General features: G+C 53.3%; 4 protein-coding genes across 14 annotated transcripts in view; 1 reads left to right on the top strand and 3 right to left on the bottom strand.

The window, feature by feature from the left end:
- KCNK3 (potassium two pore domain channel subfamily K member 3) overlaps positions 1-9,297 on the bottom strand; it is a 19,597-nt gene extending 10,300 nt beyond the window's left edge. The window contains exon 1 of the mRNA XM_064146572.1: positions 8,953-9,297. Coding sequence (XP_064002642.1) covers positions 8,953-9,235 — 283 coding nt within the window. The 5' untranslated portion in view covers positions 9,236-9,297. The remainder of the gene's footprint in view (positions 1-8,952) is intronic.
- A 74,223-nt stretch (positions 9,298-83,520) lies between these two features.
- On the top strand, positions 83,521-212,890 carry OTOF (otoferlin). 9 transcript variants are annotated; one of them, XM_064146564.1, is made up of 51 exons: positions 83,521-83,975; positions 91,924-91,982; positions 106,621-106,709; positions 122,224-122,323; positions 129,790-130,001; positions 138,804-138,839; positions 142,391-142,426; positions 143,325-143,345; positions 145,065-145,106; positions 149,705-149,740; positions 157,439-157,512; positions 159,021-159,147; positions 160,689-160,743; positions 162,774-162,905; positions 163,348-163,410; positions 164,315-164,399; positions 165,756-165,915; positions 167,215-167,401; positions 167,843-168,029; positions 170,123-170,346; positions 170,945-171,053; positions 171,540-171,723; positions 173,728-173,848; positions 175,062-175,162; positions 175,673-175,763; positions 176,618-176,734; positions 178,031-178,183; positions 178,799-178,988; positions 179,354-179,478; positions 180,978-181,112; positions 182,023-182,184; positions 184,883-185,002; positions 186,022-186,183; positions 188,324-188,486; positions 189,758-189,828; positions 191,241-191,270; positions 191,908-192,048; positions 192,888-192,954; positions 195,280-195,404; positions 196,044-196,178; positions 197,217-197,354; positions 198,985-199,112; positions 201,260-201,430; positions 202,827-202,987; positions 204,562-204,704; positions 205,491-205,579; positions 207,459-207,557; positions 209,568-209,809; positions 210,659-210,837; positions 210,972-211,072; positions 211,832-212,890. In XM_064146564.1, exons 1-51 carry the CDS (start codon positions 83,897-83,899, stop codon positions 212,010-212,012), a joined length of 6,138 nt encoding a protein of 2,045 aa, XP_064002634.1. In that variant the 5' UTR covers positions 83,521-83,896; the 3' UTR covers positions 212,013-212,890. The 9 variants fall into 9 exon arrangements, with proteins under 9 accessions (XP_064002634.1, XP_064002632.1, XP_064002633.1 ...); XM_064146562.1 differs by having other exon boundaries at positions 189,698-189,828; XM_064146563.1 differs by lacking the exon at positions 138,804-138,839 and having other exon boundaries at positions 189,698-189,828.
- A 4,856-nt stretch (positions 212,891-217,746) lies between these two features.
- Positions 217,747-264,942, bottom strand: SELENOI (selenoprotein I). 3 transcript variants are annotated; one of them, XM_064146559.1, is made up of 10 exons: positions 264,810-264,942; positions 242,909-242,977; positions 242,515-242,623; positions 240,257-240,331; positions 239,577-239,839; positions 236,145-236,253; positions 233,314-233,362; positions 229,446-229,626; positions 228,810-228,992; positions 217,747-224,580 (listed from the first exon to the last, which is right to left on the bottom strand). In XM_064146559.1, exons 1-10 carry the CDS (start codon positions 264,855-264,857, stop codon positions 224,464-224,466), a joined length of 1,203 nt encoding a protein of 400 aa, XP_064002629.1. In that variant the 5' UTR covers positions 264,858-264,942; the 3' UTR covers positions 217,747-224,463. The 3 variants fall into 3 exon arrangements, with proteins under 3 accessions (XP_064002629.1, XP_064002631.1, XP_064002630.1); XM_064146561.1 differs by lacking the exon at positions 264,810-264,942 and adding an exon at positions 247,472-247,550; XM_064146560.1 differs by having other exon boundaries at positions 224,515-224,580.
- A 3,008-nt stretch (positions 264,943-267,950) lies between these two features.
- On the bottom strand, positions 267,951-280,401 carry LOC135176993 (interferon-induced very large GTPase 1-like). Its single transcript, XM_064146558.1, has 2 exons — positions 280,300-280,401; positions 267,951-275,445 (listed from the first exon to the last, which is right to left on the bottom strand). Exon 2 carries the CDS (start codon positions 275,441-275,443, stop codon positions 268,091-268,093), a length of 7,353 nt encoding a protein of 2,450 aa, XP_064002628.1. The 5' UTR covers positions 275,444-275,445; positions 280,300-280,401; the 3' UTR covers positions 267,951-268,090.
- Between the last annotated feature and the right edge of the window lie 1,660 nt (positions 280,402-282,061).

Here is a 282,061-nt window from a genome sequence, read left to right as displayed (position 1 = left end):
GTGGCACAAGCTCCAGCATCAGTCCCTGGGGAATCATGGCCTGATCTGGTCACTTCGTCACCTCCTCGTTGCTGAGCTAAAGCTCCTGAGCCCTTGATGGCCCTGCCTGCAAAGCTCCTTATGCCAGCAATGCTTCCTGCCCTGCTGCCCTTTCCCTGGGCAATCCTGCTGGTGTCTGGGTGCCAGGTACTGCTCCTTATGCACAGAAAGCAGGGTGGCTTGCCACTATTTTGGGGCTTAGGGCAGAGCAAAAGGCTGACAGAGGGGAAGGAACCTGCACCCGGCAGCATGCACTAGTGCTCAGCAGCACGTACCAGCACCCAGCACCAAGCACCAGTGCTCAGCAGCATGCACCAGCACCCAGCACCATGCACCAGTGCTCAGCAGCATGTACCAGCACCATGCACCAGTGCTCAGCAGCACGTACCAGCACCCAGCACCAAGCACCAGTGCTCAGCAGCACGTACCAGCACCATGCACCAGTGCTCAGCAGCATGTACCAGCACCCAGCAGCATGTACCAGCACCCAGCACCATGCACCAGTGCTCAGCAGCATGTACCAGCACCCAGCAGCACGTACCAGCACCCAGCACCATGCACCAGTGCTCAGCAGCATGTACCAGCACCCAGCAGCATGTACCAGCACCCAGCACCATGCACCAGTGCTCAGCAGCATGTACCAGCACCCAGCAGCACGTACCAGCACCCAGCACCATGCACCAGTGCTCAGCAGCATGTACCAGCACCATGCACCAGTGCTCAGCAGCACATACCAGCACCCAGCACCATGCACCAGTGCTGAGCAGCATGTACCAGCACCATGTACCAGTGCTCAGCAGCACGTACCAGCACCCAGCACCATGCACCAGTGCTCAGCAGCATGTACCAGCACCATGCACGGGTGCTCAGCAGCACATACCAACACCCAGCACCACGCACCAGTGCCCAGCACTGCACACCAATGCCCAGAACTGCATATCAGCATTGTACTCCAGTGCTCAGCACCATGGACTAACAGCACACACCAGGGCCCACCACTGGGCACCAGCACCCAGCACTGTATGCCAGTGCCTAGCACCATGCAGTAGCAACTTAGTGCCATGCACAAGAAACTATGGAGCAGTGCCCAGCACCACCATGCACCCTGCAGCAATGCCAAACGTTGTGTATGTGCACCATGCACCAGTGCTAAGCACTTTGGAGCAGTGCCCAGCACCACCATGCACCCTGCAGCAATGCCAAGTGTTGTGTATGTGCACCATGCACCAGTGCTAAGCACCTTGGAGCGGTGCCCAGCGCCATGTATCTGTGCCCAGCACCACCATGCACCCTGAAGCAACACCTAGGGCTGTGTACATGCACCATGCACCAGTGCTCAGCACCATGTAGCAGTGCCCAGCACCACCATGCACCCTGAAGCAACACCTAGGACTGCCTACATGCACCATGCACCAGTGCTCAGCACCATGTAGCAGTGCCCAGCACCACCATGCACCCTGAAGCAACACCTAGGGCTGCCTACATGCACCATGCACCAGTGCTCAGCACCATGTAGCAGTGCCCAGCACCACCATGCACCCTGAAGCAACACCTAGGGCTGCCTACATGCACCATGCACCAGTGCTCAGCACCATGTAGCAGTGCCAAGCACCACCATGCACCCTGAAGCAACATCTAGGGCTGCCTACATGCAACATGCACCAGTGCTCAGCACCATGTAGCAGTGCCCAGCACCACCATGCACCCTGAAGCAACATCTAGGGCTGTGTACATGCACTGTGCCAGCGCTCAGCACCATGTAGCAGTGCCCAGCACCACCATGCACCCTGAAGCAACACCTAGGGCTGCCTACATGCACCATGCACCAGTGCTCAGCACCATGTAGCAGTGCCCAGCACCACCATGCACCCTGAAGCAACACCTAGGGCTGCCTACATGCACCATGCACCAGTGCTCAGCACCATGGAGCAGTGCCAAGCACCACCATGCACCCTGAAGCAACACCTAGGGCTGCCTACATGCACCATGCACCAGTGCTCAGCACCATGGAGCAGTGCCCAGCACCACCATGCACCCTGAAGCAACATCTAGGGCTGTGTACATGCACTGTGCCAGCGCTCAGCACCATGTAGCAGTGCCCAGCACCACCATGCACCCTGAAGCAACATCTAGGGCTGTGTACATGCACTGTGCCAGCGCTCAGCACCATGTAGCAGTGCCCAGCACCACCACGCACCCTGCAGCAACGCCTAGAGCTGTGCACACGCACCAGTGCTCAGCACCACACAGCAGGGCTCAGCACTGTGCACCAGCACCCAGAGCCACTCGCAGTCCCAGCGAGCCCTTCCTGCCCCACGGATGCTCTCCTTCTCCCCGCCTCTGCAGGCAGGCAGGGTCAGTCCCTTGCCCTGTCTCAACACGTTCCCCTCTTACTCCTTCCCCTAACCACCACCCCCCCCGAGCCGTGATTTATCCAAGGTGGCAGTGCCGCCCGTAAATCCTGCACCAGGCTCACTTCAGCCCGAGAGTTGCCTGATAAATATTTAAGCCGGCTCATAAATCACAGAGCCAGCAGAGCAGGGGCTCTCCCACGGCTCCAGCCTCCTGCCACTAGACCTGGCAGCATCAGGTCTGAGCAACCAGCTCTGGGGCTTGAAAATCAGGGCGGGGAAAATCCAAACACAAAGCAAACCTTTTCTTTTTCAGCCTTATCCAGGGTGATGAACTCTCTGCCTCTCCTCAGAGCATCTCTGCCCCGGCACATTCTGTTTATGCCTTGCTCTGAGTCAGGCTTTGCTGGGGAGTTTAATGAGGCATCAGCTGGGAGAGGGCAGGCTGGGGAGGGGAGGAGGGGAGAAGCTGGGGCAGGAGGGAGCAGGTATTAATTGCTGTAATTGCTCCAGGATGGAGAGGAGCAGGGAATTTGTAGCTTGGGGAGGATAGAATTTATAGCTTGGAGGAAGGGGAGGATGAGGTAGGAGCAGAATGAGGAGAGGGAAGTTTGTGGAGGGGCAATGCTCCTGCAGGTGGGGCCAAGCTTCTGGTTTGGAGGGTTCTCTGTGGAGTGGGCTGCAATTGGAGCCCTAAATAGCTGCTGGGAAGGGACTGAAGCTAGCCCTGGCCCACATATATCATCACCCCATTCACCCTCTTCATGCTAATTCCATGCTATTAGGACAAGTGGTGGAGGTGTGTGTGCCCTCATTAGGTTTCAGAGTGAGCCACAGGCAGAAGGTGGCCTGATGTCAACGTCTGGACTGAGAAAGAGGGAAGAAGAAGAGGAATGAGAGGGGAGAAGCCCTGGACAGAGTGGTACAAGTTTTCCCTCTGGCATGTTAACTCTGAAACCTAATACAGGCACATTCATAGGTGCCAGCACTAATTTCCACTGCTATCCTTTGTAGCAGGCATGGTGACTGCAGGGTGGGAACAAAAATGTCCAGAGGGGCTGGAGGGAGCAGATGCCTCATTCCTTGGTCTTCCATTTCCCATGGCCAGCCCCACTAAAGCCCCAAAACTGCTTCAATATCCTCCTGGTCCCAGCAGGACTCCTGATTCCTGTTCCTTCCCTGAGACATTTCTCCTCCAAGGAGACCTGAGAGTCCTTCCCCTCTCACCAGTGCCAGTGCTGGTACTGGGAGGATTGTGCTAGAAACACTGGCAGCCAAAATAACTGGGAGTGTATGTGCTGGGGTAACCCCAGGCCCTTCTTAGAATCATAAAATCATGGAGTCAACTAGGTTGGAAGAGAGCTCCAAGCTCAGTCACTCCAACCTAGCACCCAGCCCTGGCCAAGCAACCAGACCATGGCACTAAGTGCCTCAGCCAGGCTTGGCTTCAACACCTCCAGGCACAGAGACTCCACCACCTCCCTGGGCAGCCCATTCCAATGCCAATCACTCTCTCTGACAACAACTTCCTAACAACATCCAGCCTAGACCTCCCCTGACACAACTTGAGACTGAGTCCCCTTCTTCTGTTGCTGCTTGCCTGGCAGAAGGAAGAATTTATTCCCAGGCCAAGTCCACAGGTATGAGCAGGGAATCTCAGAATCCCAGCATGATGGAGGTTGGAAGTGACCTCAGGAGGTCATCTAGTCCACCCCACCCTCTTTAAGCACAGTGACAGGAGGCTGCCCAGGATTGTCTTTATTCAGGTTTGCAATTTCTCCAGAGAAGGAGACTCACTCCACAAGTTCTCTGGGCATCATGGTCCAGGGTTCCAGCATGGCCCAGGGTTCCAGCATGGCCCAGGGTTCCAGCATGGTCCAAGGTTCCAGCATGGCCCAGGGTTCCAGCATGGCCCAGGGTTCCAGCATGGTCCAAGGTTCCAGCATGGTCCAAGGTTCCAGCATGGCCCAGGGTTCCAGCATGGCCCAGGGTTCCAGCATGGTCCAAGGTTCCAGCATGGCCCAGGGTTCCAGCATGGCCCAGGGTTCCAGCACTCTCACAGGGAAAAAAAAGTTTTTCCTCATCTTCAGCTAGAACTTCCTGAGTTCCAGTTTGTGCCCACTGCCCCTTGCTGTGTTGCTGGGCACCACTGAAAAGAGTCTGCCCCCACCCTCTTGCTGCCTGCCTTTTAGCTGTTGGCCTGCATTGATTAGATTCCCCTCTCAGGCTGCTCTTCTCCAGGCTAAACAGCCCCAGGTCTCTCAGCTTTCATAGAATCATGAATCACAGAATCAAGCAGGTTGGAAGAGACCTCTGAGCTCAGCCACTCCAACCTAGCACCCAGCCCTGCCCAAGCAACCAGACCATGGCACTAAGTGCCTCAGCCAGGCTTGGCTTCAACACCTCCAGGCACAGCAACTCCACCACCTCCCTGGGCAGCCCATTCCAATGCCAATCACTCTCTCTGCCAACAACTTCCCTTCTTGCAGAGGTGCTGCAGTCCTCTCAGCATCTTCATTGACTCTGCTGTACTCTCTCCAGTAGTCTTTGTCTCTCTTAAACAGGGCAGACCAGAACTGGATGTAGCACTCCAGATGTGACCTCGCTAGGGCAGAGTAGAGGGCAAGGAGAACCACACACCCTATCCCTCTCTCCTTGTCCTGCTGGTCACACTCTTCTCCATGCACTTCAAGAGACAGTTGGCTTTTTTGGCTGCAAAGGAACACTGCTCCCTCACGGGAAACTTGTCCCCCAGCACTCCCAGGTCCTTCTCTGCAGAGCTGCTTTCCAGCAGGTCAGCCTCTAACCTGTCCTGGTGCAGGAGGTTATCCCTCCCTAGGGGCAGAACCTTACACTTGCCTTTGTTGAACTTCATGAGGTTCCCCTCCACACAACTCCCCAGCCTGTCCAGGTCTCACTGAAAGCTTGGTGGGGACCTGGTCTTCTAGCCCAGGCAGGAAGCCTGCTCCCTCGATAAACAAGTGGGAAGGGAGGAGGGCTGTGACAGATGGTGGCATTTGTCACCTGCCTCAGCCCACATGGCCACTTGCCTCTCACAGTGAGGTGATGGGAGAGGGCGGGGGGGGGGAGGATGTGTTTTTTGGGAGCGATCCAGAGAGCCATCACAGTCGGCCCTGGATGCTTCTGGTGCAGGGCCAGGAAGAAATAAAGTAACTTGGAATGGAAGAAAAACTTTCCAAGTGGGAATCCATCACTCTCCCAGCTTTTCCTTCTACCCACTTTGCACTGGAATCTCGACTGGCACAGGAGCCTTGGCATAGGGATTGCATCCTGAGCCCAGCGTGGAGCTTGGCATCCAAAGCTCCATCGACAAGAGGCCAGTTCAAACTCCAGCCTTCAAAACCATCCCACTTGGATAAAAAGGATAATTCTGTGCATGTTTGTGTTCCTGCTTCTTCCCATTACACTTCTCTTGAGCACCACAGAGAGGCTGAAGCTGCTGGAAGAGAAGTGCTTGGTGCCTGCAGACCACTAAAGCCTAATAATCTGGAGACATCCTTTCTGCATGTCTCTGCTATGGCTGGACACATAATTTTTTTGGGTGTTATCACCCCAGTCCCTCCCTGAGGTCCAACATCAAACCCCAGAAGGAAGATTTAAAGGTTTCAGCACTGGGTGCAGCTGATAAAGTGGTTTACCAGGGTGTCACACCTGGCTCAGGGGTCAACAATACTACCTCCATCCCCTCCATCTCTGGCTCCATGCAGAGCAGGGGACATGAGTGTCATAAAGGTGTCAAGACAGGGGACCTGGGTGTTTCAGATCAGGCAAGACAGGGGGGCTGGATGTCCTGGGAGTGGCAGGATAAAGGATCTGTGTATCCAAGAGGTGGCAGGACAGAGGATCTGGGGTGGCAGGGGAAGCAGGACATGGACCCTGATGCCTGCCTGCAGCCCACTGCTGAGCTGTGGTGCCTTGGACAGTGTCCACACTGGTCTGGCTTTGTTTTCCTGCTCCATCACTGCAGCATCCTTTGTGTGGGCTGGTGAGACACTGCTCACTCCTGCTTGCTCCTGCTCGCTTCCCGCTAGCCTCCCGTTTGCTCCTCTCCCCAGCCCCCCACGCACCCACTTGCCCGCTCCTCCTCCCTTTCACGTCAAACATAAGCTGCTTGTCTTCACTTTCAAAGCTTTTCCCAGCTGCTCCTGCCAGCAGGGAGAGGCCTGACCTTGCCTCTGCTCAGCTCGTGGCTGCTCTGGCACCCGTTTCTCAGTCCTGAAAGCCAACAGCCACTCTAACATCAACATCTCAGCCCTGAGAGCAAACAGCCACCCCAACATCAACATCATAGTCCTGACAGCCAACAGCCACCCCAACATCATCATCTCAATCCTGACAGCCAACAGCCACCCCAACATCATCATCTCAGTCCTGACAGCCAACAGCCACCCCAACATCATCATCTCAGTCCTGACAGCCAACAGCTACCCCAACATCATCATCTCAGTCCTGACAGTCAACAGCCACCCCAACACCAACACCTCAGTCCTGACAGCCAACAGCCACCCCAACATCATCATCTCAGTCCTGACAGTCAACAGCCACCCCAACACCAACACCTCAGTCCTGACAGCCAACAGCCACCCCAACATCATCATCTCAGTCCTGACAGCCAACAGCCACCCCAACATCATCATCTCAGTCCTGACAGCCAACAGCCACCCCAACATCAACATCATAGTCCTGACAGCCAACAGCCACCCCAACATCATCATCTCAGCCCTGACAGCCAACAGCCACCCCAACACCAACATCTCAGCCCTGACAGCCAACAGCCACCCCAACAACAACATCTCAGCCCTGAGAGCAAACAGCCACCCCAACATCAACATCTCAGTCCTGACAGCCAACAGCCACCCCAACACCAATATCTCATCCCTGAGAGCCAGTAGCCACATCAACACCTCAGCCCTGACAGCAAACAGCCACCCCAACACCAACAGCTCATCCCCAGGAATTAACAGTCACCCTAAAACTTGCATCTGGGCCATGTGAACCAAGAGCCATCTCCATCACCTGTGTCTCAGCTCCAGGAAACAAGAAACACCCCAACAACTGTGTCTTGGCCCCAAAAATCAATGACAATGCCAGTACTCACATCTTAGTTCCTGGTACCAATAGCTGCCCCAACACCCACATCTCAAACCTGGTGCTGCACCAGCCCTTCTATATCTTCTGCATCTCCCCAGGACCATGGTACCCACGGGGAAGCTGGGCACGACCAGGCCAGCCATGTGCCACCCCAGCCCAGCCATTTGCAGTCCCCTGGCCATCCAGGCCCTCATGGTATGCTGAAGATGGGACAGTCTGGGGACATGGGTCACCCCAGGCAAGCTCCATCAAGGGGATCTGAAGGATGGACAGCAAACATGTACCCAGGGGAACAGAAACCAGCAGTCTGGAACCTGGGGGAAACAATGCTGCAGCTACCATCACCCCCAGACCTCCCTGCTCCTGCAGCCCCTCTCCCACAGTGGGTGGCAGCAGGGCAAGGTGGCGATACCACCCTGTGTACCAGGGCGCAGCGCTGAGATCCATCCCTGTGTTCCCTCGCTCTGGACTAGGAGTCCCCCCGGGTTCTCACCAGGAGATCTATCTTGAGGCAACCTTGTCCCCAGGGGACCTTCTTTCTCCTTCTCCTCCAGGCAAGGGTTCATCTGAGGAAAACTGCCTGTCCCACAGTCCCACCACGACCCCTCCAGAACATCCACTGCCCCTCTCGTGCTGCCGCGCCCTGCATCCCCCGGGAGACTCCTTGTAGGGTTGGAAAGGAGGTCCCAGCTCAGACGCCCCCCACTCCGGCGAGGAGCCCCGGGGTCCGTGCCGGGGGGAAGGGTGTGTGTGTGTCTCAGTGCTGGTGGATGTGCTAACGGGGAGCCCAGAGGCTGAAAGAATGGGAGCGGGGGGAGGGGGGTCTACCTCGAGAGGAGGGAGACTAGAGGCCACGGGGATGGGCAGGTCGCTGTCCCCGGGGAGCCCGGGGGATCCACGATTTGGTGGTGGTCAGGCGAAGGCTCTGGGTCCGGGGAGCGGGACAAGCCCTGACGCCACGGGGATGGGAGGGAGATTCCCGGTGGTGGGGCAGCCGAACAGGAGGGTCACCCCTATACCCAGGGGACGGGCGACGGATTCCCGACAGCGAAGGGGACGGGTCACCCCAACAGCACAGAGATGGGAGGGTGGTTCCCGGTGGCGGAGGAGCCGCACGGTTTGGGGGATTCCCTGTAGCGGAGAAGCAGGGCAGGAGCATCGCCCCGCTACCGGGCTGGCCGGCGGGGGGCTGCAGCAGGCAGAGGAGTCGGGCAGGCGGCTCACCCCGACGCCACGGTGACGAGCGGGGAGTTCCCGGTGGCGGAGGAGCTGGGTCACCCCGATAGGACGCGGACGGGTGGCGGAGGAGCCGTGCGGAGGAGTCGCCCCTGTACCACGGCAATGGGCGCACGGGAAAGGTCCGTACGGGGCGTCCCCGGGGCCGGTAAGCCGCGGTCGGGAAGAGCCTCGGGATGACACCGCGAAGCGCAGGGGCAGGGGGAAGCGGTACCTATGGTAGTGATGACGGTGATGGCGAAGTAAAAAGAACCGGCGAATTTCCACTGGACGCCGGCCTTGTGCGGCTTGAGCTTGAGGACGACCCACTCGAGCTCCCGGTAGCTCTCGGCGCTGAGGTTGTATTTGCTCTTCAGCTCCTGGCTCTTCGCTTCCAGCCGCCGCCGTTCCGCCGTCTCCTCCTCCGACTCCAGCGCGTCGAAGACGGCGGCTCCCACCAGCAGGTAGGTGAAGGTGCACATGATCAGCGCCAGCGTTCGCACGTTCTGCCGCTTCATGGTGCGGCGGCGGCGGCGGCAGGCGGAGGCGGCGGTGGCGGCGGCGGCGGGGCCGTCTGGGGCATGGCGGCGGCGGCGGGCCCGGCCCGGCTCGGCACGGCTCGGCGCGGCTCGGCTCGGCGGCGGAGGGAGCGGGGAGGGCGGTGGGAGGGGACGGGGTGTGTGTGGGGGGGGGTGTGAGGGGGGGGCGGAGCTGTCCTTCAGCACCACCGCCCCGCACCGGCACCGCCCGCACCCGCACCCGCACCGCCGCGGCACCCGCACCGCGCCCGCACCCCTGCCCCTGCCGCGCCCACACCGCAGCCACGCTGGGACCAACATCGGGACCCGCCTTGGCACCCGGGCTGGGACCCGCACTTGCCGGCACCTGCACCGGGACCGGAACTCCTGCCTACCGGCACCCACGCTGGGACCGGACCCAGGACCCGCACCCGCAGTGGCACTGGAACCCGCATCCACACGGGTAGCAGTACCGGCACCCACAGCAGCCGCGGGAGTCAGATCCACACCTTCACTGGAACTGGCACTTGGCATCCGCACGTACAATCACTCACACTTCTGCTTCACTGGCACCGGGACTGGCATCCACACGGGTAGCAGTACCGGGACCCACAGCAGCCTCGGGAGTCAGACCCACGCCTTCACTGGAACTGGCACTTGCACCCACACGTCTGCTTTGCTGGCACCGGGACTGGGATCCACCTTGGCACCTGCACTCAAACTTACCGTGCCCCACAATAGCCTGGCACCAGAAGCTGTATTCACACCCTCACCCGTACTAGCACACACAGTGGTACAGGGACTGGTACCTGCACTGGTACCACGACCCACAGCTGTACCTGTACCAGGATGTGAACTCTGGTGCAGGGAGCTGCACTGGTACCACGACCCACAGCTGTACCCATACCAGGATGTGAACTCTGGTGCAGGGAGCTGCAATGGTACCACGACCCACAGCTGTACCTGTACCAGGATGTGAACTCTGGTGCAGGGAGCTGCACTGGTACCACGACCCACAGCTGTACCCGTACCAGGATGTGAACACTGTGCAGGGAGCTGCACTGGTACCACGACCCACAGCTGTACCTGTACCAGGATGTGAACTCTGGTGCAGGGAGCTGCACTGGTCCCACGACCCACAGCTGTACCTGTACCAGGATGTGAACTCTGGTGCAGGGAGCTGCACTGGTACCACGACCCACAGCTGTACCCATACCAGGATGTGAACTCTGGTGCAGGGAGCTGCAATGGTACCACGACCCACAGCTGTACCTGTACCAGGATGTGAACTCTGGTGCAGGGAGCTGCACTGGTGCCACGACCCACAGCTGTACCCATACCAGGATGTGAACTCTGGTGCAGGGAGCTGCAATGGTACCACGACCCACAGCTGTACCCGTACCAGGATGTGAACTCTGGTGCAGGGAGCTGCACTGGTGCCACGACCCACAGCTGTACCTGTACCAGGATATGAACACTGTGCAGGGAGCTGCACCCACACTGGTGCTGCCACACAGATGTGTCCATGCTCAGGCACACATGAACACACCCATGTGAATTGCCTGGGCCATCCTTATGCACACACTCATCTGTAAATCTCAGATTCTCACCGTGGTGGGGGTTGGAAGAGATCTCTAGAGACCATCCAGTCCAGCCCCCCTGGAAAAGCAGGGTCACCCAGAGCAGGTCACCCAGGATCACAATGTCTGGGAGAGTTTGGAATCTCTTCAGGGAAGGAGACTCCACAACCTCTCTGGGCAGCCTGGTCCAGGCCTCTGGCACCCTCACAGGAAAGATTTTCCTCCTGTTCAGATGGAACCTCCTGGGTTCCAGTTTGTGCCCATTGCCTCTTGTCCTGTTGCTGGGTGCCACTGAAAAGAGTCTGGTCCCATTCTTCTGCCACCCACCCTTTAGCTATCGGTCAGCATCGAGAAGATTCCCATTGGTGATCCCATGCCCATGTCACTCTCACCCAAACCCATCCCTGTTTGCAAAAGCATCTGTGTACAGGGAAAGACCTCATCCTGACATGCCCTGAGCAAGAGGTGGAGGCTGCACAGTCCAAACCAGTGAGATTAGGGCTGCTCCTGCTGCCAAGGATACACCTGGCAGGCCAGGGTTACCTGGCATTGCAGTGTGCTTGTGGGGCAGCATTTCCTGCTGTGTCTCATGTACCTACTGAGCAAAGCATGTGAGAGAGTGCTTGAAGATGACACCAAGGTGAGTGATGTGATTGACACACCTTAGGGACAGGGCATGCTCAGAGGGACCTGGGACAAGATGGAGAAATGGGACTCTGTGAACCTCCTGAGGCTCAACAAAGCCCAGTGCAGAATGCCCTGCACCTGAGTCAGGACAACAGCCAGGTGGGGTTGGCCTCTTCTGCCAGGCAAGCAGCAACAGCAGAAGGGGACAGAGTGTCAAGTTGTGCCAGGGGAGGTCTAGGCTGGATGTTAGGAGGAAGTTGTTGTCAGAGAGAGTGATTGGCATTGGAATGGGCTGCCCAGGGAGGTGGTGGAGTCACCATCCCTGGAGGTGTTGAAGCCAAGCCTGGCTGAGGCACTTAGTGCCATGGTCTGGTTGCTTGGGCAGGGCTGGGTGCTAGATTGGACTGGCTGAGCTTGGAGGTCTCTTCCAACCTGCTTGATTCTGTGATTGTAATAGAAGCAGGAATAGATCTTGCCCTCTGGAAACAGGAATGATCTTGGCCTGCCCATGTGGCCTTGGGACACATTTTGTCAGCTGTTGGCACTTGAAATGAAGAATGATTGCTGTTTGCACTTGTGCTGGCACCTCAAGCGAGATGCCAGCCAGCAGTGACGTGTGCCCCCGCAGCGGGACACCCAGGTCCCTCCGGTCCCCAGGGATTCACCTACAGCAGCATCACTGCAGGGAACCTTGCCTCATGCCCCTGGCTCTGCCCTGATGTCCAGATGCAGGAGCCAGGGGATAAATCCTGCCCAGCAGCGTTTGAAGATGCCAAAAGTACTCACAGGAAAGTGACTTATTTAATGTCACAGTCTCTGACGCACAGGGCACGGGGAGGGAGGATTCTCCATGGTCACACTGCATTAATTCTCAGTGGCAGCTTCCCAGGGGACAGGAGGTGACAGTTGGCCTCCTGGGCTCCCAGCTGTGCTCTCCTGCCCTCCCTGGGGGAACACTTCTCTTTGGTTTTCAAGGTGTGGAGGTGAGAAAGGGTCAGGAGGGCTGGGCTGCAGCAGGCAGGACATGCTTGCCTGTGGTTTAGCTCATCCAGAAGATGAATTGAAGCTGTTTTGCACCCACTGAAAGATAGAGGACGACAGAAAGATTTTGCCAGGAGGTGGAGTGTCTGAAAGACTGAGACAATGCTCACCCAGGAGGCAGAGCTGTGATTTCTTTGCCCCTAGCAGCGCATTGTCCAGCTCCCTGCTTAACCAACAGCCTGTGCCAAAGGCAAAGGTGGGTCCTCATCTGGAGAAAGCAAAATGACACTGGGGAGGGTTGGCTTTGAGGAGGGTTTGGGAGGGTTTCTTCAGGAAGGAGGATTTCCCAGTGCACAGGAACAGCTCTGCCTCGTGGGGCACGTGGTGGCAACCTGCCATTGCCACCTTGGCTAGGCTCTGGCCACTCACTTCACCCTTGTGCTAGAGAGTGATGGCTGTACCTGGGTATCCAGAGGGGACCACATTACCCTCTGATTTCTCTTCTGGAAATCAGTGTTGACTGGCAGGGTGCTGCAGCTCACAGGGTGCTGCAGCTCCTGGGATGTGGGAGCTCATGGGCTGCTGCAGGTCACAGGGTGCTGCAGCTCACAGGGTGCTGCAGTTTGTAGGGTGTGGGAGCTCATGTGCTGCTGCAACTCATGGGCTGCTGCAGCTCACAGGGTGCTGCAGCTCACAGGGTGCTGCAGTTTGTAGGGTGTGGGAGCTCTTGGGATGCTGCAACTCATGGGCTGCTGCAGCTCACAGGGTGCTGCAGCTCACAGGGTGCTGCAGTTTGTGGGGTGTGGGAGCTCTTGGGATGCTGCAACTCATGGGCTGCTGCAGCTCACAGGGTGCTGCAGGTCACTGGGTGCTGCAGCTCGTGAGGTGTGGGAGTTCATGGGATGCTGCAGCTTATGGGGTGCTGCAGGTCATGAGGTACTGCAGGTCAAGGGGTGCTGCAGCTCACAGAGTTGCTGCAGCTCACAGGGGTGCTGCAGCTCACAGGGGTGCTGCAGTTCATGGGCTGCTGCAGGTCACAGGTTGCTGCAGCTCACAGAGTTGCTGCAGCTCACAGGGGTGCTGCAGCTCATGGGCTGCTGCAGGTCACAGGTTGCTGCAGGTCACAGGTTGCTGCAGCTCACGGGGTGCTGCAGCTCATGGTCTTCTGCAGGTCACAGGGGTGCTGCAGCTCATGGGCTGCTGCAGGTCACAGGTTGCTGCAGGTCACAGGTTGCTGCAGCTCATGGTCTTCTGCAGGTCACAGGTTGCTGCAGCTCACGGGGTGCTGCAGCTCACGAAACAATGCAGCTCACGGGATGTGGGAGCTCATGAGCTGCTGTGGCTCACAGGATGCTGTGGCTCACAGGGCGCTGCTGCTTCCCCAGCACAAGCTCTGCTCCTTGCCAGCCGGAGCCCTAGGCGTGAGCAAACAGAATGCAACACAAGCTGTCACCAGCAGCTGCCGCCTCGCCCACCACCGCAGCCTCGGCAGGGCTGCTGAGGAGGCAGAGGCCACCTCTCCTTCTGGGGAGCATCTGCTGGCTCTTCACTACCCAAAATGCTTGCTTCGTCCTGCCGAGCCCCTGACATGAGCTCCAGGAGCAGCCTTGGTCATTGCTCTCAGCTGCCAGCAGCTTCTTTCATAGAATCATAGAATCATAGAATCATAGAATCAACCAGGTTGGAAGAGACCTCCAAGCTCAGCCAGTCCAACCTAGCACCCAGCCCTGGCCAAGCAACCAGACCATGGCACTAAGTGCCTCATCCAGGCTTTTCTTGAAGACCCCCAGGGACAGTGACTCCACCACCTCCCTGGGCAGCCCATTCCAATGCCAATCACTCTCTCTGTGAAGAACTTCTTCCTAACATCCAGCCTATACCTACCCTGACACAACTTGAGACTGTGTCCCCTTGTTCTATTGCTGGTTGCCTGGGAGAAGAGGCCACCCCCCACCTGGCTACAGCCTCCCTTCAGGTAGTTGTAGACAGTAATAAGATCACCCCTGAGCCTCCTCTTCTGCAGGCTGCACACCCCCAGCTCTCTCAGCCTCTCCTCATAGGGTTTGTGCTCCAGGCCCCTCACCAGCTTTGTTGCCCTTCTCTGGACATGTTCCAGCACCTCAACATCTCTCTTGAATTGAGGAGCCCAGAACTGGACACAGTACTCAAGGTGTGGTCTGAGCAGTGCTGAGTCCAGGGGAAGAATAACCTCCCTTGTACTACTGGCCACACTGTTCTCTCCTAGCCTGGGACCTCTTTGGAAGTGGGAAAGAGTGGTGTTGAGCTCTGATGCCTTATTTGAGCCCACACTGGGGCCTCTGCTAGCTGGACTCTTCCAAAGGATGCAGGAGGTGTGTGTATCACTGGAGCCCACCCTCAGCCACTCCAGCTGTCACTGAGAGGAAGAGAATAGTGTTCAAAGGCGCCTGAGCAAGGGAAGCATTGATGAGCCCTGCCTGAATCCCTTTTCTTCCAGTGAGGACAAGCAGGGTGTGAGCAGCATCTTCTGCCACCGCACTGGTGAGAGCTCATGCACTCTGCCCTTGGACTTCCCTGACAGTTTCTCCTCCATCCCAGCTCCCTCCTCCTCTACATCTTCATCCTGCTCTTCAAACCCTTCTCCTCCATCCCAGCACACTTTCCCCTCCAGCTCCCTGCTCTTCAAACTCTATTCCTCCATCTCAGTGTCTTGCCATGTCAACTCTGCATCCACTCTGCTCCATCCCCACATCCTGGTCCTCCATCCCAGCACCCCACACCTCCATCTCAGCATTATTTCTATCTCATCCCTACTTCCCCAATCCAGATCCTCCATCCCAGCACTCAGCTCCTCCATCCCAGAACTCAACTCCTCCATCCCAGCATTCTGCTATTCTATCCCAGTACCCTGCTCCTCCATTCCAGTCCTCTGCTACTTCATCTCAGTTCCTTGTTCTTCACGTCAGGACCCAGCTGCTCTATCTCATCTCCCTGGCCTTCCATCTCATCACCTTGCTCCTCCATCTCATCACCCCACTCCTCCATTCCAGCACCCTGGGGGAACAAACCCTATGAGGAGAGGCTGAGGGAGCTGGGGGTGTGCAGCCTGCAAAAGAGGAGGCTCAGGGCAGAGCTCATTGCTGTCTACAACTCCCTGCAGGGAGGCTGTAGCCAAGTGGGGTTGGGCTCTTCTGCCAGGCAAGCAGCAAGAGAAGAAGGGGACAGAGTGTCAAGTTGTGTCAGGGGAGGTTTAGGCTGGATATTGTTAGGAAGTTGTTGTCAGAGAGAGTGATTGGCATTGGAATGGGCTGCCCAGGGAGGTGATGGAGTCTCTGTGCCTGGAGGTGTTCAAGAAGAGGCTGGCTGAGGCACTTAGTGCCATGGTCTGGTTGACTGGATAGGGCTGGGTGCTAGACTGGACTGGATGATCTTGGAGGTCTCTTCCAACCTGGTTGATTCTATCTCATCACCCCACTCCTCCATCCCATCACCCCACTCCTCCATCACCCCGCTCCTCCATCTCATCACCCCACTCCTTCACCCTAACATCCTGCTCTGCCAGCAGCTCCTTCATCCCAGCTCCCTGCTGCCTTTGCAGCACCTCCCTCTCCCCATCCCTCCCTCTCCTTTTCCCCGCTGCTCTGACTCATGTCCTCTGCAGCTCAGAGACTCTCAAACTCCAGCCACTTCTGCCTCTTGAAAGCCACAAATGCATCCAGGCTCGAGCAAGGCCATTTGCTCCTTCCCTGCTGCCATTGTGGCTGCCAAAAATAACATAAAATAAAATAAAAGCCAAAAAAAAACCAACCACCAAAGCAACCCCAAAGACCTCCTAAAAAGCAAACTCTGCTCTTTCTCTCTCTCTCTCTCTTCCGGCTGCGCTGCAGAGTCACTCCCCAAAGGCTTTTTATTTTGTCTTCACAGGATCCTGGTGCATTTCAGCTCTGACAGCCAGACATCCACTCCCACGGGGAAGGAGGAGAGCTGTGAGGCTCCTGCAGGCAGCAGTGTCCTCCTTGCCTGTAGCTGTGGCCTCTGTCCTTGTCCAGCTGCCTCTGCCAGCACCCACATAGAAATCTGCTTCATGCCACTGCGTGGATAGAGGTTGTTGTGTGGGGCTGGGATGGGGTAGAGTCATTGCATGGGGTGGTTTCAGTTGGAAAAGACCTCTCAGCTCATCAAGTCCAGCCACTGACCTAATGGCACCAACAGGCATCAAACAAGGAGCTGCGTCCACAGGCTTCTCGAACACCCCCGGGGATGGAGACTCCACCAACCTCCCAGGGCAGCCTGTTCCAAAGCCTGACCACTCTGTCATAGACTCATAGAATCAAGCAGGTTGGAGGAGAGCTCCAAGCTCAGCCAGCCCAACCTAGCACCCAGCCCTGACAAGCAACCAGACCATGGCACTAAGTGCCTCAGCCAGGCTTGGCTTCAACACCTCCAGGCACAGAGACTCCACCACCTCCCTGGGCAGCCCATTCCAATGCCAATCACTCTCTCTGCCAACAACTTCCTCCTGACATCCAGCCTAGACCTCCCCTGACACAACTTGACACTCTGTCCCCTTCTTCTCTTGCTGCTTGCCTCTACACCTCAGCCAGTGGATGCTGCTTTATTCCTCAACACTGGTACAGGCTGTAGAGCTTCAGCCTATTATCTGCAAAGCTTCTGCTTTGCCTGTCTCTGCTGTGGTTTAGTCTATACCTGCTGCTGAGGTCCACACAGAGGTGTCAGGAGCTGTGGCAACAGTGTGCTCCTTATTGTATGCCCAGGTGTGTTTGCTAACCAAACACAGGGCTCAGATATCTTTATGGAGCCACCCAGCCAGGACGTCTGGCTCTGCTGTTCATGCAGAAAGCAATTGCACAGCAGAAGCAGGATGCAGACTCCTCTTGGTGCTTCCTGTCCTGCTGGGAGTTGGGGCTTTTGCCATGCCAGTGGTCCCAGGCTTTCTGTGTGCACCCAGAAGGGGCTTGGAGATCAGCAACTCAGTTAGATCTTGGTTCTGGGGCTTGCAGCTTCTGGGACATGCTCAACCACTCCCTCCTGTCCTGGTCACTCAGCCCAGGTCTGATGGAAGTTGCAGGTGCAACAAGGAGAATATCCAGAGCAAGGACTCGAGTTTGGTCTTCTCCTCCCATCATAGTCCTGTCTGCTCTGTGTGTTCCCAGCTTAGTCCTTCCTACAGCCTGGCAGCACCAGCCTCCTGGAATGGGAACTTCTGCACCAGCCTCCTGAGGTGGGAACTTCTGCACCAGCCTCCTGGAATGGGAACTTCTGCACCAGCCTCCTGAGGTGGGAACTTCTGCACCAGCCTCCTGGAATGGGAACTTCTGCATCAGCCTTCTGAGGTGGGAACTTCTGCATCAGCCTCCTGGAATGGGAACTTCTGCACCAGCCTCCTGAGGTGGAAACTTCTGCACCAGCCTCCTGGAATGGGAACTTCTGCATCAGCCTCCTGAGGTGGGAACTTCTGCACCAGCCTCCTGAGGTGGGAACTTCTGCACCAGCCTCCTGAAGTGGGAACTTCTGCACCAGCCTCCTGAAATGGGAACTTCTGCACCAGCCTCCTGAAATGGGAACTTCTGCACCAGCCTCCTGAGGTGGAAACTTCTGCACCAGCCTCCTGAGGTGGGAACTTCTGCACCAGCCTCCTGGAATGGGAACTTCTGCACCAGCTTGATGTTTTGGCAGGTTATTTCCCAGAGAAGTCCTTGAGCAATCCCATTATCCTCATGTTTTGGAGAGGGGCTTGATAGAGCCCAGGAGGCTGCTCCAAGCTCCTTGGGATTATAGAATCACAGAATTATTTTCACTGGAAGAATCACAGAATCAGGCAGGGTTGGAAGTGATACAAGGAGCAGCCAGTTCCAACCCCCCTGCCATGGCCAGGGACACCCTACCCTAGAGCAGGCTGCACACAGCCTCACACAGCCTGGCCTCAAACACCTCCAGCCATGGGGCCTCAACCACCTCCCTGGGCAACCCAGTCCAGCCTCTCACCACTCTCCTGCTCAACAACTTCCTCCTCCCCTCCACTCTCACTCTCCCCACCTCCAGCTTTGCTCCATTCCCTCTGTCACTCCCCGAGAGCCTAAAAAGTCCCTCTCATGCTGAACAACTTCCTCTTCACATCCAGTCTGACCTTTGAGACCATCAGGTCTGACCATTAACCCAGCACTGCCAGGTCACCACTGAACCATGCCAGCAACACACCTACATGGCTCTTCAGTTCCTCCAGGAATGAGAACTCCACTCTTGCCCTGGGCAGCTTGTAGCAGAACCTGACAACCCATTCCATGAGGAAATTGGTCTCCATGTCCAACCTAAACCTTGCCTGTCACAACCTGAAGTAATTTCCTCCTGTCCTATTCACTTGTTCCTTGGGAGAAGAGACCAACCTCATGTTGCTCCAACCCCCTTTCAAGGAGTTGTAGATCCTTCACCAGCTTTCTTGCCCTTCTTTGGACACACTCCAGCACCTCAGTGTCCTTCTTGGAGTGTGGAGCCTAAAACTGAACCAGTAATTGAGGTGTAGCCTCCCCAGTGCCCAAAGCTGAACCAAGGATTTGAGATGTGGCTTCCTTCATCAGTGGGACACAGGGTGGGACAATCCCTGCCCCAGTCTTACTGGCCACATTATCACTGATCCATGCCAGAACACTGTTGGCCCTCTTGGCCACACTGGTACACACCAACTCATCTGGAGCTGCTGACCAGCTCCTCTGAGTCCTTATCCATTGGGCACTTTGTGGCAATTCTCCAAGCCTGATGTGATCAATTTACAGACCTGGGGACTGAGTGGCTGAGAGCAGCCAGGAGGAAAGGGACCTGGGGTTGCTGGTAGAGAGTAGCTGAAGATGAGGCAGCAGTGTGCCCAGGTGGCCAAGAGAGCCAATGGCATCCTGGCCTGGCTCAGGAGCAGTGTGGGCAGCAGGACAAGGGAGGTTATTCTGCCCCTGGACTCAGCACTGCTCAGGCCACACCTTGAGTGCTGTGTCCAGTTCTGGGCTCCTCAGTTCAAGAGAGATGTTGAGGTGCTGGAAGGTGTCCAGAGAAGGGCAAGGAAGGTGGCGAGGGTCCTGGAGCACAGCCCTGTGAGGAGAGGCTGAGGGAGCTGGGGGTGTGCAGCCTGCAGAAGAGGAGGCTCAGGGCTGACCTCATTGCTGTCTGCAGCTCCCTGCAGGGAGGCTGTAGCCAGGTGGGGTTGGGCTCTGCTGCCAGGCAAGCAGCAAGAGAAGAAGGGGACAGAGTGTGAAGTTGTGGCAGGGGAGGTCTAGGCTGGATGTTGTTAGGAAGTTGTTGTCAGAGAGAGTGATTGGCATTGGAATGGGCTGCCCAGGGAGGTGGTGGAGTTGCTGTGGCTGGAGGTGTTGAAGCCAAGCCTGGCTGAGGCACTTAGTGCCATGGTCTGGTTGCTTGGCCAGGGCTGGGTGCTAGGTTGGAGTGGCTGAGCTTGGAGGTCTCTTCCAACCTGCTTGATTCTATGATTCTTTTCCTTAGCCTTTACTCCCCAACCCTCCTCCTCCTGCTTGATTCTATGAATCTATGATTCTATGAACCCAGCATTTGGACCTGTTGACCCTTATTGCCCTTAGCCCACTGATCCAGCCTGGCCAGAGCTCTGACTACATCCCTGTTGGGCACCTCAGTTGGTCTGGTGGAGCACCCTGCACCCCAAGGCAGCAGTGTGGGAGGCAGCACAGAGCCCCCCTGATCTCGTTGGCACTGTGGCTGCCTAATGCATCCTCAGCCTCTCCAGGCAGCTCGATTTAGCTCTGGTAAATGCTTTGATTTCCTGATCTGATTTTTTCTGACGTGAAGCCAGCCCTGCTCTCTGAGCTGCTCTCCTTGTCACCAGGGCTGGGATTGGATGTGCTCTCCCAGGACCTGACACTTGTCTGCAGAGGTGAAGGGGAAGGGGGGGAGGGGAGCAAACCACCTTCTCCACCACCCCCAGCCAATCCATAAAGGCAGCCAGTGTGCCATGTAAGACAGAAGCACCTTCCCTGCACACACCATCCCCACCCTCCCTCCCCCCCGAAAAACAAACCCCAGCCTGGCAAGGGCCTCGTGATCCCTTGAAAACCCAATGAAAACACCAAAACGGTTTGTTCATGCCATCTGGAGCAAAAGAAAATGGAATTTTAATTAAAAACTCATGAGCCTGATGCTATAAATACATCATCTTGCTGTAAGTTATTCACCCGTCAGGAACACCAAGGTCTGATCCCGGACTCAGCCAGAGCAGCAAAGTTGTTTTGTCAGTTCTGGGAATATAGGCTTGTTTGATTTGGGTTTTTTTTTCCCCCCACACTTTCTTCCCAGACCCTGTGTCAGCAGCAGCACCCAAAGCTTAGTTTTGGGGTGCCTCAGCCCAGCTCAGAGCTCTCTGCTCAAGGGCAGAGCTTGCAGCCCTTTAGGAGCACCAAGTTCTGACCCCAGACTCAGCAATAAGAGCAAAGTTGTTCATCAGTTCTGGGAATCTAGGCTTGTTGGTTTGGATTTCCCCCACACACACACTTTCTTCCCAGTCCCTGTGTCAGCAGCAGCACCCAAAGCTTAGTTTTGGGGTGCCTCAGCCCAGCTCAGAGCTCTCTGCTCAAGGGCAGAGCTTGCAGCTCTTTAGGAACACCAAGGTCTGATCCTGGACTCAGCCAGAACAGCAAAGTTGTTCTGTCAGTTCTGGAATATAGGCTTGTTTGGTTTGGGGTTTTATTTTCCCACTTCAGCAGCACCCAAAGCTTAGTTTTGGGGTGTCTCAGCCCAGCTCAGAGCTCTCTGCTCAAAGGCAGATCATGCAGCCCCTTAGGAACAGCAAGTTCTGATCCCAGACTCAGCAATAAGAGCAAAGTTTTGTTCATCAGTTCAGGGAAACTAGGCTTGTTGGTTTGGGTTCTTTTCTCCCCCACTTTCTTCCCAGTCCCTGTGTCAGCAGCAGCACCCAAAGCTTAGTTTTGGGGTGCCTCAGCCCAGCTCAGAGCTCTCTGCTCAAGGGCAGAGCTTGCAGCCCTTTAGGAGCACCAAGGTCTGATCCCAGACTCAGCCAGAACAGCAAAGTTGTTCTGTCAGTTCTGGAATATAGGCTTGTTGGTTTGGGGTTTTATTTTCCCACTTCAGCAGCACCCAAAGCTTAGTTTTGGGGTGCCTCAGCCCAGCTCAGAGCTCTCTGCTCAAGGGCAGAGCTTGCAGTCCTTTAGGAACACCAAGATCTGATTCCAGACTCAGCAATAAGAGCAAAGTAGTTCTGTCAGTTCTGGGAATCTAGGCTTGTTGGTTTGGATTTTCCCACACACACACTTTCTTCCCAGACCCTGTGTCAGCAGCAGCACCCAAAGCTTAGTTTTGGGGTGCCTCAGCTCAGCTCAGAGCTCTCTACTCAAGGGCAGAGCTTGCAGCCCTTTAGGAACACCAAGATCTGATTCCAGACTCAGCAATAAGAGCAAAGTTGTTCTGTCAGTTCTGGGAATCTAGGCTTGTTGGTTTGGGTTTTTTTCCCCCCTACTTTCTTCCCAGTCCCTGTGTCATCAGCAGCACCCAAAGCTTAGTTTTGGGGTGCCTCAGCCCAGCTCAGAGCTCTCTGCTCAAGGGCAGAGCTTGCAGCCCTTTAGGAGCACCAAGGTCTGATCCTGGACTCAGCCAGAACAGCAAAGTTGTTCTGTCAGTTCTGGAATATAGGCTTGTTTGGGTTGGGGTTTTATTTTCCCACTTCAGCAGCACCCAAAGCTTAGTTTTGGGGTGCCTCAGCCCAGCTCAGAGCTCTCTGTTCAAAGGCAGATCTTGCAGCCCTTTAGGAACACCAAGGTCTGATCCCAGACTCAGCAATAAGAGCAAAGTTGTTCTGTCAGCACTGGAATATAGGATTGTTGGTTTGGGGTTTTTTCCCCCCACTTTCTTCCCAGTCCCTGTGTCAGCAGCAGCAGCACCCAAAGCTTAGTTTTGGGGTGTCTCAGCCCAGCTCAGAGCTCTCTGCTCAAAGGCAGAGCTTGCCAGCCCTTGGGTCGTGGCCAGCAGACCTCAGTGGCAGTGGAGGGAAGCATCACCCTGAGTAGATTTCAGGCAGAATCACAGAACATTAAAGCTTGGAAGGGACCTCTAAAGATCATCCAGGTCAAGTCCCCTGACAGAGTAGCAGCACCTAGAGCAGGTCACACAGCAACACACCTGGGTGGGTTCTAAATGTCTTCACTAAAGGAGACTCCACAACCTCTCTGGGTAGCCAGGTCCAGGGCTCTGCCACCCTCACAGCCAAAGGGTTCACATGGAACCTGCTCTTTGAGCCTGGATTTCTTCTATCCAAACACTGGGAATAACACACAGATCAAACCTTGAAGAAGCAGCAAAGTTGTGGTAACAGGCAGCAAACTGCCAGAGATGCTGCTCTCCAGATCATCCACCTCCATCTGCCTAGAGGAGTCTCACAGCAAGCTAAAAAGGGTTAGCTCTGATCACAGGCTCACAGGATGTTAGGGGTAGGAGAGGACCCAAGGAGATCATCCAGTCCAACCCCCCTGCCTCAGCAGAACCACACAATCTAGCACAGATCACAGAGGAACACATCCAGACAGGCCTGGAAAGGCTCCAGAGAAGGAGACTCCACAACCTCTCTGGGCAGCCTGTGCCAGTGCTCTGGGACCCTTCCAGGCAAGAAGTTCCCCCTTGTGTTGAGCTGGAACCTCCTGTGCTGCAGCTTACACCCATTGCTGCTTGTCCTATCCCAGGGGGGTGTGCAGCCTGGAAAAGAGGAGGCTCAGGGCAGAGCTCATTGCTGTCTACTGCTACCTGAAGGGAGGCTGTAGCCAGGTGGGGTTGGTCTCTTCTGCCAGGCAAGCAGCACCAGAACAAGGGGACACAGTCTCAAGTTGTGGCAGGGGAGGTCTAGGCTGGATGTTGTTAGGAAGTTGTTGTCAGAGAGAGTGATTGGCATTGGAATGGGCTGCCCAGGGAGGTGGTGGAGTCTCTGTGGCTGGAGGTGTTGAAGCAAAGCCTGAATGAGGCACTTAGTATCATAGAATGATAGAATCAAGCAGGTTGGAAGAGACCTCCAAGCTCAGCCAGTCCAACCTAGCACCCAGCCCTATCCAGTCATCCAGACCTTGGCACTAAGTGCCTCAGCCAGGCTTTGCTTGGTCTGGTTGCTTGGGCAGGGCTGGGTGCTAGGTTGGACTGGCTGAGCTTGGAGGTCACTTCCAACCTGCTTGATTCTATGAATCTATGATTCTATGAACCCAGCACTTGGCCCTGTTGAACCTTATTGCCCTTAGCCCACTGATCCTGAAGCTTTCCCACACCCTGTGCCCAGGCAGGGCTGGTGAGCAGGAGGACTTCTCATTTCATGAGTGCTTCTTCAGGAGCACCAGTTCTGAGGCGCCAGGACAGGAGACCAAGCTGAAGGAGAACTGGAAGCCATCAGAAAGCTATCCCAAAAGCTGCTTTCTGCTTTGTTTGAAGCACACAACTTTGTGCTGTCACAGAGACAGGCCCAGGAATGCTAATAAAAGGATAGCAATGTAAATAGGGAGCAATGCAGTCAAAACAAGGACGGCCCAGCAGTTGCTCTGGGCACATAAAGACAACGACCCTGATCCCAGCAACATGCCATGGGAGGATGTTTAGCCAGTGGCTGATAAGGCCAGCCTAGGAGTGGCTGGTTTTGTCTTTGCAGCCTTATGGAGTTCATAGAAGTAGGTTTCCCAGCTCAAAGCAATGTGGTTTGCATGTCCAAAACACCCTCTTTGGGTTCCTCAGTCTGAGAGCCCAAGCTTGGTATCACAGAATCCCCAAATGCCAGCATGGTGAGGGGTTGGAAGAGATCTCCAGGGATCATTTGGTTCAACTCCCCTGCTAAAGCAGGGTCAGACAGAGCAGGCTGCTCATAGAATCATAGAGTCAGTCAGGGTTGGAAGGGAGCACAAGGAGCAGCCAGTTCCAACCCCCCTGCCATGCCCAGGGACACCCTACCCTAGAGCAGGCTGCACACAGCCTCACACAGCCTGGCCTCAAACACCTCCAGCCATGGGGCCTCAACCACCTCCCTGGGCAACCCAGTCCAGCCTCTCACCACTCTCATGCTCAACAGCTTCCTCCTCACCTCCACTCTCAAGCTCCCCACCTCCAGCTTTGCTCCATTCCCCCCAGTCCCTCACAGCCTCAGAATTCCCTCCCCAGCTTTTTTGTAGCCCCCTTCAGATCCTGGCAGGCCACAAGAAGGTCACCTGGGAGCCTCCTCTGCTCCAGACTGCACAGCCCCAACTCTTTCAGTCTGTGCTCACAGCAGAACTGCTGCAGCCTCTGAGCATCCTCCTGGCCCTGCTCTGGACACTCTCCAGCATCTCCACAGCCCTCTTGGAACAGAGGCTCCAGCGCTGGATGCAGTACTCCAGGTGGGGTCTCAGCAGAGCACAGCAGAGGGGGAGAATCCCCTCCCTGGCCCTGCTGGCCACACTTCTGCTGCTGCAGCCCAGGCTCTGCTTGGCTTTCTGGGCTGCAAGTGCACACTGCTGGCTCCTGTTGAGCTTCTCCTCCAGCAGCACCCCCAAGTGCCTCTCCTCAGGGCTGCTCTCCAGCCACTCAGTGCCCAGCCTGCATTTCTGCTTGGCATTGCCTCCACCCAGCTGCAGGACCTTGCACTTGCTCTTGCTGAACCTCCTGAGCTTGGCTTGTGCCCACCTCTGCAGCCTGTGCAGCTCCCTCTGGATGGATCCCTGCCCTCCAGCCTGGCTGCTGCACCACACAGCTTGGTGTGGGCAGCAAACTTGCTGAGGCTGCACTCAGTGCCTCTGCCCATGGCACCCACAGAGATGCTGAACAAGACTGGTGCCAGGACTGACCCCTGGGGGACTCTGCTTGTCCCTGGCCTCCACTTGGCCATGGAGCCATTGGCAGCCACTCTTTGGGTACAGCCACCAAGCCAGTTCTGTGTCCATCTCATGCAGCACCCATCAAACCCATGTGCCACCAGCCTGGAGCCCAGGATGTGGTGTGGGACAGTGTCAGAGGCCTTGCTCAGGCCCAGGTCAATGCCATCAGTTGCTTATAATCACACCCAGGCAGGTTTGGCATCTCTCCAGAGAAGGTGACTCCACAACCTCCTAGGGCAGCCTGACCCAGGACTCCAACACCCTCATGAGAAAGAACTTTTTCCTCTTGTTCAGATGGTACCTGCTGGGTTCCAGTTTGTGACCATTGCCCCTTGTTGGGTTGCTGTACACCACTGAAATGAGTCTGGCCCCATCATGGCATCCTACCACGCTACATGCACAGCCAGAGGGGATACAGGAAGATTGGCACAGATTGAGTTATCTCCTGCACTTAGTGCCATGGTCTGGCTGCTTGGCCAGGGCTGGGTGCTAGGTTGGACTGGCTGAGCTTGGAGCTCTCTTCCAACCTGCTTGAATCTATGAGACTATGATTCATCCACTGTGTCCTCTCAGCCCTGGGCTCTCAACATCATAGAACTGTGGAATTGCTTGGGTTGGAAGAGACCTTCAAGTTCATAATGTCCAACCTTTAACCTGGCACTGCCAGGTCACCACAGAACCATGTCCCCCAGTGCCACATCCCCATACCTTTTCAATCCCTCCAGGGATTGAAACTCCACTGCTGCCCTGGGCAGCCTATTGCAGGCTTTGACAACCCTTTTGGGGAAGAAATTTCTCCTCATGCCCAACTTAAACCTCCCCTGGTGTAAACTTGAGGCTGCTTCCTTGTCCTGTCACTTGTTCCTCAGGAGCAGAGACTGATCTCATTTCACATCCCAACCTTCTCTCAGGGACCTGCAGAGCATCTCCCCTCAGCCTCATTTTCCCCATCCAAAACAACTCCTATTCCCTCAGCTGCTTCTCACAAGGCTTGTGCTCTAGACCCTTCATCAGCTTTAGTGTCCTTCTTTGGACATATTCACAGGCTCACAGGATGTCAGGGGTTGGAAAGGACCCAAGGAGATCATCCAGTCCAACCCCCCTGCCACAGCAGGACCACACAATCTAGCACAGATCACACAGGAACACATCCAGACAGGCCTGGAAAGGCTCCAGAGAAGGAGACTCCACAACCTCTCTGGGCAGCCTGTGCCAGTGCTCTGGGACCCTTCCAGTCAAGAAGTTCCCCCTTTTGTTGAGCTGGAACCTCCTGTGCTGCAGCTTACACCCACTCCATCACCTCAGTGTCCCCGTGGGTGTGAGGGGTCCTGATCTGAGCCCAGCATCAAGTCCTGGCCTCAGCAGTGCCCAGTACAGGGAGACCCTCAGTGCCTTAGTCCTGCTGGCCACCCTGCTGCTGACACAGGTAACCCAGAGCAGGAGCCTCTCCCTCACCAGAACCTCTGCTAGAGTGGTGTTGCCCCAACATGGCAATGACACAGCAATCTTGGCCTGCTCTGGGGTTTCTTCTTGTGCCTGCAAACCTTGGAGACCTTTAAAGTTCCCTTCCAGCCCAAACCCTTCCACGATTCCCTGTCCCTCTGCCTCCCCACACCAGGGAGGTTCCTGCAGGACTGTGCCAGGCTTACGTAAAGCCCAGCGAGCTGCAATAACAGCAAGGATGTTTGGCTGGCTGAGCTTGAGCTGAGCTGTGAGCTGCTGCCAACCTCCTCTTCTCCTGCCAAGTGCACAGAGCACAGACTCTCAGGACTTGCTGCAAGCTCAGCTCAGCCAAAGGGTCGCTGCTTGCATCTGCCTGGGGTGTTGGGAAGAGTCCTGGTTTAGAATCCACAGAATCCACATAGAATCAAGCAGGTTGGAAGAGACCTCCAAGCTCAGCCAGTCCAACCTAGCACCCAGCCCTAACCAATCAACCAGACAATGGCACTAAGTGCCCCATCCAGGCTTTTCTTGAAGACCCCCAGGGACGGTGCCTCCACCACCTCCCTGGGCAGCCCATTCCAATGCCAATCACTCTCTCTGTGAAGAACTTCTTCCTAACATCCAGCCTAGACCTACCCTGGCACAACTTGAGACTGTGTCCCCTTGTTCTATTGCTGGTTGCCTGGCAGAAGAGGCCACCCCCCACCTGGCTACAGCCTCCCTTCAGGTAGTTGTAGACAGTAATAAGATCAGCCCTGAGCCTCCTCTTCTCCAGGCTAAACAGGCCCAGCTCCCTCAGCCTCTCCTCACAGGGCTGTGCTCCAGGCCCCTCACCACCTTCCTTGCCCTTCTCTGGACACCTTCCAGCACCTCAACATCTCTCTTGAATTGAGGAGCCCAGAACTGGACACAGTACTCAAGGTGTGGCCTGAGCAGTGCTGAGAAGGACAAGAAGTGGTGAACAGTCACATCCTGCCAGATTCCAGCAGTGCCCGTGGTGCTGGCTCTGACCAGAGGTGCTGTGGGATGTCCAGGGATGGACTAAGAGTAATGGGAGTGGGAGGAATGATGAGGAAGAAAGCTGGCTGGGATGGGGCTGGAGATGCTCTTTTGCTAAGGGAAGGCAAATCATGGAATCATGGAATTATTTTGGTTGAAAAAGGCCTTTCAGATCATCAAATCCAAGAGATCATAGAATCATAGCATCAAGCAGGTTGGAAGAGAGCTCCAAGCTCAGCCAGGCCAACCTAGCACCCAGCCCTGGCCAAGCAACCAGACCATGGCACTAAGTGCCTCAGCCAGGCTTGGCTTCAACACCTCCAGGCACAGAGACTCCACCACCTCCCTGGGCAGCCCATTCCAATGCCAATCACTCTCTCTGACAACAACTTCCTAACAACATCCAGCCTAGACCTCCCCTGACACAACTTCACACTCTGTCCCCTTGTTCTCTTGCTGCTTGCCTGGCAGAAGAGCCCAACCCCAGCTGGCTACAGCCTCCCTTCAGGGAGTTGCAGACAGCAATGAGGTCTGCCCTGAGCCTCCTCTTCTGCAGGCTGCACACCCCCAGCTCCCTCAGCCTCTCCTCACAGGGCTGTGCTCCAGGCCCCTCACCAGCTTTGCTGCCCTTTTCTGCAGAGAGGAAAGCTCAGGAGGTGTTTTCAAGTAGCAGAAATCCTTTTCTCCTTCCACACAGGTGAGTAAGGAGGTCAGGTGAGGAGGCAGCTGGCTCAGGGTTTGAGCTGAAATCATCCCTTCCCTGTGCTGAAGTGGGGGGCACTGCTCTGGCACCATTGAGAAGGAATTTCTTACACCTCCTGTCAGAGAGCTGTGCATGCCTGGGCTGCCAGAGGATCTATAGGCCTGTGGAACTGCACATGGTTGCAGCTGCTGGGGACAGGACCGTGGAGTAAAGGAGGAGAGAAGCTACAGGAGGTACCCTCTAGATATTAGCATCTCCAAACCTGGGCCAGCAAGCATCTCCTCTTCTGTGATCAGCCAGCCTCTGGGCCATGGTTTGGCCTTTGCAACCATGTCCCCACAGCTGCTGGGAAGGCTGAGAGGCTGGAGTGGCTCTAACAGAATGCACATTTTCCTCTGCCCTGTGCTTGTCTCAACCTACACCAGCCAGGCCTTGAGGTGATGTCACAGGTCCCCAGCCAGAAGCAGGGCAGCCCTTTGCCATGTCCAGATGGCTCATCTGCAGGATGCTGTGACCTAGATCACGTCCCTTCCCTCACCCTGGCTACGTGAGAGCCCTCGCTGGGAGCACAGCAGCTTCTGGCCACGCTGATGTGTGCCATCCGGTGCTGGCATCAGCTGGCACCAGGTACTTAGCTGCTCGTAGCTACGGAGGGCAAAACCCCTTTTCATCTCGTTCCCAGCACGCCTGAAACTTGGCACTGGTCCACGAGGCTGGCAGCAGCTCCTCCATGCTCAAGCAGCCAAGGATTGCACTGAGGAGCCTGGGAAAGAGGGGACAGAAGGGAGAGATTGTTGGGCTGTGAAGAGAGGGATTCCTCAGCTCTTGCAAGTGAGGGAGGGTCATGCCCCAGCTGGGTAACTCCAGCCAAAAACCAGACACATCCTCCTGTGGCACCCAGGGCACTTCTGGCATCTGTATTTTGAGCAGCAGAAGGGTAAGAGGTGACAGCCAGGAGTTACAGACTTAGGCACCCAGCAAGCTAGGCAGGCAGAGCCTGGGGGCAGGTTTGTCCAAGGAGGACACTGAGATGCTGGAACACATCCAAAGAAGGGTAATGGAGCTCTAGCACAAGGCTTGTGAGAAGCAGCTGTGGCAATGGGGATGGTTTAGACTGGAGAAAAGGATGCTCAGGGGAGACCTTCTCACTCTCTATGCCACTGCTTGACAGAAGGCTGCAGTGAGGTGAGGTTTGGTTATCTGCCAGTCACTAGTGCTGTGCCCCAGGGATCAGTGCTGGGCCCAGACCTGTTCAGTATCTTTAATGATGATCTGGACCAGGGGATTGAGTCCAGCATCAGGAAGTTTGAAGATGACACCAAGCTAGGAGCAGTGTGGAGCTGTTGAAGGGTAGAAGAGCCCTGCAGAGGGACCTGGCCAGGCTGCATAGGTGGGCAGAGGCCAATGGGATGAGACTGAACAAGGCCAAGGGCAGGGTTCTGCACTTTGGCCACAACAACCCCAAGCAGTGCTACAGGCTGGGGACTGAGTGGCTGAGAGCAGCCAGGCAGAGAGGACTCTGGGGGTGCTGGTAGAGAGGAGCAGAAGATGAGGCAGCAGTGTGCCCAGGTGGGCAGGAGAGCCAATGCCATCCTGGCCTGCATCAGGAGCAGTGTGGGCAGCAGGACAAGGGAGGTTATTCTGCCCCTGGACTCAGCACTGCTCAGGCCACAGCTTGAGTGCTGTGTCCGGTTCTGGGCTCCTCAATTCAAGAGAGATGTTGAGGTACTGAAAGGTGTCCAGAGAAGGGCAATGAAGCTGTTGAGGGGCCTGGAGCACAGCCCTGTGAGGAGAGGCTGAGGGAGCTGGGGGTGTGCAGCCTGCAGAAGAGGAGGCTCAGGGCTGACCTCATTGCTGTCTGCAACTGACTGAAGGGAGGCTGTAGCCAGGTGGGGTTGGGCTCTTCTGCCAGGCAAGCAGCAATAGAAGCAGGGGACAGAGTGTCAAGTTGTGTCAGGGGAGGTCTAGGCTGGATGTTGTTAGGAAGTTGTTGTCAGAGAGAGTGATTGGCATTGGAATGGGCTGCCCAGGGAGGTGGTGGAGTCTCTGTGCCTGGAGGTGTTGAAGCCAAGCCTGGCTGAGGCACTTAGTGCCATGGTCTGGTTGGTTGGGCAGGGCTGGGTGCTAGGTTGGAGTGGATGAGCTTGGAGGTCTCTTCCAACCTGCTTGATTCTATGACTCTATTCCAAGAGGGCTGTGGAGATGCTGGAGAGTGCCCAGAGCAGGGCCAGGAGGATGCTGAGAGGGCTGCAGCAGCTCTGCTGTGAGCACAGACTGAAAGAGTTGGGGCTGTGCAGGCTGCAGAAGAGGAGGCTCCCAGGTGACCTTCTTGTGGCCTGCCAGGGTCTGAAGGGGCCTCCAAAAAAGCTGGGGAGGGACTTTTGAGGCTGTCAGAGAGTGGCAGGAGTAGGGGGAATGGAGCAAAGCTGGAGGTGGGGAGAGTCAGAGTGGAGGTGAGGAGGAAGTTGTTGAGCAGGAGAGTGGTGAGAGGCTGGACTGGGTTGCCCAGGGAGGTGGTTGAGGCCCCATGGCTGGAGGTGTTTGAGGCCAGGCTGTGTGAGGCTGTGTGCAGCCTGCTCTAGGGTAGGGTGTCCCTGGGCATGGCAGGGGGGTTGGAACTGGCTGCTCCTTGTGGTCCCTTCCAACCCTGACTGATTCTGTAATTCCTTTCCTCAGCTTTCCCCCCCTCCTTTGCTGTATGTTGAACTGAGGCTTTTCTGCTGGCCACCAGGGAAGCAGGACAGGTGGCAGCATAGTCCCTTCCTCTTTGCAGACCTACATTTTGGCAGTATCAGACGTGCCTGGCACGGCCTTTTCTTGGACTGAAGCAAATCCCATTGCTCCTGAGTGTTGTTGCAGGACCACTGGAAGAGCAGAAGGCACTGGTGAACTGGTGGTGAGACTTCAGAGCATCTGTGCTGACTCCAGCAGAGAATGTAGAGGGGGAAAAAGGAACTGAAGACATCTGTGTCCTCAGCTGTCACTGAATCTCATCCTGCTTGGGGGTTGGAAAGGTCACAGAATCACAGAACCTCAGAGGTTGGAAGGGACCTCCAGGGACCATCAAGTCCACCCCCTTTGCCAAGCAGAATCATACAGGAATGCATCCAGGTGGGTCTTGACTGTCTCCAAAGGAGACTCCACAACCACTCTGGGCAGCCTGCTCCAGGGCTCTGTCACCCTCACTGTGAAGAAGTTTCTGCTCATGTGGAGGTGAAACCTTCTCTGTCCCAGTTTGTAGCTGTTGCTCCTTGTCTTATTGCTGCTGACAAAGAATTTGGCCCCAGCCACTTGACCCCCACCCCTCAGATATTTGTACACTTGGATCAGATCTCCTCTCAGTCTTCTCTTCTCCAGACTAAACACCCCCAGGACTCTCTGCTTCACAGGGGAGATGCTCAAGTCCCCCAATCACCTTCGTGTCTCTCTGCTGGACTCTTCCCAGCCAGGTCCTCTGGAGACCATCTTAGTCCAAGCCTCTTGCTGAAGCAGGGTCCCCCACATCAGGTAGCCCAGGTGGGTTTGGAATCTCTGCATAGAAGGAGGCTCCACAGCCTCTCTTGTCAGCCTGCTGCAGGGCTCCAGCACCCTCCAAGAGTTGTCTGAAGGCAGAAGAGAAGAGTGCCAGGGAGCAGCAAGAGGCAGGAAAGCCACAAGCACCTGATGTGACAGCAGAGGAATGAAATCAGAGAAAATCCAATTTCCACCAGAAAGCAAAAAATCAACCCTGACAGGCAAGAGGAAGAAGGGAACAGCCTGTCCCCAAAGCCACCACTGCCAGGCAATGCCCAGAACCCAACTTGACAGCCAGCAGCATCCTGCAGCTCTGGGCTCGTAGTCCTCGGAGGTGATTTGGATCCTGAGCTGTGTCCCAGCTGTGTCCCAACGCTCTGCTCTACCCAGGGCTCTGGTTCCAGACCAGCTCATTACTGGGCCCATGGTGCCCATAGTTACAAACCCCTCTGAGATCAGCACTGAGGAGCCCAGGGGAGCTGGGGATGGGCTGTGCTGATGCTAACGAGACCTGAAGGGCTCAGGTTTCACACCAGCCTTGTGACAGCAGTAAGGAGCTCAGGAGGATGAGGGCAGCTTTTGCACATCACAGTATCCCAGTGTCACAGTATCACCAAGGTTGGAAGAGACCTCACAGATCATCAAGTCCAACCCTTTACCACAGAGCTCAAGGCCAGACCATGGCACCAAGTGCCACGTCCAGTCCTGCCTTGAACAGCTCCAGGGACGGCGACTCCACCACCTCCCCGGGCAGCCCATTCCAGTGTCCAATGACTCTCTCAGGGAAGAACTTTCTCCTCACCTCCAGCCTAAATCTCCCCTGGTGCAGCCTGAGGCTATGTCCTCTCGTTCTGGTGCTGGCCACCTGAGAGAAGAGAGCAACCTCCTCCTGGCCACAACCACCCCTCAGGTAGTTGTAGACAACAATAAGGTCACCCCTGAGCCTCCTCTTCTCCAGGCTGAACAATCCCAGCCAAAATCAGGCCACAGGGATGGAGTAGGATATTGATTGCTCAGGTGGGATCTTCCCAGTCACCTGGCCAAGCCCCTTCCAGTTGATCTTCATGAGTCCTAGACTGATATCTAGGTTTAGGCAGGACATGAGGAACAGTTTCTTCCCCAGATGTGTGGTTAAGGTCTGGGAGAGGCTGCCCAGGGCAGTGGTGGAGTCCTCATCCCTGGAGGGATTAAAAACTCACATTGATAAGGTACTGAGGGATCCCTGAAGGGATTGAAAAGTCCTGTTGCTAAGGTACTGAGGGACATGGTTTAGTGCTAATCTGGCCTGGAACCACTTACTGTAAGAGGACCTGTCTCTCTCTGCTTTGAGTTTTGATGTCTGGGGACCAGGAAAACAGCTTTCTTGAAAGCAAGCCTTTTCCTTTCAGAGCCTGGAGGTTTCATCTTCCTTTGTGCTCAGCCTTAAGGATAAAAATAGCTATTCTGGCAGATGATGCATCTCATGGATCCCAGTGAGCATCTGAGCTCAGTCCTGGGCAGAAAGAGGGCTTAGGAGTGAGCTTGGGGCTGCAGATGAGGAAAGGAGCAGGCAATGACAGTGTCTGTGAGAGCTTGGTGCTCCTTTAAGTTTGCTTTGGCATCCTGCAGACAGATGATGCTTTGAAGGTCTCTGCCTGACCTCTTTTCTCCAGCCTAAACAACCCCAGTTGCTCAGCTGCTCCTCACAAGGCTTGTGCTCCACACCCTTAGCCAGCTTCCTCGCCCTTCACTGGACCTGCTCCAGCACCTCAACGTCCTTCCTGGGGTGAGGCCCCCAAAACTGAACCCAGGATATGAGGTGTGGCTTCCTCAGTGCTGAGTACAGGTGGACAATCCCTGCCCTAGTCCTGCTGGCCACACTATTGTTGATCCAAGGCAGGATGCTCTTGGCCTTCTTGGGCACACTGCAGGCTCATCTTCAGCTGGCTGTCAACCAGCACCCCCTGGTCCTGTTCTGCCAGGCAGTTTCCAGCCACTCTGCCCCAAGCTTGGGACATTTGTGTGTCTGTTGTGAGCCAAGGGCAGTACCCAGAACTTGGCTTTGTTAAGCCTCATCCTGTTTGCTTCAGCCCATCAATCCAGCCTGGCCAGATCTCTCTGCAGAGCTTCCTGACCCTGCAGTGAATCATAGAATCAAGCAGGTTGGAAGAGACCTCCAAGCTCAGCCAGTCCAACCTAGAACCCAGCCCTGCCCAAGCAACCAGACCATGGCACTAAGTGCCTCAGCCAGGCTTGGCTTCAACAGCTCCAGGCACAGAGACTCCACCACCTCCCTGGGCAGCCCATTCCAATGCCAATCACTCTCTCTGGCAAGAACATTCTCCTAACATCCAACCTAGACCTCCCCTGCCACAACTTGAGACTGTGTCCCCTTGTTCTGTTGCTGCTTGCCTGGCAGCAGAGCCCAACCCCATCTGGCTACAGCCTCCCTTCAGGTAGTTGCAGACAGCAATGAGCTCTGCCCTGAGCCTCCTCTTCTGCAGGCTGCACACCCCCAGCTCCCTCAGCCTCTCCTCACAGGGCTGTGCTCCAGGCCCCTCACCAGCTTCATTGCCCTTCTCAGCACCTCAACATCTCTCTTGAACTGAGTCTAAAGAAACAACCTCAGGATCCCATCTTCAATAGCAGCCTCCAGAAGGTGCTTGTAAAGATCAAAGAGCCCAGGTCAAGGGAAAGGCAACCCAAACCTTGGGCAAACGTTCTCCATCCCCCCAAAATAGCCAAGCCTGCCCATGGCCCTCAGTCTTAATGAACCCCTCTGCCAGGAGAGTCCTGCCCACCTCTGTGCAATTCCTCAGGCACAAATGTCCCTCCAGGTATCTCCTGCTGAGCCTGTGCTCCTGATCATAGAATCATAGAATCAACCAGGTTGGAAGAGACCTCCAAGATCATCCAGTCCAACCTAGCACCCAGCTGATGCCCTTCACAACCTCCTTCATCCCAGATGGAAACTGCTCTGCAGAGACAGCCTGCAGCAGAGGGAGAGCAGGTCTCTGCAGCTTGGGGCTGCAGGTTTGGCTTCACCCCAGCTTCCTGGAAAGCTTGGTGGGAAGCTGGGACATGCCAAGGAAGGTGCAGAGAACCACTGCTTTCACCAGGTGAAGTGGCTGGCCACCTGCAAGGCCAAGGACTGCTCTGGTTTCCAGCTCACAGCCGATGAGATGGGGACAAGGGCACCAGGGTGTTGCCTGTTCCTGTTCCCTGTGGTGTCATTGATCATCTGAACAGCTCTGGAAGAGACACAGAGCATCAACCTCCCCCTCCACTGACCACAACCTACCTCTGAGGGCCTCATAAACAGAAGGCATCAATATTTGATGGCTCCTGTCAGCTGTTTTGTTCTCAAGGTGAAGGAGAGCAGACCCTGTGTCTGCCCAGCTTGTGTCTGTGCACTGGTGGGGCACCACAGAGGGGCCAGCATCATGTCACAGAGTCACAAGCTCTTGTATTTAGGTAGGAAAAGGCCTTGGAGATCATCAAGTCCAGCAATGACAGGCCACCACTAAACCATAGTCCTCAGCATCACATCTCCACAGCTTTCCAGTCCCTTCAGGGGTTGAACACTGCCTGGGTAGACTCCACCAGGTCTTGACAACACTTTCCATGGATAAATAGCTCCTCATGTCCAACCTCAGCCTCCCCTGGGGCAACTAGACACTCTTTCCTGTTGTCCTGTTACCATTCCTTGGAGAAGAGGTAGCCTCCCACTTCACACCAAGCTCCTTTCAAGGAGTTGTAGAGAGCAAAAAGGTCTCCCTTTAAGCCTCCTTTTCTCCAGGCTGCATGCCAGGAGCTGTTCCTTCACAGAAAGCATCACCTCAACTCATACAGAGCTGCAACTGACTCCATCCACCCAGGAGGGATGGAGCAAGGGGGCTGTGAGACCAAAAGTCCTGGCAGTGTGGTGCAGTCCCCACTGACTGGAAAAGGGCAAACATAACTCCCATTCTCAAACAGGGTAGGAAGGAGGAGCCAGGGAGCTGCAAGCCACTCAGTCTCACCTCTGTGCCCAGTAAGATCATGGAGCAGCTCCTCCTGAAGGCACTACAGAGACAGGAGAAGAGTGAAGAGGTGATTGGGTGCAACCAGCATGGCTTCACCAAGGGCAAATCCTGCCTGACAGACCTGGTGGCCTTCTAGGGACAGGTCACAACATGAACAGGTGAGGGGAGAGCAACTGATGGCATTGACCTGGGTCTGAGCAAGGCCTCTGACACTGTCCCACACCACATCCTGGGCTCCAGGCTGGTGGCACATGGGTTTGATGGGTGCTGCATGAGATGGACACAGAACTGGCTTGGTGGCTGCACCCAAAGAGTGGCTGCCAATGGCTCCATGGCCAAGGGGAGGCCAGGGACAAGCAGAGTCCCTCAGGGGTCAGTCCTGGCACCAGTCTTGTTCAGCATCTCTGTGGGTGCCATGGGCAGAGGCACTGAGTGCAGCCTCAGCAAGTTTGCTGCCCACACCAAGCTGTGTGGTGCAGCAGCCAGGCTGGAGGGCAGGGATCCATCCAGAGGGAGCTGCACAGGCTGCAGAGGTGGGCACAAGCCAAGCTCAGGAGGTTCAGCAGGACCAAGGGCAAGGTCCTGCAGCTGGGTGGAGGCAATGCCAAGCAGAAATGCAGGCTGGGCAGTGAGTGGCTGGAGAGCAGCCCTGAGGAGAGGGCCTTGGGGGTGCTGCTGGAGGAGAAGCTCAGCAGGAGCCAGCAGTGTGCACTTGCAGCCCAGAAAGCCAAGCAGAGCCTGGGCTGCAGCAGCAGAAGTGTGGCCAGCAGGGCCAGGGAGGGGATTCTCCCCCTCTGCTGTGCTCTGCTGAGACTCCACCTGGAGTACTGCATCCAGCTCTGGAGCCTCTATTCCAAGAGGGCTGTGGAGATGCTGGAGTGTGTCCAGAGCAGGGCCAGGAGGATGCTGAGAGGGCTGCAGCAGCTCTGCTGTGAGCACAGACTGAAAGAGTTGGGGCTGTGCAGTCTGCAGAAGAGGAGGCTCCCAGGGGACCTTCTTGTGGCCTTCCAGCATCTGAAGGGGGCTACAAAAAAGCTGGGGAGGGACTTTTGAGGCTGTGAGGGAGTGGCAGGACTGGGGGGAATGGAGCAAAGCTGGAGGTGGGGAGCTTGAGAGTGGAGGTGAGGAGGAAGTTGTTGAGCAGGAGAGTGGTGAGAGGCTGGAATGAGTTGCCCAGGGAGGTGGTTGAGGCCCCATGGCTGGAGGTGTTTGAGGCCAGGCTGTGTGAGGCTGTGTGCAGCCTGCTCTAGGGTAGGGTGTCCCTGGGCATGGCAGGGGGCTTGGAACTGGCTGCTCCTTGTGGTCCCTTCCAACCCTGACTGATTCTATGATCCTATTCTAAGAGCCTGGCCACAAACCTCTCCTCCTCACCCCATGGGCACAGGGCACAAGGCAAGAGGCATCACATCCTGCCACAGTGGCCTTCTGAGCAGATGGATCTGGGAAAACTCTGTGGTAGATCTGCTTCTGCTGGCAAATAGTTTCACCTAAATTGGGCATGGGGCTCAGCCTGAGGAGAAGCCATGCCTGCTGCCTCGTTGCCATGCCACGTTGGCAGAACCATGGGCTTTTTGCTGCATTAGGTTGTTCCCCTTAAAATAGCTGCTTGGAGTTTGCTCTCCAAATCCTTTTTCATCACAACAATCAAGAAAAGGAGGCCAACCAAGCTCAGAGCTGAAGGCTGCCAACGTTGCCAACCTGCATCAGAGGAGGGAGGTGGGGATGCTCAGGGCTCTAAGCGGCATCTGACTAAGGTGATGTTGGGCATCATCCTGCTAGAGTGGGTCTCAAGTTGTGGCAGGGGAGGTCTAGGCTGGATGTGAGGAGGAAGTTGTTGTCAGAGAGAGTGATTGGCATTGGAATGGGCTGCCCAGGGAGGTGGTGGAGTCTCTGTGCCTGGAGGTGTTGAAGCCAAGCCTGGCTGAGGCACTTAGTGCCATGGTCTGGTTGCTTGGGCAGGGCTGGGTGCTAGGTTGGACTGTCTGAGCTTGGAGCTCTCTTCCAGCCTGGTTGATTCTATGATTGTATGACTAAGCAGACTGGAAGATCCCCAGACCTGCAGATGTTTGTCAGAGGGCCTGGCTGTGTGGGAAGTGACATTGTCACCCCCAGCCCATGCAGTCCCAAGTGACAGCATCAGAAATCACCAGTAATGCAAAACCAGAAAGGGGTGTGGGGCAAGGAAGCACTAAGATCCTGGTTGCCTGGACAACTAATTTGGATGTCCTTGTCCTCCTGATGACTCAATCCTTAATAACATGACTGAGGATGGTTTCTGTCCTCAGGGGCCTCAGCTTATCCCAGGAGCATCAGCAGTCACAGCCGAGGCTGGTGCAGGCACAGCCTATCTTGCCTCCTGCAGGCCAGAGACGTGTCCTCATCTAAGGCCAGCCATAGGTATTTTGTTGATAACCAAAAAGGTTCTAGAATCATAGAATCATAGAATCAATCATGTTGGAAGAGACCTCCAAGCTCAGCCAGTCCAACCTAGCACCCAGTCCTGGCCAAGCAACCAGACCATGGCACTAAGTGCCTCAGCCAGGCTTGGCTTCAACACCTCCAGGCACAGCAACTCCACCACCTCCCTGGGCAGCCCATTCCAATGCCAATCACTCTCTCTGACAACAACTTCCTAACAACATCCAGCCTAGACCTCCCCTGACACAACTCGAGACTGTGTCCCCTTGTTCTGTAGCTGCTTGCCTGGCAGAAGAGCCCAACCCCACCTGGCTACAGCCTCCCTTCAGGGAGTTGCAGACAGCAATGAGCTCTGCCCTGAGCCTCCTCTTCTGCAGGCTGCACACCCCCAGCTCCCTCAGCCTCTCCTCACAGGGCTGTGCTCCAGGCCCCTCACCAGCTTCCTTGCCCTTTTCTGGACACCTTCCAGCACCTCAACATCTCTCTTGAATTGAGGGGCCCAGAACTGGACACAGCACTCAAGGTGTGGCCTGAGCAGTGCTGAGTCCAGGGGCAGAATAACCTCCCTTGTCCTGCTGCCCACACTGCTCCTGAGCCAGCCCAGGATGCCATTGGCTCTGCTGCCCACCTGGGGCCAAGTTTGATCTTTCCCTCTGGTTTTCAGCACTGCAAGAAAGCCACCAGCAAGGTGCAGCTTGTGACTTTCATTTTAAATCTGATCATCTCAAGCTCCCTTTGCGCTCGCCATCTGCCAGCATCCCTTCTCCTCACAGCCTGCACCCTCCAGGAAATGAAAAGTCTGGGCAGGGCATAAATAATTCATTGGGCTCAGCTACAAAACACAGGTCGTGTCGTGGTGGGTGTTAAATAGGCCCCCTGAGGCACAGAGACCAAATAAAATCACTGGGCACCTCTTTGTCCTGCTGCTGGCATCTGCCAGGGCTGGGAGCACAGTGTACCTGGTGCCTCTGTTGATGCATCACAGCATGCCTGACTTGAAGATTAGGAGCTCTGGCATGGAAAAGAGAGAGAGAGAGGCTTGAGCTTTAAAGAAGAGAAGCTGGCAGAGTTGGGATGGTGATGGATGTGAGGTTTCAAGGGGGTTGGGAAAGAGACAGAGATGATGGCACAGAGGATGAAGCCCTCCAGGGACTGTGATGACTCAGCCAAAGTATCCTCAGCTAAACTGCTCCACTCCAGCTATGGCTGAGTCCTTCATATCCTTGAGAACGCCCCAGAGATGGTGCTGGAGGCTCAGGAGGGGTGTGGAGGAGAAGAAGAGGGTGGGTGGGTAGAGCAAGGCAGGATAGGTTCAGAGATGGCAACCCTGCCAGGCTGTCCCAGTATTAGCTCCAACAGCAGGTCAGAGCTCAGCAGAGGCTGGCAGGGATGCAGGGCAGGGACAGTGCCACAGCCCTGCTTGTCCCTACTGAGACCATCACTCCTGTGCTCCTTCCCCATTCTAGCCAGAGGCTTGTTCCATGGATAACCATCCCAGGAAGGACCTGAGAAGCAGGACCAGCCAGGAAGCAAGGGGCTGGGGAGAGGTGCTGGTGAAGTGGGCACCTGCCCTGAGAGGCAAACCCACTCACTGTTGTCTCCCACCATAGAATCATAGAATCAACCAGGCTGGAAGAGACCTCCAAGCTCATCCAGTCCAACCTAGCACATCCTCACCACTGGCTCAGTGACAGGTGATAACTCACCCAGGTGAAGACCACATCAAAGAACTGTGCTTGTGATGCTCCCCCAGCTCCAGCCTCTTGCATGGGCAGATCCAGGCTTCATCCTGCAGCCCTCACACTTTCCTCTGCCTCCTCTCTGTCTGCACTGGGAGCAGACTGGGATAAAAACTGCATTCCTGTCACAGGATGAAAACAGGAGCTGGGGGCAAGACCAGCAGGTTGCCTTCTGCAGCTGAAGGGGCTGAGGTCAGAGGCATCTCTCACCCATGACAGGGAGATACTGCCTGGAGTTTGGAGCCAGGCACAATTCAAGCACAGGTTGGTGTGTTAGGAGGAGTGTGTCCAGCAGACAGAGGGAGGTTCTCCTGCCCCTCTACTCTGCCCTGCTCAAACCTCATCTTGAATACTGCCTTCAGTGTTGGGCTCTCCATTTTCAAAGGGACAGGGATCTGCTGGAGAGGGTCCAGCAGAGAGCTATAAGGATGATGAGGGGACTGCAGCACTGCCTGAGGAGGAGAGGCTGAAGGACCTGGGGCTGTTCAGTCTGGAGCAGAGAAGACTGAGAGGGGATTTCATCAATGTTTATAAACATCTGAGGGCTGGGGGTCAGGAGGCAGGGGACAGGCTCTGCTCACTGCTCCTTGGGATAGGACAAGGAGCAATGGGTGTAAGCTGCAGCACAGGAGGTTCCAGCTCAGCACAAGGGGGAACTTCTTGACTGGAAGGGTCCCAGAGCACTGGCACAGGCTGCCCAGAGAGGTTGTAGAGTCTCCTTCTCTGGAGCCTTTCAAGGCCTGTCTGGATGTGTTCCTGTGTGATCTGTGCCAGATTGTGTGGTCCTACTCTGGCAGGGAGGTTGGACTGGATGATCTCTTTGAGTCCCTTCCAACCCCTAACATCCTGTGAGCCTGTGACATGTAGGAACAAAGCAGCTGGTGCATCCCAGGGCATTCCCCATCCTGCCCCACCGGTGCCTTGAGCCTCACAGCTCACCCATGCTGCAGACTCTTAAACCAAAGGTGTTCTGGCTGGACCAGGGACTTTCAGGCAGATGAATTTCTCCTCCAGCCTTTCAGTTTCCCTTGGCAAGGAAAGAGTGGGTCCTTGCCAAGGACTGCTCAGAGACACCCCCTTAGATGATGCCCTCCTGACCATTCCCTCTCCTCTTGCAGGAGATGTGCAGCCCATGGGCAGCCATTTGACTCACAGGCTGGTTTTAGCTTGGCTTGGGTGCCAGAGCTTTGCACAGGAAGGACTAAGGGATATTCTGGGGGGAAACCATCCTGGGCATGACTGGCTGCTGCTGGGTGTCAGTGACTCACTTTGGAGGAATCTGGCCCGTGCAGAGGGACAGTCCTGTCCCAGTTACTTGACCACAACAGAAGTGGCTGTGGAGCTTGCCACATTGATTAAACATTGATTAAATCCCCTCTCAGTCTTCTCTTCTCCAGACTAAACAGCCCCAGGTCCCTCAGCCTCACCTCATCAGGGCTGGACAAACAGGGTTTAGGCTGTGTGAGAAAAGGAAGCAATGAATGCATCACCCCATGGAATGGGTGAGATGATGCCAGATCCAGGTGGGCAAAGCCATGGGCATGAGGGATTGGGGCAGAGATGCCCCTGGTTTACAGTAAGGATGATCACCAAGACAAAAAGTGTTAATGCTGGGAAAAACTCCTTCTCCAAAAGGGTTGTCAAGGCCTGGGATAGGCTGCCCAGAGCAGCAGTGGAGTGCTCATCCCTGGAGGGACTGAAAAGCTGTGGTGCTGAGTGACATAGTTGAGTGATGACCTGTCAGAGATGGGTTCATGCTTGGCCTTCGATGACCTCAAAGGTCTTTTCCACTGACTCAACATCAGGGATGCTGCAGCTCTCTGGCAGCTGTGTGGCTGATGAAAAAAACCTCTCTTTCCTCGCAGCCTCTGATTGAGTTCTCCCTCTGTGGCTCCCCAAGGGAAGAGCTGCAGCAGCAGGGTGTGCTGAAAGCTTCCCACAGTATCACAGTGTCACAGCATCACAGTACCACAGTATCATCAGGGTGGGAAGAGACCTCACAGATCATCCAGTCCAACCCTTTACCACAGAGCTCAAGGCCAGACCATGGCACCAAGTGCCACGTCCAATCCTGCCTTGAACAGCTCCAGGGACGGCGACTCCACCACCTCCCCGGGCAGCCCATTCCAGTGTCCAATGACTCTCTCAGTGAAGAACTTTCTCCTCACCTCCAGCCTAAATCTCCCCTGGCACAGCCTGAGGCTGTGTCCTCTTGTTCTGGTGCTGGCCACCTGAGAGAAGACAGCAACCTCCTCCTGGCCACAACCACCCCTCAGGTAGTTGTAGACAGCAATAAGGTCACCCCTGAGCCTCCTCTTCTCCAGGCTAACCAATCCCAGCTCCCTCAGCCTCTCCTCGTAGGGCTGTGCTCAAGGCCTCTCCCCAGCCTCGTCGCCCTTCTCTGGACACGCTCAAGCATCTCAATGTCCCTCCTAAACTGGGGGGCCCAGAACTGAACACAGTACTCAAGGTGTGGTCTAACCAGTGCAGAGTACAGGGGCAGAATGACCTCCCTGCTCCTGCTGACCACACCATTCCTTTTGCTGTGCTCAGCTCTGCTGCCCTGCGGCGTGCCCCAGGCGCGGGGACTCCTCCAGCTGCTGCCGCTCATCTCGCTGCCGGGGGCAGACAAAGAGGGTCAGGGCCACCGAAACACGACACTTGCCTCTGCCCTGGCCAGGGATGAGCTGGCAGCTTGCCACCCTGCAAGTAAACATCTCTGCGGGCAGCCCTGGCATGGTGTCTTATTGCTGTCTACAACTACCTGAGGGGTGGTTGTGGCCAGGAGGAGGTTGCTCTCTTCTCTCAGGTGGCCAGCACCAGAACAAGAGGACACAGCCTCAGGCTGTGCCAGGGGAGATTTAGGCTGGAGGTGAGGAGAAAGTTCTTCCCTGAGAGAGTCATTGGGCACTGGAATGGGCTGCCCGGGGAGGTGGTGGAGTCGCCGTCCCTGGAGCTGTTCAAGGCAGGACTGGACGTGGCACTTGGTGCCATGGTCTGGCCTTGAGCTCTGTGGTAAAGGGTTGGACTTGATGATCTGTGAGGTCTCTTCCAACCCTGATGATACTGTGATACTTTGAGTTGCTGCCACTGGCCTCAGGACTCTTCTACCTGATCAGCATTTGCCAGCTGATGGAGCTGGGCTATGCAGGATTCTGTCTCTAGCCCTCAAGAGCACCTCAGATAAAATATTTCATCTTTATTAATGCAAGGAAATGGCTGAAGCATTTGATCCTCAGTCAAACAGCTCCTTGCATGGCTTTGGAGAGGTGAGCTTCCCAGACCTGCCATCATCACCCCTAGGTACACCACCCCACCCCCAAGCCTTTTCAGCTCCCTTTCACTCCTGCTGCAACTCTTTCTCAACCAGCCTGGGAGAGAAAAACGATCTGTCTTCCCAAACAAGACTGTGGCAAGCACTGGCATTTATCCTTGTAATGCCTCAATTTGTCTGTCTGTGTCTGCACACAGCCAGTCCCTCTGGCTGCTCATCACCTTATTGACCCTGGTTAGCAGGATCGTGCCTCTCCATTTCTTAGCAAGAGCTCTTTGCTGGAGCCATGGGCTGCAGGAGCAACTGAGCAGAGCATTAAGCCTGCTTCTGCCTTTTCAAGGTGGTTCAGCCACCCTGGGAGAATGGGCAATGGCATCCATTGGCCACAGCAGCCCAGCCTCTCTCCTAATTACCCCACCCCCCCCCACCCCCCCCCCCAAATCCCAGCAGAGTTGGCTTCTGAGGATCCTTTAGTCCACCACCCTGCTGCTAAAGCAGGGTCACCCACAGCAAGCTGCCCAGGAGCAGGTTCAGCAGTTACAAAATCTCAGCAGAGGGTAAGACTCCAGAATCTCTCTGGGCAGCCTGCTCCAGGGCTCTCAGAGCTCTGAAGAGTACTGGAGAGACCTGCTCTGGGCTCACATTACAGAGGCCTGGAGCAGGACTACACAGTCACACATCTCAGTTGATACCCAGAACACAAAACCCTCCCTGAAACACTGCCCTCACACCCCCATCTTCTGTCCACCCATACAGATGGTGATAGAGCTCTGCTCCCATTTAGAATCAGAGAATCAACCAGGCTGGAAGAGACCTCCAAGCTCAGCCAGTCCAATCTAGCACCCAGCCCTGGCCAAGCAACCAGACCATGGCACTAAGTGCCTCAGCCAGGCTTGGCTTCAACACCTCCAGGCACAGAGACTCCACCACCTCCCTGGGCAGCCCATTCCAATGCCAATCACTCTCTCTGCCAACAACTTCCTCCTCACATCCAGCCTATACTTCCCTGTCTCTCTTAACCTGGCAAGTCCAGAACTGGACCCAGTACTCCAGATGTGGCCCCTATTGAGCAGAGTAGAAGGAAGGAGAACCTCACTCACTCCACCAGACACAGGTCTTAATGCTCCCCAGGAGATCATTGCCCTTCATGGCCATGAGGACACACTGCAGGGTGATTCCTCCAGCTCTCAAACCTAAGTCCTTCCTAGAAGAAACTGAGATAGGCATTAAAAAAGCAAACACAAACCAAACCAAAGCCAAAGACCCTGACAGCCACCTCCCTTCTCATCATCTCAGTGCTTACAAGTGGATAATGTGCAAAGAAAGCCCTCCAAAATAGGAAGCTAATAACAATTTTTGTCCTCCTTAAGTGATTTTTGCTGCAGGAGAACTTTGCTTTGAACTTTGCCATTGCAGGGTGATTCCTCCAGCTCTCAAACCTAAGTCCTTCCTAGAAGAAACTGAGATAGGCATTAAAAAAAGCAAACACAAACCAAACCAAAGCCAAAGACCCTGACAGCCACCTCCCTTCTCATCATCTCAGTGGTTACAAGTGGATAGTGTGCAAAGAAAGCCCTCCAAAATAGGAAGCTAATAACAATTTTTGTCCTCCTAAAGTGATTTTTGCTGCAGGAGAACTTTGCTTTGAAGCTCAAGATGAAGCTTGAGCTCCCTGTCTCTCTTAACCTGGACCCAGTACTCCAGATGTGGCCCCTATTGGGCAGAGTAGAAGGAAGGAGAACCTCCCTTGCTCTGCCAGGCACAGGTCTTAATGCTCCCCAGGAGATCATTGCCCTTCATGGCCATGAGGACACATTGCAGGGTGATTCCTCCAGCTCTCAAGACTAAGTCCTTCCTAGAGGAAACTGAGATAGGCATTAAAAAAAGCAAACACAAACCAAACCAAAGCCAAAGACCCTGACAGCCACCTCCCTTCTCATCATCTCAGTGCTTACAAGTGGATAATGTGCAAAGAAAGCCCTCCAAAATAGGAAGCTAATAACAATTTTTGTCCTCCTTAAGTGGTTTTTGCTGCAGGAGAACTTTGCTTTGAAGCTCAAGATGAAGGTCTGGACTATCTTTGACTCTCTTCGCTGCTTCCTCAAGCTCCCTGTGCAGTGGGGAGGACAAGGAGAGGTGGCAAGGAAGATCCATGGAGAAAGCATCTTCCAGAGGCCAAAAAAGACCAGGCACAGAGGTTCAGCCTGTTCCTGTCTGGAGGAGAGCAGAGGAAGAAGATGGAGTGCCCAGGAAGATGGAATACTAAATTGCCAGTGTTTTATGTGGCCCAAGACTCCTGCATCCCTCCTCTGGTCACTCTTGTTCATTCCCTTCCTCCCTGTGGATAGATCTTAGGATGACAAACACCTCTCTTGTGAGCTCAGGCTGAGAGAATTGAGGGATTGTTCATCCTGCAGCAAAGAAGACTGCAGGGAGATTTTGTGTGGTCTTTCAGTGCTTAAAGAGGTCTATCAGAAAGCTGGGGACAGAGTTTTTAACAGGGCTTGTTGTGACTGGACAAAAGGTGATGGCTTTAAGTCTACATAGTAAGAAGAAACTGCTCACTCTGAGGGTGGTGAGAAAGGGAAGAAGGAGGAGATGTAGCTCTTTTTCCCCTGGTTGCCAGGGCAGAGAAAATGAGCTGCTGGAGAAAGGAGACAACTGAGGGCAGAAATCGATGGCAAACTACTTAGCACATCTCCTGGTCAATGTGACCCTGGGGCCTGATGAGCCCTGTCACTGTGCTCCCCTCCCTAGGGATGCTACAGCAGTTGGGTTTCAAAGTCACTGGGTCACAGGATAGTAGAAGTTGGAAGGGACCCAAAGAGCTCATCCAGTCCAGCCCCCCTGCCAGAGCAGGACCACACAACCTCACCCAGGGCACACAGGAACACATCCAGACAGATCTTGGTAGTCTCCAGAGCAGGAGACTCCACAACTGTCCATGTGGATGAAATCCCTGTTCTGGTGCCTGCCCCCATGGAGACTGACCTTGGTGGCCCCAGCATCCTCCCTGTGCTGGACTCACTCCTGGCCACCAGCAGGCACTGCAGGTTCAAGCTGAAGTTCATTTGGGGGCCTTCTGAGCCCTGTCACTGTGCCCCTCCCCTTAGGGATGCTACAGCAGTTGGGTTTCAAGTCTCTGGATCACAGGATCACAGGATGTTAAGGGTTGGAAGGCACCCAAAGGGCTCATCCAGTCCAAGCCCCCTGCCAGAGCAGGACCACACAATCTAGCTCAGGGCACACAGGAACACATCCAGACAGGCCTTAAAAGTCTCCAGAGCAGGAGACTCCACAATTGTTTGTGTAGATGAAATCCCTATCCTGGTGCCTGCCCCCATGGAGACTGACTTTGGTGGCACCAGCATCCTCCCTGTGCTGGACTCACTCCTGGCCACCAGCAGACACTCCAGATTGGAGCAGAAGCTCATTTGGTTGCTTGCAAGCAAGATCCCAATTCTCCTATGAGGATGGTGATACTCTGGCCCATGTTGCCCAGAGAGGTGGTGAAGGTTCCATCCTTAGAACCATTCCAGCTGAGGTTGGACAGGGCTCTGAGCAACCTGATCTGGTTGAAGATGTGGTGGAGACTCCTTCCCTGAAGACTTCCAAGGCCTGTCTGGATGTGTTCCTGTGTGATCTGTGCTAGATTGTGTGGTCCTGCTCTGGCAGGGGGGTTGGACTGGATGATCTCCTTGGGTCCTTTCCAACCCCTAACATCCTGTGAGCCTGTGATGTCTCTGCTGGCTTCAGGGGGGTTGAAGTAGACCATAGAATCATAGAATCAATCAGGGTTGGAAGGGACCACAAGGATCACATAGTTTTAACCCCTCTGCCATGGACAGGGACACTTAGATGACCTGTAAAGGTTCCTTCTCAAACAAACCATTATGTCCTCTCTGTCCAGGCACAGAGACTCCACCACCTCCCTGGGCAGCCCATTCCAATGCCAATCACTCTCTCTGTGAAGAACTTCCTCCTAACATCCAGCCTAGACCTACCCTGGCACAACTTGAGACTGTGTCCCCTTGTTCTATTGCTGCTTGCCTGGGAGAAGAGGCCAACCCCACCTGGCTACAATGTCCCTTCAGGTAGCTGTAGACAGTAATAAGATCAGCCCTGAGCCTCCTCTTCTCCAGGCTAAACAGGCCCAGCTCCCTCAGCCTCTCCTTATAGGATTTGTGCTCCAGGCCCCTCACCAGCTTTGTTGCCCTTCTCTGGACATGTTCCAGGTTTGAATGAAAGAAAATGAGGACCTAAACCATTCTTTGGCTGTTTTCCCCTCAACTGTCCACACCAGCTAAAGGACTCTCCAGTCCATGCTGTGCCTCATGGAAAGCCCTTTCTCTGTGGCTCTTAATTGGCATCTCTGCTCTGTGTCAGGTCCTTGTCTGCTCTCAAGAATGATGAAGCACTGATTTATTTTTTGCCTTTGAAGCAATCAAAGGACTTATTTTTAAACTCTGCTTTCCTCTGAAGATTCCCATTTGGTTTTTTTCTTCTTGCTGAAGCTAAATCCTGGGATAAATGAGATCCTTGCAAAGATGGTATTTCTGACCTTCTCTGCTCTCTTTGTTTCTTTGGAGTCAATTTATAGCGTGGCTGCTCCCTGTTTGGCTGCACAAGGAGGGTGATTAATGTCTGTGCTGAAGAAAGCAGTACAGGAAGGTAGAAAGAGCTGTGAGAGCCAAAAGTCATTAAAATGAGAGATATAAACATCCAAAGGCCAGGGCCAGTTGCTGCTACAACCTTAGATCAACCCTTTGGGTCCTCACATCACTCCATGGGCTGCTTTTATGGGGGCCAGTTGGACTTCAGGTTGCTGCTACAACCTTAGATCAACCCTTTGGGTCCTCACATCACTCCATGGGCTGCTTTTTTGGGGGCCAGTTGGACTTCAGGTTGCTGCTACAACCTTAGGTCAACCCTTTGGGTCCTCACATCACTCCATGGGCTGCTTTTTTGGGGGCGAGTTGGACTTCAGGTTGCTGCTACAACCTTAGATCAACCCTTTGGGTCCTCACATCACTCCATGGGCTGCTTTTTTGGGGGCCAGTTGGACTTCAGGTTGCTGCTATAACCTTAGACCAACCCTTTGGGTCCTCTGATCACTCCATGGGCTGCTTTTGGGGGCCAGTTGGACTTCAGGTTGCTGCTATAACCTTAGACCAACCCTTTGGGTCCTCTGATCACTCCATGGGCTGCTTTTTTGGGGGCCAGTTGGACTTCAGGTTGCTGCTATAACCTTAGACCAACCCTTTGGGTCCTCTGATCACTCCATGGGCTGCTTTTTTGGGGGCCAGTTGGACTTCATGTTGCTGCTACCTTAGATCAACCCTTTGGGTCCTCACATCACTACGTGGGCTGCTTTTGTGGGGGACTAGAGAAGGGGATTAAGGTTCACTCAGCCTACTGCTGCAGGTAGTACCTTAGGATCACACCTTCAACCTCACCTGGAATGACTCCTGGGATGAGGCATCTACCACCACTCTGAGCAACCCAGGCCAGTGTCTCACCATCCCCAACATAAACAATTTCATAGAATCATAGAACCAAGCAGGTCGGAAGAGACCTCCAAGCTCAGCCAGTCCAACCTAGCACCCAGCCCTGGCCAACCAACCAGACCATGGCACTAAGTGCCTCAGCCAGGCTTGGCTTCAACACCTCCAGGCACAGAGACTCCACCACCTCCCTGGGCAGCCCATTCCAATGCCAATCACTCTCTCTGACAACAACTTCCTAACATCCAGCCTAGACCTCCCCCAGCAAAACTCCAGACTGTGTCCCCTTGTTGTACTGCTGCTTGCCTGGCAGAAGAGCCCAACCCCACCTGGCTACAGCCTCCCGTCAGGGAGTTGTAGTTTCTTTCTTATCTCTAGTCTAAGATATAAGGCACAGAGATGGAGTTCAACCCAGGCTGACCATGCACCTTTCCATAACCAAGCTGAGCAGCAGAAGAACCTGGCTTGCAGGAGATGCTCCAGGTTATGCTTTATAAACCACCTGGACACCTTGGTTGGGGGCCCAACCATTTCTGTGGCCTCTTCTGGACCAATTTCAACAGGTCCATGACTTTCCTGTGCTGAAGACTCAGCCATTGCCTCTGCCTGCTGTTACCTTTGGCTTTAACCTCAGCTGCCTCCTTGCCTTCTGTCACGCAAGGCAGCATTGTCCACCTCTGTTAGATTTGGTCTCCCAAGTGTCCATTGCCATTGCAAAAGGCAACTTTGCTCTGCAGCCCAATCGATGCTAAGCTGTTTAAATGGTGTTGTGTGGAGGTAATAGCATTAGAAGACCCATAGGGAATTAAGGAAATAACAACTAGCTTTATTAAGGAGCTTAATTGAATTACATAGGCAGGAGAGTTTAAGCTCGTGAGCTCCATACTCTCAACTCCTGGAGCAGGATGCTCAGCAGCAGCAAGATGAAATAATCTCCAGCCTGTCTGGAGGACTGGAGAGTGGTAGAGCTCAGAGGAGACAGGGTAGCAGCTCTTCACTCAGAGAATGGATGCTTGAGACTGGAGTGGTGGGAGAGACACCAGGGAAGAGGCTGGTGGGGCTGAGAGAGGGCAGCTCTGGCCTAGGTGGGGATGAGCTCTTCACATGTCATCCTGGATGGATGTGTGCTAAATGTTCTCAGCCCACACTGGGCTGGAGCCTCCACCACCTCCCAGTCTACCACATAGCTTCACTTGGCTGAGAGCATCCCTCCAGTGCTTAGCCTCACTGGCCCATGTCACATCACACAACCTCCCCATCCTGTGCATGCCATCTAACATCAACCTCCTGGCACCAGCTCACCTAGCATCACCTCCCTGTGCTACTTCACCTAGCCCCACCTTCCCAAGGCATAGAATCAGAGAATCAACCAGGTTGGAACAGACCTCCAAGCTCAGCCAGTCCAACCTATCCATCCAGTCCAACCTATCCAACCTAGCACCCAGCACTGGCCAAGCAACCAGACCATGGCACTAAGTGCCTCAGCCAGGCTTGGCTTCAACACCTCCAGACACAGTGACTCCACCACCTCCCTGGGCAGCCCATTCCAATGCCAATCACTCTCTCTGCCAACAACTTCCTCCTAACATCCAGCCTAGACCTCCCCTGACACAGCTTGAGACTCTGTCCCCTTGTTCTGTTGCTGCTTACCTGGAGAAGAGGTAACAGCCTCTCTTCAGGTGGTTGTAGATAGCAATGAGATGAGCCCTGAGCCTTCTCTTCTCTTCATGTCATCTAATCTCACCCTCCCATACCACCCTGGCAAGCACAGAGGGGAGAGCAGACTCTTTCCCTTTGCAGAGACTTCTCCCTGGTGCAGTGGTGCCCACACTGTTACCACTTCTGCATGCACACCCTTCCTGTAGACTGCAGCATGCTCAAAGCATCTGGGCTGCTGGGTGGCAAAGGTTTTTTCCAGGCTCAGAGAGGTGCTGTGCCTAGCTTGAGTGCAGAAGGTGTTTGCTGCTGGTGGTGGTTACTGCTCTGAATGAGAAGAGCACTAAGACTCATTGCACCTTGCCTCTCCCATTCAGAGCTCCTAAACACAGAGGACAGGTTGGCACAGTCCAGAGATGGATGTAATGGAGGTGTCCTTTAGCCTGGAGAAGAGGAGGCTCAGGGCTGATCTCATTGCTGTATACAGATACCTGAAGGGAGGCTGTAGCCAGGTGGGGTTGGGCTCTTCTGCCAGGCAAGCAGCAACAGAAGAAAGGGACAGAGTGTCAAGTTGTGTCAGGGGAGGTCTAGGCTGAATGTGAGGAGGAAGTTGTCAGAGAGAGTGATTGGCATTGGAATGGGCTGCCCAGGGAGGTGGTGGAGTTGCCATCCCTGGAGGTGTTGAAGCCAAGCCAGTGCCATGGTCTGGTTGCTTGGCCAGGGCTGGGTGCTAGGTTGGAGTGGCTGAGCTTGGAGCTCTCTTCCAGCCTGCTTGATTCTATGATTCACTCTGAGAACCACACCACAGCTGCTGCCCCAAGCACTGACAGCCACAACACGTCCTGGTGGGACTGAGAAAAGAAGGAAGGAAGTGTCCTGGGGAAGTGTCAGCTCTTCCCAGCCACCATGGTGAGACAACAGCTCTACAGAGCAGAACTGCCTCCTGCAAAGAAAGAAAAAGGAAGAAAAAGCTTCCTGCATTGCTACTTCAGGTCCTCTGACAGCCCTTGAGAACCTTGGTGAGGATGTCCTCAGCACAGCAGCCTTTGTGTGAGTTCTGGCTTGCATTAGCAATCATAACAGCTGCGGGAGCAGGTCAGTGATCATCCACCAGTGGAGCAGCCACACCTCAAATACAGGCTGCAGTTTTGAGTCCCTCATGCTAAGAAAGGAATTGAGATCTTAGAGTGGGTCCAAAGCAGGGCAACAAAGCTGGTGAAGGCTCCAGAGTAGAAGTCTCGTGAGGAGCAGCTGAAGGAGATGGGGTTGTCTAGAAAAGGAGGCTCAGGGGAGACCTTCTTGCTCTCTACAGCTCCCTGAAAGGAGGCTGAAGCGAGGTGGGAGTTGATCACTTCACCCAAGGAATGAACACGAGTAAATGGCCTTAGGTTGTGTTTAAGTTGGACATGAGGAAGAATTTCTTCCCCCAAAGTCCTGCCCACCACAGCTGTGGAGATCCCATCCCTGGAGGGGCTGCCCACCAAGCTGGGGGCAGATGTGGCTGGGTTGGAGGGCAGAAGGGCTCTGCAGCGGGACCTTGACTGCCTGCACAGATGGGCAGAGTCCAAGGGGATGGGGTTCAATAGCTCCAAGTGCTGGTGCTGCACTTTGGCCACAACAACCCCATGCAGAGATACAGGCTGGGGTCGGAGTGGCTGAGAGCAGCCAGACAGAGAGGGATCTGGGGGTACTGATTGATACCTGCCTGAACATGAGCCAGCAGTGTGCCCAGGTGGCCAAGAGAGCCAGTGGCATCCTGGCCTGCATCAGGAATGGTGTGGTCAGCAGGAGCAGGGAGGTCATTCTGCCCCTGTACTCTGCACTGGTTAGACCACACCTTGAGTGCTGTGTTCAGTTCTGGGCCCCCCAGTTTAGGAGGGACATTGAGATGCTTGAGCATGTCCAGAGAAGGGCGACGAGGCTGGGGAGAGGCCTTGAGCACAGCCCTACGAGGAGAGGCTGAGGGAGCTGGGATTGGTTAGCCTGGAGAAGAGGAGGCTCAGGGGTGACCTTATTGCTGTCTACAACTACCTGAGGGGTGGTTGTGGCCAGGAGGAGGTTGCTCTCTTCTCTCAGGTGGCCAGCACCAGAACAAGAGGACACAGCCTCAGGCTGTGCCAGGGGAGATTTAGGCTGGAGGTGAGGAGAAAGTTCTTCCCTGAGAGAGTCATTGGACACTGGAATGGGCTGCCCGGGGAGGTGGTGGAGTCGCCGTCCCTGGAGCTGTTCAAGGCAGGATTGGACGTGGCACTTGGTGCCATGGTCTGGCCTTGAGCTCTGTGGTAAAGGGTTGGACTGGATGATCTGTGAGGTCTCTTCCAACCTTGGTGATGCTGTGATCACCAGCAGCAGCTGTGTAACCAACACCACAGCAGGGGCAGTGAGGAACGCTGGCCCGAGCCACGTAATCGAATTCTGCACCAGCAAAGTGGATTAAGGGATCTGAAAGGGAGAAGTTTGGAAGCCATCACAACGCCGAGCAGGAGGCATTGCACAACCTGCTGCTGCTGCTGCAGACAGGGGAAACAAACAGATTAATCCCTGCGAGGACAGGAGCTGAAGGATCTGTCAGGCAGTCAGAGGAAGGGTCATGTTTGTACACCTCCAGCCACGCTGCCTGTCTCTGTGCAGCTCTTGGTAAAGCCATTTTGGGTCATCTGAGCCATTCTCCTCCTCAGTCAGTGAGGGAGGCAGCTCCAGAGGTTTTGCAGCACCCTTTGAGAGCCAGGGTCTGCTTGGGTTGTTGATGTGACTTGAGACATTTAGGGCAGGCTGACAGAATCAGAGAATTATAGAACCATAAAATCATAGAACCATAGAAACACAGAATCAGAGAATTATAGAAACATAAAATCATAGACTTATAGAATCACAGAATCACAGAATTATAGAGTTATAGAGTCATAGAATCAGAGAATTATAGAATCACAGATTTACAGCATCATAGAATCAGTCAGAGTTGGAAAGCACCACAAGGAGCAGCCAGTTCCAACCCCCCTGCCATGCCCAGGCACACCCTACCCTAGAGCAGCCTGCACACAGCCTCACACAGCCTGGCCTCAAACACCTCCAGCCATGGGGCCTCAACCACCTCCCTGGGCAACCCAGTCCAGCCTCTCACCACTCTCATGCTCAACAACTTCCTCCTCACCTCCACTCTCAAGCTCCCCACCTCCAGCTTTGCTCCATTCCCCACACTCCTGACACTCCCTCACAGCCTCAAAAGTCCCTCCCCAGCTGTTTTGTAGCCCCCTTCAGATCCTGGAAGGCCACAAGAAGGTCACCTGGGAGCCTCCTCTTCTGCAGCCTGCACAGCCCCAACTCTTTCAGTCTGTGCTCACAGCAGAGCTGCTGCAGCACTCACAGCATCCTCCTGGCCCTGCTCTGGACACTCTCCAGCATCTCCACATCCCTCTTGGAATAGAGGCTCCAGAGCTGGATGCAGTACTCCAGGTGGGGTCTCAGCAGAGCACAGCAGAGGGGGAGAATCCCCTCCCTGGCCCTGCTGGCCACACTTCTGCTGCTGCAGCCCAGGCTCTGCTTGGCTTTCTGGGCTGCAAGTGCACACTGCTGGCTCCTGCTCAGCTTCTCCTCCAGCAGCACCCCCAAGTGCCTCTCCTCAGGGCTGCTCTCCAGCCACTCAGTGCCCAGCCTGCATTTGTGCTTGGCATTGCCTCCACCCAGGCACAGGACCTCGATACTTTACCATGTGTTCAAGGGTAGGTTCAGTGGCATTCTGCTCTCCTACAAGGACAGGCTATGAGAGTTGGGCTTCTTCAGCCTGGGGAAGGGATGGCTACAAGGAGTGGCCTTCCAGTATCTGAAGGGGCCTACAGTAGGGATGGGGAGAGACTATTGACAAGGTCTTGTAATGAGAGGACGAGGGGCAATGGGTTTAAACTGGCAGAGGGCAGATTTAGACTAGATGTTAGGAAAGGGTTCTTTACAGTGAGTGTGGTGAGACACTGGCACAGGTCGCCCAGGAAGGCTGTGAATGCTCCCTCCCTGGAGGTGTTCAAGGTTGGGTTGCATGAGTGGGAGGTGTCCCTGCCTATGGTGGAGGTTTGGAACTGGATGATCTTGGAGTTCCCTTCCAACCTACTCCATTCTATGATTCTATGATCCCTCCAAGCATAATCAGCAGCAGAAGCCTATCACTTCTTCCTTGGGAGAGTCACAGAATCATAGAATCAAGCAGGTTGGAAGATAGCTCCAAGCTCAGCCACTCCAACCTAGCACCCAGCCCTGCCCAAACAACCAGACCATGGCACTAAGTGCCTCACCCAGGCTTGGCTTCAACACGTCCAGGCACAGAGCCTCCACCACCTCCCTGGGCAGCCCATTCCAATGCCAATCACTCTCTCTGACAACAACTTCCTCCTGACATCCAGACTAGACCTCCCCTGGCACAGCTTGACACTCTGTCCCTTTGTTCTGTTGCTGCTTGCCTGGCAGAAGAGCCCAACCCCACCTGGCTACAGCCTCCCTTCAGGGAGCTGCAGACAGCAATGAGGTCAGCCCTGAGCCTCCTCTTCTCCAGGACAAACACTCCCAGCTCCCAAAGTAGGGCAGAGCCCTGGGTAAGGCAGAGTGCTGGAACAATCACTGCCCTGGTCCTGTTTGCCACACTCTTGTTGATCTAGGTGGTAGAGTCACTGTCCCTGGAGGTGTTGAAGCCAAGCCTGGCTGAGGCACTTAGTGCCATGGTCTGGTTGCTTGGCCAGGGCTGGGTGCTAGGTTGGACTGGATGAGCTTGGAGGTCTCTTCTAACCTGGTTGATTCTATGCAATTCATGAAATCCAAGCCAGGATGCTGTTGGCCTTCTCGGCCACCTATGCACACATTGGCTCATCTTCAGGCAGCTGTCAATCAACACACTCAGCTTATTTCCTGCCAGGCAGTTTCCAACCACTCTTCCCAAGCCTGCAGGTCTCCTGCGGTTGTTGTGATGCACCTGGAGTACTGCATCCAGCTCTGGAGCCTCTATTCCAAGGGGGATGTGGAGATGCTGGAGAGTGTCCAGAGCAGGGCCAGGAGGATGCTGAGAGGGCTGCAGCAGCTCTGCTGTGAGCACAGACTGAAAGAGTTGGGGCTGTGCAGGCTGCAGAAGAGGAGGCTCCCAGGTGACCTTCTTGTGGCCTTCCAGGATCTGAAGGGGGCTACAAAAAAGCTGGGGAGGGACTTTTGAGGCTGTGAGGGAGTGGCAGGAGTGGGGGGAATGGAGCAAAGCTGGAGGTGGGGAGCTTGAGAGTGGAGGTGAGGAGGAAGTTGTTGAGCAGGAGAGTGGTGAGAGGCTGGACTGGGTTGCCCAGGGAGGTGGTTGAGGCCCCATGGCTGGAGGTGTTTGAGGCCAGGCTGTGTGAGGCTGTGTGAGGCTGCTCTAGGGTAGGGTGTCCCTGGGCATGGCAGGGGGGTTGGAACTGGCTGCTCCTTGTGGTGCCTTCCAACCCTGACTGATTCTGTGATTCTAATTGCAGGACCCAACACTTGGCCTTGTTGAACCTCATCCCACTGGCATTGCCCTATCATTCCAGCCTCTCCATCCTCTCCTGCAGAGCCTAAATCTCTCCGTAGAGCCTGGAGACATCCCCACTAACTGGCAGCCAGGAAAAATACTCCCTGAGCCGGGCATTGTTTGCAGAAGCACCTGCCACAAAGGACCTGTCCTCCGCGGATCAGTCTGCCTTTGTTTTGAGCACAGAGGTGGTTTGGATGCCTTCAAGCCCATTCACAGCAGGCAGGATGTGCAATGCTTCCTTGTTTGCATCTGAAGCCTGTTATCTCCTGCTCAGGTTGAAAGTCCAAGCGCTTTGGATAACACAGGGACATGCATCTGTCAGCTGATTTATCAGGAGCAAAGTACTGCGTTCAGGGAAAGGCAGGCAAGAGATAAGAGGGCTGAGATAGGAGTGCTCACAATAGAGGTGGGCTGCTGAGCATCAGGGCTAGGGGAGAGGGGGGAGAAGTTCTCCAGGCTGCAGCACAGGAGTCAAGAGGGACACGCTGCAAAAGGAGTTGTGATGGGTTGGGTGTTCCCTGCCCTCCCCACGCTTAAGAAAATCACCCAGAGTAGGCTCAGCTGAGCTGGGAATTGAATGATTGGAGCTTTATGCTTGCAGCTTAGCACAGAGCAGGTGTTGACAATATCTACAGCTAGAGGCAGAATTGTGCCAGGTGAAAAAGTGACACAGAAACACAGCAGCCCTCCCAGAAAATGGAGTGCCCAGGAGGGGCTCCCAACCACCCTTCCACCTCTTTCCCACCCCTCTACCTTACTCCAGGCTTTGACCTACATTCAAGGTGAGTGTGGAGGGTCAGCCAGGGGGGGTTAGGGAGCAGAAGGATTAGTTACACAGACAGCAGGTTAGAGAGAGAAGTGCAGCCCCAAAGACAGAGACTCTGTTATCTATGTTTGTGTTCTTGTTCTCATACATCTCAGCAAGCCTATGAGTGCAGCAGACATCACCACTGCTTCCTTTTCACAGCCTAGCATCTAATGCTTCCCACCAAAATATTCTTCCCACCAAAATATTCCAGCTGGGCTCAGACTAGCACAGGAGTGAAACAAGTTTGTGAATGAGGAGAGGTTGGTGACTTAAGGATGGTCACTTTCAGTGCACAGTGAGGCTCACCTTGGCCAAATGAGTCCTCTCTAATTTCAGTAGTGATTGCTCAGGGAGTGGCAGGAGTGGGGGGAATGGAGCAAAGCTGGAGGTGGAGAGATTGAGAGTGGAGGTGAGGAGGAAGTTGTTGAGCATGAGAGTGGTGAGAGGCTGGACTGGGTTGCCCAGGGAGGTGGTTGAGGCCCCATGGCTGGAGGTGTTTGAGGCCAGGCTGTGTGAGGCTGTGTGCAGCCTGCTCTAGGGTAGGGTGTCCCTGGGCATGGCAGGGGGGTTGGAACTGGCTGCTCCTTGTGGTCCCTTCCAACCCTGACTGATTCTATGATTCTATGCTTCTGTGTCTCAGCTTCCAGCCACTGCCCCTTGTCCTGCCATTGGGCACCACCAAGGAGAGCCTAGTTCCATCTTTGTGGCACAGCCAAGCCCAGTGAACCAACAATTAGCAGGGTGTCCAACCTCTCAATAATCACAGAATTATAGAATCCTAGAATCAAGCAGGTTGGAAGAGACCTCCAAGCTCAGCCAGTCCAACCTAGCACCCAGCCCTGGCCAAGCAACCAGACCATGGCACTAAGTGCCTCAGCCAGGCTTGGCTTCAACACCTCCAGGCACAGCAACTCCACCACCTCCCTGATCTCACCCCAGCTGGCTGGGTAAACTGAATCTGAAGCAAAAGGGTTTTTTCTCTTCTGATGAAGGAAAGTGCATCCCATTTCTATCCTTTCCCCTCTCTTTTCATGTCTCCTTCCCATGAGAGGTAGCAGCAGCTTCTGCACTCAGCATTCAACAAGCAGAAGGCATCTCTCCACACTGCTGGCTTCTTCAAGTCCTGCTTCCCCAGGGAGCTTAATTGTTTCTTCACTCAAAGAGGATGGCAAAATAACATCCCTGGAACAGTTTCATCCTCCTGGAAGAAATAACAACTCTGGGAAGCTGTAAACTGGTTTAGCATATTCTACACTCCTCAGCAGCTCATACATCTGCCCAATGACAATTAATTAGGGGAGCCCTCACTTCCTTTCACACATGGGGGAACAGCAAACCAATGATTGCATGAAAAGATCTCTTTCCAGTCTCTTTGGAGGTGGAGGAAAGCAAGAGAGTGTTGTCTTTACTGGAGAAGTTGAGAACCAGAGTTTTTTAAGGATAAAAAAGACCTTTAACATTGTCAAGTTCCCCCTCAGGCTGCTCTTCTCCAGGTTAAACAGCCCCAGGTCTCTCAGCCTGTTCTCCTCAGAGAGATGCTCCAGTCCCAGCATGGAATCATAGAATCAGTCAGGGTTAGAAGGCATCACAAGGAGCAGCCAGTTCCAACCCCCCTGCCATGCCCAGGGACACCCTACCCTAGAGCAGGCTGCACACAGCCTCACACAGCCTGGCCTCAAACACCTCCAGCCATGGGGCCTCAACCACCTCCCTGGGCAACCCAGTCCAGCCTCTCACCACTCTCATGCTCAGCAATTTCCTCCTCACCTCCACTCTCAAGCTCCCCACCTCCAGCTTTGCTCCATTCCCCCCACTCCTGACACTCCCTGACAGCCTCAAAAGTCCCTCCCCAGGTTTTTTGGAGCCCCCTTCAGATCCTGGAAGGCCACAAGAAGGTCACCTGGGAGCCTCCTCTGCTCCAGCCTGCACAGCCCCAACTCTTTCAGTCTGTGCTCACAGCAGAGCTGCTGCAGCCCTCTCAGCATCCTCCTGGCCCTGCTCTGGACACACTCCAGCATCTCCACAGCCCTCCTGGATTAGAGGCTCCAGAGCTGGATGCAGGACTCCAGGTGGGGTCTCAGCAGAGCACAGCAGAGGGGGAGAATCTCCTCCCTGGCCCTGCTGGCCACACTTCTGCTGCTGCAGCCCAGGCTCTGCTTGGCTTTCTGGGCTGCAAGTGCACACTGCTGGCTCCTGTTGAGCTTCTCCTCCAGCAGCACCCCCAAGTCCCTCTGCTCAGGGCTGCTCTCCAGACACCCACTGCCCGGCCTGCATTTGTGCATCTTTGTAGTCTCTGCTGCACTCCCTCCAGTAGTTCCCTGTATTTGTTGAAATGAGTAGCCCAGAACTGGAGACAGGACTGCAGATGAGGCCTCAGTATGGCAAAATAGAGAGACAGGAGATCCTCCCTTGACCTACTGGCCACACTCTTCTGAATACACCCCCAGGATGCCATTCTTGGCCACGAGGGCCCATTCCAGAGTGGTCCAGCTGGCGTGGGTGCATTTCTGGACTCCCACATTTGCATGGGAAGGTCTGATGAGACTCTTCTCATCATCCACCTCTGCCTGGCACCATCCTTTGCCGAGGACAGGAGGCTGAGTCATGTTCCAAGTGGAGAGAGAGGCTGTAAGTGCAGGTTGTTCTTGTATGACCCATCTCTCCTCTTAGCTTTCATCTCTGACACAACAAGAGAGGGAGTCTCTGAGGAGCCTTTTATTACATTTTCTTGGAAATTTCACTTCCCAAATGTGTTTGATGGTTGAGAGAATGCAGACAAGCTAAGCCAGGACCAGTGAAGCCAGGAAGCAGGAGAGTGTTCAAGTAACACACTAAAAGGGCAATAATTATCTCTCCAGTCCCCCAGAGAAATTAATTCCTCCAAGTACATCACTCCTAATGTATTAGTCAAACTCCTGGTGCTTTTCACTCAGCCTTTCAGGGGAGTGCTTGAGACAAAGCTGGCAGGAGCAGCTCTCCATCCCTTCAGCCATGCTGGAGCTGTTTCACAGAATCAGAATCACTCAGGTTGGGAAAAAACCCTTTGAGATCATCGAGCCCAACCTAAACTCAGCAGCTGCTTCATTGAATCATAGAATCAAGCAGGTTGGAAGAGACCTCCAAGCTCAGCCAGTCCAACCTAGCATCCAGCCCTGGCCAAGCAACCAGACCATGGCACTAAGTGCCTCAGCCAGGCTTGGCTTCAACACCTCCAGGCACAGCAACTCCACCACCTCCCTGGGCAGCCCATTCCAATGCCAATCACTCTCTCTGACAACAACTTCCTAACAACATCCAGCCTATACTTTCCCCAGCCCAACTTGACCTTGTTCTATTGCTGCTTGCCTGGCAGAAGAGACTAACCCCACCTGGCTACAGCCTCCCTTCAGGGAGCTGCAGACAGCAATGAGGTCAGCCCTGAGCCTCCTCTTCTGCAGGCTGCACACCCCCAGCTCCCTCAGCCTCTCCTCACAGGGCTGTGCTCCAGGCCCCTCACCACCTTCCTTGCCCTTCTCTGGTCACCTTCCAGCACCTCAACATCTCTCTTGAATGGAGGAGACCAGAACTGGACACAGCACTCAAGGTGTGGCCTGAGCAGTGCTGAGCACAGGGGCAGAATAACCTCCCTTGTCCTGCTGGCCACACTGCTCCTGATGCAGGCCAGGATGCCATTGGCTCTGCTGCCCACCTGGGCACACTGCTGCCTCATCTTCAGCTACTCTCTACCAGCACCCCCAGAGTCCTCTCTGCCTGGCTGCTCTCAGCCACTCAGTACCCAGCCTGTAGTGCTGCTTGGGGTTGTTGTGGCCAAAGTGCAGAACCCTGCACTTGGCCTTGTTCAATCTCATCCCATTGGCCTCTGCCCACCCATCCAGCCTGGCCAGGTCCATCTGCAGGGCTCTCCTGCCCTCCAACAGCTCCACAGCTGCTCCTAGCTTGGTGTCATCTGCAAACTTGCTGATGCTGGACTCAATACCCTTGTCCAGATCATCAATAAAGATATTGAACAGGACTGTGCCCAGCACTGATCCCTGGGGAACACCACTAGTGCCAGCTGCCAACTGGATGTGGCACCATTCACCACCACTCTCTGAGCTCTGCCATCCAGCCAGTTCTTGATCCAGCACAGAGTGAATCTGTCCAAACCATGAGCTGCCAGCTTGGCTTGGAGCTTCTTGTGGCAGACTGTGTCAAAGGCTTTGCTGAAGTCCAGGTAGACTACATCCACAGCATTCCCCACATTCACCAGGCAGGGAACCTGATCATAAAAGGAGATCAGGATGGTGACACAACAGCATTCATTTGGACCAGGATGGGTTGTCAGGGATCATAACTAGAAGAGGTGGCTGTGGGTATCAAAGGCATCAGTGCAGGGCTAGAAGGCTTTAAAAGTGACCTCTGCCTTTGGATGTTATGGCTGAGCCCAAAACCATTCAGCATTCCAAGCCCAGGGCAATCTGCATGGCTCTTTGGGTCAGGTCTTCCTGGACTGCAACTGGAGCCAGGCACCAAGAGGATGTGGAGATGCCAAGATAGAGTTTGGGACCTACATCTGAAGGGTTCTCCTGCCCCAGACAAGGCAGATCACAGCAATAAGCATAAGATCCCATCAAAGGATCACAGGATAAATCAGAATGGAAGACATTTAAGGAGATCTCTAATTCTTCCTGATGCTGAAATCTGGGTCAGCTTGACCTCATAGTAGGTGGCTCTCAGCTTTTTCCCATTGGGTCTTGAATTCAACAGTCTCAATGATCTTAATGCTCCTTTCCAACCTAAATGCTTCTATGACTGGATAGGGCTGGGTGCTAGGTTGGACTGGATGATCTTGGAGGTCTCTTCCAACCTGGTTGATTCTATGAAAGCCTCCTGGATGCAGACAGACAAACTTTCCTGGATCTCTGCTGTGTTGTTTGAACAGCTTCTGGAGAAGAGGAGGCTCAGGGCTGACCTCATTGCTGTCTACAACTCCCTGAAGGGAGGCTGTAGCCAGGTGGGGTTGGGCTCTTCTGCCAGGCAAGCAGCAAGAGAACAAGGGGACAGAGTGTGAAGTTGTGTCAGGGGAGGTCTAGGTTGGATTTGAGGAGGAAGTTGTTGTCAGAGAGAGTGATTGGCATTGGAATGGGCTGCCCAGGGAGGTGGTGGAGTCTCTGTGCCTGGAGGTGTTGAAGCCAAGGCTGGCTGAGGCACTTAGTGCCATGGTCTGCTTGATTGGATACGGTTGGACTGGATGATCTTGGTTGGATAGGTTGGACTGGATGGATGGGTTGGATAGGTTGGACTGGATGGATAGGTTGGACTGGATGATCTTGGTTGGATAGGTTGGACTGGATGGATAGGTTGGATAGGTTTGACTGGATGATCTTGGTTGGATAGGTTGGACTGGATGGATGGGTTGGACTGGATGGATAGGTTTGACTGGATGGATGGTTTGGACTGGATGGATAGGTTGGATAGGTTGGACTGGATGGTTTTGGTTGGATAGGTTGGACTGGATGGAGAGGTTGGACTGGATGGATAGTTTGGATAGGTTTGACTGGATGATCTTGGTTGGATAGATTGGACTGGATGGATGGGTTGGACTGGATGGATAGGTTGGATAGGTTTGACTGGATGGATAGGTTGGATAGGTTGGACTGGATGATTTTGGTTGGACAATTTGGACTGGTGTATAGGTTGGATAGGTTGGACTGGATGGATAGGTTGGATAGGTTGGACTGGTGTATAGGTTGGACTGGTGTATAGGTTGGACTGGTGTATAGGTTGGACTGAATGATTTTGATTGGACAATTTGTACTGGTGGATAGGTTGGATAGGTTGGACTGGATTATCTTAGAGGTCTCTTCCAACATGGTCAATTCTATGATTCTATAGGAAAGCTGAGGAGACACTTATCAGGGCCTGTTGTGACAGGACAAGGAATGATGGTTTTAAACTAAGACAGAGAAGGTTTAGGCTAGATAGAAGGAAGAAATGCTTGATGCTGAGAGTGGTAAGACCCTTGCCCAGTTTGTCACCAGAGAGGTGGCTGATGTCCCATGCCTGGAAACATTCCAGGTCAGGTTGGAGAAGGCTCTGAAGAGCCTGCTCACTGCATGGGGGGCAGGACTAAAAAACCTTGACAGATCCCTTCTTACCCAAATCATTATGTGACTCTATGACTCTTGCACTGCTCCATGGATAACACCTGAAAAGCTTTTCTTCATTGTTTTCCTCATCTCTGACAGCTTAACCCACTTAGGAGAGAAAAGAAGATGCAGACCAGGGGATGATACACACACACACACACTCTGGCTTGATGCACACCCCAGTTAACAGAATAACTTGGTGTTTTGACTCCTCAGCTGAGTTACTAAACCAAATTATCCCTTATTTACCCTGCTCTGCTCATCATCACTGATGGCAGGACCCTCTAAAGGCTCCAGAGATCAGTGGGTTTCCAAGGGCAATGAGCATGAGTGAAATGATCCATTTTCTTCCCCACCCCCCCCACCCCACCCCATGCCTGCTTCTGGTGGGAGGTATCTAACGAGCAGGGGCTGCAGATCACACATGCTTAATGCAAGCAGGTTGCAGACACTGCAGTTAAAAGGAGTGGCTGTCCCAGTTGTCACTGGGCCAGAGCCACTGATCAGACAACACCATTTAAAGGGCATCTCTGGGCTTTTGCTGGATTTAGGGAAGATTAATAGGCAGGCAGGTGGCTTTGTCTTGAAATAATCAGCTCTGCTCCAGGGAAATGGAGAAGCCAGAGCATTTATCCACTTAAGGAGCTGGAGTGTCACAACACTTATGAGTGAAGGTGGACACAAAATGCCTCTGCAGCCTTCCCTGGAGGGGGCTAGCACTGAGGGGGGTGAAGGAAAAGTGGTGCTTGGTTCCTGGCCTGCAGTTTGGGATCAGCAGGATTAGGAAGGTGTTGGCAGCAGCAAGGTCACACTGCTGCAGCCTTTGAGCCTGTGCAGCTCTGAACAGCCACCAAAACGCCACCTCCAGGAGGGCTCTGTGCAGTGAGGCATTTCACCCCGTAGGGATGGTGGCACCAGACTGGTAGCACCTTTGGGTGCATGCTTCATGGTCTTGCCCTGTGTCCTCTGGCTCTATTGGCTCACCAAGCCCAGCACCAAGTCCTGGGGTGAGACCAGGGAGGTGGTGGAGTTGCTGTGCCTGGAGGTGTTGAAGCCAAGCCTGGCTGAGGCACTTAGTGCCATGGTCTGGTTGCTTGGGCAGGGCTGGGTGCTAGGTTGGACTGGCTGAGCTTGGAGGTCTCTTCCAGCCTGCTTGGTTCTATGAATCTATGATTCTATGATCATTGAGAGGTTGGGCTAGATCATAGAACCATAGACCAGCCTGGATTGGAAGGCACCTCCAAAGGTCATCTAGTCTAACACTACCTGCAGTCAGCAGGGGCATCTTCAACTAGATCAGGTAGCCCCAAGTCCTGCTGAGCCTCACCTTGAATATCTCCAGTGGTGGGTCACAACCACCTCCCTGGGTAACCTGTTCCAATGTTCCACTGCCCTCATAGTAAAAACTTGTTCCTAGCATCCAATCTAAATCTGCTCTTCTCTAGTTTGAAGCCATTGCCCCTGGGCCTATCACTGCAGGCCTTTGAGTGCAGCCTCAGCAAATTTGCTGCCCACACCAAGCTGTGTGGTGCAGCAGCCAGGCTGGAGGGCAGGGATCCATCCAGAGGGAGCTGCACAGGCTGCAGAGGTGGGCACAAGCCAAGCTCAGGAGGCTCAACGAGAGCAAGGGCAAGGTCCTGCAGCTGGGTGGAGGCAATGCCAAGCAGAAATGCAGGCTGGGCAGTGAGTGGCTGGAGAGCAGCCCTGAGGAGAGGGACTTGGGGGTGCTGCTGGAGGAGAAGCTCAGCAGGAGCCAGCAGTGTGCACTTGCAGCCCAGAAAGCCAAGCAGAGCCTGGGCTGCAGCAGCAGAAGTGTGGCCAGCAGGGCCAGGGAGGGGATTCTCCCCCTCTGCTGTGCTCTGCTGAGACCCCACCTGGAGTGCTGCATCCAGCTCTGGAGCCTCTATTCCAAGAGGGATGTGGAGATGCTGGAGAGTGTCCAGAGCAGGGCCAGGAGGATGCTGAGAGGGCTGCAGCAGCTCTGCTGTGAGCACAGACTGAAAGAGTTGGGGCTGTGCAGGCTGCAGGAGAGGAGGCTCCCAGGTGACCTTCTTGTGGCCTGCCAGCATCTGGAGGGGGCTACAAAAAAGCTGGGGAGGGACTTTTGAGGCTGTCAGGGAGTGACAGGACTGGGGGGAATGGAGCACAGCTGGAGGTGGGGAGCTTGAGAGTGGAGGTGAGGAGGAAGTTGTTGAGCAGGAGAGTGGTGAGAGGCTGGACTGGGTTGCCCAGGGAGGTGGTTGAGGCCCCATGGCTGGAGGTGTTTGAGGCCAGGCTGTGTGAGGCTGTGTGCAGCCTGCTCTAGGGTAGGGTGTCCCTGGGCATGGCAGGGGGGTTGGACCTGGCTGCTCCTTGTGGTGCCTTCCAACCCTGCCTGATTCTATGAGTCTATAAACAGTCTCTCTCCATCCTCCTTAGAGGCCCCCTTCAGGTACCAGAAGGTTGCTGTTAGATGACCTTTGGAAGTCCCTTCCAACCCAGGCTGATTCTGTGATCATCCTCCTTGCCCCTGCCCCTGTCCCACTGTCTTCACACTGATGTCCTGAGGTCTCTGCTTGCTTTGAGATACAAACATTTCCACAGACATCCCAGTGTCAGATCCCTGGAGCTGGCCTGTGCCTGGGATCCTATCCCCTTTAGGTTTGGTGTGCACGAAGCTGTGAAGCAGTGAAATAGGCTCTCGAAGCTGCTTCTTACAGACAAAACTGAGAAGATTATTCACTTGTTTTAAAACTTCTCCTGGATTTTGCTTTCTTTTCCCTCTGTCAGCTCCAATTGTCCTGCTTAGATCTTGACTTTGCATTTTCCAGCTGTAGCTTTGCCTTTTAAGGCTCCCCACCCCAGGGCAACACTGTTCTTTGCAGCAAAGCTTCCTCTAGGCACTCCCAGGCTAATGGCTGTGCTAGGAGCTTGCTTGCCCAAATAAACCTTCTCATATGGGGGGGTCACCAAATTGCTCATCACTGTGTGGCCTTGTGGCTTACACCTTTATTACTTGCAGGCCCCTAAAAACTGATGCAATAAAGGGAGGGGAAAGGTCAAAGGATGGCAAGAAGAGGTAGGAGAGGATGGTGATAAAGTGGTCACAAAGTTTCTTTCACAGAATCACAGAGTTAACCAGGTTGGAAAAGTCCTTCAAGATCACTGAGCCCAACCTAACACCCAACACCTTCTAATTAACTAACCCATGGCACTAAGTGCCTCAGCCAGGCTTTTCTTGAACACCTCCAGGCACAGAGACTCCACCACCTCCCTGGGCAGCCCATTCCAAGGCCAATCACTCTCTCTGACAACAACTTCCTAACAACATCCAGCCTAGACCTCCCCTGGCACAACTTGACACTCTGTCCCCTTCTTCTCTTGCTGCTTGCCTGGCAGCAGAGCCCAACCCCACCTGGCTACAGCCTCCCTTCAGGTAGTTACAGAGAGCAATGAGCTCTGCCCTGAGTCTCCTCTGCTGCAGGCTGCACACCCCCAGCTCCCTCAGCCTCTCCTCACAGGGCTGTGCTCCAGGCCCCTCACCAGCTTCCTTGCCCTTTTCTGGACACCTTCCAGCACCTCAACATCTCTCTTGAATGGAGGAGCCCAGAACTGGACACAGCACTCAAGGTGTGGCCTGAGCAGTGCTGAGTCCAGGGGCAGAATAACCTCCATTGTCCTGCTGCCCACACTGCTCCTGATCCAGCCCAGGATGCCATTGGCTCTCCTGCCCACCTGGGCACACTGCTGCCTCATGTTCATCTCCTCTCTCCCAGCACCTCCAGGTCCCTCTCTGCCTGGCTGCTCTCAGCCACTCTTTCCCCAGCCTGTAGCACTGCTTGGGGTTGTTGTTCACCTCACCTAGCTTCACAGAGCCACAACCCCCAAGCTGTGCCCCTCTCACTGTTGCTCTGTAATGCCAAGTCCCTGTGAGAGAAAGGACTTCTCCTCTGCCAGGGCACTGCTGCAGCAAGGCTGTATTAATGAATGGTCTCATTTAATTACTTCACCTCCACAGGCCAGATGGCATGGAGGGGGGTGGGAGACAGATGTCCACCGGCAGCCCACAGCCCAACCTGCTGCTCCTAAAGCAAACCCCAGCCCCAGGAACCAGCTGGGGGATACTGGACAAGTGGATGCCTCTTCTCTGTGCCCTGCCAGAGCCAGGTACAAGCCCATCCTGGAGCTCAGGAAGTGCTGACAAGAGTCCAGCAGTTTCCCATCACTGATCTCTAGTGCCCTAAGTGCGTAATTCCAGGGATTACACTGATTAGGGGAAAGCAGGGCACATGCAAGGCAGAAGAAATGTGTTCCATGCAATGCTGCTGTTTCACTTAATACCACACATTTGCTATCAGAGGGAAAAGTGGAGCATCTGGGCACAGCTTCCTTCAAGGGTTGGAGACCCTCTCTGGGGGTGTTTATCCCTTACCTTCCCGCTCCTGCTATTGACCAAAGCAGACTGCACTGAGACATCAATCTCAGGGTTGTCTTGGAAGAATCTGAGTGCTTTGTGGAGCTCATTCAGGGGGTTTCAGGGGTGAAGGTTCATGAAATGGTTGTGGCAATTAAGGAGGCAGGAGTTATAGAATCATAGAATGGTTTAGGTTGGAAGGGACCTCAAGGATCATCCAGCTCCAACTCCCCCTGCCATAGGCAGGGACACCTCCCACCAGAGCAGGTTGCTCACAGCCTCATCCAACCTGGCCTTAAACACCTCCAGGGAAGGAGCAGCCACAACCTCCCTGGGCAACCTGTGCCAGTGTCTCACCACCCTCACTGTTTTGTTTCCAGTAAGCCCTGCCCACAACTGTAAACCAATTAATTACTTTTGGGCTCTAATTCAGTCAGGAGAATCTTCCCAAGGATGCTTTTGGGCAATTCATTCATTTAGGAGACTCAGAAGAATTGGAAAAGGTTTGGCCACAAAATGCCTTTGCCTCACTTACAAATAATAGGCAGCCTGGAGCCCTAGGGAACATCTGTGCTGCTCACTGCCATGGAGTAGAAACTTCCAGATAGTCCCTGGCTCCTCTGTGGCAGTGTTGGAACTGCTCAGTCCTTAAGAAGCTTCCAGATCTTCCCAGGGTGCTGGGAAAGAGGCAGAGGATCTCTGACCTGATCCTGGTTCCTCTTGGCACGAAGGTTTGCAGAGGTGCAGGCAGCATCTCTTGCAGCTGTGCAGAGAGCACCACGGCAGTGGCACTGCTTGCCATGGTGTGAGGCACTTCAATGCCTTCTCCTGGGAAACTTGAGGCAAACTTTAAGTTTCCAGGTAGTTCAAGCCCAAAAGATCAGGGCTAAGCTGATCTGAAGCATGAGGCAGAGCAGAACAGGTTGCTCAAGAGCAGCCAGGCAGAGACAGCAAGGCAGGAGCAGCAAGGCAGAGGCAGCCAGGCAGAGGTAGCCAGACAGGGGCAGCAAGACAGAGACAGCCAGGCAGAGGCAGCCAGGCAGAGGTAGCCAGACAGGGGCAGCAAGGCAGAGGCAGCAAGGCAGAGGCAGGAGCAGACAGGCAGAGGCAGCAAGGCAGGGGCAGCCAGGCAGAGGTAGCCAGACAGGGGCAGGAGCAGACAGGCAGAGGCAGCTCTGTGAGGCAGAGGCAGCCAGGCAGAAGCAGCAGCAGAAGCAGCTCAGCTGCTTGCAGCTTAGCTCTGTTTCTATGACTTGCCCCAGTGCAGAGGCTCCTTTGGCCACAGAGATTCACCAACCAAACTGGCATCTGCACAACTGACCATGTTAGGTGAGCCCAGGGCTTGCTCACCCTTGTTTGGGCAAGACACCAACAAGTACCTACCCACCTGTGGGTATCTGTTTATCACTTTGGGAGGGGACATAATGGCCCAAGCCTCTGTTGTCCCTCAATCTTTGCTTCCCCCAAGCAGGCTTGCAGGACTTAAATATGAGGAATCACACAAACACCCATGCAAGAAATGTGCTCTTCTGTCTCAAGGAACAGCAATGAAATGAAAGAAGGAGAAATCCTGAGTTGTGCTTAAGGAATCAGAAAATTGCTCTGAAGGACTTCACTAAAACCCAGAAGCTAAATGTGTTTGGATTCACTGCCAGGCTGAATTACACACAGGGTGTCTGACTTTCACATGTTTAATTAAAGTCCTGTGCATGACAGGCTGCACAAATCTCTCCACTCAACCTCACAAGCTTTGGGAAGAAAGATTTGAAGAGTGGAGAGCTTTGAGAAGTATGAAAACTTAAAAGATAACTGTGAAACCACAACCCCAAGCAGTGCTACAGGCTGGGGACAGAGTGGCTGAGAGCAGCCAGGAGGAAAGGGACCTGGGGCTGCTGGTAGATGGTAGCTGAAAATGAGCCAGCAGTGTGCCCAGGTGGGCAGGAGAGCCAATGGCATCCTGGGCTGGCTCAGGAGCAGTGTGGGCAGCAGGACAAGGGAGGTTATTCTGCCCCTGGACTCAGCACTGCTCAGGCCACACCTTGAGTGCTGTGCCCAGTTCTGGGCTCCTCCATTCCAGAGAGATGTTGAGGTGCTGGAAGGTGTCCAGAGAAGGGCAAGGAAGGTGGTGAGGGTCCTGGAGCACAGCCCTGTGAGGAGAGGCTGAGGGAGCTGGGGGTGTGCAGCCTGCAGAAGAGGAGGCTCAGGGCAGACCTCATTGCTGTCTGCAACTCCCTGAAGGGAGGCTGTAGCCAGGTGGGGTTGAGCTCTTCTGCCAGGCAAGCAGCAAGAGAAGCAGGGGACAGAGTCTCAAGTTGTGTCAGAGGAGGTCTAGGCTGGATGTTGTTAGGAAGTTGTTGTCAGAGAGAGTGATTGGCATTGGAATGGGCTGCCCAGGGAGGTGGTGGAGTCTCTGTGCCTGGAGGTGTTGAAGCCAAGCCTGGCTGGGGCACTTAGTGCCATGGTCTGGTTGCTTGGCCAGGGCTGGGTGCTAGGTTGGAGTGGCTGAGCTTGGAGCTCTCTTCCAACCTGCTTGATTCTGTGATTCTGAATGGGAGCAGAGCTCTATCACCATCTGTATGGGTGGACAGAAGATGGGGGTGTGAGGGCAGTGTTTCAGGGAGGTTTTTGCTTTCTGGGTATCAGTTGAGATGTGAGACTGTGTAGTCCTGCTGCAGGCAGAGACGCTGTGATGTGCGCTCGGAGCAGGTCTCCCCAGTACTCTGCAGAGCTCTGGGGGATGATATCTCACTCCTGCATCCCCAATGGGTGCTGCACTTTGTAGGAGACTGCACTTTCAGACCACTGTGCCCAAATCCCCAGCAGGCTCTTATCTTGCTAGGTCCCTCCCATGCCAGCCACCCCAGGCAGTTGCCATGGCTGTCACCCTGCGCTGCCTGAGAGCCTGTGCTAATCACCCTGTGTTCTAACATCCATCTCTGCTGTTTGCACCTTTGCCACTTGACATTTCAAGTTGTGCAAACACAGTAAAACGTGACACTTCTTGTCCCTGTTTCCACCCGGTGGCACTGCTGAGATCAACACCTCAGTGACCTGGGTGGCCAGAGGAGCAACAGTGAGAAGCATCAGGAGTGTGCTGTCACCCTTCTACCCCTGCAGGGGTACTACCAGCAACCCCCTCCATGGCTGCGAGCATCATCAGCCCCCAGTCCTGCTGTTTCAAGGGATTCTTGTCCTCAAATTGACCTGGGGGTACTGGTGGATAATAGGCTGAAGATGAGCCAGCAGTGTGCCCAGGTGGGCAGGAGAGCCAATGACATCCTGGGCTGGCTCAGGAGCAGTGTGGTCAGCAGGACAAGGGAGGTTATTCTGCCCCTGTGCTCAGCACTGGTCAGGCCACACCTTGAGTGCTGTGTCCAGTTCTGGGCTCCTCAGTTCAAGAGAGATGTTGAGGTGCTGGAAGGTGTCCAGAGAAGGGCAAGGAAGGTGGTGAGGGGCCTGGAGCACAGCCCTGTGAGGAGAGGCTGAGGGAGCTGGGGGTGTGCAGCCTGCAGCAGAGGAGGCTCAGGGCTGACCTCATTGCTGTCTGCAACTACCAGAAGGGAGGCTGTAGCCAGGTGGGGTTGGGCTCTTCTGCCAGGCAAGCAGCAACAGAAGAAGGGGACAGAGTGTGAAGCTGTGTCAGGGGAGGTGGAGGGTGGATGTTAGGAGGAAGTTGTTGTCAGAGAGAGTGATTGGCATTGGAATGGGCTGCCCAGGGAGGTGGTGGAGTCTCTGTGCCTGGAGGTGTTGAAGCCAAGCCTGGCTGAGGCACTTAGTGCCATGGTCTGGTTGCTTGGCCAGGGCTGGGTGCTAGGTTGGACTGGCTGAGCTTGGAGCTCTCTTCTAACCTCCTTGATTCTATGATTCTATGATTCTCTGATTTCCTCTGAAACAGATTCACTTGGAGCACTCCAGTGCTACATGTTTTAGGCTGAAGGGATAGAGGATGAGAACCATCAGCACAAATGTTTCCAAGCCAGGTCATTCATCCTCTTGCTTTGCTGTACCCTCAGCAAAGGTCTGAAACCAACTGTCCATGGGATGGTGTGGGTGAGAAAGGACATTTAAGGGTCATTCTGTCCACCCTCCTGCAGTGAGCAGATGAATAGACTCAGCATCTTCTCACACAATCTCTTTAGAAGGTGCCTAGAGTAGATTTCAAGACTCTTTTGAGTACATCCTCCTGGTGCATATACTTTTCCAAACCAAGAGGTGAAATGGAATGGGCTGCAGAATGGAGTGGGATGGGATGGGATGGAATGAGATAGAATAGAATAGAATAGAATAGAATAGAATAGAATAGAATAGAATAGAATAGAATAGAATAGAATAGAATAGAATAGAATAGAATGATCAGAGTGCTGGAGCACTTCTGCTATGAGGACCGACTGAAAGAGTTGGGGCTGTGCAGGCTGCAGAAGAGGAGGCTCCCAGGTGACCTTCTTGTGGCCTGCCAGGATCTGAAGGGGGCTACAAAAAAGCTGGGGAGGGACTTTTGAGGCTGTGAGGGAGTGGCAGGAGTGGGGGAATGGAGCAAAGCTGGAGGTGGGGAGCTTAAGAGTGGAGGTGAGGAGGAAGTTGTTGAGCAGGAGAGTGGTGAGAGGCTGGACTGGGTTGCCCAGGGAGGTGGCTGAGGCCCCATGGCTGGAGGTGTTTGAGGCCAGGCTGTGTGAGGCTGTGTGCAGCCTGCTCTAGGGTAGGGTGTGCCTGGGCATGGCAGGGGGGTTGGAACTGGCTGCTCCTTGTGGTCCCTTCCAACCCTGACTGATTCCATGATCCTATGATCCAAAAGTGTCTATTTTCTGACTCTCAGTGTGAACAAACCCCCTCTCTGCTCCATGCCCACAGCTCCCAATACCCAGCTGTAGAAAGGCACACCCGAGCTGCTGCTGTGCTCTGTGCCAGGTTATCTGCACAAGCCATCAAACCAGGCGAGCATGAGCTGCCTGCTGGAACCCTCTGTCCTACCACTCCGGGAACAGGCAGGGTTGTGTCTTCTTTATTGTCTGTTGGGCGGGTGATGACTGCAGAGGCAGCCTGGGGAAGGGCTCCTTTGAGTGTTTTACTGCCTTCCTGAAAGGCAAAGCCTTCATCTGAAATGATCCATGGCAGACATGCAGCGAGACTCTGCCTTGTCTCCCACTCGCTCCCCACTAAGGGATGCTGCAGGAATAAAGAACAGGCAAGGCTCAGTGCTGCTCTTAGAATCACAGAACAGTAGAATCATTTAGGCTGGAAAAGATCTTTAGCATCATAGAATTAGTCAGGGTTGGAAGGGACCACAAGGAGCAGCCAGCTCCAACCCCCCTGCCATGCCCAGGGACACCCTACCCTAGAGCAGGCTGCACACAGCCTCACACAGCCTGGCCTCAAACACCTCCAGCCATGGGGCCTCAACCATCTCCCTGGGCAACCCAGTCCAGCCTCTCACCACTCTCCTGCTCAACAACTTCCTCCTCACCTCCACTCTCAAGCTCCCCACCTCCAGCTTTGCTCCATTCCCCCCACTCCTGCCACTCCCTGACAGCCTCAGAAGTCCCTCCCCAGCTTTTTTGTAGCCCCCTTCAGATCCTGGCAGGCCACAAGAAGGTCACCTGGGAGCCTCCTCTGCTCCAGACTGCACAGCCCCAACTCTTTCAGTCTGTGCTCACAGCAGAGCTGCTGCAGCCCTCTGAGCATCCTCCTGGCCCTGCTCTGGACACACTCCAGCATCTCCACATCCCTCTTGGAATAGAGGCTCCAGAGCTGGATGCAGTACTCCAGGTGAGGACTGCACCTGCAGTTCTGGCCACCCAGTCACCGTGGCACCAGCATGGGATGAAACACAAGTGGAGATTTAGCAAGGTAAGCTCCGTGTCCTTGCAAGCAGCCAGCTTGGAACACAGCCCAAAGGTTTGGTTTCATCTGCTTGAACAAGTTGCCAGTGCCCACAGAGCACAGTTTGCAAGCTGCTGGTGCCCTCTAAAGGGAGACGCAGAGGAATAAACTACAGCAGGTCCCAGCCACAGCAGGACAGACATCCTGCAGCACGAAAGATGTCTTCTGCTTTGAAAACAAAGCACACCTTTGGTGAGAGAGGCTCCTTCTGCCAACAGCACCATCCCAGCAGCTTGGTCTCACCTAGAATCATAGAATCAGTCAGGGCTGGAAGGGACCACAAGGATCACCTACTTCCAACCCCCCTGCTATGGGCAGGGACACCCTACCCTAGAGCAAGCTGCACACAGCCTCTGCTTCATCTCTGCCTAAGAGATGCACTGCAGAGCACAGAGACCTGATCATCAAAGCCCTGAGGAGCTCAGGATAGCTGCAGAAACTCTGAGAAAGGCTTTTAAGGGTATATGAAATGATGAAATATATGAGAGTGGTGAGAGGCTGGACTGGGTTGCCCAGGGAGGTGGTTGAGGCCCCATGGCTGGAGGTGTTTGAGGCCAGGCTGTGTGAGGCTGTGTGCAGCCTGCTCTAGGGTAGGGTGTCCCTGGGCATGGCAGGGGGGTTGGAACTGGCTGCTCCTTGTGCTCCCTTCCAGTCCTGACTGATTCTCTGAGTCTATGATTCTATATATAAGCTTGGGGTGGTTCTTTAATGCACCTCAGAAGACCATTGGCCTTGGTGGTCACAAGGGCACGTTGCTGCCTCATGATGAACTTGTTGTCCACCAGGTCCTCCTCTGCAGAGCTGCTTTCCAGCAGGTTAATCCCTAACCTGTCCTGGTGCAGTTCCCAAGGGAAAGGGCATGATGGGCCAACACCTCTGCTCAAAACATCTCTTATCAGTGCAGGGCATGACCTTGGCCTTTGCAAGCTACACTCCTGCAAGGGGATGCTCTCATGGCTCAACAGCATCTGTTTTACTCTCTCCACTTCCATCTAGTCCTCCTCATCCCACAATTATCCCTGCACTGCCATGAGACCTGGCTGAAGGACAGCCTCCCCCCAACCCCTTCTTTTTTTTTGGGTTGATAGTGGATCTTGGAGGTCTCTTCCAACCTGGTTGATTCTGTGATTCTATGATTAGCCTTCCTGGATGCTCTCAAGCTGTGGCCTGAGCAATGCTGAGTCCAGGGGCAGAAGAACCTCCCTTGTCCTGCTGGCCACACTGCTCCTGAGCCAGGCCAGGATACCATTGGCTCTCCTGCCCACCTGGGCACACTGCTGCCTCATCTTCAGCTCCTATATACCAGCACCCCCAGGTCCCTCTCTGCCTGGCTGCTCTTCAGGCATTCAGCTGCTCTCCAGGCACTCTCTTCCCATGTTGTTCAGCCTGAGGAGGAGAAGGCAAATTGGAGGTTGCTAAGAGCAAATAGGAGGTAGCTAAGAGGAGGAAGAGAGCATATGGAGGATGTAGAGATGTAGGAGGCTGGAGGATACTCTTCGAGTTTTCAGGTGCATGGTGGTGGGAGCAGTGATGGCCACAAGCCACAGTATAGGCAGATACAGACAGATACAAGGCAAATAGATGAAGCTGTTTCACCTGAAGCCCTCTGGAGGTGTCGGGAGGGTTTTTTTTCCCTGGGTACCACACTCCTTTGAGCCTCAGGAATACAGCACTAGAGGGCACTCACGTCCTGCTGCTGGAGTCCGGCTCCCACTTGTCCTGCTTGTGTGCTAAGCTGTAAATAGAATGGTTTAGGTTGGAAGGGACCTCAAGGATCATCCAGCTCCCACCCCCGTTGGCAGGGACACCTCCAACTAGAGCAGGTTGCTCAAAGCCTCATCCAACCTGGCCTTAAACACCTCCAGGAGGGGAGCAGCCACAACCTCCCTGGGCAACCTGTGCCAGTGTCCAAAGCTCCACTCTAATTGTCAGCTCAGCTGGGTCTAGGAGCAGCCACAACCTCCCTGGGCAACCTGTGCCAGTGTCCAAAGCTCCACTCTAACTGCCAGCTCAGCTGAGTCTAGGAGCAGCCACAACCTCCCTGGGCAACCTGTGCCAGTGTCCAAAGCTCCACTCTAACTGCCAGCTCAGCTGAGGCTAGGAGCAGCCACAACCTCCCTGGGCAACCTGTGCCAGTGTCCAAAGCTCCACTCTAACTGCCAGCTCAGCTGAGGCTAGGAGCAGCCACAACCTCCCTGGGCAACCTGTGCCAGTGTCCAAAGCTCCACTCTAACTGCCAGCTCAGCTGAGGCTAGGAGCAGCCACAACCTCCCTGGCCAACCTGTGCTAGTGTCCAAAGCTCCACTCTAACTGCCAGCTCAGCTGAGTCTAGTCTGGGTGATTTCTTAAGTGTGGTTTGGGTAACACCCATCACAATGGCACTAGCAAGGGCACACCTCATTTACTGGTTCTCTTTTAGGCTCCACTCTCCAAAGACATTGAGATGTGGGAGAGTGTCCAGAGAAGGGCAACAAAGCTGGTGAAGGGTCTAGGGCACAAGACATGTGAGGAGCAGCTGAGGGAACTGGGAGTGTTCAGCCTGGAGAACAGGAGGCTGAACAGGAGGCCTGGCTCTCCACGAGTCTCTGAGTGCATGCTGGAGTGAGGTGGGAGTCAGACTCATCTACCAAGGGACAGATGATAAGGCAAGAGGAAATAGCCTCAAGTTGTGCCAGGTGACTTTTAGATTGGATATGTGGAACAATTTCTTCCCCAAAAAAGGGTTGTAAAGGCTTGGAACAGGTTGTCCAGGGCAGTGGTGGAATCATAGAATCAAACAGGTTAGAAGAGAGCTCCAAGCTCAGCCACTCCAACCTAGCACCCAGCCCTGGCCAAGCAACCAGACCATGGCACTAAGTGCCTCAGCCAGGCTTGGCTTCAACACCTCCAGGCACAGAGACTCCACCACCTCCCTGGGCAGCCCATTCCAATGCCAATCACTCTCTCTGACAACAACTTCCTAACAACATCCAGACTAGACCTACCCTGACACAGCTTGAGACTCTGTCCCCTGCTTCTCTTGCTGCTTGCCTGGCAGCAGAGCCCAACCCCACCTGGCTACAGCCTCCCTTCAGGCAGTTGTAGACAGCAATGAGGTCTGCCCTGAGCCTCCTCTTCTGCAGGCTGCACACCCCCAGCTCCCTCAGCCTCTCCTCACACGGCTGTGCTCCAGGCCCCTCACCACCTTTCTTGCCCTTCTCTGGACACCTTCCAGCACCTCAACATCTCTCTTGAATTGAGGAGCCCAGAACTCATCCCTGGAGGAGTTTAAAAGCCCTGTAGATGTGGTGCTCAGGAACATGGTTTAGTGGTGGAGTGGCAGTGTTATGTAAACAGTTGAACTTAAAGATCTTAAAGATCTCTTCCAGCTGGAATGATCCTATGGTTTTTCTCCCTCCAGCTTCTCACAATGGCCATGAGCAATCAGCTCTCCTGCAAAGCCAGGTTTGCTGAGACACTGCCAATTTCCCCAGGGGGTGCTGGAAACTGCTTGTTTTCTCCCAGCAAATTCACCCAAGTGGTATTTGGGTTAATTCTGCTGCAGTCTGAGATGTTCTGCCCATGATCAGTGTTTCAGCTGGTGCAGGAGAGCTCTGCTCTGAGCACAGAGCTGTATCATTCTCCAAAAGCCAGGAGGAAAAAAAGGAATATCTGAGGGGGGGAAACAAGCAAAGAAAAAGGAGGAGATGTAGCTCTTTCCCCTGGTTGCCAGGGCAGAGAAAATGAGCTGCTGAAGAAAGGAGACAACTGAGGGCAGAAATCCATGGCAAACTACCTGGGACACCCCCTGGTCAATGCAACCCTGGGCTTGCAGAGTCCTGTCCTTGTGCCCTCTTTCTCAGGGATGCTACAGCAGTTGGATTTCAAGGTGATGGGGACAAAACTCCTCTCCTAGTGCTTCAGCCCATGGAGACTGACCTTGGTGGCCCCAGCATCCCCCCTCAGGCTGGACTCACTCCTTGCCACCAGCAGACACTCCAGGTTCAAGTAGAAGTTCATTCAGTGCTGAGTCCAATCCTGTTCAACATGTTCACCAATGACACTGATGAGGGCACAGACAGACAGAGTCTGCTCAGCAAGTTTGCTGATGACACCAAACTGGGAGGCTTGGCTGATCCAGCTGAAGGCTGTGTGGCCATCCAGAGAGACCTGGGCAGGCTGAGAGCTGGGCACAGAGGAGCCAAATGAGGTTCAACAAGGACAAGTGCAGAGTCCTGCACCTGGGGAGGAAGAATAAACTGCAGCAGTACAGGCTGGGAGGTGACTGCTGGAGAGCAGCCCTGTGCAGAGGGACCTGGGAGTGCTGGGGGAGAACATCCATGGCACAGCAATGTGCCCGTGTGGCCAAGAAGGCCAATGGGATCCTGGGGTGCATTAAGCAGAGTGTGTCCAACAGATCAAGGGAGGTTCTCCTGCCCCTCTACTCTGCCCTGCTGAGACCTCTTCTTGAATACTGCCTTCAGTTTTGGGCTGCCCAGTTTCAGAGGGACAGGGATCTGCTGGAGAGGGTCCAGCAGACAGCTATGAGGATGATGAGGGGACTGGAGGTCACTGCCTGGTGAGGAGAGGCTGAAGGACCTGGGGCTGTTTAGTCTGGAGCAGAGAAGACTGAGAGGGGATTTAATCAATGTTTATAAACATCTGAGGGCTGGGGGTCAGGAGGCAGGGGACAGGCTCTGCTCACTGCTCCCTGGGATAGGACAAGGAGCAATGGGTGTAAGCTGCAGCACAGGAGGTTCCAGCTCAACACAAGGGGGAACTTCTTGACTGGAAGGGTCTCAGAGCACTGGCACAGGCTGCCCAGAGAGGTTGTGGAGTCTCCTTCTCTGGAGCCTTTCCAGGCCTGTCTGGATGTGTTCCTGTGTGATCTGTGCTAGATTGTGTGGTCCTGCTCTGGGAGAGGAGTTGGATTCAATAATCTCCTCTTCCAACCCCCTAACATCCTGTGAGCCTGTGATTTGGTTGCTTGCAAGCCAGATCCCAATTCGTCTGGATGCAGTACTCCAGGTGGGGTCTCAGCAGAGCACATCAGAGGGGGAGAATCACCTCCCTGGCCCTGCTGGCCACACTTCTGCTGCTGCAGCCCAGGCTCTGCTTGGCTTTCTGGGCTGCAAGTGCACACTGCTGGCTCCTGCTGAGCTTCTCCTCCAGCAGCACCCCCAGGTCCCTCTCCTCAGGGCTGCTCTCCAGCCACTCACTGCCCAGCCTGCATTTCTGCTTGGCATTGCCTCCACCCAGCTGCAGGACCTTGCCCTTGCTCTTGCTGAACCTCCTGAGCTTGGCTTGTGCCCACCTCTGCAGCCTGTGCAGCTCCCTCTGGATGGATCCCTGCCCTCCAGTTTATCACCACTGTCACTGCTTAAAATCTTTGGCTTTGATCTTCCTCTGGAATTTCTCATGATTTTGTTTTTTTTTTTCAAAGATACATTTAACAGACCTAGCCAAGGAAATGCTGAATTTCACCATGGAAACATTAACAATGTTCAAAAATATTTATTCACAGCAAGTGCTTTGTAAAAAAAAAATATATATATATTATTTTGCTGCAGTGCTAAACTTAAGAAGTTTTATTTTGTCTCTAAAAAAATGTCACTTAAAGAGGTATCATCAAGCAAGGGCAAATAACATAACAGTCAAACTCTAGAATCATAGAATCAAGCTGGTTGGAAGAGACCTCCAAGCTCATCCAGCCCAACCTAGCACCCAGCCCTGGCCAATCAACCAGACCATGGCACTCAGTGCCTCAGCCAGGCTTGGCTTCAACACCTCCAGCTAGGGAGGTTTCAGCTTTGTTTCAGCAAGGCCTTCTGTGACAGAACAAAAGGTGATGGCTTTTGGGATAGGTTTCTGGTGGCTTCCAGTTGTTCTTCACCTCGATCTTGTGTCCTGGCCCATCAGAGCTGGTGCTCCTAAAAAAGCTCTCATGAAAAGAGAACTCCTCTTGCTCATCAGCCCTGTCAGAGCACAGGGTGTGGGAAAGTTTCAGGTCATAGAATCATAGAATCAACCAGGTTGGAAGAGACCTCCAAGCTCAGCCACTCCAACCTAGCACCCAGCCCTGGCCAAGCAACCAGACCATGGCACTAAGTGCCTCAGCCAGGCTTGGCTTCAACACCTCCAGGCACAGCAACTCCACCACCTCCCTGGGCAGCCCATTCCAATGCCAATCACTCTCTCTGACAACAACTTTAACTTATACATTTCTGAAAATCATGGGGTGCCAATTTGTTATCTTAGTCTGGTTTTCAGAGTAAGCAGGGCAGATGTGCTTTAGGAAGATCTAAGCAGATCATTTCCTACCTGGGCAGATGGAGGTTAGAGTGATGGATGGGCTGGTGTGCTTATTGATTCATTTCCAGAGAACACTTGGAGAAAGGAGAGGAGGAATTCTGTCAGTTATCAGCATCTGCCTAAACAGACCTTTTCCCTGGATGGAACCAAGGGGAAGATGAAGGGTACCATAAGTAAATTGGCAGATGACATCAATTTAGGTGGGAGTCTTGATGCTGTCAGCCTCTACAGGGGGATCAATGGGCCAAAGTCAGTGGGAGGAGGTTCACAGGATCACAGGCTCACAGGATATTAGGGGTTGGAAGGGACCCAAGAAGATCATCCAGTCCAACCCCCTGCCACAGCAGGACCACACAATCTAGCACAGATCACACAGGAACACATCCAGACTGGCCTGGAAAGGCTCCAGAGAAGGAGACTCCACAACCTCTCTGGGGAGCCTCTTCCAGTGCTCTGGGACCCTTCCAGTAAAGAAGTTCCCCCTTGTGTTGAGCTGGAACCTCCTGTGCTGCAGCTTACACCCATTGCTGCTTGTCCTATCGCAGGGAGCAGTGAGCAGAGCCTGTCCCCTGCCTCCTGACCCCCAGCCCTCAGATGTTTATAAACATTGATTAAATCCCCTCTCAGTCTTCTCTGCTCCAGACTAAACAGCCCCAGGTCCCTCAGCCTCTCCTCCTCAGGCAGTGCTGCAGTCCCCTCATCATCCTCATAGCTCTCTGCTGGACCCTCTCCAGCAGATCCCTGTCCCTCTGAAACTGGGCAGCCCAAAACTGAAGGCAGTATTCAAGATGAGGTCTGAGCAGGGCAGAGTAGAGGGGGAGGAGAACCTCCCTTGATCTGCTGGACACACTCTACTTAATGCACCCCAGGGAGTGTAACTGGTGAGCCCAAAAACTCTCTCACACTGTGTGCTGGTGAAGGAAGGTGTCCTCAGTCAAGGGCAGGGTATTTCAATGTGCTGAGCACCACCTGAACCACACTGTGACCTGCTGGTGCTGGATCTGGCCACTGATGTCCTGATGTCCTTCATGCACCAGTGACCATGGCAAGCACAATCCATTTAACAGAGAGATTCAGGTTAGCAAACCTCTTGTGAGAAGTCACCTGGGTCCTCTGAATGAGCAAAGCTCTGCTACCAAACCTGCCTCAAATATAAGCCAAGTTTCTCAAGTGCAAATTGTCATTCCCAGTGGAGTTACACCATGGGAACTGGGCAGGATCAGGCAGAAAAACAGACATGTGCTGGACTTCCCTAGGAAAGTTTGTGCTTAGTCCTGGAGTCATCCAGTCTCAGAATGGTTTCAGTGGGAAGGAACCACTCAATGTCACCCTGCAGTCAGCAGGGATGTCTGAGCCCTGTCTGGATCCAAAATGTTTCCAGGGATGGGACTTGCATAACCTCTCTGGACAACCTGGGTCAGATCACATAATCATAGAATCAAGCAGGTTGGAAAGAGACCTCCAAGATCATCCAACCTAGCACCCAGCCCTGTCCAAGCAACTAGACCATGGCACTAAGTGCCTCATCCAGGCTTTGCTTCAACACCTCCAGGGTGTCTGAAGGGAGGCTATAGCCAGGTGGGGTTGGTCTCTTCTGCCAGGCAAGCAGCAACAGAAGAAGGGGACACAGTCTCAAGTTGTGCCAGGGGAGGTATAGGCAGTGTCACAGACACACTGGACCCACCTCTGGCTCATTCGTGGTGCCACCAGGAGATGCTGATAGCAGAGAGAGATCTCTTTGGCTGCCCCAGAGGGTGTTAGGATAGTAAGCTCAATGTAAGGGAAAGGCAAGGCAAAAGGAGAAGGAAAAGGAAGAGAGAACCTCTGTGGCCTCTGCTCGTGGAGGAGTCCTGGTGGGGAGGGGTTTCCAGCACTGGCTGAGACTGGCAAAGAGCTGTTTGCATGGTGGGAAAGGGAAAAGGGAAAGGGAATGGGGCACTTAGTGCCATGGTCTGGTTGACTGGGCAGGGCTGGGTGCTAGGTTGGACTGGCTGAGCTTGGAGGTCTCTTCAAGCCTGACTGATTCAGGGGAAAGGAAAGGGGCACTTAGTGCCGTGGTGTAGTTGGTTGGATAGGGCTGGGTGCTAGCTTGGACTGGATGAACTTGGAGGTCTCTTCCAACCTGATTGATTCTATGAAAGGGAAAGGAGCACTTAGTGCCATGGTCTGGTTGGTTGGATAGGGCTGGATGCTAGGTTGGACTGGATGAACTTGGAGGTCTCTTCCAACCTGGTTGATTCTGGAGAAAGGGAAAGAGGCACTTAGTGATGTGGTGTAGTTGACTGGATAGGGCTGGGTGCTAGGTTGGACTGGATGAACTTGGAAGTCTCTTCCAACCTGCTTGATTCTATGATTTTAAGTCTCAGGTAACACTGAAACAAACAACAAACAACAACAACCCCAAAGAAAACAAACAAGAAAAGGGAAAAGAAAACCACTGCAACTTTCTGTGCTTAATAAAAAGGGTTTTAGGAGTTTGACAAACAGGGAGGCTGATGAGAATTTTCCACACGTGGGAAGAGAAGAACTGGAAGAACAAAACAAAACACAAACACACAAAACAAAAACAGCCCAGAGAAAAATAGTTAAGAAGTTGACTGGGTAGGGCTGGGTGCTAGGTTGGACTGGGTGATCTTGGAGGTCTCTTCCTACCTGGTTGATTCTATGATTCTGAGTGACAATTTCATTCATTTTGGACTTAGCTTTCAGCAGCAGCATCAGAAGCTGATGAGTTCAACATGTGCAATGTGGTTTCTTTTACCAGGAGGGTGGTGCTGTGGGAGGTGCACATGAAGGGATTAGTTAAGGCCTGATTCTGTTGTGGCAGGTGGTCTTTACTCCTTCTCCCTTGGTGCAAACCTGTAGTCAATAAGAGCAATTAGCAGTGATTCAGAGGTGGGGGTGTGATTGTGTTCACATGCAGCGGTGTGGAAACTGAACCATAGAATTAGTCAGGGTAGGAAGGGACCACAAGGAGCAGCCAGTTCCAACCCCCCTGCCATGCCCAGGGACACCCTACCCTAGAGCAGGCTGCACACAGCCTCACACAGCCTGGCCTCAAACACCTCCAGCCATGGGGCCTCAACCACCTCCCTGGGCAACCCAGTCCAGCCTCTCACCACTCTCCTGCTCAACAACTTCCTCCTCACCTCCATTCTCAAGCTCCCCACCTCCAGCTTTGCTCCATTCCCCCCACTCCTGCCACTCTCTGACAGCCTCAGAAGTCCCTCCCCAGAGGACAGAGGCTGCAAAACCCCTGAAATTCATTGTTTATGAAGAGCATTTTCTCCTCATGCTCTGTTAATGAGGGGCAGGACTCTCCAGATCTCCAGCTCTGGAGAAGGAAAAGGAAGAGAGAACCTCTGTGGCCTCTGCTCGTGGAGGAGTCCTGGTGGGGAGGGGTTTCCAGCACTGGCTGAGACTGGCAAAGGGTTGTTTGCATGGTGGGAAAGGGAAAAGGGAAAGGGAGTGAGGCACTTAGTGCCATGGTCTGCTTGATTGGACAGGGCTGGGTGCTAGGTTGGACTGCCTGAGCTTGGAAGTCTCTTCCCACCTGGTTGGTTTTATGATTCTATGAAAGGGAAAGGGAGTGAGAATGAGGCACTTAGTGCCATGGTCTGGTTGATTGGGCAGGGCTGGGTGCTAGGTTGGACTGGCTGAGCTTGGAGGTCTCTTCCAACCTGGTTGATTCTATGAAAGGGAAAGGAGAAGGGGAAAGGGAAGTGGAACTCCTGTGCCCCCTACTCTGGAGGAGTCCTAGCGGGGGGTGAGGACTTCCAACGCTGGCTGAGACTGGAAAAAAGCTTATTACAAGGAAAGGAGAGGAGAGGGAGAGGAGAGGGAGAGGAGAGGGAGAGGAGAGGGAGAGGAGAGGGAGAGGAGAGGGAGAGGAGAGGGAGAGGAGAGGGAGAGGAGAGGGAGAGGAGAGGAAAGGAAAGGAAAGGGGAAAGGAGAAGAAGAGGAAAGGAGAAGAAGAGGAAAGGAGAAGAAGAGGAAAGGAGAAGAAGAGGAAAGGAGAAGAAGAGGAAAGGAGAAGAAGAGGAAAGGAGAAGAAGAGGAAAGGAGAAGAAGAGGAAAGGAGAAGAAGAGGAAAGGAAAGGAAGGGAAAGGAGAAGAAGAGGAAAGGAAAGGAGAGGAAAGGAAAGGAGAGGAGAAGGAAAGGAAAGGAGAAGGGAAAGGAGAAGGAAAGGAGGAAGGTGAGGGCGGGCCGTGCCGCTACTGAATAATTCAGCCGTGGGGACGGGGCGGGGGGAGGCACCGCACGGAGCTCCGGATCGCGGCTGGCCGCCGGGCACCGCACCGCGCACTTGGCCGCGCAGCGTAGGGAGAGCAGCCGGCAGCGCTCCGCACCCAGCTCCGCACCATGGCTTTGATGCTGCAGCTCCGCACCGTCTCCGGCCTCCGCGGCAGAGCCGATCGCATCGCCAAAGCGGCTTTCAGAGGTACGGGGCAGGAAGGGAGGGGGGTGCCGGAGTGGGTCCTTCCCTGCCGCCCTCCATCCCCGCCTCAGTTTGCCCAGCGCGGCCGTGCAGAGGCTGGGGAGGGGGATTCGAGCCTGGCGGCTTTAAGGGCTGCACACCTCTCTGACCAGGGCATGAGACCATCCTTCCAAACTGCTCTCTCGGTGTACCGCTGCCCGTCTGTGCTCGGCCTGGGACACTGCAGCCACCCTCCCTACCCCCCCCATTCCTCCTGGGGAGGGGGATTCGTCCAGCCGAAAGGAGGTAAAGCCTTAAGGGCAACCAAACCCTCCCCGGAGAGGGACCGTGCCTCGATGGGGTGGAGCGGGGCTCTTGCAGTAGGGTCGAGGGCTTGCTCGCATAGCTGGGCACCAGGTGCCCCTGGAAGGAGCAGGAGGAGGACTTAGGTTATGATTGCTGGGACCTGGATCTCTTCTAAGCACGCTGCAGCTTTGGGTTTTCCACTCGGGTCAGCACAAGCTCTAAAGCTTTGCATGGGAGGATGCAAAAGAAGCAAGAACTCTCCGGGCATGCATACCCCCGGCAGCAGCCAAACCTTTCCCAAACACCTTTGGGGAGAAGGCTCAATATGAGCTCACTGCCTGGTGCCAGATCTGGCCTCTGGCTTGTGGGAGCCCACAGGCAGGCAGAGGAAGGTGTGGGATGGTTTGGCAGCATCAGGTGTGGGGAAGAGCAAGCCCTTCTCTTGGTAAATGCAAAGGAGCAGGTTTGTCAATCACCTGCACACCAGGCTAGCCAGCAGAGCCTGAAATGGCCACCCCTGCACAGCTTTAACACAGCAGAGCAATTAAAAAGTGTAATTACCCACTCATTTCCCCATCCCTGCTCCCCTCCTCCCCCCGCCCCAGCATTGGTGCAGTGGAACAGATCCTATACCTGGCCAACAGCAAAACCTGGAGCGGTCCCAGCCCTAAGCACCCCTTGGTGATATCCCACTGCCTGCCCTAGGAACAGGACCAAAGGCCACCATTAGTTTTCTTCATCCTCCTTCACAGGAGGACCCACATCTCCCATCCTGAGCCAAGCACAGTCCCTGTTGCATGAGCAGGATCCAATATCCATCCTTGTTTTGACATCTTTGCATAAGAGCCACCACAAAACTCGATGGTTCAACTGGTGGGCAATGGGAATGATCCCCTCTCTGGGGTACTTTGAGATCAGCACTTCACTCACAGCCCTTCCCCAGCACAAGTCAGGGATTGACCTGTTGCAAAGCAGCTCCAAAGAGAAAGACCTGGGAGTGCTGCTGAACAACAAGTCACCCATGAGGCAGAAATGGCCAAGAAAGCAAATGGTCTCCTGGGGAACAGTCAGAAGAGTGTGGCCAGCAGGTGAAGGCAGGTTTTACTTTCCCTGTACTCTGTCCTAGGGAGGCTACATCTGGAGTATTGGATCCAGCTCTGGGTCTTCCAGGTCAGAAGAGGCAAGGAACTACAGGAGAGAGGCCAGTGGAGGCTATGGAGAGGATGAGGGGACTGGAACATCTCTCCTATGAGGGAAGGCTGTGAGCACTGGGGCTGTTTAGCCTGGAGAAAAGCAGCCTAATGGGGGATCTTCTCAATGTTGATCAATAGCTGAGGGGCAGGGGGGCAAGAGAATGTGGCCAGACTCTTTTCAGTGGTGCCTAGAGACAGGACAAGGAGCAAAGGGGCACAAACTGGAACCCAGGAGGTTCCACCAGAACGTGAAGCAAAAATCCTTTCCTGTGAGTGTGCCAGAGCCCCAGACCAGGCTACCCAGAGAGGCTGTGAAATCTCCTCTCTGGAAAGATTCCAAACCTTCCTGGAAGTGATCCTGGGCAACCTGCTGGGAGTGCACCTGCACTGTCAGAGGGATTGCACTAGGTGATCTCCAGAGGTCCCTTCCAAGCAATACCATTCCATGATTCTGTGTGGTCTTGCTTTACCCACCCCCCTGAGCTTCCACTAATTCCCTTGCAGAGCCTTTATCAGGTACCAGGACACTTCTCCAGGCTCACTTCCATCATCCTCCCAGGCATGAGCTGGCTACTGCATGGTGCAGGACTCCCATCACTGTCATGTCACCCAGAGAGGATGGCATTGAACTTTACAGCTATGTCTTCTACCCTGGTGCTTAGCCATAATGAGTTTGCCTCTTCTCATAAACATTTCTTTGCCAAGGGAGAATTTTGGTGTAGTATTTGAGGACAGTTGGGTATGAGCTGGATATCTTTTTTCCCCCCAAGAGTTTGATGCAACTGATTTTTTTGTGGAAAGAGGTTTAAATTCACTCTATGAATGCAGCAGATATTGCCCACACCTGCACCTGGGGATGCCTCATTCCATGTTCATCCTGGAAGCTGATGTCCACATCTTCTGTAAGCTTGGTCTTGCAGGAGAGGTAACCAGACCCAGCTGGATCCTGAGTTCATGGCTCATAAAATCCTACTGCTATAAGGGCGATAGAAACAGGTTAGGAGGCAGTCCCTTGTGTGGCTGGGTCAGTGAAGGCAGCAGGCAGGTGGATTAGGTCTGACCCAGCCTTTGGATGGGGTAGTGTGTGCAGAGAAGTTTGGATTCATGCCACTTGGTGTGTGTCCAAAGCTGCAGCAAGCCCTGTCTGTGCAGCTAGCAGCAGTTCAGCATCCTCTCACAACACTGAGCTCTCCACAGCCTACCTGCATCTCACCCAAATTACTTGTCCCAAGGGGGTAAAATGTGGGGACAGCTCTGTGCCTGTCCTAGAGACATGGGAAGTTTGTAGGACAAGGAGCAATGGGAGCAGTGGGTGTAAGCTGCAGCACAGGAGGATCCACCTCAACACAAGGGGGAACTTCTTGACTGTAAGGGTCCCAGAGCACTGGCACAGGCTGCCCAGAGAGGTTGTGGAGTCTCCTTCTCTGGAGCCTTTCCAGGCCTCTCTGGATGTGTTCCTGTGTGATCTGTGCTAGATTGTGTGGTCCTGCTCTGGCAGGGGGCTTGGACTGGATGATCTCCTTGGGTCCTTTCCAACCCCTAACATGCTGTGAGCCAGTGGAAGTCCAGGGATGGATCCTCTGGGTACCTTCTTGGCACATAGCAGCATTGAGGCACTCAGTGCCGTGGTCTAGTTGATTGGCCAGGGCTGGGTGCTAGGTTGGAGTGGCTGAGCTTGGAGGTCTCTTCCAACCTGGATGATTCTGTGATTGTCCTGAGTTGTGAGAGAGCACTGAGTCAAAACATGAGATGTGAATCTGTGTTAGGGCCACGTTCTGAATGGGGGGAGGACCAGAATGTGGATGTGTTCCTGTGTGGTCTGTGCTAGATTGTGTGGCCCTGCTCTGGCAGGGCGATTGGACTCAGTGATCTCCTTTGGTCCCTTCTAACCCCTAACATGCTGTGAGCCTGTGGAAGTCCAGGGACAGATCCTCTGGGTACCTTCTTGACACATAGCAGCATTGAGGCACTCAGTGCCATGGTCTAGTTGCTTGGCCAGGGCTGGGTGCTAGGTTGGAGTGGATGAGCTTGGAGGTCTCTTCCAACCTGGATGATTCTATGATTGTCCTGAGTTGTGAGAGAGCATTGATCCAAAACATGAGATGTGAATCTCTGCCAGGACCTTGTTCTGAATGGGGGGGACCAGAATTCTCACACCTTGATGTGGTGTTCATGGGAGGATGGCCTCTCTGACGCACTGTGTATCTCAACAGCTGCAGTGAGATAGAGTTCTGACATACTCTCAGCCTTTGCTTGATGCACTTGATGGAACTTCATAGAATTCTCTCCTCACAGGGCTGTGCTCCAGGCCCCTCACCAGCTTTGTTACCCTTCTCTGGACACATTCCAGTATCTCACCATCTCTCTTGAACTGAGTTCTGTTGAATTTCAGTTCTGTTCAAACACCCCCCAGCTCCCTCAGGCTCTCCTGGCAGGATTAGTGTTACTGCAGTCCTTCTGGAGTTGCTAAGCACTGCAGGGAGGGATGCTCTTTGCCCAGTCAAGGCACCACTTTGCTGCTGCCTTCTCCTCACTTGCTGACAGCACAGCCTGGAGGTTCAGGCAGAGCTTCCAGAGTGGGTGTTTGCTCATTCAGCTGAAAGGATCTACTATGGCACAAAAAGAAGCCAAAGGAGGAGTTTGGTGTGACAGGCTGCTGTGTGCAGGTGGGCAGCACTCTGTAATGCTGCTCGACTTCAGCTCAGGTGGGAGCTGAATACATCACAACCTTGTTAAAAGCCTTCCTTCAGAAAGGGCTGACAGCTGTGTGGGATGGTGATGGAACAGAGCTGCTCCTTTTCTCTCAGGGATCCCAGATTCCCAACACCCCCTACAAGCTGCACTAGCTGCACTTTGCCAAGAGGAGAAACTGAGGGGTGAGGAGAAGCTCCCAGTTCTGAGCCCGTGGGAGCAAGCAGAGAGTGGTGGCAGCCCCTGGCCAGGAAGTGTAGAGGAGAGGTGAGCCGAAATCCACTCCCACACCTGAGCATCAAGGACTTATCTCCCACCATGGTGTTGGATTTGACTCACCAAACTCCCAGGGGATGCTCATCTGCTGGGAATTTGGGAGTGTTAACCAGCAAGATCCATTGCATTTATGACCCTCTCAATTTGTTCATGGATTTGGGGATGGGTTTGAACTTCAATGACTTGTAAGCCTCTTGTCATCCCACTGCATCTGCTCTAGGCTGGTTTGAAGATAGGGAGGCTCTCCAGAGGGATCTGGGCAGGCTGGACCTCTTCTCCCACAAACCAAGCCAGAAGAGACATCCTCAATTGTACCAGGAGAGATTCAGATTGGACATGAGGAACGATTTTTATTCTCCCCCCCAAAAGGGTTGTCAAAGCCTGAAACAGGCTGCCCAGGGAAGTGGTGGAGTCCCCATCCCTGGAAGGATTCATAAAATCAAGCAGGTTGGAAGAGAGCTCCAAGCTCAGCCAGTCCAACCTAGCACCCAGCCCTGCCCAACCAACCAGACCATGGCACTAAGTGCCTCAGCCAGGCTTGGCTTCAACACCTCCAGGCACAGAGACTCCACCACCTCCCTGGGCAGCCCATTCCAATGCCAATCACTCTCTCTGACAACAACTTCCTAACAACATCCAGCCTAGACCTCCTCTGACACTACTTGAGACTCTGTCCCCTTGCTCTGTCCTCTTGTCTGCTTGCCTGGCAGAAGATCCCAACCCCACCTGGCTACAGCCTCCCTTCAGGGAGTTGCAGACAGCAATGAGCTCTGCCCTGAGCCTCCTCTTCTGCAGGCTGCACACCCCCAGCTCCCTCAGCCTCTCCTCACAGGGCTGTGCTCCAGGCCCCTCACCACCTTCCTTGCCCTTCTCTGGGCACCTTCCAGCACCTCAACATCTCTCTTGAATTGAGGAGCCCAGAACTGGACACAGCACTCAAGGTGTGGCCTGAGCAGTGCTGAGTCCAGGGGCAGAAGAACCTCCCTTGTCCTGCTGCCCACACTGCTCCTGATCCAGCCCAGGATGCCATTGGCTCTCCTGCCCACCTGGGCACACTGCTGCCTCATCTTCAGCTACTCTCTACCAGCACCCCCAGGTCCCTTTCTGCCTGGCTGCTCTCAGCCACTCTGTCCCCAGCCTGTAGCACTGCTTGGGGTTGTTGGGGCCAAAGCAGATTGAAAAGCTGTGTAGATGTGGTGCTGAGGGGCACAGTGATGTGGCAGTGCTGGGTTAATAGTTGGATCTGCTGATCTTAAAGGTCTCTTTCAGTGTAAATGATTCTATGAAAGTGTCTCCAGAGGCCCAAATCCATTGTCACTGCAGTTCTGCACCTCTTTTCTCTGCAGCCAAAATTCAGCTAGGGATGAAATCAAGGTCTTCTACAAATGCTTTCTCTTCAGGCTAGTTGCTGAGGAACAGCAGGAAAATGGTGAATTGCCTTCACCTTGCCCATTTTGGAGGTGCCTGGTCCTGCCCCTCAGTGAAGTCTGAGCTTTTACAAGGTAGGGTCACATATCCCTAGCAGGGTTATCGCTCCAAAGGCAACCTGATTGCAGCTGTGAAGGGGAACACTTGTGTCCAGGTGCAGTTAGAGCTCTTGCCAACTAATTGCTCACAGTATCACAGTATCATCAGGGTTGGAAGAGACCTCACAGATCATCAAGTCCAACCCTTTACCACAGAGCTCAAGGCCAGACCATGGCACCAAGTGCCACGTCCAATCCTGAACAGCTCCAGGGACGGCGACTCCACCACCTCCCCGGGCAGCCCATTCCAGTGTCCAATGACTCTCTCAGTGAAGAACTTTCTCCTCACCTCCAGCCTAAATCTCCCCTGGTGCAGCCTGAGGCTGTGTCCTCTTGTTCTGGTGCTGGCCACCTGAGAGAAGAGAGCAACCTCCTCCTGGCCACAACCACCCCTCAGGTAGTTGTAGACAGCAATAAGGTCTCCCCTGAGCCTCCTCTTCTCCAGGCTAACCAATCCCAGCTCCCTCAGCCTCTCCTCGTAGGGCTGTGCTCAAGGCCTCTCCCCAGCCTCGTTGCCCTTCTCTGGACACGCTCAAGCATCTCAATGTCCCTCCTAAACTGGGGGGCCCAGAACTGAACACAGCACTCAAGGTGTGGTCTAACCAGGGCAGAGTACAGGGGCAGAATGACCTCCCTGCTCCTGCTGACCACACCATTCCTGATGCAGGCCAGGATGCCACTGGCTCTCTTGGCCACCTGGGCACACTGCTGGCTCATGTTCAGGTGGGTATCAATCAGCACCCCCAGATCCCTCTCTGTCTGGCTGCTCTCAGCCACTCCGACCCCAGCCTGTATCTCTGCATGGGGTTGTTGTGGCCAGAGTGCAGCACCCTGCACTTGGAGCTATTGCTCCAAGCACCCTGCACAGATGGAGTTGTAAAGAGCTTCTTGGTGGGGTTCTGTCTCCAAATTAGGGTGTGAGTGAGGGAGATCATTCACTGATGCCACCTGGAGCACCACTGGGCAATGGTGAACAAGGATATCACTGTAATGAAGCATGGCTGTGATGCTGGCTGGATTGGCAGGGCATGAGGAAGGAGCATCCCACCCTGTTGGCTTAAGTCATGATCTTAGAAGAAACCTTTTCAGTGGCAGATTATCTCTCTTGGAGTATCTTCTCCCTGATATTCCTTCCCTGTTTATCCACTGCCAGATGATTCATCCCCTTGCCTGTGCACATCTCCTCATTATCTCTGTGAGGGTGCTCTGCTGCTCACCCTTGGGCTCACAACAAGGCTCAGATGTTAAACAGCTCCAGGTTCTTCATAGAACTTCATCTTCATAGAACCAAGCAGGTTGGAAGAGACCTCCAAGCTCTTCCAGTCCAATCTATCACTCAGGAAGCTCTTCACAGAGAGAGTGATTGGCATTGGAAAGGGCTGCCCAGGGAGGTGGTGGAGTCACCATCCCTGGAGGTGTTGAAGCAAAGGCTGGATGAGACACTTAGTGCCATGGTCTGGTTGCTTGGCCAGGGCTGGGTGCTAGGTTGGACTGGATGAGCTTGGAGGTCTGTCCCAACCTGCTTGATTCTATGTCCTCCCTCTGCATCTCTGACCCACACAAATGTCCCCTGCTGCCTTTTCTCCATCCCAGGCAATGCCTACAGACTGCATCCCACCAAGGCCACCCACGCAGACCCAAACCCCAGGGTGTTTCTACCCCAAGCTGTGTCTGCTGTGCAGCTGAAGTGTGCCCAGGCAGCCAAGAAGGCAAACAGCATCCTGGCTTGCATCAGCAACAGTGTGGCCAGCAGGACTAGGGCAGGGATTGTCCCCCCCTGCACTGGGCACTGATGAGGCCACATCTCAAATCCTGGGTTCAGTTTTGGGCTCCTCACTACCACTGAGGTGCTGGACCATATCCAGAGAAGGGCACCCAGAGGAGGTGGTGAAGGGTCTGGGGCACTAATCCTGTGAGCAACAGCTGCAGGACATGGCTTTATTCATTGCAACCAACCTATTCTTCCTCCCCTCTCTCCAGGGCTCTCCTTCTACACCAGAGTGCTTGAAAACTGTGAGGATGAGGCCAGGTTTGACGAGGTAAGAGAGGATGTGTTCTGTGCCTGGGTTGCCTTGCACATCTGCTTTGCTTTGCCATGACTCCCTTTCCAGGTGGCTGCCAGAGAACCATGGAATGGTTTGGGTAGGCAGAGAGCTTTGAAGGAGGTGTGTAAGGTCAGGTCAGGTGAGGTCTGGAGCAGGTGAACCTCGTTGAGAGGTGTCCCCTTCCCATAGCAGGGAGGTTGGTGTAGGTGATCTCTAAGGTCCCTCCCAACTGAAGCCATTCTGTGATCTAGTTCATCCTTCCTTGCTCTCAGCAGGGACACCTTCAACTAGAACAGGATGCTCAGAACCCCACCCAGCCTGACCTGTGATGGCTCCAGGCATGGGGCTTGGACTGCTTCTCTGGGCAACCTGGGCCAGTGTCTCACCACTCTCACAGAGCACTAACTGGGAGCTTGCTGGCCAGCAGGCAAACCTGTGCTCAGGGTGAGTGATGTCATCCCTCTGTCTGGTCTATTTTTAGTTTAAAACCATCACCCCCTGTCCTGTCACAGATGCATAGAATCAGGGTTGGAAGGGACCACAAGGAGCAGCCAGTTCCAACCCCCCTGCCATGCCCAGGGACACCCTACCCTAGAGCAGGCTGCACACAGCCTCACACAGCCTGGCCTCAAACACCTCCAGCCATGGGGCCTCAACCACCTCCCTGGGCAACCCAGTCCAGCCTCTCACCACTCTTGCTGAAGAACTTCCTCACATCCACTCTGAATCTCCTCACCTCCAGCTTAGCTCCCATCCAAACAAGCCCCACTAAAGGATCCTTCCCCATCTGGCCAACAACGAGACAAGGAGCCATGGGTGGAAGCTGAGGCATAGACAGTCCCTTGGAAACACAAGGGAGATATTTTTTACCCTGTGAGGGTGGCAGAACACTTCAACAGGCTGCCCAGGGGGATTGTGGAGTCTCCCCCTGCACTGGAACAGGCTGCCCAGGGAGGGGCTGTGGAGTCTCCCTCTGCACTGCAACAGGCTGCCCAGGGGGGCTGTGGAGTCTCCCCCTGCACTGGAACAGGCTGCCCAGGGGGGCTGTGGAGTCTCCCTCTGCACTGCAACAGGCTGCCCAGGGGGGCTGTGGAGTCTCCCTCTGCACTGGAACAGGCTGCCCAGGGGGGCTGTGGAGTCTCCCCCTGCACTGGAACAGGCTGCCCAGGGGGGCTGTGGAGTCTCCCTCTGCACTGCAACAGGCTGCCCAGGGGGGCTGTGGAGTCTCCCTCTGCACTGGAACAGGCTGCCCAGGGGGGCTGTGGAGTCTCCCCCTGCACTGGAACAGGCTGCCCAGGGAGGGGCTATGGAGTCTCCCTCTGCACTGGAACAGGCTGCCCAGGGGGGCTGTGGAGTCTCCCCCTGCACTGGAACAGGCTGCCCAGGAGGGGCTATGGAGTCTCCCTCTGCACTGGAACAGGCTGCCCAGGGAGGGGCTGTGGAGTCTCCCTCTGCACTGGAACAGGCTGCCCAGGGAGGGGCTGTGGAGTCTCCCCCTGCACTGGAACAGGCTGCCCAGGAGGGGCTGTGGAGTCTCCCTCTGCACTGGAACAGGCTGCCCAGGGAGGGGCTGTGGAGTCTCTCCCTGGAGATCCTCAACACCTGCCTGGATGTGTTCCTGTGTGATCTGCATTAGGAGATCCTGCTCTGGCAGGAGGCTTGGACTGGATGAGCTTTTGAGGTCCCTTCCAGCCCCTAACCTTCTGTGGTCCTAGGCCCCATTTAAGTGCTGAAAGACCACAATGAGCTCTCCCTGTAGCCTTCTCTTCTCCAGGTTGAACAACCCCAATTCTCTCAGCCTCTCCTCACAGCCAGGGGTGTTCTTCTGCTTTGGGTGCCAGTCCAGTGCTGTCTGACCTTCAGTGCCAGCTTTCAGCTAGGAAAGAAACAGAACTGAACTTCAACAGCAATCCATTCAAGAGAGATGTTGAGGTGCTGGAAGGTGTCCAGAGAAGGGCAAGGAAGGTGGTGAGGGGCCTGGAGCACAGCCCTGTGAGGAGAGGCTGAGGGAGCTGGGGGTGTGCAGCCTGCAGAAGAGGAGGCTCAGGGCTGACCTCATTGCTGTCTGCAACTGACTGAAGGGAGGCTGTAGCCAGGTGGGGTTGGGCTCTTCTGCCAGGCAAGCAGCAAGAGAAGCAGGGGACAGAGTGTGAAGCTGTGCCAGGGGAGGTCTAGGCTGGATGTTGTTAGGAAGTTGTTGTCAGAGAGAGTGATTGGCATTGGAATGGGCTGCCCAGGGAGGTGGTGGAGTCTCTGTGCCTGGAGGTGTTGAAGCCAAGCCTGGCTGAGGCACTTAGTGCCATGGTCTGGTTGCTTGGGCAGGGCTGGGTGCTAGGTTGGAGTGGCTGAGCTTGGAGGTCTCTTCCAACCTGCTTGATTCTATAAAAGCTGAGTTGTCAAGGCCTGGAACAAGCTGACCAGGGAGGTGATGGAAGGGTTGGAAAGCTCTGTAGGTGCTGAGGGGTGTCTTTCAGCAGTGATGTGGCTAAAGGTTAGACTTGATGATCTCAAATATCTCTTCCAACTAGAGCAATTCTGGGTGGTTCTAAATGACAGCCTTTTCTCAAGCAGTTCCCAAGAAAACAATCTGAGGCTACTGCAATAACATCACCCACACTAGCAGGGTGCAAAGGCACATTGCAAGTGGAAATGTTCTTGCAGGGTAGGATGGATGCTTCCTCTGCTTTCTGCTTTTGGGAGAAGATAACCTGCTCCCAGGGGCTGTAGAATATGATGCATGAGGAATACTAACAGCTTTGCATTGTCATTTTCTGACAATGAAAACAAGGAGCAACTGGCACAACACAGAAAGCAGGAGGTTTCACTTTGAACTTAGGGAGGAAGTAGTCCAAAGGTGCTGGAGCACTGGAGCAGGCTGCCCAGAGAGAATCATAGAATCAAGCAGGTTGGAAGAGACCTCCAAGCTCAGCCAGTCCAACCTAGCACCCAGCCCTGGCCAAGCAACCAGACCATGGCACTAAGTGCCTCAGCCAGGCTTGGCTTCAACACCTCCAGCCACAGAGACTCCACCACCTCCCTGGGCAGCCTATTCCAATGCCAATCACTCTCTCTGACAACAACTTCCTCCTAACATCCAGAGAGGTTGTGGAGTGTCCTTCTCTGGAGCCTTTCCAGGCCTGTCTGGATGTGTTCCTCTGTGATCTGTGCTAGATTGTGTGACCCTGCTCTGGCAGAGGGGTTGGACTGGATGATCTCCTTGGGTCCCTTCCAACCCCTAACATCCTGTGAACCTGTGATCATTTGTGTGAACTCCTTTGGACCTGCTGCAGCAAGTCCATGTCTGTCTTTTGCTGAGGACCATAGAGCTGGACATAGCACTGCAGATGGAGTTCACATAGAATCATGGAGTCACAAAACAGTTTGGGGTGGTGGAGTCACTGTTCCTGGAGGTGTTGAAGCCAAGCCTGGCTGAGGCACTTAGTGCCATGGTCTGGTTGGTTGGGCAGGGCTGGGTGCTAGGTTGGCCTGGCTGAGCTTGGAGGTCTCTTCCAACCTATTGATTCTATGACTCCACCACCTCCCTGGGCAGCCTGTTCCAACACTTCACCACTCTTTCAGTAAAGGAATTGTTCCTCCTGTCCAAATTAAACTTCCTCTGGCACAATTTCTTCCTGCTTCCCTCTCACAATGGGGTGCTGAAATGGTGACCCTAGGCCTGAAGGCTGCTGATGTCTCATATCCTATGTGGGCAATGCTTCTGAAGCTCACCCAGCTTGCTGATCACTGGGAGAGCAGCCAGAAAGGTGTGGTGGGGGGAGGAGGAAGAGTTGAAGGCTGCTCCTTGCCTCATCTGGATGTGAGGAGAAAGTTGTTTTCAGAGAGAGTGATTGGCATTGGAATGGGCTGCCCAGGGAGGTGGTGGAGTCTCTGTGCCTGGAGGTGTTGAAGCCAAGCCTGGCTGAGGCACTTAGTGCCATGGTCTGGTTGCTTGGGCAGGGCTGGGTGCTAGGTTGGACTGGCTGAGCTTGGAGGTCTCTTCCAACCTGCTTGATTCTATGATTCTATCTCAGAGCTGGCATGAAGCAGAAAACTCCAGTTAGGTTGATGTAAAGCTGGAGGATTCTTTGGCAGCACTAAAAAGCACATCACCTTTCCCTTCCACCACTTAACAGTCATGATCCTGGAGGTCTCTTCCAACCTGGTTGATTCTGTGATTCTGTGATGGGGATCTGTGCATGTTAGGTCAAGTATAAAGAGCTTAAACAACCTCAGATATAAGAGAGCCTTGGTCTGCATTCTGGTCTCTGTTGGTGTCTCTTACTGCATTCATGGTGGGGAGCCTCAGGCTAAGGATGGACTCTTCCCTGGAAGAAGAACATTGAGGTGCTGCAGTGTGTCCAAAGAATGGCAATGTAGCTGATGAAGGGCTTAGAGCACAAGTCTCTTGTGAAACATTTCCTTCCAACTTGCAGTTGTTTAGCCTGGAGAAAAAGGAGGCTTGGGGGAGACCTTCTCACCATCTACAGCTCCCTGAAGGGAGGCTGGAGTGAGTTTGTGTCAATCTCTTCTCCAGGCAACAAACAACAGAGCAAGAAGCAGCAGCTGCCTCAGGCTATGCTGGGGGAGGTTCAGGTTGCAGATGAAGAATAATTTCTGCCCCAAAAATGTTGCCAAGGCCTGCAAGAGGCTGTCCAGGGGAGCGGTGGTGTTAGCATCTCTGGAGAGAGTGAAAAGCTGTGTGGCAGTGGTGCTGAGGGACATGGCTCAGTGGTGACCTGGCAGTGCTGGCTTAATGGTTGGACCTGGTGGTCTTGAAGGTCTCTTCCAAGCAAAACAATTCTGTGATGTTATGTAGAGTACAGCACAAGCCACAGCAGAAGACAGCAGAGATGCAGCCCTGTTCCTTCTTCCCCTATTAAGATTCTCATTATCTTGTGCTGCTTAATGGCTCCTATGAGGACAGACTGAAGGAGTTGGAGCTGTGCAGGCTGCAGAAGAGGAGGCTCCCAGGTGACCTTCTTGTGGCCTGCCAGGGTCTGAAGTGGGCTACAAAACAGCTGGGGAGGGACTTTTGAGGCTGTGAGGGAGTGGCAGGAGTGGGGGGAATGGAGCAAAGCTGGAGGTGGGGAGATGGAGAGTGGAGGTGAGGAGGAAGTTGTTGAGCAGGAGAGTGGTGAGAGGCTGGACTGGGTTGCCCAGGGAGGTGGTTGAGGCCCCATGGCTGGAGGTGTTTGAGGCCAGGCTGTGTGAGGCTGTGTGCAGCCTGCTCTAGGGTAGGGTGTCCCTGGGCATGGCAGGGGGTTGGAACTGGCTGCTCCTTGTGGTCCCTTCCAACCCTGAGTGATTCTATGATCCTATGCTGGTCCAAGAGGACCCCAGGACACCTCATGCTGTGAGAGGAAGGGATGGGCTCAGCTCCATGGAGATGCCTTCAACACCCAGGGGTTCTCTCACTTCTCCCCACTGGCTGCTCCTGGGCCAACTTGTTCATATGGAGACATCTCTGCTCTGCAGACTCAAAAGGGGATTGAGATGACTCTTTGTGCCCACAGTACTTTTCCAGATCCTCTGGTAGGGAGGTTAGAACTAGATGATGGAGAAGAGTGAGAGGGGATTTATTCAATGCTTATAAATATCTGAGGGCTGGGGGTAAGGAAGGGGGGACAGGCTCTGCTCACTGCTCCCTGGGATAGGACAAGGAGCAATGGGTGTAAGCTGCAGCACAGGAGGTTCCAGCTCAACACAAGGGGGAACTTCTTGACTTTAAGGGTCACAGAGCACTGGCACAGGCTGCCCAGAGAGGTTGTGGAGTCTCCTTCTCTGGAGCATTTCAAGGCCTGTCTGGATGTGTTCCTCTGTGATCTGTGCTAGATTGTGTGGTCCTGCTCTGGCAGGGGGGTTGGACTCAATGATCTCCTTGGATCCCTTCCAACCCCTAATATCCTGTGAGCCTGTGGTCTTTCAGGTCCATTCCAACTCTAACCATTCTATGAATCTGTGAGCCTGTAGGGCTTCTTGAATGTCTCCAGGGATGGTGACAAGAATGATTCAGGAGAAATGTTGAGGTGCTGGAAGGTGTCCAGAGAAGGGCAAGGAAGCTGGTGAGGGGCCTGGAGCACAGCCCTGTGAGGAGAGGCTGAGGGAGCTGGGAGTGTGCAGCCTGCAGAAGAAGAGGCTCAGGGCAGAGCTCATTGCTGCCTGCATCTACCTGAAGGGAGGCTGTAGCCAGGTGGGGTTGGGCTCTGCTGCCAGGCAAGCAGCAAGAGAAGAAGGGGACAGAGTGTCAAGTTGTGCCAGGGGAGGTCTAGGCTGGATGTTAGGAGGAAGTTCTTCACAGAGAGAGTGATTGGCATTGGAATGGGCTGCCCAGGGAGGTGGTGGAGTCTCTGTGCCTGGAGGTGTTGAAGCCAAGCCTGGCTGAGGCACTTAGTGCCATGGTCTGGTTGCTTGGCCAGGGCTGGGTGCTAGGTTGGAGTGGATGAGCTTGGAGGTCTCTTCCAGCCTGCTTGATTCTATGATTCTATCTCAGAGCTGGCAAGAAGCAGAAAACTCCTGTTAGGTTGATGTAAAGCTGGAGGATTCTTTGGCAGCACTAAAAAGCACATCACCTTTCCCTTCCACCACTTAACATTCATGAGGACTTGCTCTCAAGCAGCTCTTGGGCTGTCCCCAGCCTTTGCCATTTGTTTGGTTTCACTCTATTTCTGTTGCAATGATTTTTATTCATTGCCTGATGAATTATGCATCAGCTTTGCCTCTCCAGAAGCCTGGGGAAGATGAGCTGCTGGCTCTTTCAGAAGGTAGCTGTGGCACTATGGCTGTGTTTTACAGCCCCAGGAACAGAACAGGTTCTTCTCAGAGGGGATTTGTCCTGCAGCTCTCCCACAGGCACCCACAGGAGGGAAGGGAAAGGGACTGCAGTGATGGTGCTGGGTGTGGAAGAGATGTGGATGGGGCTTGTGTGGTTTTCCTTTCCCTGTATTCAGACTCTCCTCAAGGGGCTGGGACAGGTTTAGGTGCTGCTGCCAAGGAAGCCAAAAGGAGAGCTGCAGCCTTGACCTGAGTATCTGGAAATGCCTCTGATTAATCAGGATTGGAGATGATGAGCAGGATAAACACCCAGCCAAGGATAAGGATGGCTGCAGGGGGGGGGGAAATGCAGCATGGCTTTAAATGGAGTGAAATCTCTTTAAAATGAGATGCATGGCTTTAAAAAAGTGGGGGAACAGCTTAAAAAGGGGGTTTGGACTTTAAAAGGGGGGGATACAGCTTAAAAAGGGGGATAGGACTTTAAGAAGGGGGGGATACAGCTTAAAAAGGGGGATAGGATGTTAAAAGGGGGGGATACAGCTTAAACAGGGGGATGGGACTTTAAAAAGGGGGGGATACAGCTTAAAAAGGGGATAGGGCTTTAAAAAGGGGGGGATACAGCTTAAAAAGGGGGATAGGACTCTAAAAAGGGGGTGATACAGCTTAAAAAGGGGGATAGGACTCTAAAAAGGGGGGGATACAACTTAAAAGGGGGATAGGACTCTAAAAAGGGGGGGATACAGCTTAAAAGGGGGATAGGACTTTAAAAAGGGGGGGATACAGCTTAAAAAGGGGGATAGGACTTTAAAAAGGGGGGGATACAGCTTAAAAAGGGGGATAGGACTTTAAAAAGGGGGAGATACAGCTTAAAAAGGGGGATAGGACTTTAAAAAGGGGGGGATACAGCTTAAAAAGGGGGATAGGACTTTAAAAAGGGGGGGATACAGCTTAAAAGGGGGATAGGACTCTAAAAAGGGGGGGATACAGCTTAAAAAGGGGGATAGGACTTTAAAAAGGGGGGGATACAGCTTAAAAAGGGGGATAGGACTTTAAAAAGGGGGGGATACAGCTTAAAAGGGGGATAGGACTCTAAAAAGGGGGGGATACAGCTTAAAAGGGGGATAGGACTCTAAAAAGGGGGGGATACAGCTTAAAAAGGGGGATAGGACTTTAAAAAGGGGGGGATACAGCTTAAAAGGGGGATAGGACTTTAAAAAGGGGGGGATACAGCTTAAAAAGGGGGATAGGACTTTAAAAAGGGGGGGATACAGCTTAAAAAGGGGGATATGACTTTAAAAAGGGGACACATGGCTTTAAAAAGTGGGGAAACAGCTTAAAGTGGGGGGATATGACTTTAAAAAGGTGGGAGATACAGCTTAAAAGGGGGGGGACATGACTTTGAAAAGGGGGAAACAGCTTTGAAAGGGAGATGACTTTAAAAAGTTGGGGATACAGATTAACAAAGGGGGGATATGACTTGAAAAAGAGGGAATATGACTTTGAAAGGTGGGGATACAGCTTTAAAAGGGAGATGTGACTTGAAAAAGGTGGGGATACAGCTTAAAAATGGGGGGTATGACTTTAAAAAGGGGGGATACAGCTTAAAAGGGGGCATATGACTTTAAAAAGGTGGGGGATACAGCTTAAAAGGGGGGGATATGACTTTGAAAAGGGGACATATGACTTAAAAAAGGGGGGAAACAGCTTTAAAAGGGAGATATGACTTTAAAAAATGGGGACGCTGCTTCAAAAGGGGGATATCATAGAATTATAGAATCATAGAATCAAGCAGGTTGGAAGAGACCTCCAAGCTCAGCCAGTCCAACCTAGCACCCAGCCCTGGCCAAGCAACCAGACCATGGCACTAAGTGCCTCAGCCAGGCTTTGCTTGAAGACCCCCAGGGACGGTGCCTCCACCACCTCCCTGGGCAGCCCATTCCAATGCCAATCACTCTCTCTGTGAAGAACTTCTTCCTAACATCCAGCCTAGACCTACCCTGGCACAACTTGAGACTGTGTCCCCTTGTTCTATTGCTGGTTACCTGGGAGAAGAGGCCACCCCCCACCTGGCTACAATGTCCCTTCAGGTAGTTGTAGACAGTAATAAGATCACCCCTGAGCCTCCTCTTCTCCAGGCTGCACACCCCCAGCTCCCTCAACCTCTCCTCATAGGATTTGTGCTCCAGGCCCCTCCCCACCATCCTTGCCCTTCTCTGGACACCTTCCAGCACCTCAACATCTCTCTTGACTTGAGGAGCCCAGAACTGGACACAGCACTCAAGGTGTGGCCTGACCAGTGCTGAGTCCCGGGGCAGAATAACCTCCCTTGTCCTGCTGGCCACACTGTTCCTGATCCAGGCCAGGATGCCATTGGCTCTCTTGGCCACCTGGGCACACTGCTGGCTCCTGTTCAGCTACTATCTAGCAGTACCCCCAGGTCCCTTTCCTCCTGACTGCTCTCAGCCACTCTGTCCCCAGCCTGTAGTGCTGCTTGGGGTTGTTGTGGCCAAAGTGCAGAACCCTGCCCTTGGTCTTGTTCAGTCTCATCCCCTTGGCCTCTGCCCACCCATCCAGCCTGGCAAGGTCCCTCTGCAGGGCTCTCCTACCCTCCAACAGCTCCACAGCTGCTCCTAGCTTGGTGTCATCTGCAAACTTACTGCTGCTGGACTCAATCCCCTTGTCCAGATCATCAATAAAGATATTGAACAGGACTGTGCCCAGCACTGATCCTTGGGGCACACCACTGGTGCCAGATGCCAACTGGATGTGGCACCATTCACCACCACTCTCTGGGCTCTGCCATCCAGCCAGTTCTTGATCCAGCACAGAGTGAATCTGTCCAAACCATGAGCTGCCAGCTTGGCTTTAAGAAGATGGGGATGCTGCTTAAAAAGGGGGATATGACTTTAAAAAAAGCAGGGATCCAGCTTACAAGCCCTGACACTGAGTTACTCCATAGCATGGTTTGTGTTTGCTTCCCAGCCCACATCTCCAATCAGCAGATGCCTTCCTCCAGCCCAGGCTGCTGAACTGCTGAGGGAGGAGTTTCCCCACAGCCTGTTACACATTAAGTAGGATAACCTCAGCTCTAAACCCTTTGCCCTTTCTCATCCCCTATCCAAAGGGCAGATCCTTCAGAGGGTGTGGAGGGAAGGAAAACCTGCCTACAGAGGTCACTCCTGCCCAACTGCCCAGGGCCACTACTGTCATTTGCTGGAAGCTCTTGGAGGTGTAAGCTGTGCTCATGGTGCTGGGCTTTGGAAAGGGCATCAGCTGCAGTGTCACTGGCCAGGAGTGAAATGAGCCTGGCAGGCAGAGGGAAGTTCTCCTCCCTCTCTACTCTACCTGGCAAAGCTGGTGAGGGGCTTGGAGCACAGCCCTGTGAGGAGAGGCTGAGGGAGCTGGGGGTGTGCAGCCTGCAGAAGAGGAGGCTCAGGGCTGACCTCATTGCTGTCTGCAGCTCCCTGAAGGGAGGCTGTAGCCAGGTGGGGTTGGGCTCTGCTGCCAGGCAAGCAGCAGCAGAAGCAGGGGACACAGTCTCAAGCTGTGCCAGGGGAGGTCTAGGCTGGATGTTGTTAGGAAGTTGTTGTCAGAGAGAGTGATTGGCATTGGAATGGGCTGCCCAGGGAGGTGGTGGAGTCTCTGTGCCTGGAGGTGTTGAAGCCAAGCCTGGCTGAGGCACTTAGTGCCATGGTCTGGTTGCTTGGCCAGGGCTGGGTGCTAGGTTGGACTGGATGATCTTGGAGGTCTCTTCCAACCTGCTTGATTCTATGATTCTATGTGACCTGGCAGTGCTGGGTTAATGGTTGGATTAAATGATCCTAAAGATGTTTCCATCCAAAACCATTCCATGGTTCTACTCCATTACATCACTGCTGTGGAGCCATATCTGGTTTTCTATTTCAGGATTTAGGATTTGGGGTTTTTTTTCTTCATTTGCTTCCTTGGCTCACTGCAGATACCATAAAAGGGGGAAGAAGCAGCTCTAAGATAAGTGCTGGCCTATTTCTGAAGAGTCACTAATTTCTTCCTCTGAAGTTGCTTGATGAGCACTTTCAAGACATTGAATGTGGTTCTGCCTTTCCTGGGAGTGATGCAAGGTTGAGCCCTGCTGCCTCTGCATCTGGATGGAGCATGACATTCCCATATCATCCCATGATGATATCATAAAGCAGCTTGGCAAAGGGATGTGCTTGCCTTTTGGGGGACACACACACACCCCACAAGAGAGCCACACCTTGGAAGAATCTCAAGTGGCTCAGTTCCTTCTCTTGGGAATCAAAAAAAAATAACATATCAAAATGCTGGAGGCTTTTTTCTCTACATGTGGGGGGTTTGTGTCTGTATGAAAGTTTGGATGTGTGCTTTAGAGTGGCCTTACAGTATCTGAAGGGGACCTACAGGAAGGCTGGGGAGGGACTGTTGACAAGGTCTTGTAATGACAGGGCAAGGGGTAATGAGTTTAAATTGGCAGAGGGGAGATTTAGACTGGGTGTTGGGAAGAAGTTCTTTCCAGTGAGGGCAGTGAGACACTGGCACAGGTTGCCCAGGGAGGCTGTGGCTGCTCCCTCCCTGGAGGTGTTCAAGGCCAGGTTGGATGAGGCTTTGAGTGACCTGTTCTAGTGGGAGGTGTCCCTGCCTATGGCAGGGGGTTGGAACTGGATGAGCTTTGAGGTTCACAGTCTTACAGTATCATCAAGGTTGGAAGAGACCTCACAGATCATCAAGTCCAACCCTTTACCACAGAGCTCAAGGCCAGACCATGGCACCAAGTGCCACGTCCAGTCCTGCCTTGAACAGCTCCAGGGACGGCGACTCCACCACCTCCCCGGGCAGCCCATTCCAGTGTCCAATGACTCTCTCAGGGAAGAACTTTCTCCTCACCTCCAGCCTAAATCTCCCCTGGCACAGCCTGAGGCTGTGTCCTCTTGTTCTGGTGCTGGCCACCTGAGAGAAGAGAGCAACCTCCTCCTGGCCACAACCTCCCCTCAGGTAGTTGTAGACAGCAATAAGGTCACCCCTGAGCCTCCTCTTCTCCAGGCTAAACAATCCCACTTAAGCCATTCTATGGTTCTATAAATGCCAAACACAGTGTGCATTGATGCTCATATTCTCTTGTGTAGAAAAGATTTGCCACCAGGACATTCCTCATGAGACAGCTGTGAACCCATCCTGTCTGCTTTCCTGCTGGGGAGGAATTAGAATCACAAAATCATCTTCATAGAATAGAATCATAGAATCAAGCAGGTTGGAAGAGACCTCCAAGCTCAGACAGTCCAACCTAGCACCCAGCCCTGCCCAAGCAACCAGACCATGGCACTAAGTGCCTCAGCCAGGCTTGGCTTCAACACCTCCAGGCACAGCAACTCCACCACCTCCCTGGGCAGCCCATTCCAATGCCAATCACTCTCTCTGACAACAACTTCCTAACAACATCCAGCCTAGACCTCCCCTGGCACAACTTGACACTCTGTCCCCTTCTTCTCTTGCTGCTTGCCTGGCTCTTTTGGTTGGAAGATACCAAGAAAGATGTTGAGGTGCTGGAACATGTCCAGAGAAGGGCAACAAAGCTGGTGAGGGGTCCTGGAGCACAAATCCTATGAGGAGAGGCTGAGGGAGCTGGGCCTGTTTAGCCTGGAGAAGAGGAGGCTCAGGGCTGACCTCATTGCTGTCTACAACTACCTGAAGGGACATTGTAGCCAGGTGGGGGTTGGGCTCTTCTCCCAGGCAAGCACAATAGAACAAGGGGACACAATCTCAAGTTGTGCCAGGGTAGGTCTAGGCTGGATGTTAGGAGGAAGTTCTTCACAGAGAGAAATTGATTTGCATTGGAATGGGCTGCCCAGGGAGGTGGTAGAGGCACTGTCCCTGGGGGTCTTCTAGAAAAGCCTGGCTGAGGCACTTAGTGCCATGGTCTGGTTGATTGGATAGGGCTGGGTGCTAGGTTGGACTGGATGATCTTGGAGGTCTCTTCCAACCTGGTTGATTCTATGATTCTATGCTTCAGAATGAGTGCTTTTTCTATGATTCTATAAGATCTGAGTCCAACTATCAACCCAGCACTGCCAGGCCACCACTAAAGCATGTCCCTCAGCACCACATCTACTTGGCTTTAAAACCTCTCCAAGGATAGGGACTCCACCACTGCCCTGGGCAGCTTCTTGCAGGCCTTGACAGCCCTTTTGGGGAAGAAATTGTTCCTCACATGCGAAGTGGTACAACTTGAGGCTGTTTCCTCTCATCCTGTCACTTGTTTGTTGGGAAAAGAGACTGATCCCCACTTTGCTCCATCTTCCTTTCAAGGAGCTTGTGGAGAATAAGAAGATCCCCCCTGAACCTCCTTTCCTCAAGGCTGAACAACCCCAGGACCCTCAGCTGGTCATAGAATCAGTCAGGGTTGGAAGGGACCACAAGGAGCAGCCAGTTCCAACCCCCCTGCCATGCCCAGGGACACCCTACCCTAGAGCAGGCTGCACACAGCCTCACACAGCCTGGCCTCAAACACCTCCAGCCATGGGGCCTCAACCACCTCCCTGGGCAACCCACTCCAGCCTCTCACCACTCTCCTGCTCAACAACTTCCTCCTCACCTCCACTTTCCATCTCCCCACCTCCAGCTTTGCTCCATCCCCCCACTCCTGGCACTCCCTGAAGTCCTCACCAGACTTGTGTTCTAGACCCCTCACCAGCTTCACTGCCTTTCTCAGGACAGGCTCCAGCACCTCAATGCCCTGCTTGGATTGAGGGGCCCAAATATGACCCAAACATTTGAGATGTGGCCTAACCAGTGCCAAGTAAAAAGGGAAGATCCATGCCCTAGTCCTGCTGGCTACCATCCCAGTTAGGCTAATTAGGCTTCTCCCACAGTCACAGAGTAGAATGGGTTGGGTTTGATGGGATCTTAACTATCTCCTACCCATGGGCTCATTGAATCATAGAACCTTAGAGGTTGGAAGGGACCTCCAGAGATCATTGAGTCCAACCCCCCCTTGCCAAGGCAGGATCCCCTAGGGTAGAACACACAGAAACACATCCAGGCAGGATTGGAAAGTCTCCAGAGGAGACTTAATGCAGCCTCAGGCTTAATATAAGCACCCAACAATTCATCTGCCCCTTTGCAAGGCTGGGGCACTGCCAGCATGGCTCCCCACCCAGGAGCAGCTGCTGTGTTGCAGCCTGCACTCTCTGTCTGATCACCTGGACCATCTGATCACCTGTTTGATCTGATCATTTGGATGTAGTGAGGCTGGGGCTGGTCTCTTCTCCCCAGTTACTAATGACAGGACAAGAGGAAATGGCCTCAAGTTGCATCAGGGGAGGGTTAGGTTGGATGTTGGGAGGAAGTTCTTTCCTGAGCAGGTGGTCAGGCACTGGAACAGGCTGCCCAGGGAGGTGGTGGAGTCACCATCCCTGGAGGTGTTTAAGAGGAGAGTGGATGTGGTGCTTGAGGCTATGGTCTGGTGATGAAGGATGCTGGGATGAAGGTTGGACTGGCTGATCCTGGTGGTCCTTCCCAACCACAGCAATTCATAGTGGTTAGATGTTGTGCTGAGGGATTTGGGTGAGTCAAGGACTTGTCAGAGTGAAACTATTGATTGGAGTCAAGGAGCTTGAAGGTCTTTGCCAGTCTAAGATACTCTGTGGATGGGACATCTTCCCAGCTGGAACAGGCTGCTCAGAGCTCCATTCAGCCTGGTCTTGAACACTTCCAGGAGTGGGACACCCACAGTTTCTCTGGCCTGTTCCATGGTCTCACCATCTGGCTAGTTAGCCTTCTTGCATGGTCATCTCATCTTCATCCTCATCACACCTGCAGCAGCTGCATGAAGCAAGCCTGATCTTTTCCTCCTGGTTTTCCACAGGCATTCCGCTGGCCAGTGGCAAGCAATATCGATGGGAATGAGATCTTGGAGATCCAGGTGTTCAACTACAGCAAAGTCTTCACCAACAGGTAAGAGTGTGGCCTCTCCTTCCCTCCCACTGACTCCTCACATCCATTCTGGTGGGAAAAGGAAGCTCTTGCTTGAGCTTGCGTGGGGACAGACTCAGAATCATAGAATCAGTCAGGGTTGGAAGGGACCACAAGGAGCAGCCAGTTCCAACCCCCCTGCCATGGCCAGGGACACCCTACCCTAGAGCAGGCTGCACACAGCCTCACACAGCCTGGCCTCAAACACCTCCAGCCATGGGGCCTCAACCACCTCCCTGGGCAACCCAGTCCAGCCTCTCACCACTCTCATCACCAACAACTTTCTCCTCACCTCCACTCTCAAGCTCCCCACCTCCAGCTTTGCTCCATTCCCCCCACTCCTGACACTCCCTCACAGCCTCAAAAGTCCCTCCCCAGCTGTTTTGGAGGCCCCTTCAGTTCCTGGAAGGCCACAAGAAGGTCACCTGGGAGCCTCCTCTGCTCCAGACTGCACAGCCCCAACTCTTTCAGTCTGTGCTCACAGCAGAGCTGCTGCAGCCCTCTCAGCATCCTCCTGGCCCTGCTCTGGACACACTCCAGCATCTCCACAGCCCTCTTGGAATAGAGGCTGCAGAGCTGGATGCAGCACTCCAGGTGGGGTCTCAGCAGAGCACAGCAGAGGGGGAGAATCCCCTCCCTGGCCCTGCTGGCCACACTTCTGCTGCTGCAGCCCAGGCTCTGCTTGGCTTTCTGGGCTGCAAGTGCACACTGCTGGCTCCTGTTGAGCTTCTCCTCCAGCAGCACCCCCAAGTCCCTCTCCTCAGGGCTGCTCTCCAGACACTCACTGCCCAGCCTGCATTTCTGCTTGGCATTGCCTCCACCCAGCTGCAGGACCTTGCCCTTGCTCTTGTTGAACCTCCTGAGCTTGGCTTGTGCCCACCTCTGCAGCCTGTGCAGCTCCCTCTGGATGGATCCCTGCCCTCCAGCCTGGCTGCTGCACCACACAGCTTGGTGTGGGCAGCAAACTTGCTGAGGCTGCACTCAGTGCCTCTGCCCATGGCACCCACAGAGATGTTGAACAAGACTGGTGCCAGGACTGACCCCTGAGGGACTCTGCTTGCCCCTGGCCTCCACTTGACCACTTTGTGGGTGCAGCCACCAAGCCAGTTCTGTATCCATCAGTGCTGCACCCATCAAACCCATGTGCCACCAGCTTGGAGCCCAGGATGTGGTGTGGGACAGTGTCAAAGGCCTTGCTCAGGTCCAGGTCAATAACTTCTTAGCAGGACCTGTTGTGACAGGGCAAGAGCTGACAGGAACTAAATAGAAGGAAGGAACTTTTCAGACTGAGGGTGGCCAGACCCTGGTCTGGGTTGCCCAGAGATGTGGTAGCTTTGCCATCCCTGGGAACACTCCAGATGAGGTTTGACAGGACTCTGAGCAACCTGATCTAGTGGCAGATCTCCCTGCAGGCTGCAGGGTGGGTGGACTAAATGACCTTTAAATGTTCCATCCCACCCAAACAATTCAACAGTTCTCTGACAGGCAGACAGAAGCCATGGAGAGGAGGGAGAAGAGTGGGAAGAAACAAGGTTCTGGCACTGAGTTTGGAAAGCTGAGCTGTAGTCTCTGTGAATAATTAACATGCAGCTGATTAGAGCTTTATCAAAGCCCCAGATAAAGGCATGACACCTGATGCAGGTCCACCCTTGAATAATGGAGGGGGCTGATGCTCAGACGTGACTTTGTGCCTCACTGAGTTGCTTTTGTTTCCTGCCTCTGTGGCCATCAGCATGCAGCTAATTAACTGGTAAAAGAATCCTTCCCTGGCCCCAGCCTCCTCATGGCAGCTGACTGTGTGCTGCAGCCTCTGGTGGGACTCACCTCTGGGGTTGTGGCCATTCATGGGAGCTGTTCCTTAGGGTGCTGGGCTCCTCAATTCAAGAGAGATGTTGAGGTGCTGGAAGGTGTCCAGAGAAGGGCAACAAAGCTGGTGAGGGGCCTGGAGCACAAATCCTATGAGGAGAGGCTGAGGGAGCTGGGGGTGTGCAGCCTGCAGAAGAGGAGGCTCAGGGCAGACCTCATTGCTGTCTCCAACTCCCTGAAGGGAGGCTGTAGCCAGGTGGAGTTGGTCTCTTCTGCCAGGCAAGCAGCAAGAGAAGCAGGGGACAGAGTGCCAAGTTGTGTCAGGGTAGGTCTAGGCTGGATGTTGTTAGGAAGTTGTTGTCAGAGAGAGTGATTGGCATTGGGATGGGCTGCCCAGGGAGGTGGTGGAGTCTCTGTGCCTGGAGGTGCTGAAGCCAAGCCTGGCTGAGGCACTTAGTGCCATGGTCTGGTTGCTTGGGCAGGGCTGGGTGCTAGGTTGGCCTGAATGATCTTGGAGGTCTCTTCCAACCTGCTTGATTCTATGATCTGAGTGCCCAAAGAAAGGCACAGAACATGGGAGTGAGGACACAGTTCAAGAGGACAGCTCAAATGGGACAGAGCAGTAGTGCCACCAGCACAGAAATTTGTCTCTAGCCCCTGTGCAGGCAGAGCATCCCCAGGCTGTTCCTGATCTCCCCTGCAGCCAAGACCAACTATCACTGGATGTGAGTATCAGTTTCTTCATGAAAAGGGTTACCAAGCCCTGCAAGAGGCTGCCCAGGGCAATGCTTGAGTCCTCATCTCCGGGGGCATTGAAAAGCTGTGCTGCTGAGGAGGATGGTTTATGGGTGACCTGGCACTGCTGGGTTAGGAGTTGGCACTTGATGATCTTAAAGGTCTCTTACAAGCAAAACATAGAATCATAGAATCAAGCAGGTTGGAAGAGACCTCCAAGCTCAGCCACTCCAACCTAGCACCCAGCCCTGCCTAATCAACCAGACCATGGCACTAAGTGCCTCAGCCAGGCTTGGCTTCAACACCTCCAGGCACAGCGACTCCACCACCTCCCTGGGCAGCCCATTCCAATGCCAATCACTCTCTCTGACAACAACTTCCTAACAACATCCAGTCTATACTTTCCCTGGCACAACTTGACACTCTGTCCCCTTGTTCTGTTGCTCATTGCCTGGGAGAAGAGCCCAACCCCACCTGGCTACAGCCTCCCTTCAGGGAGCTGCAGACAGCAATGAGCTCTGCCCTGAGCCTCCTCTTCTGCAGGCTGCACACCCCCAGCTCCCTCAGCCTCTCCTCACAGGGCTGTGCTCCAGGCCCCTCACCAGCTTCCTTGCCCTTCTCTGGACACCTTCCAGCACCTCAACATCTCTCTTGAATTGAGGAGCCCAGAACTGGACACAGCACTCAAGGTGTGGCCTGAGCAGTGCTAAGTCCAGGGGCAGAATAACCTCCCTTGTCCTGCTGCCCACACTGCTCCTGATACATAAGGTTCTATAAGCCAAGGACACCACCAGTCAATGACTACATAGAATCAACCAGGTTGGAAAAGACCTCCAAGCTTATCCAGTCCAACCTAGCACCCAGCCCTGAATGCTGCACAAAAACTAAGAGCTCCTACTTCAGGGTGGTTTGTTTCCTCCTGTGTCAATGTTTTCCTCTCCAGGGCAAGCAGCAGTAACTGGATCTGGCCAAAGGCCAAAAGCCATGTTACAAATCCACCAGCCTGATGGGTGATGCAGGGTTGGGGGCACAGATAACATCCCCCCCCTGCAGAAAACTGATCCCCAGAGGGATGAGGTGGGAGCTGGCTCTCCTTACCTGAGAGAAGGACAAAGAGATTAACACCAAAGGCTTCTAACACAGCACTCTGCTGTCCAACTGCTTTACTGTTTCACCAATATGTGGAGACTGTGCAACACAATACAAGGTGAGGGGAAATGAGGCTTTGCAGGAACCTCTACAGTCCTGTCCTTCCCAGAGAGAGTGATTGGCATGGGAATGGGCTGCCCAGGGAGGTGGTGGAGTTACCATGCCTGGAGGTGTTGAAGCCAAGCCTGGCTGAGGCACTTAGTGCCATGGTCTGGTTGCTTGGGCAGGGCTGGGTGCTAGGTTGGACTGGCTGAGCTTGGAGGTCTCTTCCAACCTGCCTGATTCTATGAATCTACCTGAGGGATGGGTGTCAGGATGAAGGTGCCAGGCTCTTTTTGGTGGTGCCTAGTGATAGGACAAGGAACAAGGGGTACAAGCTAGAAGACAGGAGGTTCCACATCAACAGCTGGCCTCCAAGGAAGGTTTCTTTGCTGTGGGACCCTCTTACTTCACATCAGCAACCCACAACCATAACTGTCTTTTGGCTTGTACAGTCCTGTCCTTCCCAGAGAGAGTGATTGGCATTGGAATGGGCTGCCCAGGGAGGTGGTGGAGTTGCTGTGCCTGGAGGTGTTGAAGCCAAGCCTGGCTGAGGCACTTAGTGCCATGGTCTGGTTGCTTGGGCAGGGCTGGGTGCTAGGTTGGACTGGCTGATCTTGGAGGTCTCTTCCAACCTGCTTGATTCTATGAATCTACCTGAGGGATGGGTGTCAGGATGAAGATGCCAGGCTCCTTTTGATGGTGCTTAATGATAGACAAGGAACAATGGATACACAGGAGGTTCCATCTCAACAGCTGGCCTCCAAGGAAGGTTTATTGCTGTGGGACCCCAATCAGCAACCCACAATCATGTCTGTCCTTTGGCTTTGTGGTGCCAGCCAGGCAGGACCCATTGGGAGATCAAAGATGTACCAGGGGTCCAAAAATTATAGAATCATGGAATTACTTGGATGAGAAAGGATCTTTAAAGGTCATCTAGTCCAATCTCTCCTGCAGTCATCAGGAACATAGACTCATAGAATCAAGCAGGTTGGAAGAGACCTCCAAGATCAGCCAGTCCAACCTAGCACCCAGCCCTGGCCAAGCAACCTGACCATGGCACTAAGTGCCTCATAGAATCAAGCAGGTTGGAAGAGACCTCCAAGTTCATCCAGTCCAACCTAGCACCCAGCCCTATCCAGTCAACCAGACCATGGCATTAAGTGCCTCATAGAATCAACCAGGTTGGAAGAGACCTCCAAGATCACCCAGTCCAACCTATCACATCTTCAGTTAGAGCAGATTTCTCAGAGCCCAGATCAACCTGATCTGAACTGGTCCCAAGAATGGGCCATCTACTGCCTCTCTGGGTAATGTGAGTCAGTGTCTCAGTGTAAAAATGAGTGATGAGAAGTCTGCTGAGCAGCTGGGTGGATCTGTTTGGTCCATGAAGCTCACTGGGGTACCTGGAGGAAGAGAGAATGGCCCTCTAGGAGCTCAGGCTGGAAAGGCAAAAGGTAAATGAGTGTAAGCTGCAACACAGGAGGTTTCAGCTCAACACAAGGGGGGACTTCTTTGCTGTAAGGGTCCCAGAGCTCTGGCACAGGCTGCCCAGAGAGGTTGTGGAGTCTCCTTCTCTGGAGACTTTCCAGGCCTGTCTGGATGTGTTCCTGTGTGATCTGTGCTAGATTGTGTGGTCCTGCTGTGGCAGGGGGGTTGGACTAGATGATCTCCTTGGGTCCCTTCCAACCCCTAACATCTGTGAGCCTGCAAATGAACTGGAATGGAGATGCTGTTGGACCTTGGGAGGTTTGGAAGCTGCAGCTCTTGCATTTATGCATGAACCAGTGACTGGGCACTACTGACAAATGCAAACCATTTCCTCTGGTGGCTTACAATGCTGAGTGCCCTGCAGCTTGAACCAAAATGAAGAGGCTTTTCCCTTGTCTGGCCAAATTGCAGCTTCTGCCATAATCATCTGACACTCTCAGTTAAAGCTTCCTAAATCACTTCTCTCCTAATTACCCCCTTTGCAGCAAGACAGAGCCAGCACTGGCAAGCACAGGCAATCACAGTTGTTTGGATCACCTGGTGAAATGTAGGACACAGTGTTGTGTCCTGGGTGAGCTCTTCCAGGACAGCAGCCTGCAGGTATTAAAAGTTGCTTCAGTGAGTTAACCTCTTTTGTTTCTCCCAAAAGCAAGGCTTTGGGTGCTGCCCTCCAAGGCATCCTCCTAGGCAAGCTTACAAAGCATAAGTTAGATGAGGAGACAATGAGATGGGTTGAGAATTGCCTGAAGGACAGAGCCCAGAGGGTTGTGGTCAATGGTGCAGAGTCTAGTCAGAGGTCTCACTGTGTTCCCAATGGGTCAGGACTGGGTCCAGTCTTGTCCAACAGCTTCATCAGTGACCTGGTTGAAAGGATGAAGTGGACCTTCAGCTAATGCTGATGATGCCAAACTGGGAGCTGTGGCTGACAGCCTGTGAGGCTGTGCTGCCATTCAGCAAGACCTGGGCAGGCTGCAGAGTTGCTTCAGTGAGTTAACATAGAATCATAGAATCAACCAGGTTGGAAGAGACCTCCAAGCTCAGCCAGTCCAACCTAGCACCCAGCCCTATCCAGTCAACTAGACCATGGCACTAAGTGCCTCATCCAGTCTTTTCTTGAACACCCCCAGGGATGGTGCCTCCACCACCTCCCTGGGCAGCCCATTCCAATGCCAATCACTCTCTCTGTGAAGAACTTCCTCCTAACATCCAGCCTAGACCTGCCCTGGCACAACTTGAGACTGTGTCCCCTTGTTCTATTGCTGGTTGCCTGGGAGAAGAGGCCAACCCCCACCTGGCTACAATGCCCCTTCAGGTAGTTGTAGACAGTAATAAGATCACCCCTGAGCCTCCTCTTCTCCAAACCTCTTTTGGTTTTGCCAAAAGCAAGGCTTTGGGTGCTGCCCTCCAAGGCATCCTCCTAGGGAAGCTTACAAAGCATAAGCTGGATGAGGAGACAATAAGAGGAATTGAGAATTGCCTGAAGGACAGAGCCCAGAAGGTTGTGATCAGTGGTGCAGAGTCTAGTCAGAGGTCTCACTGTGTTCCCAATGGGTCAGGACTGGGTTCAATCTTGTCCAAGAGCTTCATCAGTGACCTGGATGGAGGAACAGAGAGGACTTCTTTTTGCCTTTCAAGTGAAAGAAAAATAACCAATCCTTTGTTTTATTGAAGCTCATTAATATCCCAGAAATGAACCACCAGCCCTGAAAACCCCTGCAGCAGCTCTGTTACAAAGTGCTTGGATGCTCTCCCAAGACACAGCTCAGAGGGTTGAGGTCAGTGACACAGAGTCTACTAGGTGGCCTGGAGCTCATGATCTTCCCCAGGAGTCAGGACTGGGTCCAGTATTGTCCAATGGCTTCATCAGTGACCTGGTTGAAGGGATGAAGTGGACCTTCAGCTGATTGGATGATGATGCCAAACTGGGAGCAGTGGCTGACAGCCTGTGAGGCTGTGCTGCCATTCAGCAAGACCTGGACAGGCTGCAGAGTTGGGCAGAGAGGAACTTCATGAAGTTCAGCAAGGAAAACTGTAGGGTCCTGCCCCTGGGAAGGGAAAAAACCCTTGTGCCAGGACAGGTTAGAGGTTGACCTGCAGGAAAGCAGCTCTGCAGAAAGGGAGCTGAGAGTGCTGGGGGGCAAACTGACAGTGAGCCAGCAATGTGCCTTCATGGCTGAGATGGCCAAAGGTCATCAAGAGTGTGGCCAGCAGGCTGAGGAGGTTTTCCTCCCTCTCTACCCTCCCCCTAGTGAGACCACATCTCATAGAATCACAGAATCAGTCAGGGTTGGAAGGGACCACAAAGAGCAGCCAGTTCCAACCCCCCTGCCATGGGCAGGGACACCCTACCCTAGAGCAGGCTGCACACAGCCTCACACAGCCTGGCCTTAAACACCTCCAGCCATGGGGCCTCAACTACCTCCCTGGGCAACCCAGTCCAGCCTCTCACCACTCTCATGCTCAACAACTTCCTCCTCACCTCCACTCTCAAGCTCCCCACCTCCAGCTTTGCTCCATTCCCCCCACTCCTGCCACTCCCTCACAGCCTCAAAAGTCCCTCCCCAGCTTTTTTTGTAGCCCACTTCAGATCCTGGAAGGCCACAAGAAGGTCACCTGGGAGCCTCCTGCAGCCTGCACAGCCCCAACTCTTTCAGTCTGTGCTCACAGCAGAGCTGCTGCAGCCCTCTCAGCATCCTCCTGGCCCTGCTCTGGACACTCTCCAGCATCTCCACAGCCCTCTTGGAACAGAGGCTCCAGAACTGGATGCAGTACTCCAGGTGGGGTCTCAGCAGAGCACAGCAGAGGAGGAGAATCCCCTCCCTGGCCCTGCTGGCCACACTTCTGCTGCTGCAGCCCAGGCTCTGCTTGGCTTTCTGGGCTGCAAGTGCACACTGCTGGCTCCTGCTGAGCTTCTCCTCCAGCAGCACCCCCAGGTCCAAAATATTTGGAGTCCTGGGGCCAGTTCTGAGCTCTCCAGTTCAAAAGAGACAGGGAACTACTGGAAACAGCCCAGCAGAAGCTGGGAAGAGGATGAGGGAACTGAAACACTCTCTCAGCTGAGAGACCTGGGACTCTTTATCCTGGAGAAGAGCAGCCTGAGAGGGGATTCTCTCAATGCTCATCAGTACCTAAAGGGAGGGGTCAAGGGGATGGGCCCAGACACTTTTCACTGGTGCCCAGCAAGAGGACAAGGGCCAATGGGCACAAACTGGAAGCCAGAATGTTCAATCTGACCATAACAAACCCCCTGTAAGGGTTCCAGAGCACTGGAACAGGCTTCTCAGAGGGGTTGTGCAATTTCCTTCTCTGGACAGATTTCAAACCCTCCTGGTAACCTTAAGTGGATGACCTTGCTTTAATAGAGGATGTGATCAGCAGAGGTCACTTCCAACCCCAACCACGCTAAGACTCTTTGATTTAGCCATGCCTTGCAAAGCTAAATAGGGGTGGATGTTCTTTCCACCCTGTGGAAGAGAAGTGGAATAACAGGAGGAGTGCCAGTCAGCCCTCTCATACTGCAGCACATCCTCTCAGCTAGCTCATTTGGGCTGAGATTACAGATCTGGTTGCTGAGGTGGCAATTTGGGTGCACTTAGGCTTCTGCAGAGTGCCTGACTTGGTGTCAGACAATATTTTGATTGAGAAATGAGAAGTTCTGCAGAAGTTTGACATGGCTTCAGAATGCTGGAGGTGTCACACACACGAGCAGGGCTCAGCTGTGACAGCAGGCAGGGGTTTGTCACTGAGGCTGCTGAAAGCTGGCAGAGCCCCACAGGGACCAGACCTTTTTGTCTGGTAGTTTGCATCTCTGCACATGCAGGGAGTGGTGATGGTTTGCAGCACAGGTGAGGATGATAGACTCATAGAACCATAGACTCAGGCAGGTTGGAAGGGACCTCCAAGCTCAGCCAGTCCAACCTAGCACCCAGCCCTGGCCAAGCAACCAGACCATGGCACTAAGTGCCTCAGCCAGGCTTTGCTTCATCACCTCCAGGCACAGAGACTCCACCACCTCCCTGGGCAGCCCATTCCAATGCCAATCACTCTCTCTGACAACAACTTCCTAACAACATCCAGACTAGACCTTCCCCAGCACAACTTGACACTCTGTCCCCTTCTTCTCTTGCTGCTTGCCTGGCAGAAGAGACCAACCCCACCTGGCTACAGCCTCCCTTCAGGTAGTTGCAGACAGCAATGAGGTCAGCCCTGAGCCTCCTCTTCTGCAGGCTGCACACCCCCAGCTCCCTCAGCCTCTCCTCACAGGGCTGTGCTCCAGGCCCCTCACCAGCTTCCTTGCCCTTCTCTGGACACCTTCCAGCACCTCAACATCTCTCTTGAATTGAGGAGCCCAGAACTGGACACAGCACTGCAGGTGTGGCCTGAGCAGTGCTGAGTCCAGGGGCAGAAGAACCTCCCTTGTCCTGCTGGCCACACTGCTCCTGAGCCAGCCCAGGATGCCATTGGCTCTCCTGCCCACCTGGGCACACTGCTGCTTCATCTTCAGCTATTCTCTACCAGCACCCCCAGGTCCTTCTCTTCCTGGCTGCTCTCAGCCACTCTGTCCCCAGCCTGTAGCACTGCTTGGGGTTGTTATGGCCAAAGTGCAGAACTGTGCCCTTGGCCTTGTTCATTCTCATCCCATTGGCCTCTGCCCACCCATCCAGCCTGGCAAGGTTGTTGCTTCCTCTTATGATATTGTTTCTTACTTGTAAGAGACCAACCCCCACTTCACTCTGACCTCCTTGCAGGGAGCTGGAGATTAAGAAGGTCTCCTCTGAACCTCCTTCTCCAGGCTAAGCAACTCCAAGTTCCTCAGGTTTGTGATCCAGAGTACCATCTTCGTTGCCCATCTTTGGACAGGCTCTAGTACTTCGGTGTTCTCTCTTGGGCTGAGACCCAAAACTGATCCGTGTTCAGTGAGGTGCGACCCCAGCAGCGGCCAGCAGAGGGAGACAATCCCTGCCCTGGTCGTGCTGGGCGAGCTACTGCTGACACTGGCTGGGGTGGTGGTGCGCAGCCTGCAGGCTTAGAAGCATCCGCTCAGGGAATCAACCAGGCTGAGAGAGACCTCCGAAATCATCCAGTCCAACCTGCCACCCACCCCTGTCCAAACAACCCAGCCCTGCTTTTCTTCCTCTGCTTTTCCTCCTCTACTTTTCTTCCTCTGCTTCTCTTCCTCTGCTTCTCTTCCTCTGCTTTTCTTCCTCTGCTTTCCCTCCTCTGCTTCTCTTCCTCTGCTTTTCTTCCTCTGCTTCTCTTCCTCTGCTTTTCCTCCTCTGCTTTTCCTCCTCTGATTTTCTTTGTCTGATTTTCTTCCTCTTTCTTCCTCTGCTTGTCTTCTTCTGTTTTATTTCCTCTGTTTTATTTCCTCTGCTTTTCTTCCTCTGCTTTTCTACCTCTGCTTTTCTACCTCTTTCTTCTTCTTTCTTCCTCTTTCTTCCTCTTTCTTCCTCTTTCTTCCTCTGCTTTTCTTCCTCTGCTTTTCTTCTTCTGTTTTATTTCCTCTGTTTTATTTCCTCTGCTTTTCTTCCACTGCTTTTCTTGCTCTGCTATTCTACCTCTGCTTTTCTACCTCTTTCTTCCTTTCTTCCTCTTTCTTCCTCTGCTTTTCTTCTTCTGTTTTATTTCCTCTGCTTTTCTTCTGCTTTTCTTCCTCTGTTTTTCTTCCACTGCTTTTCTTCCTCTGCTTTTCTTCCTCTGTTTTATTTCCTCTGCTTTTCTTCCTCTGTTTTTCTTCCACTGCTTTTCTTCCTCTGATTTTCTTTCTCTGTTTTATTTCCTCTGCTTTTCTTCCTCTGCTTTTCTTCCTCTGTTTTTCTTCCACTGCTTTTCTTCCTCTGCTTTTCTTCCTCTGCTTTTCTTCCTCTGTTTTTCTTCCACTGCTTTTCTTCCTCTGTTTTTCTTCCTCTGTTTTTTTTCCTCTGTTTTTCTTCCTCTGCTTCCAGATGGTCAAAAAAAAACCAAAAAACCCAAACCAAACCCCAAAGTGTCCAGTTTCAGAGCCTACAACTTCAGAAAGATGCTGGGAAAGTGGGATTGAAGAGGCTCAGGACAGAGCTCATTGCTGTCTAGAACTACCTGAAGGGAGGCTGTAGCCAGGTGGGGTTGGTCTCTTCTGCCAGGCAAGCAGCAACAGAAGAAGGGGACAGAGTGTTAAGTTGTGGCAGGGGAGGTCTGGGCTGGATGTTGTTAGGAAGTTGTTGTCAGAGAGAGTGATTGGCATTGGAATGGGCTGCCCAGGGAGGTGGTGGAGTCTCTGTGCCTGGAGGTGTTGAAGCCAAGCCTGGCTGAGGCACTTAGTGCCATGGTCTGGTTGCTTGGGCAGGGCTGCTGGGTGCTAGGTTGGACTGGCTGAGCTTGGAGGTCTCTTCCAACCTGCTTGATTCTGTGATTGGAGAGAAGCAGCCAATATCATTAAAACCTTAGCAGATCTGCCTACCCTGAAGTCATCAGCAGCTGATCAAGTTGAAGTTGTTCCTGCACACTGCAGGGGGGAGTTGAACTAAGTGACTTTTAAAGGTCCTTTCCAAGCTAAACCATTGTATGTTTCTGTGATTCTTGAGCTTGGCCTCAGAGCCCTTGCCCAGAGGAACGAGGACCCTCAGTTCTGAGAACACCTGCTGGAGTTCATTGTCCCCCTGGCCACTGCCTCTCCTGCAGGACACCATGCACACAAATAGCTTTATTGGGAATGGGCATGGGCCACATGGGCAAGGAGTAAAGCATGTGGAGGGGTGTGCAGCAGCCCAGACTGGGTTTGAAACCAGAGATGCTCCTGCAGTCTGATACAATGGCCAGTGACCCAGAAAAACTCCCTCTCTTTCCATCAGCAGCAACGGCAGGGAAGGGAGCAGGGCACTTGATGAATTATGAAAAACGTGGAAATGAAAGGCTGTGTAGGCAGGTGCTGAATATTTCATTCCCTCTTACTTGGCTCTTGCCTGCCAGGGGAGGTGCCTGAGGAGAGGGCTGGGGAAGGAACATCATATCCCAGGCCTAAAGCTGATGTATCTTCCCCAACTGTTCACACGCTTGCAGGTGAGCTGGCCTGGGACCTGCAAGTGGGGAGTCCTGTGAGGAGCAGCTGAGGGACCCAGGGTTGTTTATCCTGAGGAAAAGGCACTTCTCACTCTCTACAACTCCCTGAAGCCAGTGTGGAGTGAATCATAGAATCAAGCAGGTTGGAAGAGACCTCCAAGCTCAGCCAGTCCAACCTAGCACCCAGCCCTGTCCAAGCAACCAGACCATGGCACTAAGTGCCTCAGCCAGGCTTTGCTTGAATCACCTCCCTGGGCAGCCCATTCCAATGCAAATCACTCTCTCTGGCAAGAACTTCCTTCTAATATCCAGCTGAGACATCCCCCAACACAACTTAGAATCATAGAATCAAGAAGGTTGGAAGAGACCTCCAAGATCATCCACTCCAACCTAGCACCCAGCCTTGGCCAGTCAACCAGACCATGGCACTAAGTGCCTCAGCCAGGCTTTGCTTCAACACCTCCATGGACAGTGACTCCATCACCTCCCTGGGCAGCCCATTCCAATGGCAAATCACTCTCTCTGTGAGAGGAGAGGAGGGTTGGTCTCCTCTCCCAAGGGAGAAGCAATAGGATAAGAGAAAACAGCCTCAGGTTGCACCAGTGGAGGTTTGGACATAGTTCTTCTAATCTGGTATTAGAAGAAGCTTCTTTACTGAAAGGGTTATCAAGCACTGAAACAGGTTCCACAGGGAGCTGGTTGAATCCCCAGCCCTGGAGGCATTTAAAAGACACAGAGATTTGATCCCATGTGCCATCATTTAGCACCAGACTTGGCAGAGTTAGGTAATGATTGGATTTGATGATCTTAAAAGTCTTTTCCAACCAAACCAATTCTATGGTTCTATGATCTATGAGATCATAGAATGTTCTATGAGAGAGTGATTGGCATTGGAATGGGCTGCCCAGGGAGGTGGTGGAGTCACCATAGAATCATAGAATCAAGCAGGCTGGAAGAGACCTCCAAGCTCATCCAGTCCAACCTAGCACCCAGCCCTCTCCAGTCAACTAGACCATGGCACTAAGTGCCTGGAGGTGTTGAAGCAAAGCCTGGATGAGGCACTTAGCACCATGGTCTGGTTGCTTGGCCAGGGCTGGGTGCTAGGTTGGATTGGATGAGCTTGGAGGTCTCTTCCAACCTGCTTGATTCTATGATTCTATGAACATATTTGTGGCCCTCCTCAGGACTCTACCATAATCATTCAATCCCCTTGCCCAGATCACTGATGCTCATAGAGAACTGACCCCACTCCTGAGTCCTGTGAAACACCACTTGTGACCAGCCACTAACTGGGTTTAACTCCATTTGCTACCACTCTTTGGGCTCAGTCATCCAGGCAGTTTCCTACCTAGTGAAGCATCCATTCATCTGTGAGCTAAAGAGATCTGCAGCCACTTTGATATGTGAGGAGAAGAATCATAGAGTCATAGAATCACTTCAAAGCCCAAAGCCAGTGAAACCCCCACATTGCTAAACAGGTCTGAGCAGGCTCTGCTCATCCACCCAGATGTGTGCTGCTCTTCAGAGGGTGCCTCAAAGCATGAGCCAATGGCTTGAGAGCTTGTAAGGACAAATCCCCTCCTCAGCTGTGTCTCAGGCTGGCTGAGGGCAAATCTGCTCTCCCTGCCTTTACCCTGGGTCTCCAGGTTGCCCATGCAGGTGCAGCATTGGGTGGTTGGGTCATGCAGGGACAGGGGAAGAGTGCTCAGTGTTGCACCAAGCAGCACAGGCAGGTTCTTGCCTCCCTCTCTGAAACCTCATCTCAATAAATCAGCCTCACAGTGAGCAATGCCTGAAGGCTCCTGGGGAAGTCGTTTAATCAGCAGCAGCTTTCTCACTGGCCTCAGCCAGCAGAGCTCAGCAGGCTCACTCCTGATGTGCTGTGTAATATCTCGACTGTGGTCAGGGATCTCAGTGCTGGAGATGATAGATGAGGCAGGTGGAGGAAAGCAGCTCCACATTTGCTGTTTCAGAGCTTTTGCCATGTCCAGAGCTGTCACTCATTGATTCACAGCTGGCTTTTCTCTGCATGGGCAAGTCCCTCAGCTGTGACAGCAGAACATGAAGAACAGAAAACTCCTTGACAAGCCATGAGCTGGCAAATAAGTGATGATTTCTATTAGAGAGTGCTGGGCTTTGCCACTCTCTGTGGTGCTCTTTGGACCTGTAATTTACCAAACGTGGCTGCTTTTAGTGCCTGTGGTGCTGTGAGACCAGCAGGCTGCAGAGAGCCTGGGCAAGAGCTACTAAGAGCGGTTCAACATGAGCCAGCAGTGTGCACTTGCAGCCCTGCCACTCCAGGGATGCTCTGTCCTGCTCTAGGGCATCAGGTTGGGGTCAGCTGAACATGTTGACCTGTGACTTCTTCATGCCTGTGCTGACAATGTCCTGGTGGAGACAGGTGAGGGACAGTGTCCTGGTCAGTTTACTGGAGGAGAAGTAACTGCAGGATGCAGGATGCCCTTGGTTTTGTGTGCCACTAGTTGCATCCCAGAAGTACAAGATGGGTGGTTCCCCAAATCTCTTCCCATCCTTATCCCAATGGGTAATTGGTTCACTCCAGAGAAGGGCAAACGAAGGTGGTAAGGGGCCTGGAGCACAGCCCTGTGAGGAGAGGCTGAGGGAGCTGGGGGTGTGCAGCCTGCAGAAGAGGAGGCTCAGGGCTGACCTCATTGCTGTCTGCAACTACCTGAAGGGAGGCTGTAGCCAGGTGGGGTTGGTCTCTTCTGCCAGGCAAGCAGCAAGAGAAGAAGGGTACACAGTCTGAAGTTGTGTCAGGGGAGGTCTAGTCTGGATGTTGTTAGGAAGTTGTTGTCAGAGAGAGTGATTGGCATTGGAATGGGCTGCCCAAGGAGGTGGTGGAGTTGCCATCCATGGAGGCATTGAAGAAAGGACTGGATGGGGCACTTAGTGCCATGGTCTAGTTGATGGGACAGGGCTGGGTGACAGGTTGGAGTGGATGACCTTGGAGGTCTCTTCCAACCTGGTTGGTTCTCTGATCTCCTGGCTTTTCCTTTACCCACCATCTCCACTGAGCTGGGGTCACTGGCTGCAGCTGACAGAGTCCTTGCTCGTGTTCTGATCCTGCATCTCACATCTCCATCCTCTTCAGAAAACCACAACCCAAAAGCATCCACAGATGGATGCTTGGGCAACTTGGCCAGCAAAGCCTTTCCTCATCAGATACTGGTGGGTGCTCAGCACAGCTTGCCTGACTTTGCTGTTTCTTGTTCCCCAGGCTCATTGGCACTTTCCGGATGGTCCTACAGCAGGTGGTGGAGGAAGGGCAGGTGGAGGTGACAGACACCCTCATAGATGACAACAATGCAGCTATTCAGGTAGGCCACAGAGAAGAAGCAGGTGCTTGGTCCATCTGTCTGTGTTTCACTGATCTGTGGGAAAAGAGAAGTCTGTGTCATGCACTTGGATCCCTGAGTCCTCAGCTTTTCCTTCATCCATTACACTTGGTCTGAAGGATTCAGGCAGCCAGAAATGTCCTGAGAGTGCATGGCAAAGGTTGAGTATTCTGAATGCTGTGATAAGATTGAGATGGGGGTAAAGCAGGGATGGATCAGGTTTATTCTACACATAGACAGGGTGAGGTGGTCCTTAGATGCCTGTGGAGATGCTCAGCAGGTGGTTTGACCCTGCTGTCATGTGGAGCTCTGCTCCTAGTGCTCTCCAGCACCTGAGCAATCATGTTCTGCCTCAGCCATTCCTGTGTCAGCTTTAATCTATTTCAGTATTAGAATAAGATCAAAGCCTGGCTGAGGCACTTAGTGCTGTGGTCTGGTTGCTTGGCCAGGGCTGGGTGCTAGGCTGGACTGGCTGAGCTTGGAGGTCTCTTCCAACCTGGTTGATTCTATGATTCTGTGGTCAGGGAAGCAGCAGCAAGATTTGATGGAAAAAACAATTCAGCATAATTCTGGCTGGAAGAGATCCTGAAGATCATCAACCATTATCTCAGTACAGCCAGGTCACCACTAACCTGTGTCCCTCAGCACTACATCTATACCTGCTTTAGACTCTTTCAGGTGGCACTGGTTGGTTGAAATGCTCAGCATCTACAGTGTTTGTCTCTGACCTCACCACTTCTGTTATCTGCCCCTTGAGCACCTAAGAAATACCTTGCACAGCAGCTTGCCTGAAGTCCCATTCTGGAACAGAGAGGAGACTGAGAGAGTTGAGGTTGTTCAGACTAGAGAAGGCTTCAGGGAGACTTCGTTGAATCATGGAATCAGGCAGGGTTGGAAGGGACCACAAGGAGCAGCCAGTTCCAACCCCCCTGCCATGCCTAGGGACACCCTACCCTAGAGCAGGCTGCACACAGCCTCACACAGCCTGGCCTCAAACACCTCCAGCCATGGGGCCTCAACCACCTCCCTGGGCAACCCATTCCAGCCTCTCACCACTCTCCTGCTCAACAACTTCCTCCTCACCTCCACTCTCCATCTCCCCACCTCCAGCTTTGCTCCATTCCCCCCACTCCTGCCACTCCCTCACAGCCTCAAAAGTCCCTCCCCAGCTCTTTTGTAGCCCCCTTCAGACCCTGGAAGGCCACAAGAAGGTCACCTGGGAGCCTCCTCTGCTCCAGACTGCACAGCCCCAACTCTTTCAGTCTGTGCTCACAGCAGAGCTGCTGCAGCCCTCTCAGCATCCTCCTGGCCCTGCTCTGGACACACTCCAGCATCTCCACAGCCCTCTTGGAATAGAGGCTGCAGAGCTGGATGCAGCACTCCAGGTGGGGTCTCAGCAGAGCACAGCAGAGGGGGAGAATCCCCTCCCTGGCCCTGCTGGCCACACTTCTGCTGATGCAGCCCAGGCTCTGCTTGGCTTTCTGGGCTGCAAGTGCACACTGCTGGCTCCTGTTGAGCTTCTCCTCCAGCAGCACCCCCAAGTCCCTCTCCTCAGGGCTGCTCTCCAGACACTCACTGCCCAGCCTGCATTTCTGCTTGGCATTGCCTCCACCCAGCTGCAGGACCTTGCACTTGGTCCTGTTGAACCTCCTGAGCTTGGCTTGTGCCCACCTCTGCAGCCTGTGCAGCTCCCTCTGGATGGATCCCTGCCCTCCAGCCTGGCTGCTGCACCACACAGCTTGGTGTGGGCAGCAAACTTGCTGAGGCTGCACTCAGTGCCTCTGCCCATGGCACCCACAGAGATGTTGAACAAGACTGGTGCCAGGACTGACCCCTGAGGGACTCTGCTTGTCCCTGGCCTCCCCTTGGCCATGGAGCCATTGGCAGCCACTCTTTGGGTGCAGCCACCAAGCCAGTTCTGTGTCCATCTCATGCTGCACCCATCAAACCCATGTGCCACCAGCCTGGAGCCCAGGATGTGGTGTGGGACAGTGTCAGAGGCCTTGCTCAGGCCCAGGTCAATGCCATCAGTTGCTCATCTCATCATTGTTGCAGTGTTGTAGTACTTAAATGGGCTGACAAGAAAGCTTGGGGACAGGCTTTTTAGTATCACAGTATCACAGTATCACCAAGGTTGGAAGAGACCTCACAGATCATCAAGTCCAACCCTTTACCACAGAGCTCAAGGCCAGACCATGGCACCAAGTGCCACGTCCAATCCTGCCTTGAACAGCTCCAGGGACGGCGACTCCACCACCTCCCCGGGCAGCCCATTCCAGTGCCCAATGACTCTCTCAGGGAAGAACTTTCTCCTTTAGCAGGGCCTGTTGTGGCAGGACAAGGGGGGGTGGTTTTAAACTGAAAGAGGAGAGATTTAGACTAGAGAGAAGGAAGAAATTGTTTACATTGGTGGTGCTGAGACACTGGTCCTGCTTGCCCAGGGGAGTGTTAGATGATTCTCATTGGAATGGGCTGCCCAGGGAGGTGGTGGAGGCACCATCCCTGGAGGTGTTCAAGAAAAGCCTGTCTGAGGCACTTAGTGCCATGGTCTGGTTGCTTGGGCAGGGCTGGGTGCTAGGTTGGACTGGCTGAGCTTGGAGCTCTCTTCCAACCTGGCTGATTCTGACTCTGTGATTCCATCCCAGGAACCATTCTAGGTCAGGCTGAATGGGGCTCTGAGCAGCCTGCTCTGGTGGAAGCAGGGACCAATAAAGGTCACTTCCCACTCAAACCATTCTGTGTTTCAATGATTCTTCATGCTCTTCTGAGAAAAATCAGAATAAGTCTCCCTCTGCCTGGGTCTGCAGCCCTCATCCAGAGCCCCTGGCAGCAGGGAGGAGCTGCCTCTCAGCAGAGCAGCTGCTGTGTGGCTCTGTGCGTTTCCATCTGGTTGATGCATCTCATGAGGGCTGTTTCCCATGGAAACTGAGTTGCAGAGCAGACTTGGAAACAGTTGCTTCTGAGCTTCTCTGCTAGCAAACCCGTGGTGTTTTAATTAAAAAACAAAGCCTCACCCTCCTCTCCTCCCTTACTCTTCCACAAGCTGCTTCCTGCACTCAGCATAAAAGAGCAATTACATGGGAGCCTCTGGCAAGCAATTAGTGATGAGGAGAAGAGTGGCTTCATGAGGAGCAGGCAGGAGGTGACATCTATGGATCAGGCTGCCCAGAGAAGTTGTGGAATCTCCTTTTATGGAGACTTTCAAAACCAGCCTGGAGATGAAGCCTGATCTAACTGAAGCTGCTTTAGCTGGGGAGTTGGACTAGGTGATGTCTGGAGGTCACTTCCAGCCCTTACCATCCTGTGACTCTCCTGGGGCATAAAGGGAGGCCAAGAGAGCCAGTGGCATCCTGGCCTGGGTCAGGAAGAGTGTGGCCAGTAGGACAAGGGAGGCTATTTGCCCCTCTACTCAGCAAGCTCATCCAGTCCAACCTAGCACCCAGCCCTATCCAAGTAACCAGACCATGGCACTAAGTGCCTCAGCCAGGCTTGGCTTCAACACCTCCAGGCACAGAGACTCCACCACCTCCCTGGGCAGCCCATTCCAATGCCAATCACTCTCTCTGACAACAACTTCATCCTAACATCCAGCCAAGACCTCCCCTGGCACAACTTGACACTCTGTCCCCTTCTTCTCTTGCTGCTTGCCTGGCAGAAGAGCCCAACCCCACCTGGCTACAGCCTCCCTTCAGGGAGTTGCAGACAGCAATGAGGTCAGCCCTGAGCCTCCTCTTCTGCAGGCTGCACACCCCCAGCTCCCTCAGCTTCTCTTCACAGGGCTGTGCTCCAGGCCCCTCACCAGCTTCCTTGCCCTTCTCTGGACACCTTCCAGCACTTCAACATCTCTCTTGAATTGAGGGGCCCAGAACTGGACACAGTACTCAAGGGGTGGCCTGAGCAGTGCTGAGTCCAGGGGCAGAAGAACTTCCCTTGTCCTGCTGCCCACACTGCTCCTGAGCCAGCCCAGGATGCCATTGGCTCTGCTGCCCACCTGGGCACACTGCTGCCTCATCTTCTGCTACTCTCTACCAGCATCCCCAGGTCCCTCTCTGCCTGGCTGCTCTCAGCCACTCTGTCCCCAGCCTGTAGCACTGCTTGGGGTTATTGTGGCCAAAGTGCAGAACTCTGCCCTTGGCCTTGTTCAATCTCATCCCATTGGCCTCTGCCCACCCATCCAGCCTGGCAAGGTTCCTCTACAGGGCTCTCCTGCCCTCCAACAGATCTGCAGCTGCTCCTAGTTTGGTGTCATCTACAAACTTACTGCTGCTGGACTCAATCCCCTGCTCCAGATCATCAATAAAGATATTGAACAGGACTGTGCCCAGCACTGATCCTTAGAGCACACCACCAGTGCCAGCTGCCAACTGGATGTGGCACCATTCACCACCACTCTCTGGGCCTTTCTCCTCTCAATGCTGAGCAAACCCATCTCTCTCAGCCTTTATTCACATGGCAGGGCTCCCTTCTGATTTCACAACCAAATGTTTCACAGCAGCATTGAAGTGGTTTGAAAAAAAAAAGTGACAAATTTATGCTCTGACCTTGATCTTTGTCTCCCTTTCTGCATTTGCCTTTTAAAAGCCTTGGAAGCAGCTCACTGGAGTCACCACAGCATGGCAGATCAATTTGTTAGACTCAGATCTGTATGGTGCCAAATGAAGAAGAAAATCAGTCAAAGCCTTTCCCCACAGAGCAGCTTCCAGCTGGGTCTGAGTCACTCTTTTGCTGTCAGTCACTCAATGCACAGAATCCTGCCAGGCCACATCTTCTTTTCCAGCCTTTCCTTATCCCTTTGACAGGCAAGCTAGGAGATGCATCATAAACATAGAATCATAGAATCAAGCAGGTTGGAAGAGACCTCCAAGCTCATCCAGTCCAACCTAGCACCCAGCCCTGCCCAACCAACCAGACCATGGCACTAAGTGCCTCATCCAGGCTTGGCTTCAACACCTCCAGGCACAGCAACTCCACCACCTCCCTGGGCAGCCCATTCCAATGCCAATCACTCTCTCTGACAACAACTTCCTCCTAACATCCAGCCTAGACCTCCCCTGCCACAGCTTGACACTCTGTCCCCTTCTTCTGTTGCTGCTTGCCTGGCAGAAGAGCCCAACCCCACCTGGCTACAGCCTCCCTTCAGGGAGTTGCAGACAGCAATGAGGTCACCTCTGAGCCTTCTCTGTCTCTCTCTCTTAAACCCCTCCAGGGATGAAATCCCACTACTGCCCTGGACAGCCTGTTCCAGGCCTTGCCAATGCTTTCCATGAAGAAACTGTTCCTAAAGTCCAACCTAAACCTCCCCTTTTGCAAACTAAAACCATTTCATCTGTCCTATCACTTGTTCCTTGAGAGAGGAAACTGAGCCCAAATTCACTCCAACCTCCTTTCATGTGGTGCTAGCAAGACAAGGTTCAAGAAGTGGCTGGAGGGTGATACTGTGATACTGTGATCCAGTTGGCAGCTGGCACTGGTGGTGTGCTCCAAGTACCAGTGCTGGGCACAGTCCTCTTCAATATCTTTATTGATGATCTGGACAAGGGCATTGAGTCCAGCATCAGTAAGTTTGTAGATGACACCAAGCTAAAGCAGGTGTGGAGCTGTTGGAGGGTCCCTGCAGAGGGACCTTGCCAGGCTGGATGGGTGGGCAGAGGCCAATGGGATGAGATTGAACAAGGCCAAGGGCAGGGTTCTGCACTTTGGCCACAACAACCCCAAGCAGCACTACAGGCTGGGACCAGAGTGGCTGAGAGTAGCCAGGCAGAGAGAGACCTGGGGATGCTGTTAGAGAGTAGCTGAAGATGAGGCAGCAGTGTGCCCAGGTGGGCAGGAGAGCCAATGGCATTCTGGCCTGGATCAGGAACAGTATGGCCAGAGCTCTTCCATAATTGATTTAAATCCAAATAATTCCTTAAGAGCAAATAAGAAAAGTTGGGGAGGTCCAACACAAAATTTGCTGCATCATCCTGGTGCTGCATTGGGTGTGTAAGTGGGGTCTGAGTACACAGAAGGGAGAGGACCTCAGTCTTACTTGATTCATCCAGAAGAATCAAGCTTGGGCAGACACATTGACACATCACTTCTCATCTCCAAGCCCCAACCAGGCTGGGGGACCTCCTCCCTAATCCAAGATCTATCCAAACCTCCCCAGAGATCTTCCTACTTCATCATCCTTACCCTGCCTGAGCATGGGATGGGGCTAGGCAGGAGCAACCAGGCTTGTCATAGCCATTGCTGAGAGACCCTCTCCCTAATCCAAGATCTATCCAAACATCCCCAGAGATCTCCCTCCTTCATCATCCTTACCCTGCCTGAGCATGGAATGGGGCTAGGCAGGAGCAACCAGGCTTGTCATAGCCATTGCTGAGAGACCCTCTCCCTAATCCAAGATCTATCCAAACATCCCCAGAGATCTCCCTCCTTCATCATCCTTACCCTGCCTGAGCATGGAATGGGGCTAGGCAGGAGCAACCAGGCTTGTCATAGCCATTGCTGAGAGACCCTCTCCCTAATCCAAGATCTATCCAAACATCCCCAGAGATCTCCCTCCTTCATCATCCTTACCCTGCTTGAGCATGGGATGGGGCTAGGCAGGAGCAAGGCATCCATGGGGTTTGGCAGCCCAGCACTTAACAGCAGGGCACAAATTCTTTGCAAGATGATACACCACAGACAAAACCCCAACAATGTGACACTGCTGCATCTGCTCCTGGTGCCTTCAGCTGCTCAAAAGGTTTGTTTGCTGATCAGGGCAGGGCTTTTGATGTTGCTCATACCCAGTCTGGCCAGTCCAAGACGTGCCAGCAGCTCAAAGCCCTGAGCAGGAGGGGGGCTGCAGCACCATGACTTAGCTGGGTCAGAACATCTCCTGAAGCCAAAGACCTGCCCTTCTTCTGCCTCATGCACTAAGAAAGAAGAGGCTTTGGGGTCAGTAAGGCTCAGAGATTAAGCCAGCTGATGCAACAGCTGTCCCTGAAGGTGTTCAGAAGGGGACTGGATGAGGCACTTGGTTCCATGATCTGGTTGCTTGGCCAGGGCTGGGTGCTAGGTTGGACTGGCTGAGCTTGGAGGTCTCTTCCAACCTGCTTGATTCTATGATGCTATGAACTGCTCTTCCTGCCTTCCAGCTTTTGAAGGACCTTCCTCTCTTTAAATGCTGCCATTAGGGGCTGATCATGTCCGGGAAGTATAGGCTGGATGTGAGGAGGAAGTTCTTCACTGAGAGAGTGATTGGCATTGGAATGGGCTGCCCAGGGAGGTGGTGGAGTCTCTGTGCCTGGAGGTGTTGAAGCCAAGCCTGGCTGAGGCACTTAGTGCCATGGTCTGGTTGATTGGATAGGGCTGGGGGATGGGTTGGACTGGATGAGCTTGGAGGTCTCTTCCAACCTGCTTGATTCTCTGATTCTATGCTCCTATGATTCTCTGATTCTCTGATTCTCCGTGTGTTGCAGACCAGCATCTCCATAGAGATACGGTACCATGCTCTGGATGGAACAGTGGGCACGTGGAATGACAAGGAGTTCCTGGAGACCCCCAGTGTCCACTCAGAAGGGGATGGCAGGTATCCCCTGGAGACAGACAGCCTCCTCTCTGGCCACCGGCAGGGCTCCGACATCTCTCCAGGCAAATCCAACCAGCAGTCTGCAGAGAGGAGCTTCAGAAGGTAGTGTGCTGCTGGGCACTTGGAGAGGTGTGATGGCAGCAGGGGTGGGGAGAGCTTGCCTTGGCCTCAAGGCTATGACTAGACTAGCAGAAGGCCCATTTTCCTGGCTCAAAGTCAGGATAGGGTCTAAGTGTGCCCCAACCAGTGCCAGCAGGTCTTGTGATGCAGCAACACATCCTTGCTTCTCCACTACATCCCTGCTTCACCACATCCCTGCTTCTCCACTACATCCCTGCTTCTCCACCACACCCCTGCTTCTCCACTACATCCCTGCTTCACCACATCCCTGCTTCTCCACTACATCCCTGCTTCACCACACCCCTGCTTCTCCACTACACCCCTGCTTCTCCACCACATCCCTGCTTCTCCACCACATCCCTGCTTCTCCACTACATCCTTGCTTCTCCACTACATCTCTGCTTCTCCACCACATCCTTGCTTCTCCACTACACCCCTGCTTCACCACTACATCCCTGCTTCTCCACCACACCCCTGCTTCTCCACCACATCCCTGCTTCTCCACCACACCCCTGCTTCTCCACTACATCCTTGCTTCTCCACTACATCCCTGCTTCTCCACCACATCCTTGCTTCTCCACTACATCCCTGCTTCTCCACCACACCCCTGCTTCTCCACCACATCCTTGCTTCTCCACTACATCCCTGCTTCTCCACCACACCCCTGCTTCTCCACCACATCCCTGCTTCACCACATCCCTGCTTCTCCACTACATCCCTGCTTCTCCACTACATCCCTGCTTCTCCACCACATCCTTGCTTCTCCACCACATCCCTGCTTCTCCACTACACCCCTGCTTCTCCACCACACCCCTGCTTCTCCACCACACCCCTGCTTCTCCACCACACCCTGGTTCTCCATCACACCCTTAGTTCTCCACTACATCCCTGCTTCTCCACCACACCCCTGCTTCTCCACTACATCCCTGCTTCTCCACCACATCCCTGCTTCTCCACTACACCCCTGCTTCTCCACCACACCCTGGATCTCCATCACACCCTTAGTTCTCCACTACACCCCTGGTTCTCCACCACAGCCCTGGTTTGTTAGGGCCTGGTGGAGTCCTCATGCCTGGAGGGGCTTAAAAGCTGTGCAGATGCAGTGCTGGGGGACATGGTTTAGTGGTGACCTGGCAGTGATGGCTCAAGAGATCTTAAAGGTCTCTTCCAACCAAACCCATGCTACAATTCCCAACTCATGGGACCTGAATCTGGATGAAAACAAGCCCAGGGACTATATGCTTCCACTTCTTGATAACATGCTGCTGTAACCATTTGCAAATCCAGCCTGGTGTCTGGGCTGGCTGGAGAAGTCTCTGGACTGGGGATGCTACAGTCAGTTGTCTCTTGGGATGAACTGCATGCTGGGACCAGCTCTGCCATGAGCTGTGCCATATGCATGCTCAGGTCTGGCTGGGAAGAAGAGGCCCTTTACCACCTCATATGCAGCCATGAGGTTAAGGCATGGTGGATACAAATGCTCCTGTGATGCTGGACCAGGACCACACAGCCTACCTCAGCATAGGTGTTCTGAACCCTGTGCTGTAGTGTTTGGTTCAGAAACAGATATTTGGTCCATAAAAGATTTTTCAGGCAGCTTTACACAGTTCATGTAGTTGTGTTGTCCCCAGTAGTGATTTTGTCTGTCAGCCTCCACCCCAGTAGCTCTTGAACCCATTGACCTTGTTCAGTTGGAAGAGTGGAGGCAACAATGTCCTCAACTTGCTAAAAGCAATCAGCTGGTACAAGGCAGAGACTTCATGAGTGGGGCAGGCATTGGCCTCTTCCAGTTGGAAGATTGGAGGCAACAAAGTCCTCAACTTCCTAAAAGCAATCAGCTGCTACAGGAGAGAGACTTCATGAGTGGGGCAGGAATTGGCCTCTTCCATTTGGAAGAGTGGAGGCAACAATGTCCTCAACTTGCTAAAAGCAATCAGCTGCTACAGGAGAGAGACTTCATGAGTGGGACAGGCATTGGTCTTGTCCAGTTGGAAGAGTGGAGGCAACAAAGTCCTCAACTTGCTAAAAGCAATCAGCTGGTGTAGGAGAGAGACTTCATGAGTGGGACAGGAATTGGCCTCTTCCATTTGGAAGAGTGGAGGCAACAATGTCCTCAACTTGCTAAAAGCAATCAGCTGGTGGGACAGGCAGAGTGCAGAATTGGGTCCTTGGGTCACCCACCTCTCTCCTGGCATGTGCACAACCCTTGTCTGAGGGCTAACAGAATGCTGGCAGATGAAAGGCAGACAGCCCTCAGGCTTCCAAATCCACATGGCATTCCAAATCCCCCCAGGACTGATCTGCTTTTGGAACAGCATCCACACATCAGGCAGCTGCTGCTGCTGCAGCCATGCAGCCCCCATGCTGGGTTGAGGCAATTAAGTCCTTCAGCAGTGTTTGCTTTCTGTTTTGCTTTAGCACTTTAGTGTGGCCACATAAGGGCAAAATTTCTCTCTCCCCTATGGTGCAAGATTGAGGGAAGATATCTCCAATGGCTCACATCACTCCCAGGCAGTTAATTAACTGTGTGAATTGGGCTGAAACCAGTGAATTTACAAGGAAATTGGAAGTGCAGCTTTCCTTTCCTTCCCTGCCTCAGCAGAGTGTGATGGGGCTGAACAGGGAAGATGCTGAAATGGCTTCAGCCTAGAGGAGAGAAAGCTCCAGAGACACCTTACTGCAGCCTGGCAGCACTTAAAGGAGCCTGTGAGAAGGATGGGGAGAGGTTTTAGCAGGAGCTGTTGTGAGAGGACAAGGGATGGTGGTTTTAAACTAAAAGAGGGGAGATTTAGACTAAGTATAGGAAAGGAATTGTTTGCATTCAGGGTGATGAAACCCTGGACCAGGCTGCTGACAGAGGGAGTAGATGCCCCCCATTTCATAGAATCATAGAATCATAGAATCAACCAGGTTGGAGGAGACCTCCAAGCTCAGCCAGTCCAACTTAGCACCCAGCCCTAACCAATCAACCAGACCATGGCACTAAGTGCCTCACCCAGTCTTTTCTTGAAGACCCCCAGGGACGGTGCCTCCACCACCTCCCTGGGCAGCCCATTCCAATGCCAATCACTCTCTCTGTGAAGAACTTCTTCCTAACATCCAGCCTAGACCTACCCTGGCACAACTTGAGACTGTGTCCCCTAAATTATGGAACCATTCCAGCTCAGGTTAAACAGGGCTCTGAGCAATGTGCTTTAGTTGAAGATGTCACTGCTGACTGCAGCAGGGATGGACTAGATGGCCCTAAAAGGTCTCTTCCCAACTCAGATCATGATCTGATGATTCTGTGGTGTTGAAGAAGAATGGCAGGGGAGGGTAGCAAACACACTCTGTCATGCAGAGTGGATGTCATAGGATCATAGACTCAGTCAGGGTTGGAAGGCATCACAAGGAGCAGCCAGTTCCAACCCCCCTGCCATGCCCAGGGACACCCTACCCTAGAGCAGGCTGCACACAGCCTCACACAGCCTGGCCTCAAACACCTCCAGCCATGGGGCCTCAACCACCTCCCTGGGCAACCCAGTCCAGCCTCTCACCACTCTCCTGCTCAACAACTTCCTCCTCACCTCCACTCTCCATCTCCCCACCTCCAGCTTTGCTCCATTCCCCCCAGTCCTGACACTCCCTGACAGCCTCAGAAGTCCCTCCCCAGCTTTTTTTGGAGCCCCCTTCAGATCCTGGAAGGCCACAAGAAGGTCACCTGGGAGCCTCCTCTCCTCCAGCCTGCACAGCCCCAACTCTTTCAGTCTGTGCTCACAGCAGAGCTGCTGCAGCCCTCTCAGCATCCTCCTGGCCCTTCTCTGGACACTCTCCAGCATCTCCACATCCCTCTTGGAATAGAGGCTCCAGAGCTGGATGCAGTACTCCAGGTGGGGTCTCACTGTCTGTCAGCCCTCTGTGTGAGGAAATCAGTGTCCTGCTTGACCACATGGACTTCAGGGATGTAAGTCAGCACCGTGTTCAGTTTAGGGCCCCCAAGAAGGATATTGAGTTGCTGGAGCATCTCCAGAGAAGGCCAACAAAGCTTTGGAAGTGTCTAGAGCTCAAGTCTTGTGAGGAGCAGCTGAGGGACTTGGGATTGTTTAGCTTAGAGGAAAGGAGGCTGAGAGGAGACCTTCTTGCTCTCTACAAATCTCTGACAGGAGATTGGAGTGAGGTGGGGTTAAGCCTCTTCTCCCAGGGAACAAGTTTCAGGACAAGTAACATATAGGCTGGATGTTGTTAGGAAGTTGTTGTCAGAGAGAGTGATTGGCATTGGAATGGGCTGCCCAGGGAGGTGGTGGAGTCTCTGTGCCTGGAGGTGTTGAAGCCAAGCCTGGCTGAGGCACTTAGTGCCATGGTCTGGTTGCTTGGCCAGGGCTGGGTGCTAGGTTGGACTGGCTGAGCTTAGAGGTCTCTTCCAACCTAGTTGATTCTATGATCCTATGACAAGAGGAAACAGCCACAAGTTGGAACAGAGAAGGTTTAGCTTGGACATGAGGAACAACTGCTTCCCCAGAGGGGTTGTCAGGGCTTGGAACTGGGTGTGCAGGGCAGTGGTGGAGTCCCCATTCAGGGAGGGGTTGAAAAGCTGTGCACATGTGTTGCTGTGGAGTGTGGTTCAGTGGTGACCTGGCAGCACTGGGTTAAGGTCTGGACTCAATGCTCTTAAAGGTCTCTTCCTGTGATTCTGTGATGTTATGCAAGGTTGGACGTGGCACTTGGTGCCATGGTCTAGCCTTGAGCTCTGTGGTAAAGGGTTGGACTTGATGATCTGTGAGGTCTCTTCCAACCCTGATGATACTGTGACACTGTGACACTGTGATCCTGTGGTGGAAGTGTGAGGTGCAAACAGCATGATGGGGACATGGCTTTAATCTCACCAGAGCAGTGAGGGATGCTGTGTGGCTGCTTCATCCTCTGCAGCAGGCAGCTGGATGAGCTCTGGGCTGGATCTCAGGGGAATGTGCCATCTGAGATGATCAGCTGATGGATCCTTCAGGATGAGGACAGCCACATTCATAGAGCTGACTCACGAATGGGTTGATCATGTTGCCACCACTACTGTTGTGAACAGCAAGGCAGGAAAAGCCCTGATGTTTGTTGTGTCACCACCCTCACAGGATGGAAGAGGATGAGATGTATTACCACAGTGAAGATGAGCTTCTGGGAGAGGGGGATACCCTTAGCCAGGGTTCCCTCAACACAAGGTAGGGTGCCAGCCAGCCTCCACTTGTGCTGGTGGCAGTGGAGTTTGCAGTGCTGTGTTCCTTCTGACTTCACCCTGTGGATGTCCCACAAGCATTACCCCTGGATTCTGATTTCTTGCTGTAGGAGAGCTGTGAGGGGAGAAGTGATGGAGCAGCTGGAAAAAACATCCATGGAAAAGATGCACAGGAAGGGGCTGGGATCCAGAATAGAGAAAGGGCCTTGTGGTGAGGATGTAACTTGGGCTACTGTGTCCAGTTCTGGGCTCCTCAGTTCAAGAGAGATGTTGAGGTGCTGGAAGGTGTCCAGAGAAGGGCAAGGAAGGTGGTGAGGGGCCTGGAGCACAGCCCTGTGAGGAGAGGCTGAGGGAGCTGGGGGTGTGCAGCCTGCAGAAGAGGAGGCTCAGGGCTGACCTCATTGCTGTCTGCAACTCCCTGAAGGGAGGCTGTAGCCAGGTGGGGTTGGGCTCTTCTGCCAGGCAAGCAGCAAGAGAAGAAGGGGACAGAGTGTCAAGTTGTGGCAGGGGAGGTCTAGTTTGGATGTTGCTAGGAAGTTGTTGTCAGAGAGAGTGATTGGCATTGGAATGGGCTGCCCAGGGAGGTGGTGGAGTCTCTGTCCCTGGAGGTGTTGAAGCCAAGCCTGGCTGAGGCACTTAGTGCCATGGTCTGGTTGCTTGGCCAGGGCTGGGTGCTAGGTTGGACTGGCTGAGCTTGGAGGCCTCTTCCAGTCTGGTTGATTCTATGATATATGCTTCTACCACCTTGAGGCCCCCTTCCTTCTCCAGGTCCCACACTGCACATCAGGCAGAGCTGTCCCCAGAACCAGAGATCAGTTGTGATTAGTGCATGCTGAAGAGCTCCTTGTGGTGTGCATGAAGGTCTGATTTCTGCTTGCAGTGACTTTTCATGCAGTGTGCTGCTGTGAGTTGTTCCCCACCACATGGCAGGAGGAGATTGGGGAGGAGCTGCAACGAGGAGAAGTTCAGGTAAAACCCAGGGGCCAACTTGATGCCCTTTGGAAAAGCTCAGTCAAGGAAAGGAGCACTGCAAGGGGACTCCTCAGCTCCCATGGTTCTACTGATGGCAGAAAACACAGGAGCATGGTTCCTCCCCCACACTGATATTCCAGGCACCTGATGTCACACAGCAGCTCCCCATGTAGAATGTTGCTGAGTGCCTCAAGCTTCTCCAGCATGAAGACACTGAATCTCTGTCATGGGAATTCCCAGCCACTGCTAAACACCTCTGTTTAAGTCTCCTCAATTAGTGCCAGACAAAGCACTTGAAGTGCCCAAAACTAAAGCAAGTTATTAGAACAGACTGTGAGGAGGTTTTGGCTACCTAGCACTGACCTAAACAATCTCCAGGCATGGTCAGGAGGCACAGCAGCCCTCAGCCAGTCACAGAGTCACAGCATCCCAGCGTGGTGGGGGTTGGAGGGGACCTTTGGAGATGATGTAGTACAAGCCCCCTGATAAAGCAGGGCCACACACAACAGGAGGTTTTGGAAGAGAAGGAGACTCCACAACCTCTCTGGGCAGCCTGCTCCAGGACATTGGCACCCTCTTGGGATAGAATTTTTTTCCTTAAGCTCAGGTGGAAATCACAGAGAGAGTGATTGGCATTGGAATGGGCTGCCCAGGGAGGTGGTGGAGTTGCTGTGCCTGGAGGTGTTGAAGCCAAGCCTGGCTGAGGCACTTAGTGCCATGGTCTGGTTGCTTGGCCAGGGCTGGGTGCTAGGTTGGACTGGCTGAGCTTGGAGGTCTCTTCCAACCTGCTTGATTCTATGACTCCATGATTCCACAACCTCTCTGGGAATCCTCTTGGAGTCCTCCATCCATCTCACAGGAAAGAAGTTTCTCCTCATGTTCAAGTGAAACCTCCAACTTGGGTTTCAACTTGTGCCCACTGCCCCTTGTCCTATCACTGGGCAACACAGAGAAGAGTCATAGAATCAGACAGGGTTGGAAGGGACCACAAGGATCATCCAGTTCCAACCCCCCTGCCATGGGAGTCTGGCCTTGTCCTGTTGACTCCTGGCCCTTAGATATTGACAAGCCATGAGAAGATCCCTTCCCAGCCTCCTCTTCTTCATGCTAAGCAGCCCCAGCTCTTCAGCCTTTCCTCACCAGAGAGATGCTCCAGTCCCCTCAAATCTTTGCAGCCTCCACAGGACTCTCTCCAGTAGTTCCCTGTCTGTCTTGAACTGAGGAGCCCAGAACTGGATCCAGGACTCCACATGTGGCCTCACTAGGGCAGAGTAGAGGGAGAAGGGAGTAAAAGGAGAGGAAGATGCTAAGTACAAGCTGGATGCACAGCTGAGAAACACCTTGGGCTGAACAGAGCTCCATTGGGAAAGGTGTTAGTCTTGAGGTCTTCTTGGCATCTCCTTCTCCTGTAGTTCTGCCTCTTCAAGTACTGCTTCCATTGCCTGCATTCCTCTGTGGGGGGTTTTGAATCCAAATGAAGGCAGTGCAGAGATCTCCCTGGATTTCTGCAGGCTTTCTGACAGTGCAAGCTCCATCACATCCATCTTCACCTCCTCCCTTGGCTCATTAGGAACATTAATTTGTTATTCCTCTGATTCTCTTTCCTGGAGGCATGCAGAAGAGGAGGAAACAAACAGACCTTGAAGGGGGAAAGGCAGCAGCAACAACAAGGAATAGATCATAGAATCAGTCAGGGTTGGAAGGCACCACAAGGATCAGCCAGTTCATAGGAGCATAGAATCAGCCAGGTTGGAAGAGACCTCTAAGCTCAGCCAGTCCAACCTAGCACCCAGCCCTGGCCAAGCAACCAGACCATGGCACTAAGTGCCTCAGCCAGGCTTGGCTTCAACACCTCCAGGCACAGCAACTCCACCACCTCCCTGGGCAGCCCATTCCAATGCCAATCACTCTCTCTGACAACAACTTCCTAACAACATCCAGCCTAGACCTCCCCTGGCACAACCTGAGACTGTGTCCCCTTCTTCTGTTTCTGCTTGCCTGGCAGAAGAGCCCAACCCCACCTGGCTACAGCCTCCCTTCAGGGAGTTGCAGACAGCAATGAGCTCTGCCCTGAGCCTCCTCTTCTGCAGGCTGCACACCCCCAGCTCCCTCAGCCTCTCCTCACAGGGCTGTGCTCCAGGCCCCTCCCCAGCTTTGTTGCCCTTAAAGATGTCTCAGCTAAGTGCTGTAGCCAGAGTATGAAGTTGTGTTAGGGGAGGTCTAGGCTGGATGTTAGGAGGAAGTTGTTGGCAGAGAGTGATTGGCATTGGAATGGGCTGCCCAGGGAGGTGGTGGAGTTGCTGTGCCTGGAAGTGTTGAAGCCAAGCCTGGCTGAGGCACTTAGTGCCATGGTCTGGTTGCTTGGCCAGGGCTGGGAGCTAGGTTGGACTGGATGAGCCTGGAGGTCTCTTCCAACCTGGGGGTGATTCTATGATTCTAAGCAGCCCAGTGCAGGGTCCTTGTGGGTCATCAGACATGCATGGAGTGGTTTGCTGTGTTCTGAAGTTCTTCCTGTACTGAAGCAAATCTTTCTGGTATTTTAAACTCTGGAAGAGCTCTTTACATCCATCTCACTGGGCTTTCCCCTTCTCTCTCTCTAAATGCCCTAGCCTTGGAGACAATCCAGAAGAAGATCAGCACACTAGGTAAATACCCACACCTGCTCAGGTGGTGGCCCTGAGCCTTTGCAGTGCTGAGACACGTTCTCAGCAAAGAGTTCTTCCTTTAACTGAGGTTTAAATGTTAAAACTTGAGGGCCCAGGTCACTGAAGTCCAGACTTATGTGAGGGGGAACCTGCTCACTCTACACAGCATCCATCTGATGAAGCAAGCCAGGACACAGAGGATAGCATCTTCCCATCTTCCCCTGGCACGACTTTGTTTCAGGATACATCTGGGATGGTTTATGATAGCACAGGGACTGTGATATGATGGACCAGGGATCACCCTCAACAGGTAGCCTGAAGATAGCAGAGGGAACTATGATATGATATGATATGATATGATATGATATGATATGATATGATATGATATGATATGATATACCAGGGATCACCCTGAACAGGTAGCCCGGAGATAGCACAGGGACTATGATATGATAGACCAGGGATCATCCTCAACAGGTAGCCTGGAGATAGCACAGGGACTGTGATATGATGGACCAGGGATCACCCTCAACAGGTAGCCTGGAGATAGCACAGGGACTATGATATGATGGACCAGGGATCATCCTCAACAGGTAGCCTGAAGATAGCACAGGGACTATGGTATGATGGACCAGGGATCATCCTCAACAGGTAGCCTGAAGATAGCACAGGGACTGTGATATGATGAACCAGGGATCATCCTCAACAGGTAGCCTGAAGATAGCACAGGGACTGTGATATGATGGACCAGGGATCATCCTCAACAGGTAGCCTGGAGATAGCACAGGGACTATGATATGATGAACCAGGGATCACCCTCAACAGGTAGCCTGGAGATAGCACAGGGACTGTGATGTGATAGACCAGGGATCACACCCAACAGGTAGCCTGAATGCAGCTTATAGGTCATGGTCAGAGAAGGAGCCTTGGTTCATTTGTTCACCAATATAGACATATCCTTAGATTCCTTCTGCAGCCAGTGAAGAGAGATTGGCACTTTCAGAGGTGGTTCATGAGCTTGAAGACCCTGCCTGGACTCTCAAAGTTTGGATGGGTTCAGGCTGTGCACACCATGGCTCCTGACCACCTTGAAACTGAGATCCCAGAGAGCATCACCTGATAGCTGTTGGCCTTGAAATATTGATGGGCAGGACAGAGCTCTGGGGCCGAAAGCAATCTGGTGATGGTGAATTATTGATGCTGCCTTTCCTCACGCGTGCCCAGCGGATCCAAGCCAGGTCTGATTGAGCTCAGCTCTCCCTTTGCCTCTAATTAGACCCACAGGTCACTTGCTCCAAAGCTGGGGTCATTGCCAAGTGCTGGGGTTGAATTTGATGTGGGGTTGATTTAGTCGTGGCAATTAAGGAGGCAGGAAGGAGAAAAGATGTAGTTCATTTTATTTCAGGCAAGCCCTTGCCCACAGCTCTATACAAATGAGTTACCTTTGGGCTCTAATTCAGTCAGGAGAATCTTCCCAAGGATGCTTTTGGGCAATTCATTCATTTAGGAGGCTCAGAAGAATTGGAAAAGGTTTGGCCACAAAATGCCTTTGCCTCACTTACAAATAAAAGGCAGCCTGGAGCCCTAGGGAACATCTGTGCTGCTCACTGCCATGGAGTAGAAACTTCCAGATAGTCCCTGGCTCCTCTGTGGCAGTGTTGGAACTGCTCAGCCCTTGAGAGGCTTCCAGATCTTCCCAGGGTGCTGGGAAAGAGGCAGAGGATCTCTGACCTGATCCTGGTTCCTCTTGGCACGGAGGTTTGCAGAGGTGCAGGCAGCATCTCTTGCAGCTGTGCAGAGAGCACCATGGCAGTGGCACTGCTTGCCATGGTGTGAGGCACTTCAATGCCTTCTCCTGGGAAACTTGAGGCAAACTTTAAGTTTCCAGGTAGTTCAAGCCCAAAAGATCAGGGCTAAGCTGATCTGAAGCATGAGGCAGAGCAGAACAGGTTGTCCAAGAGCAGTGAGGCAGGGGCAGCTCTACCTCTCAAGAAAAGCCTGGATGAGGCACTTAGTGCCATGGTCTGGTTGCTTGGCCAGGGCTGGGTGCTAGGTTGGACTGGATGATTTTGGAGGTCTCTTCCAACCTGATTGAGTCTATGATTCTATGATTCTACCTGAGGCAGAGGCAGCTCTGTGAGGCAGAGGCAGCAGCAGAAGCAGCTCAACTGCTTGCAGCTTAGCTCTGTTTCTATGACTTGCCCCAGTGCAGAGGCTCCTTTGGCCACAGAGTTTCACCAACCAAACTGGCATCTGCACAACTGACCATGTTAGGTGAGCCCAGGGCTTGCTCACCCTTGTTTGGGCAAGACACCCACAAGTACCTACCCACCTGTAGGTATCTGTTTATCACTTTGGGAGGGGACATAATGGCCCAAGCCTTTGTTTTCCTCCTGCCCTTGTTTCCCCCATCAGCAGAAGGGTGGGGCAAGCCAGGACATCTGATAGGCCTATTAGCCTGCCAGGACAGGGGTTGAAAACCTTCATGGCAGGAGTCTGGGAAAGGCAAGACCCTCTGCTTTTGAAAGGCCTGGACACCTCAGGAGTCTGCCTGCATGGGTCAGTGGTGCAGATATGTTTCCTTGGCTAGTGCCAAGGATGCTGCTCATGGATGATATTCCAGAGCTGCTGTGCTTATAGAGAAGCAGGAATTAGTGGAGGGTGGTGGTACAAGGTCCATATTAGCACCATCCTTCATGGCTCTAGGTTCTTCCTATGATCTTCCTATGTTGCCCTATAGTCAAAGGAAAGGGAGAGCTGACTCAGACTTTGGGTGGGAGTCTCCATCCTTGATTGTAGTGGAAGAGTGATAGAGGCATTGCACCACCTTCATGCCCAAGTAGTGAGGAGGGTCTAAAATTGCTACATCAAACATGACATTCGGGGACATATCTTAGGGATGTCACACACCCAATCAGTGCCTCTATCAGCATAACCAGGGAATTCTGGGATCCTTCATCCTGAGCCAAAAAGAAGTGAAATGATCTTCCCAAGACTACCAGCCCCTGTCAAGTTTTCCACCCCCATCCTTTTTGCAACCCCTCCAAGGTACCCTTAAAGAATCCAAAACCCTAAAAAGCAAGAAAAGGAGACGGAAAAGATGTTCAAAGTGATGGCCTTGGGGGGTGCTGTTGTGAGTCCCAAGGCAGACCCTTCAGCAGCTTGAGGTGTTTCCTGGATGCTGTTACCCCCTGTTATCAAGACTGACCCCAAACTGTCCCACTGTAGAACATCTTGCAGGTGTATTAGAAGCAATGGATGCTGACAGGTCTTGTGCCTCATGTGAAGAAGTGGTTTTGCCACCAACCTGCTCGCTCTGGGTGTGAACTCAGTGTGCACACACGAACCTGAGTGCACACACCTGAAGTCACCACCCATGAGCTGTCTTGGAGCACTCTGCAGTGGTGTGACACACCATTACCCCCTTCTTGGAAGGGATGTGCCTGCACTCACCAGGGCAATGGTTGCCTTGCTGCTGGAGGGCTGCTTCAAGAAGCCTGACATTGGTTTGTTTGTTTTTTCTCTCTCTTTCTCTTTGGTGCCTCACTCAGGACTAAGTTTAATGATGGATACAAGGCAGTAGCAAGGTATCAAAATATCATGACTGGTGGGATGTTGGGTTTTGGGGGTGGGTTGCTCTCATTCCAGCTCATCACAGTCACACTTGATGAATAGGGTGTGAAGAGCAGAGTCCAGACCTGGGTGAAGCCAGCTCTTCATGCACCAGCTTCACAGCGCCTCTCTGCAGGTGCAGGGCAACAGTGGAGCTGAAACCTGCAAAGGAGGAAGGGTTGTGTGGCAGCATCACCACTCCTGTGCTCCAGGAGCTTTTCCACCCATCTGCACCTGCAAACCTCCTTCATGTTCATTGTAAAGGAGAAGCAGATCTTGTGGTTCCTCTACAGTGAGGCCACATCTGGTCTCGAGGAAGGTGTCTCTACCCGTGAGGGTTAGAACTAGATGGTAGTTAAGTTTCCTTCCAACCTAATTCTACAGTTCCATGAGAGTGTGATGATGATTGCCCCATCTGTAGGACTCCCAAAGCTGCCATCAAGAGGACTACATCTGTAGAAGTAAATTCATGGGTTTAATCCAAGACAATGATCCCAGCCCCAACCCATCTCTTTAAGTCTATTCTTCACTGCTCCTGCTCAGTACCTGAGAGGAAGGTGCAGAAGAAGCCTGCAGGAAGGTGCTTGCCAACAGGACCTGGGTGGCTGCAAAGATGTGTGGAGCAATGTCTCCTCAATACCTCACTATGTAGTGTTGGCCAAGGCCAGAGTGGGACTTTCCCCTCTGTTGTGTGTTGCCCTGAACGAACCTTCTCAGTGTCAGCCCAGGAGGAGCTTCCCAGTCCAGGGGTGGTAGCCATTAGCCCCTTCCTCTGTCCTGGCTGGCTCCCATGGGATGTGGGAGGGTATGCCTGCTTGGGTGGGGTTGCTTCTTCCACACACTCATCCTCCTGGCTGTATCTCTTCCACACAGTGAAGACCCTGAAGATGACAGGTACTGGGCATGGTCCCCCTGCTTCCTGAGTACCCCTGCTCCCCTCAGGCCCTTTGGGCATGGTGTGTGCATGGGTGTGACACACATGTCAACCTACCAAACTCTGCATGGCATTTGGGCCCAGGGAAAGGTCCTAACTGCTTCCTACCCTCTTCTCAATGTGGGGCAGAGCTTTCTTGTATCTATCCCATCCCTTCATTGACAAAGAGCAGGTTTCTTTGTATTCAGCCCACATGCAACAACAACCTTCTACTCATTTTTCTACTCAGGGGCCTTGCAAAGGAGCTCTGAGGAAAATATTTGTGTGTCTGCCTACCAACTCACTCATCCATCCCCTCCACCTATCCACTCACCCCAATGCAGATATCATCATCTACCAATCTGTCCATCTTTCCATCAAAACACCTGAGTATGAAGCTATGTATACATCCATTTCATTTCTTTCTACTCCTCACTGATATTCTCACCATCCATCCAAACAACCATACACCCATCTATCCATCCCACCATGCACTCATCTAGCCACCCAAACAACCATCCATCCATCCATTCATCCACTCATCTATCCAACCACCCATCCACTCATCCATCCGTGCAACCTCCCACTCATCCAACCACTCATCCAACCATTCATCCAACCACCCATTCACTCATCCATTCATCCATCTATGCAACCATCCACTCATCCATCCATTCATCCAACCACCCATCCAACCATCCACCCACTCATCCATCCATGCAACCTCCCACTCATCCAACCACTTATCCAGTCATCCATCCAACTATCCAACCACTCATCCACCCAACCATTCATCCAACCACCCATCCATTCATCCATCCATGCATGCAACCATCCACTCATTCATCCAACCACCCATTCACTCATCCATTCATCCATCTATGCAACCATCCACTCATCCATCCATTCATCCAACCACCCATCCAACCATCCACCCACTTATCCATCCATGCAACCTCCCACTCATCCAACCACTTATCCAGTCATCCATCCAACTATCCAACCACTCATCCACCCAACCATTCATCCAACCATCCACTCATCCATCCATCCATCCAACCACCCATCCACTCATCCAACCACTCATCCATCCATCCATCCACTCCATCCATCCAACCATCTGCTCATACATCCAACCACCCATCCACTTACCCATCCATCCAACCATTCATCCAACCACCCATCCATTCATCCATCCATGCATGCAACCATCCACTCATCCATCCAACCATCCACTCATCCAACCACTCATCCATCCAACCACCCATCCACTTATCCATCCATCCAACCATTCATCCAACCACCCATCCACTCATCCATCCACTCATCCATCCATTCACCCATCCATGTAACCATCCACTCATCCATCCATCCATCCATCCATCCATCCATCCATCCGTCCATCACACCAGCCAGCCCAGTGTGATCCATCTACTTCTGTCAGTTGTCCCATCCTGTCCATGGACTGTGTCCTCCCTCCCCATTCCAGCACCACCACTACTGTCACTATCTCTGTACCCCATTCATTGGAAGCCAGTGGGTTTGGAAGTCTTACAACAAGCTCTCCCTCTGGCATGCTGTGTGAGTTGGCTTTGGGTTATTGCTTGGTGCATGTTGTGAGGGGGAGAAGGTGGGCAGAAGGTCTTTGTTGCTGTGGCAGGATGAATCACCTCTGAATGAACTGATCTTTGTGATTGCAGAGCTAAGGGGAAAGAGAAAAGACACCTCATGATGCCATTCAGGTACCCCAGTTCTCCCCATCCCTGTTTGGGCCCAGACTCACATTCCACCTCCAGCCTCTAGCCCTTCACAACCCCCTGGAAAGGCTGAAGAGCCTGACCACAAGTTCATCTGTGCTAGTCAGAGTCCTAAGATCAAGAGGTTTGAAGGTATAAAATGAGAATCCTCTGGTGGAGGTTGGAGTGCTTTGAACTAGTTGACTGGATAGGGCTGGGTGCTAGGTTGGACTGGATGATCTTGGAGGTCTCTTCCAACCTGGTTGATTCTATGATTCTATGATCTTTAAGGTCTCTTTCAACCCATTCTATGGTTGTGTGGTGCTACTAATGGGACATCTGTGGCCTATTCAGGCACACAGAGCCCAAACCATGGCTGCCTACAGTCAGAGAGGTGACTTAGGCAGTAAGGGTTGGAAGGGGCAAGAGACAACTTAGGCAGCAAGGGTTGGAAGGGGCAAGAGGCAACTTAGGCAGTAAGGGTTGGAAGGGGCAAGAGGCAACTTAGGCAGCAAGGGTTGGAAGGGGCAAGAGGCAACTTAGGCAGTAAGGGTTGGAAGGGGCAAGAGGCAACCTAGGCAGCAAGGGTTGGAAGGGGCAAGAGGCAACTTAGGCAGCAAGGGTTGGAAGGGGCAAGAGACAACTTAGGCAGTAAGGGTTGGAAGGGGCAAGAGGCAACTTAGGCAGCAAGGGTTGGAAGGGGCAAGAGGCAACTTAGGCAGTAAGGGTTGGAAGGGGCAACAGGTAAAGGAAGTGAGGGAGAAAGAATTATCTGGTGTTAGTTGCTCCAGCAGACCCTTGGAGAAGGTCTGCTCATTCACCCAGGCTCTGAGTGCCTAGGACCAGCAGCACCATGCTTTGGAGAGCAGAGAGACACAGGAGGAGGGCCACGCTCTGAGCAAGGGCAGCCACAGCAATGTTCTTGCATCTCTCCTCAAGGACACATTCAGCCTGGTGAGATGAAGAGGGAAAGGAAAGCAGCTGGGGTGTTGTTTGACAACCAGCTGAAGATGAACCAGCCTGTGCCCAGCTGGCCAAGAGGGCCAAGAGCATCCTGCCTTGGATCAGCAGCAGTGAGGCCAGCAGGACTAAGGCAGGGCTTGTCCCCCTGTAGTGGGCACTGGCACAACCCCACCTGAAATATTGGGTTCAGTTTGGGGGGGACTTTCTCTTCAGGAAGGACACTGAAGTGCTGGTGTGTGTCCCTAGAAGAACAACAAGGTTGGTAAAGGGTCCAGAGCACAGGTCTTGTGAGGAGTGGCCTGGAGGAAGGGAGGCTAAGGGCAGACCTTCTTGTTCTCTACAACTCCCTGAAGTGAGACTGGGACTAAGGTGGAGGTTGGTTTCATCTCCCAAAGAGCAAGCAATAGGACAAGGGAAAATGTCCTCAAGTTGTGCCAGGGCAGTTTAGGTTGGACATGAGGATCAATTTCTTCATAGACTCATAGAATCAGTCAGGGTTGGAAGGGACCACAAGGAGCAGCCAGTCCCAACCCCCCTGCCATGCCCAGGGACACCCTACCCTAGAGCAGGCTGCACACAGCCTCACACAGCCTGGCCTCAAACACCTCCAGCCATGGGGCCTCAACCACCTCCCTGGGCAACCCATTCCAGCCTCTCACCACTCTCCTGCTCAACAACTTCCTCCTCACCTCCACTCTGGAAAACTTCCACAGCAAATGTTGCCCAGACCTGGAAGAGGCTGCCCAGGGCAGTGGAGTGATCTGCATGCCTGGAGGGGTTGAAAAGCCATGGAGCTGTGATGCTGAGGGACATGGTTTAGTGTTGACCTGGCAGTGCTGCACTCAATGATCTTAGAGGTCTTTTCCAGCCAAAGCATTTCTGTGATGCAGGCTCAGGCACTGCCCTGGCCCATCTCACCCAAGGATGTTGTTCCCTATCCTGTTGCCCTGCTCGTGGCACAGAAAGGTCTTGCTGGCAGCAGCGAGTCACTCAGAGAGATGTGGATTCTCATCTCTGCAGCAATGCAAAGGTCTTTTGTGTTCAGAGCCAGCCAAAGCAGCCAAGCTCAGGATGAGCTGGCAAAGGGCCAGGGCTTTGCAGGGAGCTCAGGCCACACGGCAGGGCTGCAGGAGAAAGCACAGCGATTTAAACCCTCTCACTGCACTGGGCACAGACACTAGGGCAGCTTTTACAATGCAGATGACCCAGCTGGGCTGCTGGCACTGGTGGTTGCTTGCTCCTGTGATCAGCTCAGCTGGCAAGGGAACAACTTCTGCTGGTCTGCTGTCAAAGGAAGCATCAGTGCAGGGAGAGAGCAGAGCTGCTTGTCTCAGAAGCAGCTTCTGGTTGAGTTTCCTTAGCTATTTTCCAACCCAGGTTCTCATCCCTGTCCATGCTGGGCTGGATGGGAGGACTCTGCTCTTCCCAGACTGATCCAGAGCTAAATCCTGTCCTGTCTTGTGCTGGAGCTGGGCTTCACCTCTCTAAAACCCACCCAGCAACACACCAAACAAAAGTGAACTTAAAAGCAGCCAAGAGGAAAGCTGAGGACAGACTTCTTAGGAGGGCTTGTTATGACAGGACAAGGGCTGATGGTTTTAAACTGAAAGAGGAGAGATTCTGACTAGGCAGGAGGGAGACATTATTTTACAGTGAGGATGGTGAGACACTTAGCCCAGGTTGCCCAGAGAGGTGGTAGAAGTGCCACACCTGGAACCATTCCAGGTCAGGTTGGACAGGGCTCTGAGTGACCTGCTCGAGTTGAAGATGTCCCTGCTGACTGCAGAGTGGCTGGAGTAGATGACCTTGAAAGGTCTCTTCCCACCTAAACCAGTCTCTAATTCCATGGCTCTATGAAAATACTTCTTTTCCTGGGTGGTTTTCCAGCAGCCTAAGCAAATAGAAGTCCTTGCTATGAACCCAGCCTCCTGCTCAGCCCAACAGAGCCATCACCATGGGGTGAAATGGAGTAAGGAGCTGTAATTAAAGCCCAGCCCTCCTCATTACTTTCCAGAAGCAGTTAATTGCTTCTTTGTTCCTCCCCACTTGCTCCTCCAGGCAAGCAGCAACAGAAGGGGACACAGTCTCAGGTTGTGCCAGGGGAGGTCTAGGCTGGATGTTGTTAGGAAGTTGTTGTCAGAGAGAGTGATTGGCATTGGAATGGGCTGCCCAGGGAGGTGGTGGAGTTGCTGTGCCTGGAGGTGTTGAAGCCAAGCCTGGCTGAGGCACTTAGTGCCATGGTCTGGTGGCTTGGGCAGGGCTGGGTGCTAGGTTGGACTGGCTGAGCTTGGAGGTCTCTTCCAACCTGGTTGATTCTATGACTTTGCTGATGGGGGAGATTAGCCAGGGAAGAAAGAGTGACCAGGGGAGGAAAACAGGGAGGTAGGACACAAATAAAGGTGTGTCAGAAACATGAGAGAAGGAAAAGAGGTTTGAATTGGAATGGGCTGCCCAGGGAGGTGGTGGAGGCACCGTCCCTGGGGGTCTTCAAGAAAAGACTGGATGAGGCACTTAGTGCCATGGTCTAGTTGATTGGTTAGGGCTGGGTGATCTTGGAGGTCTCTTCCAACCTGGTTGATTCTATGATTCTATGAAAAGCCAGGGAGCAGAGGTGTGCAAAATGAAACAGGGAGGTGAGGAGCTGTTGTTTCCCATGAGGTGCCAGGGCAGGAGGACAGCTCTGCCTGCTTTACTCCTCATCCATCACCTCCACCTCCTCACACAGGGAGTTGTGGTTCCCCTTAGCCCTTCCAGCCTACAAGGGGGTTATGCAGAGATGTTATCCACTAATGTAAACCACAGATGTGAGCAGGACAGGGGAGCTTGGGGTCAGCCCTACTGAGCAAAGGCTGCCCACGACCATAGCCCAGGGATCATAGAATAGTAGAATCAGTCAGGGTTGGAAGGCACCACAAGGATCAGCCAGTTCCAACCCCCCTGCCATGCCCAGGGACACCCTACCCTAGAGCAGCCTGCACACAGCCTCACACAGCCTGGCCTCAAACACCTCCAGCCATGGGGCCTCAACCACCTCCCTGGGCAACCCAGTCCAGCCTCTCACCACTCTCATGCTCAACAACTTCCTCCTCACCTCCACTCTCAAGCTCCCCACCTCCAGATTTGCTCCATTCCCCCCACTCCTGCCACTCCCTCACAGCCTCAGAAGTCCCTCCCCAGATTTTTTGTAGCCCCCTTCAGATCCTGGAAAGCCACAAGAAGGTCACCTGGGAGCCTCCTCTCCTCCAGACTGCACAGCCCCAACTCTTTCAGTCTGTGCTCACAGCAGAGCTGCTGCAGCCCTCTCAGCATCCTCCTGGCCCTGCTCTGGACACACTCCAGCATCTTCACAGCCTTCTTGGAATAGAGGCTCCAGAGCTGGATGCAGTACTCCAGGTGGGGTCTCAGCAGAGCACAGCAGAGGGGGAGAATCACCTCCCTGGCCCTGCTGGCCACACTTCTGCTGCTGCAGCCCAGGCTCTGCTTGGCTTTCTGGGCTGCAAGTGTGCACATTTGAAGCCTTTATGAGGAGCAGGGAAGCTACAAGGGAAGAAGAGCCTCTTCTGGTGTTATGGTCTGATCTGAAACACTTGAAGTGCACTGAAGCTTCTTTGCTTTTTGTTCTCTTGCTGCATGGCCACCAGCTCCAGCAAAGGCAAAGAGAAGACAAAGGAGCACAAGTAGGTTTGCTCTCCCTGCCCCTTCTCCACCTTGCTTCCAGCTTTCCTAGCTCATGCTGTGTTTGATCCCATCCATGATTTGCTCTTCCTTTCTCTAAAGCTGTGCCTGTCAGCCCTGGAGGATTTTGGCTGTCTTGAATGTGTGGCCTGAAGCCTCAGAGCCTGCAGGGAATATTTAACTACAGCAAAACCCAAATGTAAAAGGCTTGCAGTGATCCCTGGCAATACTGAAAGGGAACTGGGGGGTCCTAATAAGGCTCCCATCAGCTTGGGAGGAACTTTGCCTGGGTGGGGGGGGGACAGTTCTACAGCTTGGCCATGGACAGACTGGTCAGGGCTGAGTGAGGGCAAAAGTCTAGGTGCAGGCTATCAGCTTGGGACTGGGGCAATGGGACCTAGCAGCAGCTCTACAGCTCCTGTGCCCACAGGTCTGGCTGCTACCTCACACATGTAGACAAAATCCTTCAGCTCCTGATTTTCTTCTATCCTCAGCCACTTGCATTGAAGTAATGGGCACAAACTTGAGCACAGGATGTTCCACCTGAAGATGAGGAGGGCAGTAGAGCACTGGACCAGGTTCACACAGTATCATCAGGGTTGGAAGAGACCTCACAGATCATCAAGTTCAACCCTTTACCACAGAGCTCAAGGCTAGACCATGGCACCAAGTGCCACGTCCAACCTTGCCTTGAAGTGCCCCAGAGAGGTGGTGGGGGTCTTCTTCTCTAGAGTCATTCCAAAAGCACTTGAGCATCATCCTGTACCACCTGCTTTAGCTGAACCTGCTCTGGCAGAGGGTTTGGACTAGATCATCTCCAGAGGTCACTTCCAATCCCTACCATTCTGTGATTAATCCATACTGTACCATAGAATCATAGAATCAAGCAGGTTGGAAGAGACCTCCAAGATCATCCACTCCAACCTAGCACCCAGCCCTGGCCAAGCAACCAGACCATGGCACTAAGTGCCTCAGCCAGGCTTGGCTTCAACACCTCCAGGGACAGTGACTCCACCACCTCCCTGGGCAGCCCATTCCAATGCCAATCACTCTCTCTGACAACAACTTCCTAACAACATCCAGCCTAGACCTCCCCTGCCACAACTTGACACTCTGTCCCCTTCTTCTGTTGCTGCTTGCCTGGCAGAAGAGACCAACCCCACCTGGCTACAGCCTCCCTTCAGAGGGTGGTAGACAGTTTGTGTCTGAGCTCTCTCCAGGCAGCAGCAGCATCTTCCAGCTCTACAGCTTAGTAGATCTGCTGAAATTAAAGCTTGAGTCTCCTATGAGCACGACCTGATTTCCTGCTATTCAAGGGATGATCCCTGGAGGAATTGTGTGTCTGCTGGATTTCCTGCAGCTGCTGGAAGGAAACAAAAAGGTGAAGAATGATCTTAGAGCAAAAGGAGGATTTACAGAGGGACCTGGACAAATTTGATCAATGCATTGAAAGCAATGGAATGAAGTTAAACAAGGCAAGCTGGCAGCTCGTGGCTTGGACAGATTGACTCTGGTATGGGTCAAGAATTGGCTGGAGGGCCAGGCCCAGAGAGTGGTGGTGAATGGTGCCACATCCAGTTGGCAACTGCCACTGCTGGGCCCAGTCCTGTTCAATATCTTTATTGATGATCTGGACCAGGGGATTGAGTCCTGCAGCAGTAAGTTTGCAGATGACACCAAGCTAGGAGCAGCTGTGGAGCTGTTGGAGGGTAGGAGAGCACTGCAGAGGGACCTGGCCAGGCTGGATGGGTGGGCAGAGGCCAATGGGATGAGATTGAACAAGGTCAAGGGCAGGGTTCTGCACTTTGGCCACAACAACTCCAAGCAGCACTACAGGCTGGGGACAGAGTGGCTGAGAGCAGCCAGGCAGAGAGGGACCTGGGGGTGCTGGTAGAGAGTAGCTGAAGATGAGGCAGCAGTGTGCCCAGGTGGGCAGCAGAGCCAATGGCATCCTGGCCTGGCTCAGGAACAGCAGGACAAGGGAGGTTATTCTGCCCCTGGACTCAGCACTGCTCAGGCCACACCTTGAGTGCTGTGTCCAGTTCTGGGCTCCTCAATTCAAGAGAGATGTTGAGGTGCTGGAACATGTCCAGAGAAGGGCAAGGAAGCTGGTGAGGGGCCTGGAGCACAGCCCTGTGAGGAGAGGCTGAGGGAGCTGGGGGTGTGCAGCCTGCAGAAGAGGAGGCTCAGGGCTGACCTCATTGCTGTCTCCAACTCCCTGCAGGGAGGCTGTAGCCAGGTGGGGTTGGGCTCTTCTGCCAGGCAAGCAGCAAGAGAAGAAGGGGACAGAGTGTGAAGTTGTGTCAGGGGAGGTCTAGGCTGGATGTTAGGAGGAAGTTGTTATCAGAGAGAGTGATTGGCATTGGAATGGGCTGCCCAGGGAGGTGGTGGAGTCTCTGTGCCTGGAGGTGTTGAAGCCAAGCCTGGCTGAGGCACTTAGTGCCATGGTCTGGTTGCTTGGCCAGGGCTGGGTGCTAGGTTGGACTGGCTGAGCTTAGAGCTCTCTTCCAATCCAGCTGATTCTCTGATTCTCTGGCTCTAATACAGGTTGCATGGAGGCTTGTCCCAGTTTGAGAACAGAGTGAGGATATTCACTCCCTCACTTTCACATTTGCAGGACCCCAGTCTTGACCTTGCTGCCAAACTGGGTTGCAGGAGGCCAGCAGCTTGCTGGTTTGGAAGGGAGCAGTCAAACAGGTGGTAGAGGACTGCAGCTGAGCTCTGGTCCGGGCTAAGCCCAGGCTTTGGCTAAGGCGGGGCTCTGGCTGCCACCACGATGCCTGTGCTGGCATCTCAGGTTCTCAGATCCTCATGCAATATTCATGTGTGGATGGTGTCAGCTCTCTGCCAGCACCAGTTGCCCATCTGCACCCAGTGGATGCCCAGCAGGAGCAGCCAAGGGTTTGGCACAGCCCTTGTTTAATGCTGCAAAGACCCTGCTCTGCCCGGAGAGGAGGCTCACCTGGGGTCTCCATCCCTGCTCAGTCCCCACCTCCACGTGGGGCACAGCTCTGCCCTTGGCCCCGGGATGGATGCTCCACCCTAGATGCGCCACTGGCTGCTCTCCTGTCTCAGCTGACCTCTGCCAGCATCTCCTCCTGGGGGAAGCCAGCTCCTGGATAGCCAACTGGTGAAGGTAGTACTGCCAAGGGATGGAAAGGGGACTGTGTGGTGTGTGTCAGTGCTCACTTGGCTTGGAAAAGATGATGCATGGGGCTTGGTGAGGGGCTGGGGAACAATGAGCATCTCCAAAGCATCAGATAGGTGGTTCCTTCCTTCACTTTCATTTGCTTCTTCCACTCTTCTCAGCACATAGCAACTATGATGCCATTTCTCACTTTATTTGTCTTTTCTGGGTGACCACCAATCCCTTCACTCCTAGATAGTTGTCTCCTAGCAAGGCCAGTGCCAGATGTGGCAATGGGTTGTGAAGAGCAGCAGGGAGATGTGGCTGGGAGGAAGGTGTAGGGGCAGCACCTTGTGCCCTCCAGACTCTGGTCTTTGGAGCAGCAAGAGCTGAAGCTCAGCTCATGGATAAGCCCAGATTCTTTTCATGACAGGACAAGGAACAGTTGGCTCTAACTGAAACCTGGGAGTTCCATTTAAACATGAAGGAAAACTTCCAAATGTCCATCTTGGGAGAGGATGACAGAGTCCTGGAAGAGACTGCTCAGAGAGGTTGTGGATTCTCCTTCTCTGAACAGATTCCAAACCTGCCTGGATGTGTTCCTCAGCAGCCAGCTCTGGATGACCCTGCTGTATCATGGGGGTTGGATTAGGTGATCTCCAGAGATCCTGGATGGGTGGGCAGAGACCAATGGGGTGAGATTGAGCAAGGCCAAGGGCAGAGTCCTGCACTTTGGCCACAACAACCCCAAGCAGCACTACAGGCTGGGGACAGAGTGGCTGAGAGCAGCCAGGCAGAGAGGGACCTGGGGGTGCTGGGAGATAGGAGCTGAAGATGAGGCAGCAGTGTGCCCAGGTGGGCAGCAGAGCCAATGGCATCCTGGCCTGGATCAGGAGCAGTGTGGGCAGCAGGACAAGGGAGGTTCTTCTGACCCTGGACTCAGCACTGATCAGGCCACACCTTGAGTGCTGTGTCCAGTTGTGGGCTCCTCAAGTCAAGAGAGATGTTGAGGTGCTGGAAGGTGTCCAGAGAAGGGCAAGGAAGCTGGTGAGGGGCCTGGAGCACAGCCCTGTGAGGAGAGGCTGAGGGAGCTGGGGGTGTGCAGCCTGCAGCAGAGGAGGCTCAGGGCAGAGCTCATTGCTGTCTGCAACTCCCTGAAGGGAGGCTGTAGCCAGGTGGGGTTGGGCTCTTCTGCCAGGCAAGCAGACAAGAGGACAGAGCAAGGGGACAGAGTGTGAAGTTGTGTCAGGGGAGGTCTAGGCTGGATGTTAGGAACAAGTTCTTCCCAGTCACAGAATCCCAGCATCCCAGCGTGGTGGGGGTTGGAGGGGACCTTTGGAGATGATGTAGTACAAGCCCCCTGATAAAGCAGGGTCACACACAACAGGAGGTTTTGGAGGAGAAAGAGACAACACTACCTCTCTGGGCAGCCTGCTCCAGGACTCTGGCACCCTCTTGGGAAAGAAGATCTTCCTTAAGCTCAGATGAAAATCACAGAGAGAGTGATTGGCATTGGAATGGGCTGCCCAGGGAGGTGCTGGAGTCACCGTGCCTGGAGGTCTTCAAGAACAGCCTGACTGAGGCAGTGCCAGGTTGGAGTGGATGATCTTGGAGGTCTCTTCCAACCTAGGTGATTCTATGATTCCATGCTTCTATCACCCACCATTATCTAATCAACCAAACCATGGCACCAAGCATGACACCCAGGCTCTTAAACACTTCTAGTGGTGATGACTCCACCACCTCCCTGGGCAGCCCATTCCAATGCCAATCACTCTCTCTGCCAACAACTTCCTCCTAGCATCCACCCTAAACCTCCCCTGGTGCAGCTGGAGACTGTGTCCCCTTCTTCTGTCACTGTCTGCCCAAGAGAAGAGACCAACCCCACCTTGCCACAACTTCCTTTCAGGTAGTTGTAGAGAGCAATAAGGTCCCCCCTGAGCCTCTTCTTCTCCAGGCTGAACTTTTATTGTCTTTAACAATCTCTGCCTCACTGCTGGGCCTGCATTTGAGAGCAACCTAGCCTGCAGTGCACAAGTCCTGCCCATGTGTCTGTTGTCCTCATAGGTGACCAGCACCAGATGATGTCAGATCCCAGAGTGTCAATGCAGGTGGAGGTGTGTGGGCTGGTTTCTGAGCTGGACCAATGTCCCTTAATCCACATTTGGAGCTAGGAGTTAGAAAGCAACTGACAAGTTATCAACCCATCCCATATTTTATAAAGTCTTCTCATCATTTTGATTGGAAAATCCCTTTGAGATTCTCAAGTCCAACCACGATTAACCCAGCAGTTTCAGGCCACCACATAACCCCTCAGCACCATGTCCACAGCAGCTTTTCAGTCCCTCCTGAGATAGTGACTCCCCACTGCTCTGAGCAGCCTGCTCCAGTGCTTGACAGGACAGAAAGAAGCTTCATGACACAGTCTCAAGTTGTGCCAGGGTAGGTCTAGGCTGGATGTTAGGAGGAAGTTGTTGGCAGAGAGAGTGATTGGCATTGGAATGGGCTGCCCAGGGAGGTGGTGGGGGCACCGTCCCTGGAGGTGTTGAAGCCAAGCCTGGCTGAGGCACTTAGTGCCATGGTCTGGTTGCTTGGGCAGGGCTGGGTGCTAGGTTGGAGTGGATGATCTTGGAGGTCTCTTCCAACCTGGCTGATTCTATGATGCTATGATTCATAACATCCAACCTAATGTCACAGCTTGAGGCTATTTCCCCTTGTCCTACCACCAGTCAGTCAGCCTGGCCCAAAGTGCCCTGACTGAACGTGACCCAAGCCTTGGCTGCAGACAGGCAGCTGTGCCACACCAGGTACTTGCATTCCTACGAGGAGCAGCTGAGGGAAATGGAGTTGTTCAGCCTGGAAAAAAGGTTCAAGGGAGACCTTCTCACTCTGTACAGCTCCCTGAAAGAAGGTCAGAGAGAGGCAGGGGTTAGTGCCTTCTCCTGAGAAGCAAAGAGTGGAACAGGAGGAAATTAACCTCAGGGGAGGTCTAGGTCAGACACGAGGAATAATTTCTTCATGGAAAGAGTTGTCAAGGCCTGGAACAGACTGCCCAGGGAAATCATAGAATCCTCACAGAATCAAGAAGGTTGGAAGAGACCTCCAAGCTCAGCCACTCCAACCTAGCACCCAGCCCTGCCCAAGCAACCAGACCATGGCACTAAGTGCCTCAGCCAGGCTTGGCTTCAACACCTCCAGCCACAGCAACTCCACCACCTCCCTGGGCAGCCCATTCCAATGCCAATCACTCTCTCTGACAACAACTTCCTAACAACATCCAGCCTAGACCTCCCCTGACACAACTTCACACTCTGTCCCCTTCTTCTGTTGCTGCTTGCCTGGCAGAAGAGACCAACCCCACCTGGCTACAGCCTCCCTTCAGGGAGTTGGAGACAGCAATGAACCCCCCCCCAAGCCTCCTCTTCTGCAGGCTAAATAATGGTGGCATGCATGTCTCTGAATAAACTGTGTAGATGCTATGTGGTAGTAAATAATTTGACTTGATGATCTTAAAGGTCCTTTTCAACCAGAACTGCTCCATGAGTCTGTTGTTTACCACAGTGGAAGCACAAAGATTGCTTTGCTGCAGTGAGATGCTAAGAGAACGCAGGAACCAGGTTTGCTATGGATCTAGCCAAGGAGATTGTGGGGTTTTCACAGCCAGGTGCTGAAGGAAGTGGTTGGATGCTTTAATCAGCTGGGGGTGTGCAGCCTGGAGAAGAGGAGGCTCAGGGCTGACCTCATTGCTGTCTGCAACTCCCTGAAGGGAGGCTGTAGCCAGGTGGGGTTGGGCTCTTCTGCCAGGCAAGCAGCAAGAGAAGAAGGGGACAGAGTGTGAAGTTGTGTCAGGGGAGGTCTAGGCTGGATGTTAGGAGGAAGTTGTTGTCAGAGAGAGTGATTGGCATTGGAATGGGCTGCCCAGGGAGGTGGTGGAGTCTCTGTGCCTGAAGGTGTTGAAGCCAAGCCTGGCTGAGGCACTTAGTGCCATAGTCTGGTTGCTTGGGCAGGGCTGGGTGCTAGGTTGGACTGGCTGAGCTTGGAGGTCTCTTCCAACCTGCTTGATCCTACGATTCTAATTGGACTTGATGATCTTACAGGTCCTTTTCAAGCAGTACTGCTCTCTAAGTCTGTGTTGTTTACCACAGTGGAAGTGCAGAGATTGCTTTGCTGCAGTGAGATGCTGAGAGACCTCAGGAACCAGGTTTGCTATGGATCTAGCCAAGGAGGTTGTGAGGTTTTCACAGCCAGGTGCTGAAGGAAGTGGTTGGATGCTTTAATTTTCATGTCACTGGGGAGCAATTGCACAACTGGGTCAGGAGAGGTAAGAAGACTGCAGAGTGCAGGGCTCTGGATTGCTCAGAGCAAAAAGCAAGAGCCAAGACTCAAAGAGGTTCAGCTGCAATCTTGACTCCACTATTTGCAGCAGTCCTTACTTAGTCTTTCAGCTGTTCTTTCCTCTCTCACTTTGAAGCTGTGGAAGCTCCTCTTGTTCCCACCCCCAAGTCCTAGAACACAGTACTGAAAATTCAGGAATTGATTTCCCCCTCCCCTTCCCCTTCTTCTCTTCTTCCAGAGCTGGAAAAGGAGTTTTTTCAGCCATGAAGCTGGGCAAGGCTCGTCCATCTAAGGATGACCACAGGAAACAAGGTATATTGCTGCTGGAGTCCCACAGGGATTAGTGCTGGGTCCAGTCCTGTTCAGCATCTTCATCAATGACATTGATGAGGGCACAGACAGACAGAGTCTGCTCAGCAAGTTTGCTGATGACACCAAACTGGGAGGCTTGGCTGATCCAGCTGAAGGCTGTGTGGCCATCCAGAGAGACCTGGGCAGGCTGAGAGCTGGGCACAGAGCAAGCAAATGAGGTTCAACAAGGACAAGTGCAGAGTCCTGCACCTGGGGAGGAAGAATAAACTGCAGCAGTACAGGCTGGGAGGTGACTGCTGGAGAGCAGCCCTGTGCAGAGGGACCTGGGAGTGCTGGGGGAGAACATCCATGGGGCAGCAATGTGCCCTTGTGGCCAAGAAGGCAAATGGGATCCTGGGGTGCATTAAGCAGAGTGTGTCCAACAGATCAAGGGAGGTTCTCCTGCCCCTCTACTCTGCCCTGCTCAGACCTCTTCTTGAATACTGCCTTCAGTTTTGGGCTCCCCAGTTTCAGAGGGACAGGGATCTGCTGGAGAGGGTCCAGCAGAGAGCTATGAGGATGATGAGGGGACTGCAGCACTGCCTGATGAGGAGAGGCTGAGGGACCTGGGGCTGTTTAGTCTGGAGCAGAGAAGACTGAGAGGGGATTTAATCAATGTTTATAAACATCTGAGGGCTGGGGGTCAGGAGGCAGGGGACAGGCTCTGCTCACTGCTCCCTGGGATAGGACAAGCAGCAATGGGTGTAAGCTGCAGCACAGGAGGTTCCAGCTCAACACAAGGGGGAACTTCTTTACTGGAAGGGTCCCAGAGCACTGGCACAGGCTCCCCAGAGAGGTTGTGGAGTCTCCTTCTCTGGAGCCTTTCCAGGCCAGTCTGGATGTGTTCCTGTGTGATCTGTGCTAGATTGTGTGGTCCTGCTCTGGCAGGGGGGTTGGACTCAACGATCTCCTTGGGTCCCTTCCAACCCCTAACATCCTGTGATCTGGTGAACTTCTCCACAGGGATGGTTTCAACCCTTCACCCCTCAGCCTAGATTGATGCCAGGGCTTAATCATGGAATCATAGAATCAACCAGGTTGGAAGAGAGCTCCAAGCTCAGCCACTCCAACCTAGCACCCAGCCCTGGCCAAGCAACCAGACCATGGCACTAAGTGCCTCAGCCAGGCTGTTCTTGAACACAGGCCCTTGCAGTCAGCTTTATTGAACCTCAGAGGGCTGCTCAGATGCTCTTTCACTCTTTGAATCCTGGGCTGTTTGTCACATTCTGCTTTCTTCTTGCATTCCCAAACCCATCTGCAGGCAGAGTGCCCAGGTGGGATAATGTGTCAAAGGACACAAACCTCAGTTTCTAGTTCTTTGTCAGCCCAGACTCCCTGTGACTTGGTGACCATTGTCCTTGACTATCATGTGAGGCAGACAGGACATATTGGTTACCTTTCTCTCTTTGCCTTTAATTATTCACAGAGTGGAAACAAAAAACAGACCTTCTTTTGTCTCCTCCATGCAGATGAACCTGCTGTTTTGGAGACAGAAGACCTGGACCGCAAAGCCATGAGACACACAGGTGGACTGGAGCCAGACACCATCTCCTTGGCCTCTGTCACTGCTGTCACCACCAATGTCTCAAATAAGAGGTGAGGATCAGATGTGAGCTTGTGCATGCTGACAGACACCCCACAGCCACTGAGATGGGGGTGTGCTGGAAGTCTCATTGCCCTGTGGAACTGTAACACCTGACCTCCTGCAAAGAAAAGCCTGGCTGAGGCACTTAGTGCCATGGTCTAGTTGACTGGATAGAGCTGGGTGCAGGTTGGACTGGATGATCTTGGAGGTCTCTTCCAACCTGCTTGATTCTGTGATTCTATGATTTTATGAAAGAGGATCAATGCTCTTGGGTGTTTCACCACCAGGTTCCTAGAGGGCAGGAGCTTCGAGGAGTGACCCTGCAAATTCTTTGTGGCAGCTTGCACGAGCTGCAGAGGGATATGGATTGGATGGGTGGGATCATGAGAAGTGTGGCCAGCAGGGCCAGGGAGGGGATTCTCCCCCTCTGCTGTGCTCTGCTGAGACCCCACCTGGAGTACTGCATCCAGTTCTGGAGCCTCTATTCCAAGAGGGATGCGGAGATGCTGGAGTGTGTCCAGAGCAGGGCCAGGAGGATGCTGAGAGGCTGCAGCAGCTCTGCTGTGAGCACAGACTGAAAGAGTTGGGGCTGTGCAGTCTGGAGCAGAGGAGGCTCCCAGGTGACCTTCTTGTGGCCTTCCAGGATCTGAAGGGAGCCCCCAGAAAAGCTGGGGAGGGACCTTTGAGGCTGCAAGGAAGTGGCAGGAGTGGGGGGAATAGAGCAAAGCTAGAGGTGGGGAGCTTGAGAGTGGAGGTGAGGAGGAAGTTGCTGAGCATGAGAGTGGTGAGAGGCTGGACTGGGTTGCCCAGGGAGGTGGTTGAGGCCCCATGGCTGGAGGTGTTTGAGGCCAGGCTGTGTGAGGCTGTGTGCAGGCTGCTCTAGGGTAGGGTGTCCCTGGGCATGGCAGGGGGGTTGGAACTGGCTGCTCCTTGTGGTCCCTTCCAACTCTAACTGATTCAATGGCTCCATGATCTTCAGTAGATGAGGAATTGGTTGGATGGCCACATCCAGATGGCAGTGGTCAGCAGGTCAATGTTCAGGTGAAGACTGGTGACAAGCAGTGTCCTTCAAGGACCCATACTGGCAACAGTGCTGTTTAATATCATCAGTGACATAGCCAGTGGGTTCAAGTGCACTCTCAGCAAGGAGACACCAAGTTGAGTGGTGTAGTTGATGTTCTGGAGGGATGGGATCCATACAGAGGCATCTGGACAAGCAAGACACAAAACCAGGCATGGACTTTTTATCAGGGCCTGTTGTGACAGTTCAAGGGGTGATGGTTTAAACTCAAAAAGGAAAGATTCAAATTAGAGAGAAGGAAGACATTTTTTACACTGAGGGTGGTGAGACACTGGCCCAAGTCACTTAGATCATATTGGGCAGGGCTCTGAGCAACCTTCCCCTGCTGACTGCAAGGAGGTTGGACTAGATGACCTTGAAAGGGTCCTGCCAACCAAACCCATTCAGTGATTCAGTGATTGTAAGTCAACAATTCAAGGATTCCTAAGTCCACCTGTGGTTTGACTGAAGGTTTATTCTGCCCCTCCAAAGGTCCAAGCCTGACATCAAAATGGAGCCAAGCGCTGGGAGGCCAATGGATTACCAGGTAGGTAACAGAGTGGTGCTGCTAACCTCAGCTCACACAGGTCACAACCGTAGGCATGGAAGGACTTTTTTTTAGGGAAGAAGTTCACAGAACCATAGAATTGTTTGGGTTGGAAAAGACCTCGATGATAACAGAGTCCAACCATCAGCCTAACCCTACCATGGGCATTAAACCCTGTCCCAGGCTGCCACATCCTCTTACTATGTGCACAAAGCACAACATGCCCAGAGCTGAGGTGTGCATTGTGGAACAGTGAGCTCAGGGTTAAAATCAGAGAATCACAGAATCAGCCAGGCTGGAAGAGACCCCTCCAAGATAATCCACTCCAACCTAGCACCCAGCCCTGCCCAAGCAACCAGACCATGGCACTAAGTGCCTCAGCCAGGCTTGGCTTCAACACCTCCAGGCACAGAGACTCCACCACCTCCCTGGGCAGCCCATTCCAATGCCAATCACTCTCTCTGTGAAGAACTTCCTCCTAACATCCAGCCTAGACCTCCCCCAACATAACTTGAGACTGTGTCCCTTTGTTCTGTTGCTGCTTGCCTCGGAGAAGAGACAAACCCTCACCTGGCTACAACCTCCCTTCAGGTAGTTGTAGACACCAATGAGGTCTGCCCTGAGCCTCCTCTTCTGCAGGCTGCACACCCCCAGCTCCCTCAGCCTCTCCTCACAGGGCTGTGCTCCAGGACCCTCGCCACCTTCCTTGCCCTTCTCTGGACACCTTCCAGCACCTCAACATCTCTCTTGAATTGAGGAGCCCAGAACTGGACACAGCACTCAAGGTGTGGCCTGAGCAGTGCTGAGTCCAGGGGCAGAATAACCTCCCCTGTCCTGCTGGCCACACTGCTCCTGATCCAGCCCAGGATGCCATTGGCTCTGCTGCCCACCTGGGCACACTGCTGCCTCATCTTCAGCTACTATCTACCAACACCCCCAGCTCCCTCTCTGCCTGCCTGCTCTCAGCCACTCTGTCCCCAGTCTGTAGCACTACTTGGGGTTGTTGTGGCCCAAGTGTAGAACCCTGCACTTGACCTTGTTTAATCTCATCCCCTTGGCCTGGTAATTAGCTCATTTTGTTCTCCAGCAGGTGAAGCTCAGAAAGCCCAAATTAACCTGTGATTGAAACAAGCTGTCTCTAACACATTTCTCTTCTTCTCCAAGAGCTTTCATTAGGGCAACAAGCATCCCCCTGTACTGGGCACTATTAATCAGTCAGGGTTGGAAGGGACCACAAGGAGCAGCCAGTTCCAACCCCCCTGCCATGCCCAGGGACACCCTACCCTAGAGCAGCCTGCACACAGCCTCACACAGCCTGGCCTCAAACACCTCCAGCCATGGGGCCTCAACCACCTCCCTGGGCAGCCCAGTCCAGCCTCTCACCACTCTCCTGCTCAACAACTTCCTCCTCACCTCCACTCTGTCTCCCTATGTCCGACTTTGCTCCATTCCCCTCTGACAGCCTCAAAAGTCCCTCCAGAGCTTTTTTTGTAGCCCACTTCAGCTCCTGGAAGGCCACAAGAAGGTCACCTGGGAGCCTCCTCTCCTGCAGCCTGCACAGCCCCAACTCTTTCAGTCTGTGCTCACAGCAGAGCTGCTGCAGCCCTCTCAGCATCCTCCTGGCCCTGCTCTGGACACTCTCCAGCATCTCCACAGCCCTCTTGGAACAGAGGCTCCAGAGCTGGATGCAGTACTCCAGGTGGGGTCTCAGCAGAGCACAGCAGAGGGGGAGAATCCCCTCCCTGGCCCTGCTGGCCACACTTCTGCTGCTGCAGCCCAGGCTCTGCTTGGCTTTCTGGGCTGCAAGTGCACACTGCTGGCTCCTGCTCAGCTTCTCCTCCAGCAGCACCCCCAAGTGCCTCTCCTCAGGGCTGCTCTCCAGACACTCACTGCCCAGCCTGCATTTCTGCTTGGCATTGCCTCCACCCAGCTGCAGGACCTTGCCCTTGCTCTTGTTGAACCTCCTGAGCTTGGCTTGTGCCCACCTCTGCAGCTGTGCAGCTCCCTCTGGACAGATCCCTTCCCCACAGGTCAGCATCACCATCATTGAGGCACGGCAGCTGGTGGGGCTCAACATGGACCCTGTGGTGTGCGTGGAGGTTGGAGAGGAGAAGAAATACACATCCATGAAGGAATCTACCAATTGTCCTTATTACAACGAGGTGAGTCTGCCCTCCAGTGATGCTGGCTCAGGGCTCTCATTGCTCTCAGTCAATTAAATGTATTTTCTTGTCATTTGAGGCTTTTTCTGCTGCCCTCCCTTGTGGAGTCAGATGACATCTCAAACCACTCAGAAGAGACAAAGCCTTTGCCCTCTGCTATTTTGCCAAGTGGTACTAAGTGCTCTCCCTTCAGCTCTGCTAAATTATGCTCAGCTCTTCTGAGAAGTTAGGGACTCCTTCTAGCTGCCCAGCCTGCAGAGTCAGACCTGAGATATCTCAGTGCTGGGTCTCCCACGGATCTGGCCTTGCTCTGATGTATGGTCCAGGTTGCTCCTCCTGGCAGTGGCAGTTTCTCCAGCTGGGGCTTGAAGGGGAACAGTGCATTACAATGAATGATCTCTCTCCAGCTCTCCTGCCTTCATGATTGCTCTTTCCCTTGCAGTACTTCGTCTTTGACTTCCACGTGCCCCCAGATGTCATGTTTGACAAGATCATCAAGCTCTCTGTAAGTGAACATGGCTGCCTTGCACTTTTGGGGCTTGCACAGCATCAGTCGGGGTTGGAAGGGACCACAAGGATCATCTAACTCCAACCCCCCTGCCTAATGTCCAATCAGAATGTCCTCACTTCTAGTTTTGCTCCTTTCCCCCTAGCCCTATCACTACCTGACATCCTAAAAAGTCCCTCAGCAGCTTGCCTGTAGGTCCCCTTCAGATACTGGAAGGCCACAATAAAGTCCCCTAGAGCAGGCTGCACACAGCCTCACACAGCCTGGCCTCAAACACCTCCAGCCATGGGGCCTCAACCACCTCCCTGGGCAACCCAGTCCAGCCTCTCACCACTCTCATGCTCAACAACTTCCTCCTCACCTCCACTCTCAAGCTCCCCACCTCCAGCTTTGCTCCATTCCCCCCACTCCTGCCACTCCCTCACAGCCTCAAAAGTCCCTCCCCAGCTGTTTTGTAGCCCCCTTCACATCCTGGAAGGCCACAAGAAGGTCACCTGGGAGCCTCCTCTTCACCGGACTCAACAGCCCCAACTCTTTCAGTCTGTGCTCACAGCAGAGCTGCTGCAGCCCTCTGAGCATCCTCCTGGCCCTGCTCTGGACACATTCCAGCATCTCCACAGTCCTCTTGGAATAGAGGCTCCAGAGCTGGCTGCAATACTCCAGATGGGGTCTCAGCAGAGCACAGCAGAGGGGGAGAATCCCCTCCCTGGCCCTGCTGGCCACACTTCTGCTGCTGCAGCCCAGGCTCTGGATGGTTTTAGTCTAAAAGAGGGGAGATTCAGACTGCACAGACTAAGTGCATCAGCTCCTATCCCCTCTGACACTGAACATCTCTAGGAAGAACCTCATGGCTCCAGGGCAAGTACAAAGTTCTGACCCCTTCTCATCTCTCATTGCCCAGGTGATCCACTCCAAAAACCTCCTGCGCAGTGGGACTTTGGTCGGCTCCTTCAAGATGGATGTTGGAACAGTTTATACCCAGCCTGGTAGGTACATGTGGTTTGCAGCCTGCTCAGTGATGGCTCAGACCATAGCTGGGTGGAGGGAGGTGAGGACATGTCCTGCATGAGGACAGGTTAGAGCTTATAACGTGCTGGGAAGCAGCTTTTCAGAGGTGATGCTTTTCTGTCTTGGTTTTAGTATCTGAGCTATCAGCTCTGGCCAGCCTGAGCTAGGGTAGGGTGTCCCTGCCCATGGCAGGGAGGTTGGAACTGGATGATCCTTGTGGTCCCTTCCAACCCTGACTGATTCTATGACTTTCAAACACATCCAGGGTTGGTGATTCAACCACCTCACTGGAAGAGTCTCCCCAGAGAGGCTGTGGAGTCTCCTTCTCTGGAGACTTTCCAGGCCTGTCTGGATGTGTTCCTCTGTGATCTGTGCCAGATTGTGTGGTCCTGCTCTGGCAGGGGGGCTGGACTCGATGATCTCCTTGGGTCCCCTCCAACCCCTAACATCTGTGATCCTATGATCCCTGGGCAACTCATTCCAATGCCTGAACACTCTTTCCATGATTTTTCCCCCTAATATCCAGTCTAAACCTATCCAGTCACAGCTTTAGGCCATTCCCTCTTGTTCTATCACTATTTACCTGTGAATAGAATCATAGAATGGATTAGATTGGAAGGGACCTCAAAGATTATCTAGTTCCAACCCTCCACCACAGGCAGGGACACCTCCCACTAGAACAGGTCACTCCAGACCTCATCGAACCTGGGCTTGAACACCTCCAGGGAGAGAGCAGGCACAACCTCCCTGGGCAACCTGTGCCAGTGTCTCACCACCCTCCACCTGTGAGTGAAAAACATCTTCAACTTCTCCACAATGTCCTTTCAGGTAGCTGCAGACAGTGATGAGGTCTCCCCTCAGCCTCCTCTTCTTTCAGGCTAACCATCCTCAGCTCCTTCAGTCACTCCTCATAAGATTCCTTCTCCAGGCCCTTCTCCAGCTTCCTTGCCCTCCTCTGCACTCATACCAGCACCTCCACATCCCTCTTGTATTGAGGTGCCCAAAACTGACCACAATACTCGAGATGTGGCCTCAGCAATGCCAAGTGCAGGGTGACAATCACCTCCCTATTGCTGCTGGCCACAGCATTTCTAAGCCAGGATGCCTTTGGCTTGTTTGGCCACTTGGGCTCACTGTGTACTCTCTATCTCCAACATCAGACACCTCTTCCTAATGAATTTTTCAGGGCTTTCTGTCTGAATTCCTCAGCCTCAAAGATGTCTGTTAGATGTTATCTGCAGGTCACTGCACTCCAGCAGAAAGATGTCTCCAGTCCTCAAGGTAATTGCTGTGTCTTGTTCTGACAAATGGCTGTCTTGTACCCTGGCTTGCAGAGCACCAGTTCTACCACAAATGGGCCATCCTTTCTGACCCTGAGGATCTCACTGCTGGGCTGAAAGGTTACCTCAAGTGTGACATCGCTGTGGTAGGGAAAGGGGACAACATCAAGACGCCACACAAAGCCAATGAGACAGAGGAGGATGATATTGAAGGGTAAGGATCTCAGAATCATACAACGGTTTAGACTGGAAGGGACCTCAAGGACCATCCTGTTCCAACCCCCCACCATAAGGAGGGACACCTCCCACTAGAAGAGGTCATAGAATCATAGAATGGTTTAGGTTGGAAGGAACCTCAAGGATCATCCTGTTCCAACCTCCCACCATAAGGAGGGTCACCTCCCACTAGAACAGGTCACTCAAGACCTCATCCAACCTGGACCTGAACACCTCCAAGGAGAGAGCAGCCACAACCTCCCTGGGCAACCTGTGCAAGTGTCTCACCACCCTCCACTTCTCCTGATGCAGCCCAGGCTCTGCTTGGCTTTCTGGGCTGCAAGTGTACACTGCTGGCTCCTGCTCAGCTTCTCCTCCAGCAGCACCCCCAAGTGCCTCTCCTCAGGGCTGCTCTCCAGACACTCACTGCCCAGCCTGCATTTCTGCTTGCCATTGCCTCCACCCAGCTGCAGGACCTTGCCCTTGCTCTTGTTGAACCTCCTGAGCTTGGCTTGTGCCCACCTCTGCAGCCTGTGCAGCTCCCTCTGGATGGATCCCTGCCCTCCAGCCTGGCTGCTGCACCACACAGCTTGGTGTGCTCAGCAAACTTGCTGAGGCTGCACTCAGTGCCTCTGTCCATGGCACCCACAGAGATGCTGAACAAGACTGGTGCCAGGACTGACCCCTGAGGGACTCTGCTTGTCCCTGGCCTCCACTTGGCCATGGAGCCATTGGCAGCCACTCTTTGGGTGCAGCCACCAAGCCAGTTCTGTACCCATCTCGTGGTCTTCTAACATACCATTCATCTGACCTGCTTTAGGTGTTGGATTTGTCTTCCAGACTCCCCTGGCAATAATGACTGTAGAATCATAGAATAGATTTGCTTAAAGATACCTTTAAGTCCAGCTCCAGATCACCACTAAACCATGTCCTCCAGCACCACATCTACTGAGCTTTTAAATCCCTCCATGAACCACTGCCTTGGGCAGCCTGTTCCAGACCTTGACAAACCTTTTGGGGAAGAAATTGTTTACATCCCTTTAGTGGAATGGACATTGTCCATGGGGCACCTTTTAAGGATCAACTCTGACACCTTCTTTTTGAAACCACCACCTCACACCCCAAAACAGGAGAGGCAAAAACAGAACAGCAGTAAACTGTATGGCTGCAGAAATGGTTTTCTTTCCACTGCCACAGAGCTTGTTCTCAGAAGGTGGGGTTCCCTCTTTGGTAAACTTCTCTTGAGGAACCTGCAGGCTCCAGTGGTTGACTTGAAACCTATCTGCTGGCACTGCAGGAACCTCCTCCTGCCAGATGGGGTCCCTGCAGAGAGGCAATGGGCTCGCTTCTACATCAAGATCTATCGAGCAGAAGGACTTCCCCGTATGAACACCAGCATCATGGCCAATGTGAAGAAGGCTCTCATTGGGGAGAACAAGGACTTGGTAGACCCCTATGTGCAGGTGGTCTTTGCAGGCCAGAAGGTGAGCGAGCTGCTTGCAGTAACAGGGAGACCCTGAGAGGTAATGTGAGCAAGACACAGATGGCCAGAGATGATCTGGTATGTAGATGACAGGATGTTAGGGGTTGGAAGGGACCTCCAGTGATCAAGTCCAGCTCCCTTGGCAGAGCAGGACCAAAATCTAGTGCAGGTTGCTCAGTAATGCATGCAAATGGGGTCTTGAAGGCCTCCAGAGAAGCAGAGACCACAACCATCTCTGGAGATGGTGAGGTACATAGCAAAGCCTCTTTCTTTGCTGTGCTTCCCCTTTCTTGTGCAGACTCTGCAGCTGAACAAGGAGGTTGTTACTTGGGAGAGCAGCATGGGTGGTTCAGTGGCCGTTAGCAAGGGAGCAGCTCAGCTTGCGAGGGCCAGCTCGGGACCTCAAACCTTTGTCTGATATCTATCTCCTCCCACTCATCAGGGGAAGACTTCTGTGCAAAAGAGCAGCTATGAGCCTCTCTGGAACGAGCAGATAGTCTTCACAGAGATGTTCCCACCACTCTGCAAGAGGATCAAGATCCAGATCCGAGACTCGGACAAGGTCAACGATGTGGCCATCGGGACCCACTTCATCGATCTGCGCAAGATCTCCAACGAAGGAGACAAAGGTAAAGCTGAGCTTGGGGGCAGACTGAGACACCTTCTTCATGGCAGAGAGCTCCTTCTCCACACCTGGAGAGAGCTGCTGCTTAGTGTGCAGCTGGAGAGAGCTGGATTCGCTGCAGCGGTTTTCTGCAGTCACAGGACATAGTCACAGTATCAGAGTATCACAGTGTCACAGTCTCACAGTATCACCAAGGTTGGCAGAGACCTCACAGATCATCAAGTCCAACCCTTTACCACAGAGCTCAAGGCCAGACCATGGCACCAAGTGCCACGTCCAGTCCTGCCTTGAACAGCTCCAGGGACGGCGACTCCACCACCTCCCCGGGCAGCCCATTCCAGTGTCCAATGACTCAGTGAAGAACTTTCTCCTCACCTCCAGCCTAAATCTCCCCTGGCACAGCCTGAGGCTGTGTCCTCTCGTTCTGGTGCTGGCCACCTGAGAGAAGAGAGCAACCTCCTCCTGGCCACAACCACCCCTCAGGTAGCTGTAGACAGCAATAAGGTCTCCCCTGAGCCTCCTCTTCTCCAGGCTAACCAATCCCAGCTCCCTCAGCCTCTCCTCGTAGGGCTGTGCTCAAGGCCTCTCCCCAGCCTCATTGCCCTTCTCTGGACACTCTCAAGCATCTCAATGTCCCTCCTAAACTGGGGGGCCCAGAACTGAACACAGTACTCAAGGTGTGGTCTAACCAGTGCAGAGTACAGGGGCAGAATGACCTCTCTGCTCCTGCTGGCCACACCATTCCTGATGCAGGCCAGGATGCCACTGGCTCTCTTGGCCACCTGGGCACACTGCTGGCTCATGTTCAGGCGGGTATCAATCAGCACCCCCAGATCCCTCTCTGTCTGGCTGCTCTCCAGCCACTCCGACCCCAGCCTGTATCTCTGCATGGGGTTGTTGTGGCCATGGACTCCTTGAAAATCAAGCCCTGCCACAAGCCTCCACTCTGCCACTTGAAAGCAAAGACAGCACAGAACAAAACCATCCTTGCATGAAAAGATGAATATCTGACAGGCTCCCTCATGCACACACGTGGTAGGACCAGTGTGGCACCAAAAATGGCTCTGGAAAGGGAACCAGTAGAGGACTCCTTTCTTCTTGACTCTCACACTGAGTAGCTTCTGGTCTGACCAGTGTGAAACCAAAGATGACTCTGAAAAGGAGACTAATAGAGGAGTCCTTTCTTGACTCTCATGTTGAGTAGCTTCTGGTGTGAGCAGTGTGAAACCAAAGATGACTCTGAAAAGGGGAGTAATAGAGGAGTCCTTTCTTCTTGACTCTCACACTGAGTAGCTTCTGGTGTGACCAGTGTGAAACCAAAGATGGCTCTGGAAAGGAGACTAATAGAGGAGTCCTTTCTTCTTGACTCTCACATTGAGTAGCTTCTGGTGTGACCAGTGTGAAACCAAAGATGGCTCAGGAAAAGGGGACTAATAGAGGAGTCCTTTCTTCTTGACTCTCACACTGAGTAGCTTCTGGTGTGACCAGTGTGAAACCAAAGATGGCTCTGGAAAGGGAACCAGTAGAGGAGTCCTTTCTTCTTGACTCTCACACTGAGTAGCTTCTGGTCTGACCAGTGTGAAACCAAAGATGACTCTGAAAAGGGGACTAATAGAGGAGTCCTTTCTTCTTGACTCTCACATTGAGTAGCTTCTGGTGTGACCAGTGTGAAACCAAAGATGGCTCTGGAAAGGGAACCAGTACAGGACTCCTTTCTTCTTGCCTCTCACACTGAGTAGCTTCTGATCTGACCAGTGTGAAACCAAAGATGACTCTGGAAAGGGGACTAATAGAGGAGTCCTTTCTTCTTGACTCTCATGTTGAGTAGCTTCTGGTGTGACCAGTGTGACACCAAAGATGGCTCAGGAAAAGGGACCAATAGAGGAGTCCTTTCTTTTTGCCTCTCACACTGAATAACTTGCCCAGTGTGGTGGCAACCATGCATCTCCATGCCCACACACACATATCTGGCCTGCATCACTGTGCACAGATCAGGAAAGTGATGCCAGTCCACAGGAGAGTTTGTGTCCAGAGGCAAAGATGTTCCCTGCTCCTTGCTTGGCCCTCTTCTTCACCTGCTCATCTGCTCTTCCGTAGGCTTCCTGCCCACCTTTGGCCCCGCATGGGTGAACATGTATGGTTCCACCAGGAACTACACCCTGATGGATGAGCACCAGGAGCTGAATGAAGGGCTGGGTGAAGGGGTCTCCTTCCGGGCCAGGCTTCTGATGGGTCTTGCTGTGGAGATCTTGGATACCACCAACCCAGAGATCAATGGCTCCACCGAGGTGCAAGTTGAGCAGGCCACATCAGTTGCTGATGTAAGTCACCCCTAACCCTACAGGTGCCAGCAGTGAGTCTTGGGTCTCAGGCCACTGATTTAACCATCTTCAGGCTCACAAACTGAGGATTCCACTTGGTGTTGCCCTAAATGTGGTCTATTTCCCAACAAACTCTGGCAGGATGGAAGTGGTCAGAGAAACTTAACAGCTGTTTCCTGACACAAAATGGCTCAACGTGGTTTGGTTCATCCAATCTGTGAGTGAACTCAGGCTTGCACTCCTGAATGTGGAATCATAGAATCAACCAGGTTGGAAGAGACCTCCAAGCTCATCCATCAGACAGTTCCTTCACCTGTAAGGAGTAATTGATCCCAACACATTTTAATGTTAGCCTATAATGTTAATTTGAAATGAATACCTAAAGTCTCTGCAGTGAAGATAAAATTGGCTGACCCTGGAGGAGAGAAAACCTTTGTGGTCCTCTATAAAGTCTGAGCAGTAACTTCTCACCTTCAAAAAGCCCATCAAAGTGCTCAGAGGTGCCAGGTGATGTACACCTCTGCCTTGTAGCTCCCTCCTAGGTAGCTTGTCCCTTTGCCTGATCTCAAAGCCCTGACCCCCATGTTTTCTCCTGCAGACCTGCACAGGGAAGATGGAGGAGTTCTTTCTCTTTGGAGCCTTCCTGGAAGCCACCATGATCGACAGGAAGATTGGGGACAAAGCCATCAACTTTGAAGTCACAATAGGTTGGTTGGTTTTGAAGGAGGGTGGTTCTGAAGCACTCCTGGTGAGAAACACAGGATCCAAGGCAGACAGCAGGGCTTCTTCCCCAATTGCAACACCAACCCATGCTAGTGCATGCATGGCTCTCATTCCAGCAAGAAGGTGATGACTACTTGTTAAGCACAAGTGGGCCCAAACCATCTGCTGTGTGCTTGCCATGCCATGGCCAGGGGAACCACTCACCCTCTCACCTTAGTTTTATGTCTCTTGAGGCTGACCACCAAAGGGAAGATGTTTATCCCTACTGGCTTGAGAGGGGATGTGAGCAGGAGGCAGACACTCATCACTGATTTATGGCTCCTGGGCATAGATTCAAAGAGTTCAACTCCACTGCCAGCCACAGGCTGTACAGAGGAAACTACTCCCTGACCTGAACTAAAGCCAAGAGATGGAGCCTGGCTGGAGTGACAATCCTGTGAGATGAGTTCACTTTGTTTTTCCCTCTTGAGGTAACTATGGGAACCAGATCGATGGCATGACCAAACCCATGCTAAGAAGGAAGAAAGAAGGAGGGGATGGGGATGAGGAGGAGTCTGAGCTGCTCCAGAACTCAAGTGAGGATGAGGGCGATGAGAGTGGAGAGCTGGTTTCTGTTTCTTCAACTCAGCCCATGAAGCCCCTGGTCACAGACAGGTAAGTGTGTCTGACTGGCCACTGAGGAGCCACCAGACAGAGACCACAGAGATCACGGAATGGTAGGGGTTGGAAGAAAGCTCTGGGGATCATCCAATCAACCCCTCTGTTCCCCAAGATCATAGAACCATAGAATCAAGCAGGTTGGAAGAGACCTCCAAGCTCAGCCACTCCAACCTAGCACCCAGCCCTGGCCAAGCAACCAGACCATGGCACTAAGTGCTTCAGCCAGTCTTGGCTTCAACACCTCCAGGGACAGTGACTCCACCACCTCCCTGGGTGAGGAATGGGGCAGCCCATTCCCATGGCAAATCAATGTACAGGTGGGATTGGAATCTCTCCAGAGAAGGAGACTCCACAGTGTCAATGAGCAGGGACACCCTACCCTAGATCAGGTTGGATGAGGCTTTGGCCAGCCTGATCTAGGGTAGGATGTCCTTGCCCATGGCAGGGGGTTTGGAATTAGATGGTCCTTGGGGTCCCTTCCAACCCTGACTGATTCTGTCTCTGGGAAGCTTCTTCCAGGGATCTGGCATGCCCAAAGATGAAGTTTCTCCTCACGTTCAGGTGGAGCCTCCTGGGTTCCAGGCCATGCCCACTGCCACTTGTGCTGTTGCAGGGCACCACTGGAGAGTCTGGCCCCATGCTTCTGCCACCCACCCTTTAGCTACTGATGAGCACTGAGAAGGTCCTCTCTCAGGCTGCTCTTCTCCAGGCTAAGCAGCCTCAGGTCTCTCAGCCTTTCCTCCTCAGAGAAATGCTCCAGTCCCTTCAGCACCTTTGTAGCCTCTGCTGAACTCTCCAGTAGTTCCCTGTCTTTCTTAAACTGGAAGCTTCAGGCTCAGCCATGAGGCTCTGATGACACCTTCTGGCTGGCACTACCCAGATGACTTCAGAAGGACAAGCCAAAGCTGATTCCTGAACCGAGTGATCCCAGGTGCAGCAGGATCTGCAGTGCCCTTCACACTAGGTGGATCCCAGATAGCCTCAGGCACAGACCCATTCTTCAGCTTCATCCTTCCTTTACCTGTACCAAGGCTACCACAGAATGGTTTGGGTTGGAAGAGATCTTTAAAGGTCATCTAGTCCAACCCCCCTGCAGTCAGCAGGGACATCTTCAGCTACATCAGGCTGCTCAAAGCCCCATCTAACCTGACCTGCACTATTGCCAGGGATGGGGCATCTTCTTTTTCACCCTCATCCTTAACACTTTTGTCATTGTATCTACCACTTCATCTCACCAACACATGGAAACCTGTCATAGAATGGTTTAGGTTGGAAGGGATCTCAAGCATCATCCAGTTCCAACCCTCTGCCATAGGCAGGGACACCTCCCACTAGAACAGGTTGCTCAAAGCCTCATCCAAGCTGGCTTTCAACACTTCCAGGGAGGGAGCAGCCACAGCCTCCTTGAGCAAGCTGTGCCAGTGTCTCACCACCCTCACTGGAAAGAACTTCCTCCTAACATCTAGTTTGAATCTCCCCTCTGCCAGTTTAAACCCATTCCTCCTCATCCTGTCCTTACAACACCTTGTAAGTAGTCCCTCCCCAGCCCTCCTGTAGGCAATATGACAGAGACCTCCTGCTGCAAAGGCCAGGGGGCTCTAGGAGGTGCTCACCACCATTCAGGAAATGGTGTTAATGCTCTGGTTACCCTTTTTAACCCTGCTCATGCTGCTGCCACTCTGGAGGTGTTTGCTCTTCGCTGGGCTGTAAGTGAGGTGGGAGAAGCTTCTCTGGTTACTCTATGGGCCAGCAGGTCTGAGACAGTAAGTTTGCAAATCCTTGGGTAATGTGCCCATCCACTCCAGGGCTGGTGTTGGGAAGAGTGATGTTAGAGCTAGAGCCTCTGTTATCAAGGTGCAGTTCACTTCAGACCACCTCCCTCCCACACTTGACCTCCTATATACCATGCTCATCACCATAGCATTGCCTCTCCAGGAGAGTTGTGGGACAGGATCTGTTCCTGGCACCATGGAGCATCTCTTCTGTCTCCTCTTGCAGGAACTACTTCCACCTGCCATACTTTGAGAAGAAGCCCTGCATCTATATCAAGAGCTGGTGGCAGGACCAGCGCCGCAGGCTGTACAATGCCAACATCATGGACAAGATTGCAGACAAGCTGGTAAGTACAGAGCAGTGAGGGAGAGGAGGAGACAGCTTGGGGCTTGAGGTTGGCATGAGGCACATCCAGGCTCCCTGTACATCTCCACAGCTTGACTTAAAGCAGGGACAAACCATGCAAGGACCTACTAGCAAACCTGGGCCAGAAAGGAGAAGTTTCCTGATGCTAAACCTTCCATGATGTCCACACCTTAGGAGCTCACTGGAATTTCTGTGGGTCATATCCAGGTGTCCCCACCAAAAAGAGCAGTTGTAGGAAAGTTTTGTTCTCCTGCACTGTGGGGAGGAACTCCTTGTGTGGCAGAACCTCCTTAAGAGGCTCAGCTAATCCCCATGGTTCCTTTGTGACAACTCCCTGGTGCAGGATCTGCAAAGGGAGAGCCTGGTAGGTACAGTCAAGATGGTGTGGACCTTGATTATCTACTGTCCTGGAGGGTGGTGGAGCCATTCCAATGTCCTGGATCAGGAGCAGTGTGGCCAGCAGGACAAGGGAGGTTATTCTGACCCTGGACTCAGCACTGATCAGGCCACACCTGGAGTGCTGTGTCCAGTTCTGGGCTCCTCAATTCAAGAGAGATGTTGAGGTGCTGGAAGGTGTCCAGAGAAGGACAAGGAAGGTGGTGAGGGGCCTGGAGCACAGCCCTGTGAGGAGAGGCTGAGGGAGCTGGGGGTGTGCAGCCTGCAGAAGAGGAGGCTCAGGGCTGACCTCATTGCTGTCTGCAACTCCCTGAAGGGAGGCTGTAGCCAGGTGGGGTTGGGCTCTGCTGCCAGGCGAGCAGCAATAGAACAAGGGGACACAGTCTGGAGTTGTGTCAGGGGAGGTCTAGGCTGGATGTTGTTAGGAAGTTGTTGTCAGAGAGAGTGATTGGCATTGGAATGGGCTGCCCAGGGAGGTGGTGGAGTTGCTGTGCCTGGAGGTGTTGAAGCCAAGCCTGGCTGAGGCACTTAGTGCCATGGTCTGGTTGGTTGGCCAGGGCTGGGTGCTAGGTTGGAGTGGATGAACTTGGAGCTCTCTTCCAACCTGATTGATTCTATTACCTAGAGCCAGGTCCCTACAGCCAAATTCATGCTAGACCCAAGCTCCAAGGCCAGCAGAACTGGAGAAGCATTAGATATTCCCCACTGGCTGTTTTAGGCAGGTTTGAGCCTCAGAGGGCACTTTGAGGTGCTCTTCCCCATCACCACCTCACCAGTCCTCCCTTTCTGTGCTGCAGGAGGAAGGTCTCAACGATGTGCAGGAAATGATCAAGACAGAGAAGCCACACCCAGAGCGACGGCTCCGAGGGGTCTTGGAGGAGCTGAGCAGTGGATGCTTGTGAGTACAGCATGGGCAAAGGCAGCACATTGCAGACCCTTCTGATGCCCTAGAGACCCCTTATCCTCTGAAAGGTGGGCAAGAATTTAATCACAACTGGATGAGGCACTTAGTGCCATGCTCTAGTTGATTGGACAGGGTGCTAGGTCAGACTGGATGATCCTGGAGGTCTCTTCCAACCAGGTTGATTCTATGATTGACACAATCAGCTGCCCTTTGGCTTGGGGCACGATGAGGTGGCATTCACATGTATAACCCTCAGATGCCAAAGGAATGGTGAAAGCCTCAGCTATGTGGGCTGGAAACTGATCCTCACCTTCTCCCCATGCACCACGCTCAACGTTGGGTGCAAACAGGCCACTTGCTAGAATTGTGTTGCAGACTGGGGAAAGTGAGCAAATTGTCCTCCACTGAGGTGCTCCCCTGCTGGCAGAGCCCCAGCTGGCCGTGGCTCTTTGAGGAGACCCCATGGGCTCCTGTGGGATTCATGCTGCTGACCTTTTCCACCAGGCGCTTCGTGACGCTGGCTGACAAGGACCAGCATCACTCCTCCCGCACAAGGCTGGACAGGGAGAGGCTCAAGTCCTGCATGAGGGAGCTGGTAAGTGGGATTGAGCCAAGCAGGGAATTGACTGGAGCTTCTCAGTGGAGTGGGGATCTTTGGTCCATAGGCATGTTGATTTCCAGGCTCTGTGGGTTGAGAGTCTGAGGTATATTTTGTTATAGAGGAGCTCAAATCATTTGGGTCTTGCATGGGAGCCAGGGGAGGTCTAGGCTGGATGTTAGGAGGAAGTTGTTGGCAGAGAGAGTGATTGGCATTGGAATGGGCTGCCCAGGGAGGTGGTGGAGTCTCCATGCCTGGAGGTGTTGAAGCCAAGCCTGGCTGAGGCACTTAGTGCCATGGTCTGGTTGCTTGTGCAGGGCTGGGTGCTAGGTTGGAGTGGCTGATCTTGGAGGTCTCTTCCAACCTGCTTGATTCTATGATTCTGTGACTCAAAGGAGCTGGATGTCCAAAGAGCAGGTGGCTCAGCCAGCTGTCCAAAGCCACCAGCTCCAGCAGGGCTGAATTTAACATGTGAAAGCCTCCACGTCCCCTTTTCTGAATGGTCTGGTGCGGAGTTACAGCAGAATCAAAAGGGCCTCTTGCCAGGCTAGAAGCCATCCCAAAATGCCCTAAGCACAGCTGCCACCTCTGTGTCCTGCACTCCTTCCACTGGGACAGTCTGACAGTTGCCTCTGCATCGTCAGGAACCTTTCCCTACATCCTGCAGAGCATGATCAAGGAGTGTCAGAAGTGCCATCACCACAGACCTCTGTCCCACATGGTGGGACTAAGGCATCTGCCTACTCACCAGCCCTTCCCAAACGTTCAGAACCTGCCTGGTGCTGCTGCCTCCTCTATGCTTCATTCTGCCCCTCCCCATATGATGTTGCATACTCTCTGTTTAACCACAGGAGAACATGGGGCAGCAAGCCACAACTCTGAGGTCACAGGTGAAGAAGAACACCATGAAGGACAAGCTGAAGCTGGTGCAAAACTTCCTGCAGAAGCTCCGGTTCCTGGCAGACGAGGTGAGTTGCTCCATCTGTGGATGTGGCCTCTTTAGTGCAGAAGAGGGGGAAGAGAAGCCCTCTTCTGCTCACACTCTTCTTTCTGCACCCCAGGAGACTGTTTGCCTTCTGACTGTGAGGCCACATTCCTGTGGTGGCTGAGGGACAGGGTTTAGTAGTGACCTGGCAGTGCTGGGTTAATGCTTGGACTTGAAGATCTTAAAGGTCTCTTCCAACCAAAACAAGCCCTGCTGTTCTAATGCAAAAGTACATTTGCTTTTAGAACTACAATAAATCAAACCCTGATTTCTTCTCTGATGAGCTTCAACTTGCTGATCTTCACTCTGAGCAGCTTCTTCTCTTAGGCAGCACTGAGTGCCCCAAAACCATTCCAGTGACCGTAACGGGCAGCAGCTACATCCTCCTGGACAGATGGGCAGAGTCCAAGGGGATGGCATTCAATAGCTCCAAGTGAGGTGCTGCACTTTGGCCACAGCAACCCCATGCAGAGATACAGGCTGGGGTCAGAGTGGCTGGAGAGCAGCCAGACAGAGAGGGATCTGGGGGTGCTGATTGATACCCGCCTGAACATGAGCCAGCAGTGTGCCCAGGTGGCCAAGAGAGCCAGTGGCATCCTGGCCTGCATCAGGAATGGTGTGGTCAGCAGGAGCAGGGAGGTCATTCTGCCCCTGTACTCTGCCCTGGTTAGACCACACCTTGAGTGCTGTGTTCAGTTCTGAGCCCCCCAGTTTAGGAGGGACATTGAGATGCTTGAGCGTGTCCAGAGAAGGGCGACGAGGCTGGGGAGAGGCCTTGAGCACAGCCCTACGAGGAGAGGCTGAGGGAGCTGGGATTGGTTAGCCTGGAGAAGAGGAGGCTCAGGGGTGACCTTATTGCTGTCTACAGCTACCTGAGGGGAGGTTGTGGCCAGGAGGAGGTTGCTCTCTTCTCTCAGGTGGCCAGCACCAGAACAAGAGGACACAGCCTCAGGCTGTGCCAGGGGAGATGTAGGCTGGAGGTGAGGAGAAAGTTCTTCCCTGAGAGAGTCATTGGACACTGGAATGGGCTGCCCGGGGAGGTGGTGGAGTCGCCGTCCCTGGAGCTGTTCAAGGCAGGATTGGACGTGGCACTTGGTGCCATGGTCTGGCCTTGAGCTCTGTGGTAAAGGGTTGGACTTGATGATCTGTGAGGTCTCTTCCAACCCTGATAATACTGTGATCTTCTGTGGCATCTGTTGACTTTGTCTTCAGAAGGTCTCCAGCCCTGCTGGTGCCTCGATGCTGAGACACTGAGGAGTGTCTTTGCTGCTGTTCACAGCCCCAGCACACCATTCCTGACGTCTTCATCTGGATGATGAGCAACAACAAGCGCATTGCCTATGCCCGAATCCCTTCCAAGGACATCCTCTACTCCATTGTGGATGAGGAGATGGGCAAGGACTGCGCCAAAGTGAAGACCATCTTTCTCAAGGTGCCAGGCTGCCTTTTGTGAGGGAGCTGCAGCCCACAGGAGGGAGATGGAGGAAAGGCAGGCTGGGAGAGTGGGAGGTGGAGATGGGAGAGCTGTGAGTCCATTTTTGCTGTGGTCTGAATATCCATCCCTGGAGGTGTTCAAGAAAAGACTGGATGAGGCACTTGGTGCCATGGTTTGGTTGAGTGGCCAGGGCTGGGTGCTAGGTTGGACTGGATGATCTTGGAGGTCTCTTCCAACCTGGTTGATTCTGTGATTCTAAGGTGAGACACCAGACTCCAAAGGTCAGGGTGGAAGTCTGCTGCTATGAAGTGTGAACCACTAACTTTGCCCAGTGAGTGAGAAATCCAGTCTTTGATCCAGGTGGCCACAAAAGAGGATGCTGGCATAGAAAGAGGAAGCCAACATGGTGGGAAGAAGAGCCAGAGTAGTGTCATGAGCCAAAAAGATGAGGGCTGAGTTGCTGGGTTTAAGGTACAAGCCTTAAAGGTGCACCAGGAGCTCCAGTGCTGACTGCTACAAGTGTACCAGGAGCTAAATGCTGCACAAAGTGGTCTGGCCACCTCTAGGGCCTTCTCTAGACCCAGGTAAACTCTCTTTGTTCTTTGTGCCCAGCTACCTGGGAAGAGAGGCTTTGGACCTGCTGGCTGGACCGTTCAGGCCAAGATGGAGATGTACTTGTGGCTGGGCCTCAATAAACAGCGTAAAGACTTCTTGAGTGGCCTGCCCTGTGGCTTTGAGGAGAAGAAGACTGCCAGAGGCCAAAACCTGCCATCCTTCCCACCCATCAGCCTCCTTTACACCAGTAAGAACTTCCTGCTTGTAGTGGGTCTGGGGACAGGAGGCAGAGAGGGCAGGAGGGAGCTTGGCTTCGTCATTTGGACCAAGGGCTTCCAGAAGCCAAGGAGGAATGAGGCACTTAGTGCCATGGTCTGGTTGATTGGCTAGGGCTGGGTGCTAGGTTGGACTGGATGAGCTTGGAGGTCTCTTCCAACCTGCTTGATTCTATGATTCTATGGATTCCATTTGTCCCAGCCTGAGGGGAGTCCACATCTATTTGGGACTTATGCTTTCAGCCTGTAGCCTTCACCAGTGCTGGCCCTGGGCAAAAGCATTTTCCTGAGGGCTTCAGGGTTGTCTCTCAAACCATCTCACTTCTCTGTCTGACAGAAAAACAAGTTTTCCAGCTACGAGCCCACATGTACCAGGCCAGGAGTTTATTTGCAGCTGACAGTAGTGGCCTCTCAGACCCCTTTGCAAGAGTCTTCTTCATCTCCCAGAGCCAGTGCACTGAGGTAAACACCATCTCCTGAGCTGGAAAGTTGGGCTTTGATGTTACATATGCCATATCCATCCTCCTTCCCTGTGACATGTCTTGTGAGTGCCAGTGAGGCAAGGATTGGCTTGATCACAGGATCCTGGGATGGGAAAGCAGCCACAGCACTAGGACATGGTTGCCTGCAGGAACCCCTTCCCCAGAAGCACCCTCAATGCCATGTCCATCACTACAGAGCTATCTCATGACCCTGTGGCTATGATCCACCTGCCTGGTCAGGAGAAAGTGGATCACAGTGAAGTGTTTCTTTGTGTCTTCCCGGGCTGAGGGCTGCTCATGGCAGGGGCTTGGAACTGGATGATCTTTAAGATTCCTCCCAACCCAACCCATTCTCTGGGCCCAGTCCTGTTCAATATCTTTATTGATGATCTGGAGCAGGGGACTCAGTCCTGCAGCAGTAAGTTTGCAGATGACACCAAGCTAGCAGCAGGTGTGGAGCTGTTGGAGGGTAGGAGAGCCCTGAAGAGGGACCTTGGCAGGCTGGATGGGTGGTCAGAGGCCAATGGGATGAGATTGAACAAGGCCAAGGGCAGGGTTCTACACTTTGGCCACAACAACCCCAAGCAGCACTACAGGCTGGGGACAGAGTGGCTGAGAGCAGCCAGGCAGAGAGGGACCTGGGGATGCTGGTAGAGAGTAGCTGAAGATGAGCCAGCAGTGTGCCCAGGTGGGCAGGAGAGCCAATGGCATCCTGGTCTGGATCAGGAGCAGTGTGGCCAGCAGGACAAGGGAGGTTATTCTGACCCTGGACTCAGCACTGCTCAGGCCACACCTTGAGTGCTGTGTCCAGTTGTGGGCTCCTCAATTCAAGAGAGATGCTGAGGTGCTGGAAGGTGTCCAGAGAAGGGCAAGGATGGTGGGGAGGGTCCTGGAGCACAGCCCTGTGAGGAGAGGCTGAGGGAGCTGGGGGTGTGCAGCCTGCAGCAGAGGAGGCTCAGGGCTGACCTCATTGCTGTCTGCAACTGCCTGAAGGGAGGCTGTAGCCAGGTGGGGTTGGGCTCTTCTGCCAGGCAAGCAGCAAGAGAAGAAGGGGACAGAGTGTCAAGTTGTGTCAGGGGAGGTCTAGGCTGGATGTTGTTAGGAAGTTGTTGTCAGAGAGAGTGATTGGCATTGGAATGGGCTGCCCAGGGAGGTGGTGGAGTCTCTGTGCCTGGAGGTGTTGAAGCCAAGCCTGGCTGAGGCACTTAGTGCCATGGTCTGGTTGCTTGGCCAGGGCTGGGTGCTAGGTTGGACTGGCTGAGCTTGGAGGTCTCTTCCAGCCTGCTTGATTCTATGATTCTATGACATACCTTTTGTCTGCTTGCCTGCTGTTGGACCAACATGGACCAACATGGCCCAAAAACATGTGCAAGAGCCTTCTAGTGCTGCCAGGCAGATGAATCTAGTGCCCCATCTGCTGCCCTTGCACAAGGCCTTAGCCTCTATCTGGAGCAGTAAATCTCTCTCTCATTCTTCCAGGTTCTCAACGAGACCCTTTGCCCAACCTGGGACCAGCTGCTGGTCTTTGACAACGTAGAGCTATATGGAGAAGTGCATGAGATGAGAGATGACCCTCCCATCATTGTCATTGAGATCTACGACCAGGACACAGTGGTAAGATGAATCCCAGCAAAAACAAATGTTCACAATCGAGGTGCTGCAACAGCTCCTGAGTTGGAGGCTAAGCAGATGGTGCAGAGGATGTGAGAAGAAGATTTTCTCCTGAAAAGCTTGCAAGCTTGGAAGATGGTCTCTTCTGTATCTCCCACAGCATGAGCAGCCTCTGCTGCTCATTAGACCTCAGGTTCAGAGTAATGATATCTCGGTTTTGGACAGTCAAGCAAGAGCTTTTGTGAGGCTGGAGGCCAGAAGATGTCATTTGAGTTTTTCCCTTTAGAAAAGATGCTCAGTCCTGACCTCCCTAGGAAGGGTGCTCAGTCCTGACCTCCCTAGGAAGGATGCTCAGTCCTGACCTCCTTTGGAAGGGTGCTCGGTTCTGACCTCCTTAGGAAGGGTGCTCAGTCCTGACCTCCCTAGGAAAGGTGCTCAGTCCTGACCTCCTTAGGAAGGGTGCTCAGTCCTGACCTCCTTAGGAAGGGTGCTCAGTCCTGACCTCCCTAGGAAGAGTGCTCAGTCCTGACCTCCATAGGAAAGGTGCTCAGTCCTGACCTCCCTAGGAAGGGTGCTCAGTCCTGACCTCCCTAGGAAGAGTGCTCAGTCCTGACCTCCATAGGAAAGGTGCTCAGTCCTGACCTCCTTAGGAAGGGTGCTCAGTCCTGACCTCCATAGGAAAGGTGCTCAGTCCTGACCTCCTTAGGAAGGGTGCTCAGTCCTGACTTCCTTCATGGCTCAGCCCTAGGCAACCTCCTTCACCTGGTTCGAAGAAGCCAGGAGCAAAAGCTGTCACTGAGCTTCCTTGTCCCAAGCTGGTCCCATCCTAACCGTGATAGGGAGAGCTGTGGGGCTGACTTTGGGAGATCCCATGTGTGGTTAACAGGCTCAGGTGCTGCCTCCATCTCTGCAGGGCAAAGCTGACTTCATGGGCCGCACTTTTGCCAAGCCAGTGGTGAAGATGTCAGATGAACACTACAGCCCCCCGCGCTTCCCCCCGCAGCTGGAGTACTACCAGATCTACCGGGGCAACTCCACGGCAGGAGACCTGCTGGCTGCCTTCGAGCTGCTCCAGGTACCAGCTGCCCAAAGCCACCCCACGCCAAGGGAGGGGAAGGATGGAAGGTTCTGACCTCAGTGCCAGCCAAGGTCATGGGACAGGCTGTCCTGAGTGCCAACCCATGCCAAGGGAGGGGAAGGATGGAACGTTCTGACCTCAGTGCCAGCCAAGGTCATGGGACAGGCTGTCCTGAGTGCCACCTCACGCCAAGGGAGAGGAAGGATACAAGGTTCTGACCTCAGTGCCAGCCAAGGTCATGGGACAGGTTGTCCTGAGTGCCACCCCACGCCAAGGGAGAGGAAGGATACAAGGTTCTGACCTCAGTACCAGCCAAGGTCATGGGACAGGTTGTCCTGAGTGCCAACCCACACCAAGGGAAGGGAAGGATACAAGGCTCTGACCTCAGTGCCAGCCAAGGTCATGGGACAGGTTGTCCTGAGTGCCACCCCACGCCAAGGGAGAGGAAGGATACAAGGTTCTGACCTCAGTGCCAGGCAAGGTCATGGGACAGGTTATCCTGAGTGCTACCCCACGCCAAGGGAGGGGAAGGATGGAAGGTTCTGACCTCAGTGCCAGGCAAGGTCATGGGACAGGTTGTCCTGAGTGCCATCACAAAGTACCTACAGGATGGCCACGGGATCAGTCCCAGCCACCATGGCTTTAGGAAGGGCAGGTCCTGCCTAATCAACCTGATCATAGAATCATAGAATCAACCAGGCTGGAAGAGAACTTCAGGCTCAGCCAGTCCAACTTCACACCCAGCTCTGGCCAAGCAACCAGACCATGGCACTAAGTGCCCCAGCCAGGCTTGGCTTCAACACCTCCAGGCACAGAGACTCCACCACCTCCCTGGGCAGCCCATTCCAATGACAATCACTCTCTCTGACAACAACTTCCTAACAACATCCAGCCTAGACCTCCCCTGCCACAACTCCAGACCGTGTCCCCTTCTTCTCTTGCTGCTTGCCTGGCAGCAGAGCCCAACCCCACCTGGCTACAGCCTCCCTTCAGGTAGTTGCAGACAGAAATGTGATCGTTTTATGATCAGGTTACCCACCTGGTGACTGTGGGGCAGGCTGTGGATGGAGTCTACCTGGACTTCAGCAAAGCCTTTGACACTGTCTGCCACAACAAGCTCCTGGCAAAGCTGGCAGCTCCTGGCTTGGACACTCTGAAATAGGTCAAGAACAGGCTGGAGGGCCAGGCCCAGAGAGTGGTGGTGAATGATGCCACATCCAGTTGGCAGCTGGCACCAGTGGTATTCCCCAAGGATCAGTGCTAGGCCCAGTCCTGTTCAACATCTTTACTGATGATCTGGACCAGGGGATTGAGTCCAGCATCAGTAAGTTTGCAGATTACACCAAACTAGGAGCAGCTGTGGATCTGATGGAGGGTAGGAGAGCCCTGAAGAGGGACCTTAGCAGGCTGGATGGGTGGGCAAAGGCCAATGGGATGAGACTGGACAAGGCCAAGGGCAGGGTTCTACACTTTGGCCACAACAACCCCAAGTAGTGCTACAGGCTGGGGACAGAGTGGCTGAGGGCAGGCAGAAAGAGAAGGACCTGGGGGATGCTGGTAGATAGGAGCTGAAGATGAGGCAGCAGTGTGCCCAGGTGGGCAGCAGAGCCAATGGCATCCTGGCCTGCATCAGGAGCAGTGTGGCCAGCAGGACAAGGGAGGTTATTCTGCCCCTGGACTCAGCACTGATGAGGCCACAGCTTGAGTGCTGTGTCCAGTTCTGGGCTCCTCAATTCAAGAGAGATGTTGAGGTGCTGGAAGGTGTCCAGAGAAGGGCAAGGAAGCTGGTGAGGGGCCTGGAGCACAGCCCTGTGAGGAGAGGCTGAGGGAGCTGGGGGTGTGCAGCCTGCAGAAGAGGAGGCTCAGGGCTGACCTCATTGCTGTCTGCAGCTCCCTGAAGGGAGGCTGTAGCCAGGTGGGGTTGGGCTCTGCTGCCAGGCAAGCAGCAACAGGACAAGGGGACAGAGTGTCAAGTTGTGCCAGGGGAGGTCTAGGCTGGATGCTGTTAGGAAGTTGTTGTCAGAGAGAGTGATTGGCATTGGAATGGGCTGCCCAGGGAGGTGGTGGAGTCTCTGTGCCTGGAGGTGTTGAAGCCAAGCCTGGCTGAGGCACTTAGTGCCATGGTCTGGTTGGTTGGCCAGGGCTGGGTGCTAGGTTGGACTGGCTGAGCTTGGAGGTCTCTTCCAACCAGGTTGACTCTCTGATTCTATGATCAGAGATGCTCCAGTCCCCTTGGCATCTTTGTAGCCTCTGCTGGCTTCTCACCATCAGTTTGTTGTCTCACTTGAACTGGGGATGCTAAAACTTGCCCCAGGACTCCAGATGTGTCCTCACTAGGGCACAGCATACGAAAAGGAGAACCTCCCTTGACCTGCTGGCCACACTCTTCTTCGTGCAACTTACAGGAGGCAAAGAAACAGCTGTGGGCTTGAAGAACATTGTTGTGCTGAGAAATGTGCTGTGCTGCTGTGTCTGTGCTGAAGCACCTTCTGCTCATGTGTGTGACTCTTCCCAGCACACCTTCACAGCCCATTCAGCTCAACAACCTCCATCACTCCTGCACCCTCTGAGACAAAGAGGCTCAACAGGAGACCAGGCTGTGGCAGCTGCATCCGAGACTGACAGAGATCCACATCGCAGCAGCTGCTCTCCAGCTCAGAGGGGCAGGTCTTAACCCACACTGCATCTCTTCCAGATTGGTCCTGGGGGCAAGTCAGACCTGCCCCCAATCGATGGCCCCACAGACGTGGACCGGGGCCCCATCCTGCCGGTGCCGCTGGGGATTCGGCCAGTGCTGAGTAAATACAGAGTGGAGGTAATTGCCTTGGAGCTCCAAATGTCAATGCTCAGCATTGTGTGCAAGCAGAAGAGCCTGCCTGTGGGTGTTTGAAGGCTGGAGGGATCTTTGAGGCTCTGAGGAAGAGATGGGCATCAAGACTAGATGGATGGTTGGGGAGCAAGGCTGCAGCAGCCCTAAAGAAAACCCCCAAGGAACTGGGTGATTGCTTGGTTGCCATAAATATGGGCACCACAGCAAGTCCTAGGGTTGAGATGGGTTGAGATGCAGGGCACATTGGAGATGCACAGGTAAGACATCTCCATCCAAAAGCCAGGTGAGCTACGTCCCACCAATCTCAGTCCCCAAGGGTGCTCTTGTGTTGCTCTATCTAAAGGGTGATGTATCCAAACAGGGTCTCTCTCCCTTGCTTGTCTTGGTGGGGATCCAGGCAATACAGCCAGTGGTTGTAGGTATCTCCAGGTCTCTAAAGGGATCCTAGCTGCTGACCTTCCAGGCATTTCCATCTGCTTAAATCAATGGCATTTCTCTGATGCTCACAGTGAATGTGACCACAGGGAACTAGGAGGTGGAGAAGTCTCATTCTAGGGGAACAACTGGTCATGGTCCTTCTGAGAAAGGAAAGGCAAGTTTCTCTATTACTGGGGACATCACCTGGACAAAATCATGCCAGCTCCAAATCAAGAGACACAGCGATGGATAAAGCTAATCTGGGCTTGATTTATGGAGTCTCACAGCAGAAAAAGCCTAGAAAGGGAGAAAGGCAGCAAAGGGAGTGTCAGTGACAGCAGGCTGGGGAGTTTAGGCTGCTGTAGATCAGGCATGGGGTGGATTATGTGAGGTTTCAGAGAGAAATTCTGCTGCAATCCTGACCCACATGGAAGAGGAGAAGATACCTCAGGGATCCACCACTGCCTAGGCAACGACACTTGCAGTAGGATCCCTTCTCCTGAGGGGGTAGGCAGAATCAGCACCTTTGACTCCAGCCAGGGGCAGCACCTCTCATATTGATATTCTTCCTTCTTCTTCTGTCCTAGATCTTGTTTTGGGGGCTGAGAGATCTGAAGAGAGTGAACCTGGCCCAGGTGGACCGGCCCCGTGTGGACATTGAGTGTGCTGGCAGGGGAGTTCAGTCAGCACTCATCCAGAACTACAAGAAGAACCCCAACTTCAGCACTTTGGTCAAGTGGTTTGAAGTGGTGAGTGTTTCCTCTTCCCCTTGGGCCCTCCACTGAAACACAGAATTTCTGGAGCCCAAACTGTGACTCCTAATCCCTTGCTTCACTTTGCCCAGAGCCATTGAGAACTTGAGCTTCACCATGCTCTGAGCCTCAGTTCTAGCTCACATTTCCCAGAGACTCAAATACACTTAATAGAACCAATAACAATTTATAGGATGCCCTTCCCTCTCCTCCCCCTTTTTTTCATAGAATCATAGAATCAAGCAGGTTGGAAGAGACCTCCAAGCTCATCCAGTCCAACCTAGCACCCAGCCCTGGCCAAGCAACCAGACCATGGCACTAAGTGCCTCAGCCAGGCTTGGCTTCAACACCTCCAGCCACACAGACTCCACCACCTCCCTGGGCAGCCCATTCCAATGCCAATCACTCTCTCTGACAACAACTTCCTAACAACATCCAGCCTAGACCTCCCCTGACACAACTCCAGACTGTGTCCCCTTCTTCTGTTGCTGCTTGCCTGGCACAAGAGCCCAACCCCACCTGGCTACAGCCTCCCTTCAGGCAGTTGTAGACAGCAATGAGGTCAGCCCTGAGCCTCCTCTTCTGCAGGCTGCACACCCCCAGCTCCCTCAGCCTCTCCTCACAGGGCTGTGCTCCAGGCCCTCACCAGCTTCTTTGCCCTTCTCTCAACACCTTCCAGCACCTCAACATCTCTCTTGAATTGAGGAGCCCACAACTGGACACAGCACTCAAGGTGTGGCCTGAGCAGTGCTGAGCACAGGGGCAGAATAACCTCCCTTGTCCTGCTGCCCACACTGCTCCTGAGCCAGCCCAGGATGCCATTGGCTCTGCTGCCCACCTGGGCACACTGCTGCTTCATCTTCAGCTACTCTCTCCCAGCACCCCCTGGTCTCTCTCTGCCTGGCTGCTCTCAGCCACTCAGTCCCCAGCCTGTAGTGCTGCTTGGGGTTGTTGTGGCCAAAGTGTAGAACCCTGCACTTGGCCTTGTTCAATCTCATCCCATTGGCCTCTGCCCACCCATCCAGCCTGTCCAGATCCCTCTGCAGGGCTCTCCTACCCTCCATCAGATCCACAGCTGCTCCTAGCTTGGTGTCATCTGCAAACTTACTGCTGCTGGACTCAATCCCCTGGTCCAGATCATCAATAAAGATATTGAACAGGAAGAATTCCTTTTCAAAGAAAATAAATTAGATGTAGAGAGGAAAAGGTAAAACACACCCAAATAAAATAGTCTCACTTTGATTTGGAAGTTAAAAGAGAAAGTTTCAATGAAAAATAAAAGGTATTTAAGGTAGAGGAGTTACAAAGAGGTATAGGGAAGGAAAATACAAGATTATATACATATAAAACCAGAGTGATGGCAATGGTTTTGTCCTCCCTCACAGATTGATGGCCATGTGCTAAAGCAAGGAGCAGCAGGAACAGGAGGGTGGTGCTGTCAAGCACTGAGGCAGGGCATGAGAATCATAGAATCAACCAGGTTGGGAGAGACCTCCAAGCTCATCCAGTCCAACCTAGCACCCAGCCCTGTCCATTCAACTAGACCATGGCTAGACACAAAGTGGGAGTGGGCTAAGCACTACACCTGGAGTAAGGTTAAGGCTCACCTCCAAGGAGGATTCAGGAGGACCTGGGGTCAGGGTCAAGACCACTCCCTCAGGAGGGTTAACCCTTTCCAGGGCTCTCACATTCTGCTTTGCTGGAGCTACTCCTGAAGGGACATTGTAGCCAGGTGGGGGTTGGTCTCTTCTCCCAGGCAAGCAGCAACAGAAGAAGGGGGGACAGTCTCAAGTTGTGGCAGGGGAAGTATAGGCTGGATGTTAGGAGGAATTTCTTCACAGAGAGAGTGATTGGCATTGGAATGGGCTGCCCAGGAAGGTGGTGGAGTTGCTGTGCCTGGAGGTGTTGAAGCCAAGCCTGGCTGAGGCACTTAGTGCCATGGTCTGGTTGGTTGGCCAGGGCTGGGTGCTAGGTTGGACTGGCTGAGCTTGGAGGTCTCTTCCAGCCTGCTTGATTCTATGATTCTGTGATTCTATAACCTCCAGCACGCTCCCTGGTTTAGTCCCTATGGCCTTTCCACCAACCAAAGCAGAGCCCACACCCAGCCCTTGCTAACCAGCTCACCTTTGCTTCCCAGGACCTCCCAGAGAATGAGCTGCTCCATCCACCTCTCAACATCAGGGTGGTGGACTGCAGGGCTTTTGGGCGTTACACCCTGGTGGGGTCCCACGCCGTCAGCTCCCTCCGCAAGTTCATCTACCGCCCACCGGACAAGAAAGCCCAGCACTGGAACATGACAGGTACAAGGCTTGGGCAATGGGGACCTGGCTGCTATGGGTCAGCCTGAGGGGCATGGAAAGAGAAAGATGGGTGGTAAGGACCATGGGACATTCTCTGCTTGTTGATTAAGCAAACAGTTCTTCAGCGGGTGGGTCAAGAGGATCATAGAGTCGTGGAATCAGGCAGGGTTAGAAGGCACCACAAGGAGCAGCCAGTTCCAACCCCCCCTGCCATGCCCAGGGACACTCTACCCTAGAGCAGGCTGCACACAGCCTCACACAGCCTGGCCTCAAACACCTCCAGCCATGGGGCCTCAACCACCTCCCTGGGCAACCCATTCCAGCCTCTCACCACTCTCCTGCTCAACAACTTCCTCCTCACCTCCACTCTGACTCTCCCCACCTCCAGCTTTGCTCCATCCCCCTTAGTCCTGTCACTACCTGGAGATGAGAAGGCACAGAGTATGAGGCCATGACTCCTCAGGGATTTTTTGATCTGTGAGCTCAGGACAAGAAAGTCAAGTTCCACCTCTAACATCCCTGCAGCTTCGTGGCTCTAAATGTTCTTCAAGAGTGGGAGGTGACTGTGCATGCTCCAGGCCTCCTGCTGCTGCCACCTGAGTGCAGGCTAGCAGGCTACTGATTGAGGCCACCACCTCAGTCCCCATCAGCACCCACAGCAACAACTGCAACAAGCTCACTTTCCCTACAACCCAGCACAGCAGCTGAGGGCTTGGTGAGCCACAAGAGTTGCTTAGTCCTTAGTGGAAGTGGAGAAATTTTTGGCTAGGCAGAGATAAAGTGTCTTGGGAGAAATCACCAAGGACCATCCCTGGCTCCAGCCAGAAGTCTGAAACTGTGGCTGTGTCCATGCCAGATGGTAATATCCAGCAAGCTTCTCCTCTGCCTCTTCTCTGGGTAGTCCTTCAGGAAACAAAACCATTCCTTTCTCCTCATCTGCTTTCCTCAGCTATGGAAGAGGCTTTCAATCACACTCCAAGATTCTGTGCCCATTCCCTCCACTCCTCTTCTCTTAAGTGCTCACTGCAGGGGGCTTGGGCAAGAGGACCTTTGAGGGTCCCTTCCAACCCAACACTATCTGTGCATCTGTAACAGGGGGGTCATACATCACTCCTGCGTTAGTCCTATGGGGTCTCACCTGAGCTCTTGGTTTCTCCTCCCCCCCACTATCCTTCCCTCCTGTTTTTTCTCCTTCTCTGTCCTCTCTTCAGCTAAGCACCTCAATGGCTATCTGACAATGGCCAACAAGGCCCACTGCTCTCTCCCTGCAGGGGAGATTGTTGTCAATATGGAACCTGAGATTCCTATCAAGAAGCTGGAGACAATGGTGAAGCTGGAAGCTGTGAGTATCCTTGTGGCAGCACCACTTTAGCATCATCTCTTTCACAGAATCACATTATGGTGGGGGTGGGAAGGGACCTCTGGAGATCATCTAGTCCAACTCTCCCTGCTAAAGCAGGGTCACCTATAGCAGGTTGCCTAGGAGCATGCCCAGAAGGGTTTGGAACCTCTCCAGAGATGGAGACTCCACAGCCTTTCTGGGCAGCCTGGTCCAGTGCTCTGGCACCCTCACAAGAAGGAAGCTTACCCAGCCCAAAGCTTCCCTGGCATGGCCTGAGGCCATCTCCTCTTGCCCTATCAAATCTACATGGTCCACCACATGTGACACACACAGAGCCTCACGAGCACACACGGACAGCTGCACACACACACAGCCCACAGGGCCCCTGGGGTGTTCATATACCCATCTATGTACAGAGCTCCTTGCACATGCAGCAGAAGCTGTGTCATGCATGTCTGCTCACACAGTTTCATGCAAGAGAACCTCCAGGACGTGTGTGCATGGCTGCCTGGGGCACCCCAGTACCCACATGCTTCTTGGAGTAGGTTCTTCCACAGGAGGTTGTAGACAGAGCAGAGGGGAAGGAGAACCTTCCTTGGTCTGCTGGACACATTCTTCTTAATACACCCCAAGATCCCATTGGTCCTCTTGGCCACAAGGGCACACTGCTGTGCCACAGTTAACTTGTTATCCACCAGGACTCCCAGTTCCCACCCTTGTGGAGCCTATGGACCCTTCTGGAGACCTATGGACCCTATAGACCCTAAGGACCCCATCAACCCCTTTACACCCTATCATAGAGTCATAGAACCATAGAATCAAGCAGGTTGGAAGAGACCTCCAAGCTCAGCCACTCCAACCTAGCACCCAGCCCTGCCCAAGCAACCAGACCATGGCACTAAGTGCCCCAGCCAGGCTTGGCTTCAACACCTCCAGGCACAGCAACTCCACCACCTCCCTGGGCAGCCCATTCCAATGCCAATCACTCTCTCTGTGAAGAACTTCCTCCTAACATCCAGCCTAGACCTCCCCTGGCAAAACTCGAGACTGTGTCCCCTTGTCCTGTTGCTGCTTGCCTGGCAGAAGAGACAAACCCCCACCAGACCTTTCTAGCTAGACAAGAAATCCTCCAAGTTAGCAGAAGAGGTGCAACAGATGAAGGCCAAAATGTCTTTCCAAACCACTCAAGGACTGTGGCTCTCCCTCAGCAGGGTGAAAGAGACACATCTCCCTAGAGATGGGTTTGGTGTGTCTCAGCAGACATCTCCCCAGACCTTTGCCAGCCTGGGCTCTCCATTCAAGGCTTCAGTTCTTTGGTGGCTGGGGAGCTGTTGGTGTGCATTTGTCCTCAGCCCAGGCTGATTTGCTAACCTGCTCTCCCTCTCCTTGTTCCCTTCCATCTCGGATGGCAGAACTCTGATGCAGTAGTGAAGGTGGATGTGGTAAGTGATAGATCTACTCTACAATCCTGATCCCAACCCTCCACTCCCCATCTAGACCTTCTGTGGGGCTTTCCATGGACCATGCATCCTCACCAAACCTGAGATACACAAGGACCAGCACCCCTTCATCTAAAGACAGAGGTAGAGCTGTGCTGTCTCATCAGCAGACATGGCAGTGACCTGACCATTGCAGAGTGGGAAACTATTCTGGGCCAGCACTTCTTGGCCCAGCTATCCCAGGAGAAGCAGTGCAGACAGGTCCCTGTGGGAGAGATGTTTGGTACATTCACCACAGCTAGAAAATGCCTCCAAAGCCTTTATTGCCCCACTGAGTGGACTCAGGGTACATTGCTGGGCAGAGAGAGGACTTCTACCATGTCAGATCCAAGTGTTGAAGCCTGGTATGAAAGGGATGCTGGAAAGGATGTCTCTAACACTGTGTCTGGCTCCTAAGCATCTTCCTTTGTGCTCTGTCCCTTGGTGTGTGCAGCTGTGAATGTGGGAAGGTGCTAATGAGGCTACAAGCCTGGAGGGTTCTACCTTCTCAGGTGCTTCACCCACCACTGTTGTGCTTCAGGAGACATCTCACTTTCATCTGACTCCCTTTTCTCTGTCTTGGCTCCCCTTGTTGCTGCAGACTGAGGAAGAGAAGGAGAAAAAGAAGAAGAAGAAGAAAGGAGGAGGAGGAGGAGGAGAGGAAGCAGAAGAAGGAGAGCCAGATGAGAGCATGCTGGACTGGTGGTCCAAGTATTTTGCTTCAATCGAGACAATGAAGGAGGTGGGTGCAGAGCAGAGGAGGGCTGTGTGTAGGGGTGGGTGGAAGAGGAAAAGGTTTCCTCCCTGTGGTCTCACCTGTTTCCAGCTACTTCTAAAGGCTGGGAGATGTGGGGTGGGGTTTGGTATCTTGTGCCAGGCAAGCAGCAAGAGAAGAAGGGGACAGAGTGTCAAGTTGTGCCAGGGGAGGTCTAGGCTGGATGTTGTTAGGAAGTTATTGGGAGAGAGAGTGATTGGCATTGGAATGGGCTGCCCAGGGAGGTGGTGGAGTTGCTGTGGCTGGAGGTGTTGAAGCCAAGCCTGGCTGAGGCACTTAGTGCCATGGTCTGGTTGGTTGGGCAGGGCTGGGTGCTAGGTTGGAGTGGATGCTTTTGGAGGTCTCTTCCAACCTGCTTGATTCTCTGATTCTAAGATTCTATGATTCTATGTGCTAACCTTGCCTGGCAGACCTGAGCAGGATTCCTCAGGTAGAGTAGGATTATAGGTTGGACTTGGTGATCCTGAGGGTCTTTTCTAACCTGGATGTTTCTGTGACTCCTCTTCCTTGAGGTCCACTCTGGGTGGACTGTGTGGCTGGTGGGTACTCAGGCATAGCCAGTGAACAGCATCAGTGCTGAAGGCTGCACTGAGCAACTTGGACTCCTGCTTACTGCACAGGAGCTGAACGAGATGAGCTTTACATGTCCCTTCCAGCCCAAACCAGCCCATGGCTCTGTGATTTCTCCAGCACAGCCAGAACCTCTCTCACAGCCCAGAGGAAGGGCGAGCTATGACCTTGAGCTAGGCACATCCAGAGGCCTCAACACCAACACCCACTCCCTGTTCCCTTCATCTCTTCCCCAGCAACTCCGGCAGCAGGAAGCAGCTGCAGCAGAAGCAGAGGAGAAAGAAGACATGGAGATTGCAGAGGGTAAGCAGGTTGCAAAGGACAGAGGGAGCATGGCCAGGAAAGGTCAGACCAAGACTCCTTTTTGAGTCCATCACTGCTTTTCAGCCAAACTAGAAGCTTACAGTGTGTTGTGTGCTCCTGTGCATGGCCTCTGCATGGATCTGGTGTGAACTGTGTTCAGTTAACATGCTCCTGTCAAGTGAATCCAGTTCAGAGCATGCTGTGCCAGCCTGCAACCCATCTAGGTCACTAGGAGGAAGGTCATGTGCAAGTAATGCAGATTGGTGGCCAAAATCTATGTTGGTGTCATAGAATCAGAGAATGAACCAGGTTGGAAGAGACCTCCAAGATCATCCACTCCAACCTAGCACCCAGCCCTGGCCAAGCAACCAGACCATGGCACTAAGTGCCTCAGCCAGGCTTGGCTTCAACACCTCCAGGCACAGCAACTCCACCACCTCCCTGGGCAGCCCATTCCAATGCCAATCACTCTCTCTGACAACAACTTCCTCCTCACATCCAGCCTAGACCTCCCCTGGCACAACTTCACACTCTGTCCCTTTGTTCTGTTGCTGCTTGCCTGGCAGAAGAGCCCAACCCCACCTGGCTACAGCCTCCCTTCAGGGAGTTGCAGACAGCAATGAGGTCAGCCCTGAGCCTTCTCTTCTGCAGGCTGCACACCCCCAGCTCCCTCAGCCTCTCCTCACAGGGCTGTGCTCCAGGCCCCTCACCAGCTTCCTTGCCCTTCTCTGGACACCTTCCAGCACCTCAACATCTCTCTTGAATTGAGGAGCCCAGAACTGGACACAGCAATGAAGGTGTGGCCTGAGCAGTGCTGAGTCCAGGGGCAGAAGAACCTCCCTTGTCCTGCTGCCCACACTGCTCCTGAGCCAGGCCAAGGATGCCTCACCTGCAGTGCTGTGTCCATCTCTAGAATCCTCCACACACCTGTAGGTTCAGGTGAGAGGAGGTCATTAAAATGATCCAAGGGTTGGAACCCCTCTGCTGTGGGGACAGGCTCAGAGAGCTGGGGTTGAGGATTTTCCCTGAGGACTTTCACTCAAGCTCTCTGCATCTCTCATATCCAAGCGACAGACAGCTGCTGTCCTGCCTTGGCAATGAAAAGCAATTAACAGGGCAACATCCAGAGCCTGATCCCTCTTGGAACACTAGTCTTCATATAACAAGAGAGCTGACCCTGGGTCTTGATGAGCTTGGAGACAGTTCACAGCAGCTGCCTCTGGGTCACACAGCAGGGCTGCTGGGGGAAAAGTCTTGTGTCCCTCTCTGTTTTCTTCCTGTCTCCTAAGAAGGATCTGTTTTCCTGTGGCACTCCCCTCCCTCCATTCTCCTTTCCTCTTCCACATCACAGAATCATAGAATCAGGCAGGTTTGGAAGGCACCACAAGGAGCAGCCAGCTCCAACCCCCCTGCCATGCCCAGGGACACCCTACCCTAGAGCAGGCTGCACACAGCCTCACACAGCCTGGCCTCAAACACCTCCAGCCATGGGGCCTCAACCACCTCCCTGGGCAACCCAGTCCAGCCTCTCACCACTCTCCTGCTCAACAACTTCCTCCTCACCTCCACTCTCAAGCTCCCCACCTCCAGCTCTGCTCCATTCCCCCCAGTCCTGTCACTCCCTGACATACTACATCAAGTAGTGACCTGACCACTCTATCAAGTCTGTGCCATCTCTCTGAGCCCCTCTGCATTGCTCAGCAGTCATGAAAGCTGGCAGAGACAGAGAGAGACAGGGATTGTGTGGAGGGGTGGGAGAAGATGCCTTTGAATGTGCCTTTATAGGCAGCCTGTTCCCAGTGTAGTTGATGTCCCTGACTGGTGGCTGCTCTGGAGAGAGACCTGTCATTGCAGCTGGTCATGGGCAACCCCCTTAAGGGCAGCAGCCTGTGCTCTGGTGCTGAGCATCAGACACTGTCTCTTCTGTGATATCTAGGCTGGGCTTTTTAACTCCAGGCTGCAAACAGCAGGAAAAGACACCACTAGATGGCAAATAAGAAGATGCTGTGGGCAGGATCAGGCCTTTTCACTGCTCTTGAAGCTAGCCATGAACTTCCAGTCCATGTCTCATATTCCTCCAAGTGGTTTCTGCTCAGGTCAGCTCTGGAAGATGCTTTGGCAACAGCAGCCAGAGTCAAGGAAAGACAGGAGAGGGTTGGGATGGGAGCTGCAGACAGCAGCTGCTGTCAGCTTTCATGCTTCTCCTGCTGGAAGGACTCTCCCTCCCCATCTCCTCCACCCCTCTTCATCCTCATTTCCATCTCCACCCTCCCCACTGCTTCCCCTTGAACTCAGAAATCAAACTTGATGACTCTCCCATGAAAGGTTCCAAGGGTCAGGTGAAGAACAAGGAGAAGTCCAAGGCACCCAAAGATGACAAGAAAAAGAAGCAACAGCCTGCCCCTGAGCTTCCTGAGAAGAAGAGCAAGCAGAAGATTGATGAACTGAAGGTGTGTGTGTGTTGGCAGGGGAGGAGGACACCCTGCCTGCTCAATAGCAGGCTGGAAGGCTGATGGGGTGGCAATCTTCAGCCATGTGAAGAGAGATCAGAGCAGGCTGGATCAACCCTACCTGAGGCACTTTACCTGCCTGAGGGTTATCTAACCCTAGGTGAGATGTGCCTCTGGTCTACCTGCTTCCCTCCATAGCCTGAAGGAGTTAGAGGTAACAGCCTTTGGAGAAAAGGGGCTGTCCTGGGATAGGATCATCCTTGGGTCAGCCTGGGGCTGGAGAGAAGCACCAGGACTTGGGGCATGGATGGCCTCTGGTTCAGTGTGCAGGCCTGGGGGCTTTAGCAGGATTCATGTAGCCTGGGATTTAGAAGGGTTTGCTCCTCTTGCACAAAGTGGGGACAACCTCTTCACCCATTCAGATGAGCTTTTCTCTCTTGTACATTCTCACCTTAGGGTGGGTCTTGTGGCATCAAGATCCAACCCAGTGACCCTGGAGATCCTCTCCCTTGCTAGCCACCTGGACACTGGGAGATGAGGTGTCCATACTCCCTCTGAGCTGGCTCAAGAGTCAAGTATCTTCTCCAGACTGTTTTTATTGACCTGACCTTCTTCCATTCGACTTTTTTACCATCTCAGGTCTTCAACAAAGAGCTGGAAACAGAGTTTGATAACTTTGAGGACTGGCTGCACACCTTCAACCTGCTGCGTGGGAAGATTGGGGACAACGATGACAACGCCACTGAAGAGGAGAGGATAGTGGGGAGGTTCAAAGTGAGTTTGGTCACTGAGGCAGGCCAAGGCAGGGGCAGCTTGGGAAGCTCTTGCAAACAAGTTTTCCTGCTAAAGCTGCTTCAGCAGAAGAGGCTTGGGTGAAATGGGAATCAGGTTGTGTTAACTCAGCTGCAGCACCTTGGGAAAGCAAGGACCAAGGGAAAATCAACACCTCCAGTTGCTGGGAGAAGGTGTTGGAGGGTAGGAGAGCCCTGCAGAGGGACCTTGGCAGGCTGGATGGGTGGGCAGAGGCCAGTGAGATGAGACTGGACAAGGCCAAGGGCAGGGTTCTGCACTTTGGCCACAACAACCCCAAGCAGCACTACAGGCTGGGGACAGAGTGGCTGAGAGCAGGCAGGAAGAAAGGGAGCTGGGGGTACTGGTAGAGAGTAGCTGAAGATGAGGCAGCAGTGTGCCCAGGTGGGCAGGAGAGCCAATGGCATCCTGGGCTGGGTCAGGAGCAGTGTGGCCAGCAGGACAAGGGAGGTTATTCTGCCCCTGTGCTCAGCACTGGTCAGGCCACAGCTTGAGTGCTGTGTCCAGTTCTGGGCTCCTCAATTCAAGAGAGATGTTGAGGTGCTGGAAGGTGTCCAGAGAAGGGCAACAAAGCTGGTGAGGGGCCTGGAGCACAGCCCTGTGAGGAAAGGCTGAGGGAGCTGGGGGTGTGCAGCCTGCAGCAGAGGAGGCTCAGGGCTGACCTCATTGCTGTCTGCAACTCCCTGAAGGGAGGCTGTAGCCAGGTGGGGTTGGGCTCTTGCCAGTTTTAATCTAGCAAATTCCTTTCCAGGAGCATCTTGGCAGCCTGGTTCCTCCCCAGCCCTCCTCGCTTTCGTCCCATTTCCCTTCTCATGGCTGCAACCCCCAAAGAGATGCTTGTGCAGTGCAGGGACTTCCCAGATCCCACCTGCCTGCTCCAGCACGTGGCTAGAAACTTGTCTCTTGGCTGGATCCTCAGCAAGGGTGCTTTGGAGTTAGTCTGCTCACCCTCAGCCCACGGGCAGCAGGGCTCTCATCAGGCTGTGCACTCGCTTGCTCTAGGGCTCCATTTGTGTCTACAAAGTGCCACTCCCTGATGACATCACTAAGGAAGCAGGATATGACCCCAGCTTTGGCATGTTCCAGGGGATCCCCAGCAATGACCCCATCAACGTGCTGGTCAGAGTGTACATCGTGAGGGTGAGTACAGCTGGGTGCTGGGGGCAGCTCTGGGCCTGCTCCCTTCCCTGTTGTGCAGCCATAGGATCTGGCACCAAAGCTGTAAGGATGTCAGGTTCTGGCTCTCAGAGCATCAGGGATGTGCCATGAGGACATGACTTCAGCAAGGCTTTGGGCACTGTGTCCTGGGGACATGACTTCAGCAAGGCTTTGGGCACTGTGCCATGAGGACATGACTTCAGCAAGGCTTTGGACACTATGCCATGAGGACATGACTTCAGCAAGGCTTTGGGCACTGTGCCATGAGGACATGACTTCAGCAAGGCTTTGGGCATTGTGCCATGAGGATATGACTTCAGCAAGGCTTTGGGCACTGTGCCGTGAAGACTTGAATTCAGCAAGGCTTTGGGCACTGTGCCATGAGGACATGACTTCAGCAAGGCTTTGGGCACTGTGTCCTGAGGACATGACTTCAGCAAGGCTTTGGGCACTGTGTCCCAGAGCATTCTCCCAAGGAAGCTATGGAAGTGTGGGTTAGAGGAGTGGACAGTGAAGGGAGCTGAGAACTGGCTGAAGCAGAGAGATCAGAGTGTTGTCTGGGCACTTGATCTCCAGAGGTCCCACTATGCTGGGGTACTGAGATGCTGTGACTGAAGCAGCTCATTGATGATGAGGACTCCTATAGTGTCTCCATAGCTCTGTGCCCTAAGCACTGGGAACAAGCCACATCCAAGCTTCTGCCAGAGCCTAAAGTCTTTCTTCTGGTGTCTAGCCTGGACCACTGTGCCTGTCCTAGCACTTAACTCAAATGAGTAATTTGGAGCAGCCTGAGATATCTACTGGTAGAGAGGAGCTGAACATGAGGCAGCGGTGTGCCCAGGTGGGCAGCAGAGCCAATGGCATCCTGGCCTGGATCAGAAACAGTGTGGCCAGCAGGACAAGGGAGGTTCTTCTGCCCCTGGACTCAGCACTGCTCAGGCCACACCTTCATTGCTGTGTCCAGTTGTGGGCTCCTCCATTCAAGAGAGATGTTGAGGTGCTGGAAGGTGTCCAGAGAAGGGCAAGGAAGCTGCTGAGGGGCCTGGAGCAGAGCCCTGTGAGGAGAGGCTGAGGGAGCTGGGGGTGTGCAGCCTGCAGAAGAGGAGGCTCAGGGCAGACCTCATTGCTGTCTGCAGCTCCCTGCAGGGAGGCTGTAGCCAGGTGGGGTTGGGCTCTTCTGCCAGGCAAGCAGCAACAGAAGAAGGGGACAGAAGGGCAGGTCTAGGCTGGATGTTAGGAGGAAGTTGTTGTCAGAGAGAGTGATTGGCATTGGAATGGGCTGCCCAGGGAGGTGGTGGAGTCTCTGTGCCTGGAGGTGTTGAAGCCAAGCCTGGCTGAGGCACTTAGTGCCATGGTCTGGTTGGTTGGCCAGGGCTGGGTGCTAGGTTGGAGTGGCTGAGCTTGGAGGTCTCTTCCAACCTGCTTGATCCTATGATTCTATGAACGAACACAAGGCAGGACATAATCCCAGTTTAACCCAAACCACTGTATTTAGGAAGACCAAAGAGTTTGGCCAGGCAGGGACAGATGGTCCCAGGGATGGAGCATGGCACCCCCTCTGCATTCTTTCCTGCTGTGGACAGCACTGATGTGTCTCACTTGTTCTCTACAGGCCACAGACCTTCACCCAGCTGACATCAATGGGAAAGCTGACCCTTACATTGCCATCAAGCTCGGGAAGACAGACATCAAAGACAAGGAGAACTACATCTCCAAGCAGCTGAACCCTGTCTTTGGAAAGTGAGTTGCTTCAACCCTCTTAGTTGCCTATGCTTGGAATTGGTGAGCTAAGCCTGAGGCAAGCTTGCCAGGCCCTTGGACCTGCACCCTGACTGTCCCACAGCAGCTGCCTGGGCTCAAGGGATGGGACTCACCACACAGATGTTTCTTCTTGCAGACAGTGTGGGGCATCCTGCAGGAGATCAGTCTCTTCTCCCAAGGAACAAGTGATAGCACAAGAAGAAACTGCCTCAAGTTGCACCAGAGGTGGTTTAGTTTGGCTCTCAGGAACCATTTCTTTCCTGATAGGGTTTTTCAAGCCTGGAACAGGATTCCCAAGGAAGTGGTGGAGTCACAATTTCTGGAGGGGTTGAAAAGATGTGGCCACAGGCTCACAGGATGCTAGGAGTTGGAAGGGACCCAAGGAGATCATTGAGCCCAACCCCCCCTGCCACAGCAGGACAATACTGTCTAACAGATCACACAGGAACACATCCAGACAGGCCTTGAAAGTCTCCAGGGAAGGAGACTCCACAACCTCTCTGGGGAGCCTGTTCCAGTGCTCTGGGACCCTTACAGTGAAGAAGTTCCCCTTGTGTTGAGGTGGAACCTCTTTTGCTGCAGTTTACACCCATTGCTCCTTGTCCTGTCCCAGGGAGCAGTGAGCAGAGCCTGTCCCCCCCATCTTGGCCAGACCTCAGATACTTATAGGCATTTATCAAATCCCCTCTAAGCCTTCTCTTCTCCAGACTAAGCAGCCCCAGGTCCCTCAGCCTGTCCTCATCAGCAATGCCCTCCAGTCCCCTCATCATCCTTGTAGCTCTCCACTGGACCCTCTCCAGCAGATCCCTGCCCCTCTTCAACTGGGGAGCCCAAAACTGAGCACAGTATTCAAGATGAGATGTGGTGATGAGATGCTGATGGGCACGATTTGGTGGAGACCTGATAGTGCTGGGGTTAGCCATTGAACTTGATGGTCTTGAAGCTTTCCTTCCACCAAAACGATTCTGTGGTCCTCATTTCAGCCATCCCTCCTTCTGTGCCAGCTGTATGGTCAATGTAGTGAAGAGAGAGACAGATGCTCAAGAGACATCCACGTGTGATTAGGATTAAGAAGTACCTAGCACTTGGCCTGAATTGTAGTGATAGTCCTGGTCCTGGTCCTTCAGGAACACAGAAACTTAGTTGCAGGGCTGTTAAGACACCCAGGTCAGACACCCTTGTGCTGGATATGAAACACCCCATGAGCAGATCATAGAGAATCATAAAGAATCACAGAATCAACCAGGTTGGAAGAGACCTCCAAGATCATCCAGTCCAACCTAGCACCCAGCCCTAGCCAATCAACCAGACCATGGCACTAAGTGCCTCAGCCAGGCTTTTCTTGAACACCTCCAGGCACAGATACTCCACCACCTCCCTGGGCAGCCCATTCCAATGCCAATCACTCTCTCTGTGAACAACTTCCTCCTAACATCCAGCCTAGACCTACCCTGGCACAACTTGAGACTGTGTCCCCTTGTTCTCTTGCTGCTTGCCTGGGAGAAGAGGCCAACCCCACCTGGCTACAATGCCCCTTCAGGTAGTTGTAGACAGCAATGAGGTCAGCCCTGAGCCTCCTCTTCTGCAGGCTGCACACCCCCAGCTCCCTCAACCTCTCCTCATAGGATTTGTGCTCCAGGCCCCTCCCCAGCTTTGTTGCCCTTCTCTGGACATGTTCCAGCACCTCAACATCTTTCTTGAATTGAGGGGCCCAGAACTGGACACAGCACTCAAGGTATATCATAGAATGGCTTAGGATGGAAGGGACCTCAAGGATCAGCCAGTTCCAACCCCCCACCATAGGCAGGGACACCTCCCACTACAACAGGTCCCTCAAGGCCTCATCCAGCCTGGCTCTGGACACCTCCCACTAGAACAGGTTGCTCAAGCCTGGCCTTGAACACCTCCAGGGAGGGAGCAGCCACAACCTCCCTGGGCAACCTGTGCCAGTGTCTCACCACCCTCACTGCAAAGAACTTCTTCCTAAGAAGATTTTGTTAAGACTCTCTCTTGAATGTCCTGCAGAGACAGTTCTAACCCAGACCAGAGCATCCCCACCTCACCCATGGGGCTGTCTTGAGCAGTAGCCAGACTCTTCTCCAGCTTTTCTCCTTGCCCTGATGCAGATCCTTCGACATCGAGGCCACCTTCCCCGTGGAGTCCATGCTGACAGTGGCAGTGTATGACTGGGACTTGGTGGGGACTGATGACCTCATTGGAGAGACCAAGATTGACCTGGAGAATCGCTACTACAGCAAGCACCGAGCCACCTGTGGCGTCTCACAGACCTACTCCATGTAAGAGCAAAACCTCTCTGCCCACCTTTCTGCCTGGCCCCACGCCTGTCTCATCTTCCACACCAAGCCCAGATCCCCCTGCAAGCATCTCCCTTCTTTGTTGCCTGCTGGTGGAGGAGCCTGTGTTGTACTCTCACTCTCAGGGTGGGTGCTATGACCAGCACAACAGAGCAGCAGTGGAGTGGGTTGGAAGGAGCTCATGGCATGAAGGAAAGGGCAGAGAGGTGCTGGGGAGAGTGATGAGGCTAATCACAGCAGCAAGGCCAAAGGAGCAGTGCTGACCTTCAGGAGTCAGACTGTGTCCAGTTCTGGGCTCCTCAAGTCAAGAGAGATGTTGAGGTACTGGAAGGTGTCCAGAGAAGGGGGAAAAAAGCTGGTGAGGGGCCTGGAGCACAGCCCTGTGAGGAGAGGCTGAGGGAGCTGGGGGTGTGCAGCCTGCAGAAGAGGAGGCTCAGGGCTGACCTCATTGCTGTCTGCAACTGCCTGAAGGGAGGCTGTAGCCAGGTAAGGTTGGTCTCTTCTGTCAGACAAGCAGCAAGAGAAGAAGGGGACAGAGTGTGAAGTTGTGGCAGGGGAGGTCTAGGCTGGATGTTGTTAGGAAGTTGTTGTCAGAGAGAGTGATTGGCATTGGAATGGGCTGCCCAGGGAGGTGGTGGAGTTGCTGTGCCTGGAGGTGTTGAAGCCAAGCCTGGCTGAGGCACTTAGTGCCAGGGCTGGATGCTTGGCCAGGGCTGGGTGCTAGGTTGGACTGGCTGAGCTTGGAGCTCTCTTCCAACCTGGCTGATTCTATGAGTCTAGTGCAGTGTGCTGGGAATCTCAGATCTGAGTCAGCAGAGAATAAAGGGTCTGAGGTGGGAAGGTGACAGTGAGAAGGGGGCACAGAGGTTCCTAATCTACTCTGAAGGTTCATGTTTGCTGCCTCAGATCCTTCTGCTGTGAATTCTGGGTCCTTCATAGCAGCAGCATTTCTTTCATTAGCAGAGAGAGGCCATTTCAGCCTCTACAATGCCCTGAAAGGAGACTGGAGTCAGGTAGCAGTCAATGCCTTCTCCCGAGGAACATGCAATAGGATAAGAGGAAACAGCCTTACATCATGCCAAGAGAGGTTTAGATTGCACACAAAGAACGATTTCTTCCCCTGAAAGGGTTGCCAAGTTAGGGATCAGGCTGCCCAGAGCAATGGTGGATACCCCAACCCTGGCAGGACTGAAAAGCTGTGTAGATGTGGTGCTGAGGAACATGGTCTAGTGGTGACCTGGCAGTGCTGGGTTTAATGGCTGGACTTGGTGATCTTGAGGGTCTCTTCCAACCAAAATATGATTCCATCACTCTAAAAATGCTTTCTGCTCCAGTTATTGCTGCTACTTCACTGACCTTGCCCTCCTCCTCTTCACAGACACGGTTATAACACCTGGCGTGACCCCATGAAGCCTTCCCAAATCCTGTCCAAGCTGTGCAAAGAGGGCAAGGTGGATGGGCCACACTTTGGGCCAGGAGGAAGAGTGAAAGTAGCCAACAGGGTTTTTACTGGCCCCACAGAGATTGAAGATGAAAATGGTACCTCCACCATGGGGTGAAGGCTGTGGAGGGGATCAGGGGTCTGGGGACTTGGGGGTGCTGCTGGAGGAGAAGCTCAGCAGGAGCCAGCAGTGTGCACTTGCAGCCCAGAAAGCCAAGCAGAGCCTGGGCTGCAGCAGCAGAAGTGTGGCCAGCAGGGCCAGGGAGGGGATTCTCCCCCTCTGCTGTGCTCTGCTGAGACCCCACCTGGAGTACTGCATCCAGCTCTGGAGCCTCTATTGCAAGAGGGCTGTGGAGATGCTGGAGTGTGTCCAGAGCAGGGCCAGGAGGATGCTGAGAGGGCTGCAGCAGCTCTGCTGTGAGCACAGACTGAAAGAGTTGGGGCTGTTGTGTCTGCAGAAGAGGAGGCTCCCAGGTGACCTTCTTGTGGCCTTCCAGGATCTGAAGGGGGCTACAAAACAGCTGGGGAGGGACTTTGGAGGCTGTCAGGGAGTGGCAGGGCTGGGGGGAGTGGAGCAAAGCTGGAGGTGGGGAGCTTGAGAGTGGAGGTGAGGAGGAAGTTGTTGAGCAGGAGAGTGGTGAGAGGCTGGACTGGGTTGCCCAGGGAGGTGGTTGAGGCCCCATGGCTGGAGGTGTTTGAGGCCAGGCTGTGTGAGGCTGTGTGCAGCCTGCTCTAGGGTAGGGTGTCCCTGGGCATGGCAGGGGGGTTGGAACTGGCTGCTTCTTGTGCTCCCTTCCAACCCTGACTGATTCTATGATTCTATGGGGTGTCCCCTCACCATCTAGGATTGGAGATAGATGTAGTGGCCCTCACCACCCTAAGGCAGCACTCTCTATCCACCACCTAATGTGGCCTTTCCAGTTTATGACCAGTTAGAGTTTTTTAGGCTCTCAGAATCACTCCTGGTCCTCCATGGCAAAGCTGTCTCTGAGAGCTTCCTCCTGGCAGAGTAATGAAGAGTAAAGAACACAGCCCCCTCTGGGCTCTCCAGGGTCCAGGAAGCCATTCTCCATGTACCTGCACCCCCAGACAGTGCTGCTGTCCCAATGCACCCATGTCCTCAACAGAGATGAGGGCAGGCCAGGAGGGGTGCAGAAGAGGAGGAGAAAAGGGTCGATGGATGTGGAGCTGTTTCAGCCCAAGAAAATGCCCACTGATGGGTGGTGTGGGCCTTCTGTGAATGACCATTACAAATGTTTATGGGTTTAAACTGGCAGAGAGGAGATTTAGACTGGATGTTAGGAGGAAGTTCTTTGCAGTGAGGGTGGTGAGACACTGGCACAGGTTGCCCAGGGAGGTTGTGGCTGCTCCCTCCCTGGAGGTGTTCAAGGCTGGGTTGGATGAGCCTTTGAGCAACCTGTTCCAGTGGGAGGTGTCCCTGCCTATGGCAGGGGGTTGGAGCTGGATGATCCTTGAGGTCCCTTCCAACCTAAACCATTCTGTGATTGTATGACCAGAGGAGAAGGAGAGACGTTAGGAAAGGCTGAAGGACAGCAGGAAAAGGAGGAGAGTGGCAAGCAGGCAGGTTTGCTCCCCTGGGGCAGGGTGGTTTGCTGTCCCTGGTGCCTCCCTCCCCAGCTCTCCAAGCTCAGCCCTCCTTTTGCCTCCACAGGTCAGAAGAAGCAGACAGATGAGCACCTGGCCCTGACCGCGCTGCGTCACTGGGAGGACATCCCACGGGCGGGCTGCAGGCTGGTCCCCGAGCACGTGGAGACACGGCCCCTGCTGAACCCTGACAAGCCTGGCATCGAGCAGGTCCCCAGAGACACCTCCCCTGCTCCAGCCTCCACCCTTGCCATGGCCCCGAGTCCCTTGGTCCTCTGCAGAGACCCACAGCAGCAGTGGGGGCAAGGGCTGCACAGCCTGGAGTAGAGATCTCAGCTGGGCAGACCAGCTGGAACCTGCATCCTCATGGGCAGTGGGCATGGAGAGGGCTTCCTGCAAAGAATGGGCATCAACAGCACTTCACAGCCACTTCTCAGCCCTACTAGACTAAACCTGCCTTGCCTCCCCTGCTCCAGCCTCCATCCTTGCAATAGCCCCAAGTCCCTTGGTCCTCTGCAGAGACCCACAGCAGCAGTGGGGGCAAGGGCTGCACAGCTTGGAGTAGAGATCTCAGCTGGGCAGACCAGATGGAACCTGCATCCTCATGGGCAGTGGGCATGGAGAGGGCTTCCTGCAAAGAATGGGCATCAACAGCACTTCACAGCCACCTCTCAGCCCTACTAGACTAAACCTGCCTTGCCTCCCCTGCTCCAGCCTCCATCCTTGCAATAGCCCCAAGTCCCTTGGTCCTCTGCCACGGCCTTGGCACCACACTGTGCCATGAAATGCTTCTGCAGGGGGTGGAAAAGGACTCATGGTGTGGGGGAACCTTGCCCTGCTTCACATCTGGCAAGGTTTAGTCCTGCAGGCCCTGCCCCACGTCTGACCTGACCAGACTGAGGTTGGAGGGCAAGAGTAACTGTGGGCAACACTGCTTGGGGTGGTGAGCAGTAAGGAGGGAGCAGGGGAGCTGACTGTACCTCTCCAACCTTGCAGGGTCGCCTGGAGATGTGGGTGGACATGTTCCCCATGGACATGCCAGCACCTGGCCCTGCCATTGATATTTCTCCCAGGAAACCAAAGAAGTAAGGAACCCCCCAGGAAAACTCAGGCTGGGGATGGAGCCCAGCACCTCCCCTCTCTTGCTGCTGCTCTGTGGCCCAGCTCAGCCTCGACTGTGCTGGCATCTACAGAGATCCCAGGACTGGAGGCATGGAGAGATGTCCTCCCTCTCCAGAGATGCTCCTGAAGGGTGGTATCTCTCTCTGTTCCATACCCTGCAGCTTCCAATCTCCCTGCAGTCCACAAAATCATCCAGGGACTGGAACCCCTCTGCTGTGAGGACAGGCTGAGAGAGTTGAGGTTGTTCTTCTCCAACAAGAAGAGAAGGCTCCCAGGAGACCTTATTGGAGCCTTTCAGTGCTTAGAGAGGCCTGAAAGAGATATGGGAACAGACTTTTTATCAGGACCAGTTGTGCCAGGACAAGGGGTGATGGTTTTAAACTAATAGAAGGGAGGTTCAGCCTAGAGAGAAGGAAGAAATTGTTCACACTGAGAGTGGTGAGACCCCAGCCCAGATGGCCCTGAGAGGTGCTAGATGCCCATCGCTTGAACCACTCCAGGTAAAGCTGAACAGGGCTCTGGCCAGCCAGATTTAGTTGCAGATGTCCCTGCTGACCCCAGGAGGATTGGAATAGATGACCTTGAAAGGTCCCTCTGCAGCCCAACCATTCTGTGATTCCATGATTTTCTGCCCTGAGCTCCTCTGGAGATCTCCTTCCTGTTCTTGCCTTCATGATTCCTCAGAATTGGTTGTCAATAGCTCCATGGCCAAGTGGAGGCCAGGGACAAGCAGAGTCCCTCAGGGGTCAGTCCTGGCACCAGTCTTGTTCAGCATCTCTGTGGGTGCCATGGACAGAGGCACTGAGTGCAGCCTCAGCAAGTTTGCTGCCCACACCAAGCTGTGTGGTGCAGCAGCCAGGCTGGAGGGCAGGGATCCATCCAGAGGGAGCTGCACAGGCTGCAGAGGTGGGCACAAGCCAAGCTCAGGAGGTTCAACAAGAGCAAGGGCAAGGTCCTGCAGCTGGGTGGAGGCAATGCCAAGCAGAAATGCAGGCTGGGCAGTGAGTGGCTGGAGAGCAGCCCTGAGGAGAGGGCCTTGGGGGTGCTGCTGGAGGAGAAGCTCAACAGGAGCCAGCAGTGTGCACTTGCAGCCCAGAAAGCCAAGCAGAGCCTGGGCTGCAGCAGCAGAAGTGTGGCCAGCAGGGCCAGGGTGGGGATTCTCCCCCTCTGCTGTGCTCTGCTGAGACCCCACCTGGAGTACTGCATCCAGTTCTGGAGCCCCTGGGACAAGAGGGCTGTGGAGATGCTGGAGTGTGTCCAGAGCAGGGCCAGGAGGATGCTGAGAGGGCTGCAGCAGCTCTGCTGTGAGCACAGACTGAAAGAGTTGGGGCTGTGCAGTCTGGAGGAGAGGAGGCTCCCAGGTGACCTTCTTGTGGCCTTCCAGGATCTGAAGGGGGCTACAAAAAAGCTGGGGAGGGACTTTTGAGGCTGTCAGGGAGTGGCAGGAGTGGGGGGAATGGAGCAAAGCTGGAGGTGGGGAGCTGGAGAGTGGAGGTGAGGAGGAAGTTGTTGAGCAGGAGAGTGGTGAGAGGCTGGACTGGGTTGCCCAGGGAGGTGGTTGAGGCCCCATGGCTGGAGGTGTTTGAGGCCAGGCTGTGTGAGGCTGTGTGCAGCCTGCTCTAGGGTAGGGTGTCCCTGGGCATGGCAGGGGGTTGGAACTGGCTGCTCCTTGTGCTCCCTTCCAACCCTGACTGATTCTATGAGTCTAAAAGAGCCCTGTGGGCAGTCCCCTGTCGTGTCAGTGCTGATCCTGATTTCTGACAGTGTCACTCAGTTTCCTCCTGCTCCTTTCCCTTGTCCAGGTCCTGGTCCTCACCTCCTTGTCTCCCTTCCTCCTGCCAGGTATGAGCTCAGAGTGATAGTGTGGAACACAGACGAGGTGATCCTGGAGGACGATGACTACTTCACCGGCGAGAAATCCAGTGACATTTTCGTCAGGGGGTGGGTCCAGCATGGCATGCTCCTCTTCTTCTGCCACAGTGGGGTCTGCTGTTGTTTGTTGGGGTCTCCAGGGTGGTTTCCTGAGCAGTCAGTGGAGGTTATGGACTGTGGTGTTGGTTGGATAGCACCAACCTTGCACTGCATTTCTTTCTTCTGTGCTGTGTTTCTTCTCTGCAGCCTTGAGCTGCAGGTGGTCATCTGGAATACCAGGGAGGTGGTTTTGGAAGATGATGCCTTCCTGGCAGGAGAGAAGGTGTCTGATATGTATGTCAGGGGGGAATGGCCATGGCCAAACCCCTCTTCCCCTTTTGGACCTGGTCTTGAAGCCCCCACTTGGCACCTCAGCCCTGCAGCCTTCCATTCCACCATCTGGAGCCCAACTGTTGTTAGTTCCTAAGTCCACTTTGCTCTCACCCAGCAGCAGCGAAAAGTCCCTTCCAAAACTCACCTGTCTAGAGGTGAGGTGACCCACACCCCCATAGCCCAGTTCCTTAGAGGACCTCAAATCAATCCAACAGCATTTCTGGCTGTGCAATGAGTGCCCCACCAGCCAAACTGCTCAGCCTTTCTTCTGCAGCCTCAGCAGCTCAGGTCAGCTCTCCTCTGCTCACATCCTGAGCTGCACACAGAAAACTGAGTCTGTTTCGCTGCCTCAGGCCCCATCCTTTCCTGCAACGACTCTGAATCTGAGATATTCCAGCCCTTCCCCATCAGTGCAGTGAGAGATCCTTAGACCTTTGTATTTTGAGGAGCTGAGCAGGGCATCAGCAGGCTCAGAGTCCAAGAGAACAACTTTGCATTGGGTGCCCTTCACTGGTGGAGCTGTGCCCCTGCTGGTGGAGCTGTGCCCCTGCTGGTGGAGCTGTGTCCCTGCTGGTTGAGCTGTACCCCTGCTGGTGGAGCTGTGTCCCTGGCTGGTGGAGCTGTGCCCCTGCTGGTGGAGCTGTACCCCTGCTGGTGGAGCTGTGTCCCTGGCTGGTGGAGCTGTGTCCCTGGCTGGTGGAGTTGTGCCCCTGCTGGTGGAGTTGTGCCCCTGCTGGTGGAGCTGTGCCCCTGCTGGTGGAGCTGTGCCCCTGCTGGTGGAGCTGTGTCCCTCGCTGGCTGCAGCCCCTCAAGACAAGCAGATCCACGAAACCCTGAGAGGACACTGGGGCTTGGAGATGCTTTGGCTCATCAGGGCAAGGGGTTGGATGCCACATGTAGCCTTTTAAAACCAAGCTCCAAGCCTGGGGGCTTGATGGTGCAGAAAATTCTCCATGTCTCTTATGCTCTGGGAATCCTGCTGACTGAAACTAGAACATGAGGACCACAAGCACATGAAACGTCAAGGTTGGCATCTCCCAGGGTGGCAGCACTGTGCTCTCACTGCCAGCAGTGACATGGTGCCTACAGAGCCTGGCTGAGCTGGGCACTTTGTGTCCCTTCACTGGAGACTGGGTCAGCAGAGCTAATTGCCAAGCAGAGCCTGCAGCAGGCCCTAAATAGCTCTGATAGATGTGCCCTGACAGGGAGCCTGTGGTGACCAGCACAGCCTGAGCTGACTCCACAAGGACAGCTGCCACCAGAGGAGGCCTAACTACCCCACAGCAGAATGAGAAGCTCTCTGCAGCCTCCTCTGCACCAGAGGTGTGGGCTGGGGACATTGTTCCAGCCTGCCCTGCTTCAGACTCCCCAGCACTGCTCCTTTCTTCTGTTCACCTCTTTAACATCTCCCTGCCAGAGAAAGACCTTTGCCAACTTACCTGCTGCTCTTCTTGCTCTCAAACCTCCCTGTTCCTTCTAGGGCTTTCCTACCTCTGTGCCCTTTCTTCCCCTGGGTGATGCTGCTGCAGCCCCAGCCCAACCCTGACACTTTTTAGGTCGCAGGCTGTTAGAGGTTGGAAGAGACCCAAGGAGATTGAGCCCAACCCCCAGTCCCTCCTGGTGCCACTTTGGCTGCCTGGGTAGGATGGTCCTGTGCCTCTCCTCCCTCTTGCAACATGAGCCACCCCTCTCCTCTGGGCACTGCAGGTGGCTGAAGGGTCAGCAGGAGGACAAGCAGGACACAGATGTCCACTACCACTCACTGACTGGCGAAGGCAACTTCAACTGGCGCTACATCTTCCCCTTCGACTACCTGATGGCTGAGGAGAAGATTGTCATCTCCAAGAAGGAGTCCATGTTCTCCTGGGATGAGACAGAGTACAAGATCCCAGCTCGGCTCACACTGCAGGTGTGGGATGCTGACCACTTCTCAGCTGATGACTTCCTTGGTGAGTGCAAACTCCACCGAGCTGGGGCACAGGGGCAGCCAGCAAGGGAGGGAGCTCATGGCTGGACAAGAAGGGAGGAGCAAGGTGGGGTGAGACAAAGCCTGTACAGGACCAGAACCTGAAAGTGCAGCTCTGCTCCTCAAGCCCACAACATCCTGCAAACTCCCTGTAGATACTGTTGGTAAGAGCAGGCAGGATTAGAGCCCTGGTCCATGCTGATGATGATCAAAGGCTTCTCCATAGCAAAGGTCTCAGCTTTTTGGTTCCCAGAACAGGCTCAGAGTTCCTCTCCAGGGCAGGAGATGCTGGCCCAGCCCAACTCCCACCACAGACTCAGCATTCTGGGGCTGACAACACTGAACTATTGGAGGGAGTCCAGAGGAGGCCATGAAGATGCTCAGAGGGCTGGAGCACCTCTCCTATGAGGACAGGCTGAGAGAATTTGGGCTCTTCAGCCTGGAGAAGAGAAGGCTTTGAGGAGACCTCGGAGTGGCCTTCCAGTATCTGAAGGGGGCCTACAGGAGGGCTGAGGAGGGACTATTTAGAAGGTCTTATAATGACAGGGCCAGGGCCAATGGGTTTAAACTGGCAGAGGGGAGATTCAAACTAGATGTTAGGAATAGGGGCACCCTCTTCTTGAGGGGGGTGAGATACTGGCACAGGTTGCCCAAGGAGGCTGTGGCTGCTCTCTCCCTGGAGATGTTCAAGGCCAGGCTGGAGGAGGCCTTGAGGGACCTGCTCTAGTGGGAGGTGTCCCTGCCTATGGCAAGGGGTTGGAACTGGATGAGCTTTGAGGTCCCTTCCAACCTAGACCACTCTGTGATTGACTGCTCCCCTTCCTCCTGCCAGGGGCCATAGAGCTGGACCTGAACCGCTTCCCCCGGGGAGCCAAGACATCCAAACAGTGCACCCTGGAGATGGTGACCAATGAAGCAGAGCTGCCCATGGTCTCTATCTTCAAGCAGAAGCGAGTGAAGGGCTGGTGGCCATTCGTGGCCAGAGATGAGAATGATGAGCTGGAGATCACTGTAAGCACGGCCACGGGGGGAAGGGGAGTGGGACTGCAAGCCCCTGCACTTGTCTCTGTTCCCTCTCTCTCCATGTCTTTGGGGCTGAGGTGTGGAGCAGTGCCTCCATCTCAGCACAGCTCTGTTCTCTGCAGGGGAAAGTCGAGGCTGAACTGCACCTCCTGACAGCAGAGGAGGCAGAGAAGTCTCCTGCCGGGCTGGCGCGCAACGAGCCTGATCCGCTGGAGAAACCTAAGTGAGTAGAACCCCCCAGCCCCAGCAGGCACTGGGGCTTCCAGGAGATGCTGTGGGGTTGTCCCGAGGGAGAGAGCAAGGAAGTGCCTGACAGTGCTGGTGGACAAGTTCACCATGAGCCAGCAATGTGCTCTTGTGGACAAAAGGGCCGACGGTGCATTCAGAAGAGTGCTGCCAGCAGGTCCAGGGAGGTTCTCCTCCCACTCTGCTCTGCTCTAGTGAGGCCACATCTGCAGTATTTAGTCCAGTTCTGGGCTCCCCAGTTCAAGTGAGATGAGGAATTACTGAAGAGAGTCCAGCAGAGGCTATGAAGATGCTGAGGGGACTGGAGCATCTCTGTGAGGAGAGACCTGCAGCTGGTTAGCCTGGAGAAGAGCAGACTGAGAGGGAAGCTTCCAGGAGCTGAAGGGCAGAGGGTGAGAGGGTGGGGCCAGACTCTTCAGTAGTGCCTAGTGACAGAACAAGGGGCAAGTGGCACAAGCTGGACCACAGGAGGTTCCATCTGATCACGAGAAAACACTTCTCCCCTGTGAGGGAAATTCCAGCTTTGGCTGTAATCCTCACACTCCCTCTCAAACCTGCATTCCTCTGGCACACCTCATGCTGACTCCTCTTGTCCAGCCTCCTGTGGTCCTCCTCCTGGGACTCTCTCACTCTGTGCAGGTTTGCCCTTCCTTCTGCTCACTATGTCCATTGTGGCACTGCCTGCCATGTCCTTCTGGATGGCCATGAGACTGATGGGTGTTTGCTTCCCCTACAGCCGCCCGGACACGTCCTTCATCTGGTTCCTGAACCCCCTCAAGTCCATCAAATACCTCATCTGCACGCGCTACAAGTGGCTCATCATCAAAATCGTGCTGGCCCTCTTGCTCCTCATCATGGTTGCCCTCTTCCTCTACAGCATGCCAGGCTACATGGTCAAGAAGCTGCTGGGAGCATGAGCTGTGGGAGCTTCCCCTATGTCCCCAGCCCCATGCCCTTCTCCTCCCCTCTCAGAAGTTTCAGGGGACATCTGCTGCTGGACCTCCTCTCCTGCCTTCTTTCTCTGTGGCTCCAGTTCATGGCTTTTAAGTCCCAGAGAAATGGGTCTGGAGGATGGTGTCAATCCCACCCAGGCTGGGATTCTCAGAGGCCTTTGCCCACTGGGACCATGGCCAGTGCCCTCACAGGGAGCTGAGCCCCAGGGGAAGGGGAGGGAGACCTGGGGCTGCATCGCCAGAGCCACAGAAGGCTCCTTGGAGGAACACTCCGAAACAAGGATGAAGCAGGGATCTGGGATAGCTGGAAACAAATCAGCCCCACCCACGTGGGATTGGCACCCAGTATCCTTCCCAACTACCAGCACGGTCCCTGCCCCACTCATACCTCTGGAGGTCACTGTCCCTTGGTGCAGGAGCCCATCCCACCACAGAGGTGCCCCAGCAGCCACAATAGGCAGGCCTTGCCCTCCCTCCCCTCCCCATGGCTCTGGCAGAGGCAGGGTAGTGTCCATCAGCTCAAATATCTTCCTGCTGTTAGCACCCCAGAGGTGGTAGTGGCTGAACAGAACATGCCTGGGGGGTTCACAGGGAGCCAAGCTGACTGGCACAGGCTGAACTCCCTGGGGCCTTCTCGAGCCTCAGCTAATTGCCTTTGGGTTGCTATGAACTGTGGCTGGAGTCCTTCTCAGCTCACTGCACCACACAGCTGGTGAGAGGACATCTTCCTCAGCTTCCAGTGTGCAAGATCCTCGTTGGATAAGTCAGCTCCTGGGGACGCTTTTAGGATGCTCCTGTTTGAATCAGTAAATAAAACTCAAGTTTTGCTTCTAAGTTCTCCACCAAGGTCTCACCACGGTCAGGAGTCTGCTTGTCACTGGCTGCTATTCCAGGTCAGCCTTTTCCTCTTTCCCTCTGGCTGCCCTGCTGCTTCCACAGCCTCTTTTTTGTGCTATCTCTTCCCAATTTCCATGTCACAGAATCACAGCAGTGTCAGGGCTGGAAGGGACTCCAAGGATCATCCAGTTCCAACCCCACCCCACCCCCCCCCCCCCACGGGCAGGGACACCTCACACTAGATCAGGTTGCTCAGAGCCACATCCAGTCTGGCCTTAAACACCTCCAGGGATGGGGCTTCCACCACCTCCCCGAGCAACCTCTTCCAGTGTCTCACCACCCTCACGGTGAAGAACTTCTTCCTACCATCCAATCGGAACCTCCCCACTTCTAGTTTTGCTCCATTCCCCCTAGTCCTATCACTACCTGATATCCTAAAAAGTCCCTCAGCAGCTTGCCTGTTGGTCCCCTTCAGATACTGGAAGGCCACAGTAAGAGCTCTTTGTCAATAGTCCCTCCTCAGTCCTCCTGTAGGCACTCCAAGGTCTCCTCAAAGCCTTCTCTTCTCCAGGCTGAAGACCCTCAGCTCTTGTAGCCTGTCCTCATAGCAGAACTTCTCCAGCCCTCTGAGCATCTTTATGGACCTATTGTCCTGGTGCTTGTTCCCTGGGAGGAAAGACCAAGCCTCACCTCCTCCAACCTCCTCTTAGGAAGTTGCAGAGCGAGAAGGTTGCTTTCTGTCTCCCCCAGAGCTGCAAATACCTGGGCGTGAGACAGGACCAAGCTCTACCTCCCCACCCATGTAGGCTGAGCAGGATTGCCTCAGAGCTCTTGCAGCCTCAGGTCTTACCAACACTTGGCCTCATTGTCCTGAGATGGGTGGCTCCAGGTAGTGGGCCAAGGTGTCCTATGGCTGAGTCCTGCACCACCTCTCCTACGAGGAGAGGCTGAGGGAGCTGGGATTGTTTAGCCCGGAGGAGGCTCAGGGGTGACCTTATTGCTGTCTACAACTACCTGAGGGGTGGTTGTGGCCAGGAGGAGGTTGCTCTCTTCTCTCAGGTGGCCAGCACCAGAACGAGAGGGGACAGCCTCAGGCTGTGCCAGGGGAAATTCAGACTCGAGGTGAGGAGAAAGTTCTTCCCTGAGAGAGTCATTGGACACTGGAATGGGCTGCCCGGGGAGGTGGTGGAGTCGCCGTCCCTGGGGCTGTTCAAGGCAGGACTGGACGTGGCACTTGGTGCCATGGTCTGGCCTTGAGCTCTGTGGTAAAGGGTTGGACTTGATGATCTGTGAGGTCTCTTCCAACCTTGGTGATACTGTGAGACTGGGATACCAGACTGCAGCACCCAGATCTTGGGTGCCCCAAGAGAGGGGTTAGCTGTTGCCAGGGGACCCTGGGAGGTCACATGGCCCTCCACTGGTATTGGCCTACGATGCCCACTCATGGAAGGCAAGCAGAGAGATGAGTGAGGAGCTCCTGTGTGGGACTATGCCCTTCCCTGCAGCATCAGGACACCCCTGCAGGGGGCACAGAGGGGCACACGGCTGGATGACTACGAGCGGCAAGCGGCTGCGGCGCCCCCAGCAGGAGCAGCTCCTGCCCTCGGCTGAGTGGCAAAGCAGTGCCCTCGGCAGGCACACGGTGTGCTGCCCAGTGCCCATTGTTACACTGTCAGGGGCAATCCCTTAAGTCTATTACACCTACCGCAAGAATCCTCTTAGGTGCCGTCGAGACAGCTGCCCAAGGGCGAGGCAGCCTGTAAGTACACCTTGGCTTTAGCCCAGAGGAACAGAGCCTGGCCCGGGAACATGGGTGGAGGCTGCAGGGCTCTTGGAGTCTCCTCCAGCCACCAGCCTTCAGCCTTCTCCACTGCTCCCAGGAGAGCTTCAGCCACGGGGGGCCCACCTCTACCTTCACCTCATAGAATCATAGACTCAACCAGGTTGGAAGAGACCTCCAAGATCATCCAATCCAACCTAGCACCCAGCCCTGGCCAAGCAACCAGATCATGGCACTAAGTGCCTCAGCCAGGCTTGGCTTCAACACCCCCAGGCACAGAGACTCCACCACCTCCCTGGGCAGCCCATTCCAATGCCAATCACTCTCTCTGACAACAACTTCCTCCTAACATCCAGCCTAGACCTTCCCTGCCACAGCTTGGCACTCTGCCCCCTTCTTCTCTTGCTGCTTGCCTGGCAGAAGAGCCCAACCCCACTTGGCTACAATGTCCCTTTCAGGGAGCTGCAGACAGCAATGAGGTCAGCCCTGAGCCTCCTCTTCTGCAGGCTGCACACCCCCAGCTCCCTCAGCCTCTCCTCACGGGGCTGTGCTCCAGGCCCCTCATCAGCTTTGTCACCCTTCTCTGGACACCTCCCAGCACCTCAACATCTCTCTTGAATTGAGGAGCCCTTCTGAGGGGCTCTGCCTGCTGCCAGCCGACTGCTCACCCACCTCCTGCAGCAGCAGGCTAAAGGTGGCCTGGCCACAGCCAAGCTGCCACCCATTTGGAGAAGGCTGGCTCAGGGGCACAGCCCCAGGGTTTCAGACCCTCTGCAGCAGCTCAGGTAGGTCTGCAGTGGGGCAGAGGCTATGCCTGCTGTGATGTCCCATGTCAGGGAAGGCAGCCATGTCCCACGGAGCTGTGGGATGCATAACGACCTCTGCCCCTGGGGAGGAAACTGGCTCCGGGGGCTGTTTCACACCCACAAGTGCGCAGTGGGGAGAGCAGAGGTCCAGCACCACCCAGCACACACCTTTACTTACAAGCACAGAATGGTACAGGTTGGAAGAGACCCCTCAGGTCATCAAGTCCAACCCTTAACCCAGCACCTGCCAGGTCACCACTAAACCACATCCCTCAGCAGCACCATACCTACACAGCTTTTGAATCCTTTCAGGGATGGAGACTCCACCATTGTCCTGGGCAGCCTCTTCCAGGGCATATGACAAAGTTTTTGAGGAAGAAATTGCTCCTCACATCCAGCTTAAACCTCAACTGGCACAACTTGAGGCTGTTTCCTCTTGTCCTGTTGCTTGTTCCTTGGAAGAACAGCCTGACCCCCACCTCCTTTCAGTGTGAGCGTAAGAAGGTCTCTCTTGAACCTTCTTTACCCCTGCCTCAACAACCCCAGTTCCCTCAGCTGCTGTTCACCAGACTTGTGCTCTAGACCCTTCACCAGCTTTGCTGCCCTTCTCTGGGCATGCTCCAGCACCTCAATGCCCTTCATAGAATCACAGAATCAACCAGGTTGGAAGAGACCTCCAAGATCATCCAGTCCAACCTAGCACCCAGTCCTAGCCAGTCAACCAGACCATGGCACTAAGTGCCTCAGCCAGGCTTTTCTTGAACATCTCCAGGGACAGAGACTCCACCACCTCCCTGGGCAGCCCATTCCAATGCCAATCACTCTCTCTGACAACAACTTCCTCCTAACATCCAGCCTCGACCTCCCCTGACACAACTTGAGATTGTGTCCCCTTCTTCTGTTGCTGCTTGCCTGGCAGAAGAGACCAACCCCACCTGGCTCCCTTCAGGTAGTTGTAGACAGCAATAAGGTCACCCCTGAGCCTCCTCTTCTCCAGGCTAAACAACCCCAGCTCCCTTAGCCTCTCCTCATAGGGTTTGTGTTCATGGAGTGAGGTGCCCAAAACTGAACTCAGGATTTGAGGTGCAGCCTCACTAGTGCCAAACACAGGAGGATGATCCCTGCCCTAATCCTGCTGGCCACACTGTCACTGACACTCACCGCACCAGCGGTAACCCACAGCCTCTCGGTACTGCTGACCCCTACCACCCACCTCACTGCCAAGGAACAGCCAGCAAGAAAGAAACCACTTCTCTGTGCACTGCCCTCAGGTCCATATCCTGCTTCGGGGCAGGTGCTTCTTCACCACCACTGCCCCCATCCGTTACAGAAACACAGAACCACAGAAACATTCCGGTTGGAAAAGCCCCTCGAGATCACCAAGTCCAACTGGTGATCCTACTCTACAGGGTTCACCCTAAACCATAGCCCCAGGCACCACAGCCAAACGACTTTTAAACACATCCAGGGTTGGGGACTCAGCCACCTCCCTGGGCAGCTCATTCCAATGCCTGGACACTCTCCCCATGAGAAGATTATTCCTAACATCCAGTCTAACCCTAACCTGGTGCAGCTTGAGGCCATTCCCTCTTCTTCTGTCACTAATAACCTTTGGGAAGAGACCAGCACCAACCTCTCCACAACGTCCTTTCAGGTAGCTATGGACAGTGATGAGAATCATAGAATCAAGCAGGTTGGAAGAGACCTCCAAGCTCAGCCACTCCAACCTAGCACCCAGCCCTGCCCAACCAACCAGACCATGGCACTAAGTGCCTCAGCCAGGCTTGGCTTCAACACCTCCAGCCACAGAGACTCCACCACCTCCCTGGGCAGCCCATTCCAATGCCAATCACTCTCTCTGACAACAACTTCTTCCTAACAACATCCAGCCTAGACCTGCCCTGCCACAACTTGAAACTCTGTCCCCTTCTTCTCTTGCTGCTTGCCTGGCAGAAGACACCAACCCCACCTGGCTACAGCCTCCCTTCAGGGAGTTGTAGACAGCAATGAGGTCAGCCCTGAGCCTCCTCTTCTGCAGGCTACACACTCCCAGCTCCTTCAGTCACTCCTCATAAGATTCATTCTCCAGGCCCTTCCCCAGCTTCCTCTGCACTCACTCCAGCACCTCCACACCCCACTTGTAATGAGGTGCCCAAAACTGAACACAATACTTGAGGTGTGCCCTCACCAGAGCCGAGTAGAAGAGGACAATCACCTCCTTCCTCCTGCTGGGCTGTTGAGCTCTGCAGGAGGGCAAAAACCAAGGCAGACACCATTAAAAGGCTTGGAAAATTTTATTCTTCACTGAACTTTGAATAGTTTGGTTTCAACACAGAAGAAACAAAATAAAACCCATTTCAGTAACAGCATCGAATAGCCTGGAACTCAAACCTACTGTAGTACCAAAACTCCCAGCAACAGGGCTCAGGGATGTGAGCCCTGGCATCGTGGCACTGCTGGGACAGCTGCTTCATCTGAGCCTTGCAAGGAGCAACTTCATGCAGAGGGTCTAAGCTCACTCAGCTCCAGTGGGGAGCTGAGCAGAGCACCCTGAAGCCCAGGAGAGCCAGGATCCTGCTGACAGCAGCTCCTCTAAAAGGCTTAGTGGGGAAGGTACAGAGCCAACTCCCCCCTCAGGAGCGCTAAATGTGACTTTTCTTGCACCATTCCATAGCCCCCCACAGCTGCAGGTCCATCAGAGAGCATTGTCTCTGCAGCCTCACTGCTCAGGAGGTTGGTGGCAGAAGATTGGGCTGCAGCCCAGTTAGTGCCTCCAAGCTTGTTTCCAGGAAGATGAGGCAGCATCAGCAACCCCTTCCCCACCTTGCCCAGAAGAACTACACATCCACACAGACACAGACCTTCCAAGTTCCCTGTGCTCCCACTGACAGGAGCCCCAAGAGCAGGGGCTTTGCAAAAGCACTCAGATGTCAAAGTTGAGTCTGAAATGCCCCATCTCACCCTGCCTCTGTGGGCCGGGTTTGATGCTCTGCCCTGCTTTGCCTTCAGGTGCAGGTTACAGCTGGAGGAGAAAGTGACTCAGCACTCACACAGAAGACCAGCCTGGGACTCACCATCTTCCTCTTCCAGAGGGGCTGGCATTAAATACAACATGGACCACCACCAAACCCACCCTCTGCTTCAGCTTGAGGGTCAGCCTGAGACACCACAGAGGGCAGCAGGGTGGAAGATGTTGATCAATGAGGTCTCTAGCTTGAAGCACAGCACCAGCTCCCACCAAAAGGCCACCACAGATGCCAGTGGCACCTTGGAGCAGCGAGTTTCACCAAGAACCTTCGCTCCTGGAGCAGCAGCTCCTTGAGACCAGCCTAGCCTCTTAAGAGACCAGCCTCTGGATGGACCACACCTGGATGGACCAATGGGTCTTCTACAAACATCAGTGACCTCCAGAAGCAGGCAGCATAGTAGCCACCAGCTCCTACCAAAAGCAGCCCCCACACCACCTCGGGCACTGCTTCAACACAGCACAGTGAGGTGGAATAGGTGGGCAGGAGGATGAGCCAAGTTTACAACCACGTTAGCCCTTCCAGGTCTATCACAAGATGCCCTCAGAGGAGAAGAGTTCTGACTGAGATCAAAACAGCTCTCAGACTACAAACTGTAAGTACTCAACTCACCCAGGAGGTAACACCAGGCCAGCTCTATTTAAGGAGCTTAAATGTATGTTTCCAGAGCTTTAGGAGCTCATGTGTCCAACATTCTGCTCCTCAGGCTCTAGCAAAGCCATCTGGATCAGGGGGCTGATGTTTACAAGGAGAAACTGCTGCCAAGCCCACAGTGACTGACCTCAGAGGGGTCCTTTGTGGCACTGGGGGGGAGGAATGAGCTGTAAGTGCCGCATGTGGATGCTGGGTTGGACTTCCCCTCCTGCACCCACAGGTCAGCTGCAGGGCTCATACCTGTAAACTGCTGCTTTTAGTGCCACAGCCACTTCGACCCAAGCCCCAGGATACCCCAGAACCTGCACTTCAGCCTCACATCTGTTTCTAAATTCCTGCAGTAGCCCAAACCTCCAGCTATGAACCACAAGACAGAGATGAAACAGGCTGCAAGCAAAGCTGCTCCTCCACCTCAGCTACCCAGGTCCTGTGCTGACAGGTTGGTGTGCTCCAAACTCCCCCCAAAAGCAGCTGCCTTAGAGTGAAGGCTGATGGGCCACAGCATGGTGAGGACCTGGAGGAGCTGGTCTGGCAGCATCAGTTACCTCTTGTCACAGCACAAGCATCTGCCTGGAGCCCACAGCCAGGAGACTGAGGTCCCAGTGGGTCATGAAGAACTGTACTCAGCCCTGAACAAGTTGGGTTCTTTTTTTTTCCTGGTAGTACTCTGTAGTGACATAAAATGTGCAAAATGGATTAGAGAACAAACCAAGACACTCCCTGTCATCAACTCAGCAGGTCCATCAGGAGCTAAGGAAGTATGATCAACACTACCCCTGGAAAAGAAACACCACAGATGAGCTCTCAACCAGAGGGCAGGAGGAGCTGAGGAACAAGTGTGCATCCTACTCAGCCTGTAGCACAGAATCCCATCGTGGAAGGGGCTGAGGAGGACCTCTGGGAATCATCTCATCCAATCCCCTTCTTCAAGCAGGAACACCTCGAGTGGGTTGCCCAGGATTGCATCCAGGGGACCTCTGGGAATCATCTCATCCAAACCCCTTCATCAAGCAGGGACACCTCGAGTGGGTTGCCTAGGATTGCATCCAGCTGGGTTTGGAATCTTCTCCAGAGAGGGAGACTCCACAACCTCTCTGGGCAGCTTGGTCTCTTCTTCTCCAGGCTAAACAGCCCCACATCTCTCAGCCTTTTCTCCTCACAGAGATGCTCCAGTCCCTTCAACATCTTCACTCTGCTCTCATCAGACCCCACCTGGAGTACTGTGTGCAGTTCTGGAGCCTCCAACACAACACAGGGAGGACATGGAATTGTTGGAATGAGTCTAGAGGAGGGCCATGAAGACGCTCAGAGGACTGCAGCAGCTCTGCCATAAGGACAGGCTACAAGAGTTGCGGCTTTTCAGCCTGGAGAAGAGAAGGCTTCAAGAAGACCTTGGAGTGGCCTTCCAGTATCTGAAGGGGACCTACAGGAAGGCTGGGGAGGGACTACTGACAAGGTCTTGTAATGACAGGATGAGGAGTAATGGATTTGAACTGGCAGAGAGGAGATTCAAACTAGATGTTAGGAAGAAGTCTTTACAGTGAGGGTGGTGAGACACTGGCACAGGTTGCACAGGGAGGCTGTGGCTGCTCCCTCCCTGGAGGTGTTGAAGGCCAGGTTGGATGAAGTCTTGAGCAACCTGCTCTAGTGGGAGGTGTCCCTGCCTATAGCAAGGGGTTGGATCTGGATGAGCTTTGAGGTCCTTTCCAACCTAAATCATTCTATGGTTTTATAATCTTTGTAGCCTCTGCTGCACTCTCTCCCTGTCTCTCTTGAACTCAGAACCAGACCCAGTACTCCAGACATAGCCTCACTGGGGCAGAGTAGGAGAGAAGAAATTCTCTTAACCTGCTGGTCACACTCACCTTAATCCATCCCAGGTGACCATTGGCCTTCTTGGCCACCCAACCCTCTCCCATCCTCAGGAGCACATCCCACTGCTCCTACACAGTCTAACCAGCACAGCAAGCAACCACACCAAGACACAACCACCCTCAGACACTGCCAGCCAAGAGGAACACATTTATTCTTGAGACTTCAACCCATTGTCATTAATAAATGGTTTGTTTCTCAGCATGTCACATGCCACCAGGGCAAGATGCTTTGGGCTGTTTGTTTCCATGCCCCTCACAGAAGGTGAGAGCAGAAATCACCTTCTAACAGCCCAGAGACAACCCTCACACACAGCTTCACAGCAGCAGAAGTCAGGAGCAGAGCCACCTGTGTCCTGAGATCAGTTGTGCTCTCTCCTTCCTCTGCCTCCAGCTCTGGTTTAAGGAGATTATTTTTTTTCACTTCACCAAGGTGCAATAAATTAAGGCACCAAAAATCCAAGACTCTCCAGAGACAAAGCTTGTGCAGACAGGAAGCAGTTCCACTTTGAAAGAGAGATGTTTCTCCTACAGCACAAATATTTGCACAGGACCTTAGAGCAGGAGCCCTGCTTCCACGTCTGTCACTTCACCAAGAGGGGTTTGAGGGTATATGAGGTGCTGCAGAAGCAAGTCAGCTCCCAGATGGGTCAGACATCAGACAAACAACATGGACACAAAGTGACATCCTAAGAGGAAAGATCAGACAACTTCTCCCAGCCTCAGTACTGACCCAGTTCTCAGGGCCCAGCATTGCTGGTGGGAAGAGATGGGAGAGGACCCCAGAGCTCAGCTGAAAGCCTGAAGGAATAGCTCAGGTATTCTCTTGTCCACCAAACACAGCAATGCCCTGATCTAGCAGAAGATGCCCTGGCTCACTGAAGGGGAGGATGGACTACATGATCTTCAAAGGTCCCTTCCCACCCAAACCATTCTGTGGGTTGATGATTCCATCACTAGAAAGCAAATCATCCAACCTCTGCTCCTTGTCAATGCTGCCAGCACACTTTGGTACCTGAAAACGTCCCATGGATGTGGTCAGGTCCCACTTTAAGCTTCCCTGTAACCTTGTGTGAGTGCAACTTAATTTTACCTCCCTCCATAATTATTCTACTCCATTAAATAGCAAGAGTCCAAAATTGAAGCACAGCATTGACCTCTTCAGGGTCACTCCTTTCTTCCAAGGAACAAACAATAGGTTAACAGGGCTGGGTGCTAGCTTGGACTGGATGATCTTGGAGGTCTCTTCCAACCTGGTTGACTCCATGAGATGTCCACAAGCTGTGCCTAAACAAGAGGTTTAGGTTGGACACAAGGAACAATTTCATCATGGAAATGGTTGTCAAGCCCTGGAACCCCCACAGGAGTGTGGAGTCCCTATCCCTGGAAGGGTTTTAAAGGTGTGTAGATGTGGTGCTGAAGGACATGGTTTAGTGGTGACCTGGCAGGGCTGGGTTAATGTCTGGGACTCTATCTCAGAGGTCTTTTGCAACCAAAATGATTCTGTGATTCCACAGTTTGTACACTTGGGTTGTTGGGGATTTGTTTTTCCCCTCTATGTCAGTAAAATACATCATGAGTAAACTACTTTATTAAGTCAACTCTGGGAAGCATTTGCCTCTCCTCCCCTGGCTTTACCACTCTGCCCCTCCTCCCCTGGCTTTACCACTCTGCCCCTCCTCCCCTGGCTTTACCACTCTGCCCCTCCTCCCCTGGCTTTACCACTCTGCCCCTCCTCTCCAGGCTTTACCATTCTGCCCCTCCTCTCCAGGCTTTACCACTCTGCCCCTCCTCCCCTGGCTTTACCACTCTGCCCCTCCTCTCCTGGCTTTACCACTCTGCCCCTCCTCTCCTGGCTTTACCACTCTGCCCAGCCATGCAGACATTCAGCTGGCTCCTCACAGGACATACTGTGGCAAAGCCAACCCAAAGTCATGTCCCACCCACACACCCACCCCATGAGCTTGCCTTGGGATTTCAAGTCTCACAGACAATGATTTTACAATAGGAAAAGCATTAAATAGCAGTAACTGCCTGAAGGCTTCCTAAAGCAGGAGACTTCACTTGCAGAAGGAGAACTCTTGTGACCAAGCTTCTATGAAGCACGTTGCAGGACAATCAGTGGATAAGCAACTTTGATCCCACGGTAGGTTTACATATGGACAACCTGCTGTGCTTGTTCACTTCCGGATGCAGCCTTTCCAGAGCCTGGCTTTAAGCTACACTCTTCATTCAAGCACAAGATCTTCATTAAACCAAGTGAGGAGAAAAGATAAAAAAACTCAGCATTCAGGTCTTCACCACCCTCACTCTGACTCAGTGACAAAAAAAAACCCATAAGAAATTAAACATAAAAAATCAAGCAATGAGAACAGGTCTTGTACAAATGGACAGTAAACAAATACAGCCCTGGGTGAGCCATGCAGCAGCTGGGGAGAACCCTTCTGAATGCAACCTGGTGTTTGGAAAAGACATTCCCACCCTGCCTCCCAAGACACACACACACACAGAGACACACCTGTGAGCCTTCTGAAAGCACACACATACAACCAACATAACACTGATTAAGGTGCTGCTTTGAGTGGTGGGTTTGCTGCCCTGGATGGTCTGGTAGCAAGGGCAATGGATGGGCCTGGATGTGCTGCTAGCAAAGAGGAGGCTGAGGCAGCGCAGAGTGGTCCTGCAGAGCCCAGCTGGAGCAGCATGCTGGTTCTGGTAGGGAAAGGGGGAGAGCTAGGCTGCTGGAAGCCACTTTCTGCTGCTGGGCAGAGCCCAGATCCCACTCCCAAGTGGAAAATGCACATGGACAAACAGGAATGTGGGTGACATGTGGCGGGGGGAAGGCAGAAGCCACCTTCTGACTTTTACAAGAGACTGAGCCTTCATTTTCAAAGCCCTCACCCCCAAGCAGAACATTACCAGAAGCTTTGTGTGTCCTTTCTCAGCTCTTAAGAAGAAGGTGCAAGTTTTGCCCAAAGAGGTGGATGCAGGAAGGCAGGACAGAAGGTGGGAGAACACAAGAGCTGTCCATCAGGATGAGGGACAGACAGGAACTCCCCCGAGGACCGCAGCATCCTCCCCCCAAGGCTGTGTAGGAATCAGCTCTTAGGCTGCGTTTGGTGAGAGGGGTCAAGATGTTTTGCTTAGGTAAAACCACTTGCATCCCTCCCCAGCCAGCTTCACCTGAGCAAGAGCTGGAGGCTGAGGTTTGACTGGGAACATTCAGCTGGTCTAATGTACAGTAATGGTGACCCAAAAGGCTACTCCCTTTGTCCAGTTCCACCCCGAACCAAAAGAGCTTGCACCAGCGGGGGCTGCCCCGTACCAGTCCTGCCCCGGCTGCGGCAGATACCGTGTGTCCTTGGCCCTGCTGTCTGTCCAGAGGATGGGTTTGGATCCGTGGTGATGGCTGAAGTATTTACAGGTGTTTGCAGCAGTTATTTACAGTTCTTCTGCAGGCTGCAGGCTGAGCTTCTCTTCCTCCTCTCCTAGTCAATCCGGCGTGGGCTTCTTTAGCGAGAAGGGACGTATATTGAAGTGTCTGCTCAGCTGGCTCACCTGAGGGCAGGCCACAGGATACAGTTAACCAGGAGGAAAGCAGGTGGAGGACCACACCAGTTCCCTGACAACCAGCAAGGCCATAGTCTTGGCTGGGAGACCTTTGAGATTCACAGAATGGTCTGGGTCAGAAGGCACCTTGAAGATCACACACACTGGATCACAGGATATTAGGGGTTAAAAGGGACCCAAAGAGATCATGGAGTCCAACCCCCCTGCCAGAGCAGGACCATCCAATCTAGCTCAGGTCACACAGAAACACATCCAGACAGGCCTTGAAAGGCTCCAGAGAAGGAGACTCCACAACCTCTCTGGGCAGCCTGTGCCAGTGCTCTGTGACCGTTACATTAAAGAAGTTCCCTCTTGTGTTGAGCTGGAACCTCCTGTGCTGCAGCTTACACCCATTGCTCCTTGTCCTATTACAGGGAACAGTGAGCAGAGCCTGTCCCCACCTCCTAGTTCTAACCCCTCTAGCACTGGCAGGGACACTTTCCACTAGACTACCTTGCTCAAAACTTCATCAACCTGGCCTTGAACACCTCCAGGGAGAGAGCACCTACAACCTTATTGGGCAACCTGTTCCAGTGTCTCACCATAGCATTATACAATCAACCAGGTTGGAAGTGACCTCCAAGTTCATCCAGTCCAACCTACCACCCATATCCTGTCTAAATCTACCCTCCCTGAAGATTCAATCTGTTGCCTCTCATCCTATTACTACAAGCCCTTGTAAAAATTCTCTCCTCAACTTTCTTGTAAGCCCCCTTCAAGTACTGGAAGACTGCTGGTAAGATCTCCCCAGAGCCTCCCCTTCTCCAGGCTGAACAGCCCCAGCTCTGTCAGTCTGTCCCCACAGGGGAGATGCTCCAGCCCTCTGGTCATCTTCACAGTTCTCTTCTGGACCATCATCAAGTTCAGCTCTTAACCCAGCAGTGCCAGGGCACCACTAAACCATGTCCTCCAGCACCACATCTACACAGCTTTATACCACTCCAGGGACAGGGACTGCACCACTGGGTGGAGCAGTGTGTGGGGGCCACACTATTGCTGTGCTCAGGATGCTGTTGGCCTTCTTGGCCACCTGGGCACACACTGCCTGTTGACCCACACCCAAAGGTCCTTGTCTCCCAGGCTGCTTTCTAGACATTCTTTTCCCAAGCCTGGAGGGTTACAGGAGGGTGCATCTTCCTGCACTCACTTTCCCCTCTATTTCCCCCCCTACCTGCTCCACACAGGTATAGCAAGTCTGGACCACAGCCTCTCTGTCCTCTAGACCTCAACCTGTTTGTGGCCAGGCAGTTTGCCATGCCCAGGATTCAAGCTCTGGCTCTACCAGCATGACACTGGAGCTTGGTGGGTGCACGGCCCCACAAGATGCAGCCTTGTTCCCATTCCATTCCTACCCTCCTCAGGGACAAGGAAGTTCTTCCCAGAGAGAGTGATTTGCCATTGGAATGGGCTGCCCAAGGAGGTGGTGGAGTCACCATCCCTGGAGGTGTTCAAGAAAAGCCTGGCTGAGGCACTTAGTGCCATGGTCAGGTTGACTGGCTAGGGCTGGGTGCTATTTTGGACTGGATGATCTTGGAGGTCTCTTCCAATCTGGTTGATTCTATGATAAGAAGTGAGAAATCCCTGCCCTGAGCCCAGACAAGCAGGATTTTACCCCAAGGTACTGCTCCCTCTCTGCATCTTCCAGCAAGATTTGTACTGTTAAGAGTTGAACTCAATGATCTTGAAGGTCTTTTGCAACCTAAATGATTCTTTGATTACTTTGCTGGAATTAATTTGATCATCTTAGATATCTACACAAAATATCACTCCCTAAATCCGTTTGGAATTCAAACAGGGGTAAGGATTGTAAGCAGTCACGGAGCCTTAAAGGCTCAGAGTCACAGAGTTACATCCCAGTCACAGAGCCTTAAAGGATTCACCAGCTTAAAGGTTTTTTTTTACCACTGGAAGAGGAGACTGCACAAATGGCCCCTTGGAAAGATGGAGTGGGTGGTAAACATGGGGACCACAAGGCTCAGGGGAGAGAAGCACTGAGAAGATGCCTGCAAGCCCGGGCAGGAGGAGGATTACACCAGCCCCCTTCTCTAGCTACCATTGCAAGACCAAGTTTATTTAAGCTGCTTTAGCTGTTCAAATCCTTCTTGCACAGAAGCCTCATTACACTAATTGGAAAGACAAGACGACCTGACTATTAGTTCTCTGCTGTAATTACAGTTCAAACTCGACTCTGGAGGCTCCACATTTAAGCCAGACTTCCCAAGGGACAGAATTTCCCAGGGAGGTTGTACACACACACCAGTGGCCAGCTCCATAGGGGGACACTGAGTCCCTTGCCCTCATTCTTCAGCAGCTTCCTGGAGGATTTTTGCCTGCACTTAAATCTCCTCCAGGTTTGTTTTCTCTCTTAATCAAAACTCAGGGAGATAGGCAGAGCTGGCACAGAGGAGGGAGCTGGGGTTGTTTAGCTTGGAAAAGAGAAGGCTCATGGGAGACCTCATTGCTGTCTACAACTACCTGAAGGGAGGCTGTAGCCAGGTGGGGTTGGGCTCTTCTGCCAGGCAAGCAGCAAGAGAACAAGGGGACAGAGTCTCAAGCTGTGCCAGGGGAGGTCTGGGCTGGATGCTAGCAGGAAGTTGTTGTCAGAGAGAGTGATTGGCATTGGAATGGGCTGCCCAGGGAGGTGGTGGAGTCTCTGTGCCTGGAGGTGTTCAAGAAAAGCCTGGCTGAGGCACTTAGTGCCATGGTCTGGTTGAGTGGACAGGGCTGGATGCTAGGTTGGACTGGCTGAGCTTGGAGGTCTCTTCCAACCTGGTTGATTCTATGATTCTATGGAAGGGGAGCAAATTGGTCCCTGAATTTCCACACATGCCTTGCATTAGAGGAGAAGGTACTACAGCTGCAGGGCCACCATAGGCCCTGTCAGAGATGTCCCTCCTCCATCCTGGCTGTCCCAGTGACTCCAGCAAAGGGCTGCAAAATCAACTCATCAACACAAGCAACACCAGCAGCAATTTAACTTTCTGCACTGACTTCCAAATCTAACAGTGCTGCCTGATCTGGGAAGGGATTCTGTCACTCTGCTCCACTCTGCTCAGACCCCACCTGCAGTGCTGGGTCCTCAGCACAGGAGACACAGAACTGCTGGAGCAGGTCCAGAGGAGGCCATAAAAATGATCTCTGCGATGAAGACAGGCTGAGAGAGTTGAGGTTGCTTACCCTGGAGAAGAGAAAGCTTCAAGGAAACCTTAATGAGAGCCTTCCCACTGCCCAGGGGCACAGATGGCTTAAAACCAAACTGGTAACTAAGCTGCAGGCAGGGTAAGTTAAAAGAGGCAGAAGAGATGCAAGAAGCTGTTTCAAACTGATCTCTGGTACATCACACTGTGTGATGCCTGCTTCAGACCCACACACAACAGCCAGCACAGCCTCTCTTTTCAGGAACACAGCTCAGGTTTTGCATGGACACAAACAGCAGGAGAAGGGCTTGGTGCTCCCTGCTATTCTCATTGACATTCCTGATTTTCAGCTGGGAACAACAGCAGTATGCAAAACCCCTGCAGTCATAGAATGGTTTGGGATGGAAGAGGGCATTAAGATCGTCAAACCATTAACCCTGCACTGCCAGGCCATAACTAAACCAGGTCCCCCAATCACTTCTCACTTGTGCTCTAGACCTTTCACCAGGTCACACTCCAGCACCTCAATGTAAGGGGGCACCACATCAGTGTGAAGTGAGGGGCCCAAAACTGAACCAAGCCTTCGAGGTGTGGCCCCACCAGTGGCCAGTACAGGGGGACAATCCCTGCCCTACTCTTGCTGGCCATGCTACTGCTGATCCAATGCTGTTGGCCTCCTTGGCCACCTGGGCACACTGTTGGCTCCTCTTCAGTCAGCTGTCAACCAAAACCCTCAAACCCAGGGCTAGGCCATTCCAGCCACTCTTCCCCAAACCTGGAGAGTTCACAGGGTTGTTGTGATGCAAGTGCAGGCCCTGGCACATGGCCTTGTTGAACCTCATCCCTCTGGCCTTGGCCCACCAAGGCCCCAGCTTGCCCAGATCCTCTGTAGAGCCTCCCAACCCTCCAGCAGACCAACACCCTCACCTAGCTCAGTGCCATCTACAAACCGACTGAGGGTGCCCTTGACCCCCTTGTCCAGATGCCTGGTACTGAGAGCACAGCAACCAAGGCAAAAGCCTAGGTGCTGGTTTCACTTACCACAACCACTCCGTAGTGGATGTGTGCCAGGGTGAGGAAGGCAGTTAACAAGTAGAGCAGGAGGGCTTCACTGCTGGGCACCAGGCCAGACACCACCAGCAGCAGCACGGCCGCGATGGGCAGCAGCATCCAGTTGAGCGGCTGGCAGCGAGTGCTGCTCATCTGACAGACGATCAGCTGGCACTGAGGGGAGAGAGAGCTGTCAGAGCTCCAGCCAGTGCCAGCTCTGCAAGCCCAGAGCTGTCCCCAGAGCAGGCAGAATGGTCACACACATACAGGCTGCCTGCACTTACAACTAACCACCCCAGGACCCCAGCACAGTGGAGGTTGGAAGGGACCAAGCTAAAGGGACCAGCTAAAAAGGGTCACCCAAAGCAGGTTGCTCAAGACCACAGCATCAAAATAGGTGTGGAACCTCCCAAAGGTTCCTCTGAGGGAGCCTGGTCCAGGGCTCCAGTACTCTCAGAGAAAAGAAGTAATTCCTTACGCTCAGGTGGAATCTACTGGGATCCAGTTTATGCGAGGTGGCCTTTGTCCTGTCACTGGGCACCACCAAAAAGAGTCTGGCCCCACACATGGTCACATTCTTCCTGCCTCCCAGGGCACAGTCTGGAGAGCAAAGCAAACCCCACTTACAGAAATGTTAGCAAAGGCTGTTCCAACCATGAAATAGAAGAGCCTGGGATGGACCTCCAGGATGTCTGTTGGGGACACGAAGATCCAGGTGGTGCAGAGCAGGAAGAGCAACACTGGGGACACCAGTGGCAACATGATTTCATACACTGAGTGGTGCTTCAAGGTCTTGTTTTTATGGGCCCTGAAAGGGAAGCAAAGACATGAGAATGCCTCAAACCACAGCTGAGCAATACCTGGTCCCTGCAACCAGGAGAGGGGCTGGCAGAACTTCACTGGCTATTTCACCACCCAATGGCACTCATAATAGGGGACAGAGGAGGAGTGGCTGACAGCCTGTCAGGCTGTGCTGCCATTCAGTGAGAGCTGGACAAGCTGAGGAGCTGGGTGGAGGGGAACCTTGTGAAGCTCAATAAGGGCAAGTGAAGAGTCCTGCCCCTGGGTAGGAATAATGCCCTGCAGAAGGACAGGTTAGGGGAACGCAGCTCTGCAGAAAGGGAGCTGAGAGTGCTGGTGGTCAAGTTCCTCATGAGCCAGCAAGGTGATGTCGTGGCCAAGGAGGACAATGGTTTTCTGAAGTGCATTCCAAAAGGTGAGGCCAGCAGGCCAAGGGAGGTTCTCCCTTCCCTTTCCACTCTGCCCTAGGCAGGCCACCCCTGGAGCCCTGGGACCAGCTCTGGTCTCCCCAGCTCAAGACAGAGAAGGAACTACTGGAGAGTCCAGCAGAGACTACAAAGATGCTGAAGGGACTTCAAAGACACTGAAGATTTATACTGGAGCATAAATCTGAGGAGAGGTTGAAAGGCCTGGAGCTGTTCAGCCTGGAGAAAAGCAGACTGAGAGGAGATCCTCTCAATATTAATCAGTATTTAAAAGTGTTGTGGTAGGCCTGACAGGCCCAAAATAGGCTTATGTATGTCCTGCCTTGCCTAGGCATGCTTTTCTGCTCCACCAGAGAGTCAAGCACAGAAAACAGACACAAAAGAACCCGGAGCCACTGAGTCTGGCCTGCCCAGGGCCCTGTGGTAAACAAGGTGCACACACTTAGCTTGTGCCTGCCTTGTGCAAGGCTGTGCTTTGCCCAAATTAGGGAAAAATGAGCCTGTGGCTTTGCCAAACAGAGTATGTTTTGGCTGACTGCCATCCTGATTGGCTACTCTTGTGTCCAAAGGGCAATCAATCTCGGCACACATTGATCAAAGGAGATGTGCAGGTGAACAACCTGCTTTTGTTTCCCTGCTTTGCTGCCCTGCTCTTTGCCTGCTCTCCCTGCTGTGCCCAGCCCTGCTGCCATTGCACACTGCCTAATTCTTTGCCTGGTGAACTCCAGTGCCACCAGTCACCAAGAGCAGACCCTGGATGCCTGCACATGATTGGCCTGTGTGGCCAGCATGACATTGAGATGAGACTGCACCACATCTGCCTCTGCACTGAAAGTCCTGCTTAGAATCCCTGGACATAACAGATCATCCAGGAGAAGCCAGGAGACAAGGTCACAGATTGTCTGCCTCCTGTCCCCAAAAGCCAGGAAGATTCAAGTCTCAACATCCGACAAGACAGAGTCCCCTGAGAGCATTTGGGCACTGTCTGGACTGTGGCTAAGCCCCCACGAGTGGGTAATAATAATTTGTGAGTGAATGCTTCAATGCCTCTTTGTAATTCTCCACTGCCTTCTGCCATAGAGCAGAAGGAGCTCCTTGAGCCCATCTGCTGGGCAAGCGGCATTTGACCACGGGAAGCTTCTCTTCCAGTTCAATCACTGCCTCTGTATTTTGCTGGTTATTATTACATGTAGATGTTATCCATAGAATGTTTCCATGGCCATGAAAGAACCCAAATATTGTTAAAATTAGTGGTTGGGGGGGGGCAGAGTTCTGAATAGCAACATCAATAAACAATGTTAATTTGGGAAGAAATATCATCTGGCGTCAATTCATTTCCCCTCCCCAACAAAAGGGTTGGGGACAAGAGGATGGGGCCAGACTCTTTCCAGTGGTGCCCAGCAACTGGATGAGGGGCAATGGGCACAAACTGGAACCCAGGAAATTACATAGAATCAGCCAGTCCAACCTAGCACCCAGCCCTGCCCAACCAACCAGACCATGGCACTAAGTGCCTCAGCGAGGCTTGGCTTCAACACCTCCAGGCACAGCAACTCCACCACCTCCCTGGGCAGCCCATTCCAATGCCAATCACTCTCTGACAACAACTTCCTCCTAACATCCACCCTAGACCTCCCCTGACACAACTTCACACTCTGTCCCTTTGTGCTATTGCTGGTTGCCTGGCAGAAGAGCCCAACCCCACCTGGCTACAGCCTCCCTTCAGGGAGCTGCAGACAGCAATAAGGTCACCTCTGAGCCTCCTCTTCTGCAGGCTGCACATCCCCAGCTCCCTCAGCCTCTCCTCGTAGGGTTTGTGTTCCAGGCCCCTCACCAGCCTCCTTGCCCTTCTCTGGACACCTTCCAGCACCTCAACATCTCTCTTGAATTGAGGAGCCCAGAACTGGACACAGCACTCAAGGTGTGGCCTGATCAGTGCTGAGTACAAGGGCAGAATAACCTCCCTTGTCCTGCTGCCCACACTGTTCCTGATCCAGGCCAGGATGCCATTGGCTCTCCTGCCCACCCGGGCACACTGCTGCCTCATCTTCAGCTACTATCTACCAGCACCCCCAGGTCCCTTTCTGCCTGGCACCACCTGAAATTGAGGAGAAAATCCTCTCCTCTCCTGTTTGTAGCCAGGTGGGGGTTCATCTCTTCTGCCAGGCAACCAGCAACAGAAGATGGGGGACAGGATTTCCCAGGGAGGTTGTACACACACACCAGTGGTCAGCTCCACAGGGGGACACTGAGTCCCTTGCCCTCATTCTTCAGCAGCTTCCTGGAGGATTTCTACCTGCACTTAAGTCTCCTCCAGGTTTGTTTTCTCTCTTAATCAAAACTCAGGGAGATAGGCAGAGCTGGCACAGAGGAGGGAGCTGGGGTTGGTTAGCTTGGAGAAGAGGAGGCTCATGGGGGACCTCATTGCTGTCTACAACTACCTGAAGGGAGGCTGTAGCCAGGTGGGGTTGGGCTCTTCTCCCACACAACCAGCAACAGAACAAGGGGACACAGTCTCAAGTGTGCCAGGGGAGGTCTAGGCAGAATGTTAGGAGGAAGTTGTTGCCAGAGAGAGTGATTGGCATGGGAATGGGCTGCCCAGAGAGGTGGTGGAGTTGCCATCCCTGGAGGTGTTGAAGCAAAGCCTGGCTGAGGCACTTAGTGCCATGGTCTAGATGACTGGCTAGGGCTGGGTGCTAGGTTGGACTGGATGAGCTTGGAGGTCTCTTCCAACCTGGTTGATTCTATGATTCTAAGGGTGCTGTTGTGGAGGGTGTGGAGTCTGCTCTCTACAGAGATTCTAAACCTACTCTCAGTGACATTGCTTTAGCAGGAGAGTTGGACTAGATGATCCCTTGAGTCCCTTCCACACTGGGATTTAATGCTGAATATGCTAAGCCAAACAGTATCCAAGTTAGAGAGGCACCCAACAGTCTTGCCCCCACAGTAGCTATCAACAAGCTGAGCCCCTAAAAGCTGGGGTCCCTCTTGCAAGACCCTGCTAAGCAGGCTGCCAAGCCAGTTCCTCCCAGTGCAGCCTGCAAACAGAGACCTTCAGTCCCACTGGCTAGGGCTGGGTGCTAGGTTGGGCTGAACAATCTTGGAGGTCTCTTCCAACCTGGTTGAGTCTATGATTTCATAGGATGAAAGTCCCTGTGGCCACTATGCCACACTGAAGAGACTCAGCTGAAAACTATGAAGAAAACTGAGTTCCAAGAGGCTTTTGAAGATCTTTAGTGCAGGCAGAGAGTTGTGATGGAGAAACTTACTTGTAGAAGTTGTAGAGGCTCATGGGCAGCGTTACAGTGAGTGCACAAGCTGGAAGAGAAAGAGACAGGTTACTGCCCTGCCACAGGAGGAGACCATCACGTGCACTTCACCAAAGGGCAGCTGGTTGCCATCTCATTTAAGCTGCTCACAACAAAAATAGCTCTGAGGTGCACCAGGAATAGCTCAGGACCCTTAAAAGGTGCTCAGCTCTGGTCCAAGAGCTGTAATTACAAGGCTTGCTATAAATTAAACCCATTTCAGTTTCAATAGGTTGCCTTAAGGAGCCTCACATCATGCTTTAAATAAAGTTTAATGACAACATTGGCTTTAATGAGACACCAGGAGAGTTTGGGCTCCACAAGTGACAGATCTGAGTCTTCATGATAAAGAACTTATTTGCTGTTTTCTCCCTCTGTGAGCAAACATTTGGAGTTGCCACTGCCCAAAACAAATAGGTGCTGTATCATTTGTCAAGTTTGATGAACAAGAGCCTAAACAACTCTGAAATTCTACACCTCAGCAGAGAACTTCATCCACTACACTCAGACCCCAGAACAATGCCTTCCACGTTCACCCAGCAGCGGGCATTTGAAGGGAGCTGCTAATATTCCTGCTTTGCATAACTCATCCCCTAGCCAAGTGCCCAAATCCTGGCATTCTGCTCTATTTTTCATGGAGGAAAACTGCATTTATTAGTCATATGTTAAGTAATATGGTTGCCAAAGGCAAGCTCAGAAGATCCACCTGGTTAAGAGAAGTGCAAGCATTAGATTTAAACCAACTCAAGACATTAAGTAGCTACAATTAATGCCTAAAGAAAGGGACATGGAGAAATAAACGGAGCAGGGACCTCTGAATAAGCCAAATTTCATTAAGCAAAGACATTCATTAAGCCAAAGTCACTCCAGGAGGACCCAGAAAATTACAGGCCAGTCAGCCTCACCTCCATCCCTGGAAAGGTGATGGAACAGCTCATCTTGGAGGTGATCTCTAAGCATGTGAAGGAAAAGAAGGTTATGAGGAATAGACAGCATGGATTCACCAAGGGGAAATCATGCCTGACCAGTGTGACAGCCCTCTAGGAAAGCGTGACCAGCTGGGTAGATGAAGGAAGAGTAGTTTATGGTGCCTGTCTCGACTTCAGCAAGGCTTTGGATGCTTGTCTCTCAGAACTTTGTCCTAGAGAAGCTTAGGAAGTGCAGGTTAGATGAGTGGGCAGTGAGGTGGATTGAGAACTGGCTGAAGGACAGAGCTCAGAGGGTTGTGATGATCAGCACAGAATCTGGTTATAGGCCTGTACCTCGTGGTGTCCCCACAGGTCAGGACTGGGTCCAGTCTTGTTCAACATCTTCATCAACAACCTGGATGAAGGGACAGAGTGGACCCTCAGCAAGTTCACTGAAGATACAAAGCTGGGAGGAGGGGCAGACAGCCCATCAGGCTGTGCTGCCATCCAGGGAGACCTGGACAGGCTGCAGAGCTGGGTGAAGGGGAAACTCATGAAGCTCAGCAAGAGCAAGTGTAGGGTCCTGCCCCTGGGGAGGAATAACTCCCTGCATCAGGACAGGTTAGGGGTTGACCTGCTGGAAAGGAGCTGCAGAGCTGGGTGGAGGGGAAACTCACGAAGCTCAGCAAGAGCAAGTGTAGGATCCTGCCCGTGGGGAGGAATAATTCCTTGCATCAGGACAGGTTAGGGGTTGACCTGCTGGAAATGAGCTCTGTGGGGAAGGATCTGGGAGTGCTGGTGGACAAGAAGTTGCCCATGAGCCAGCAGAGTGCCCCTGTGACCAAGAATGTCAAATGGCCTCCTGGGGGGGGCCATTAAGCAGAGTGTGGCCATCAGGATCAGGGAGGTCCTGTGATTCTGTGAAGACAGCTCTCCCCACCTAAGCTTCACCTGCATTACTGCCCACTCTGCAGTGGCTTGCTCTGACAGAGCACTGGAGAGGATAGCTGGGCTTTTCTTTTCATTTTAGGGAGCTTTATTTCATTTTCAGATGGGTGAATGGAAGTCAGAATCCTCAAACAGCAGTGCTTTTTCCCCACCTTTGTGGCTGCAACCCCCCTCTCACAACAGACCCTAGGTCTCACACAGCACTGGGGCTTTTGGTCCTGCCCTGCCTGTGTTGCAGGGCAAGACAAAGCCCAAGTGCTGAGGTGAGTCTCACCAGCTCCCAGGGCTGGATTTTATCCCCTAAAACCTCCACAGTTCTTGCTGGAAACAAACTTGTTCTTTCCCCGGGCAACACAGGCCTCAGCACTCAGGTAACACTGTTTATTTGGAGACATTTTTACCACTCACAGGTCTCAGGCAGGATGGAGTCACCCATTTAGCATCCAGGGGCTGGTGCTGGGCTTCAGCTGCCTCTCAGCACCCTAGCACACCCAGCCCTGAGCACCAGCCACAACCCTCAGCCACTCTCATCTGCTGCTCCAGGCAAGGAACTATTCTTTGTCCACACACACCCTAAGCCCCAGGGAAGCAGCCCTGGGGCTGATCCTCCAAGCAGCAGCCTGTGCCTATACCCTCAGATTGGCACAAAAATGTGCCTGAGGTATGAGCACAAGGCTCCAGCTCCTTGGTTTTGAGGTCAGCTCAGAGCCAGGCAGATCACAGTTGACTTCTCCAGAGCAACTATGCAGAAGGCAACAACAACTTGAAATCCTGGGAAAGGGCAGCTGCAAGAACACCCTCAATTAAGTCCCTTCATTACCAACCCACAGGAGCTTTCATCAGAACAAACAGAACAGTGTTATCATATCATTAAAACATTGGGGGTTATTAAAAAGGTGGAGTTTAAAAGACAGGCTTCAACATGGAGTTTCTTACCAATAATCATTGCAGTGAATAGGTCTCTATATAAGAAATTAAACAGGAAAGGTGCATACCAGGCCTCAACTCCCACAATGGATGTCACTATGTAGACAATTGAAATGGTCTGAAAGAGAGCACAGGACAAGCAGGTGTGAGCAATAAGGCAGGTCAGACTGGCAGCACCCCAAGCAAACAGCTTGAGAGGGGTGCTTTGAGCTACATCATGTTTAGTTCCTCTCACTGGAGAAGGGGAAAAGCCAAAAAATTCCACAAACATCCCATCTCACGAGAGCCAGTCCAGTAAATGTAGCAGCTGAGCTCTTGAGGATACAATCAGGAGCTGCTCTCTGAAGCAGGAGCAAAGATGCCTGTGTGAAACTCACACTGTTCAACACGGCTAAGCGCAGGGTCCTGCACCCAAGTCAGGGCAATCTCCAGTATCAGTGCAGGTTGGGGGATGAAGTGATGGAGAGCAAGGGAGGGACTTGGAGATGCTGGTAGGTGAAGAGCTGGACAGAAGCCAGCAATGGTGCTCACAGCCCAGAAGCCAACCATATTGTTGTTGCTGTCTACAACTACCTGAAGGGAGGCTGTAGCCAGGTGGGGTTGGTCTCTTCTGCCAGGCAAGCAGCAACAGAATGAGGGGACAGAGTCTCAAGTTGTGGCAGGGGAGGTCTAGGCTGGATGTGAGGAGGAAGTTGTTGTCAGAGAGAGTGATTGGCATTGGAATGGGCTGCCCAGGGAGGTGGTGGAGTTGCTGTGCCTGGAGGTGTTGAAGCAAAGCCTGGCTGAGGCACTTAGTGCCATGGTCTGGTTGCTTGGCCAGGGCTGGGTGCTAGGTTGGACTGGATGAGCTTGGAGGTCTCTTCCAACCTGCTTGATTCTATGATTCTATACCCTGAGCTGCATCCAAAGCAGCATGGCCAGCAGGATAAGGGAGGGTATTCTGCTCCTCTGCTCTTTGAGGGCTGGAATCCCTCTGCTGTAAGGACAGGCTGAATGATTTGGGGTCGTTCAGCCTGGAAAAAACTCCAGGGAGACCTTACTGCAGCCTTTCAGTACTTAAAGGGGCCAAAAAGAAAGCTGGGGACAGACTTTTTATCAGGGCCTGCTGTGACAGGACAAGAGGTGATGGTTTTACACTAGAAGAGGGAAGATTCAGACTAGACAGAATAAACTGTTTCCACTGAGGGGTGAGAGACTGGCACAGATTGCCCCAAGGGGTGGTAGATGCCTCCATCCCTGGATCAATTCCAGCAACCTGCTCTAATTGAAGATGTCCCTGTTCACTGCACAGGGTTGGGCTAGATGACCTTGAAAGGTCCCTTCCCACCCAAATCATTCTGTGAGTCTATGACTCTGTGACAAAGCAGAACTGTGTGCTGTATAGTGAGACCAGGCTCTGGCTAGAAAGGACAGCAGCAGGCAGTAAAGGTGAATTCTACCACCCAGAGCTTGTTCCCAGCTCTGATGGGCTGCTCACAAAGAGCGTCCTCAAGAGAAGTCCTGAGCAAGAGATGGATTTGACAGCAGACCAAAAGGGTCCATAACCACCACCAGTCTCAAAAATGACTGCCCACTTTCATGGTACTGAGAGGCACCTCCCTGGAACCTTTGGTGCAGCCAGAGTGTTTCACATGCCACTTACTTACTCTGCTGCATTCTGGGACACGTCCTGCTAGCGCCAAAAGGCACTGCCACACTTGAAAGTATCCACATTGGTGTAAGAGATTCCAAACTTGCCTGGACATGATCCTGGGCAAGTTTCCTGGGAAACCACTGTGGGTGACACTGCTTTAAGAGGGAAGTTGGACTAGATGATCCCCAGAGGTCCCTTCCAACCCCCACCACGCTGGGATTCTGGGATTTCATGGGTTTGAACAATTGAACTCCAGTGCCAAATGACCTCATCTCATTAAAGCAATTACAGCTAAAAGTCATGCAAGCAGTCTTGGAAAAGTCTCCTCCTCCACCATGCCTGGAGACAGGCAGAAGACAGCCACCTCCAGAAAGCATTGATTTACAAGGCCTTGCAGGACTAGGGTGGCGATCATACACCTGTAGTGGGCACTGCCAGGGCTACACCTCAAATCCTGGCTTCATTTTCGTGCCAGTCACTTCAAGGACAATGAGGTGCTGGAGCATGTCCAAAGAAGGGACACAAAGCTGCTGAAGGGTGTAGAGCACAAGGCTTGCAAGGAGGGGATGAGGAATCCGGGGTTGTTTAGCCTGGAGAAAAGGAGGCTCAGGAGAGATTTTCTTTCCTTGAAAGGAAGTTGGGGTCAGGTGGGGGTTGGTCTCTTCTTCCAAGGAACAACCAAGAGCACAAGAGGAAATGGCCTCAAGTTGTTCCAGGGGAGATTTTGCTTGGACACAAGGAACATTTTTCCATGGAAAGGGTTACTGAACCTTGGAACAGGCTGCCCATGGCAGTGGGGGAGTCTCCATCCCTGGAGAGATTTAAAAGCTGTGTAGATGTGACACTGAGGGACAACAAGACCAAGTGCAAGGTCCTGCAGCTGGGTGGAGGCAATGCCAAGCAGAAATGCAGGCTGGGCACTGAGTGTCTGGAGAGCAGCCCTGAGGAGAGGGACTTGGGGGTGCTGCTGGAGGAGAAGCTCAGCAGGAGCCAGCAGTGTGCACTTGCAGCCCAGAAAGCCAAGCAGAGCCTGGGCTGCAGCAGCAGAAGTGTGGCCAGCAGGGCCAGGGAGGGGATTCTCCCCCTCTGCTGTGCTCTGCTGAGACCCCACCTGCTGCATCCAGCTCTGGAACCTCTATTCCAAGAAGGCTGTGGAGATGCTGGAGAGTGTCCAGAGCAGGGCCAGAAGGATGCTCAGAGGGCTGCAGCAGCTCTGCTGTGAGCACAGACTGAAAGAGTTGGAGCTGTGCAGGCTGCAGCAGAGGAGGCTCCCAGGTGACCTTCTTGTGGCCTTCCAGCATCTGAAGGGGGCTACAAAAAAGCTGGGGAGGGACTTTTGAGGCTGTCAGGGAGTGGCAGGAGTGGGGGGAATGGAGCAAAGCTGGAGGTGGGGAGCTTGAGAGTGGAGGTGAGGAGGAAGTTGTTGAGCAGGAGAGTGGTGAGAGGCTGGACTGGGTTGCCCAGGGAGGTGGTTGAGGCCCCATGGCTGGAGGTGTTTAAGGCCAGGCTGTGTGAGGCTGTGTGCAGCCTGCTCTAGGGTAGTGTGTCCCTGGGCATGGCAGGGGGTTGGAACTGGCTGCTCCTTGTGGTCCCTTCCATCCCTATGACTTGGTTTAGTGGTGACCTGGCAGTGGTGAGTTAATGGTTGAACTTGATGATCCTAAAGAGCTCTTCCAACCAAAACAATTCAATGAGTCTCTGACACACAGCAGACCTGCCCACATCCCTCACACATCTCAGCAGGCACTGCTGCACCCTTAACCCATCAAGCAGTTTCTGCTGAAGCCCAGCAGCAGCCATGCACTTACCACCTGGCTGATGTCATATCCCCAGGGCAGGAAGAGGATCCCTGTGTTATACTTCTCCCAGTGGGAGAGGATGAATGAAAACAAGACCACCCACAAGAGGAGGTAGAGGACGAAGACACTGACGCCGGTGGAGCCACGTCCGAAGGTGGAGTAAACTGTCACAACGAAATAGACACAGGCCCAGCTGTCCAGGCCGTGGTCAAAGAGCTCTCCCAGGGGTGTGCTGGAGTTGGTCCTGCGAGCTTGCTTCCCATCAACACCATCTGGGAAGAGAAGTGTGGAGGTTTGCCTGAACTTCCCAACACAAAGCGAGTGGCTTTCACCATCGCCATCCTTTAGTGAGGAGTCTGCTTCCCACCCCCCTGCTCTTTGTGAGACTGGGAAATGCAATGGGCTGACAAGATTATATTTACTTAAAGCAGAACAAAGGCAATTTCACAGCTTGGCACAAAGACAGCTCCAGCATCCTCCAATTTTTCATCAGCTGCTCTGGGGCAACCTCCTTCCATCCATTTCCCAAAGCAGCTCCCAGAACCTGCTCTGGCAGCCCGAACAACAGGGGGATTAGTCCATGGCAGAACCCCACAGACTAATCTCAATGGCCTGGCAGATAAGATGACACCCATGGAATAAACAGGGGACAGCCACAAACCCACACCAGCAACGTCATAAAATCTTACCTAATGTATAGGCAATGAAGTTGAGGAGCCCCACAACGACCCACACTCCATTGGGAACGTGCTGGTGATCAGGAGCTGCCAAGAACAGAAACACTCAAGTTAGGATAGCTCAGTCTGTGTTTTCAGTGGGTTTATATTGGCACATGGACCTAGGCAACTCAAACAGTGAAACTGAGATTTAGCTTTCCAGGGCATGTTGGCAGAGCTGCTCCACAACAGCATGTGAAATCAGGTCACCAAAGATTTTGCTTGTCCTCTGTCCCCAACTCTCCAGAGTCACAGAATCTAGGAACTGGCAATGGCAGATCTCAGCTGTAGCCCAATTTGCAGCCCAGAAAGCCAAGCAGAGCCTGGGCTGCAGCAGCAGAAGTGTGGCCAGCAGGGCCAGGGAGGGGATTCTTTCCCTCTGCTGCACTCTGCTGAGACCCCACCTGGAGTACTGCAGCCAGTTCTGGAGCCTCTATTCCAAGAGGGATGTGGAGATGCTGGAGTGTGTCCAGAGAAGGGCCAGGAGGATGCTCAGAGGGCTGCAGCAGCTCTGCTGTGAGCACAGACTGAAAGAGTTGGGGCTGTGCAGGCTGCAGAAGAGGAGGCTCCCAGGTGACCTTCTTGTGGCCTTCCAGCATCTGAAGGGGGCTACAAAAAATCTGGGGAGGGACTTTGGAGGCTGTGAGGGAGTGGCAGGAGTGGGGGGAATGGAGCAAAGCTGGAGGTGGGGAGATTCAGCCTGGACGTGAGGAGGAAGTTGTTGAGCAGGAGAGTGGTGAGAGGCTGGAATGGGTTGCCCAGGGAGGTGGTTGAGGGTTGAGGCCCCATGGCTGGAGGTGTTTAAGGCCAGGCTGTGTGAGGCTGTGTGCAGCCTGCTCTAGGGTAGGGTGTCCCTGGGCATGGCAGGGGGGTTGGAACTGGCTGCTCCTTGTGGTCCCTTCCAACCCTGACTGATTCTATGAAATGCACACCACAGAAGCATGCATGGATCATGCTCAACCAGTGGCTTCCAGAGCATCACACAGAGCCTCTCTGAGACGTGATGACACTCTGCAGAAACATGTCAGAGGACTCCCCGCCCAGTCTCCTGCCTGCACCCTGCCAATGGAGACACAGCTCCTCCCTACAAACATCCCCACCTCCTGCAAGGTTGGCTGGGCAGACAGCCAGCCTCAGGCTGCAATGTCAAGAGCCCAGAAGTTCCTTACAACGAAGCAGGAGGAGGCACAGCTGCTGAAAGTTACTGAATCGTGGAATGGGTTGGGTGAGAAGGAGCCCTCAGAGCTCATCAGAGTCCAACCCCGCAGACAACAGGGACTCCTTCAGCTAAATCAGGTTGCTCAGAGCTGCATCTCACCCAGCCTGGAATGTTGTTGAGGATGTGGCATCTACCACCTCTCTGGGCAAGCCGGGCCAGTGTGTCACAACCCTCAGCATAAACAATTTCTTCTTTAGATCTAGTCTACATCTCCCCTCTTTTAGTTTAAAGCCATCACCTCTTGTCACGTTGCAACAGTGGCAGCCCAACAGGAGGACACACAGATATCAGAGCTCAAATTCCCATATATCTGATATCCTGGAGATTCTCACACTGAGCTTCCTTCCATCAGGGACTATCAGCTTTTCTTCCCACAGCACATGGATCAAACCACAGGCCAAATTTCAGCCAACAAAATCATAGAATAGGCGTAACTCACGCCTCCATACCAACATAGAATCACAGAATCAAGCAGGTTGGAAGAGACCTCCAAGCTCAGCCAGTCCAACCTAGCACCCAGCCCTGCCCAACCAACCAGACCATGGCACTAAGTGCCTCAGCCAGGCTTGGCTTCAACACCTCCAGCCACAGAGACTCCACCACCTCCCTGGGCAGCCCATTCCAATGCCAATCACCCTGGCAACAACTTCCTCCTAACATCCAGCCTAGACCTCCCCTGACACAACTTCACACTCTGTCCCCTTCTTCTCTTGCTGCTTGCCTGGCAGAGACCAACCCCACCTGGCTACAGCTTCCTTTCAGGCAGTTGCAGACAGCAATGAGGTCTGCCCTGAGCCTCCTCTTCTGCAGGCTGCACACCCCCAGCTCCCTCAGCCTCTCCTCATAGGGTTTGTGTTCCAGAGCCCTCACCAGCTTTGTTGCCCTTCTCTGGACACCTTCCAGCACCTCAATAAAGATACCAATGAAATAAATAAAGACACCAGAAATCATGGCAGAAGAGGTGACACAGATTTCACCACTCTCATCCTTCACATCCAACATGCAGCCTTACCAGAAGCATAAAAGTCAGGGTCGAAGTATGCCATGAGGAAGAAGTTGAAGACAAGTAGCAGGAAGCCAGAAAACGTTATCAAATTTGGGGCCAGCCAGGTAGGGAAGATCTATGGGAGAGCAGCAAAAGAAGACATGACCTCATTAAAACATGTAATAAGACCTAGACACAGCAGAGGCCTGTTTGCAACCATCTGGGCCTTAGACAGCACTGCTTAGTCGGATGATGGGGCAGCAGGAAGCTTTAGGCTGCGATGCGGTGAGCTCGGAGTAGGCTGGAAGGCAGCACCTGTTGCAATTAGTTGTGCCACAAATGAAGCAGGGCTTTTCAGATGACAGTTTTAGAGAGGTGACTGGGAGTTTTGCTGTCCCACTGGAGCAGGACAAGGTCTCACCTTCACTATGGTGTTCCAGAAGGGATGCATGACGTAGAGAGATAGGGGGTTGCTGTCCACGGCACTGTACTGTGGAAGACAAGGGGAAAATGTTGGTTAGAGCTCCACCAACACTGCTAAAAGACAGAAACCCTCAATACTGAAATTTCCCTGAGGGCATTTGCTACCCAAGTCTTGAAGAACACTTTGATCAAGCATGGAGCCTCACCAGGGATGGTGCAAAGCAACCCAGGACACCCCCACAGGCTCCAGCCATGCTGAGGACTCCCAGAAACAGGACTTTGGTGCGTAACTCATGCCTCCATACCAACACAGAATCACAGAATCAAGCAGGTTGGAAGAGACCTCCAAGCTCAGCCAGTCCAACCTAGCACCCAGCCCTGCCCAAGCAACCAGACCATGGCACTAAGTGCCTCAGCCAGGCTTGGCTTCAACACCTCCAGGCACAGCAACTCCACCACCTCTCTGGGCAGCCCATTCCAATGCCAATCACTCTCTCTAGCAAGAACTTGCTCCTAACCTCCCCTGGCACAACTTGACACTCTGTCCCCTTCTGTTGCTGGTTTTCTGGGAGAAGAGACCAACCCCACCTGGCTACAGCCTCCCTTCAGGGAGTTGTAGACAGCAATGAGGTCAGCCCTGAGCCTCCTCTTCTCCAGGCTGCACATCCCCAGCTCCCTCAGCCTCTCCTCACAGGGCTGCGCTCCAGGGAGGTGGTGGAGTCGCTGTCCCCAGAGGTGTTCAAGCAAAGCCTGGCTGAGGCACTTAGTGCCATGGTCTGGTTGATTGGACAGGGCTGGGTGCTAGGTTGGACTGGATGAGCTTGGAGGTCTCTTCCATCCTGGCTGATTCTATGAACACAGAAGGTTCCATCTCAATATGAGGAGAACATTCTGGTGACAGAGCACTGGAACAGGCTGCCCAGGGAGGTTGTGGAGTCTCCCTCTCTAGAGACATTCAAAAGCCACCTGGACACATTCCTGTGCAGCCTGCCCTAAGTGATCCTGCTTTGGCAGAGGGGTTGGACTCAAAGATCTCTAGAGGGCCCTTCCAACCCCTAACATTCTGTATTTCTGTAGTTGTCCACTGACCTGGTGGAGGACCAGCACCTCACCCCCTACCTGTGCCCAGCTCAATGAGATGGAGTTTGCACAGGGGGAGGATGGAAGGGTGAAAACCAAGAAGCCCCTACACAAAACAAGTCTCAGTGTTCCTTTCAATCAAGGAGCTGAGATTCCAGCAGAGGCAGCTGCTGCACTTGAGGAATGGGGAGGCAGATCCTGGAGGTCTCTTCCAACCTGGTTGATTCTAAGAGCTCTTAGGCCTTCCTCATCTAACTGCTTGCAGCTCATTTGAGATGGTCAGGGAGTGTATTTGATGGGGAAAAGCAGGAATAGAGACACAAATCCAAGATTGAGGCAGGTCAAAAAAGAGTTTCCAGTTCAAAAGGTAAAATTTGGCCTCACTTGGCTCCCAAGAGCACCACAAGTTCTTATCTGCTCTCCAGCTCACAATCTCTACCCAGCAAAGATTACCCTGTCTAAAGTCCTCTTCCTCAAGTGACACTTTGATAAGAACCCCAATTAAAATTCAACAGGCTACAGAACTCCTCTGCTCTTGTGCTGAGTGCTGACTACCCACTGGTGCCTCCCCACCCAGTGTTCCCATGGCTAGGACAACACTCCCACAGCTACCAGCATCAGTGCCTGCCACCACCTCCCACAAATCCCAACCCAAGCAACCAAAGCCTCCATCCCTCTGCACTTCCCCAGATAAGAGGAGTTTGGTTGATAAAAGGAAACATTTCAGCAGAGAGCAGCAGCTTCAAGTCCTCACCCACACCACAGCCTTGAACTAGCCACCTTCTCCACATCCATGGCTCTTTCCTCCCTCTGTGATCCTCTCCTCAGCTAGAAACCCCATTTCCACTGGAAGTAACCTGTCCCTTTCAAAAGTTGGGAACAAAGTGGTGGAAAAGGATAAAGTCACATGCCAGAAGATACCAGCACAAGGAAGAGGCACCAGGACTTACCAGGCTTTGAGCTTACAGCATTTCCTCCTAACCAGGTAAACGGAATGGTTTAGGTAGGAAAGGATCTGCAAAGGTCATCTAGTCCAACTCTACTGCAGTCAGCAGGGACATCTTCAACTAGAGCAAGTTGATCCAACCTGGAATTCTTCCAGGGATGAGGCAGAATCAACCAGGTTGGAAGAGACCTCCAAGCTCAGCCAGTCCAATCTAGCACCCAGCCCTGCCCAAGCAACCAGACCATGGCACTAAGTGCCTCAGCCAGGCTTGGCTTCAACACCTCCAGGCACAGAGACTCCACCACCTCCCTGGGCAGCCCATTCCAATGCCAATCACTCTCTCTGCCAACAACTTCCTCCTAACAACCAGCCTAGACCTCCCCTAGCACAGCTTGAGACTATGTCCTCTTCTTCTGCTGCTGCTTGCCTGGCAGAAGAGACCAACCCCACCTGGCTACAGCCTCCCTTTAGGGAGTTGTAGTTTCTTTCTTACCTCTAGTCTAAGATGAAGCTTAAAACTGTCACCCCTTGTCCTGTCACAACAAGCCCTACTAAACATTTCCATCCCCAGCTTTCTCACAGGCCCATTTAAGTACTAAAAGGCCACAAGAAGACCTCACTGAAGCCTTCTTTTCTTCAGGCTTAACAACCCCAGTTTGCTCAGCCTGTTCTCACAGCAGAGGGGTTCCAGCCCTCTATGTTTGCAGCCCCCTCTGGATCTGCCCCAACAATCCCATCCCTGGGAAACATTTCTGCACTCTCACCAGCTCTCCCTGTGTCAGACTGGTCCATCTCATTGGTTTTTAGCCCCAGCCCCACAGCAGCAAGCCCGTGGGAGCTGCAGAGCAAGCAGCAACAACACCCCAAAATCAGTGGCACACCGAGGCAAGCTTTAAGCTGCAAGGAATTTCCATCCCAGCTTAATGCAACTTCAGAGGACAGAATTCAGAATGCTTTACAAGATAATAGGATTTGAAACGCTGGTTAGGGGAGGAGGAGACCTGGAAACTGATTCAATCTCATTAACACAGGAACAAGAAAACAGATGCAAGGCCTGGAGCAAGGTAGGAGAAGCACTCCAGAGTCTCTGTGCCTACGTCTGTAAGGTTCCTCAGGGATGCTTTTCCCAGCCAATGTCCTGAGAAGATTTCTCCTGTCCCTCCACACTGGGGGACTGGGGATAATACCCAAAAAGCAGCTTTTTTCCATGGTCACAGATGTTCACACCTTACTTACAACTCAAAGTTCTTGAAGGACACCCTCCTAGGGGAGAGGGAAGCTGTTCTGCAGAGGTTTGCTGATACAACCACTCCAGCCTCAACTGGTCTCCTCGAGGGACACATCTTTTGCCTGTTGAACAAGGTGGGTAGGTGCTCTGCCAGCTCAGAGAACATCAGCAGATCCAAGCAGCAGAGCTGAGGCTTGCTTTGGAGCCAGGCTGACAGTCACCCAAAGGGAGAGCACTCTGATGCAGCCAGGACAATGCTGCCTGTCCAGGACAAGCTTGGAAATTCCTGCCCAGGGCAGCTGTGGAGATGTTTCACTTGCATCTCACTTCTGCCATTCACCTTCCAGCCCACATCATGGGAAGAGAGCAGATCACACCACAGTGATGATGTAGCAGTCTGTCCTTGAAGGAAGCCCTCAGCTAGGCTCCTTGTACCTGCATCAGCTCTCTTGGAGACCAATACTCCCTCTCTGGGAATTCAGGCTCAAGATACCCACCTGAGTCTGGCTGTTCACTAAAGCTTGTGCCCTGACACAAAGCTGCAGAAGGGACCTGACTGACTTTGAGGGCACCAGGCCCTCATAGTGCTCATGCCATCATAGAATGGTTTGGGTATGAAAGGACCATTTAAAGTCATCTAATCCAATCCTCTTGCAGTCACCAGGAACATCTGCAGCCACAGCAGGTTGCTCAGAGCCCTTTTCATCTCACCTGGAATGGTTCCAGGGATGGGGGCATCTACCTCCTCTCTGGGCAGCCCAGGCAAGTGTCTCACCAACCTCAGCAGAAACAATTTCTTTCTTCTATCCAGTCTGAATCTCCCCTCTTTTAGTTTAAAACCATCACCCCTTGTCCTGCCACAAAAGGCCTTGCAAAAAGTCTGTCCCCAGTTTTCTTGTAGGCCCCTTTAAGTACTGAAAGGCCATAAGAAGGTCTCCCTGGTGCCTTCTTTTATCCAGGTTGAACAACCTCAACTCCCTCATCCAGTCCTCACAGCAGAGCACAGCCCTCAGTGTTTTTGTGGCCACTCCAACAGGTCCATGTCTCTCCTGTGCTGAGGATCCCAGAGCTGGACATAGTAGTCCTTGTGAGGTCTCATCAGAGTGGAGACAGCTGGGTTTTGGGCTGCAAGTGCACACTGCCAACTGATGCCCAGCTTGTCACCCTCAACACCCTCAAGTCCTTCTCCAAAGTACATCTCTCCTTGAGAGCTCACCTCCCACTGCTGAAACATTCTTCAGGGTACAAACACAACTATGTTTTAGCTCACCACATGCAGGACCAGCTCTGTCCTTCACCTACTTCACCTTCAAATCCAGATCTTCATCAGCATCACCTTTCCTCACAGTGGCTCACAAGTGTAACTTGTCCTTCTCAGAGTCGTTTTTCTATCACGAGTTAGGGCTCTGCCACCACCAAGGACTCAGATTTCTCCCTCAATTTCTGGGAGAGAAGGTCAAAGGAAAGGGAATTTCATATGCCCCAGGAGCCTCCTTCTCAAAGCAGACAGACATTTGCCAGAGTGCTTGCTCTAAAATAGCACCTTGCACAGAGACATCGCTTCTGAAGACGGCAAGGAGGAGCCAACCAGCCCAGACAGGCCCCTTGGGATTCAGCTTTAAACTTCTTAAGAGCAGAGTCAACTTGCAGCAACAATCTCATCTCTAACACCATCACTGGCAGTTTGCCCATGTTAGGATGGCCACAGGATTGCTTGATCCCTGCTTGCTTCATTCAGCCACCTTTTGGGGTGCCAGAGGGCAGCCCCACAGCCAGTCCTAGCTGCCACAGAGCTACCTTGGGCTCATCATGAGCTGGCTGGCATCATTAGAGGAATCAGAGATCCAAATGGCTCATACAGCTTAAAAAACAACATTAATCATGCAAGCAGGATGCTTCTGGAAGATCTAATTATGTGTCCAAGGAGGAAAATAATACAGATTTATAGCCCAGACCCTGCTCAGGCCCTTCCTGCCCAGGAAAACAATGGAGCTTCTAACTAATCTGGTTAGCTGGAGCCAGTGGCAGACCAAACATCATCACATGCTGCCCTGGGCACACCACTGTCAGAGACCAAAACAGACCCAGGGCACACTGGAGAGGAACAGCACTGATAATGCCAGCCTGGGAGGAGTGGCTGACAGCCTGTCAGGCTGTGCTGATGTTCAGCAAGATCTGGGCAGCTGGAGAATTGGGCAGAGGGGAACCTCATGAAGTCCAACAAGGACAACTCTGGGGTCCTGCCCCTGGGGAGGAATAACCCCTTGCACCAGGACAGATTAGGAGTTGACCTGCTAGAAAGCAGCTCTGCAGAGAAGGACCTGAGAGTGCTGGGGGACAGGATGCTCTGGAGACAGAAATGTGCCCCCATGGCCAACAAGGCCAACGGTCCCCTGGGGTACCTTCAGAAGAGTATGGCAAACAGGTCAAGGGAGGTTTCCCTTCTCCTCTACTTGGCCCTAGGAAGGTCCTGGGTCCATTTATGGGCTCCCCAGTCCAAGAGAGGCAGGGAACTACTGGAGAGAGTAAAGAAGAGCCTATAAAGATACTGAGGGGACTGGAGCCTCTCTGAGAGACCTGGGACTGTTTAGCCTGGAGAAGAGCAGCCTGGAAGAAGATCTTCTCAATGCTTAGCAGTATCTGAAGGTCTGGGGACAACAGGACAGAGCCAGACACTTCCCAGTGCCGTCCAACAACAGGACAAAGCACAAATGGCACAACTGGAACCTAGAAGGTTCCACCTGAACATAATGAAAAACTTTCCTGTGAGGGTGCTGGAGTCCTGGATCAGGCTGCTCAGAGAAGTTGTGGAATCTCTTTTCCTCTGCAGAGTTTCCAAACCCACCTCGACATTGCAGTCCTGGGCAACCTGCTGTGAGTGCCTCTACTTTAGCAGGCAGGTTGGATTGGATGATCCCCAGAGGTCCCTTCCAACCCCCACCACGCCAGGATTCTGTGAGCCTTGGCAGAGAAAATCCAGCAGGTCTGTAAGGCTGTTGCCTATAAATCTCCTTAAGTTCAAAGAGGGTGCAAGGCTAAGAACCTTCTCCCATCAGGCTTTAGATAAGCCAGGAGGCTGTGAACTTGACTATCCCCACGGGCCATGATTGAGCAGAGCCCTGCCAGTGCAAACATGCCACACTTGCACTATGCCCCCACATCCAGTGATGCAGGAGAAGTCAAACTGTTCTCTAATGGTACTGATTAACTCGAGCCCTATTTACCTTTGCTAAGGTCATTGCTCAGTTGGCACTAAGAGTGGAGTGAGAGGACAACAGGAAACAGCCTCAAGATGTGCTACAAGAGAGTTTAGGAGGAAAAGTTTCTTCTCCAAAGGGTTGTCAAACCTTGGAACAGGCTGCCTGGGGTCTGCCAGAGGTTGCTGGAGTCACCACCCCTGGAGAGATGGGACATGGATATGCGGTGTTGAGGGACACGGTTTAGGGGTGGCCTAACAGCACTGGGTTAATGGTTGGACTCAATGATCTGAAAGTTCTCCTCCAACCAAAATCACAGTATCACCAAGGTTGGAAGAGACCTCACAGATCATCAAGTCCAACCCTTTACCACAGTGCCCAAGGCTAGACCATGGCACCAAGTGCCACATCCAACCCTGCCTTGAACTGCCCCAGGGACGACGACTCCACCACCTCCCCAGGCAGCCCATTCCAGTGCCCAATGACTCTCTCAGTGAAGAACTTTCTCCTCACCTCGAGCCGAAATTTCCCCTGGCGCAGCCTGAGGCTGTGTCCCCTTGTTCTGGAGCTGGCCACCTGAGAGAAGAGAGCAACCTCCTCCTGGCCACAACCACCCTTCAGGTAGTTGTAGACAGCAATAAGGTCACCCCTGAGCCTCCTCTTCTCCAGGCTAAACAACCCCAGCTCCCTCAGCCTCTCCTCGTAGGGCTGTGCTCGAGGTCTCTCACCAGCCTCGTCGCCCTTCTCTGGACACGCTCAAGCATCTCAATGTCCCTCCTAAACTGGGGGGCCCAGAACTGAACGCAGTACTCGAGGTGTGGTCTGACCAGTGCAGAGTACAGGGGCAGAATGACCTCCCTGCTCCTGCTGACCACACCATTCCTGATGCAGGCCAGGATGCCACTGGCCCTCTTGGCCACCTGGGCACACTGCTGGCTCATGTTCAGGCGGGTATCAATCAGTACCCCCAGATCCCTCTCTGTCTGGCTGCTCTCCAGCCACTCCGACCCCAGCCTGTATCTCTGCATGGGGTTGTTGTGGCCAAAGTGCAGCACCCTGCACTTTGAGCTATTGAACCCCATCCCATTGGCCTCTGCCCATCTGTCCAGGCGGTCAAGGTCCCGCTGCAGAGCCCTTCTGCCCTCCAGCTCAGTCACATCTGCCCCCAGCTTAGTGTCATCTGCAAACTTGCTGATGACTGACTCGATGCCCTCATCCAGATCATCTATGAAGATGTTAAAGAGGATGGGGCCCAGCACTGATCCCTGAGGGACACCACTAGTGACTGGCCGCCAGCTGGATGTGGCACCATTCACCACCACTCTCTGGGTCCGGCCCTCCAGCCAGTTCCTAACCCAGCACAGAGTGTTACCATCCAAGCCGCGGGCTGACAGCTTAGCCAGCAGTTTGCTGTGGGGGACAGTGTCAAAGGCCTTGCTGAAGTCCAGATAGACTACATCCACAGGCCTCCCCACATCCACCAAGCGGGGCACCTGATCATAGAAGGAGATCAGGTTAGAAAGGCAGGATCTGCCCTTCCTAAACCCATGCTGGCTGGACCTGAGCTCTTTGCCATCCCTCAGGTGCGCAGTTATTGGCCCCAAGAGAACCTGCTCCATCAGTTTCCCTGGCACTGAGGTCAGGCTGACAGGTCTGTAGTTCCCAGGTTCCTCCATCCGACCCTTCTTGTGGATGGGGACCACGTTGGCCATTTTCCAGTCTCCTGGGACCTCTCCGGTGAGCCAGGACTGCTGGAAAATGATGGAGAGCAGCTTGGCCAGCTCAGCTGCCAGCTCTCTCAGCACCCTGGGATGGATCCCATCTGGTCCCATGGACTTGTGGGTGTCCAGATGGCTCAGCAGGTCCTGAACTAATTCCTCATGAATTTCCAGGGGAACACACCGCTCCCCGACCCCATCCCCCAGTTTAAGAGGCCATTTGCCTCCTCCTCCTCTCTCCTTACTGTTGAAAACTGAGGCGAAGAAGGCATTCAGGACCTCTGCCTTTGCTTCATCATCAGTTATAGTGTTCCCCTCCTGGTCCAGTAAGGAGTGCAGGGTCTTCTTGCCCTTCCTTTTAGCATTGATAAATTTATAAAAGTGTTTTTTGTTAGCTTTCACGGAAGTGGCCAGCCTAAGCTCTAGCTGAGCCTTAGCCTCTCTAATTTTTCTCCTAAATGATTCTAAAGAGGGACTGCTGAGCAGCCAACAGCACAAGCTTCAACGCCAGCATCACTTCCCTCCTACTGTCTCTTCTTGAATACAGAGTTTTTGCACATCCAGCACTTTAAGCTCCAAGCACAGAAGCATCCTTTGCACACTCCAAGCACATTTCACACAGTATCACAGTATCACCAAGGTTGGAAGAGACCTCATAGATCATCAAGTCCAACCCTTTACCACAGAGCTCAAGGCCAGACCATGGCACCAAGTGCCACGTCCAATCCTGCCTTGAACAGCCCCAGGGACGGCGACTCCACCACCTCTCCGGGCAGCCCATTCCAGTGTCCAATGACTCTCTCAGTGAAGAACTTTCTCCTCACCTCAAGCCTAAATCTCCCCTGGTGCAGCTTGAGGCTGTGTCCTCTCGTTCTGGTTTCCATGCAAAGCACCAGCAAGCAGCCCAAGCAGAAGTGACATACAGCGCAGCACCACCCAGCCTCAAACAAACTCAGCCCCTCCGTGGGCCAGACTCACTCTCCAGCATAGTAGCTCAGGAAGGGACCTGCCTGTGGTCACTCCAGGAGCTCACCTTACAAAGATCCACCCAAACAGGTGCCCATACTTAAGTTAATCCTTGGTTATGTGAGCTCCAGCTACCACATCCAGAGGGCTGCAGCTCTGTACCATCACTAGGGAGACTGTGATGGGAAGGAGCAGTCAGTCAGCCCCACCACCTTACTGCTGAGCCTCAGTCCAGTCCCATCACAATGCTGGGGAGGGGAAGTCATTTTCCTGTGGATACATAACATGGAGCAACATCTGATGTTGACGGCAGGCCTCAGAGAGCTGCCTGCCAGTTTCCACTGCTTACAGGAGCTGCCTCCATTTGGGAGCATTAAATATCCAGGAATGTGGGTCACCAGTGCTGCAGAAAGGATGTGCAGATGGTGAGCACAGGAGCAGGGAAAAAGAACTTTCAGAGATGCAGTTAGAGGAGGATCAACCAGCGATGAACCTCTGGAATGGGAATCAAGAAATCAGAGCAGTGACTGTGAGGAGGAAAAACATGGGGAAGAAAAAAAGCCAGAAGAAAAACATATGAAGTGGGAGGTTGCAACAATCAAAAGACTTTGCTGCCACTGCAAGAGTTGGTCTGGACTTGGAAAAAAGAAAGCTGAAGTATCTGTAAAGGGGATCACAGTAGTTTTGCAAGGCTGTTCCTGGGGTCCAAGAAGAGCAGAAGGAATCAAAGTGAACATGGCAGCATAGTCTGAGCTGGGCAGGAAGCAGTGGCTGCTCTCCATCCCTAGGCATATTTAAACACCCACCCTGTGCCCTGCCAAGGGCAATGTCACAGCAGACCATCCCAAAACGTATTTCTCACCAAGTAAGTGAGATATGAGTGTGGTCTTAGCCAGCTTGCTGATGATCCAGCACTGGGAGGAGAGACTGGCACCCTGTCAGGCTGCAGAGCTGGCTGGAGGGGAACCTCATGAAGTTCAACAAGGGCAAGAGTAGGGTTCTGCCCCTGATGGAAAGCAGCTCTGCAGAGAAGAATGTGGGAGTGCTGGTGCACAAGTTGCCCAGGAGTCAGCAACGTGCCCTTGTGACTATGAGGGCAGTCTCCTCTGTTGCATCAAGAAGGGTGTGACCAGCAGGTCAAAGGAGGTTCTCCTCCTGCTCTACTCTGCCCTGGTGACACCACCTTTGGAGTACTGACTCTGGGCTTCCCATTTCAAAAGTGAAGGAACTACTGGAGGGAGTCCAGCAGAGACTACAAAGATGATGAAGGAAAGCATCAGTGTGCCAAGAAAAGGCTGAGAGACCTGAGGCTGTTTAGCCTGGAGAAGAGCAGATGGAGAGGGCATCTTCTCAATGGTGATCAATAGCTAAAGGGTGGGGGGCAACAGGAGGGGCCAGACGCTTTTCAGTGGTGCCCAGTGACAGGAACAAGGGGCAATGGGTACAAACTGGAACCTAGGAAGTTCTGCCTTAACAGGAGGGGAAACTCCCTCCCTGTGAGGGTGTCAAAGCACTGGACCAGATTGCCCAGAGAGATTGTGAAGTGATTCTCTGGAGCGATTCCAAACTTTCCTGGACACAATCCTGGGCAACCTGCTGGCGGTGATCATGTTTTAGCATCAGGGTTGGACAAGATGATCTCCAGACATCCCTTCCAACTCCTACAATGCTGGGATTCTGCAAGGGAGAAGACTACCTTCAACTTTGGGCAAAGCCTAGGAGAAGAGACAAAATAAAACACTGTTTTTCCAAAACACATCACCCTCTACCTCTCTCTGCCCCTTATCCTGCCTCTCCACAAAGAGGAAGCTCACAACAGCAAGAGCTGCATAACTTCATTAGCCCTGACACTGTTTTGAGCAAGACCCAAGGCACAGCAAGTCAGGACAATTATACAGGCCCCAGTGAGATGACCATTTCACTTTGGATTTCCACAATTGGCTCCAGTTCTCTTCCAAACAGTCCCAACAGCCAAATGCTTGTTGCTAATTAGCAAAGAGTGACTTCTGTGATGGAGCTCATCATGGCCAAGATTCAACATGCACCAATAAACATCACAGGAAACTTTCAGAGCAATTAACGGGCCCCAAGCTGGGCTGACAAGCTAATTTTCAGTACTTGCTTTGTACATCTTGCACCCCTGGGTGAGCACTCCAAGCAGAGCTGCTACCCAGCTCTCCTCCACGCGCCACTGTCATGCTTGCATCTCTGAGGGCTCCATGTCCGTATGGAGACTGGTGACAAGTGGTGTCCCTCATGGATCCAAACTGTTTGAGATCTTCACTGAGGACATAGTGAGCATGCCCTCAGCAAATCTGTGGATGACACCTAGTTGAGTGGTGTTGTTGACAGGCCTGAATCATAGAATCATAGAATGAACCAGGTAGGAAAGACCTCCAAAATCATCCAGTCCAACCTAGCACCCAGCCCTATCCAATCAACTAGACCATGGCACTAAGTGCCTCATCCAGGCTTTTCTTGAAGTATGGGATCCATTCAGAAGGACTTAGACAAACTGGAAAAGTGGATCCATGTGCACCTTTTCAGGTTCAAGAAGGTCAACCTCAAGGTCCTGCATCTGGGTCAGAGCAAATGCCACTATCAATCTAGGCTGGGAGATGAAGGGAAGACTGAGAGGATGAAGTCAGAATCTCTCCTCTTTTAGTTTAAAACCATCACCCCTTGTCCTGTCACAACAGACCCTGCCAGACAGTCTGTCCCCAGCTTTCTGATAGACCTCTAAATACTGAAGGGACACAATAAGGTCTCCCTGGAGCCTTCCCTTCTCCAGGCTGAACAACTGCCTGGAGGTTTATGTTGGACATGAGGAACAATTTCTTTCCAAAAGGGTTGCCAATGCCTGGAAGAGGATGTCCAGGGCAGTGGTGGAGTCACCATCCCAGCAGGGTTTACCAGGCATGTAGATATACAGTGTTGAGGACATGGTCTAGTGGTGACCTGGTAGAGCTGGGTTAACAGTTGGACATGATGATCTTAAAAGTCTCTTCCAACAAAAACAATTCCATGATTCCTCAACTTTTGAACTTCCTTCCAGCATCCTCCACAACAGAGTGCATCTGAGCAGCCTCTTGGGAAGCTGTGCACTATTTAAAAGCAAGCACAGACAGCTAGAGGCTCAGAGCACTCAAAAGAGCCCTTTGGGAATGAGTTAACTGAGTCAAGAAAGGGTTTCAAAGGCTTCCTCTCCACCACTCCCTTCCTGCTAAGGACCTTGCAGGAGAAGGCAAGTTGGTTGCTCAAGGGTAAGGAAGACCAGCTTTTTAATCACCGTGGCCTCAAGCCTCACATCCTCATCCACAGCATCAAGTGTCTTTTATTTTCTGCTGCTCCCACTACCACTTCTGCTGTTCCACTGGCATTTGAAGCCTGAAGGTAAGAGGATTTCTTGAAGCTGGCTGAGGAGAACACCCTCTTAGAATCACAGAATGATTTAGGTTGGAAGGGACCTTGAAGATCATCCAGTTCCAAACCCCTGCTATGGGCAGGGACACCTCCCATTACAACAGGTTACTCAAGGCCTCATCCAACCTGGCCTTCAACACCTCCAGGGAGGGAGCAGCCACAACCTCCCTGGGCAACCTGTGCCAGTGTCTCACCACCCTCACTGAAAGGACTTCTTCCTAACATCTAGTTTGAATCTCCCCTCTGCCAGTCTAAACTCATTACTCCTCATCCTGTCATTACAAGACCTTGTCAATAGTCCCTCCCCAGCCTTCCTGTAGGACTCCTTCAAATACTCTAAGGCCACTACAAGGTCTCTTCAAAGCCTTCTCTTCTCCAGGCTGAAAAGCCCCAACTCTTGTAGCCTATCCTCATAGCAGAGTTGCTCCAGCCCTCTGCTCTTCTTCAAGGCAGAGAGGCCACCATGTAAGACCAGCTTAAGGGACATGCAGAAACTGTGCAAGCAATAACCAAAGCATAACACACCTGAATCTGCAATGCCTGCCAAGTCTGATGCTGGTGCTGGCTTGGGCTGGTGACAGCCCTGGAAATCAGGGATTCCCACCCAGAAGCAGGGTGCAGAAGAGGGAGAAGAGCATCAAGAAGGAGAGTATCTTCCACCATAAACAGAAATTCTTTAATCTGGATGCCCTTGGGTGCATTCAGTGCACCAGGGTCTCCCAAGCTAAGGTCTCACCTCACACTGCAAGACAACTGTGTTTGATATGCTGCTGCCAACCCTGTAGTGAACCTGCCAAGGAGATCACTGTGCACAAAGAAGTCAGTGACCACCTCTGCAGTCAGCCTGAGGCCTGTGCTGTGCCAGCCAGCTCACAGCAGCAGAGGAGCCTGCGGGCAGCTCCCACTTGGTATCAGTGACTGGGCCACCTGCGTGTCCTTGCCTTTATCTAGGAGAGCTGCAAGACACTCTCCTTCCTTTTCATGCTATCAGGAGAGAACATTCTTTACATCTGGCACTGGAAATGAGGAACAGAGCTGTTTTCTGGGAAAAACAATCCTTGTGTTTCAAATTATCACAATCATTGGGGGTGTTAGGAGGATTCCTCTCTACTCTGCCCTAGTGAGGACATGTCTGAAGTACAGAGGCCACTTATGGACTCCCCACTGCAAGAGAGACAAGGAACTCCTGGAGAGAGTCCAGCAAAGGCTACAAAGACACTGAGGAGACTGAAGCATCTCTCTGACAAGGGAAGGCTGAGAGATCTGGAGATGTTGAGCCTGGAGAAGAGCAGCCTGAGAGGGGATCTTCTTAATGCTCATCAATAGCTAAAGAGCAGAGTGCAGGAGCATGTGGCCAGACTCTTTTCAGTAGTACTAAGCAACAGGACAAGGGGCAATGGGCACAAACTGGAACCCAGGAGGTCCAGTTCTGGGCCCCTCAATTCAAGAGAGATGTTGAGGTGCTGGAACATGTTCAGAGAAGGGCAATGAAGCTGGCAAAAGGCCTGGGACACAAACCCTCTGAGGAGAGGCTGAGGGAGCTGGGGGTGTGCAGCCTGGAGGAGACTCAGGGCTGACCTCATTGCTGTCTATAACTGTCTGAAAGGAGGCTGTAGCCAGGTAGGGTTGGTCTCTTCTGCCAGGCAAGCAGCAACAGAACAAAGGGACAGAGTGTGAAGTTGTGGCAGGGGAGGTCTAGGCTGGATGTTGTTAGGAAGTTGTTGTCAGAGAGAGTGATTGGCATTGGAATGGGCTGTCCAGGGAGGTGGTGGAGTCTCTGTGCCTGGAGGTGTTGAAGCCAAGCCTGGCTGAGGCACTTAGTGCCATGGTCTAGATGACTGGCTAGAGCTGGGTGCTAGGTTGGACTGGCTGAGCTTGGAGGTCTCTTCCAACCTGCTTGATTCTGTGATTCTCTTCTATGAGGAAAAAAATCTTCTCTGTGAAAGCGCTGGAGCCCTGTATGAGGCTGTCTAGAGAGGCTGTGGAGTCTCCTTCTCCAGAGAGATTCCAAACCTGCATGGACATTGCAGTCCTGGGCAATCTGCTGTGGGTGACCCTGCTTTAGCATGGGGGCTGGATGGATGAAGCCAAGGTCCCTGCCAACTCAAACCATGCTGAGATTCTGAGACTTTGTGAAAGGTCAGAAATATCCTCTATGGACAGCGTATGCCCAGCATGGATCAGAGGCCCATTTGATACTACACCACCTGGGTTCCCACCACCTAAAGGAATCAAGGATTATCCAGGCTGTTCTCTAAACAGCACCTGTTAGAGTCTGAGCATCTTACTAGTGTATCATAGAACAGGATCATAGAATCAGTCAGGGCTGGAAGGGACCATAAGGATCAGCTAGTTCCAACCCCCCTGCCACGGGCAGGGACACCCTACCCTAGAGCAGGCTGGCCTGATCAGTGTAACAAACACCTCCTGATGTAAAACCTCTGCTAGCTATGAACCCACCACCAGGCTGCATGCTCTCAATCACAGGGCTGTGCTCAGCACAAGATGCCTTCTCCTTAATGTTTTGCTATAGGAGGCCCTTCCCAAGACCCAGTTCACTTTCCTCTTACTGGACTCCTATTTACTTCTAAAGCTTCTAGGGTGAGATGCCAGCCTGGACCCAAATGTGTCACTGCCTTCCCTCTAACACCCTCCCATGCCACACCCAAGGAGCAGCACCCACAGGCTCCTTCACCAGCATTTCCCCCAAACTCATTGCTTCTGAAGAGAATATGCAGCCTTCAATGACAGCATCAAACTGCAGCCAGATCACACAGCGAGGAACATACAGAGACCACTTAAGACACATGGCCAGAGCCCAACACACAGCACTCATCACTTGAGTAGTTTCTGGGCTCCTGCACGAGCTGGATGAAGGAGTCACACAGCCATCACACATCTAGCTGTAAGATGTGGCCCAAAAAGCCACTGCAACTCCATCACACCAGAAGATGCCAGGAGAGCGTACAAGCTCAGGGCAGAGCTGAATTAAGCAGAATCACAAGCAGCTCAGACAACACCAACAAGGAAAGGCCACAGGAAGCACGACAGGAATACCAAAAGGCAGTGACAAACCACTGAAGCTGTCTGCACACATGAAGCTGCACCACTCTGCCCTCACCTGCAGGCAAATCTTACCTTCCACAGCTGTGAGTCCCCAACCCACTGAAATGAGCCACAGGAGTCACAGTGTCACATAAGCAACCTGCAGCTCATGGAAAGGCATGAGCAGAAGTAATAGGAGTGCTGTCTGCAACACAAAAGCCATCCTTCCCCTCCAGCCCACACACTGCACCCAGCTCCAGGCACCACACTCAGGAAAGGTTCAACTTGCAAAAGGGAGAGCTGTTTGGCTTGCTCTGTGAAAGCAGGACTTGGAGGCAGTCTGGAGGCAAGAAAGAAGTAGGTCTTTTTTCCTAGAGAAAGCAAAGTAGGAGCAGACATCTCTATCAATGCTCTAGATGGTCCATTTCCACCCCACTCCCTGTAGGAGGTTGCTCAGAAGCCTGCCAGAAAGTGATTTGCAGAGAGGTTTTGAAGACCATGACCTCTGGCACCCAGAAACAGCAGCTCCTGGCTGCATCCTCCTTGGCAAAGGACATTCAACACTTAACAGTTACAGAGCATCTGGGCACAGAAAGCCTTTCCTTCCCATTTTAGGTTCGCTTCTCTATGTCTCCAAAGTGACATAAGCTACATCAGAATCTTCTCCCAAGGAGCAAGCAACAGGACAAGTGGAAAAGGCTTCAGGCTGCACCTGGAGAGGTTTAAGTTGGACATTTTGAACAATTTCTTCCCTGAAAGGATTTTCAAGTCCTTAAACAGGCTGCCCACCCTGGAACCTGATGAGTCAAGTGAGGTGACCTCTATCTGCTCCCTGGCCAGAGCATGGAACTACAGCATCGTCCTTGTGAGGGGTCTAGAGCACAAGTTCTGTGAGGGAAGTGGAGCTGTTCAGCCTGGAGAAAAGGAGGCTCAAGACAGACCTCTGAAAAGAGGCTGGAGCCAGATGGTGGTCAGTCTCTTCTCCCAGGAAACAAGTGACAGGACAAGAGGAAATGGCCTCACATTGCACCAAGGGAAGTCTAATCATAGAATCAACCAGGTTGGAAGAGACCTCCAAGATCATCCAGGCCAACCTAGCACCCAGCCCTGGCCAAGCAACCAGACCATGGCACTAAGTGCCTCAGCCAGGCTTGGCTTCAACACCTCCAGGCACAGTGACTCCACCACCTCCCTGGGCAGCCCATTCCAATGCCAATCACTCTCTCTGCCAACAGCTTCCTCCTAACATCCAGCCTAGACCTCCGCTGGCACAACTTGAGACTGTGTCCCCTTCTTCTGCTGCTGCTCGCCTGGGAGAAGAGACCAACCCCACCTGGCTACAGCCTCCCTTCAGGGAGCAGCAGACAGCAATAAGATCACCCCTTCTTCCCTGAAAAAGTTATCAAAGCCTGCACAGGGTACCCAGGGCAATGGTGAAGTCACCATCCCTGGAGGGGTTTAAAAGACCTGTAGATATATGGTGCTGAGGATGTGGCTTAGTGGTGACCTGGCAGGGCTGAGTAAACAGTTGGACTCAATGATCATGAAAGTCTCTTCCAAACAAAAGGATTCCACACCACAGCCTCCTGCTGAAGGAACGTCAGAGGCACTTTAAACCTCCCCAGTACCACTGTACATTTTGCTGCACAGCTTCTTTGGGCCAAGGAGCTCTTCAGCATCCCTTCAAGAACAGCTTAAGGACAGCTCCCTCTACACCCCTACCACTCATGGCTCTGAGCCAGCCTGTCACAGAAGGAGCAGACACCTACCTCTCTCCCAGCCAGCAGAAATGTGCATGCTGCAAAGCTACGACCATCTGGAGTCCTGACTCGCCGCTTCCCATATGTGCTGCTGGCAGCAAGGAGAGAAGTAAACCAGCCAGGGCTGGAGAAAGATGTGCATCATCTTGCATGAAGCTCTTCTGCTCCTCTGTATCAGCTCCAGGGACACTAGCTCCTCTCCAAAGACATGGTACTTCCCTTGGACACATGCTGCTTCCTCCACATCCTCCCCCCCACAAATCTCCTTGCTCTTTTCCCAGATCTATTGCATGCAGGCTAGAGAGCTTCTGCCAGGCAGAAGAGAGGCAAAGAACTGAGGCAGAGACCAAGGCTGCAGAGCCATTTACAATAAGAACTAGAGGAGTCCTGCTGCAGAAGGCCTGGTTCTGGCCATGAATCACCTTTTGGGCTGGGCCCAGCTAAGAGCAGTGGTTCATTCCATCTACCTTACAGCTACACCAGCTTCAGGTACATATTCAAATCACACACTGTGAGCCACTTGCTCAGGTGACCTGCAGCACTGCTGCCACACGCTGACCTCTGCCACTCAGGTTAAGCACACAGGCCCACCCTGGGGATGAGACAGAGAAAGCAGCTCAGCAACAGCTCAGCTAGTCTTGGGTAATTTCATGTTGCCATCCATACACCACTCATACTACTACTACCTTGCTCTGCCTGTTTGGATAGAGCAGTTTACACTGCCACAGAGTTTGTTGGGCAAGAACACAAAATCCCAGCCCGGTGGAGGTTGGAAGGGACTTGTCCTAGGGATCATCTAGCCCAACCCCATTGCTAAAGGGGTTGAAATGTTCAGGCAGGTCCAGAGAAGACAACTCCACAACCACTGCAGACAGCCTGGTCCAGTGCTTCAGCAGTCCCAGAGGAAAGAAGTTTCTTTCCAAGTTCAGATGAAACTTCCTGGGTTCAAGTTTGTGCCCACTGCCCCTTGCCCTGTTGCCAGGAACCACTGAAAAGAGTCTGGCTCTATTCTCTTGGCTCCTGACATTTAGCTATTGATTAACATTGAGAAGATCCCCTCTCAGTCTGCTCTACTCTGCTGTCCCTCAACCTCTCTTCATCGGAGAGACACTCCAGTCCCCTCATCCTCCTTGTAGCCTCTGCTGCACTCTCTCCGGTAGTTCCTTGTCTCTTTTGAACTGGGGAGCCCAAAACTGATCCCAGGACTCCTGATGTGGCCTGACTACAGCAGAGTAGAAGTGGAGGAGAGCCTCCTTTGACCTCACTAGGAGAGAATAGAGGACTGTAAGAACAGTTAGCTGCACCCAAAAGGTCAAAAGGCTTTTCATCAACAGAGCAGCATAGATGTAAAGTCACATCTTCAAGGCAAAGGGATAGTAAGACAAGCCTCAATGCCTAAAGCAAGGCTGGAATATGTGAGCTGGTACCAGAGATTCATGCCTCGATCACATAGGCTAACAGAACCCAAACAAAAGCTCCCCAGGCAAACAATATACAAAAGACGAAAGCACTGCAGAGAGATCAAGCAAGGCTCCATTCCTGCCATGGCTTTGGCCCATGTCAGCACTGATGGCTCTCCTCAATACAGTTCACTGGGATCTTCCCCTGCAGGTGCTGTCACTGCTGGTGCTTCCTGCAGAGCTTTCATCAGGGCAGGGCAGAGGTGATGCTCCCTGAGCCAAGCGGGAACCCGCTCGCTCTTATCAAAGTCCCTGTTGACTCAGTGAAACCACAACCTCTCCAGCAAAGCTACTTCTGCCAGCCAGACCACACTCCTGCCCTTGGGGCATACTCAGCTTTATGGGCCTCTGCTTGTTAGTTCAGCCCTGCCAGCCTGCGAGTGACATCTCCATCATCTTCGTATCAGAGACCTGCTGACACCTTTCAGCCCTCTGCCATCCAAAACCAAGAGCAGAAGACATACCAGTCTACAAATGGTGTTAGCCAATGATGACCACACCATGTTGCTTCCTCAACCTAACCTGTATTCAGGGTCCTGTTCAAATATGGTGTCTATATTTTGCTGGTTATTACTAGATGTAGATAGAAGAGGAGGCTCAGGGGTGACCTCATTGCTGTCTACAACTACCTGAAGGGATACTGTAGCCAGGTGGGGGGTGGCCTCTTCTCCCAGGCAACCAGCAATAGAACAAGGGGACACAGTCTCAAGTTGTGCCAGGGGAGGTCCAGGCTGGATGTCAGGAGGAAGTTCTTCACAGAGAGAGTGATTGGCATTGGAATGGGCTGCCCAGGGAGGTGGTGGAGGTACCGTCCCTGGAGGTGTTCAAGAAAAGCCTGGCTGAGGCACTTAGTGCCATGGTCTAGTTGACTGGCTAGGGCTGGTTGATAGGTTGGACTGGATGAGCTTGGAGGTCTCTTCCAACCTGGTTGATTCTATTCTACTCTAATGGCATTTCCATGAAGTGTCTCCAGGAAGACCATGACCTAGGAGCATGTCTTTGGTGCCTGACACAGAAACAAGACTTGCAATCACCTGGACCTTCTCGAGTTCAACTACCAGCACCACTTGCAGAAAGTGGAGATCCTCTTCTCACTGCGTGGGCAATGAAAAGGAAGACAGCAACATCTCAAATCCCTCCTGGCACTCTTGAACAGGCTGAACACACAAAAGCCTGCACAGGGACTCTCATGTAACCTGTCACATGGGTCAATCTATATCTGCCAAGTGCATTTACCTCCATTTCGTCAGATCTCAGTGTGCAAAAAGAAAGCAAGAGTAAGCCCTGACCGTTCCTGCCACCACAGATTGCTGCAGGAGGATCAGACCCACACAGACAGCCTCACCAAGCTATACAGGACACCAGAGTCATCTCAACTGTACTGCAGACTGAAGTGATATTCCATGAACGAAACTGGAAGGATGTGGTGTATCCAAGAACAAAAGCAAAGAAAAGGAGAAGGTGAGGTGGAACCTTTTAGCTTCACCGCTGGTGCAGAAGGCAAAACACACAAACACCCTCTACACAAACACACATCCAGTGTTGCCCCAGATTAAGGATACCAAAACCTCTGGCCCAAAATCATACCTCAGAGATTTAAGCTACCATGGCAGAGCAGCTTCCTTCAAAGGTTTCCAGAGCTTTGAACGAGACACAGATGTGGCCACACTTACACAAGAAGAGGGGATGATCTCTGGCACATTTGTGTGGCTCTGACTGTGCAGAGAGCAGCCAGTGTTGGAGAAACATGGTCTTGAAATAAGGTGGGGGGGCACCTCCTGTGCTGGCCATGCTCCCACTACAATGCATCCAGAACTCCCTTCTCCACAGACCCATCACAGCAGAACCTTAGCAAGGCACTGTCCTCACTGTGGTAATATGCCAGGCACCCTTCTTAAACACATATTCTAGAGGGGACAGGCAAGCAGCCAAAGTGCTGCTCTAAACTGCACCCACACGGCACCCAGCAATGCTGCCCACTACCTGAGACAGTGTGAGGTGGGCACACGCACCACACGTGGTCACATCCCACTCAGAAACGCTGTGTTGGAGGACCTGAAGGTGTGTCCCCACCTCAGCAGCACGGCTCGGGGAACATAGCCAGTGTGTGATCATACTGCCACCGCCCCATGCTCTGCTGTCCCCACGCCAGACCCCACTGCCTGTCCTGCAGTGGGGAACACAGCCCAGGAGCATTGGGCACTGGACCTCGCAGCACCCCACGCTAGGAAAACAGGCTGGAGGGACTCACTTCACAGGTGGAAACTCTTTTGGCACAGTAGCACACGACGGTGTCCCTGTCCTCTCCTTGAAGGAGGGGGCCTCCCATTTCACACCACTACACCTTTGAGGGGGGGCAAGCATTTCATCACTGGGCATTTAATTAATGGGCATTGTGCCCTCACAGCAGGTCCCATCCGGGCCAGCTGCGCGGGGTGCCCTGCACAGAGCCCAGCCCTCACTACGCTCCCCACGACCTCACCCCACCCGTGGTGAGGCAGTTGTGGCGGGGTGGGTGAGGATGTCACACGCTTCATGCACCCACCCTTCCACTGCAGCTGACGCCCTCGGCAGCCCACGGCTGCCCCTCCACGGGGTCAAAACCTCCGGCAGCCCCTGCCTTCCATCCCTATGGCACACGGCTTCGCTGCAGCTTTCCCTCCCCCTCCAAACCCCAAGCCTCACTGCAGCTCCACAGCCTCGTACCTCGGGCTCCTCTCTCAGCTCCCCCAAACGCGCGATCCACTACAGCTGCCCTTCCAAACGCTGGCTCCCACAGAACCTCCCGCGTCCCACGGCACCCCACACGCCCCCAGAACCTCCTCTGTGGAGCCGGACACCACTGTAGGCACCCCAAAATACTGCCCCCCATATACAGACAGCCACACGCACAAACACTGGGTCTTACTGCACCGCTGCAGCTGCCCTCCCGCCACAGACCTCCCGTCCAAAGAGCGACCCCTCAGACATCCCCCTCACGGCGCCAGGCCCCGAGGCGCTCCTCCACTTCCAAGCCTCACATGCAAGCCCACACAGCCCCTCAACCGCCGCCTCCCACGCCTCGGCGCCCCACTACCTTGTACTTGCTGAAGCCGGCCAGCTGCTCGGCGGTCACGTACTCCATGGTAGCCACCGATGACCGATGCCACTGCCGGTGCCGCCGCTCCGCGCCCGCCCTGACCCCCGCCGGCCTCCGTAGTCCGCCTCTCGCCGCCGCATCGGGCCACCCGGCGTGGCCGTGACGTCACGGAGCCCCGCCCGCCGCGCGGGCACGGAGGCTGGCCGTGGGAGGGCGCCGCCTGCCGGGAGGGAGGGCGCTGCGCACCCAGGGGCGGCCGGCGGCTGGGCGGGGGCCTTCGCCGCGGGCAGAGAGCGCGGAGTCAGGGAATTGCTTTGGGCTGGGGGAGACTCTTAGGGTCATTGTGTCCGCCCCTGAACCCAGCACTGCCAGGTCGCCGCGAAGTCATGACTCTCAGCACAACCTTTACAGCATCAGAGTATCGCCAAGGTTGGAAGAGACCTCACAGATCATCAAGTCCAACCCTTTACCACAGAGCTCAAGGCCAGACCATGGCACCAAGTGCCACGTCCAATCCTGCCTTGAACAGCCCCAGGGACGGCGACTCCACCACCTCCCCGGGCAGCCCATTCCAGTGCCCAATGACTCTCTCAGGGAAGAACTTTCTCCTCACCTCCAGCCTAAATTTCCCCTGGCACAGCCTGAGGCTGTGTCCTCTTGTTCTGGTGCTGGCCAGTTATGGGCTCCTCACTCCAGAGTGAAAGAACTACTGGAGGTGGTCCTGCAGAGACTATAAAGTTACTGAGGGAAATGAAGCATGTCTCTGATAAGCAAAGGCTGAGAGATCTGGGGCTGTTTAGCCTGGACAAGAGCAACCTAAGGGGATCTCAATGCTTAGCAATAGCTGAAGGCCAGAGGCCAAGAGGATGGGGCCAGACTCTTTTCAGAGGTGCCCAGCAACACAACGAGAGGCAATGGGCACAGGATGGAACCCAGAAGGTTCCACCTGAACATGAGGGAAAAGTTTCTCCTTGTGAGGGAGCTGCAGCCCTAGCAGAGGCTGCCCAGAGAGGTTGTGATGTCTCCTTCTCTGGAGAGATTCCAAACTTGCCTGGATGTGATCCTGGGAGACCTGCTGTGGGTGATGCTGCTTTAGCAGGGAGGTTGGACTGGATGATCACCTGAGGTCCCTTCCAACCCCTACCAATCTGTGATTCTGTGAATTTCTGAGTGCTGGTTGGTTTCTTCCTGGAATCACAGAATCAGTCAGGGTTGGAAGGCTCCACAAGGACCACCATCTAGTTCCAAACCCCCTGCCATGGGCAGGGACACCCTACCCGGGGAGCAGGCTGCCCACAGCCTCATCCAGCCTGGCCTTAAACTTCTTCATGAGGTCATAGTAATGTCAGGGGTTAATGCAAGGGCTAACCTGCCTGTTCCCCAGCACAAGAGAGGAAAAGTAACACACAAAACTCAGGGTTGAGATAGAGAGATAAGAGTTTAATACAACATAAGATATCATAATCACAATGTGTAATCACCTTAGCTAATAGCCTAATTAATCCAGTAATGTAATGCATGATTACCATAGCTTAGCATACGTGCAGAAGTGCAGTGAAATACAGGGGGGTTGGAGGGAAACCCCAGCACAAAACAGAAACCCAAAGCCAGCAGCTGCCCAACTGCCACCCATCTCACTGCCATGCCTGCAGAAAACAGCCAACCCCCATGAACCCAGAATCCAAAAGCAGCAAGCAGAACAGGAAGCTTCTCAAGTTGCAATCTGAACCCACAACACTCTGCTCCAGGTAGCATTTTCAATTTTGACTGTCGGAATGAGTCCAGAGGAAGGTCATGAAGATGCTCAGAGGGCTGGAGCACCTCTGCTATGAGGACAGGCTACAAGAGTTGGGGCTCTTCAGCCTGGAGAAGAGAAGGCTTCAAGGACACCTTGGAGTGGCCTTATAGTATCTGAAGGGGACCTACAGGAATGTTGGGGAGGGACTACTGACAAGGCTTTGTAATGACAGGATGAGGAGTAATGGGTTTAGACTGGCAGAGGGGAGATTCAAACTAGATGTTAGGGAAGGGTTCTTTCCGGTGAGGGTGGTGAGACACTGCCACAGGTTGCACAGGGAGGTTGTGACTGCTCCCTCCCTGGAGGTGTTGAAGGCCAGATTGGATGAGGCCTCAAGCCAAGGGATCAAGCCCAGTCTGCAGGGGTTTAGGAAGGACAGGTCCTGCCTAACCAACCTGATCTCCTTTAATGATCAGGTTACCTCCCTGGTGAATGTGGGGCAGGCTGTGAATGTAGTCTGCCTGGACTTCAGCAAAGCCTTTGACACCATCTACCAAAACAAGCTTCTGGCAAAGCTGGCAGCTCCTGGCTTGGACAGATTGACTCTGGAATGGGTCAAAAACTGGCTGGAAGGCCAAGGCCAGAGAGTGGTGGTGCAGGGTTCTACACTTTGGCCACAACAACCCCAAGCAGCGCTACAGGCTGGGGACAGAGTGGCTGAGAGCAGCCAGGAAGAACAGGACCTGGATGTGCTGGTAGAGAGTAGCCGAAGATGAGGCAGCAGTGTGCCCAGGTGGCCAAGAGAGCCAATGGCATCCTGGCCTGGATCAGGAGCAGTGTGGGCAGCAGGACAAGGGAGGTTATTCTGCCCCTGGACTCAGCACTGCTCAGGCCACACCTTGAGTGCTGTGTCCAGTTCTAGGCTCCTCAATTCAAGAGAGATGTTGAGGTGCTGGAAGGTGTCCAGAGAAGGGCAAGGAAGCTGGTGAGGGGCCTGGAGCAGAGCCCTGTGAGGAGAGGCTGAGGGAGCTGGGGGTGTGCAGCCTGCAGCAGAGGAGGCTCAGGGCTGACCTCATTGCTGTCTACAGCTCCCTGAAGGGAGGCTGTAGCCAGGTGGGGTTGGTCTCTTCTGCCAGGCAAGCAGCAACAGAAGAAGGGGACACAGTCTGGAGTTGTGCCAGGGGAAGTTCAGGCTGGATGTTGTTAGGAAGTTGTTGTCAGAGAGAGTGATTGGCATTGGAATGGGCTGCCCAGGGAGGTGGTGGAGTTGCCGTGCCTGGAGGTGTTGAAGCAAAGCCTGGCTGAGGCACTTAGTGCCATGGTCTGGTTGCTTGGCCAGGGCTGGGTGCTAGGCTGGACTGGCTGAGCTTGGAGGCCTCTTCCAATTTGGATGATTCTGTGATTCTAACTCTTTCAGTCTGTCCTCACAGCAGAGCTGCTCCAGCCCTTTGATCATCCTCATGGCCCTTCTCTGGACATGATGCAGTATCTCCACATCTCTCTTGGAATCAGGGCTGTGGAGACTTGTAGCATTTCCTTCTCAAACACACAGCGACTGCAGTTCTCCCTTCTTGTTAACTTGGCCATGAAGCCTCTCCAGTTCACCAAGTGCATCATCCTTTGTAATTGTCTTCCACAACGGAGGGATTTCTCCTTTACCCTGGAATCTTCCACTGTAGAGCTTCTCCAAATTCGCTCTGAAATGATACACAAACCATTTCCAGTATGCTTGCATGGATGTGTCAGGGGGAATGTTCCAAGTGTTGTAAGGATATCCTGCCTCCCTGTATTTCTTGAAGGGGATCCATGTGTCTGCATCAACCAGGAAGGTGTTATCGCTCCCAACGCTGCTAGAGCAGATGTCAATGACCAGATGGTCTGTCTTACGCCACTTCCACCCTATTAAAGCTTGTGGACGATGGAAGATGACCTGATGGTTTCCATCGTGGTTTTGTATGGTGTTTGTGCAAACAGCCCCACAAAAGGGACACATATTCCAGCACCCTGCAAACTGCTTAGCCAGGATTGTGTGAGGCTGCTGTTCAAATGAGCTCATATCGGCGCCAGCAAGCTCTTTCTTGAGTTGATCCTTCATGAAAAGCAGTGCTTCTGTCATGGCATTATTCAGGAACTCTATGTCTGCTATCTCCTGATGTTCAATGCCCTTCAGGTCCCTCCTGGGCAGGTTCAGCACCTCTGCAAGCGTGCTGCAAAAATTGTCCAGCCAAAGGGAGATTTTGTCATTCCTGTCCTTTCGGTCCTTGACAACTTTGGTTGAGGCAAAAACTGCTGACTGGATGCTTTCGTAGAGGTGAGTAAGGGAGTCATCCAAAAACTTCTCTAGCCTCCTGTTCTCATCTAAACAGTACTTCCTAACACGTGTCTCAATGTAACTCTCCAAAGTATCTTTTGGGTTGATTAAGTACTGCTTGAAGTACTCAAAATTCTCTTCCTCTGCCAGGTATTTCAGTAGGCAAACCTCCAGGGAGTACCTGTTGCCTGTGAATTCTGGGACCTTACCCTTCACGTCTCGAGCTATGGCAAGGGCTGTCCTCTCGTAAACTGCCTGGCGAAGAGCTGGAGAAATCTTGTCACATAAAAAACCAGCAAACATGGTGATGGAAGTGGCTCCTTGGCAGGAAATCTGGAAGCACCTGAAGAAATCTTCTCTCTTGCTCTCCAGGTAGACAGTCGGATCATTTGCCTCTTCGAACGCCTCGCGCATGGCTTTAAACCTCTTCGCTGCCATTCTGCACAGGTAGATCGAGAGATCTATCCTGTAGTCTTTTTTGAAGCTGTATTTTGCATGGCTGGGGACGGTGTCCATGCCCTTCTGTACCTCGTTCAGTATCTCATGAATAAAACTTCGGCTGTAATCCCTTTTCTCCTTCTCTTTCCTGTCGATGTTCGCCTCCACACGCGCTATGATGTTCTTAGTGATGTAGTTGATATTCTCCACCTCGGCGCTATCCAAAGTCCCACTGATGATGCCCCACTTTTTTTTCTTGGCAACATGTTTCTCCTTGTCAAGAGCAAACTGCCTGTATGTGGGAAAGGTCCTGATTCGTTCATGTAAGTTGGGCTCCTTAAACTGCTCTAGGAGGACATTTTCTATTTCCACATCAATATCCACTTTTTCCAGAGGGGGAGCATCAGAGGCGACCTCAATAATCCAGGTAGCCCAGAGGGAAATAAAGTTGTCTCGCAGTTCCATTTCTCTGAGCCTCTTGCCTTTCAGAGACAGAGCCAACTGCCTACTCTTTTCTAGGAGCTCGTTTTCGTAGCCTGACTTCCTCTCATCCAATTTACACTGGCTCTTCTTCAGCTCAATAAGACTCTCACACTTCTTTCTTGTTTCCAGGAGAAGAGAGTCTTTTAGTTCTCTCAGCTTCAGTTCTGTGCTGCTCTTCCACTGGACCAGGATCTCACTGTCTGTGTCTTCACTGAAATATTGCTCCATCTTTTTCATGATGGCATCACTTGTCTTTTGCACTGGAATCTCAAGGTCTTCTGGTGTGATTTTCTGCAAGTCTCCATTGCGAATCCTATTGTCCAGTTTCACCTGCAAGTCTAAGACGTAACTCCTCAGCTGCCAGGTCCAGTCACTAAACGCGGTTTCCAGTTTCTTGTATGTCGCAATCTCCACTGAGTTCTTGAAGCTGAACACAAAGTTTTCGTTCAGCAAAGCACTCCAGAGGTCACTGATACGAACCTTCAAGCTTGAGAGCCTCAAAACACTGCCCTGCGACTCCTTCTTGGCAGCTTGGAGGATTTTGGTTTTTAATTCCTGAACGTTCCGGCTGTAGGTAGGGTTGGGTGGTGCCATCGGGGGGTTTCCTTCCCACAGGTGGGCAAAGTAGTGGATGTGGGTGTTCACATCAAAGCGGATGACGTCGCTGAAGCAGGAGGCATCACAGAATTCCTGCTGGGCAGCTGTCACTGTCATTTTGTCCAGCTTTTCCTGCAGACGTCTTTGCCCTTCCATGTTCTGCTCCTTGGCTGTTATCTCTCCCACATTTTGGTGTACAAACAGGCAGCTGGGGGAAAGATTGACCTGCTTCATCCTCAGAAAAGCCTGCACAGCAATCTGAAGGACATCTTGCATCTCTGAAGGATTTTCCCCAAAGATATTTATCAGAGTCATGTTGCCAATGCCAATGACAAAGGTGGCCAGCTCGTTGTCATGATTGAGGGACTGTTTGTTGGCCACCTCTATCGCACGAAGCCCCTCTGTGTCAACCACTAGCATGTAGTCAAAGCCAGCATCTTCTTGCAGCTTCGTGTCCAGTTTAATTAGCTGCATAAATGCTCCCCGGGTGCATCTGCCGGCACTGACATTAAACTGGAGACCAAACATGGCATTCAACAGGGTTGACTTCCCTGTGCTCTGGATGCCAAGCACTGAAAGGACGAACACTCGCTTATCTCCCAGCTTCTCAATTAACCTGTCAAAGACTGCTCCGATCCATCGTAACGGGACGTAAGATGCATCTCCATCCATCAGCTCAATGGGGTATCCTGAAACCATCAGATCAACTGCAACGTCAGGCAGTTTGGCAAAACACTGATCCTTTGAGTTCATTGACTCCAGAGCTTCGTAAATCTGCCCTACCTCTCTTAAAATGTGCTCAAGGCCAATAGAGGAATCGTTGATTTCGTTGGAGAGGGCCTCTAACTGACTCAGGCACATGGATTTCAGATCATTTTCCTCACTGCACTTCTTCATGGCCAGGATGTCAGACCATAACTGGTGATACCGTCTCTTGAGTTCATCCAGGCGATCAGAGGACAAGTCATCCATAAAGACCTTCATCCACTGCAAGAAGTATTTCTTGGTATCTGCTGTCTGTGACTGGAAAAAGCCAAGGAACGACTTCATCAGCTCATTGAGGGGGAACGCTTTGCACAGTTGCTTTCTCCTTATTACTGACTTCTCTGATTCGGTTTGGCTCCGGTGATGCTCTATGCTCTTGTTCCCCTTCTCCTGCAGGCGAGTGAGCTCTTTGTCCTTCTTGCACCACATGTACCACAGCTTCCCTTGAAGAGGCAGCAGCTGGGATTTCATGTCACGCAACCTCTCCTTCTTCAGAAGCTTCACCAGCGCCTTTGCCTTTTCTTTGGCCGCCACACACGCTGCTGTATCTTCATCCACTAAGAAGCCGTGCTTGCGAGCTTTGTCCTGGCAGCCATCGAGGCTGAAAAGTGTGTTAGACCCTTCCAGGAGATCTTTGATTGTCTTGGTCAGCTCACCCACTAATTCTGCTTCGTTTCTGTTCTTGATACCTATTCTTACATTGTGGCCAGATCGGCCAGCTGCGACTTTCTCTTTTTCAGTGAAAAGACAAACCAAAGGCCTTTGCGACTCCCACAGCTGACGTAAAATCATCATCCCTTTCTTGTCACTCTGATCAGACTCAGCTACCAGAGCCACGTTCACAGCAGATATCTCCTGCAGAAAACGCAGCTGCTCTTCGGAATCCCTCGCGTCCCCACGCAGGTTACAGAAGGCCACGCAGCAGTCAAAGCTGTCATCGTCGCTGCCCCTGGGGCAGTACCAGGAGATCTCCACCACACCTTTCATCAGCAAACAGTCTCTGGTGCTGCCTTGGCAGTGGCGGTGGAAAAAAGTGTCATGCTTGTGCTGGCTCAGCAAAGAGTTCAGGATTTGAGACTTGGAGGAGGAGGGAGAGCTGCCGATGCGGATGAAGGACACGATGGGTGTCTCTGCCTGGTAAATGAGTTTGTTTTTGTAACTGTTAATCCTTGTTTGCTCTCCCAGCTTCTCAGCCTCCTTCCAGCTCTTTTTGATTTGGCTGAGGGACCAGATCGGGAACTCAATCTGTGAAGTGCAGGGGTTTGGTACCAGGAGAGGTAACGCAAACTGGCAGAAAGCAAGTTTTGTTGAGATGTATTGCCTCATGAAGTCATCAGCACAATGGAAAATTGCCATCTGGAGGTCCATGGGGTGCACATGGCTGTCCCCAGCTGCAGATTCAGATGCTTGTTCCTCCAAATCAGAGAAAAAGTCATCAAAGGAATTTGAAGGTTCACACTCTTGCTCTGTGGGTTTGGGCACAGCTGCTGCTGGGTTGCTCTGGTTCTTGCAGGTCAGGTACCTCACTCTATAGTCCACAGTCAAAAGCTTTTGCAAGAAGTGAAATGGTAGCTCGCTGTCCTTGCTGGGCTGACTGTCATGTAAAGGTGTCTTGTATATGATATGGAAGTCTTCTGTCCCCATTTTCCTTGGGTAGTGACTTTCCAGCCCGAGGCGCTCAAGCAAATGGAGAAACTCTTGGTTTGCAACAGGTTGGTTTGCTTGGGATTCACTGCCTTCTGGTTTGGATTTGGACTGACTGGAAGGCTCTACCCTTTGAAAAGTGTCTTCTATGTCTTGGATTATACTGATTTTCTTCAGCTCATCCCATGTGTCATCCACGTGCCCCTCAATGAAAGAATTCAAGTCACTCTCCAGCATCTCCCAGTCTTTGAATCCCTTGTGCTTTTTGAGGAGAGTTCTTATCTCACTGGACCACAACGTTTTCATCTGATCTTCCATCAAAACAAAACATTTGTCCTTCTCTTCGGAGGACACTTCTTTTTCAGGTGCTACAGTTAGACCTGTCAGCAACAGGAAGGCCTGGGCTCTGTAAACATCTTGCTCCTTCAGATTCAGGTACTCCTGATGCCGCATTTCCATTTCTTCTATCATGAAGTGAATTTCTGGACATCCAAGGAGGTACTGAAAAGTGCTACTTTCCACCTGGTATCCCACTCTGGTCGTAATTAAGAGCACCAAGAGCTCTATGTCTTTCTGTGCCCTTTCCTGGAGATACCGGAGTAAGGAATAAACACTTAGGCTTGCAGTCAAGGTGGCTTTTATCTTTGCTTCATGGATGGCAGACACAGAGGTGTCTGGGGCATAAGTGACTCTCTGGATGTACTTCTTCATCTGCAGCAGTGTCTTGGTGAGGTCTTCAAGCTCAGAAACATCAGGAGGTTCGGGAAGCGGGTGCTCAGTATCAAAGATCCATTCCATAATGAAGGAAGACCTGGGGAAGTCCCTGACAGAATAGACATGAGGATCCAGGAGGCATCTCATCAGGGTCTTGATGAGGGTGATGTTTTCTGGAGGGGAGCTCTTGCAAAACTGAACAGTATTGAGCAGGAACTCCTGCAGCGCTTTATCTGACAGGCATACATTGATCCAGACACTGTGGTTTTTTGTTTTCTCATTCAGATTCTGCTTGAAATCCATCAGTGCTAAGAGTTTGCTTTCATCCACCCCCATCTCCCAGGCCTTCACGCACTCTGTGAAATCTCTGGCCTCTTCCACTGCGCTGACCAGTTCCTCTCCAAACATGATGCCAGTGCTGTGATTTGTCAGTGCTTCATAGGCAGCCTTGAGGCTGCTGGCCACTTGATAGACGGACTTAAAATCATTGGTGTGATTGGAGAGGATTATCTCCCACGCTGGGATCAGCTGAAAACCTCGGTCAATGACACGCCAGGTCGTGTTATTGCTTACAAGACCCAGTTTCCACTGAGGAAGAGAATCTGTCTCAGGTGGGCCCCCTGTTTTGGTCACATGGAAATGGACTGCTGTGTAGGCACTCCTTGCATCTCTTCCCTGGAACGAAGCCTGAAAGCTGGACTTGGAAACATCCACAGCTGCTGCCGCACTGACACCCAAGCATCTGTAGCTGGCCCCAACATAGCTACTGAGTGCTTCAGAAGCTTGTTGCTTCATCTCCTCCCGCTGCTCAGCCCTGAATCCTTCTGCAGTTGCCTTCCACCAGAATATCCCCCCAAAGTGGAGGGGACCCTGGTTCACGTGGGACCCAAACCTTCTGAAGAAGCTTGTACACCTGCTCTTCAGCATGTTGGGCCTGTCTCCCTCAGCAGTGATGCTCAAAAGATGCTCAAGTTCTTGCAGCTCCTTCAGGGCAGCATCCGAAAGATGAAGTTGATCCTTTTGGAAGTAGCAGGAGGCCAGAGGGATGTACTGGTACATGGTGGTGCAAATGTAGCTCTGCTCAGAGTGGGACTGGTGAGTGCTCTCTGACCGTGAGGACTTACTGTAATCTACATCAGCTTCAACACTAAACCCCCAGAACCCGGCTTTGGCTGAAACACTGATGCTGAACCCCAGCTGCTCCATGGACTTGGTGAAAGTGGCTTCTTCTGCAGAGGAGGAGAACTCCTTCCTTTCCAGCAGTGATCCGTGCTCTGGACCAGCAAGCTTGAATCCGTCAGGGACCTTGATGAGCTGGTCGCGCTTTGCCAGCACATCGGCAAGGCTGCTGGTTCTATAGATGCCCTGCAGGGCCAGTCCCCCTGATGCCATTCTCAGGACCTCTGTGTCAGAGGCATTCTCACCCCTGCTCACTGATGAGTCCTGCTGCTCCAGTTGCTTCTGGATGCACTCCAGCACATCTGCCAATGACTTCTGCGGCAGCACCCAGTACTCTTTGGGAATCTCCAAGGCTTGCCACAGAGCTTCCTCTTTCTGTTTCATAACGTCCTTGCTGTGGCTGCGGCTCTCGTGATATTCTTTCAGCTCCTTCAGGGCTTGCTTGGCCTCTTCCTGCCTCTGCTTTGTCATCTTCAGGCGCTCCTTCTGCAGCTCCTCAGAAGTTGCTTTGCTGTCTGTGACTTGTAGGAGCTTTCGGAGGGCTCTGGTTTCCCAGGGGTACCGAACTTTGCACTCCAGCTTCAGGTAGTCTTCATATTGCAGATGTTTCAGGGCTTCTATGGACTTCACTCCCAGTACCTCAGACAGTTTGGGGAGCCAGTATGTATCATCCAATCCTTCCTTCATACAGGCTTCTGCCAGTAGCCTTCTGGCAAGAAGTGCCTTTTCATCATCCCCCAGCACGTCCTTCTGGGAATCCATGGCTGCAGAAGAAGGAAACAAACACTGTTGTAAGTGTGTTGTAAAAGGTCTCAGCCTCTCATCAGAGGGCTCCCAGAGAATTCTAGAAGCACAGCTCTGGTTTGGTTGGAAGAGAAATTTGAGAGCATCAAATCCAACCATTAACCCAGCACTGCCATGTCACCACTAAATCATGCCCCTCAGCACCACATCTGCGTGGCTTTCACACCACTCCAGAGATGGAGACTCCACCACTACCCAGCACAGCCCATTCCAGGCTTGACAACCTTTTGGGGGCAGAAATTGTTCAGGCAAAGCTGATCTCTAATATGAGTGCAGGTCTCGGGGATGGCTTTGGCTGCAGACTGTTTCTTTAACCCTTAGCTCCCTACTATTGCCTCCAGAGAAGGTAAAAACCTCACTTACAGCCTGTTTGTTCCTGCATCTCTCTCATCTCCACACTACAACCAGACCTACAATAGCAGCCAAAAACATCAAGTTCACACATATTAGGCAGGCTACTGGGTAGCTCATCTCTTCCAAATAACTCCTAGTCTCTGACACCAATGTCACATACGGCACACCCTCAACAACATTCTTAAACCCTAAAACATTCCTAACGACATCTCCAACCTTCGTTAGCACAGCTTTTACCGTGTCCCAGACCATCTTAGCGAAGAATGAACACACCTGGTAGTGCACCATAGCTGTAAAACACTGCTGAACCGACAGAGTCAGAATTGAGGCAATAATAGGCCAGAATATATCAAACAACTTCATTTTTCCCTGATGTTCTTATTCTGATTATCAATCAAAAGGGGGAAAGAAGAAAAAACAACAAGCCAAGATCGTGCCCCACGTTGGGCGCCAAGAAATCCTGTCCCGGGTTTGGGCTGATCCCTCCCCCGGGAAGAAAATTCACAACACAATCCCCCCTTCTTTTTTGAAAGTCAGGGAAAGATGAAATTGTATTTTCTTAAAATATAAGTATAACAATGTAAAGAGAGATAATAACTAGAGAAGGAAGGAAGGAAGGGAAAAAAACAATACAATAACCTTAAGGGAGATGGGGGAGGGATCAAGCGGCGGCGAAGCAGCAGAAGCAGCAGTAGCCAAAACAGCAGCCGGGGAGATAGGTGAAGCTAAAGCAGCCGAAGCCACCAGGAGAAGGGGGAGAACAAACTTTGCTTCTAGACATTAAGTTCTTGATGCTCCAATGAAATTATATTAATTTATCTATTGTTGCCATTTATGTGGCCTATCCCTGGAATGTTCATCTCTCCCCTATGTCTGAGCTAGAAGATCAGCTCAAACGGCCACACCAGTCTCCCTTTCAACATGTGAGACCATTGTTTCAGCCTGTCCACAATGCCAGATAATGCTGAAGGCCAACCACCCAAACCTTGCACCAGCCCAGCATATCCGCCAGGACAAAAGCCTCTGGAACACCTGGCAGGTGGATTATGTGGGACCCCTCAAGCCATCACATGGAAAAAAATACATACTGGTTGGCGTAGAAGTGGTCTCTGGTCTAACCATGGCCACTGCCACCAGTGCAGCCTCGGGAGCTCAAACCGTTGAGACTCTCAAACACTGGTTCGGCATCTTGCCAATGCCTGAGTGCATCCAGAGCGACAATGGATCGCACTTCACTGCAACCTCAGTGCAAGACTGGGCACGTAGTGAAGGGGTGAAATGGGTGTTTCATACCCCGTATTACCCCCAGGCAAATGGCATTGTCGAGAGGGCAAATGGCCTGATAAAAAGACATGCAAATGTGTCTAAAGGTGGCTGGGACTCACATTTGGCCCAAGCAGTCTTTACAGCCAATAATCGTTGGGGAAGCTATGGAAGCCCCAAGATTAAGATCTTCTGCCCAGCTGAGCCAGTAGTGGACAGTGACCTTGTGCCAGGGGGAATTAAGGATAAATCCTTGTCCCAGATACAGGTGGGCCAACCTGTGCTCGTCAGGCTACAATGACACTGGGTAAACCCAGAGGCTTATATGCCTGGGAAGCCCTAGATGCAAATGGAAAAGGCCACCGGATCAGTGCACGGTGGATTGTCCCCAATTATTAATTGTCAAGCCTGGCCTTTATAGGCTGAGGCAGGTTTTGTCTCCTTACAGGTTAAGGTCGAGGCAGAGGACCAGTTCCTGACCACCTGACCAGCACCTGGGAAAGGGAGAGCCAGCTACACAAGAGATGGAGTCATATCACCGGGGTGGCCAGTGGATGAATGGCATCAGGACCCACGGACTGTGACCTCCAGCCATGGACTCAGAGCATCTAAGGCTCTGCCATGAACTTGGTTGCTCTACCAGGAACAGAGCAATTTTTCAAATTGACTGTGTAGCTTTATTTAATACTGTTTGGGGCTATTGTTAAGCTTTGTTAAGTATTGTTTGGGCAATTAATGTGCTATATATTGTTAATGTTGGAAAAGGCTAAGCTATATATATATCAATAGGCTACTAAATTGTAAGGGGGATCACCTATCACTCAATTTCTAGACAAAGATGCTTATTACCACTGGGGTGGGATGTCCTGGAGTCCTGTACCCCTAAATTCCTCTCCTGCTCGGACTTCGGGGGGGAAGGAGGAAAGCCGCCTCGTTTCCCTCCCCCCTCGCCTGCCCTGCAGCCGAGAAGGGGGCGACTGCCCCGTGAGTTCCCGCGCTGGAGCCAGGCTGGGATTGGCCGTGCGCTTTCGCGCCTAAGGTGTGGTAACTCTGCCCTTTGTCTAGAGAAGGCTATAAATATTGGGGGTCTTGCCGCCTTTGGGGGTTCCCGCTTTGGAGTTTGCCTGTGCCTGGACGTACGAGCCTGCCTGAGCTCCCCCACTCTCCTCACCTTGGCTGCATGGATCTTCAAAGGGACTGTTCCCTATTGACACCTTTGTGAGCCTAACGATCCTTAACGACTCTTCATCGTCCACCTGCAGCCGCTGAAAGGTAGAGAAAGACAGACCGCGAGCAAGCCAGCCTAATCTTGAGTTATTTGGCTCATCTTAACTTTAGTAAGAAACCCGCTATTAATTAATAGCTAAAGCCTTTTCCAACTTCTGACTTCCAAAATAGTCAGATTATTGACAGTATCCCTGTAGGTAATTCTCATGTAGGTAATTCTCTCTGCTAATTAAACTAAATTAATCTTTGTATATATAGTTTTGGGGGTGGGTTTTTGGGAAAATAAAAAATAACTATTTTGGTATAATTTCCCGACTCGGCCACATATTAATTCCTGCCTCCGCAACAATGGTCACAGCACAGGTATGGTGAAGCCTGGCAGATTGACTACATCACTTCACCTCAATCTCATTCTGGCAAGCAGTATGTGCTAACCATGGTAGATAACACGGGAATGGTTGGATAACAATGGTAGATAACAAGGGAATGGTTGGATAACAAGTTAACTGTGGCACAGCAATGTGCCCTTGTGGCCAAGAAGGCCAATGCGATCCTGGGGTGTATTAGGAAGAGTGTCCAGCAGATCAAGAGAGGTTCTCCTGCCCCTCTACTCTGCCCTGCTCAGACCTCATCTTGAATACTGCTTTCAGTTTTGGGCTCCCCAGTTGAAGAGGGACAGGGATCTGCTGGAGAGAGTGCAGCAGAGAGCTATGAGGATGATTATGGGACTGCAGGGCGTGGCTGATGAGGAGAGGCTGAGGGACCTGGGGCTGCTTAGTCTGGAAAAGACTTAGAGGGGATTTGATAAATGTTTATAAATATCTGAGGGTTGGCCAGGAGTGGGGGGACAGGCTCTGCTCACTGCTCCCTGTGGTGGGACAAGGAGCAATGGGTGCAAGTTGCAGCAAAAGAGGTTCCACCTCAACACAAGGGGGAACTTCTTGACTGTAAGAGTCACAGAGCACTGGAACAGGCTCCCCAGAGAGGCTGTGGAGTCTCCTTCCCTGCAGGTGTTCCTCTGTGATCTGTGTTAGACAGCATTGTCCTGCTCTGGCAGGGGGTTGGACTCGATGATTTCCTTGGGGCCCTTCCAACCCCTAACATCCTGTGAGCCTAAGACCTGTCCTGGGAGATTTGCCCAGGAGCCCTAATGGTCTCTAACAGCACAATTTAAAGCTGTTTCCTCTTCTCCTATCATTTCTTCCTCGGCAGAAGAGATGAATCTCTACCTCAACCCAGCCTCCTTTTGGGGAGTTGCAGAGAGCAGGAAGGTCTCTCCTCAGCCTCCTTTTCTCCAGGGTGAAACAACTCCAGTTCCCTCAGCTGCTCCTCACAAGACTTGTGCTCAAGACTGTTCACCACCACCCTGGCCGTTTCTGGGCATGCTCCAGCATCTCAATTCCCCTTTTTAAAGTGGGGAGCCTGGCAAACAAACACAACATTTGAGCTGCAGCCTCAGCAGTGCCCAGCACAGGGGCATGAACACTGCCCTCCCAGTCTGGCTGGCCACGGCATTATGGAATGACTCAGGGTCACTTTCTCCCTTGGAAGCCGACAAGAGGAGGAGTGAGTGTGGCACCATGACCTGCCACAGCACTGCCTGCAGGGGGGTGGGCTAGATGACCTGGAAAGCTCCCTTCCCACCCAAACCCTTCCACGATTCCCATCACAACAGACCTTGCTAGAAGGTTTGTGCCCATGTTTCTCATCACCCCTGCTTCCTCCCCACTCGCCCACCCCAACCCCTGCAACACTCAAGCGTCCTCAAACAGCCTGGCAAGCACAGGCTGCTTCCTCCACCCCACCTCAGAGCAGGGGCTGCTCACTGCTGCCCCAAAATTCCCTCCTCCCTTCCCTGGCCTCTTTCCAGCAGTGCCAAAGCACAGCAGATAGGAAGAAGACGACAAACAAAAGCCCTGCTCTCTGCCGATCCCTGGTGCCAGCCCCAGAGCCCAGCAGCAAGGTCCTACCTTCTCTGCCAGCTGCCTGCCAGCTCCCAGGCTGGTGCCAGCCCAGCCCAGCCCTTCTCTTTATGCAGCCCTCGGGCTCTTGGGCTGCTCTCTGCTTTCTCTTCGTGGAGACAGTGAGGAGAGCTTCTCCCTTCCAGCAAAACAGGACTCTGACAGCAACCGAGTGTGGAAGTGAAACTGGGAGCCGCTGCCTGCACTGAGCTGCTCAGAAGGCAGCACAAGCCCCAGACACACACATTCAGCTCTTAGACCAAGTCCAGGGCTGCCTGGTGCCACTATCCCGCTGCTGCCTGCACTTAGGCAGAAAGGCAGCAGGCACTTCGCAGCACATGGAGCTGTCAGCTGGGAACTTTATTGACCTGCTCCTTTTAACCCCTGGATCAGTGATTACAGAAAGGTTTGAAGTGCAGGGGACCTCTTGAGGTGAACTTGTACAATTCCACTGCACTCAGCAGGGACATTTCAACTACGGCAGGCTGCTCAGAGCCTCGTCCACCCTCATCTGGAAGAGCTTAGGGCTTCCATCGTCTCCATGCACAAGCTGTTAACAAGGCTGGGGTGTTAAGATGGAGACCACCTCAAGAAGTTCAGGAGAAGAAGCAGCAGGAAGAAAAGGCCTGAAAGTCTAAAGGAGAAATCCACAGAGTCCAGACATGGCAACACATTAACACAGAGGATTCATTCTGGTGGCAAGCTGCATCCTTTCTCCATCAGTGAGCACTGCCCAGCCAGCTTAGGCTTCTCAGAGCCTTTTTTGGGGTGCTGAACTAACTAGGGTGTCACCTGAGACCTAAGCACACAGAGGTGCAGCCTCAGCAGTGCCCAGCACAGGGGCATGAACACTGCCCTCCCAGTCTGGCTGGCCACGGCATTATGGAATGACTCAGGGTCACTTTCTCCCTTGGAAGCCGACAAGAGGAGGAGTGAGTGTGGCACCATGACCTGCCACAGCACTGCCTGCAGGGGGGTGGACAGATGACCTGGAAAGCTCCCTTCCCACCCAAACCCTTCCACGATTCCCACTGCTTCCTCCCCACTCGCCCACTCCAACCCCTGCAACACTCAAGCGTCCTCAAACAGCCTGGCAAGCACAGGCTGCTTCCTCCACCCCACCTCAGAGCAGGGGCTGCTCACTGCTGCCCCAAAATTCCCTCCTCCCTTCCCTGGCCTCTTTCCAGCAGTGCCAAAGCACAGCAGATAGGAAGAAGACGACAAACAAAATCCTTGCTCTCTGCCGATCCCTGGTGCCAGCCCCAGAGCCCAGCAGCAAGGTCCTACCTTCTCTGCCAGCTGCCTGCCAGCTCCCAGGCTGGTGCCAGCCCAGCCCAGCCCTTCTCTTTATGCAGCCCTCGGGCTCTTGGGTGCTCTCTGCTTTCTCTTTGTGGAGACAGTGAGGAGAGCTTCTCCCTTCCCGGAAAACAGGACTCTGACAGCAACCGAGTGTGAAAGTGAAACTGGGAGCCGCTGCCTGCACTGAGCTGCTCAGAAGGCAGCACAAGCCCCAGACACACACATTCAGCTCTTAGACCAAGTCCAGGGCTGGGCTCTGCACAGGGCTGCCTGGTGCCACTATCCAGCTGCTGCCTGCACTTAGGCAGAAAGGCAGCAGGCACTTCGCAGCACATGGAGCTGCCAGCTGGGAACTTTATTGACCTGCTCCTTTTAACCCCTGGATCAGTGATTACAGAAAGGTTTGAAGTGCAGGGGACCTCTTGAGGTGAACTTGTACAATTCCACTGCACTCAGCAGGGACATTTCAACT

The sequence above is a fragment of the Pogoniulus pusillus genome, chromosome 7 (genome assembly GCF_015220805.1).
Source record: "Pogoniulus pusillus isolate bPogPus1 chromosome 7, bPogPus1.pri, whole genome shotgun sequence".
NCBI lineage: Eukaryota > Metazoa > Chordata > Aves > Piciformes > Lybiidae > Pogoniulus > Pogoniulus pusillus.
This window is presented reverse-complemented; position numbering and strand designations above follow the sequence as displayed.

Coding starts and splice junctions, on each gene's coding strand:
- SELENOI (XM_064146560.1), bottom strand. CDS start 264,857: ATGGAGTACGTGACCGCCGAGCAGCTGGCCGGCTTCAGCAAGTACAAG. Junction 239,840..240,256: donor CTTCATTGCCTATACATTAG/GTAAGATTTTAT, acceptor TTCTCTTCCCAG/ATGGTGTTGATGGGAAGCAA. Junction 229,627..233,313: donor AGCCTCTACAACTTCTACAA/GTAAGTTTCTCC, acceptor CTTCCCTTTCAG/GGCCCATAAAAACAAGACCT.
- LOC135176993 (XM_064146558.1), bottom strand. CDS start 275,443: ATGGATTCCCAGAAGGACGTGCTGGGGGATGATGAAAAGGCACTTCTT.
- OTOF (XM_064146562.1), top strand. CDS start 83,897: ATGGCTTTGATGCTGCAGCTCCGCACCGTCTCCGGCCTCCGCGGCAGA. Junction 186,184..188,323: donor TGGTCAAGTGGTTTGAAGTG/GTGAGTGTTTCC, acceptor TTTGCTTCCCAG/GACCTCCCAGAGAATGAGCT. Junction 192,049..192,887: donor CAATCGAGACAATGAAGGAG/GTGGGTGCAGAG, acceptor TCTCTTCCCCAG/CAACTCCGGCAGCAGGAAGC.